General features: G+C 33.6%; 4 protein-coding genes and 1 long non-coding RNA gene across 15 annotated transcripts in view; 1 reads left to right on the forward strand and 4 right to left on the reverse strand.

The window, feature by feature from the left end:
- Nucleotides 1–57566: 57566 nt before the first annotated feature.
- Nucleotides 57567–110297, reverse strand: LOC111059621 (motile sperm domain-containing protein 2). 2 transcript variants are annotated; one of them, XM_039431294.1, is made up of 10 exons: nt 109859–110297; nt 108150–108296; nt 88146–88323; nt 81639–81802; nt 79731–79930; nt 72354–72441; nt 69147–69262; nt 65387–65578; nt 62999–63142; nt 57567–60385 (listed from the first exon to the last, which is right to left on the reverse strand). In XM_039431294.1, the coding sequence occupies exons 1-10, from the start codon at nt 109938–109940 to the stop codon at nt 60173–60175; spliced, it is 1524 nt and encodes a 507-aa protein (XP_039287228.1). In that variant the 5' UTR covers nt 109941–110297; the 3' UTR covers nt 57567–60172. The 2 variants fall into 2 exon arrangements, with proteins under 2 accessions (XP_039287228.1, XP_039287227.1); XM_039431293.1 differs by lacking the exon at nt 109859–110297 and adding an exon at nt 108889–109270.
- Nucleotides 101989–102479, reverse strand: LOC120351975. Its single transcript, XR_005571680.1, has 2 exons — nt 102420–102479; nt 101989–102282 (listed from the first exon to the last, which is right to left on the reverse strand). It is a non-coding gene; the product is annotated as an uncharacterized LOC120351975 (long non-coding RNA).
- A 1286-nt stretch (nt 110298–111583) lies between the features above and the next one.
- Nucleotides 111584–119597, forward strand: LOC111059620. Its single transcript, XM_022347262.2, has 3 exons — nt 111584–111808; nt 114230–114335; nt 115587–119597. The coding sequence occupies exons 1-3, from the start codon at nt 111753–111755 to the stop codon at nt 118365–118367; spliced, it is 2943 nt and encodes a 980-aa protein (XP_022202954.2). The 5' UTR covers nt 111584–111752; the 3' UTR covers nt 118368–119597.
- A 902-nt stretch (nt 119598–120499) lies between these two features.
- LOC111059770 lies at nt 120500–171525 on the reverse strand. 8 transcript variants are annotated; one of them, XM_039431296.1, is made up of 11 exons: nt 171345–171454; nt 169211–169304; nt 167941–168070; nt 151451–151579; nt 149850–149940; nt 148252–148388; nt 143648–143743; nt 139752–139884; nt 136254–136382; nt 134015–134105; nt 120505–120838 (listed from the first exon to the last, which is right to left on the reverse strand). In XM_039431296.1, exons 6-11 carry the CDS (start codon nt 148363–148365, stop codon nt 120745–120747), a joined length of 657 nt encoding a protein of 218 aa, XP_039287230.1. In that variant the 5' UTR covers nt 148366–148388; nt 149850–149940; nt 151451–151579; nt 167941–168070; nt 169211–169304; nt 171345–171454; the 3' UTR covers nt 120505–120744. The 8 variants fall into 8 exon arrangements, with proteins under 8 accessions (XP_039287234.1, XP_039287235.1, XP_039287236.1 ...); XM_039431297.1 differs by lacking the exons at nt 167941–168070; nt 169211–169304; nt 171345–171454 and adding an exon at nt 152581–152834; XM_039431298.1 differs by lacking the exons at nt 167941–168070; nt 169211–169304; nt 171345–171454 and adding an exon at nt 151661–151783.
- Nucleotides 171526–183409: 11884 nt separating this feature from the next.
- The window catches only part of LOC111062208 (gamma-aminobutyric acid type B receptor subunit 2-like), a 623739-nt gene continuing 518790 nt past the window's right edge, over nt 183410–288358 (reverse strand). For 2 of the 3 annotated variants that reach the window (XM_039431291.1, XM_039431289.1), the window contains exons 8-20: nt 260851–261084; nt 215373–215433; nt 211107–211344; nt 206319–206559; nt 203214–203336; nt 201137–201247; nt 199711–199935; nt 195960–196227; nt 195557–195668; nt 193897–194194; nt 191736–191991; nt 189426–189551; nt 183410–185358 (exon numbers count right to left, since the gene is read on the reverse strand). In XM_039431291.1, coding sequence (XP_039287225.1) covers nt 185090–185358; nt 189426–189551; nt 191736–191991; nt 193897–194194; nt 195557–195668; nt 195960–196227; nt 199711–199935; nt 201137–201247; nt 203214–203336; nt 206319–206559; nt 211107–211344; nt 215373–215433; nt 260851–261084 — 2562 coding nt within the window. In that variant the 3' untranslated portion in view covers nt 183410–185089. The remainder of the gene's footprint in view (nt 185359–189425; nt 189552–191735; nt 191992–193896; nt 194195–195556; nt 195669–195959; nt 196228–199710; nt 199936–201136; nt 201248–203213; nt 203337–206318; nt 206560–211106; nt 211345–215372; nt 215434–260850; nt 261085–288358) is intronic. The other variant, XM_039431292.1, reaches the window with a different exon arrangement.

Here is a 288358-nt window from a genome sequence, read left to right on the forward strand (position 1 = left end):
CTGAAATGAATCGCTGCCTTCATTTAATCCTAGAAGGGCGAAGTTAGGGCTCAGCCGGTCCTCTCTTACACTTGAAATTCCTGAGAGAGAGAGAGAGTGAGCGTGTCTGAGAAAGATTTGATTAGATTTCTTTATTCATGTATGTTACAATATTTACTGTCTTATACACTAATTTACATTAAATGACGGTAAAACTAATTATTCAACGAATTTTACAAAGTATAAATGATTAATCAATGAGAATAAAGATTGGATGCAATTAGAATAACGATAATATAATAATGTGATGAAGCTTCATAAATCGGCGGTGTTTCAACAAATAATTGTCGATTCTCTAAGAGGGATATAAAATATCCTTCCCATCAACACACGACCGACTAGACAGAGAGAGAGTGATCAAATTGATTTATTGCCTTTATTAAGGGTGGAGTTAGGACTTCAAGTCCTCTCTGCCACACAACCCTTAGATTTTAGAGGGTTTTGGTAGTGAAATTTTAGAAGGATTAAGAGAAAGAGAGAGAGTGTGTGAAAGGAAGCAGGAAAGAGTGACACACGAGAGTGAAAAAGAGAAATAGTTTGTCGCCGATTCTCTCTTTGGTAGAGCCGATGCCCTGAAGCGTCTCAACCAGTGCTACCAACAATCAAGCAGCGGAAAACCACCAGCCAACCGCACACAACTGTGGAAGCTGGGGGTTGGCAACATTGGAACTCAACAGGCCCCGGGATGCGCTAACAAAGTTGCCGATGGTAACCAAGTCTCAGACTCAGTTCAAACATGAATGGCGTGATGATGTGGTACATGAATGTCTTCAAGTCTTCATCTTCAACTCTGTGGAAGTCGTGAGCTTCATGAGAGATATCGAATCATGAAAAACTGATCTGTATTGAGAACTTAATAGATTGTATAACAAATCGAAAATAAGTTTGGATAATAAAAAGAATCAAGTTGAGTGATTTATTACTTTCCTTGCCCTATTACCATAGGTAAGGAAAGTATTGCTTTCCAAAAAATTTGAAGGTGCGTACAGACTTTCGCTCTGCTCCGCAACCGAACGTCACTCCAGCAGAGCGTTTGATGATCGACCGGGGAACAACAGTGGTTCGACCGGGGAACGCGAGAAGATCTAACATCTTCCGTAACGTTCATGATGGGTGCGACTGCCGAGCGGAGGCGGAGCTACTGCGGTACAATGGAGGAATGAGGGCGGTACGAGGGAGGAGCGTGCTCGGTGCGGGTTGGATGCGCGAATATGTGTACGCAGCTTAAGGTACCCTAATTTCATGTTTTCTATACGTTTCATTACTTTCCTTGCCCTATTACCATAGGTAGGGAAAGTATTGCTCTCCGAAAAAAAGGTACCCAAATTCCCAAATTTCTTTACGTATCAAGGTCCCCTGAGTCCAAAAATGGTTTTTGGGTATTGGTCTGTATGTGTGTGTGTATGTTTACGTCTGTGTACACGATATCTCATCTCCCAATTAACGGAATGACTTGAAATTTGGAACTTTAAGTCCTTACACTATGAGGATCCGACACGAACATTTTCGATCAATTCAAGATGGCGGCTAAAATGACGAAAATGTTGTCAAAAACAGGGGTTTTCGCAATTTTCTCGAAAACGGCTCCAACGATTTTTATCAAATTCATACCTAGAAAAGTCATTGATAAGCTCTATCAACTGCCACAAGTCTCATATCTGTAAAATTTTCAGGAGCACTGCACCATCTATGCAAAGTTTGGTTTTAGATTCCCAATTATCAGACTTCAGATAAAATTTAAACAAAAAAATTATAATGGAACAGACTGAGCATAAAAATCTCTACAATTGATGTTTTGTAACATTTTCACCTAAAATTAAAAAAAAGCTCAAAATTCGAGAAAATAAGATTAGTCAATTGCAAACTGTTGGCAACTGTTGATTCTACTATTAAATCATTCACTATGAAGAGATAGCAGATCTCGTGTGTATCCAGCGTTATTGTTGTCACCAGCTGGCTCAGATCTTTGAATAGTAGACTTGAGATGCGCGTGAACACTAGCGTCAGGTGATCAATTTTCATAACGGCGAGGAAAGTAGTCTGAGTGCGCCACACCAGATTTTCCATAAATGAATTATTGAGCATATTGTCAACTTTCAATCAATCTAAAGCTGCGTACACATATACGCGCTTCCAACCCGCACCGAGCACGCTCCGCCCTCGTACCGCCCTCGTTCCTCCATCGTACCGCAGTCGCTCCGCCCCCGCTCAGCAGTCGCACCCATCATGAACGTTATGGAAGATGTTAGATCTTCTCGCGTTCCCCGGTCGAACCACTGTTGCTCGCCGGTCGATCATCAATCGCTCTGCTGGAGTGACGTTCGGTTGCGGAGCAGAGCGAAAGTCTGTACGCACCTTAACGTTTGCTTTAATTTTATTTTGTTCAGCAAGTCCCATTTCTCACAACGTTTGTGTTGGATCAACAAGCTCATTCAAAATTTGTTCCATTATCAACATGGAATATCAATCAACAATATTAATGTGTTGAAGATAATTACAGGAACATGAAATGGTTGATTGGAATACTGTAATAATGTCTCTCAAGCCACACCTACCCTGCTGTATCAGGAATCAATTAAAATGATACAGACAACGGAAACCATAATAATTATTATCACAATCATGATATCACTACAATGGGATGTTTTGTTTGTATCCGGTGAACGATATTATAACTGGTAATATAATCTATCACCTGGTTGGGTCACCTGTGTGATGGAACTAATTAATCAATGGGACATTATCAATTAGCTGCGAGATTGGTTTGCTCGTTTCTTGTGAGTTCTCCGAATTCTCTATTCTCTGAATAACTGCGCAAGTTGTGTTCTTCTCAGTCGCTCTCTCTCTTTCTTTCAATTACTCACTCTCTCTCTCACACACACCCTCTATCACTCCCTCTCTCTCACAAGCTCACTCTCTCACACTCTATCCCTCACACGCTCTCTATCTCACACTCTCTCTTTCTCCGTCTCTGAACCACAACTGTTCAGAGTTACTGTAATCCGTATTCTTGTCTCACTCTCTCTTTGCAACTCCTGTATCTATCCATTATTATCATTCTAGTTTAATAATCATTCATATTCCAATTCCCTCTTACTGTCTCTTCTCATCACTCTCTCTCTCTCTCACACACACTCTCTCACTCTCTCACATTACAATAATTATAATCGGAATTTCCGAATCATTTTTGAAGCCTAGTATTTCATCAAATTTTGTTGCATTGCCTGGATATAATCTTTTCCGGAATGATAAATTAAATAAAGCTTGTGGGGGTGTAGCAATTTATGTGAAAGATGGTATCAAAACAAAAGTTTTAATCACATCTAAACAAGAGTATTGTTCCAGACCAAAGTTTATGCTACTTGAATCATCCTTATCTAGTACTGATAAATTACTCGTTGGTATCTGTTATCGCCCACCAAAAATAGGTCATTTCACAGATTTCGAAAATGCCTTGCTTTCTCTAATGCCTTGTTATAACCGTATACTAGTTATGGGGGATATGAACACCGACTTGAACATGACAAATCGTAACTTTGACTACTTTCAACTGACTACAATTTTCCAATGCCTTAACATGACTATTTTACCTCTCGATCCAACTCATCATACTAATGAATCAGACACACTCATTGACCTTCTCATTGTTAGTGATCCCAATGAGGTTGTTCAAGCAGGCCAAATCTCAGTCCCAGCTATTTCTAGACATGATTTGATCTACTGAGTACTTTCCCATAAGATACCCAAGCCAGAACAGAAAATTATCACTCATAGAGACTTCAAAAACTTTGATGAAGCCGCCTTCCTGACTGATGTGGCTCAGACTCCATGGCATCAAATTGAAGCATTACCCTCAGTTGATGACATGGTCAAGACTTTCGAGAATTGGACTTTGACTTTGTATGACAAACATGCACCTTATGTGACAAGGAGGATTAATAGAAAACGACGAGTACCGTGGATGACTGAAGACATACTTAAGATGATTGGACGTAGAGACAAAGCACATAGAAAATTTAAAAAGACATTTGACTTGGACAGTTTGATAGAGTATAGGAGCCTTAGAAATAGGGTTAAACAGGAATTACGGAACTCAAAGATTAGGTACTTGAATTCGTTCATGACAAACAATAGACTTAGAAATAGGGTTAAACAGGAATTACGGAACTCAAAGATTAGGTACTTGAATTCATTCATGACAAACAATAGACAAGACTCTAAATCACTTTGGCAGGGAATAAAAGAATTCGGGCTTGGCAAACAGAAATCGAATCCACAAATTGACTTACCATTGAATAATATAAATGACCATTTCGTTTCACACTCTAACCAACGCGACGAAGTTGTCATTGCTAATCATATCGATGATCTTGAAGAGCAGGTTACAAACTTAGATTCACCGATCACTGATCAATTTCATTCCCATCCAATCTCAGAAGAAGACACTCTCAGAGCAATTCAACGTATTCATAGTAATGCTACGGGTGTAGACAAAATTCCTATTAAATTTATCAAGATGTTATTTGCTGTTTTACCAACCATTACATACATTTTCAACAAGTCACTTGAAGAAGGCATTTTCCCTGAAAACTGGAAGTTTGCTCTGGTTCGCCCTTTAAATAAAGTTCCATCACCCAATAAAGTTGAGGATTTTAGACCAATCAGTATTTTACCTGCATTGTCCAAAGTGCTAGAAAGACTCATTCATGCTCAAGTTGTAAAATTTCTAGACAACAATAGTAAGCTTCATAACTTTCAATCAGGCTTCAGAAAATTCCATTCAACTTAGACAGCTCTGCTTCGTGTCACTGATGATATAAGGTTAGCTATGGACCAAAGAAAATGCACCATCCTCACCCTATTTGATTTTTCTAAAGCATTCGATACTGTTGATCATACAGTCCTTCTGAATAAGTTGGCTATTCTTGGTTTCAGTCACAACTCGTTAGTTTGGTTTAAATCCTATCTATTAGGTAGAAAACAATGTGTATCTGTTGGTGACAAAAAGTCAACTTGGAAAAACGTTATGCATGGAGTACCACAAGGTTCAATTTTAGGCCCTCTCCTCTTCACTTTGTATGCTAATGACCTTTCTTCCATTATCAAATTCTCCAGTTTCCATATTTATGCAGACGACCTTCGAATCTATTTAAGCTGTCCCATAACAAAAATTAATGAAACAGTTGGAATAATGAATCAGGATATCAATTCGATAGTGGAATGGACAAAGAAAAATGGCCTTAAGATTAATCCCATCAAAACACAACCCATTATAATTGGATATTCTCGTCTTATAAACAATATTGACCTTGAATCGATTCACAAAATTAGTGTTGACGGTAATGACATTCCTTACTGTAGCTCAGTTAGAAATTTAGGCATTATTATGAATAATACTCTTGACTGTTCAGAACAAGTGAACAAAACTTGTAAAAAGGTATTCTCAGCCATGCATGCATTGAAGAAAATGCACGATATCCTCCCTAGAAACATTAAATTATTATTGTTTCAATCTCTCATCTTCCCACATTTAATGTATTGTAATTCTGTTCTTAACGATATGCAAGTCACTCTGAATGATAAACTACATCGTTGCCAAAATTATTGTCTACGTTTCGTCTACTCTCTCCAACGCCATGATCATAAAATCACCCCAGCCCACATTGCTAGTTCAACATTAAAGCTTCCCGATCAGAGGCTTTTTCGAATAGTCAAGCTTGTTAGAGATATCTTGAAATACGGTAATCCGAACTATTTTAAAGATGATTTCAAATTTGTCTCTGAAGGTAGGAGGATAGATGCTTCACATACTAGAACCGGAGAAAGTACTTTAAGGATACCCAATCATCGAACTACTATTTTCACAAAATCCTTCTTAGTCAGTGCCTGTTGTGCATGGAATGCACTTCCAGTTTCTATCAGGTCCATCGAGAGCCGAGCGAGCTTCATCCTAACTTTAAAAAAACATGTTTTGGAACAAATGACTGAAACTGTCCGGCCCTAGAACGATCACATGACATCCATCCCCCACCCATCCCACAAATACAAACCTTTAAACCATGTTATAGAACGAATTGTGTATATATATATATATATATATATATTATATAAACTCATGTTATTTCAATTATCCACTGCATACTGCTGTATATTACTGAAAGTTGATAACCCTGATCTACTTTCAGCCTATTTCATTTTATTAATCAATTATTTGATCTTATCTACCTATATAATTATTTTACTCTATCAATTTTCTGTTTTTTTCTCTTTAATATTCATATTGATTAAAACTTTTACAATTTTTCCATTAATAAATAAATCCTTAGTTTAAATAACGAAATTAACGTATTGGTAGAGAATTAGTGGGGAGGATATTTTTAATATTCTTTCCGAAGAATGGACATTGATATGTCCAAAGGTCCGCCAATTTATGTAGATGCATAACAATATGATTATTATCTATAGTTATTATATTACAAACTGCTTTTTCATATCATATACAGTTCAATAATTATTTTCTTAGTCTATATTATGTAAATTCATCTATAATTTTGCTGTATTGTAAGCTATTGTATATAAGTGTATAAGCCAGTATATATTGTAATCTACATAAATAAAGTACTCAATCAATCAATCAATCAATCAATTACTTTCTTTATTATCATTCACGTTTAATCATAATTCATATCCCAATTCCTTCTTACTCTCTCTCTTCATCACTCACTCTCTCTCTCTCTTCATCACTCACACTCTCTCTGTTTTTTATCTCTTAAATATTCATATTAATTAAGACTTTTTATAATTTTCCCATTAATAAATAAATCCTTAGTTTAATTAATGAGATTAACGTTTTGGTAGAGAGTTAGTGGGGAGGATATTTTTAATATTCTTTCCGAAGAATGGACATTGATATGTCCAAAGCTTCGCCAATTTATGTAGATGCATAACAATATAATTATCTATAGTTATTATATTACAAATTACTTTTTCATATCATATACAGTTCAATAATATTATTTTCTTAGTCTATATTATGTAAATTCATCTATAATTTTGCTGTATTGTGAGCTATTGTATATAAGTGTATAAGCCAGTATATATTGTAATCTACATAAGTAAAGTACTCAATCAATCAATCAATCAATCTCAGTCTGTCGCTTTTCTCCCTCTTATAGCTCACACATCTTCAAAATGCATTCATTTTCCATCTCAGTCAATTTGCTAAATGGTATTATCTTTTCCTTTCCATATTCATATGTGCATTTTCTCTTTTTCTTATGTATTATCTCTCTTCACTTCTTATTCCCTTGAAGCATCTTCTTTGTTATCCTTATTTACTGGCAATTGATATTTCTTTTAATTGATTTCTGACCGTAGATCTATGTACAACTGACTATTAATTTTTTAAATTTTAATATAATGTTTTGTCTTTTGGAGGTCGAATAAGGAAAATATAATAAAACTCTTTCTCTTTCCAATTTTCTCCTCCATTTTTGCTACTTATCCGTTCTCTTCAATCCCTTTCCATGCTATTTTCTCCTTCCTCTAATTATTTCTTTCCTTCCATTTCCTGTATCATTCTTTTCTCTGCTGCTTGCACCTCGTATTTTCTCTTTTTTCTCTCTCTCCCACTTCACACTTTTCCCCATTCACCTTTCTTTTCTCTTCCTTCCAACCTCTCAACCCACTTTCCCCCATCTTTTTCTACCTCATCTTCTTGGTATCCTCTCCCTTCATTTATCATGGCTCATTCATTCTCTCCCCCAACCCTTGTTTCTCGTATTCTTCTTCCAATATTCTTTCTCCCACATTTCTCTCGATATCATATTTCTTCTCCCTCCCAATCCTTGTGATATTTTACTCTCTCTCTCTCTCTAAACTATTCTCTTTTCTTTACTCTCTTGCTCTTCTTTTCCCAATTCATCAATTTGCCTTTTCCTCTCCTCCCAATTCTCTCAGGTATCTCTTTCCTTCCCTATCTTGTTATATTTCACTCCCTCTCCAAATTATTCTCTCCTATTTACTTTCTTCCTCTTTTATTCTTTACTTCTTCCTTTCACCTCTTCCCTTCTTCCAATTTTCTCTCCTCCGTTTCTCCCATCTCCCACTGTCCCATCTTCATGGAATCTTCTCTTTGTATCATACTTTCTCATATATTCTTTTTTCTTTTGCTTCTTCCTCTTTCTCTCACTATTCCTTTTATGCCTCTTTCTCTTCTTCCAATTCTCTCTCCCACGTTTCTTGATCTTTCACTCGACATCATAATAATTATCTCCTCTCCTTTCCAATCTCTAGCCACTTTAAACACACTCTATACAGTTCCCGTCATCTCTCTCTCTCTCAATATCTCTCATTATAGTTCCATCTTCGTTTCATGCTTTGCCATGTATGAACGAATTGTTAATCAGAGGCAGTTTTGGGTTGGAATGGAAAATCGATGACTGTGCGTTTTGCCGTCTATTGTCTGCGTGAGAGATGGCACACCTGGCAGCTGCTAATAACAATAACAATTATTTGATACGTCCTTCTCACCAAATAATAGTTACCTGTTGAGTTTCAATGCATGGAATACAGAATATTTAAATATTTCTTGTTCTTATTGTTGTTGTTCTTCTTCTCCTTCTCCTTCTTCTTCTTCTTCTTCTCTTTCTTCTCTCTCCTCCTCCTCCTTCTCTTCCTTCTTCTCCTACTCATCCTCCTCTTCCTTCTCCTCCTCCTCCTCCTCCTCCTCCTCCTTTTCTTCCTTCTCTTCCTTCCTCTCCTACTCGTTTCTCGTTCTCATTCTTCTTCTCCTTTTTCTTCTTCTCCTACTCATCCTTCTCTTCCTTCTGCTCCTACTCATCCTTCTCTTCCTTCTCCTCCTTCTCCCTCTTCTCCTCCTCGTTTCTCGTTCTCATTCTTCTTTTCCTTTTTCTTCTTCTCCTACTCATCCTTCTCTACCTTCTCCTCCTTCTCCCTCTTCTCCTACTCGTTTCTCGTTCTCATTCTTCTTCTCCTTTTTCTTCTTCTCCTACTCATCCTTCTCTTCCTTCTCCTCCTTCTCTTCCTTCTTCTCCTACTCATCCTTCTCTTTCTCCTCCTCCTTCTCCCTCTTCTCCTCCTCGTTTCTCGTTCTCATTCTTCTTTTCCTTTTTCTTCTTCTCCTACTCATCCTTCTCTTCCTTCTTCTCCTACTCATCCTTCTCTTCCTTCTCTTCCTTCCCCCTCTTCTCCACCTCGTTTCTCGTTCTCATTCTTCTTTTCCTTTTTCTTCTTCTCCTACTCATCCTCCTCTTCCTTCTCCTCCTCCTCCTCCTCCTTCTCTTCCTTCTCTTCCTTCTTCTCCTACTCGTTTCTCGTTCTCATTCTTCTTCTCCTTTTCCTTCTTCTCCTACTCATCATTCTCTTCCTTCTCCTCCTTCTCTTCCTTCTTCTCCTACTCATCCTTCTCTTCCTTCTCTTCCTTCCCCCTCTTCTCCACCTCGTTTCTCGTTCTCATTCTTCTTTTCCTTTTTCTTCTTCTCCTACTCATCCTCCTCTTCCTTCTCCTCCTCCTCCTCCTCCTCCTCCTCCTCCTCCTCTCTTCCTTCTCTTCCTTCTTCTCCTACTCGTTTCTCGTTCTCATTCTTGTTCTCCTTTTTCTTCTTCTCCTACTCATCCTTCTCTTCCTTCTCCTCCTTCTCTTCCTTCTTCTCCTACTCATCCTTCTCTTCCTTCTCCTCCTTCTCCTCTTCTCCTCCTCGTTCCTCGTTCACATTCTTCTTATCCTTTTTCTTCTTCTCCTACTCATCCTTCTCTTCCTTCTCCTCCTTCTCCCTCTTCTCCTCCTCGTTCCTCGTTCTCATTCTTCTTATCCTTTTTCTTCTTCTCCTACTCATCATTCTCTTCCTTCTCCTCCGTCTCCCTCCTCTCCTCCTCGTTTCTCTCTCTTCTTCTTTTTCCTCCTCTTCTACTAAGCTCAACGTTTGTTAAGTTCACTCAAATTGTAACTAGAAATTAATGGTATTAGCACAGATACAAATTTATACAGATACAAATTTATACAGATACAAACTTATATAGATACATTTTATAAGATACATGTAAGAACAAATAAGATACATATAAGTGGTATTAGCTTGAAGAAAGGCACTGGAACGGAAGCAAAGAACTCAACCATACAACAAAAACATACGGAAAACATGATAAATAAGTAACAAACACTAGAAGGAAAACTCCATGTTTCTGCGAACTTTGTACTCCTTTCAAATTATTCCAGCTCTGTGTTCTCTTCTAATCCCCACAATTTATCATGCATAAAATCAAAATAAAAGCAGCCTGATTTTCCCTAGGTGTTACAAAGGAGAAGTCATACATCTCCGCAATGGAAAAGCATTTTCTGCTGATTTTCTCCTGAGAATTCTCCGCCGATTTCAAACAGCCATGTCATTCGAGTGAGAAACGATGGGAAATATTTCACCTCGAAATACATCTTACCTTTGAGAACAGTTCTTGCGGTGGGAAAATTATATTTCTCACATTGGATGATCGTATTAGGGTACAAGGAAGTAATTATACGGATTTCTAACTCTCTATTATTATAAGCTTTCAACATGAAAAAGTTCTAAACACCTCTTGTTTTGGAATAGCTTGCTATAGTGAGGTCTACGTTATAATGGCAGTGTTTGATTAGCAATGGATTGCTATCCTTGTATATCATTCAACATATCGGATAGCGCTATCTCTTTCTTGCTCTGTTCTGTTGCCAGATCGTCTTTTAACAATGTAGAAATAATAATTAATTAACAAAATATATCATTTTCATTTTTGAATTTCATTATAAAATTATTGAGAAATATAATTTGTTGTTTAATAAAATATACTTGATTATTTCAAACGAGAATGGAGTTAATATTACATCAATAAACCTGTATCAGCTACTGTCTATAGAAGGCATTGACAAGACAAGGATCGGCAACGTTGTTCTCCTATCTTCCCCACAGCCATCATAACGTGGACTGTAGGCTGCATCAAATCTGTGTTCCAAGATAGTCCTATCTGTCTATCCACAGGGATGGAGATAACAGGTTTCCCTCTAAAGGTGCGTACAGATATACGCGCCTCCAACACGCCCCGCACTCACTCCGCAATCGCTCCACGCACGCTCCGCACTCGCTCCGCACTCGCTCCGCAATCGCTCCGATCATGAAGATGTTACACGCTCTTCTCGCGTTCCACTCTTGCTCCCCGGTCGATCATCAATCGATCTGCTCGAGTGACGTTCGATTGCGGAGCAGAGCGAAAGTCTGTACACACCTTTATATGTCTCCTTGAATATTGAATTGAATATTTTGAAAACACATTTTTTTACATTCACGTATAGATACATAAGAACAGTGTTCTTGAATAATGAATTGAATATTTCGGAAATATATTTTTCTAGAATCATGTATTCATGAATAAGAATATTATCAATATGTTTTATTGAATATATAAATATAGATCAATTGACAGGGAAAATTGGAGGGAATTTTTGGAACACAATACGATTATTTGACTCCGCAGCTTTGTTTTAATATTGAGAATATCTTTTCACAATCATTGTATAGATGAATAAGAACAGAATCAATATCCATTGAGACAAACAAAACATAAAATATACTTGAGAACATTCATAGTATCAACTTTCTTTGTGAGGTCTACTTGTATTTATATGAAAATTGAAAATCAAAGTACCGTACCCTGTTTTTATCTTTATTAACCAGGTAATGCTCCGCAAGGGTCTAATAATAAACTTGTCAAACTGATTACTTGAACTACTGACATCTTGAAGAATTTAGAATAGTCTAAATTAACCATCCTTGGTAAATTAAGAATCTATAAGCAGAATTTCAAGTTAATCAGTTGAGTAGTTTGGACGTGATGATGCGTCATTCGTGGATTTCCTATCCCTACGGCTTCAAGACACATCTTTTCTCTATTATATTATAGAATAGCAGGTAACCCGTGCTCCGCAAGGATCTAATTAAAAACTTGACTAATTGCAAACTTGACCTACTGAAATCTTGAAGAATTTATAATAGTCTTATAACCATCATTGGTAAATTAAGAATCTATATGCAAAATTTCAAGTTAATCAGTTCAGTAGTTCAGACGTGATGATGCGTCATTTGAGGATTTCCTATCCTTTAGGTGTATAAGCCGGTTCAATCCTTTATCATATTATAGATTATTTTTCAAATTTATTCAGCTATTTATTAATAGTTCTTTTCTTTGAAAGACGGTTCTTTTCTTTATTATATCATAGATGACACCCAGAGATCCACAAATAATCAGATCATAGAATAAGTGACTGGCACCCTCGCAACATAATATATTTGAGGGAAAAGCAGTCGGCCATCTTGGAGTCTTTTGAGGGAGGGGGACATCTTGACACGTGCGGGGGGGGGGTGCAAATCCTCACCAAAAAGAGATTTTCCCAGTTCTCAGTCGACATCTCGGTTCATAATAATAACGACTGGATTGCTTTTTTGTGTATGATAGTGATTTATGCGGGTGTGGTGTCTTTTCATCTCATTGCTGTGCCTTGTCACGTCTGCAGCGGCTTTGATTTACTAGGAGGACCGCAGTCGTGATAGATATTAGAGAAGACGGGATTCACTTGCAACTGAAACCGAAAATGTGATAATATATTTAGCATCTATGGTGAGGTCCACGTTATAGGGCCGTTTGCACAGTGTAAGTTTAAGCTAAAGCTTAAACCAAATCTGGATTTTTTTTTGGTTTAAACTGAAATTCCGTTTGCACAGTATCAGTTTGAACTCGGTATTGAGTTTAAACTCTGGGAAAGTTTAAACTTCCAAAGCAGGAGGTTTAAACCAAATAATTTGGATGAACCAGACATCTGTAGAGACTTGATGGGGAAACAGCTATCGACTTTTGTCGAAACTTTTTCGACAGTTGTTTCTATTGCTTCTGTAGACGATAATAATTATTTAGGTTATAGTGATTCATTATTTGAATGTAAAAATAATTATAGTGGAGGAATTTATAGAAGTTTTTAATGCGATTGAAAAATATGACTGCGAAGAAATTTTGAAACAGAAAAATTGGACAAAAACGAATAAAGAATTGAAATTTCTGGGATGATAGAGAATTTTCTTTTACGATTTTGCTTGAGTAAAGCAACTGCCAAATAGTATTTGATTGAATAAACCAGTTGATAGAAATTAAGACAATTTTCAACAGTGGTATTTGATTAAAAAACATGTTTTCAATAACACATAACTGAGATATTTTGCTTTCGATAGATTTCTAATAAACGAGAAAGACCGTAGTAGATTCAAGAATAACAATATAACTTTTTTATCTTACATTTTAAAATATATTTTTTGTGCCAGCTAAACATCAGTTTTTGAAGAACTTCTTGATCGCTTTTCACTTTTATTACCGTACAGCTTACAGCTCTGTGGATTTTAAAAAGAATAGTAGCTACATAACCTCAATTAACTGATCGTTTATAAACAAATAACAAATTTCCTGTAAAAATCAGTCTTCCTGATATTATAAACGATGACATTCTATTACCAACTTAACGGTAAACTAGTTTAACTCAAACTGGATTAGTAAATGCACTGAGAAAACCGATTCAAGTTTAAACTTTCAGATTAACTTAAACTCGATTAACTGAATCGAGTTTAGCAATCTATACTGTGCAAACGGCCCATAATGACAGTATTCTGCACAACAAGGAAAAACATTTCCAATTATAGAAATGAGAAAATGAAAACTGCGACTACTGTTATAAGAACTGCTACTACGCCCCGTTTTGGAAAGCCAATTTTCTGACTCCAGCAGTTTGAAGTCTAGCCAAATCCCGAGCTCGGAAACCGGCCCTAGAACATTTTAAGGACTAGTTTCATTACAAGTTTAGTTTTCAGAAAATTTTCAAGAAAATGACCTATGATCGAAGTTAGTCCTCATAATATTTAAAAGTTTTTAATATAAAAGAGTACTAGAAGATTTTTATATTGATTTTATTTATTTGCTTATGTTATATTTCCTCCATGGTAATACCAAATACTTGTAGTGTTTGTGGAAACTTTTTTTGAGTGAAATTAAGTGATTGATGCAGATTACAATATTGTCAAGTTTGCAAATTTTCCAGTTTTCAATTCGTTGAGTTTTTATTATGCCATGTTCTCAGTTCGTTTAGTTTTCAGGTTTACAATTTTCTAACTATTTCTTTTCCAACCTTTCTGCAAACTTTTCTCGAAAAATATCTCTTGTTTTTCAAGCTTCATGAGGAAGAAAGATTCCTTTAAAACATTGTGATACCGTAAAAGGAATAATAGCATATAAGATGGTTTATTACTTATGCTATATTTTCTCTTTAGTACGAAATACCTGTAGTGCCTTGTGGGAGCTTTTATTGAGTGGAATTGAGTGATTGATTGATGCAGATCACAGTATTGTCAAGTTTCCAATGTCCAGTTTTCAATCCTTCTAGTTTTTATTATGTCTTAAAATTTTCTATCTATTTCTTTCCTGACCATTTTGCAAACTTTTCTCAAAAAATAACTCTTGTTTTTGAAGGTTCATAGGAGAGAATGATTTTCTTTAATGCATTGTAATTCCATAGAGGAATGATAGCATGAGATGTTGTATAGCTTATGCTATATATTTTCTTTGGTAGTACCAAATACTTGTAGTGTTTGTGGAAGTTTTTATTGAGTGAAATTAAGGACCGGTTTCCGAGCTCGGGATTTAGCTAAGTTCTAGACTTCAAACAGCTGGAGTCAGAAAATTAGCTTTCCAAAACGGAGCGTAGTCGCAGTTTATATTTTCTCATTTCTATAATTGGAAACGTTTTTACTTGACGGAATTAAACATTTCTGAATAATTAAAAATAGCTGAAACTTTACACTATTTTCTCTTTATTCTATTTTGTGTTCAATTTTCTAGTTTTTTGATATTTAATTCAAATTTGACTTTGACAATAACTACGACTACGCTCACTACCTCCGTAAACAAAGCCATAGTGCATTCGTGTGACGTCAGCACAGGTAGGGCTCCTACACCAATGAAAATTCGTGATTTCAGCTGATCTATATCAGCTAGTGCTTTTATTGGTGTAGGAGAGTAGTATACTATTGCTGTTTGAACGCACCAATCACAGAGCAGTATTTTAATTAGGGGGCGGAGCCTAATCCCCCAGGGGGGCTCTAACCCCGCCCAAATCCCCCCGCGCTCCATGCGGGGAAACTCCATTTTCTAACCCTCGCCTGGACCAGTTCTCCCACCGATACTAAAACCGCCATTTTATTTCAAGTATTTATTTGAAAAAAACAAATTTATGGGCGTACCAATTGCAGAATCCCCTCCAAGCAATCCCCACACTTCGCGGACCCCCCCAGCCAAATCTCCTCCTCCTACTGAAGACCACCATTTTTGTTCAAGTACTTATTTAAAAAAATAAGTAGACACTTGCAAGATCCTCCTTCCAAACAAGTCCCCCCCATCACCCCCTATGACGCCGCCGCCGCCGCCCGCCTTTAAGCTTAATGTTTTTTACTTTTTCATACACTTGCGCTCAGCTAGATCGAATAATGCTTCCCAGAGCTCATTAACATCAGTTATTGTCATAACTGGACATTCACAGCTACAGCCATAATGGAAATGACCATAACCATCAATCACAATATCTAATAATCATATATTTCAGATAATATAGAGAATCTTGAATTGTTTGTATTTAGATTGTTTGAATTTTGATTGTTATGCTTAACCTCCTTACTGTCAGTGTCATTATCTAAACAGTACTTTGAATATCTTACACTATTTGCCAGTTCAAAAATTCATCAAATGTTATACCCATTAGAAGCCTTGATAGCTTTTTGAACTTTGAATAACTAAAGCATTGAATCATAATTTATAGGTTATGTATGCACTAACACCTTCTGTAGTAACACTGGCTGAACTCAGCAAAGACTGAGTAAAATACAGCTTACTTTCTTTTATATATGCTTTTCTTTCCACCTGACTGTAGGATAAAAATGAATATGAATATAATTGATAGTATATAATTAAATTCGAATATTCACTTTATCCATGCAGTAAAAAGCGCAGGCGTTGAAGTTTTAAAGTGCTTCATCTCCATCTCTAGCTAAATATGATAGATTATCTATAGTAGACTAAATATTTACTAAATATCTAGACTAATATAGAAATATCAATTGTTAACATTTAACTATGAGACAGACTACATCACTGAGTTAGATCAGAAATTAGAGAGCAGCAGCAGCAGCAGCATTAGCTCTACTTATTAAATCTTTGTTGCTTCTGTTACTACATACAATCGTTTTACTATCATTGATGTAGTTGTTAGATCGGTTATTTTTTTTTGAGTAAAGATGAGTAAAATACAGCTTACTTTCTTTTATATATGCTTTTCTTTCCACCTGACTGTAGGATAAAAATGAATATGAATATAATTTGATAGTATATAATTAAATTCGAATATTCACTTTATCATGCAGTAAAAAGCGCAGGCGTTGAAGTTTTAAAGTGCTTCATCTCCATCTCTAGCTAATATTGATAGATTATCTATAGTAGACTAAATATTTACTAAATATCTAGACTAATATAGAATATCAATTGTTAACATTAACTATGAGACAGACCTACATCACTGAGTTTGATCAATTCAAAGTAAAATAAATCAATCCAGTTTAAGTTAGTTTTGAGTTCTTACTATTGCATTTCCAAGTGAATTAAAGATGGTTTATCCTCTCTATGTTCACATTTCATTACATACTTTCTACTGTTAAAATCATCCAAAGTTGCTGCATTCAATGTTGATAAATACTTCTCAGGTAGATAAACATCATAAAACGAATACGCGCCGCTCTTCTTGTTAATTTCATATAGTCTCATTACAATTCTAACTCCACACTTTGTTCGTGCTAATCTCGCTTTTTGTATCAGATATTTGAAATCAGGTTTCAAATCATATATTTGAACGATTGGAATATCCTAGTATATGAAAACAGAGATTTTCAGGATAGATTGAATTCAGCATTTATCAGTAATAGTGAGAAATCGAATTTTATATCAAGGAAAGAGTTTAACATTGAAAAAGCAACATTGGTAAGCTTGGAAAATTTAATACAACAGTAGAAACAATCAAAAGTATTTTTCCAGAATAGTATATGAAAACAGAGATTTTCAGGATAGATTGAATTCAGCATTTATCAGTAATAGTGAGAAATCAAATTTTATATCTAGGAAAGAGTTTATATGAGAGAGCACAACTTGTTAGTATTGGAGATTTAAATACAATGCTACAAGTTGTGAAAGATAGCATGGTGATATTATTTTGATAACAATATTTTCATAGAAAAACTGAACATGGAAATAATTAAGTTCACTTATTATTTAATTAGTAAGTGTCTTACCGCATCAAAAACATTTGATTGGAAGAGTCTACAAGCAAAGGGGCTACCGGATTACCATATAATAAATGAGTTTTTTAAAATGATTAACATTTCAGAACCTGAGGTGAAATATGATGAACACTTTTGAATAGACCGCTCCAAACTAGACTCTTGAAAAGATACGATGATTATAACAAGCAGTCAACTCTAAACAATAAAAAAGACTAGACCTTGATGCAAGCAAAAAACTGAGACCGTGTTTGACTTGACAGAGAAGAAGAAGAAGAAGACAGTAGGGTAGGTCAGTATTGATGTGAACAAACTTGCAGTCTGTCTCAGCATCAAAACAACATTCCTCCAGAACAGGTTAGCGTAAACAGAGTTTCTTTCATTGTAAAAACAAAATTTAATACATGCTCCTTCTATAGATAAGAAGTAATACTACAAACTTTTGTTATACACTCTTTCTGAAGCAAGGAACAAAACCACTAATCTACTTACATTACATAGTCGATATTCGAGCGGCGGGCGGCGGCGGGCGGCATCATAGGGGGTGATGGGGGGACTTGTTTGGAAGGAGGATCTTGCAAGTGTCTACTTATTTTTTTAAAATAAGTACTTGAACAAAAATGGTGGTCTTCAGTAGGAGGAGGAGATTTGGCTGGGGGGGTCCGCGAAGTGTGGGGGATTGCTTGGAGGAGGATTCTGCAATTGGTACGCCCATAAATTTGTTTTTTCAAATAAATACTTGGAATAAAATGGCGGTTTTAGTATCGGTGGGAGAACTGGTCCAGGCGAGGGGTTAGAAAATGGAGTTCCCCGCGCGGAGCGCGGGGGGATTTGGGCGGGGTTTAGAGCCCCCCTGGGGGATTAGGCTCCGCCCCCTAATTAAAATACTGCTCTGTGATTGGTGCGTTCAAACAGCAATAGTATACTACTTAGGAGCCCTACCTGTGCTGACGTCACACGAATGCACTATGGCTTTGTTTACGGAGGTAGCGCTACGCCCCGTTTCGAAAAGCCAAATTTCTGACTCCAGCAGTTTAAAGTCTAAAACTTAGCCAAATCTCGAGCTCGAAAACCGGCCCTTAAACATTTTAAGATCTAGTCTTACAAGTCTACAAGACATAAGCAAGTCTACAAGCTTAGTTTCAAAAAAATTTCAAGAAAATTACCAATGGTCGAAGCTAGTCCTTGGAATATTTAAAAGTTTCCAATAATAAAGAGTACGGTACTAAAAGAGCTCGGAAACCGGCCCTAAAACATTTCAAGGACTAGTTTCATTACAAGTTCAGTTTTCAAAAACTTACCAAGAAAATGACGTATGGTCAAAGCTAGTCCTTAGAATATTTTAAAGTTTTCATTAATACAGGGTACTACAAGGTTTTATATTGTTTTCATTAATAGCATACCAAATGTTCTCAACTAAAATTAACTAAATGGACTGTATTCGATAGTTAAATAGCTTGTGACAACAATATTCGAAATCGACAAACTTTTATTGTACACAAACAAACATTACACTGTCTTGTCTTCAACATCTCATGCTATCATTCCTCTATAGTAAAACAATATTCCAGGAAGGCTGTAAAGCAATCATTTCCCCCATGAAGCTTCAAAAACAAGAGATGTTTTTTTGAGAAAAGTTTGCAAAATGGTTAGAAAAGAAAAGGTGATTCGCATGGAAGAAGATTGCACTAAGAACTAATCTTGATAGAATAAAGATGAATGAACGTGGTGGCATGATGGTGGTAGAGTAAAGGGGTGGGGAAGGGTGAGAAAGGGTGGGGGTGCTGCAACGAGGAGCATCAGTAGAGAATGTTCATCCATGCACATCTTCATTATGGTTGGGTGGTAATTGAATTTCACCGAATTCCTGAGCGAACACCGTTCCCGTCCCTGTACCCCCAAAAGCCCCCCGCATCGTCATCAACCAGTGGAACGTTGCCGAGACCCCTTTTTCGATAACATCGTTCCCTTCAGCAACCTCATTTCAGCCGACTTTATTCCTTCATTGTCGACGACTATGATGACATCACCGCTGCTGTCATTTCTGAGTCCATATTGACATTCGCGCGCTTCTCTTTTGTGGAACATAACTCTCTTGTTGCTCTACTTTCGCTATGAGGGTGGTCACTAAAAACAGGACGAGTCTGTTGAATTGAGGTTGTTCACCGACATACATGTTGAGTCATAAGCGGAATACATTGAACACAATTCTTTGAGATTCAGGTTTTTGAATCTTCAAATTCTTGTTGTTTATTGTTATTTTCAGAAATTTTCTGAAACGCAAATTGGAGAGGCGGGTGATGGCACTACCTCCGAAAACAAAGCCGTAGTGCATTCCTGTGACGTCAGCACAGGTAGGGCTCCTACACCATAAAAACACTAGATGATATAGATCAGCTGAATTCAACGAATTTTTATTGGTGTAGGAGCCCTACCTGTGTTGACGTCACAGGAATGCACTACGGCTTTGTTTTCGGAGGTAGTGGTGATGGTGGCACCATCTCTGAGTGAAATTGGTGAAATTCAAGGTTTAAATTGCATATGTTATTCTAAATATTGGAGATGTGTCAATCATATGACAATTTTAAAATCAGGTTTTATTTATGTTTTAGAGAAAATGAAAAACAAACAAATAATACTCTTCACTTGCCCAGTTACAACGGTTCAGTGAAGCCTCTTGAATGGGTGTTTGAAATGTTGTTGTCCATTCCAACTTATTCAGTTAGAAAAAAATTGAAAAATCTTGAATTTGAAAATATATTTTCAATTGAAGTCAGGTTATGATGAAATTTCAAATGTAAACAAACAAAGCAGACGAACAGTTTGAACTTTGTTTACTGCTTGAAATTCACCAATTTTACTCATAGATGGAGCCAAAATCACCCGCCTCACCCAAGGTTATGATCAATCATAACCTTGATAAATATATCTATAACCTTGATAACCATAAATCACCCGCCTCACCCCAAATACAGGTTATGACACTCATGTTCCTTATGGAGCGGCCATTTTTAGGGTCTTCATGGCGGTACATTTGAAAATCGAATCCAATTCAATTTGCTCGTAAAAAAAATTATGCATTTTAAAACCGAGATATCCTAGCTCAGATAATATGTGAGTCCAGGTTTTCAATTTCTTAATAATGAAATTTCAGTAATTATTCATTTATTTATTATTAAAAATTGTTCTTATTCTTCTAACTCAAGGACTATGATTCAAAAGGCATTGGGATAAAACAGAAATATGCGAGGTCAATATTTCAAAAAAAGTTTCAAGTTCCCGATCAATTAAATCTAAGAATCAGCAATTCAGTTTCTAGTTCGAATCTAAATATTATTATTCTGTCATAACAATTTATTTTACAATTCAAAGCCAAGCAATATCCTTGAACAATATTACAAAATAACACATCATGTTGTTCAATTCATAATGATAACAGCTGATTAATTTGAAAATTGGTGAATCAGGACCCCATGAAATGGCGATTTTTCAATGCATCACGGGACTGTGTCATGACCTGTATTTATAGACCTTGGCCTCACCAATTTGCGTTTACTATAACTATTGTATGTAATTTTGTAAACTGATATTTTCTGTATATTGATGTAGTAGTTTCAGTTTTTTGGGAAATAATCATTCATTTATTTCATTATTTACTCTCTGCTGCTCTATCTGATTTCTATCATTAAAATTTGTATTTTTTTAGTGGTTTATTTATTTTTATCAATTTTATATTCAATATTATGTTAGAACCTGCTGTTAAACAGTTGTTTTTCGTTCGCAGCCTTTGCCATGATGTCTTTTTCGTTCGAAGACATGTCCGTACACACATGTTCGCCACACTACTTGTCCTGTCTTTAGTGGCTAACCTTTATAGCACAGGGGAAAGAAACTGCACAGTATAGTTATTTACTCCGTGCAATAAATTCAAATTCAAATATATTTTATTCACAAAAATGCTTTAATAAAATAACAAATAAATACAATTTCAATAATTGTAATAGAAAAAATGGATGTAACACCCCTACAAAGACTAAAGGCTACATCTATGTGTAGGGGTGAAAAAGCAACCAAAATAGACATTTCAATTTCCACATTCTACTATCAACTCAGATACCGCAAAAATTGAAAAACTGAGATAAATATTCCCAATGGTTCTAGGTAATCTTGATTGGAATGAAAATGTGCTGACAGAAATTTTTAGTTTATATAAGTTCAGAAAGTGAGAAGAAAACTTTTGAGGATAGACGTGTAAAAAATGTGAGGGATTCATTAGAGTTTCTTTTAGATTCCTGGTTAAGTGATAGTTAACCAGAGGGAGAATATGAGTGGACATTACTTTACAAACTTTGCCACGTAATAAAAATACAGTTATGATATAGGAGTGATTCTATGCAATCAATCAATAAGGAGCGAATATCTAAGCATAAAAATAGTACAGACACATTTACTGGAGAAATACAGTGCGTCACATGACGCACACATTTTAATAGGGAAAAGAGACGAAATGAATTTCACACATTTCCACGACTAACTGTTATTAATTAAAGTGTTGTTCATCCAGTTTACGAATGAATGAACTGTTGACAAGAGGCGGTGAGTGGTAAGGAGGTAGGGGGGTTGTTTGTCAAGTGAGTAGGGGAATGAACTTCAAAATTGAGTTGTGAGGTTGAATATTGTGATGGCGGGAGGGAGAGAGAGATATACAGAGAGAGAGAGAGAGAGTGAGAGAGAGAGTGGGAGAGACAGAGACAGAAAGAGAGATGATGAGTGAGAGGAACAGACTGTGAGAGGGAGAGAGTGAGAGAGCGAGAGCAATTGTTATCTCAATTTGAGATACAACTCTTTGATTTGAGAGAGTGAGAGAGAGAAAGAGGTAATGAGGATTAATTGTGATGGCGGGAGGGGGTGAGAAAGAGTGTGTGATTGTGTAGCGAGGAGGTGAGAGGGGATGAGAGTGAGAGAGATAGAATGAGAGTGATAGAGTGAGTGATTGAGAGGGGTAAGTCACACCTGTCGCAAAAAACTCTATCACTGTAATCTGTTTTAGTCGGTGCGTTGATTCCGACTGTTGGCCAGCTATCTGTTACTCATTTTGATGAGAGTGAGTTATAGAGAGGGAGAGAGAGTGAGAGAGAGTGTGAAAGAGAGAGTGAGAGAGAATGAGGGAGAGAGCGAGAAAGTAATAGGATTGATGGTGTAGAGGGAGTAGGAGGAAGATATTAACAGATTAGAAGTGAGGTGAAGAGAAAACCAGAAGAGAGTAAAAGAGTTTATTGAAGAAATGAGAGATTGATTGATTGATTGATGATTGATTGATTAAGTATTCATGTAGATTACAATATAAACTGGCTTATACACTTATATACAATAGCTTACAATACAGCAAAATTATTATAGATGAATTTACAAAATATAAATTAAGAAAATAATTTTTGAGCTGTATATTATGGTATGAAAAAAAGCAATTTGTAATAACTATAGAGAGAATAGATAATATTGTTATGCATCTACATAAATTGGCGGAGCTTTGGACATATCAATGTCCATTCTTCGGAAAAAATATTCGAAGTATCCTTCCCACTAACTCTCTACCAGAGAAAGAGAGAGAGTGTGAGGGAAATAGGATTGATGGTAGAGAGGGAGTAGGAGGGAAATATCAGATTAGAAGTGAGGTGGAGTGAAAACTAGAGGAGATTAAAATAGTTTATTGAAGAAAGTCAAGAATTAGGAGAAAAATTATCAAAAGAATAATCATCATAATTATTATTATTGAATAATAACGATCGAATACTATCAAAACCAATGACTCATTAAAACAATGTGAGATACAACTCTTCGATTTTACACCATGATCAACCTCTAATAAAATGAAAACTCGAAAATTGAATAGCAGAAATATGTAGTGTGATTGAAGCCCTACGATTGGCCGTTAGCTGTTGACCTGTTCTCTACTGTGATTGGCCAAGCGACTAGACACGCCCAAGTATTCCAAATATGGTCATGAGAACTGTCCGACAGCAACAAATAGAGAGAAACTTTGCAACTTACAAAACAAAATGGATGATATCATATTGAATGAAAAAACTAAGAAATTGTAAAAAAAAAACACTGATTTATTGATAATTAGAAAGACCGGTTTCGGTTATTACACCATTGTCAATCTCTGTTAAACTAGAACTAGATACAAGAGCAGCAGAATATCTCAGTCAAACATAAGAGTGTTTTTTAGTTTATCAGAGATTGACAATGGGGTAATAACCGAAACCGGTCTCTCTAATTATCAATAAATCAGTGTTTTTTTTGAAAATTTCTCAGTCTTTTTTATTCAATATGAATAATTACCACAATATCAACTTCTCAACTACACAAAAAGTGGATGATATCAGTTTAAATGTAGGAGACTCACAATGTTAAAATATTCAGTTCAACAACAATAGATCAGTTTACAGAGGAATCTGGAAGGAATGATTGGAACACGATATTTGACTTCGTAGCTTTGTTTGGACTAGTTAGGAGGTAAAAATATTGTAAGTTCTCATACCTTATACTTGAGCTGAGGAATGAGGGTAGTTTTGAATTTCAAAAATTCAGAAGAGGGTAGTTTTATTCATTTCTGGCTCACACGCATGTATCTTTGGAACAATACCATTCACCGACATGACTAACTGCTAACTGAGTAAAAATGAGGCTTGATAAATTTCCTTCAATTTCTGTTCAGTAAAGTTTTGTGATATCCCGATAGTTTTCGAGATATACGCTTTTGAAAGAGACATCTTTGAGGAGACATTGAATTGTATTGTTGAATATACTGTGTTGAATGAAAATATTTTCTTATTATATATAGAATTTGAAGAATAAGATGTTGATGTTGTCAATATACTATAATTGTTCAAAATCAATTTAAACTACAGAACCAGGTTTCATGGCCACATCTTCAGATAAACGTCTTATTGTTTCAATTATGGAGAAAAACCACAGCATCTCTCATGGTACGATCAAATTCTATATGGAAGGATGTGGAAAAAGGTTTTCATCCAATTTTTTCTTTTGCACTTTCAGCGTTTATTACTTTTTAAAGCCGTGTCCACACTGTGACAAACAAGTTTGTTGAAACAGTTTGGGCAAATTTTATTATGTTCGACAAACAATGTCTGCCCGTGGCCAGTGTGGACACGTCACCAAACAAAATATTTGTAAGTGGGGAAGACAGGTTTTATGTTTTACAGCTGTCAGCACTGAAAATGTTTGGAACAGTAATTTTTTTGTCTGAAAAACAAAGATTGTCCAAACTTTTCAAAATGTTTGTCCCTGAGCTCCTCAACAAACATGTTTGCCGAACATGTATGTCGAACATTTGTTCAGTATGGACACGGCTTAACAATGCATCAATAAATTTGCATCCAACATAATATAGTAGGGTCAAAGGCTACTTGATTCTCTCCAATTTGATGGATTATCTCACCATTTCATGCTTTTCATGCAATTCTGCAATTTTGCAATTGTTAAATTGTATCACATTTTGTGTAGTTGAGAAGTTGATATTGTGGTAATTATTCATATTAAATTAAAAAGACTAAGAAATTGTCAAAAACCACAGATTTATTGATACTTAGAAAGACCGGTTTCGGTTGTTACACTATTGTGTCAGTCTCTGATGAAGTTTATCAGAGATTGACAATGGTTTAGCAACCGGAACTGGTCTTTATAGTTTCTGGTCTTTCTGGTTTATCAAGTAAAGAGTGAATAACTATATCTATTACATTACTATAGAGTAAATAATATAATTATTATCCATTTAAAAATATTCCTTGTTTTTAAGTATTTTTGAGAATTGACCTCGCACATATTTAATTTAACCATAACCCTATTTTGGTCTTTTAAAATGTTATCTAAATTCGGGAAAGAAATAGTACAAGGAGTATCCTTAGTTTTTCTCTCCCAATAAGTGCTACTTAGTAGAAATTAATAATAAATAAATAAGAAAAAGTAAATAAAAAAATTGAGGGTGCTGAATCCGAATCTGAAATCGCGAATTCTCTATCTTCATTTTGAAGCGATTAAGGTTTTGATGGATAGATGAGACATAATCGTTTCCTAGAAAAATTGACGCAAACCTGGCTGAGATTGATCGAAGGAAGCACAAACCTTCAAACCTCAGAAATTTACTACGATCTCCCGTCTACACGACGCAAACTTAGCGCAAACCTGCCAGGTTTGCGCTAATATCGTTGTCGTGTAGACCGGGCATAACTATCAATAAATTTGTGGTTTTTGACAATTTCTTAATATTCCTATTTAGTAGTTAAATTGTATTTTTGAATGTACTGTGTTGAATAAAAATATTTTCTTATTATATAAAATTGGGAGAATAAGATATTGATGTTGTCAATACCACTATAATTGTTCAAAATCAATCCAAATTACAGAACCAGGTTTCATGGCAACACCTGCCACATCTTCAGATGAACGTCTTATTGTTTCAATTATGGAGAAATACCGCAGCGTCTATTATTGTACGATCAAATTCTATATGGAAGGCTGTGGAAAAAGGAAATCGACAACCATGACGTCCTATCATTCCAACCAACTTTATAACTTGAATTTCACTGTAGGCTTCTCCATGAACCTTCAAGTCCATCTCTAATCCCTCAGTGAAAATAATATTATGAAGATAAAATCTAAGGACATGTGTAGCCAGTGTCAGCTTGCTGGCCCAACTGTAAGCCAGTTTTCACTTTTCACAGCTTTCACTTCTCGCACAGACATCTATGACACAGGGAAAACATTGTCAGCTGATCCTCGCACAGAGAGGAATCCCCTGAGAGAAAGACAGAGGTACCCCTCGGGGATACGGAGCGGCTTGGACGACAAAGCTGGAATAATCTTACCGTGACATATGCCAGCCAGTGAGAGAGAGAGAGAGAGAGAGAGAGAGAGAGAGAGAGAGAGAGAGAGAGAGAGAGAGAGAGAGAGAGAGAGAGAAGAGAGAGAGAGAGAGAGAGAGAGAGAGAGAGAGAGAGAGAGAGGAGAGAGAGAGAGAGAGAGTGAGAGAGAGAGAGAGAAAGAGAAAGGGAGAGAGAAAGATAGAGATGGAGAGAAAGAGGGACAGAGAGTGTGAGAGAGAGAATTATGGAGGGAGAGAGAGAGAAAAATTGATTGATTAAGTATTTTATTGATGTAGATTACAATATATACTGGCTTTTACACTTATATACAATAGCTTACAATACAGCAAAATTATAGATGAATTTACATGATATAGACTAAGAAAATAATATTATTGAAGTGTATATGATATGAAAAAAGCAATTTGGAATAGCTATAGATAATATTGTTATGCATCTACTTTAATTGGCGGAGCTTTGGACATATCAATATTCTTCAGAAATAATATTAAAAATATCCTTCCCTGTAACTCTCTACCAAAGAGAGTGAGAGAGAAAGAGATAGAGTGAGAGAAAGGGAGCAGAGAGTGTGAGAGAGAGTGATAGTGATTGATTGATTGATTGATTGAGTACTTTATTTATGTAGATTACAATATATATACTGGCTTTTACACTTATATACAATAGCTTACAATACAGCAAAATTATAGATGAATTTACATGATATAGACTAAGAAAATAATTATTGAACTGTATAATGATATGGAAAAAGCAATTTGGAATAGCTATAGATAATATTGTTATGCATCTACTTAATTGGCGGAGCTTTGGACATATCAATATTCTTCAGAAATAATATTAAAATATCCTTCCCTGTAACTCTCTACCAAAGAGAGTGAGAGAGAAAGAGATAGAGTGAGAGAAAGGGAGCAGAGAGTGTGAGAGAGAGTGATAGTGATTGATTGATTGATTGATTGATTGATTGAGTACTTTATTTATGTAGATTACAATATATACTGGCTTTTACACTTATATACAATAGCTCACAATACAGCAAAATTATAGATTAATTTACATGATATAGACTAAGAAAATAATATTATTGAAGTGTATATGATATGAAAAAAGCAATTTGGAATAGCTATAGATAATATTGTTATGCATCTACTTTAATTGGCGGAGCTTTGGACATATCAATATTCTTCAGAAATAATATTAAAAATATCCTTCCCTGTAACTCTCTACCAAAGAGAGTGAGAGAGAAAGAGATAGAGTGAGAGAAAGGGAGCAGAGAGTGTGAGAGAGAGTGATAGTGATTGATTGATTGATTGATTGAGTACTTTATTTATGTAGATTACAATATATACTGGCTTTTACACTTATATACAATAGCTTACAATACAGCAAAATTATAGATGAATTTACATGATATAGACTAAGAAAATAATTATTGAACTGTATAATGATATGGAAAAAGCAATTTGGAATAGCTATAGATAATATTGTTATGCATCTACTTAATTGGCGGAGCTTTGGACATATCAATATTCTTCAGAAATAATATTAAAAATATCCTTCCCTGTAACTCTCTACCAAAGAGAGTGAGAGAGAAAGAGATAGAGTGAGAGAAAGGGAGCAGAGAGTGTGAGAGAGAGTGATAGTGATTGATTGATTGATTGATTGAGTACTTTATTTATGTAGATTACAATATATACTGGCTTTTACACTTATATACAATAGCTCACAATACAGCAAAATTATAGATTAATTTACATAGTATAGACTAAGAAAATAATTATTGAACTGTATAATGATATGGAAAAAGCAATTTGGAATAACTATAGATAATAATTATGCATCTAGATAAATTGGCGGAGCTTTGGACATATCAATGTCCATTCTTCGGAAAGAATATTAAAAATATCCTTCCCTGTAACTCTCTACCAAAGGGAGAGAGAGGAAGAGTGAGAGAGAGAGAGAGAGAGAGTGTGAGTGAGAATGTCAGAGTGAGAGAACTGTCCTCTCTGTCACAAACTAATCAGATTCCATTTCGAGACCGTATCAGATAATCTAGCCACCAAGAGACTTGGTGATTATTGCTCATTGGAAACTGCGTGGGACTGTTTGGAGATCAGAAGATTTGTGTGATTTCATTATGCATTTCTCTTTTCTATAAATTTTGTGTTCAAGACTGGAATTTCATGGACGCTTCCTTGGGACTATCGCATGAGTAAATACGAGTAGAAACTAATAATATTAGTAAGAGTAGTCACCTAGTTATTAGAATAGGAAATGATTACTCAATTATTAGATCCTATTCACACATGCAACAAGGCCTTTGTTAGCGATATTAAACAATATCGAAGAGAAACTATAGTGGGATAGCTATTTCATGACTATATCAACTACAGCCTACATGGCGGTCTTCAAGGAAACATAGTTTAATTTTTATTTCAACTATTTCCTTTCTGAATCTTGCTTCTTGCCATTATGGAGAATTCAGAAACATCCATACTAGTGCAGTCTTTCTCAAAGCTTAATTGCAAAGCCAAGATTTTATTTTATAATATGGACTTGTAACTTAAACTATATTTGGAGAGCTTGTGCTATGAGTAGGCTCTGAAATTATTATTTTAAAAAATCATTTTAATACACTAACACTACTTTCCTCGCCTTGCAAAAAATATTTCTCCCTACGGTGAGGTCTATGTTATAATGACAGTATTTGATTAACATTTGGTATTGCTATCCTTGTCCTTCATTCGACAAAGCAGATGTCGCTATCCTTGTCTATCATTCGACAAAGCAGATGACGATATCATTCTCTAGCTCCCCAACTCTTCCAGATCGTTTTTTAACGATGTAAAATATAAATATAATTAATCAACAGAATATTTAATATCAAATACGGAAATTGATTATATTATCAAAGAAGAATGTGTTTCCTCAAGGAAAAAAATACAATTCATTATCTTAAAAAAGAATAAACAGTTCATATCACATCAGATATACCGGCACCAGCTATCCTCTATAGAGGGCAGTGACAAAGCAGAGAATCGGCAACGCTGCTCTCCCATCTTTCTTCACCGCCATTATAACCTTGATCCCACTATACAAAGTGAGTAATATGTATGGGAACCCTTCAATAAGTTGGAGACTGTTTTAGATATAATACTGTAACTTATCAGGAATATTGGTCGAATACTCCACCTTTTGACGTACAACTCAATTTCAACCCTTCATAAGGGGGTGACTTTGGGGTTGTAACTCGGATATTTCTATTGTGAACACACATTGTGTGGTACTGTACATCATTTTTGAGGCCTTTTTGAAACAAGAAAGATGGCATCAATAATGATTTTCTTTATTACTTGTATCAAAAATGGCAGCTGATTGAAGATTTAGTTTTTAAAGGAATGAGGGGAAATGGTTTTTAGAAATAGTTTTTAAAGTTTTTAAAGGAATGAAGTTTTAGTTTTTAAAGAGATACTGTAATTGATAAAGTTCAATCAGCCGCCATTTTGGATAAAAGTATCATAGAACCCCTCATTCCAAAATGGCGGCTGATTGAACTTTATCAATTATTTCTTTTAAAACTGAAACTTCAATCAGCCGCCATTTTGGATAAAAGTATTATAGAACATTTTTATTGATGTCACCTTTCTCGTTTTGCAAATGCCTTTAAACTGATGTATCACATGATGGGTGTTTACATCCAAAATATTTGAGCTACAACCCCTAAGTCACCTCCTTATGAGGGGTTGAAATTCAGTTGTACGACAAAAGGTAGAGTATTCGACCAATAACTTATCCTGAAAGTTACAGTATTATATCTACAACAGTCTCCAACTTATTGACGGGTTCCCATACATATGACTCACTCTATAATAATGGAAACGTTCACTGATACGGATATGTGTGAATCCGCCTTAGAGGCTCAACTGAGGAACAATAATAATTTGGAATTGAAAAGACGTGAGATGTTTTCAAAAAATAAATTTTATTTTAACAATATCTTGACTCTCTTCAATTATGGAAATGTTGCACAACATCAATATTATTCTACAAATAATCTGGAAGCAAGATGGGAGAATTTCCTCCGCCTGTATAGTTGATTGAAAATACATTTCATATTTCCTACACGTACCGAAGACGGGTTGAAAAGTAGGCCTATTCCAGCGGCTGCAAAGATGTTCCTCTCTGGAGCAGTCTGTGTCTAAAGGCGAGAGCATGTTTTAACATGCCAGCCGTGGGTGGAATGCACGTGGTATTTGATTATAAGGCATGTTTTAAGCGCCTAGCATCCTTTGCAAGTTAACTTGCAAGCGCCGTAAGGCTTCCGTCGAAACTCCCAGCGCGCGTAGCGAGTTATGGTTGGGTAGGGGGGAGTTCCGGAAAATACCTTGGTGAGGGGGAGAATGTAAAAGGGAGATCCCCCGACCGACTATTTTGTGCAACATAACCTCAAACAACCCGCAGTACAAAGTATGAAACGTGGTTGCTGCTTCAAACTATAAAACTAGTTTTGTGTTCCCAACCACCCTCTTCTCTGCTTTGTATCAAGCTAGAACGTGCGTAATTCGTACACAATTTTCCCTGCTAAATTTTCCTGTCTGAAGTTTACCTTCCAACACAGTCTGGATTTCTCGCATTTTACTACACAGCAGGATGAAGAAATCTGGTTAACTTGGAAATTAATCATCCTTCCTCTCTTGCTACAGGTACCTTCTACCTTCCTTGTTACATGTATATTAAACTGTAAACTGTTGGGAATTTATAGTCAAAGTAGTATTGATCCTTGTTTGGAATATTGTTTTCACCTGAGAAATTCTAAGTATGCATTGCATCGTGGAGTGTGAGAATCTATACTAAAAGGAAAATAGAGAAAACTGTACTGAATTTGTAAATTTACATTCACATTTTTGTACTTGTATATAATGTTATTAAAGTGTGAACTGTTGGGAATTTATAGTCAAAGTATTGATCCTCGTTTGGAATATTGTTTTCATCTGAGAAATTTTCAGTATAAATATTGTTGCATCGTGAATTAGAAGAGATCTGTACTGAAAGGAAATTAGTACAGAAAACTGTACTAGATTTGTAAATTTACATTCACATTTTGTACTTGTATAATAATGTTATTAAACTTTGAACTGTTAGGAATTTATATTCAAAGTATAGATCATTGTTTGAGACATTGTTTTCACCTGAGAAAAGTTCAGTATATATTGTTGCATCGTGAATTAGAAGGGATCTGTACTAAAAGGAAACAGAGAAAATTGTACTAGATTTGTTAATTTATCTCTTTTTTTTTTGTTAATTTACATTTAAATTTGTACTTGTATTATTATTGAACGAGCGTAGTGAGGTCTATGTTGTTTTAACTCGGATCTTCTTTTGTCTGTCTGTATGTAACGCGATTACGGCCAAACGCGTTGATTGAATTCGATGAGATTTGGCAGGAATATTCCTTTTTGAACTGTTCGTCGATGTATACACACGATGCATTTTGAAATTTTGCATTTAAAGGATAATATGAAAAGAATTCCTTCATACTCTGAAATTACTATATATCATCCACTTTGAAGATAGGATCAATCAGACTATAGAATTTTTCATAATCAATCTGACAAGTGGATTATTCATTGCATGCATTATACAGATGTCTGGCCGTGTCTATTTCTATAAGGTAGGGTTTCAATATTTTTTATGATGCGTGCCCATCGATATCAATATTCTTACATTCGAAAAACAAATCAAATAGGTGATTCAAAATAGAATGAAATGATTAAATGAACTGAATAATGCTGAAGAAAAATTATAATATTCTCGATTGAAAAAAATAATTTTAAAATAGTTGAGAAATATTCTCATCAGATGGAAAGATTATCACGGAACTGGATAAATTATCACATGAGATACAAATTCAAACGTGAACTGAGTTCATTAGCATAAGTGAGTTTTTCAACTAAAGTTTAATATTAGAATTTGTTTTAACAAAATAAAATCCAATTTACTACCCTCTTACTGCAGTCAGTCGGGGACAATATTTCACTTTCCACCCTGTAAATGTATTCGCAGTAGACATACACTAAAACTGTGATTACACCAAAATGTAAATAACTTGATCCTCATAGATAGATCTACTAGATTGAACAGAACTTGACAAACATATATGTTCATCACGTGTATGATAAGTTATGTTCAATCTTATAAAATCTATAAAGATTGAGTTATAACTTTGTTGAGTTATAACATTTTGTTGATAACTTTGGTGTAAACACAGCTCAATGTTATTGGTACAGTGTTTTAGAATATTTCCAAAGCCTCAAAATGACATCTGGTTGGAAGCTGTAAGCTCATACCCTAACCTAACCTAACCTAACCTAACCTAACCACTTGTGTCTTTGCCACCGAATTTTCAAGTGGGTTTCTTTTCTCCTAGTTTTAGTTCATTAATAATCATCATTGTTCTCAATATTCATTTTATTTCAGTATTATTGTTGTGTTACAGAAGCATATTTGGGTTTTTACTTGTTGTTTTCATTGTAGAATTGTGAATAGATGAATAAAAATCACTAGAGAAGACACAATTTAATTTTAGTTTACTTATAATTATCATTGTTCTGGATATTCATTGTATTTCAGTATTATTGTTGTTTTGAATATGCATATTTGGGTCTTCACCTGTTGTTTCCATTGTAGAATTGTGAATAGATGAATCTTCTTCTTCTGGTTCCTTCTCCTATCGGAGGTTGGAAATCATCACGGCAATTTTCACTTTCTTGATTGCAGCCTTGAATAGTTCCCTTGAGTTGCAGTCATACCATTCTCTTAAATCACGCAGCCAGGATATCCTTCTTCTTCCCACACTCCTCTTTCCCATGATCCTTCCTTGCAATATAAGTCTCAACAGCTCATACTTTTCACCCCTCATTACATGGCCCAAATATTGCAATTTTCTTCTCTTTATAGTCGCAACAACTTCACATTTCTTTGCCATCATTAACATTACATCCCTATTTGTCACTTTTCTTGTCTAATAGATGAATAAAAATCACTAAAGAAGACACAATAATAAATTATTTATTAACATACCTTGTAATACATTATATTCGAGTCTTATTTTTATGTTAAGGGAGGATATTTTGGGTTTCACCTGTTGTTCCCATTGTGGAATTTTGGATGAATGAATAAATATTACTAGAGAAGGCAGGCACATTGATAATAATCATCATTAGCATACCTTGACTTATATTCCATCATGCGACTGATAAACACCTTTGAAGTACATCAAAAAGTCATTGACCTTTTCGTATATTCTATTGTGTGTTTACAGATCCTGGAAGTATATGATGTAAGCAACGTAGTTTATTATGTTGAATAAAGTAATTTCGGCACAATAACATATTATTTATCAGCATATTTCGAAATATATTCGAGCAAGCGACTGATTGATGAAACACCGTTAAAGTACATCAAAAACTCATTGACCTTTTCGTATATTCTTGTGTGTTTACAGATCCTGGACGTATATGATGTAAGCAACGAAGTATATTATGTTGAATGAAGTAATTTCGGCCCAATAATATATTCTTCATTAGCATATTTCGAAATATATTCGAGCAAGCGACTGATTGATGAGACACCGTTGAAGTACATCAAAAAGTCATTGACCTTTTCGTATATTCTATTGTGTGTATACAGATACTGGACCTATATGATGTAAGCAACGTATATACGGTAAGGTGCATTTGGAATCACGTAATCTCGGCATGTCTGATGCGGCTTTCATCTATGGCTGGCCAATAGAGCTGAAGAGATAGGGGGCAGCACAACAGTTCTATAGCCGGTCAAATATTGAAGCATGTTTTGTGAAGAATTCAATCCTGGCTTGTTCCCGCCCCCCTCAGAAATCCCTCGCCCCTGTTTACCCCTTCCACCCCTACACAGCCGTCTGCTTCTTTTATCAATGGCAAAAATATGAGATATATACAGCTGAACCCCTCGGCTACCCAGACAAACCCTGATCTCTCCCCGAGAACATTACTTCGGTCTGGAAAATCCGATATATCAAGCCCTACACACAGTATTGGTTTTCCAAGTGGGAAATAGAGTATCGCGCTCTTAAGTTGGTACCGGTACATGATATTGAAAGATAAAGTACTCTGTTATCTGTTTGATTTAGATTAGATTAGATTTCTTCATTTAAGTATGTTACAATATTCACTGGCTTATACACTAATTCACATTAAATGACGGTAATGCTAATTATACAACGAATTTCACAAAGTATAGATGATTAATCAATGAGACTAGTTAATAGAATTAATCCAATGACAGCTGTGCTGAATGATAAGTTCTATTTCTTCGGCTCTAAATTTTGTAAAATTACGTGAAAATGTTTCAATTATCAGTGATTCGAGTGTAATATTTTTGTTTCCTATCCAGTTTCTCAACCTTCAAAATTCAAAATTCTTAGTTTTAGTTGTTTTTGAGAGAAAAAGAACTAAATTTCAGAAAAGTGGAATAATAACCTCATTTCGGACTTTTAAAATGTTATCTAAATTTGGGAGAAAAATGGTACAAGGAGTATCCTTAGTTTTTCTCTCCCAATCAGTGCTTCTTGTAAAAATTATAATAATAATAATAATAATAATAATAATAATAAATAAATTTGATTAAATAATACATAAGAATAGAGATTAAATGCAATTAGAATAGCGATAATATAATATTGTAATGTAACTTCATAAATCGGCGGTGTTTCAACAAATAATTGTCGATTCTTTTAGAAGGATATAAAATAATATCCTTCCCATCAACACACGACTGGGTAAAGAATCAAATGGAGTGTGATAATTATGTACTATCGTAATTTAAGATTCAAATGAGATTATCAATGTATCTGAATATTGTGTGATGAATGAAATGACATTTATTCATGATCTTGTTGTATTATTGACATTTCTTTGGAAACGCGCTTGGCTGGCCACCAACGGTAGAACAAGCATGACATGCATGATATACAGTCGTCATACATTGTTGTGATCACATCAAAGCAATAGATCATTACTCTATCAATTTGATTGTTCCATTTCCTTCTTGAGTTTTTCTACAGTGATCTGAACACTGTATCTGAATAGACAACTTCAAATTGTATGCTCATTTCATTAATTCATTCTTCAAATATTAATTTCAATTTCAATTTCAATTTATTGGAAAAAAAGATAAATTGTAGAGAATGTAGTTAATCAGTGTGGATGCGACAGGCACACTGCCCAAAACCGCACTCCACACAAAAATACAGAATAAGAAAAAAAACAACTTATACAGAAATTAAACAAACTTCAGAATTACATGCTAAATATTAAAATAAAATACTAATTAATCATATAATTATATTCGTATTGTACGATATAAACGATTAATCTACTTTAACATTTACATTGAACTTAAATATAATTTTTCGTCATAATCATTCAATTTCAGCTGTTTTCCATGCATGAAATAAATCCAGTAAACAGCTGTTTGCAGAACAAAAACATATGATTCTCATTACAGCATACTCTACTGTAATGAAACCATATGTTTTCTTTACAGTCGAGTATGTTTCCTAGTTCTGAATATTAGGAACAGCAAAACTGCTACAAAAAACACCTTCAGCGCTCCAGGTGGAAGTTTTGTCAACTTCCACATAATTGCTGATTTGTAAACTAGGTTATGTTAATAGAATGCATGTAGAAACGTCAGCACAAGCAGGTAATGTTTTCTAAATTCGATCATTTAAATTTTGATGGAAAAATTCGAATTTGAGTTGCAAAAATGATGTTATCTAACGTTCCGTTACTATAAAACTTCAATTTGCAACAACAGAAGGAAAGGTTTTTAAAGTGTGGTGGAAGTTACTAGGATGGAGCGATAGAATATTGATAGGTCACGCATCTATTTAGTTGTTTGCAGGAAAATGCGTCATAAAACCGATGTCCAGCCAGCTGAGTGAAATTGCCAAGGCATTTGCGGCGACTTCCCCATGCGCGCGCAGCTTACAAACTTTCAGATAGGGCTTTACGACCTGCCAGCTGAAACCCAGCACAACCTTTGTAAATATATTTATTCAAATTGCTCTCCCTGCTCCACCATAAACTGAATGTTGTGGCTGCGCTTTTATTCGCGATAAAGCTTTACTGCCGAAAGTACTTTCTTATTTTTTGCTCTCGCTCACCCTCACCCCCACCCTTACAAAAACATCCACCAACTTACCCACCCTTCTTCTTCTTCTTCTTCTTCTTCTTCTTCTTCTTCTTCTTCTTCTTCTTCTTCTTCTTCTTCTTCGTCTTCTTCTTCTTCTTCTTCTACTTCTTCAACATCCACTCCCCGTACATGACTTCTTCCACCAACCAGCCGGAACCATAATGTCGCCGTGGAAAAATCTGAAACTTGATGCTGCATTGAAATCAAGGCATGCACCAAATTGATGTCAGCTTATAGTGTACATGATTTACAGGTTGCTGTGAAACTGAAACGTTCTTTTTTCATTTTATTCATTACAAATCATAAATATAGTTTTCGCCACACTGCACAGAAAGCAGCTGTTTTCCAATCCCTACGTAGATCTGAAAGACATTGTTTGCAGACGACTCTCGTCTGACGTCAGAACAGGTCTCTTTCCGGCCTAGGCCTCCAGCCGCTAACATGGAACTAAGAAAGGTGATCAAAAAACAGCTGATCAAAAAACTTTTCATTATTTGTGTTCATTATTCAATAATTAAAACATTTATAATAATAAATGCGGCCTCGGATTTGAAAACCGATTTCGAGCCGGAAAAATCTCATTTTCTGCTCTAAGTGCGAAATATACTATATCAACTTTCTATTGTCCTTAGTTAAAACTTCATAAAACAGAATAAGTCCAAAAAACATAAATGGTATGTATCAATAAATAGAATGAGTTGAAAAACGAATAGAATTTCCTCTACTGTAATTAATTCTCTTTAATGTTTCCCGTGAAGTTTTGAAGCCTATAAATAATTCTTGTGCTAAAATTTCCAAGCTAGTCAGATCTTATTTTGCAATAGCCTATGATATGTATCAATAAATAAAATGAGTTGAAAAATGAATAAAATTTCCTCTGTTGTAGTTCACTGTACTGTTTCCCGTGAAGTTTTGAAGCCTATAAAATATTCTTGTGCTAAAAATTCCCAGCCAGCAGATCGAAGAACAAGTAGAGATGAAGGAGTCTGTATTAAGACGAATAATATTCAAAGATGTAAGGAAGAATGTCTGGAACAATTTTGAATGCCTTGACAGAGGATCTCCTTGTTCAATAATGCGCATAACACCCGAATTATTAGTCCTTATCAAAAGTTTTAACTTTCTCTTTAGAGAGCAAGTTTTACGTCCGGCTTATTGGCATCAAAGAGATGATGTAGCTGAACGAGAGAAGAAAGCTCTTTGAGTCTGCAACTTGTTCTCTCTTCTCTTATTCTTTCTTCTTCTTCTTCTTCTTCTTCTTCTTCTTTCTTCTTCTTCTTTTCTTCTTTCTTCTTCTTCTTCTCTCTTCTTCCTCTCTTCTTCTTTCTCCTCTTATTATTTGTGTTCATTATACTTTGAAAGTCAGCTCGTTCCAATACTAATTTGGGTCGTCTCGGAAATGAATGAGCACTCGGAAATTATTAATACAGAGGAAAAGGAAAAATTGTGAAAATCATCTTCATTCTTTTAATATATTCATAGCGCCAACTTTATTATCAGTATCGGTAATGAACAGTTTCACACTGAATTTATGGATTCTACTGAGACACCATTCTTTCAATATTAGAATAGAATGACTTTTCTTATTGACGTGGCGAAGTTTGGACAGTAATGTCCACTCTACCACTCAACCACGAATGAATACCTAATAAATGAACTTGATAACAAAGATCAATTATGTTTATGTTTATATTTCATTGATTGGAATCAATTGTGTTTTAAAAAGTATAGGTGATATTGCGAAGTTATTGTATAAAAACTTCATTTTAAAGTAGGACTAACCATATTAGAATCTGATTCAACTATAGTGAGGTCCACGTAATTATAATGGCAGTGGAGAAAGATTGATTGATTGATTGATTGAAGACAAGATTTGGCAATGTATCGGAGCTAAAAGAAGATAACACTATCTGCTTTGTCAAATGATAGACAATGATAGCAACACCAATGATAATCGAATACTGCTATTATAACGTGGACCTCTCAATAAAGCTGTATTAATAGGGAAGTCCACGTTATAATGGCAGTGTTTGATAAGCAATGGTATTGCTATCCTTGTCTATCATTCAACAAAGCTGATAGCGCTATCTCTTTCTCGCTTTGATCTGTTGCCAGATCGTCTTTTAACAATATAGAATCAATAATTAATTAACAAAATATTTCATCTTAATTAGGAAAATTCATTATGAAATTATTGAAAAATATAACTTCTTGATTGATAAAATATAATTGATTATTCTAAACGAGAATGAACAATCAATATTACATCAATAAACCTGTATCAGCTACCGTCTATAAATTAATAAATAAATTCATTGACTCAAGTATTTGGTACAACCATAGAGTATTGTCAATAAAAAGAAAAAATACATATTGTTAGGCATAGAACAATATAAATCAATTAATTCAGGTTTTCAGTTACAGTCCTAAGTTATTGTTTACTTAATATCAGTTCAGTCTTACAATTTTAGAAACATCACATTTCAATTAAATCTCTAGTCAAGATAAACAGTTGCATTTGAATGAGGTATAGAAGGCATTGACAAAACAGAGGATCGACAAAGTTTTTCTCCCATCTTCCTCCACTGCCATTATAACGTGGACCTCACTATAGCTGAAAGACAGTCTTCATTCCAGTGACGTATGGCAAACTGTTCACAGTGTCGGGAAACCGAATATGATGCCAGTCATACTTTAATTATTGCCGGTTGATAAAATGTGGGAAAAGCTTCTCGCACACCAGAGAGTAATGGGGCTTGGAGGAGGAACCAAGGCAGGGGGTGGGTCCAAGGGGTGAGAAATTGGATTAGTTTTCCATCGTTGTGTAAACACAGGGTAAAAACGGATTGCGGAACAATATCCCTTGGAAACGTACTTGGTTCTGGGCTCCATGTCTCTTCGGGAGACCTTTATCAAAACTAATTCAAGTCTCCAGCCTTACATTGGATTAGTGGTCCTCATGCCGATCCCCCTTCCCCTCCCAAAACATCCCCTCTCCGCCCCTAAACTACCCCTCATCTCTTCTCCTTTCTTCTCCTATTATTTGTGTTCATTATACTTTGAGAGTCAGCTCGTTCCAGTACTAATTTTGGGTCGTCTCGGAAATGAATGAGCACTCGGATATTATTAATACAGAGGAAAAGGAAAAATTGTGAAAATCATCTTCATTCTTTTAATATATTCATAGCGCCAACTTTATTATCAGTATCGGTAATGAACAGTTTCACACTGAATTTATGGATTCTACTGAGACACCATTCTTTCAATATTAGAATAGAATGACTTTTCTTATTGACGTGGCGAAGTTTGGACAGTAATGTCCACTCCACCACTCAACCACGAATGAATACCTAATAAATGAACTTGATAACAAAGATCAATTATGTTTATGTTTATATTTCATTGATTGGAATCAATTGTGTTTTAAAAAGTATAGGTGATATTGCGAAGTTATTGTATCAAAACTTCATTTTAAAGTAGGACTAACCATATTAGAATCTGATTCAACTATAGTGAGGTCCACGTAATTATAATGGCAGTGGAGAAAGATTGATTGATTGATTGATTGAAGACAAGATTTGGCAATGTATCGGAGCTAAAAGAAGATAACACTATCTGCTTTGTCAAATGCTAGACAATGATAGCAACACCAATGATAATCGAATACTGCTATTATAACCTGGACCTCTCAATATAGCTGTATTAGTAGTGAAGTCCACGTTATAATGACAGTGTTTGATAAGCAATGGCATTGCTATCCTTGTCTATCATTCAACAAAGCTGATAGCGCTATCTCTTTCTCGCTTTGATCTGTTGCCAGATCGTCTTTTAACAATATAGAATCAATAATTAATTAAAAAAATATTTCATCTTAATTAGGAAAATTCATTATGAAATTATTGAAAAATATAATTTCTTGATTAATCAAATATGATTTATTATTTTAAACGAGAATGAACAATAATTGTCCATTTTTCTTTTTATTGACAATACTCTATGTTTGTACCAAAATATTGAGTTAATAAATTTATTTGTAGACGGTAGCTGATACAGGTTTATTGATGTAATATTAATTATTAATATTACATCAATAAACCTGGTAGCTGATACAGGTAGCTGATACAGGTTTATTGATGTAATATTAATTATTAATATTACATCAATAAACCTGTATCAGCTACCGTCTACAAATAAATTTATTAACTCAAGATTTTGGTACAAACATAGAGTATTGTCAATAAAAAGAAAAAATTACATATTGTTAGGCATAGAACAATATAAATCAATTAATTCAGTTTTTCAGTTACAGTCCTAAGTTATTGTCTACTTAATATATGTTCAGTCTTCCAGTCTAAGGGCGAGTTTAAGTTAATGGAGTTTAAACTTGAATCGGTTTTCTCAGTGCATTTACTAATCCATTTCAATTTAAACTAGTTCAGCGTTAAGTTAGTAATAGTATGTCATCGTTTATGATATCAGGAAATTTGATTTTTACAGGAAATTAGTTATTTGTTTACAAACCATCAGTAAATTGAGGTTATGTAGCTACTATTCCCTTGTTCAAAATCCACAGAGCTGTAAGCTGTACAGTAATAAAAGTGAAAAGCGATCAAGAAATTCTTCAAAAAATGATCAAATGCTATATTACTATTAGATACAAACTTATATTTAGTAGGCACCAGAAAATATATTCTAGAATGTTTTTGAAAAAGCGATTTTGTTACGAATCTACTACGGTCTTCCTAGTTTATTAGAAACCTCTCGAAAGCAAAATATCTCAAACATGTGTTATTGAAAATATGTTTCCTAATCAAAGACCACTGTTAAAAATTGTCTTATTTTCTATCAAGTGGCTAATTTAATCAATTATACTGGATTGGCAGTTGCTTTACTCAAGCAAAACCGTTAAGAAAATTCTCTATCATCCCAGAAATTTAAATCATTCGTTTTTGGCCAATTTTTCTCAGTTTTAAAATTTCTTCGCAGTCATCTTTATCAATCGCATTAAAAACTTCTATCAGTTCCTCCATTATAATATATTATTTTTGTACATTCAAATAATGATTTACTATAACTTGAATAATATTATTATCGTCTACAGAAGCATTAAAAACAACCGTCGAAAAATAATTTATCATCAGCTGTTTTCCCATCAAATCTTTACAGATGTCAAGTTAATCCTAATTACTTGGTTTAAACCTTCTGCTTAGAAGGTTTAAACTTTCCCAGAGTTACTGTGCAAACGGAATTTTAGTTTAAACCAAAAAAAATCCAGATTTGGTTTAAGCTTTAGCTTAAACTTACACTGTGCAAACGGCCCTTACAGTTTTAAAAACATAACATTTTAATTAAATCTCTATTCAAGATCAACAGTTGCATTTGAATAAGGTATAGAAGGTATTGACAAAACAGAGGATCGGCAATGTTTTCCTCATATCTTCCTCCACTGCCATTATAACGTGGACCTCACGATAGCTGAGAGACATTCTTCACTCAAGTGACGTAGCAGACTGTTCACAGTGTCGGGAAACCGAATATGATGCCAGTCATACTTTAATTATTGCCGGTTGATAAAATGTGGGAAAAAGCTTCTCGCACACCACAGAGTAATGGGGCTTGGAGGAGGAACTAAGGCAGGGGGTGGGTCCAAGGGGTGAGAAATTGGATTAGTTTTCCATCGTTGTGTAAACACAGGGTAAAAACGGATTGCGGAACAATATCCCTTGGAAACGTACTTGGTTCTGGGCTCCATGTCTCTTCGGGAGACCTTTATCAAAACTAATTCAAGTCTCCAGCCTTACATTGGATTACTGGTCCTCATGCCGATCCCCCTCCCCTCCCAAAACATCCCCTCTCCACCCCTAAACTACCCCTCTCCTCCCTGAACAACCCCTCCCTACAAACGCCTCCGTTGCATTCATCTGGAAATACCCTCCTAATGCAATAAACTCCAGAAATATCTTGCTGCTTCTTTCTTTCTTGTATCAGCTCTTCTCTTTCTCGTGTATCCTTTTCTTTCTTGTAACTCCCTCCTCTACTTTGTGTCCTTTCTTGTATTTTTCTTCTCTTTCACTTTTCCTCTCTTGTATCCTTTCCATGTGGTGATGCGGACATACACAAGTTGCGCCCAGCGGACATAAACCAGTTGCGCCCAGTGGTCAAATGGGAGTGATAGATGGCTCCCTTACACAAGTACACTGTTCACGTAGTGACGTCATCACTGCTAGTCCCATTATTTGTACCGCTTTCACTCTCTCTCTCTGTCGAAGAGATAATGGTATATATTATTTTCGATTACAATCTGCTGTATAACGACCATTCCTCCCTATTCGCCTTATCTGTTCAACCTAGACCTCCTGCTAAATTATCAAGAAATGAGACCAGCAGGCTTGCTTCGCTAGCCTGCATTTTTCGTTAGATACTTTAAGGCTTGATTGAATCAGTGGTTGATTTGAATTGTGCAGCACTCGGTTGGGTAATTTACTTTTTTTATGAAAAGGAATAAAAAATTGAGTGATAAAACACCATGATTAAGATATCATGATAATTTTTGTAATGGAGTCTAGTTCTTTCTGTGATTTTCTTAAAAAATATTAAGGTGTGAGACAATTTTTCCCCCTTTTTTATAAAAAATAAATAAAAAATGGAGTGATAAAACACCATTATCAAGATATCATGATAATTTTTGTAATGGAGTCTAGTTCTTTCTGTGATTTTCTTAAAAAATATGAAGGTGTGAGACAATTTATCCCCCTTTTTTATAAAAATAAATAAAAAATGGAGTGATAAAACACCATTATTAAGATATCATGATAATTTTTGTAATGGAGTCTAGTTCTTTCTGTGATTTTCTGAAAAAAGATGAAGGAGTGAGACAATTTTTTTGAACAACGAACTCAATCTGTATAATGGTTCAAATTAATAATTTTTCCACATTTTCTCTGTCATAAAGACAAATGAAATGTAGAATAAAAACATAAGAATGAATGATTGAGACAATATGTTGCTTCAACCAATTTGGCAGTGATCATTCATTGAAGATGATTCTTGATGAATGCAATTACAGATTAGAAATCTGTATCTCATTGAGTATGCTAATACGTTGTCATAATACAACGTATTGTAGTATTTTGCTTGAAGCATCCTTAGGATACTGTAGTCAGTGAAATTGAATTTCGCTCCTTCAGTCGGAGAACGTAATGTCGGCTGCTAGTGAAGCGAAATGGCATCACTCGTGATGACGTCACGGACGTTCACTTTGTCACGTTCAATCTGTGAGTGCCCAAACACATTCTGACCGCTGGGCGCAAGTTGCACATTCCCGGTGATGCACTCTTCTCCACCGCTACTTCAAATTCATTGCTCGTATTCTTGGGTATCATCTTCGTTGTTTTGTTGTGTTTCATAGGTGACAAATCAAATCAAACTTGATAAAGTTTTCCACAAAACGAAATTCACCACTCAGTTTTATTTCACTTCCCTGGAATCTGGATCTCTAGAATAGTGAGACGGTGATACCTGATTGGGATTGGTTGCTATCCTTGTTTGTCATTAGACAAGTACCTATATAGCTCTCACTTTCTTCACTTGCCTCGGATCTCTAGAATAGTTGGACGGTGATACCTGATTGGGATTGGTTGCTATCCTTGTCTGTCATTACACAAATAGCTTTATAGCTCTCACTTTCTTCACTTGTCTCGGATCTCTAGAATAGTGAGACGGTGATACCTGATTGGGATTGGTTGCTATCCTTGTCTGTCATTAGACAAATAGCTTTATAGCTCTCACTTTTGGAACTTGTCTCGGATCATTAGAATAGTGAGACAGTGATACCTGATTGGGATTGGTAGCTATCCTTATCTGTCATTAGACAAATAGCTATCACTTTTTGCACTTGCCTCGGATCTCTAGAATAGTGAAACGGTGAGACCTGATTGACATTGGTTGCTATCCTTGTCTGTCATTAGACAAATAGCTATCACTTTTTGCACTTGCCTCGGATCTCTAGAATAGTGAAACGGTGAGACCTGATTGACATTGGTTGCTATCCTTGTCTGTCATTAGACAAATAGCTTCCACTTTTTTGCACTTCCCTGGAATCTGAATTTCTAGAATGGTGAGACAGTGAGACCTGATTGACATTGGTATCATTGTCTATCATTGAACAAATAGCTCTATGGCTCTATCATATTAAAGTCCTTTCTATAGTATAACGTATATACCATGGGATATATATCTTCTTATGCTATATTTTATCTATGACATAATGTACAACAATATAATGTGAGAAGGACTAGAGGACTACCTCTAGAGAGAGACTATAGTGAGGTCCACGTTATAATGGCAGTGGAGAAAGATAGGAGAAAAACGTTGCCAAACTTCTGTCTTGTCAATGCCTTCTATAGTCGGTAGCAGATACAGGTTATTGATGTGATATCTACTGTTCATCTTTGTTGAAAATAATCAATAATATTCTATTGAGCAATGAATAATATTTTTTTAATTGACTGAGCGAAGTGAGGTCTAAGATTCAAGTCGACGGTTTGGCATTTCCTTTAATGTTTAAATGTTTAAATGTTTAAATGTTAAATGTTTAAATGTTTAAATGTTTAAATGTTAAATTTTAAATGTTTAATGTTTAAATGTTTAAATGTTTAATGTTAAATGTTTAAATGTTTAAATGTTTAAATGTTTAAATGTTTAAATGTTTAAATGTTTAAATGTTTAAATGTTTAAATGTTTAATGTTTAAATGTTTAAATGTTTAAATTTTAAATGTTTAAATGTTTAAATGTTTAAATGTTTAAATTTTAAATGTTTAAATGTTTAAATTTTAAATGTTTAAATGTTTAAATGTTTAAATGTTTAAATGTTTAAATGTTTAAATGTTTAAATGTTTAATGTTAAATGTTTAAATGTTTAAATGTTTAAATGTTTAAATGTTTAAATGTTTAAATGTTAAATGTTTAAATGTTAAATGTTTAAATGTTTAAATGTTAAATGTTTAAATGTTTAAATGTTTAATGTTTAAATGTTTAAATGTTTAAATGTTTAATGTTTAATGTTTAAATGTTTAAATGTTTAAATGTTTAAATGTTAAATGTTTAAATGTTTAAATGTTTAATGTTTAAATGTTTAAATGTTTAAATGTTTAAATGTTTAAATGTTTAAATGTTCAAATGTTTAAATGTTTAAATGTTAAATGTTTAAATGTTTAAATGTTTAAATGTTTAAATGTTTAAATGTTAAATGTTTAAATGTTTAAATGTTTAAATGTTTAAATTTTAAATGTTTAAATGTTTAAATGTTTAAATGTTTAAATGTTTAAATGTTTAAATGTTTAAATTTTAAATGTTTAATGTTTAAATGTTTAAATGTTTGAATGTTCAAATGTTTAAATGTTTAAATGATTAAATGTTTGAATGTTCAAATGTTTAAATGTTTAAATGTTTAAATGTTTAAATGTTTGAATGTTTAAATGTTTATATGTTTTTATGTTGCGCATTCACGGCGAAACGTGGTAATAGATTTTCATGAAATTTAACAGGTATGTTCCTTTTTCAATTGCGCGTCGACATATATACAAGGTTTTTGGAAGATTTGCATTTCAAGGATAATATAAAAGGAAAAAGGAGCCTCCTTCATTCGTCAATATTGGAGTAAAAATCAGACTATAGAATTATTCATCATAAATCAGCTGACAAGTGATTACACAGATTTGTGGAGAAGTCAGTCTATTGCTGTATTTCCGTAAGGTATATAGTTTCAATCAGGTACTTGTGGATGAGAATACTGCGTGAGGTCCACTGTTCACAGAACTACTATGATGAATTTACATCATCAATATGAAATATTTTGTTAATCAATTATTAATTCTACATTATTGAAAGACGATCAGATCAAAGCGAGAAAGAAATAGCGCTATCCGCTTTGTTGAATGAAAGACTAGGATACATATACCATTGCTAATCAAACACTGCCATTATAACGTGGACCTCACTATACAAGCATCACATAGCTTCACGAAAAAAAACTACGTGAACTATCGGCTTGAGTTAACAGTGAAATTAGAAACATGAATGCCCTATCTTCTTATGCTATCTTCTATCAATGATATGGTATGAGAGGTGGACTATCTCTATAAAAGGTAGTAAGAGAGACTACCAGCGTCACATAGTTTCACGAAAAAGACCTACTAAGACTATCGGCTTGAGTTGACAGTAAAATTTGGAGCATAAACGCCCTATACCATGGGATATACCTCCTTATGCTATTTCTTATCTATGATATAATGTAAGAAAATAATATAATGTAAGATAAAATAATTGGTGAACGTGTAGGAGGGAGTGAGAGAATGGTCAAGATAGAACAAAGTGTGTCAAATCATCCATGAGACGTTTAGTGCTAGACTGCTCTATCAGTTGCACCTAGAAGAGCTATAAACACGGCTAGGGTGCATTTTATGTCGCACTAAAGCTCAACGCTAGACGTCACGATGTACCGGAGGGTGCAACTGAAGAATGAGTGAGAGAGTAAGAGAGAGAGAGAGAGAGAGAACGTGTGAGAGAGTAAGAGTGAGTGAGAGGAGTGTAAGTGAGAAGAGAACTGCATGACAACAACAGGCAGGTAACCGACAGGGAAGATGTACCTGAGAGAGTGTGTGAGAGAGAGAGAGAGTGAGAGAGATTGATAGAGAGAGAGAGAGATTGATAGAGAGAGAGAGAGATTGAGAGAGAGAGTAAGTGAAAGAGAAAGAAAGGGTGTGAGAGAGAGAGAGAAGAGAACTGCATGACAACAGGGAGCAGACAGATGGAGAAGATGTACCGGACAAAGAGAGAATGAGTGAACAGAATGAGAGAGAGAGAAAAAGAGAGAGAGTCAGGGAGAGAGAGAGAGTCAACAGCATGGTAACAACAAGGATCAAGGATGTCACTTTTATTCGTTTCTTACTTTTTATGATCAGTTGCAGCGCTGCAAGAAATACGGAAAAATGTCATTACTCCAACTGCTATGCAATGGCACGATCCAGTTTATTTTTTCTTCCAGACAAGTTCTCTGTACAGTTTGCAGTAGAGGTAGCATTACTGGTACCGTATAGATAAGTACAACGTATAGATAAGTACATACTAGTACATGATAAGTACAACAACCTAGATACGCAACGTTTTGGAAGGAAAGACTCAGAAAATGTTTGAGGTGACGTGGGTTTTGATAACTGATCTCAAATTAATGCTATTTTTATATCACCATCCTATCCTGCCTGCATTTCATTAGTATCAGAAAAGATACTATGTATCAATACTAATAGTATCAGAAAGTATCATATCATATACGATGAGTATCATATACTCATAGTATATGTATAATACTAATAATAATAATAATTTTTTTATACTAATAGTATCAGAAATGAGGTCCATGTTATATTGGCAGTGAAGAAAGATGGGAGTACAGCGTAGTCGATTCTCTGCCTTGTCACTCACTGTCTTCTATAGAGATTTCGGTATATCTGATCCTATTATATCAAGAGAGCAATTTCTGTATTTTTATATCTGGTTATTTATGTTTAACGGATCTCGAAAACGGCTCTAACGATTTTCACGAAACTTGGAACATAGTAGGTTTATGATATAAATATTCGATTGCACTAGGTCTCATCCTTGGGAAAACTCGCTGAACAACATTGAAAGGATAATAATTCATCCTTGGCTGAAACAGCTGTGGATAGAAAAAAGTGAGTGAGCGAGTGAGTATGTGAAAAATCAAAATATCGCATCCCCGAAATTCATAAGATGACGTATAGCCAGCTGTGAAATATAAACACGATCATTTTAGAGAATTGTGTTCTGTCTATTAATAAATAAAAATAACGAGCGAAGCTGGGTGCCCCGATATTGTAGTAATAAATGTTCATTCTTGTTTAAAATGATCAATGATATTTTATTTGTCATGAATTTTTTTTTCAATGATTAATAAATTATCATAGGACTTTCCCCCCTTTCTATATAAATATCGGGGCACCGAGCTTTGCTCGTTATTTTTATTCATTGATGAACAGAGCACAATTCTCTAAAATGGTCGTGTTTATATTTTACAGCTAGCTATATATGTCAGATAATGAATTTCGGGGATGCGATATTTTGATTTTCCACAGAATCACTCGCTCACCTTTTACTATCCACCGACGACGAAAGTCTCAGCTGTTTCAGCCAAGGATGGATTATCCTTTAAATGTCTTTCAGCGAGTTTTCCCAAGGATGAGACCTAGTGCAATCGAGTTTTTATATCATAAACCTACTATGTTCCAAATTTCGTGAAAATCGTTAGAGCCGTTTTCGAGATCCGTTGAACATAAATAACCAGATAATCAGATATAAAAATATTAAAATAACCAGATATACAGAGACTGCTCGCTTAATATAATAGGATATATTCTTTGCTGCTCAATAGCTGATCTTCCAGCTTAATAAAGATCGATAATGCGATTGTACAACTTAAACTAGTATCTCAAATTATTTTGATGATTTTTTAGAATTATTTTTCAATTAAAAATGATTTTTGTGTGTTTTGAATTGTAAATTGAGTGTCTAATTGAAGAATGTTGAAGTGACACATAACCTAGCTACATTTGGACTGTTGTATAAATTAGAATTGGAACCGTTTTGGGCTTATAAGCCTGTGGCACTTTCCTGTAAGTTGAGTAATTCTGAATGATTGAATAGATAAATAAATGATTGAATTAGTGGTTCAGATGATATCAAGTCTTATTGATTTAATAGTTAACGTGAGGATTAAAAGCTTGAAATTGAAAATCTTATTTGCGAAATAGAACTCTCAATTGTTTAAGTGGAATTTATTTACTTATTTATTCAATGATATACAAAACACAATTCGTTAGAATGATTGGGGAAGAACCAACAGGCACAGCCCAAAACTGTTCCTTCCTCAAATTCTGTGTCTTGAATTTCTTTATCCTTTACAAACTGCTATAATATTTATGTTAATGTTTCATCAAGCTCCAACACTGTAATGACGACCTGCAGACTATAATAATATTGTCGAAAATTACAATAAAACCCATGCAATTTGAAAGCATGCTCCAGACAGTGAGTGAATAATAGTTCTGTTTCTACATTCTATCAAATTATCTGTTTCACCTGGTTGAGAGTGAGAGAAGAGACAATCATTATTATATTTTCAAAGAAGGAGATTTCTGCTAATGTGACGCACTTCAATTATATTAGAATTTCATGGGATAAAATTACTTAAAGCTGGGTTTACACCATAGCTATTAACAAAATCTTAATAACTTTATGCATTGAGATTCTATTAGATTGAATGGAACTTGACAAACACATGATGTGTATGATAAGTTATTCTCGCCACACTGCACAGAAAGCAGCTGTTTTCCAGTCCCTACATAGATCTGAAAGACCTTGTTTGCAGACGACTCTCGTCTGACGTCAGAAAAGGGTTTCTTTCCGGCCTAGACCGGAAAACCCGTAGTTACTACGGACCGAAGTCCGTAGTTAATAAGTCATCAGCTATATCGGGCGAGTGTCCACTTTCTTCATCAAAGTTGCCATGATTTCAGTTCGAGTTTGAATCAAACTAATTCAGCATTCGCTTCGCAACCATTTTTATTCAATTATTTATTGTTGATTAGCGCATTCAAAATTTTCAAAAATGCTTGAAGATGACGACGCCCGTGATATTCCAAGTGAAATTTTAAAAGAATCTGAAATCCTGACTGCAAATCTTCTACCACTAAAATCAAGAGATAGGTACGATAACAAGTATTCTTTATTTATTTTGTCAGCAATACCTGTAGTGTGGCAAAAAATATCGTTCGCACCACGGGCAAAAATGTTTTTCCGGCTCTCAATCTTTTCTAGTCCTCGGCCTACGGCCTCGGACTTGAAAACTGATTTCGAGCTGGAAAAATCTCATTTTCTGCTCTAGGTGCGAAGTATACTATTTCAAACTAATAGAATCTATAAGGATTAAGTTATTAACATTTTGTTATTAACTTTGATGTAAACACAGCTTGAGACAACCTAAAGATAACACAACTATTGCAGTCTATTATAAAAACATTTCTATGAGAGTATGATGTTACCTGAATACGTAAGTAGATTTTGATCGTTTCAAATTATCGTAGATAAATCTCACAAAATTGAGAATGTCAGAAGAGGATCAAAACTAACTGAGTCAGATTGGGCCGATGGCAGTTTTCGACAGGTTTAGCTTTTGACATGTCATGATCGGTTCTATAGGGTTTTTAATTTAGAAGAGATAGCTGCTGGAAAGAGATAGAGAGAGAGCGAGTGAGTGTGAGAGAGAGAGATAAAGAGACAGAGAGAGGGTGAGTGTGAGAGTGAGAGTGAGTAGGTGAGTGGGAGAGAGAGATAAAGAGACAGAGAGAGGGTGAGTGAGAGACGGAGAGAGACAGAGTGAGGGAGAGATAGACAGAGACAGAAAGAGAGAGGATGAGGGAGTGTTTGAGAGAGAGAGAAAGAGAGAGAGAGAGCGAGAGAGAGTGAGAGAGAGTGTGAGTGGTTGAGTGGGAGAGAGAGATAAAGAGACAGAGAGAGGGTGAGTGAGAGAGAGGGAGAGAGACAGAGACAGAAAGAGAGAGGAAGAGGTAGTGTTCGAGAGAGAGAGGAAGAAAGTGAGTGAGCAAGAGAGAGAGAATGAGTGTGAGTGTGATAGACAGAGAGAGAGAGTGAGAGAGAGGGAGGAGAGAGAGAGGAAGAAAGAGAAAGACAGAAAGAAAGAGATATTACATTAGATTTCTTTATTTATGTATGTTACAATATTTACTGACTTATACACTAATTTACATTAAATGAGGGTAATGCTAGTTATTCAACGAATTTCACAAAGTACAGATAATTAATCAATGAGAATAAAATAATATAGAATGCAATTAGAATAACAATAATAATATAATAATGTGATCTAACTTCATATATCGGCGGTGTTTCAACAAATAATTGTCGATTCTCTTAGAAGGATATAAAATATCCTTCCTATTAACACACGACCGGGAAAGAGAGAGAGATTGATTGATTGAGTACTTTATTTATGTAGATTACAATAATATATACTTGCTTTTACACTTATATACAATAGCTTATAATACAGCAAAATTATGGATGAATTTACAAAATATAAATTGAGAAAAAATTATTGATCTGTATATAATATGAAAAAAAACAATTTGTAATAACTATAGATAAAATAGATAATATTGTTATGCATCTACATAAATTGGCGGAGCTTTGGACATATCAATGTCTCTATCATATGTATCATATCAATGTCTCTGAGTGAGAGAGAGAGAGAGAGAGAGAATGAGTGTGTGAGAGAGATGAGTCGGGAAAGGAACAAAGAGGAAGGGAGACGGACTGATTGAGTTCAGAAAGGAGAGAGTGTGATGAAGAGAGACATACTTGAGTCTACGGAGGAGAGAGGAGGAAAGAGTGAGAGAGAGTGAGGAAGAGAGAGACAGACTGATTCAGTCTACGAGGTAGAGATGAGGTTAGAGAAAGAGGAAGAGAGAGACAGACTGATTGAGTCCAGGAAGGATAGAGGGAAAGGAAGTGAGACTGACAGACGGAGAATAGAAGATGAAGTGGCACCAGATCGAAGAGGGTGGCTCTCTTTGAATTTTATTTAAATTAGTATATAAATTGCATTGCCCATCAGTCTATGAAAGGAGTTTGGGGCCGGGCTGTTCGATCATTATGCAAGGACCTGCTGTATTGTATGCCATCTCACGAGTTTCACCAGCCAATTTTTTTGGGGGATTGACAGTTCTGCAAGTGACACGTTTAATGTATGCCAGGGAATACAACAGAACGGCGTCGATATACATACCACACCCCGATATCAAAAAATATCGATATCTATAGACATCGCGAAATCTATACGGTAGCTCCATGCTATTGAACGTTATATCTATAGACATCGAGAAATCTATACGGGTGCACCAAGCTATCAACCGATATATCTATAGAGATCGTGAAATCTATACGGTGGCTCCATGAATCATGCATAACAAGAATAAAATGAATGTATTTGAATTTGTGAAGGGATGAATATTTAAGAGAAAGAGAGAGAGAGAAAAGCGTGGAGAATGAAAATCCATTTTCAAAAAGGATTTGACCTACTTCTCTCTTTTATTTCATATTCGTATTCCGAGTTATTATTCAACAAATTTCATAACAAAATAAATTAATGGAACAATTGTCAGCTATCGTTATACAATCTTCCACAGTAATACACAGTATGTTTGGTTTTGAAGCATCTAAATTTGAAAATCTACTTTGTGAAAATAATTAAGGACTGACAATTTCGTGAAGTGAAAATCTGCAAGACTTAACCTATTTGGGACTATGTGTAACCTTATCTAAATTTGGTAGAGGAATAGCACAAGGTTACCTTATTTTTTATCTCCCTATCATTTTGATGATGTACTTATTGTATCAATCAATAAAGAACTATATTGTATTCTTGGAAGCAAAACGAGGATCTTGTGAAAACCGGGGAGCCTTTATTATTTGTTATTTTCACCTACAAGAATTGGAAATGATCAGGTCATAAATATAAAATGAATAAATAAATAAAGTTTATCAACTTATGAATTTGATTTACATACAGAGAGTATTGTCAAGGTTGATTATTTCTTGTTAGATACAGAGAAGTATCATTATCTATAAATCCAGTCTCTAAGTTTTGAAAACATCACATTTTTCAAGTTTAAAGCACCAGTCAAGAATATTAATTGGGTGTTTCAAAAAAAGTTGACAGCGCAAATAATATTGTGAACAGATAATATAGTCATAATATTATATCACAGCAGACAAGACACATACATTTAGTTCAGAACAAAACTATATCACAGTCAAAAATCATTCTTCTCCACCAACTCATTTTTGGGGCTTCTTATATATTTATGCCTAAGTTTGTCTCTTGAAGGTAATGTCATTCCTGAGTGTTTTAACAATTTTAATTCTTGACCATCATGGATTTCATGAAAAATGCAAATCTCCCAGATTTGCTAGAAATTCGGGCTATGAATAGAGGTTGACATGTGTCGTGCTATAATATAATCAGACGTTTCGCTACAATACAGAGTGAGTTATTTACTGAAACATATAATCTTACCTCCACTCTCAGATCAGGAAAATCACTCATCTTCAAATGCTTATAACTCAAGAATAGTTGATTTAATTTAATTTAGAAGTATTTTTTTAATTTAAAAATGATATTTGTGTGTTTTGAATTGTAAATTGAGTGTTTTAATTGATGAATGTTAAGTGACACATAACCTAGCTACATTTGGACTGTTGTATAAATTAGAATTGGAACCGTTTTGGGCTTATAAGCCTGTGCTACTTTCCTGTAAGTTGTGTAATTCTGAATGAATGAATAAATAAATAAATAAATAAAAGATTCCTAATTTACTAAAGATTCCTAATAGTAGTGAATTAGTATTATTTGTGAAATAGTATTATTTCATCAATTTGATGAAGTAATATTGTTACTCTCGTCAAGTAGGCTACTATCAAGATTTGGCACCAAATTCGATCATCCGTTCAAGATTCTTAAAAATTCATGATGACTTTCATGAAAATGTTTTAAGTAAAACCAAAAGTATCTCAGATTTGGTTGAAATTTTCATCACAGATAGTGCTTTACTTGAGAAATGTCGGAGCCAAATTTGGCGCCTCTAGCTACAGTACTATAGAGTTAATGCAGCCGCAAACATAAAATTAGTTAATTTTCAATTGGCCATATCTCCCGAACTGTAACGAGTTTTTCAAATCCGATTGCAGATCCCTGTTCCTCGCATCAAGGTGCATAAGTATGCAAAGCTTCAACCAATTTATGATTTCCAAAAATTCTACAAAAATGGCCGTAGGGTATCTCCTGAACCCATATGTGTATTTTCAATTTTATCATTAACTGTTCATTCTTGTTTAAAATAACCAATTGTTATGTTTTACCAGTCAGGAAAATATATATTTCAATGGATGAATAAATTTCCATGATCGAGATTTAATATTCAGTTTATTAATTATATTTCTACATTGTTAAAAAACGGTCTGGCAACATTGCGGAGCTAGAAAAGGATAGCGTTATCTGTTTGTCGAATGACAGACAAGGGTAGCAACACCAATGTCAAACATGGTATTACTAGTAGCTCTGTGAACAGTAGACCTCACGCAGTATTCTCATCCACAAGTACCTGATTGAAACTAAAGACCTTATGGAAATAAAGCAATAGACTGGCATCCCCTCACATCTGTGTAATCATTTGTCAGCTGATTTATGATGAATAATTCTATAGTATGATTTTAACTCTTATATTGGCGTATGAAGGAGGCTTCTTTTTTCTTTTATATTATCCTTGAAATGCAAAATTTCCAAAAACCTTGTATATACGTCGACGCGCAATTAAAAAAGGAACATACCTGTCAAATTTCATGAAAATCTATTACCGCGTTTCGCCGTAAATGCGCAACATATAAACATTAAGAGAAATGCCAAACCGTCGACTTGAATCTTAGACCTCACTTCGCTCGGTCACTATAGTATCTTCTGAAGGATTGGGCCAGGTCTTTCCTGAAAAACAAAGGATATGGAAATCGAAATTTGAAAAAAATCGTCTTCATGCTGTATTTAAAGCCATCGGAATTTTTATTGAACAAAAAATTAATCAAGTACAAAATATACTTAAGTACTCACTAGTATTAATTCAGTTACATTGGACAATATAGAGAAAGAATTACCAACATCTAATGTGAGATATTTGATAAGCCATTAGTTTAATGAGACTTCAAAATCAATAAATGCATGTCATTATGATAATTTGTTGATGAAATGCTCACATGATATCACAGAGTTTATTATAACAGTAATTATATAACCATAGTTATATAGTAGTTATATTACATAGTAATACTGTAGTTACAGTAACTATATAACCATTGTTATATAGCTATGTAATATAGTTATTATATAAATATGGTTATAGTTACTTTTCCTCCACCTACTGTCAAAAGTACTTACTTTACTCCCTGAAACATGATACTAAAGTGTCACTTTTTCGCTCTCGGTACTAAAGAACAGAAAAACTCCCTAGGGAGTAAAAGTGACTCTATTTTTAATAACATGGGAAGCATCTCTATTTTAAAAACGTACATTCGGAATAGGTCAGAAGGTCTAAGCTCAGATGAGGAAGCATATAGAGTAGTCATTAAACCAACTAAATTCAATACCTCAACCAGACATTTGATCGATATATAAAATTTATGTTTGTATGCTGAAATTATTATTACAAACTTCATATCACTATACTAAAAAAATGTATATATTTTTTTCTTTTATTCCATGTTATTCAAAATATCAGCCAACGAATATTACTTATTAACTAATCAAATTTGAAACGGGAACTTCATCATAGCTGTAGTTTTGACTGTCATTGTTATTACAACTTTAGCCGACAGATAGTGCTGTCGGAGGAGAACTGTGATTACAAGCAGCTGTTTCTGTTTACTTTTTAGATTATGTTGTAACACATTGTTTGGTCACATACGTTTTTAAAAATTATTTTATTAGCAGTTTTATAAAATGTAGGTGGAGGAAAAATGTTGTGTATATCACGAGTGAAAAATGTTTTTTCTCCCTCAGGAAAATTGTTGCCTCGGCTTCGCCTCGGGCTTCAAACTTTCCCTCAGGGAGAAAAAACAGCACTTTTCACTCTAGATATACAAATAACTATTATTATTTGTATTTTGTGATTAGGCGCTCTTGAGAAATATATTTTCAAACATGGTGTAACTTACTATTTTGCTATGAATATTAGCAAATTTACTTACAAAAAATGATTATTTTTAAATGTATCCTCATAAGCTATGATAGCTTTCTATAGTAATAGGCTTATATTGAATGATTGAATGTTTGAAAATATTTTATCGATAAAGAACAAGATACCACGCTAATACTTTATCGCTAATATTATCTTCTATGAATAATTCAAATAAGTTTCAACTACAGTGCCAAGAATAATTACTTAAATTCATAAACAACACTTACAAATTCTTAAAATGGTATTTGATTTTAATTGAATTGGTGTTTGATTTAGTTATTGATATTTGGTAAAGAAGTATTACAAAAATAATATTATTTTCAAAAAATTATAATGATTCTGGCTACGATCAGACAATATTTGATATTTTAATGATAATCAGATAATGAATTACATTTTCCAACACTTATAAGAATTCTGCATTGCTAAAAGTTGTAGGCTAATATATCAGGGCCTCCTATATACTACCTAGTATATAGGAAGTCCTGCTAATATTATTTCAATTTTATTCGCTGGTAACTAAGAAGTATAATATCAATCACGAAAGGCATTTCAAGAAGAGCACATTATTATTCATAAAATATACCATTGGAAAAAATATCAATGAACAATTTTTCAAAGACTGAAGATCTATAAATAATAGATCTATATTATTTCAAGAAGAGCACATTATTATTCATAAATTATACCATTGGGAAAAATATCAATGAACAATATTTCAAGGACTGTAGATCTATAAATTATAGATCTATATTATTTCAAGAAGAGCACATTATTATTCATAAAATATAATATTGGAAAAAATATCAATGAACAATATTTCAAGGACTGAAGATCTATAAATAATAGATCTATATTATTTCAAGAAGTGCACATTATTATTCATAAATTATACCATTGGGAAAAATATCAATGAACAATATTTCAAGGACTGTAGATCTATAAATTATAGATCTATATTATTTCAAGAAGAGCACATTATTATTCATAAAATATACCATTGGAAAAAATATCAATGAACAATATTTCAAGGATTGTAGATCTATGAACATTCATTTAAAATGAGGCTTTAGTGTATTGAAATGTCAAAAAAGAACAAAACATCGAAAAAATAATTATTTATTAATACTGTATTAAGCAGAAAATAAAATCAACCACTTTCATTATTCTTGTAAAATGCTTAGGATAAGAAATATCAATAGATGAATGCTTACATCTATACTAACAGAATTGATCTTCTACCAAAATATAAAACAAATACTAATTTGTAGTACTAATAGTAATTAACAGAAATAGAATATTCTAAAAGTCTGACACTCTTACTAATAGTTTAATAGGCCTATAGACTCGCATATTAAATAATTTTTCAAAGCACCTTAGTGATACAAATCTATATTACATATAACAAAGATGGTTTCAACTTCTAATAAAAAAACTTCAGCATACTGAGACAAATATACACAAGTACTAGTGATAGTAAACGGTTAAATCACAGATAAATACTAAAATAGTAAAACTTAAACAAAGAATTAGCCTACTATGTAATAGAAAGAAAAACAGAATATTTTATCATTAATTTGTGAATATGATCTTTATTCAGAATAGAGGCTTGACTTTCGATTTATAAGAATAATTTCTAATGAAGACTTCATGGCCAGATTGCACAAGAGCCTGTTAAATTTTAATCACTACTAAAATAGTAAAGCTTGAACAAAGAATTACTATATACGATAAATAAATATTGAATATTTATTCATTCATTTGTGAATATGATCTTTATTCAGAATTAATAGAGGCTTTACTTTCGATTTATAAGAATAATTTTTAATGAAGACTTCATGGCCAGATTGCACAAGAGCCTGTTAAATTTTAATCACTACTAAAATAGTAAAGCTTGAACAAAGCATTACTATTTACGATAAATAAATATTGAATATTTATTCATTCATTTGTGAATATGATCTTTGTTTAGAATAGAGGCTTCACTTTCGATTTATAAGAATAGTTTTCAACTTTTGAAGACTTTATGGCCCGATTGCACAAGAGCCTGTTAAATTTTAATCACTACTAAAATAGTAAAGCTTAAACAAAGAATTACAATTCAAGAGAAATAAATATTGAATATTTATTCATTCATTTGTGAATATGATCTTCATTCAGAATAGAGGCTTGTCTTTCGATTTATAAGAATAGTTCCCAACTTTGATGAAGACTTTATGGCCCGATTGCATAAAAGCCTGTTAAATTCTAATCGTGATTGAATAGCAAGGAACCAATCACAGAAGACTATTTTGGAAAGGCTTTCTCTGATTGGTTCTCGTGGCAGTTAATCAAGACTAAAATTTAACAGGCTTTTGTGCAGCCTGGACTATGAGTTGAACTGAAGCCCAATTCGCATGAACTTGAAATAATTTCAATTATACCATTTTTAGAAATGTTTTTTGTAGTTGATATTGTGGTAATTATTCATATTAAATAAATTTTTGATAATTTCTTAGTCTTTTCATTTAATTTTTAGAAATATTTTTCAACCTCATACAATGCCTCGATCTGAAATAGTTCTTGAGCTAAGAAGCTCTATCAAAAATGAAATATTTTCTACGTGTAATTAAGAAAAGTTGTGGTAATTATTAATTACCACAAGATAATTATAATATATTATAACCACGAGCTAAATTATCTGTTATTAATCAGAAGATTCGTCGTGAAAAATCACAGTTTCAAGTGAATAAATGAAATATTTTCTATGTGTAGCCTATATTGTTAGCATTAGAGAAATGTTGACAGTATTATTAGACCTTGTAATATCAGAAATAATATCACATATAACAATGTCTCAGCATTAAATTGGTCATGTTTCTTACACCTCAAAACAACCTTACCAAATACAGCCTTTCGCATACCACTGCGAATCGCATGACGGGACGGGACTGCGACGATTTCAACCATTCAACAACGGTCTAAAGTTTCTCCCGCTCCCGTGCCGTCTTGCGAAACGCAGTGGTGTGCGGGAAACTGAATTTGGCAAATCTGAGAAGTGAGCCTATACAAAATGATAAAGGAAACTGATAAATTTTCACAGAAAATAACGAAACAAAATTATTGTATTAATCAATGCTACTACAAACCTATTCAACACTAAAAACAGATTAATTTTAACCTCTAAGGTCCGGTTGCACAAAAGCTGGTTAAAATTTAACCGTGATTAATTTCACGAGACCAATCAGAGTAGGCCTCTTTGATAAGGCGGATTCTCTGATTGGTTCTCCGGGAATTATAATACCGTATTACAATACCGTATCCTAATTTCCGATTACCGTATCATAATTAGAACTAAGTTTAGTACAAGCAAATTTTGTATATGTATAATATAATAATTATGTATATGTTTTGTTAATAAACTCCTCTGGTTGCAATTCATTGGCAATCAGATAAATTATTAATTAGGATTAAAATTCAACCGGCTTTTGTGCAACCGGCACTAAATTAAAGAAAATATAACTCTCTGTAGCATTTCAAAAAAATCAAATTTTGATTGCTTTATGCTCAACAAGAATTCAAAAACTTTTCCAATACTATTCCATACATAATTCTCTATGGCATACTTATGCCATACATATTGCTTTTTAAATAATTTTTTCCACGTTCTATTGAAGTTTTACAAAAATATCTCTGCTACAATTTCGACATCGGACAAAATAATTTAGATGATTAACCAGGACTGTATTGGGATTCGTATTCAGAAGCATAGGACATTTCACAAGATTCGGCGTTTGTTTTCGGCGACATAGTTTGAACAGTCTTCATAACGAAAAACAGTCCCACGCCCAAAAGTACGATGAAAAACATGGAGATTTTCAGCAGTAGTCGATTGTAGGCGTTGTCAGCCCTGATTTTCTCGTTGGATTCGGTCAGATGATTCACCTACAAATCACAAACCAACAATTCATTATTCATTTATTCATTATTCATTATTTTAAGGGCTACTTGGATGCAAAGTTAGTAGACTCTGTCTACTAAAGTTGACTTGGATGTACATAAAAATGCACATGTACTCTTTTGAAACTTATTTTCATTTTTACACAACATGTTTTGAAATATCATGTAGTAGTCATTTTCATGTTAGTGTGAATGAACAAAATAAACAATTTTAAATCAATACTAGCACTCAGATTTACTTGGAATACTTGGATTTTAAACTTATATGTACAACAAATTATTATATGAATGCAAAATAGTTTAGAGTATCAAATTCAATATGTACATTATTATATGTACAACAAATTATTATATGAATGCAAAATAGTATAGAGTATCAAATTCAAAATTCAAATTCATTTATTTGCCATAAAATAATACAGATTGATAACATAAATATTTTAACTTACAAAATGGCACTACCGGCAAAGAAAACTTGTGCGCCGGCAGTGAGTTTGAGCAACTAGGTACAGCAAACATGTCAATAGAAAAAAAAGAGCTAATTCAAACCACTAGAGCAAATAAAACTATGGAAACCAGGTCACATCTCAATACTTACAAACGATAAGACAAAGTAACAAAATCATAGTTTGATAGACAACTTTCAGATAGTAAAGGGGGAAATAATTTGAATAAAACATGATAATAAAGAGTTGATGAATGCCTAGAGTTGAAATAGTTTGACTACAACATTTTCGGTCTTGATCCAGTTCTCAATTTTTGTTTTAAGTGCTTTAGAGGGTTTTATTTTTATAAAATGTTCTGGAATAATATTTATTAGTTTATTTACTATGTAGTTGAATTGTCTTCTGCATATAGTTAAGTCAGTTCGAGGAAGAATATATCTGTTTGCAGATCTGAAAATATAATTAGTTTGATGCAGTGTAAAGATATCTGTATGATTGCTGATATATTTAATTAGATTTCTAATATATAGCTGTCTGACTGTCATAACTCCAAATTTCAGAAAAAGTTGGTGACTAGGGTATCGTCTGGGCACTCCCAAGGCTGCCTTGAGAATACCCTTTTGAATAACATTCAATTTTTTAAAATGTGCATTGAAAGCGCCACCCCACACCCTAATTCCATACTGGAAGACTGACTGAGCATATGCTAGGTATACCATTCTACTTAGACCTTTGTCTTTGAGTAAGCTCAAATTATAAAATTTGTGGATCATAAATTTCATTTTGCTACACATACTATTTATATGCTCATTCCATCTTAAATGAGGGTCCAGAGTGACACCTAAATACTTTGTTTTGGTCACGTTTTCTAAAACGGGACAAGGGCAAGGCAGTTGATTACGATTGCTACCGTTCTTGCCATACAGGCAATTTACATTGTGTACTCTTACTGCCTTTAATTGAAGTGTGATATCATCGGGTTGAGTTCTTGAGTTTGGTGAAAAAGTCATATAAACGCTCTTCGAGTAATTTAGTGTCAACGCATTTCTAACAAGCCACACTCTCACACCAGCTAGTCCGATGTTGGTTAAGGATATCACGTTGTCCCATGAAGTCCCCGTAAAAACCAATGCAGTATCATCAGCATACGACAAAACTCTACATCCCTTGATAGGAAGACTTAATAGATCATTCATATAAACTAAAAATAAAATCGGAGAAAGAACTGTACCCTGGGGTAAGCCGAATCCTGTAAAAGTTACTTTGCTCTCTTTTCCATTCAGAGTTATAATTTGTATTCTGTTCCCCAAATAACCAGCAATGAGCTTCAAGACCGGACCATGAAATCCATATTTTTCAAGTTTTTCAAGCAGGTTGATGTGTGGGACAGTATCAAATGCTTTGGCTAAGTCCAGAAACACAGCCAAAGATTTTTTGTTTGTGTTGAAATTAGATGTTATTTCTTTTACAAGTTCAGTTTGTGTTCCAATTTTCAGTGTTAACTCAAGCCGATAGTCCACGTAGTTATTTGTCGTGAAGCTATGTGATGCTGGTAGTCTCTCATACTTTGCCATTCCTACACTCTCACCCGGCCCAAACAGTGATAATAGACAGTAGTCAACAGTAATCGGCTTGAGTTGACAAAAAATCGGCTTCAAATTTGGATCATATTAAGCGACCTATACCATGGGATAACTTCATGCTATCTTTCCTCTATGATAATAGTAACTCTGATAAATCATAGAGTACTACAGAATAGTTTAGCTAGAAATCACAAATCAATACTGTAAATGCGTAATGATTATTTGAGTTATTCATAATAGACAATTATAAAAATGATTAACAAGCTTCAGAACAGAGAGCAAATAGCAATCATAAATCATAAGAGAATCAAATTCTGAATTTTCTTCTTTTTGAATACATGACTGAATCCATATGAGTGAGATTTTCAGATCTTTTTGATTATGATTGATTTACAATCATAATATTACAAATAATGAAGAATTCATGACATGAATTTGTAGCTCTGATTCATTTTGACCGCTACTGATGGAACTACGAGTACTATTCAATACAGAGCGCATGCGCCAACGTTGGTGCTTGTGTCAAGTTAGGAGAATAGAATATCTTAGTAAATATAGACGTGACTCACCGCAGACAATAATTGACTAATAATTGCGGAATCAGTATCGGTTGTACGTGATGATGACGTCACGCCATATGCCGAACCATTCTGGCTCGAAGTGCCCAACACGCATTTCAGTCTCGTCTGGTGTATCTCTTTACCTTCCACATTCTGAAACACAAACAATGTATTCAGGATAGTAGTAGAACCAAGAATAATAAAACCTATTCAATTATAGTTGAGCCTCGATAATTCGGACATTTTATAGTTAGCAGTGGAAGCTCGGTCCCTTGAAAGAATCCTCTATAAGTCGTTGATTTATACAGAGCTGAACAGCTTGTTTCCCCACCAGACGCCCTGTGTACGAATGTGGCCAGATCGTCAATTGTAGTCGAGTTATAGACCCACAAACATGGCCGCCTTAATTGAGCCTCCCGCCAAGTGCTAGGTTTTTCTAATAACTTTCGCGTAGTTTTGCAAGCAAAACGCAATAGTTCAGTATAAATCTACCTACTGAAGAATGATTGAAGTTCACGCAGTGATAGTGATGATATTGTGCGTGAATTGTGTCGGAAAATTAAAGACGTTAGTCTAAAATTAAAAAAAACTTCCGAAACCATAGTGATGCATGACAACTCGGCCTCACAGTGCTGGTGCAACCAAACAGCTTCTTCGGCAGATTAATTAAATGGGATAATTTCGATCACCCACCACACAAACCTGACTTGGTGACTAGTAACTTATACCTTCTCCCCAAACTCAAGACAGGACTTTGAGGGCAGAGCTTCCAAACTAGCGAGGAGCTCCAAAACAACGTCATAAGCCCACTTGATCTCATTTGGCGGCAGCATTTTATGAAGGAGTATTTGATAGGCTGATTCACTAGTATGACAAATGCTTCAAACTTCACGGCAAGTATATGTTGAAGAATAATCATAAGTGTAAGTAACTTTTCGTGAAAGAATTATTTTTTATATACATTCGTCTTTCATTTATGGCCATTCGGAGGTTGAAATAAAAATGGCCATCGTATATGAAAAAACTGTCAGAGCACCGCCTCGGAAGAGATATACACTCTAACCACACAAGAGGAAATAACATATTGACATTTCATTCAACATATTATTATTAAGGTGCGTACAGATATACGCGCCGCTTACATGAGCAATTCACTTTTAATCAGCTGATTATATCTGTATTTTTACAGAAACGGTAAGATACAGATATAAAAAGATTGGCATCAGCTGATTAAAAGTGAATTGCTCATGTTCGCGGCGCGTATATCTGTACGCACCTTTAGAGTCGATAAATAGCTATGTGGCATAATGTTATTCAATAGACAGCTTAGACAGAAGATCCGTTCCACTTGTTCATACGAAAATAATTTCAATAACAATAATTATTAAACGAAAATGAAAAATTAAATGCTGTAAATCACCCCGAAGACTTCTGCTACTGCAAATATTGACAACAGGGTAAACAGCTAGATGGAAATTCGATGAGTGCTACTATTCAAAAATTATTTTGTCAGCCCGGGAATCGAATTTTTGAATAGTAGCGCAGAAGTCTTCGGGGTGATTTACAGCATTTGATTTGGATTTTCGTTTAATAATAATTATTAATTCATTAGAATTTGAATAAATGCAATTTCTCAGTAATTTCCGTCTGTAAATATAATATTCTTGGTTGGTCAAAAAACATTTTTGACGAATTTTTTGAGCAATGAAATTTGATGACCTTTAGCTGTAATGTTAATTCCAACAGATCACCAATAGCTTCTAAGCTTTGCACGGCATAATTACAATAGAAAAAAAGTAAATTCGTATGGCTTTTGTTGGTGGGGAATCCCTTGCGGGAAGGTCCCACCGCCTGAATATATAATTTAAGCCGTCAATGGGCCTTACGACTGTCATACTTCAGCCGGGTCCGACAGTTTAACGTGCCCATCCGATAACACGGGAGTGATCTGGTTAAAAACTTTTGGTATTGAGAGGGTTTGAACCCGGGATCTCTATGCTGCTACGCAAGCACTCTATCCACTAGACCACGGATCACTCCATAATTACAATATACTATTGTAAACTATTGAAAAAATAATATTTTGAATTTTGATGAAAACATTAATTTGTCAGATACGACTTCATTTAGATGACAATACAACTTGTGAATTCGACATTGCTCATAGCATGCCTTGATACTTGACAATAAAATTATATTTATTCAGAAAATAATAATGTCATAGTACCTTTTTCAAAAACCGTTTTAGAATACAAATCAAGTGGCCCTGGAGAAATATGTGATTAGATTACATCCATTTATTTATTTAATGTCTTGACCGAGCTTGGTGGAACCGGGTATAACAGGTGAAAACTCGAGATCAGTTTATAAAAAAAAATTGATGAATAATAGACTAACCTTCCACAGCTCTGCTACATCACTAGGGTTCTCAACATCGGTTCGAAAGCTGAGTATCAAGAATTTCTCCCTGATTAGACCTTGTGCCGAATATCCTGGCTGCAATGAAACGTTGACAACCTGAGAGGCGTTGGGCGCTAGCACACCATAGCTGGGTCGAACTCGGAACTTTTCCGGTGATGTAGTTTTCATCTGAGGAATCAATTTTAAAATCAAACATAAAATTCATTAAAATCAATCAATAAAATCTGCAGAATTAGAGAGATAAACAGTTTTGAGGTTATCCTGTTGATTCTCCAAACATTGATTTGATTTTGTGTAGATGAATGAAATAAAATCAGATGAGGAAACATTGAATTACAGAAAAAAAGGAACAATGAAGGAAGAACGTTATGTGGATAAACACAACAAATTTTGAGTGGGAACAAACTTTGGGTGGACGTGATTTGGACTGGTTGCTATGATCATAGAGAAACAATAGCGTAAGTAGATATCCCATGGTATAGGGCGTTTATGTCGCAACTTTTACGTTTAAGCCCATTACTGTCGACTATTGTCGATTTTTACTGTTTTGACCGGGTAAGAGTGTATGAACGGCAAAATTTGAGAGACTACCAGCGTCACACAGTTTCACGGGAAAGAACTACGTGGACTATAGGCTTGAGATAACAGTAAAAGTTGCGACATAAACGCCCTATACCATGGGATATCTACTTATGCTATTGTTTCTCTATGCTATCATATAGTGAGGTCCACGTTATAATGGCAGTGTTTGATTAGCAATGGTATTGCCATCCTTGTCTATCATTTAACAAAGCGGATGGCGCTTTCTCTTTCTTGCTTTGCTCTGTTGCCAGATCGTCTTTTAACAATGTATAATTAATAATTAACAAAATAGTTCATCTTAACTATGAAAATTCATTACGAAATTATTGGAAAATATAATTTCTTGCTTAAAAAATATAATTGTTCATTTTAAACGAGAATGAACAGTTAATATTTCATCAATAAACCTGTATCAGCTACCGTATATAGAAGGCATTGACAAGACAGTGGATCGGCAATGTTGTTCTCCTATCTACGTCATAATTATCTGGGGAGCTACGAATTTTATACATGTTGAACCTCTCCATAAACTTCAAAAACGAATACTAAAAATAATAGGCTTCAAGGAGAATCAATTCCCCACGAACATTCTTTTCAAGGACAGTAAAGTACTGAGTGTAAGACAACTCTACATCCAGGCTATCATCACGCGAATGAGGAGAAACAACGAACACATAAGACTGGCAGATCATAACCATCAAACAAGGCAGAGAAACACGCATTCAATAGTACCAAGGATGAACACTACATTTGGGCAAAGAAACTACATATATTTGGGACCAAAAATTTACAACTCAATACCAAGTTACATTAGGGCTGAATTCAATAGACACAGGTTCAAGAAAAGTTTATTTTCCTGGTTGGTTGATATTGGGGTGGAAATTGTGAAAATTTAGTTAGACTGTAAATATTGAAACTATTTATTCTTCATTCTTCTCTTTACTGTTTTTCATTTTTCTAAAATAACTTTTCTTATTATTATCCTTAGTAAAATATTAATATTTATCTACTAATTCCATAATTTTGTTTGTATTATAAATTTTTACTAATTTTATTATAAAAAACTTTAATCCTATATCAGTGAATGAAGTTTGTAAATAGTAATTATAACACGCAATAAGCAACTAATTACTTATACCCCAACACATATAATTTATAGTGGGGTGTATATTTATTCATTGAAGTTATCATTTATTCATTGTTGAAACACCGCTGATTTATGTACTTACATTACAATACTATATTATCAATATTCTAATGTTCCATTCAATCTTCATTGTAATTAATAAGTTTTCATAATATGTGAAATTTGTTGCATAATTAGTTGTTGTACTGTAATTTATTGTAGATTCGTGTATAGACCGGAATGTATTGTGACTTACTTGAATAAATAAATTTTGAATCTTTTTTGAATCTTTTGAATCTTTCTCCACTGCCATTATAACGTGGACCACACTATATTCAATCTAGTTTTAGTTTAGTTTTAGTTTTATAAGTCATTGACCAGCGCTGCTGGATAGACTGTGTCAGGGTTCATAAAACAGTCACAAAAAAGTTTCAAAATGTCATTTCACTATCAAGAAATTCACTCAGGCTATAGAATGGATGCTCCACCAAGAGGGATTTCAAAACTGCTCGGAATTGTCTATCACTTCCACTATTCTTGACCCACTCTAGCAGCTTATTAAACATTTTGAAGGCAATGAAAGGATAACTCCTCTGAGTCCTTGCTAAACGGCATTTTGACATGTTGATAAGGTGAGTCTGACGGGTTCCATAGCCAATGACATCTCACCACGAGTATCAGCACTCCTAGCCCTGATGCGAACCACACATTCAAGAATGAACTGATTTACAACAGTAGACTAAGTGCCGGTTGCACAACAGCCGGTTAAATTTTAACCTTGATTAATTCCACAAGAACCAATCAGAGAAGCCGTATTTTCAAAAACGCCTTCTCTGATTGGTTCTCGTGAAATTAATCACGGTTAAAATTTAACCGGCTGTTGTACAACCGGGCCTAAGCATTTTTAACCTCTTGAGGAGTGGTCTGCAATGAGCCATGTAGTCACTGGCCGTCAGCACTCGAACAGCCTTTTTCTGCAGAAGCAGTACATCACCAAGTCGGCCAGAGTGTCCTCACAGGTCAAGTCCATAACAGACATGGCTGTGAAACATGGCACAGTAGACAGTAAGGAGGTATCCGGCGCCGAATTCCGATTTCATCTTCCGCAGAAGATAGAGTGCACTGCACAGCCTGGAGCAAACACTGACAATATGACTTGTCCAGCTTATTCTGGTATTCAAGGAAAAACCCAACAACTTCACATCAGTTTCAACCACTCGACCAGCCCGTCCCAAGGAGCAGCGAAGAATCTAGTATATGGAACATCTATTTTTGACTTGTTTCATGTGTTATAACTATGAATGTCTGCAGCTATATGAGCCTAAATTATTTCTTAGCATTGTTACTAAAAACATTAAGCAATGGTTTTTCCATTTTCACGTTCTTGAACCAGGTATTGTAAATGTTCCCACATCATCTTACAGGATTTTTTTTATTGTATTATTTTATTTATTCTCCTTTGTGAAAGATTCACTTGATGATGGCCTCATGACGTCATACTGGTCAATTGGATACTACTTTGTCATATAGTATGTACTATTCTTAAGTTTTTAATTTTTTTTCTGAGCTTCGAGACTTTTGTATATTGGTGTAATACTTTCTTTAGCTCTTTTTAATTTAATTTGTATATCTCTTCTAACTTGACTAGAATTGAAGCAGAATAAGTTAACTGCAACTCACTACCAACACACAAGGACTTTTATGTTGGCAGTGCCGAATTTTACATTGATAATATTATTGTTGTGCAAGTTACAATCAATGTCTATTTGCAGGTATTTATTATACTCTAATAATTGTATTGTACAAGTATTTGTATGTGATTTTTGGCAATAAATTCAATTCAATTCAATTCAATTCTTACTAGCTGGCCCGGCGAACTTTGTACCGCCAAACAGTTAATAGTCGATAGGCTACCATTCGATACTTCAATATCAATATTACCATTGATGCTTTAATACTATCAGACGAACTTTAACACATTACAAGTATTAAATACCTTAATTACCTTAAAATAACAGGTGTAATTACCTTGAAGGTTGTGATGGAATCTGCAATGTTGGTAATCTTGGCTGAGCCGCTCAAATCTGAAGACCATTCCTGACTGAAAGAGATATGATCGGAGGGTGTGATCTGTAGCAGTGGTTCTAGAATCAAAAATTATTTATTCATTCTTTATTCGAGCAAATAAACAAATAAATACATCCTAAAAAGCAAAATAACAGCTAAAATTGATATAAAAACATTGAAGATTTGAGCTGGATTCCCAATCAACAGTGAACGTATTCAGTACAGAGAGAATATTATTCTTCATTTATACATTCACAGATACTATATCATTATTATTTAGCGTATGGAAGATACACTATAAATATATAGCTCATGAGTCTCAAATGCCTATATATACACTGTATATTTCCAATTTCTTTGCGACGTTGTGTAGTTTTCAGTCAGAACATAAGTTTGTCTGACCGCCATTATTTGCTAGTCCATTTAGAATCACCCAATGTGCACCATGGAGGCGAACTAGCGTTATACATAATTAAGTTAAGGGGAGCAGACCAAAAAATAACTCCATAAGCCGTTATGTAAAAATATGTACCTTTTTATCAGGAACCCTTCTTTGAGGTAGTCGTCTAACATTTTGTACAGTACCATTTAGCACTATTATAATTTAGAAAGGTAGGAGGTTTAGAGAAAGGGAGGTAATTTAGAAATAATTTTTAAATCCCATTCCATATACCTTTTTGTAATTCAATAATGTATTTTCGAGTAGTCATTCAGAAAAATCACATTTAGTGAAAAAATGGTTGAAAACTGAAAAGCGTGAGCTAAAATATTATGTAAAAATGCCATGTTATTCAGTATTCAAAATATCAGGTTGATCGGTTGGATAGATCTCTAGTAAAAGGTATGTTAACATTATAGCATATGGAGTTATTTTTTGGTCTGCTCCCCTTAAAAATCTGATTGCTGGAACAATTTTGAGGTTAAAGAATGTTAAAACTCAACTTTCAATTTTTACAGAAAAACATTTTCAAAATCATCTTCACCATTACAAATGTCCAAAATTGCTTCAAATTGTAATTTATCACATAAAAACAATCCAAATATAGAAATTCTGTTTGAAATTTGCACCCAAAAAACTTTTAGCTATGTTGCTAAGCTGATTACTAAAACTGCGTTTATAAACTATATCATTTTCAACTCAATATGAATGATTGGGAAGAGAATAACAGACTTAGGCCCGGTTACACAGAAGCCGGTTAAATTTTAATCATGATTAAATTCACGAGAACTAAACAGAGAAGCCTTTTCGAAAAGGAGGCTTCTCTGATTGGTTTTTGTGAAATTAACGACGATTAAAGTTTAACCGGCTTTTGTGCAACCGGCACTCATTACCATACGTTCTAATGAGACTATTCATACTTGCTCGGCCGAGCTGAGTGAGAACAGTCCAATTGGAACTCATAGGGATCATATTTTCACTGGGCCGGTCACTTTCACTGACACAGGGGTCCAGGTCAATTGTGAGAAAAGCTCATAAAAGTCAGACATAACAAATATAGGAATAGTTTAAACCTAATTTTCCTTGAAAGAATAAAAACAGTACCTATTTATTGCATCAGGCTTCACAACTGCAATAAACACCCACTACACTCAATATAACAGTAGAGAAACGATAGCATAAGAAGATATCCCATCGTATAGGGCGTTAAACCGATAGTCCTGGTAGTTATTTGGCTAGGACATTATAGATATGAGAATAATTTCAACTAATTGTCCTTGAAATAGTAAAAACAGTACCTATTTATTGCATCAGGCTTCACAACTGCAATAAACACCCACTACACTCAATATAACAGTAGAGAAACGATAGTACAGGAAGTGGCTTGTATAGATAGTAAGGCATTTTTCATCCACTAGGCCAAACTTCAAACAAGATTCCAACAACAGAGTTGTGGCGCCTCAAATATTATTATTATTTATGGTGATATTATAGAGAAAAGATAGCATAAGAAGATATCCCATGGTATAGGGCGTTTAGGTTCCAATTTTCAATGTCAACTGGAACCGATAGTTCTAGTAGTTATTTTTGTGAAGCTGTGTGACGCTGGTAGTTTCTCATAATGTGCCGTTCTTACACTCTTCCCCGGCAAAAAGTGTAATAATAGTCATTAGTCAACAGTAATTGGTTTGAGTTGACAAAAAATCGGCTTGAAATTTGGAACATAAACGAGCTATACCATGGGATATCTTCTTATGCTATCTTTTCTCTATGATATCACCATAGATGATACAGTATCAACACTCTATGATACAGTATCATCTGAACTTGATACAGTATTATCTCAACTTGATACAGTATTATCTCAACTTGATACAGTATCAGCTTAACTTGATACACAACACATTTTGCATCATAATTTGATACAAAACTTCCAAACTTTGAAAGAATTATTCTGCAAACCATGGGATATCTTCTTATGCAATCTTTTCCCTATGATATAACGTGAAATCAGTGGGTTTCTGTTTTTGTTCAATGTATGTATGTATGTTTGTTTATATGTATTCATTTTGTTTTTGTTTAGTGTATGTTTTTCCAGTTGCGAGATCTCTCTCATGTTATAAGTAGGTACAGGCATAGAGAAAAGATAGCATTAGAAGATATCCCAATGGCTTGTAGAATTCATTCAAAGTTTAGAAGTTTTGTATCAAATTATGGCGTTGTGTATCAAGTTACGATGATACTGTATCATGTATGGTGATACTGTATCATTTATGGTGATAACATACAGAAAAGATAGCATAAGAAGATATCCCATGGTATAGGTCGTTCAAGTCCCAAATTTCAAGCCGATTTTTATTATCTCAAGCCGATAACTGTCGACTACTGTCTATCATTACTGTTTTGGCCGAGGGAGAGTGTAAGAATGGCACAGTATGAGAGACTACCAGCGTCACATAGCTTCAATACTAGGACTATCAACTCGAGGTACTATAGGTAACAGTGAAATTTGGAACATAAGCGCCCTATACCATGAGATATCTTCTAAAAATAAACTATCCTGAGAAAACTATAATAGCCAAAGAATAATTATAATAACTATTAGAGAACTATAATAACCAGTACGGTAACTATGTCAGCCTTTATTACTCAACTACAACATATTTTGAACGAATGAACAAATTTTGAGAAATATTTTATCAACTTGTATGTATAAAGATAAATCTTACCACTATTGGGAAATCCTTCTTCAGATTTGATATCTCCGAATCCGGAGGGACTGGTAACAGTAGTTGGGGATCCATCGGCGAAGTGAACCTGAAACCAGAGACAAGAAATATAGATGATTATAGAAGACATCTTCAATTGAATTGAAACTATGTTTAAAAGGCAGTCGATTGACATTAACGATCTTGGTGAGTGGATACACCTGCTTTCTAATAATTACTAAGAATCCTGATCTTTGTTTGAAACTTGTGATATGATAATATCATAAACAAGGAATATAATAAAATGAAATTTGATTAATGAACAAGAAATATAGATATTTGATAACCTTATGCTTATCCTTTATCTATGCTGAAACCCAGTAGAAAACAACTGGAAATACGCATTCACATTCAAGGCAAAATATAAAATAATATACAGTGTCCCACGGAAGTTATAACAGCCGAATACCATAGATTCTACATGAAATTTGCAACAAAAACGTAGAATATAATTACAGGCACAAGCACAAAGCTTCTTCTCTTCTAAATGTAGTTAATTAACTATTAAATTAATAAATTTCCACTTTCACAAGACAAGTAACTGATATCATAGAGAAACAATAGCATAAGTAGATATCCCATGATATAGGGAATTTATGTCGCAACTTTTACTGTTATCTCAAGCCGATTACTGTCGATTATTGTCAATTTTTACTTTTTTGTTGGGGTGATAGTGTTTGAAGGCACAATTTGAGAGACTACCAGCGTTACACAGCTGCATAGGAAAGAACTAAGTGAACTATCGGCTTGGGATAACAGTAAAAGTTGCGACATAAACGCCCTATACCATGGGATATCTACTTACGCTATCGTTAATCTATGCTGATAAATATTCCATGCTTATAATATTGTGAAAGGTTGATATAAACTTAATTATACAGAGTGTGGCATGATATGTGTAACAGACAAATACTATAGATTCTACATATTATTTGCAACAAATCAAGTCCAGTGAAATATTCTTTTATCGGCCACAGTAATCAAGATAAATATATTTTTCGATATTTTCTAAAAACGTCAATAGCTAGAAAACTAAAAGACAAAATATAATTCACTTTATTATAGTTCAGACACTGTGTTACTTGTAAATATTTGAAAAAACTTACTTTTCTTGGAGTATTGAGGTGTTTTTTTTTTCAAATATTTACAAGTAACACAGTGTCTGAACTATAACAAAGTGAATATAGTGTTTCGTCATAGAAAGCAACATCAGAATATAATTCTAGGGATATGGTTGGAAAGAGAAAGAGCTTCCCAATAAGATTCATATAATTTGTTCTGTTGTTTGATGTTTTCAAACTTTTTATGAGAGCTCGAAGTTGGAAAAGAACATTCGTAGAGTTCAAAGCCAAATTTCAAACAATTTGAACGCTTTTAAAAGTTCAAAAACGTCAAACAAAGGAACCAATAGCATAGAGAAACAATAGCATAAGTAGATATCCCATGGTATAGGGCGTTTATGTCGCAACTTTTACTGTTATCTCAAGCTGATAGTCCACTTAGTTCTTTCCTGTGAAGCTTTATGACGCTGGTAGTCTCTCATATTGTGCCGTTCATACACTCGTACCCGGTAAAACCAGTAAAAATCGACAATAATCGACAGTAATCGGCTTGAGATAACAGTAAAAGTTGCGACATGAACGCCCTATACCATGGGATATCTACTTACGCTATTGTTTCTCTATGCCAATAGTATGAATCTTATTGGAAATTTCTTCCTCTTTCCAACTATATCCTTGAAATTGGATTTTGACTGATAGTTTTCTAGTTATTGACGTTTTTGAGAAACATATAAAAAATCGATAAATCTCGAAAACTAGGGTCGAAATAAGAGAATTTCACTGGCATTTTTTGTTGCAAATGTTATGTCGAATCTATGACTGTTGCTCCGTTTGTGTGACACTCTGTATATTTAACTTTCATATCAACCTTTCAAAATTAAAATTATGAAATTTATATCAGTTATTTGTCTTGTGAAAATGGAAATTTGTTAAGCCGAATCTACATGTTGGTCCAGTCGCTGGTCCAGACTACACTAGTGCTAAACGAAGGCTAGCGTTGGCAAACCGACCATCCTGACGCTGGTCGACATTGGCCCTCATTGGGCCAACATGTGGATGCCTCATGAATGTGATTAACATAAACCTACTTTGGACAGTTTTAACTAAATTCAGAAGTAGGAAAAATTGTTATAGAGCTACTTTAATATTTAGTTACACAGAATTACTAGTGTTCTTATAATATTTTATTTCCGATACAACTTGTATATAGTGAGGTTCACGTTATAATGGCAGTGGAGAAAGATAGGAGATCAATGTTGCCGACCCTCTGTCTAGTCTACTGGAAACTATTCAACTTGAGTCTAGAAACTCAAACTTACTTCTAAAACAACAGCTGTATTTATATCCTATTATTAAGCGAGCAATTTCTGTATTTATATATCTGGTTATTTTTATATCTGGCTATTTTTAAATCTGGTTATTTATGTTTTACGGATCTCGATAACGGCTCTAACGATTTTCACGAAATTTGGAACATAGTAGGTTTATGATATAAAGATTGGATTGCACTAGGTCTCATTCTTTGGAAAACTCGCTGAACGACATTAAAAGGATAATTCATCCTTGGAAAACAGATGATAATTAATTTCGTCATCTCTCGATAACAGAAGATGCGTGTGCCTGTGTGGAAGAGAGACAGAATTATTTGCAGCTGTGTAATCATAATCAATAAGCGAGAAATTTTATCTAGTAGGCAATTTAATCGATTTGATCAACATAATCTGATTTGTTGACATGATAATCCTCCTAAACTGGAGTATATCATAATTTTCAGAATTGATCATTATTTGACAATTTCAAGTGATTAGTGAGTGTTATTTTGTTATGTGTATAATCTAAATTATAATCTTTTTGTTTTCAAATGTTTGGACAGAAAATTGAACCTGAATTCAAGTGTATGGAACATAACCTACTTTCTGGACTATTTATAGTGTATAAATCAAAATTCGGGAAAGAAACAGTTTTGGGCTGTGCCTGTTAGTACTTCCCCAATCATTGTAAAGAATCATGTTCGGCATATTAAAAGTCAATAAATAAATAACGAGCGAAGCTCGGGGCCCCGATATTGTATTATTAAGTTAATGTGAGATTGCATTTGAGAGCCACTTTAACTCAGACGGTTCGGAACAACGTTGCCGATCCTCTGTCTAGTCAATGCCTTCTATAGACGGCAGATACGGCCTTTATGTTACTCATGTTACTATAGTGAGGTTCACGTTATAATAGCAGTGGAGAAAGATAGGAGATAACGTTGCCGATCCACTGTCTAGTCAATGCCTTCTATAGACGGTAGCTGATACAGGTTTATTGATGTAATATTAACTGTTCATTCTTGTTTAAAATAATCAATTATATTTTATCAAGCAAGAAATTATATTTTACAATGAATTTTCATAATCAAGAATAAATATTTTGTGAATTGATTATATATCTACATTGTTAAAACCCGATCTGGCAACAGAGCAAAGCGACAAAGAGATAGCACTATCTGCTTTGTTGAATGATAGACAAGGATAGCAATACCATTGCTAATCGAACACTGCCATTATAACGTGGACCTGACTATAAGCAAATTTGTCATTATCATGCAAATCAAACTGTCAAAATCATTTGAGACCTGAAAAAATTTGTAGTTGTGTCTGAAATTGAATATAATAAGTGTACTAGCACTTTTTTGTAATTAGTACACATGGGAGTTTGTCAGATCTGCTAGTTCTCAAATTGTCTATAGGGAGGTCCACGTTATGATGGCAGTATTTTATCAACATTGGTGCTGCTATCCTTGTCTATCAATCGACATAGCAGATAGCGTAGTCAATGTAGAAATATATTACTAATTTACAAACACTTGATCGCAATGATAAACTTTATTTATCCTTCACGTTAATCAAGCCACTGACGTTTTGACAAGCCACTTTCAAGTTACTTTGAACTCCCAACCCAACTTTTTTAACTTTTGGATTATAAAAATCTAGAAAGAACATAGAAGAATAAGAATCATGGTAACACATTCAGGTATGATAATTTAATAGAATTTTAACAAGTTTTGTCCAATGGAGTGGAATGTATTCACAATCATAAGTCAAGAAAAATTTAATAAAATTACAGTTTGATCATCAGGTAAGGAAATCCAGTATCACGTTTGAATTTATGCGGCATTGTAAATGGAAATCGGCTTGAGGAATTGTTTTAATTTTGTTTGTACAGAAATTTTTTTCTAGGGTTTAGTTTCTTGTTACATATGTTTGTTTTGTTATGTTACTCATAGAGACAAGCAATTTTGTCTTCAAGGCCATCCATAAGCTGGAAAAATAATTAACAAATTAAATCTCAATTGGAATGATAATTATCCAAATTCAATTCTGTAAATTAAATATAATTATCAATTCATTAGCATTTGAATACATGCAATATTTCAGTAATTTCCTTCTGTAGAATGATGGCTGAATAGAATGCCCATTATTAAAGTCCATTTCAACAATGATTAAATGGTAAAAATTTCATTTTCTAAATATTTTTGGGTCCTCAAGATGTACCGGTACAATCTGAAATAAGAAGTTGTAATTTTTCGTTGCCGGATTTCAACAATGCAGAAATAAAAATGATTAACAAAATATTCAATTTATTGTTAAATAAAAAAAATTATATGTTCTTGGCGAATAAAATTGAATAGTTGATTATTTTTTTAACCAAGAATGAACAATTGATATACCGGAATCAGCTATCTTTTATAGAAGGCAGTGGCAAGGCAGAGAATCTGCAACGCTGTTCTCCTATCTTTCTCTACTGCCAATATAACATAGACCTCACTTTGTATCTTCTCTGACACCATTAAAATGCAGGCAGGATAGGATGATAATATGAGATAGCATTTGAGAACCAAGTTACATCAGACAAGTAATGAGTCAAGGCAGAAAATTGGTAACCTGCACTACTTATCTAGAATTGTAACCGCTTTTTTTTTGTACATAATACCTTTTTACACTTGAGGAATGGCCCCACAATCTAATACCGTAAGTCTAGTTACACACACATCGATTTTTGGACGTACACTTTTTTGCCGTCCTTAAGAATTCTATCAAATTGAACGGACCTTAACAAAACATCAACTTTTTAATCTGGTAGATTTCATAAGGACGACAAAAATCAAACGTGTTAAGCCACTATCTCCTTAAACAAAGCCATAGTGCATGACAGGTGGTTGATGATAGCTTTATAGTGAGGTCCACGTTATAATGGCAATGTATGATTGATAATAGTGTTGTTATCCTTGTTTAACATGCAACAAAACAGATAGCACTATCTCTCTCTCTCTCTCTCTCTCTCTCTCTCTCTCTCTCTCTCTCTCTCTCTCTCTCTCTCTCTCTAGCTTTGCAATGTTGTCAGTTTACCAGAAATATTTTATTTCACTTTTGACACTGACTGTACAGAAGTAGACAAACAATAGTCAGCCGCTAAGTTTTATTTTGATTTATAACAAAATTATTAAGTAGAGGAGTAGTCGTATGATTGATTTTAAATGTATTTTTGAATAAATGAAATTATTTTTAGATATTACCGTATGAGAAACACAAATTATACTTGAAATGCAACTTTGAGACCATCCTAGACTTCAGTTTACCGGAATAGGTTAGGCCTACACTGGTACCGGTACATAAATAATATTGAAAGGTCATTTCATCATTATTTCCATTGAAATTATCTTATTATAGATATAATTTCTATTTTTCTATCATTTGAAAAAGAAATTGGGATAGAATACCTAGCGAAAAACTTAATTGCTGTTGTTTTGAATCACAGATTGGTGAATCAGCCGCCATTTCAGGCTTGTAAATCTGATCTCAGTTATGAAAGCAAAGTTTAGAATCAAATTATGAAAAAATAGATTTTATTGATGAATTTAATTAATTTGACATGAAATTTATAATTTAATCAAAGGAATTGAAATTAATATCACATCAAATTTAATGGGATGAATTGAATAACAGCTGTGTACACTCAGTGGCAAAATGGAGTCAATTTGGCAACGTTGTTCTCGTATCTTCCTTCACTGCCATTACAACGTGGACCTCACTATAGCTCAGGTAGGGCTCCTACACCAATAAAAACACTAGCTGATATAGATCAGCTGAAATCTACAAATGTTGATGTAGGAGCCCTACCTGTGCTGACGTCACCAGAATGCACTATGACTTTGTCTTCGGAGGTAGTGGTTAAGCCCTGCACACACACATAGATTTTTGTTCGTACAATATTTTGCCATCCATATGAATTCTATCAGATTAAACATCATTTAATGTAATGTAATTTATAAGGACGGCAAAATACCGAACGATCGCTGTGTGAATTTACGTAGTATTAATAATTATGTGTTTGCCATGTTCCGTTTAATCTGATAGATCTCATAAGAGCGGCAAAAAACTTGACGTCCAAAAATCAATGTGTATGTAACTGGTCTTAGACATAATGGAATGTAAAAAAGCATAATATGCCTGCAGAACAAACTGGACCGATAACTCACATTTAAGCCTTCTTAATAGATATTTATATTGTTTTACTTAGTTTAGTACAAGCATAGAGGAATGATAGCATAAGAAGATATCCCATGGTGTAGGGCGTTTATTTTCAGAGTTTTGATGTTAACTCAAGCCGATAATCCTAGTAGTTCATTTTCGTGAAGCTATCTGATGCTGCTTGTCTCTCATAATGAGCCATTCTTACACTCTCACCCGGCCAAAACAGTAATTGACCGAGCGAAGTGAGGTCTAAGATTCAAGTCGAAGGTTTGGCATTTCTCTTAATGTTTAAATGTTTTTATGTTGCGCATTTACGGCGAAACGCGGTAATAGATTTTCATGAAATTTAACACCTATGTTCCTTTTTTAATTGCGCGTCGACGTATATACAAGGTTTTTGGAAATTTCGCATTTTAAGGATAATATATAAAAGGAAAAAGAAGCCTCCTTCATAGGCCAATATTGGAGTAAAAATCAGATTATAGAATTATTCATCATAAATCAGCTGACAAGTGATTACACAGATGTGTGGAGAAGCCAGTCTATTGCTGTATTTCCATAAGGTCTATAGTTTCAATCAGGTACTTGTGGATGAGAATACTGCGTGAGGTCTACTGTTCACAGAACTACTAGTAATAGACAGTAATCAACAGTTATCGGCTAGAGTTAACAAGAAATCAGCTTCAAATTAGTAACATAAACGTCCTATACCATGGGATATCTTCTAATGCTATCTTTTCTCTATGCTACAAGAGACAAACCTTTTTCTTGCTATCATCGAAGCGCGCACTGAGACTGTCAGCTGATTCAGGCTCGAATTCGAAGACGTAGGAGTCACGACCTCCCCACGAGGCTAGCGCCTGGTCTACACTCACGTATTCTTTCAGGTTGGACTTCTGCACAAACTTCAGTTTGGCAACACCCTTAGCAGGCAACCACGCTTTGATCGCCCTGAAAGCGGCTGAGAATAACAATTGAGACGATTAGTACATGGATTGAGAATGGAATGAAATGTTTATTAGCTTTATTGTGACATAAAAACCAAATATATTCTGGAAAAGTACGTTACTCGAGTCAAAAATGAAAAAAAAATTGAAATCACTATAATTCAAATAGAGTTTAAAATAAACATTTTGTTGACACCTTTGGTGTAGACGTGGCTCAAGAATGATGTATAATAATTATACTACTAGCTTACCCGGCGAACTTTGTACCGACAAAAAGTCAATGTATCTCATGTCACGCTTGACTTTAACTTATTTGGTGAATCATGAAATTTATCTGACAATCAATATTTTTATTTACCTACATCTCAATACGGACTTCCTATGTGATTAAAACTACTGTTTTAATACCAGTAAACAATTTTATCACAAAGTCACGTGTTTATTACAGCTGGTAAGTTTACATGCTAAATCATATTATCACAACATGATCTCGAATCATGATGATCTTCCCGTTCTACGTTAGCCGCTCGGTCGACAATTTCGAAAACATAGGTCTGTAAAATGGATAATATATCATTATTATTAGCCCCCCTATTAAAATTTCTGGTCAGAAACCATCCCCAATATTCATACAACATATTTCCAAAGTTTCATGCCGTTCTGAGAATTAGTTTTCGAGTCTATAGGGAACAAACAAACTAACACACAAACAGACATTCATTTTTATATATAGAGATTATAGACTAAGATGTACACTATTATAATATATATAATATTATATATATTATTATTGACAGTTGATGTCAATAATAAGGAATTCAATTTTTTTAATGTCTGAACGCATAGCATCCTTTGTTCAAATTCACCGCCACCTTAAGCTAGATACCCACATATATCAGTGAAAGTCAAGGCCCATGTTATACAAGCGCTAATGCCGCGGCGTAAACGCGGCGTTGACAACGCTAAACCACAGCTACACATAGCGTTCTTAGCGCGCACTATGGAAGTGCCATTGCCCAGTCGCTGACGCAACGCTAAGAACGCCGCAGCGTTAGCGCTCGTATAACATGGGCCTAAGGGCCAAGCTACACGAGACGTTTTGTCAGGCGTTTTCAGACAATCCGGCAGGGTCGAAAGCTCTCCGATAGGGTTGGCCGGTTGGCGTTAGTGAATCAGCTGATAATCAGCCAATCGGAGAGCTTCCTGCCCTACCGACTCGTCTAAGAACACCTGACAAAACACTTCATGTGGCTTAGCTCTAGGTCAAGGTTACTAGTTCAGCTACTAGATTTAAAAGCTACTTTAACTTGGTGGAATTGATGAATGAATAATCTTGAATGAAAAAGACTTATGAATTGTCAAAAAACCACAGATTTATTGATACTTAGAAAGACCGGTTTCGGTTATTACACCATTGTCAATCTCTGATGAGCTTTTATCAAACTTTTCTGTGAGTTTATCAGAAATTGACAATGGTGTAATAACCGAAACCGGTCTTTCTAAGAATCAATAAATCTGTGGTTTTTTGAGAATTTCTTAGTCTTTTTTCATTCAATATGAATAATTACCACAAAATCAACTTCTCAACTACACAAAAAATGAATAATCTTTTCGATTGTAAATGATGTGGTTGGCCACTCACACCACAACATCCTATTGATTTCGAAGAGCCTAACCTAACCGAAATAATTCATAAACTGTATACAATTTAGTAACACTTACCGTTCAAGATCCAAGGCATTTCGAAAATGAGTATATTATTTAGGAAGTTTGGATAATACAGTTTGCATAATCCAATAAGGTACTTGGTGAATTCCATATCTACATTGTTGAGGCCAGAATCAGCCATATCGAAGAACAGTGTTATTTGATCGCCATTATTCATTCTGTAAATCAGAAAAAAATCCATTTTCAGAATTAGTTATTCTAATAACGTTTTAGATTAAAGACTAAAGCTGGATTCGCTCACAATATTAAATCAAATCAATTCAAGAACCATTGGCAAAGACAAATTACAATTTAATAAAAACAATATTGAAACATGGAGTACCCTTTAAAATATTACAACGACTAGTTTCGATCATAACTTAGGTCATTTTCAAGTTGAAAAAAGTTTCCATATTGTTTTTATGAATTTGTAACAGCCCACTCAAGTGAAGTGGTTTTGAATTACAATTTGTATAGGCCACGTCATGAGAAAATTATATATATAATCATACCACATAAAAACAACAAGAAATCATCACATCAACGTCTTGGAAATTCTCCATATTGAAGGCAAAATATTCATCATTAGTATAAAAACAGTTTCTTATTAGAAAATCCTCAATTTTAAGTTTATACTCACTCACTAGTAAGCCTCTTATATGTAACGGTAAATGATTATAAAACTTTGCACAAGCCCTTAAACTAGACTAGATTTCACTAGAATATGACTAAATTTGTATATATTCGTAATATATATATATATATATATATTATATATATATATATATATATTATATATATATATATATATATATATATATATTATATTCGTTTCTATGTATTTTTCATATATATATGTAATATTCGTTTCTAAGGTTCAACCTATTTCAACTGTGTTGTGCGAATGAACATCAAAATGACTAGAGAATGAGAGCAAGCTAGTCTTTACAAATAATAAACATTGAAAAATAAAAATACACGGCAAACACATAGTTCTCAATCTAAGAAATAGCGGTTTGCAGTGCGTTAGGGGAGGGTGGTCATTACACATCATTACTCGTTTTTGTAACACAAAAAGTGAATGGGAATCACTACAATTGGCCCATAATATAGCAGCAAACAAAATATGTGAATGCACATAACTATAGTAGACATTTACTATAATGAACATACTTAGTTTAGCTTATATTCATCTCAAAATGAAAGATGGGAAGAATATGGAATTCTGTGTGATTCAACGTATATCGCATATTTCCTGGATGATAAACAACTATGAACGCATCAAATTCATCTTTGAAACACTGATTTAACCTATCTATTTGTTTTAATTCAAAACTTCACTGATAGCTATTACTGCCAATTGATTGAGAAAAATAGGTTTTCGGAATAATAAATGCTGCATGACAAAGGAAGCACATATAAAGCACATAGGTAGTCCGTATTTAGATGTAAATGAAAATATTAATTGTCAGATAAATATTTGATGATCCACCAAATAAAGTCAAGTGTAAAATGAGATACAACGGTACGAAGCGGTACGAAGTTCGCCGGGCAAGCTAGTACCTCAATATTAATACTGTAATAACACAGTATAGAGCTGGGTTTCCACATATCAGTTTCAGAGACCGTGTCCGGTTCAGTGAAAGTACTCTTCCCATGAGTTGTAATGTATCTATTCACACTCGTTCGGCCGAGCTATTTCAATTGGTCAAATATATCAATTTTCAAAATTACATCAAATAAATATAGATATTTCCTTTGTTAATATAATAAATTTGAGATATAATGATCATTATTGACGAGAACTAACAATTGTATGATTGTATCAGATATACCGTGATGACAGCTATAGTGTGGTTCACGTTATAATGACAGTGTTTGATTAGCAATGGCATTGCTATCCTCGTCTATCATTCAACAGAGCAGATAGCGCTTCCTCTTTCTCGCTTTGCTCAGTCGTCTTTTAACAATGTAGAATTATTAATCGATTAAAATTGACAAAATATTCAATCTTAATCATTAAAATTCATTATGAAATAATTATTGAAAAATATAGTTTCTTGCTAAATTAAATATAATTGATCATTTAAAACGAGAATGAACAGTTAATATTACATCAATAAACCTGTATCAGCTACCGTCTATAGAAGGCATTGACTAGACAGAGGATCGGCAACGTTATCTCCTATCTTTCTCCACTGCTATTATAACGTGAACCTCACTATAGTAACATAAGTAACATAAAGGCCGTATCTGCCGTCTATAGAAGGCATTGACAAGACAGAGGTTCTGCTATCTTTCTCCACTGCCATTATAACGTGGACATCACTATATCTACGCTTACTATAAAAAGTGATCGAATAGAAAATTGACAACCATGTAATCCTTTCATTTACATTGTCTTTATAATGTCAATCTCGCTGTATCAGTATTTGATAAATTACTTTGGGAATGTCTTATATACGACCAAAGAAATAATTCATCTATTTATTCATGCACATACAATTCAGGTAAAAGCATCAGGCATTCTCTACACTAATTACATACATTATAATTAGTGAAACTGGACTCATGCAAGGTAAACAAGTGAGTTCGGTCTTTTTATCCCCAAGTAAAAAACTGGAATAACGTTATTTTTAGTGTGAAAATGAGAACCAGTACTAATGTATTCGTCACGTGTATTCCTTGTCTTTGTTAAGCCATTTAAGCCCCGCACACACACATCGATTTTTGTTCGTACGATATTTTGCCATCCTTATGAATTCTATCTAATTAAACATATGATTTCAAACAGATGATGTTTGTCAAGTTCCTTATAATCTAATCTATATTATAAATAAAAGCGAAATGGCACTCACTCACTCACTCGCAGAACTAAAAATCTACCAGACCAAAAACGTTAAAATTTGGTAGGTATGTTCAGTTGGCCCTTTAGAGGCGCACTAAGAAATCTTTTGGCAATATTTTAACTCTAAGGGTGGTTTTTAAGGGTTTAAAGTTCTTCTTTTAGCATGTATATTCTTCTTATTCTCTTAATTATAATTGAAAAATGTCCATACCATATATTAATATAGAACTATAATCTAGAGAGAGTACCTCTTCGAAACAGTTATTAACTGGTAACTAAATTAGTAATTTTGTAAGGTTGGCATTAAGTTGAGTTGACTTTGTTAGGTTGGCACCAAGTTGAAGATTGAAATGCATTTATCGCGGAAAAATTATTGAGCACTGCTACTTCAATCAGAGCTATTCCTGGGAATATTATATTACTAGCCGTCAGGCTCGCTTCGCTCGCCATATCCGTTTAGCCAGACGTTTAGTCTGGACCCCCGACTGGATCGTTCTAACATATGATAAAAATTCTGAAATGAAAAATGCAGGCGAGCGAAGCGAGCCTGCTGATTTCACTCTTGGACGATCCAGTCGGGGGTCCAGGGGGCGGAGCCCCCTGGCTACACGAAATGGCAAGCGAAGCGAGCCTGACGGCTAGTTACATTATAATTAGTGAAACTGGACTCATGCAAGGTCCTTATAAATTCTATTAGATTGAACAGATGATTTCAAACAGACGATGTTTGTCAAGTTCCATATAATCTAATTACATTATAATTAGTGAAACTGGACTCATGCAAGGTCCTTATAAATTCTATTAGATTAAACAGATGATTTCAAACAGATGATGTTAGTCAAGTTCCGTTCAATCTGATATAATTCATAAGGACGGCAAAATATCGTACGAACAAAACTCGATGTATGTGCGGGGCTTAAGTAACGTTCAGACCAAACTCTGCTGTACTGCAGAGTCTGTGGATGGATGGATTTAAAAAGGTCTGTCGCCGGCTAAACAATGCAGGTGTTCACACCGACATCTGTGTATCTTTCAGCCGACGTTCCAAGAAAACTCTGCTCGAATGCAGATGTTATCGAATCGCTCTGGGAGCAATTTCTCAAGGCATCTGAGCGGATGTTTTCGATAAAGATCTCTCATCAAAAACCTAAATCACGTAACAATGGAGATGGAAGAGTTCTATTCAGATTCGGATTCAGCGTCTTGAAATAAATAATTTGGATTGCGTTTGCTCAAAAAAATGAAATAATTAAAAATCTGGTGTGGCGCACTCTCACAACTTACCTTGCCGTTATGAAAATTGATCAACTGACGCTAGTGTTCACGCGCATCTCAAGTCTACTATTCTAAGATCTGAGCCAGCTGGTGACAGGACAATAGCGCTGCAGACACTCGAAGTCTGCTATCTCTTCATAGTGAATGATTTAATAGAATCAACCGTTGCCAACAGTTTGCAATATTGAATAGTCTTATTTTCTCGAATTTCGAGCTTATTTTCAATTTTAGGTGAAAATGTTACTGGACATTAATTGTAGAGATTTTTATGCTCAATCTTTTCCACTTGAATTTTTTTGTTTAAATTGTATCTGAAGCCTGATAATTGGGAATCTAAAATCAAACTTTGCATAGATGGGGCGGTGCTCCTGAAATTTTTACAGATATGGGACTTGTGGCAGTTGATAGAGCTTATCAATGACTTTTTATCTTTTATCAATAACTTTTTAGGTAAGAATTTGATTAGAAACGTTGGAGCCGTTTTTGAGAAAATCGCGAAAAACCCTGTTCTTGACTTCGCCATTTTAGCCGCCATCTTGAATTTCATTTGATAGAAATTGTTCGTGTGGGATCCTTATAGTGTAAGGACCAGTTCCAAATTTCAAGTCATTCAGTTAATTGGAAGATGAGATATCGTGTACATAGACGCACATACACTCATACACACACACATAGACAGACCAATACCCAAAAACCACTTTTTTGGACTCACGGGAACTTGAAACGTATAAAAAATTTAGAAATTGGGGTATCTTAATTTTTTCGGAATGCAATACTTTCCTTACCTATGGTAATAGGGCAAGGAAAGTAAAAATTTTTGAATCAGAGTGCAACTGAGAACAGAGCGAAAATAACTCTGTCGACCCACAGAAGTTTTTGGTGTGAACACAAACTCTGTGGACGTTTGCTCTGTTGCTCTGCAGCGTAAAATAGCTTGGTCTGAACAACGCTTCTAGGTCTGTTCACACCTAGCTATTTTACTCTGCAGAGCAGCAGAGCAACAAAGCACAAATATTTAAGCGTCCGAAGAGTTTGTGTTCACACCAAAAAACATTTAAATTTAATTTTATTAAGCCAAAACACTAGAACTGGCCATGTCAACAGGTATTGAAAATACAGAAAATTAATAAATAGATTAAGCATTGCTAAAGCCGGCGACAGGTATTTTTCCATCCATCCACAGACATTTCAGAGCTACAGATTTTGGTGTGTACATTACATTACACACACATCGATTTTTGAACGTTTCATTTTTTGCCGTCCTTAGATATTGATCCAGATTAAACGGAATACAGGGTCTGAATAATAAGTAACCGGACTGACCTCAGGAAATTTCTTATTTGCAAAATATGTACAATTTTTCTTCAGAAATCTTCAAAGTAGTCCCCATTGGAGTAGATAACACGCTGATACCGAATTTTCCAATCCCTGAACGCTCCCTGGAAGTAGGCAACCTCTATGCTGTCTAGAGCCCTCGTCGTAGCACGTTGAAAGTTTTCCAGAGTCCTGAACCGCGTCCCCTTAAGTTGTCTCTTGATCTTGGGGAACAAAAAGAAGTCCGGTGGTGCCATATCCAGGCTGTAAGGAGGATGTGGTAACATTACCCTCGACTGTTTGGCCAACTGCTCGGTGACGAACAGGCAGGTGTGCGACGGAGCATTGTCGTGATGGAGGATCCACGAATCGGCAATCCCCGGACGGACTCGATGAACCCGGGCGGTTATCAGTTATAATTTTCCCGGGCGGTTTATAGTTTGGCCGAGTCGCACAAACTCTTTGTGAACGGCCAGTACTACAGAGAGGTGCTCCGTCGACTAACCACCTAGGTTCATCGAGTCCGTCCGGGGATTGCCGATTCGTGGATCCTCCATCACGACAATGCTCCGTCGCACACCTGCCTGTTCGTCACCGAGCAGTTGGCCAAACAGTCGAGGGTAATGTTACCACATCCTCCTTACAGCCTGGATATGGCACCACCGAACTTCTTTTCGTTCCCCAAGATCTAGAAACTCTGAAAAACGTTCAACGTGCTACGACGAGGGCTCTAAACAGCATAGAGGTTGCCGACTTCCACGGAGCGTTCAGAGATTGGAAAATCCGTATCAGCGAGTTATCGACTCCAATGGGGACTACTTTGAAGATTTCTGAAGAAAAATTGTACATATTTTGCCAATAAAAAATTTCCTGAGGTCAGTCCGGTTACTTATTATACGGACCCTGTAGGCCTAATCTGTTTAACAACATCGGCTCAATCTAATAGAATTTATAACGACGGCAAAAAATCATACGTACAAAAATCGATGTGTGTGTAACTAGCCTTACTGAGCTATCTGTTGCTACTCAAGCTCTATTGCACTTGGAATTGAAATGAAATGAAAATAATTTCAAGTGAATGTTACCTCTCAAGACGTTCAAACCAATAGATGACACAGCGTTTGATTTCCTCAAAATCCCATTTTCCTTTCACATGTTTCTTCCATTTGAATATAAGAAGGCTTTTCCCATCCAAATCTCTGTTCCTCACAAAAACGTGTCCTTCCTTCATGTAGTCCATATTGATGTTCTGCTCACAGATTTCTGAAAAATCAAAAAATTGATAGAATTTACAAATTTGACTATTTTTTTTCTATTTCAATTGGCTAACAACATACACTATAGTGAGGTCCACGTTATAATGGAGAAAGATAGGTATATAATAATAATAATATCGTGTGACCTGGCTGGCTCAGGTCTGGTGTCAGAGTTTTCAGGTCGCAACTGATCAATTTCAGGGCCTCTGACATGCATGACCTAACAACTGCTTTTTAGACAACTGGGACCGACGGCTAAGATAGATGGGTGAACAGGGTTGCCGATTTCCTGCCTTCTATATAGGATAGCTGATACTGGTATTTCTAATGTAATCAACTGTTCATTTTTGTTTAAAATAATAGATTATTCGACAGGAAAATATTTTTTTCAATAATTAAGTACGGTAAGCCTAACAAATGTTCATAATTTAGATTAGATATTTAGCTGATTAATTATATTTATGCATTGATAGATAACGATCTGGCAACGTCGCAGTGCTAGAAAAGGATAGCATTATCTGCTTTGTTGAAGAATAGACAGCCATCATAACGTGGACCTCTCTATACAACTTCTAAAAACTGCATAGTATGATTTGAGTACAATCTATCTAATTGGCAGAATATTCAAATTTAATTTGTCTAATCTGACAGAAATGAAATGAAATGAAAAAATTCTTTATTAGGCGGAGTTAGGACTTAGGAAGTCCTCTCTACGACCCAACCTCAAACAGAGAGATTTCCTTTCAAATAATTCTGATTTGACAACGCCAGAATAAATAAAAAACATTATAAATTATAGTAAAAACCTAGAGCCATTTTCACAAAGTTTTAATCTTCCGGCAGTCGAGCTGTTGTAAAAAGTACAACAGTGTCAATTTTTTTGCTGCACAAAACTATTGAATGGGGTGGTGTCAGTGAATGAGACACCTATGCATTCCAAAACTTCCCCCCCCCCCATCACTCAACTGAGTTGCAGTATCAACCGAGCAATGGTTCAGTCTTTAGGTGCCATTTAGTCGCAACAGTGCATAAGTCGCATAAGATAGGGAGACTGTATACGGGGACTGTAAACGAACCAATAACACAGAATATTGATGGCTTTGCTTGATGTACCTTATTGGGCTATGAAATGGTAATCATCCAAATGTTTATAGGCGTAAAATAATCCAAGAAGATGGAAAAAGTAATTATACAATTAATTAATATGTTTTGACAGTAAACAGAGTACATAACACTTTGAAAATTGGATGTTGTAAAAAGTACAACACCCGACTGCTCGTGTGATTCAGTAGGGCGCGACTACCGGAAGGTTAAGCTAAGTTATAACAATAGAAAGTACGGTTCAGTTATGAGAATAAATGTAATTTCAAAATTAGATATTTATTCTGTTCCTATCATTAAAGTTTCTCTGCTTTTTAAATATTTCAATTTCAATTCTTCAATCCCTTTCTTGTTTAAAAGTAAAGTTTCAAACACTAAAAACAATTTTTTAAACCAAAACAATATTTCTCTTTTGAATATTTCTCGATTTGACAAAAGTCGAGAAATATTTGTTTACAAATATAAGAATTATGAGAAATAGGATGAACACGACTAAAACAACAACAGAATGACGATTCCTTGATGAAATTTCTGGTTTCTGGCAACATTTCAAATAATAATTAAACTAGCTACGTTACGATCGAGTTAAAATGTCATGACATTTTGCCAGTCTCCCTCGCTGAGCCGTTTCCAGTAATCTGGAACTCAATTCTAGGGATACATTATGAAGTTTGCTGTTGAGGGTTTATAAAATCTACAGACAGCAAGTCCAGTCAAGTCAATAAATTATGCTGTCGAATGAAATGAAATTGTCGAATGATAGACAAGGATAGTAGCACCAATGTTAATCAAATACTGCCATTATAACGTGGACCTCATAAAATGAATTTGAATGAATAGAATAGAATGAGGACCTATAGAGTGGTATTTGAGTGGACCTATAGAATCAATTGGAATTAAATTTATAAAATTTGTATATTTTATATCATTTGTTCCTGCCATTTGGATGCACCTGGTAAATCATATCTACATTGAAAATCTGTCACCTGATCAGGTAAAAATATTGTGTCCTATTGAATGAAAAAGACTAAGAAATTGTCAAAAATACAATATGAATAATTACCACAATATCAACTTCTCAACTACACAAAAATTATTGTGACCTACATTAGTAGCCTATGGGAAATGTTAAAACATCTAGAGAATTTAAAACAAGTCAATGGTAATATATGAACTTCAAAGACAAACGAACCAGGCTATTGAAGTTTAATAGCGGATGGAATAGCTATTTAATTATGAAGAAAATCAAGTTCTAGTCTGATTGAGCAGCATAGTTAAATAATGGCAAGCTCTACAAGTTTAACAATGATAAATACTACATTTTAGTTCAGTCTCAATACAAAATGAATAATCTAAATAATAGGCTTCGGTTTGTCTTTGTTAATCAGAAAGTTTGATTACAATAATTCATTATGGTTATTGTTTGATTTTTAAATGTGAATTTGTGAGTGAAAATAGTGTTCTTGATTTTTAACTTTATAAAATAAAAACTCAGAAAGTTAAAGTGCAAATTTCTAGTGAGAAAACATGAAGAACCGAATACATAACCTATTAACTTGAATGTTCATAGGAAATGACATTGGGTAATACGGCAAGGCAGAACATCCGAGAGAATCTCTCTGCCGATAAAAGCCATAATAAAAATTATGGATTCTAAATCTACACCACTCAATTCACAGATATTAATTTACAGTACATTAAAATCAAAAGGTTAAGGATATGAATTCTAGAATATTTGATTAAGATTTATTTCGTGAGTAACGTTAAAACATTGTTTCTTGAAATAATATTATTCAGCAGCTCAAGTATAAAAGAGAGATTTACAAGAAATTGAGATCTGGAAATGATGTTAATATAAAATCATCATGGATAAAAAAAATGAAGCTTTCATCTTGCGCAGTGATAGTATAGCACCTGAAGCTTTAGACCTTGCATAAAATTTTCTCAGGTTTATTTAAAACTGTTTGTAGTTAAAATGTTTTGTTAGTATGTTTTAAGTATTCGCTATATATTTTAAGGGTGGGGACTCTCCCCCCCGTGGGGCGGTAACCCCCCCCGTAAGCCATAACCGGAAAATAAAAAAAAATAACGGAATCGTATTTTACATATTATTTGAAGAAAAAAACTTCCTTACGACTTTTCCTGAAAATGCTTTCCCTTGGAGTTACAGCGGTTTGAAAATTTGAATTTTCACCCCTCAAATCCACGGTTTTCCCTTAATAAATCGAAAAGTACACGTCAGAAAATGAAGTTTAATGGCTTAAAAGAAAGCTAATTGAAACTGGAAAAAAATCAGCTTTTTTTCGGCTATTGGGAAAATAGTTACAGTTCATCAAAGATGGCGCTGTCACTGACAACTCTCATTTTTCACTCTTTACCCCCAATTTTCTCAGAAATGGCAATTTGTACACAAAAAATTGTAAAGACCTTTTTTTTAAATATTTAAATTTGCTTCAATTTGAGACCAGTTAGAGGTCTCTAACATTCTTCAAAGGAAAGTTATGACCAAAAAAATAATTTTTTTTTTTTGGCCGGAAGAAAATGGCCTGTGGAAAGCGAGGGAAATTTCCGAACTGAAAATCCAAATAGCAGGTGCTTAAACATATAATTTCACATACTCACACAAATTTTGATGTACTTGCTAAGTACACTTTTTGATCCAGACAATTTTATGTAATTCGAAACGTGCATTTTTTCAACGAATGTTACAGTTTTCCAGAGAGAATAAGAGTGGGAAAATGTATTCAGTATACAATAAAATTACACATATGTTTGCCGCCATTTCCACGAGTTTTCCGAAACTTTTTTTCCCCGTGTAGGACCTGCGTATCTTATAACATGGCCATTTTTAGCCCTAAATTAAATTTTAACTGCTCCAATTTTGTCCATAAATTTTAAGCTGAGAAGTCTTGTATTAAAAACAAAAATACTAACGACAAGTAATTTTTTATAAATAAAGGAAGATATATGGTTTTAGCCTACTATGGTACACTTTCAGTCCATCAATGATTTCAGGTGCCATTCTTATATAACTGGTGTTATAAGAAATACTATCAGAGGAAGCTTGAAACTAGAATCTTTAATACCAACTGAAGATGCTTGCTTACAAAATTTTAAGCGAACATATTTACAGGTTCAAACGTGGTTAGGACAGAATCTAGACCCTACCCAATGGGGTTGGGAAATGAAAAACTCTTTACTGCTTCCAATTCCAATGGAAAAAGCTGCAGCTCCTGATGAACTACTGAGAACTTTATTTTGCAATTGTGAGACAGGATGTGGATCCAGATGCGGGTGTAGAAAGGGAGGTGTACACTGTTCACCAGCTTGCTTAAAATGCAGAGAATTTGGTTGTACAAACAATCCACAACCAATCCTCAACAACAACGCTGACATTCTAGAACAACAATTAGCAACTACTATGGGAGAGGATAATACTGTTTGAATATTTTAAATAATGTAACTTTTTAAACAATTTAAAAAAATTGTAAAAATATTTTATTTATTAATAAAGTGTACTTTGGTTTCATTAATTATTGTTTCAAATTATTTTTTATATCGTTACCCTTTAAAATAAAAAAAAAAAATTTCATGAAAATCGAATGCAATTTAGCACTTTTGCCCTTAAGGGTTGCCCTTCGACCCATAAAATTGCAGGGAAAATTAAATTTATAAAATTTGTGTTCTAATTCTTTAAGTTGCTTCCCATTAAAACAACATTCAAATAAATTTTTATGATAATTTAACGCTACATACACATTTTGCCCTTAAGGGCTGCCCTTTGGGTTTTGATGGAATATATAAGTTTCAAACATTTCAATTCATTTTTTAAATCGCTGCCCTTTTAAACACACGCAGTAAAAATTTTATTGAAATATAACGAAAGTTACCAAATGTTGCCCATAAATGTGCCCTTTTTAACCCTTACGTTGGGCTCATTTTGTATCTCACATTGGTATTTAACTAATTTTTAATATTTCAAAAAAATTTGGGCCTTTAATTAATTATTTTCGCATTTTTTTCGAAATTTTATAACTTTTTTTTATTTTACCCATTTTTACCCCTTTTTTAACCCTTAAAGGGTTAAATTCAATTTTCCCCGCCCTGAAAACTTATAGCGTTTTTTCTACACATCCTAACGAACAATTTGAGCTATTAAAGATTAAAATCGAGGCTGTGGTTTTTTTTTTTTTGTTTCACTTTTCGATATTTACGGTTTCAGGTGCTATACTATGACTACAGTTACGGTAACCGTAGCTCCAGTTGGCGTTCCGGTAAACATTTGCGCATGCCGCTATTTACATGTGCATTGTGGTGTTGGTGGTTTTTGGTCACATGGTTATGATTTCTAAGTAACCTATCCTTTCAATGTTTCAATCATGAAGTTTAAATCCTTCCAGGATTTGAAAAAATATAATAGTGAAAAAGAAAAAAAATTAAAGGATGAGCATGTATATTATGAATTGAAGTATAAAAAATGTACTCATGGTGGTGTAATGAAAAGTAAGTCCAAGTGACATCGACTAAAAAAAAATAAGCTCAATGAAAAAGATATGCGAAGAGCCTTTAAACAAATCATTATAGATCTAAGCTATTTATTACCTGAACTCCCGATATTTTTTGTGGGTTGGAGGGGGGTGTAGGGGGGCTCTATACCCAAAACCCCAAAAGATAGATTAGGAAACAACTTCAGAAGTGATACTTTCAGTTTCAGTTGGTGTTCAATTTTCAGCTGCTCTAATAATAATTTATGCTCTATTCAAATATGCAACACCATACATCCGCATAATATACGTACTAAGCTAACCTTGTCCAAATACAGCATTGTAATGCGTGTACGGATAATACAGGCATAACAATGCTGTATTTAGACAAGGTAAGCTCCGGTAATGAGTGCTGTGAAAAAACGAAGTTTGTTGGCGCATGCGCAAACGAAGTCATAACTTTACCGGAACCCGAACTAGGGCTACGGTTACCGTAACTGAAGCCACTGCGTTCATCTTGGATAGATCAAAAAATGTCTATAGTGAGGTCCATGTTATAATGACAGTTAATGACATTGGTGTTGCTGTCCTTGTCTATTATTTGACATAGTAGATAACGCTATCCTTTTCTATCACCGCAATGTTACCCGATCGTGTTTTAACAATGTATACATGGAATTAGTTGACCAAGTATTAAATCTTAATTAGGCTAAAAAAATTTATTATTTGAATACCGGAAAATATATTTTCTTGACGTATGACGTGTAATATTGATTGAATGGGGATTAATTAACGTTAGTTACGTGTGATCCTGACAGTTCACAGTATCAATCTCACTACAGCAATATGAGCCAAACACCTTCTTTCTGTAACTCAAAATTAATTTCCTTAAACAAAACATCAAAACAATGAAAACAGAAGAGAGAGAGAGAAGAAGAAGAAGAAGAAGAAGAAGAAGAAGAAGAAGAAGAAGAAGAAGAAGAAGAAGTAAGTTAATCGTGTGAATGTCAATAAGGATGAATCCAGCCAAACGTCATTAACATAATGATTAAGGACAGGTTTCATTTTCACGCACAGGCCTCAAGATTTTTTATAACTACCGTACTCTTTATCACTGAGCTGAAAAGAACGAGTAATAACGGCGGCATTGACTCCATTGACGTAATCTCAAAAACTGGTTTTTGTTTCTTTTCAGGAGCACAACTTTGTTCAAATTTAACATTGAATTTTTGTTGGCAAGTGCAATGCTTAATCTGGGCTCAGAAAAATTAGAGTAAGATATTGGTGGAAGATTAATATTCAAGTACGGATAATTACTGGAGAATACATTTATGACTCTAGTGAGGTCCATACCTCGTTATAACTTACTCTAGAACATGGTACGCCATAGTGGAGTAGGTCAATTTCCACACAGAAAAAACTAAACAAGTGGAGGACACATTATAAGAATTTTTGTAACTAACTATTGTATGTAATTGTAATTTATCTAATAGTTTGTGTAATTGATGTTGTATTTTTAGGGTTTTTTTTGGAAATAAACATTTATTTATTTATTTAATGGCAGTATTTGATTAGCAATGATATTGCTATCATTGTCTATCATTCAACAAAGCGGATAGCGCTATCTCTTTCTCGCTTTGCTCTGTTGCCAGATCGTCTTTTAAAAATGTAGATTTAATAATTAATGAACAAAATATTTCATCTTAATTATGAAATGAATATTATTGGAAAATAAAATTCCTTGCTTAATAAAATATAATTGATTATTTTAAACGAGGATGAACAGTTAATATTACATCAATAAGCCTGTATCAGGTACCGTCTATAGGAGGCATTGACAAGACAGAGGATCGACAATGTTGTTCTCTTATCTTTCTCAACTGCCATTTCAAGTGAACCTCACTGTAGTAGGTAACCCGTGCTCCGCAAGGGTCTAATTGAAAAATTGACCCACTGAAATCTTGAAGAATTTAAAATAGGACTATAACCATCCTCGGTAAATTGAGAATCTATAAATATACAAAATTTTAGGTTAATCAGCCAGAAGTTGAGACGTGATGATGCGTCATTCGTGAATCTTCTATCCCGTACGTGTATAAGCCAATTCTTTCCTTTATTATATTGTAGATGATCTATTACTTGATGATTTATTACTTCATTATCATAGGGTATTTGAAAAATGATTAGGCTATTACAAGATCATGATCCCAATAAATTGATCATTTGCCTCATAAGTTTTCTAATTATTCATAAATCAATTCAAACTGATTCATCATACACAACGAATTTTATGAGAGGATATAAATTTTGTCATATCATTAAGTTAGTAAAAATCTTATTAAGAGCAATATCCGTTTTTGTTTTTACACATAATTAAATAGATAATATTTACTAATACAATAATTTGTTTCAAACTACGATATCTATGGTTTTAAGGCTCAACTCACACTCACGCGACTCAGGTCGAGAAGAGACTCGACTCTAGTCGAGAGCATGTGTTTTCAAATGGTGACAGTCGCGGAGACTAGAGTCGACTGGTCTGAGCGTTACCATTTGGAGCCTGAGTTACCAAGTGTGAGTTGAGCCTAAGAGTTATCAGTAGTGGAAATCCTATTGATTGGCTAATTAAATGACACATTTTTTATTATTATTAAACGATAATCCCAATTAAATGCTGTAAATCACAGATTCTTGAAAAATAGCTGATCAAAAATGAACTGTCACCGTATTTCATTGTAATTCGAATGGAGAATACATTGTTTGAAGTTGTAACATCTTTTTCCATTCAGTCTGAACTGTATTTTACATAAAATGTAAAGTACAGTACGTAAATGTAAACTACATAAAATGTAAATTTTACAGACCAATGTTATACTTGGTCTGTGACTACATTATCAGACTTCCGGTTTTTAATGCTTTCTGGGACCATTGATATAGTTCATTAAAAGTTCAAGTGCATCATTCATTTTCAATGAATCATGACTCAAAGCTTGTTGTGTTGAACTTCCATTTCCTAGATTGATCAAGAACATTGACGTCTAAAAAGTAGTTGAATCAGCTTTGAATAAGGTGACTGATATACATATATACAATCATAAAATACATAGGCCTATATACAATCATAAAATGCACCTCTGAAAAAGCAAGATCAATATTGTTATAATTATCTTCTATTTCAAGTTAATCCTAAAAGACACGAAAAATTAACAAAGGTTGAAAAACCTCTGAGAATTACTGATCAATCTCTTTATCAACTGGGAAAGACATTTTTAATATTCTTTCCAAAGAATGGACCTTGACATGTCCAAAGCTCCGCCAATTTATGTAGATGCATTACAATATTATTATCTTGTATAGTTATTCCAAATTAATTTTTTTTCATATCATTGTACAGTTCAATAATTATTTTCTTAGACCATGTTATGTGAATTCACCCAAAACTTTGCTGTATTGTAAGATATTGTATAAGTGTATATGTCAGTATATATTGTAATCTACATAAATAAAGTACTCAATCAATCAATCAATAATTTTTATAAATTATCCTCTATTTTGGGATCATATCTACCCTGAAAGACACACGAAAAATGAACTACTTGAAACACTTGAAAAAACCTCTGAGAATTCCAGATCAATTTTTATAATTATCCTCTATTTTACGACCCACTCCACCCAAAAAGACAGAGGCGAGCGTAAAAAATTCACCAAGATACTTATAATTTATTGATTAACCTTTCCAAGGCGGAAGACTAATTCTGAATGTAGGTCAAGTTGAATGTTTTAAGTGCTTTCACCGTTCCTGTGATTTTTCCGACTTGTCAATCAAAGTGGCGCGGCAATTGATTCAATCTCGAAACTCAAGCTTCTACGATAATAGATTCCAAAATAGTCTTAATTCTGTTCAATTTAGAAGTTTATGGATCTATTGATCTATGTAAATTTATACTATAGTGAGGTCCACGTTATAATGACAGTGAAGAAAGATAGGAAAACAACGTTGTCGATCCTCTGTCTTGTCAATGCCTTCTATAGACGGTAGCTGATACAGGTTTATTGATGTAATATTAACTGTTTATTCTATGTTTGTAAAAATATACTATAGTGAGGTACGCGTTATAATGACAGTGAAGAAAGATACGAGAACAACGTTGTCGATCCTCTGTCTTGTTAATGCCTTCTATAGACGGTAGATGAAACAGGTTTATTGATGTACCTAATATTAACTGTCTATTCTCGTTCAAAATAATCAATTATATTTTATTAAGCAATAAATAATATTTTACAATAATTAATAATTAATTTTCATAATAAACAAAATATATTTTCTTAATTTATTATTAATTCTACATTGTTAAAAGACGATCTGGCAACAGAGCAAAGCGAGAAGTAGATGATTTGATAGCGCTATCCGCTTTGTTGAATGATAAACAAGGATAGCAATAATATTGTCAATCAAACACTGTCATTATAACCTCACTTTAGTGAGGTCCACGTTATAATGACAGTATTTGATCAACTTCGGTTTTGCTATCCTTGTCTATCATTCGACAAAGCCGGTGGTACTATCCTTTTCTAGGTCCACAACGATGACAATAAATTATGTTTTTGACGGTGTAGTAATATATAATTAATTAATGCAGAGAATTGACATCGCTATTCTTCTATCTTTATCCACTGCCATTATAACGTGGACCACACTATATATAAGGTTACATCATTTTTCATCTCCCTATAGTTTCGATGATTTACTAATTGTATGAATCAATTAATAAATGATGAATAAGAAGAATAAAGATGATTTGAACAGAATGTTTTTCCTGTGTTGTTTTGAAGATAATGTTGTGGTGGATAACCATATTGAATAGAAACTACTTTATATGGTTAAAATCATAGTTTTATTTTTCTACTTGTGCTATTATTCATTTATATATTTGATGAATTTTTCAAATAGATCTCATGAAAAGAGAGAAAAATTGTGATTACCTTTTAAAATGAAGGAATTTGCTAAAGGAATAGTTAGCGACCGAGCGATAAAGCTTACTTATCAATAACTGTATATTAGATAAGAGTACCGTTCTGTACTGAATATTTTTCTAGGAAAATTATTCAATAAAATTATAATTATTTTGCGAATAAAGCACAAATTATTTATGAATCGCTCACTGATTTTGAGGTTACACTTTGTTTACTATCGATCAGATGTTTTTAAAACAGTTCGAACGCAGCTGACTGATTCAAAGCATTGTCAAATGTCATGCCGGTTTTCATGCAAGGTAAAATATCATTCCTAAAATTATAAAACTATCAATAAAGGATCAAGAATTTCAAAATAAAAAATAAAATGTATGTGTTATTGTTGAAATTATTTATTATTTAAGAAATTATATTATACGTCAGGTCTTATTGTAACTAAATAGGTCATAGCATGAAATTATATTATTGATAAAATGGCAGAAATTAATTATAATAATCTCAAACCTAATAAAAATTGTACAAGAATATTAATTATTAATAATTTAATTCAACTGAACCACATGGTAATTAAATCTCTATGGCAGGTCTAAGCCAATCACAGTGCATAGAAATAGCACCAAGACGGTGATCGTTTGAAAGCAACACATGTTAATCTATTATCAGACACCAACCCTGCCTTATCAGTTACACTAGCACGTGTACATTGTATGAGAGGAACTATGTCTAGAAGATTAAGCAGTTTTAAGAATTACATAAATTAAATTATTATTGTAATTAAAGGAATTGTATTCTACTACTTGCCACTGACGTCATGTTTACGTCACAAGCGTTCTACCAATGGCAAATTTTTATGCAAATTATTACATTGAGATTCTGAGAAGCAAGGTCTAGCCTAAAAGCTTAGAGAAAAGAGCAGCACTTCCTTTTGAAATCCTCACCGTGCAGATCTCTTTTTATAGTTACCAAAGACCTATTTGTGAAAATTTCTTGTTCGATTTTAAATGTTCTATTTGTGAGCCGATATTTTAGGCCAATTATTTGTTATTCGTAAATTTCTGTTCTCATCAATCGATAAATTTAAAAGCTTAAAGTAAATTATCCCTTAATTAATTCGGTGAAGGAGATATTTAAATTAAAATTCCCCACGTGCTGAAACCGAAGCCTGGATTGCCGCCGATCAAACGATTTTTGATCTAAAGAAGAAAACCACGACGACCAAGGAATTTCACGTGAGTTATAAGTCATAAGGGGCCCCAATCTACGCTTCGAAAATATTTCAGTGCAGAAAAACATAAATTTTTCTTCGTTAAATTATGGCCACGCCGACAAGCGCTTTTAGTTATTAAGAGCCTAAAATTTATTCATATTTAATTTATAAGAATTTGTAGTTGATTAACTATCCTCCGCTGCCTGAACCACGACCCCGAGCAATTTTAAAAATATTTTATAATTCATTTTTCACTATTTTTTTTTTCAAAACTGTTCAATTTTATCAATTGTAAAATTCTGTTGAATCACGCATGGTATCATGCAAGCACAAGAACATTTTTAACTCCTTCTGTTAATGCTAAATTATTATCAACCTGTAAATCAAATTCTGAATCTGCACTGTATGATTGCATATTTTATTGTAATATATTTCAGTTTTGTTAATTCGCTTTCTGAGTTCGATTATTTCTTAAGCCTGTCAATTATTGTGTCTGATACGTTCTATATTATCAAGAACCGATCGAATACGATCATTAGAATAATTGAATTAAGCTGGATATTGGAACAGGTCTAAGTGGATGTAGCGAGTGGGGTCAGATCAAGATATTTATTCTTTGTCCTTACCTGCTCATATATCAGCTTTTATCTGTTACCTACCTCGATTTAGGAGCGAACACATCAATTGTACAGCAGAGGCAGCCATAGATCATATAAATTCCTACAATAGAGCTTAAAACCCGACAAGACTCTGTTCTCGAAATATATTCTGAACGATATTTGGTTCAAATACCGTATTTTAATCCTTCAGAACTTATTAGAGACGCAGTCCCGTAAATTAGCTACATCGGGATTTTTGCTCGACCTGTATGATTTTGTATGCTCATTCTTCACAGGTAATAATTTTAAGGTATCCGTATTCAGTGTTTAGCGATCGCTACACTACTTATAAAAATTTCATCATTATACAATTTGTCATTAGAAGAATCAAGGGTGAGCGAGCGTTTAGGCCTCCCGCGATTCCGACAATTGTATTGAATCTTGTAGTGAATCAATCAGTCTGGTGTACACTCAGCGTCCACACACGCAATTACAAAATTTATAGCCGCTACACCATTGACTCAGTACAAGATTCACTCTACATGTGTGAAGCCGTTAAAAAAAAAAAAAACGCTCCACATGATTTTGGCGCCCAACAGTGATAGGCATTGAAGAGGTGGATAATCGACTGCGAGGATTATTTAGTTGCTCAGTATACTATAGCGCTGACAACGGGAAAATTTTTTTTGAAAAATTCATGGTTGTGAATTTCTTCGAATTTAGTATTAACTGTTCACTGTTATATAAAATAACAAGTCGTACCATACCCAATTTTGAACAGAAAAGAAATTTATCGATTGATGAATTTTTAGAGAAAAAATCGAACTCAGAATTTTATTATCGTGTTATTCGAAAATTGGTCATACTATAAGTCATAGGTATAAGAGATATCATAAGAAAGATCATATTATTTGAAGAATATTAGGTCTATATTGAAACAATTTATAAATATTTACAGAAAAGAGGATTGAAGTTATTTACATTTTTAAAAGTTTTTAAAGCATAAAGAGGGAAGTAAAATTAAATCACGGATATATTGTGGAATTCAAGCAGAGCATCACTGCTTTTATATAAAATTTTGCGAAGAATACTAGCCCTATATATATAATTGCGGCAAGAAATTATAAGAATAAAATATTTATAAAATAATAGTAATAAATTATAAGTGACGTACCTTCATTACCGCATGAGTGTCCATTGTATCCTGTATGTGTTATCATTTTATGTTAACGATATTGCTACTTTGATTCACTTCATCACTGAACATATTATCGAAGCACACTTTTGTATTCCTTCACTTCAACGAATTTTTTACACTATTTCAACTTGTGGTCATTCATTTGTAATCTTGCACATAACCCCACATATTTGCGATCGTTTCACTGCACTTACATCTTTATATTATCCGATAAATCATGGAAGATCCACACCGCATCCTGGAACCCACATCGGCGACTTCAAGGACGGAAGATGTCGCGCGGGATAAACGCCCATGCATTGCCGTTCCAGAGGTCCGGACGCCCGCATCTCATGTCATAGAACCATTGCCGCCAACCGAAGACCACACACCCACTCCTTCCGTGTTACAGATGAGTCTCATCCTGGAAGCATTGAACGATATGATCAAAGAAAGGAAACAACTGAACGAAACACTAAACAATATAAATAAGAACTACGACCAAATAAAGGAAGTCAAACAAGCAAGCGAACATAACATATGTATGGAAAACCAACCCACCGAGAATGTCAGGATTGAAGTCGCGCCGCACCCCGCAGAACGCCGAGAGGGACCAGCCGACATCACCCGCCAAGACAAGGACGACATCCATCAGGTAGAGGGACAGCCCGTACAACCGCGCGCCGGACACCAGGAGTCCAAGGACGTTGCCCGCTGCGTAGAAGAGCAGCCCGGACCGCCGACCGCCCACATCACCGTCCATCCACCGAGGACAGCATCTACAACATATAAACCCAGCATTCATGAAGATAGTTCACTAAACAATAGAAATAAAACAGAAACCCACAACAAATCAAAATCAAAACAAAAACCAAAAACTATGAATCAAAACCACAAACAAGAAGAATTACAATACGTCCAAAAGAAAACCAACTAGTAGAGTGCATTTACACCGCCGTCATATAAGGCTGAAATCATACATCAAATCTTTTACCAGCATTCAAGAAAACAGGAAAATAAGATTAAGAAGAATCTATTCACACCGCAGTCATGTCCGGTTAAAATCAAGTAGACTGTACACCGGCATGCAAAAAAGAAAGGATTATTTGAAAAAACGCACAGACACCACCGGCATGTAAGATTTAAGGATATCAAACTACATGTCACGGTAACAAAGAAGGACAACATTGACTGAAGAGATCTACCTACTTCGCCGGCACATTCGTTTTAAGCCAAGTTTAATAAAACGGATAGTTGCAAATTGGAACGGAAACCTTGAAATAAATCAGAAATCAAATTTAGATGGGGGCTTGAGGAGAAAATAATTTCGGATTAACTGAAAAATTGCATTCGTGAATACATCAACTATCAAACTTCTTCATAGTCACAGCCTACCCATTGAATCATATCCTTGCATACTGGCATCTTTTTACTGCAGCCTAATCATAATCAACATAACCTAAACTTCGCCGCATCTCAGCTAATAAGGAAATATTATTAATTCACATCAAATGAAGAAATTATTATCAACTTTAAATCAAGAAATTAAAACTACGAAATAACTCTAAAAATTACCAACCTGATCAAGCCATCTGCCTCATGTACAATCATCACGGAAAAATCGCCTAGTATCATCTACACAACTGAAAAATAGAAACAAGAATTATAGTATCCACGGAAAATAATTGTAAATTAGAAATAACATGAAATTAGTAGTGAATAGGAGGAAAGAAAATAAACAAAGTTTATTTGAAAAAATGTGTAAATCTAACCTTGAAATACAGAATCGATAGAAAAATCTATTCAGAACCAACGCCTGTTCGATAATTTTCTTCGTCCCACCAACCAATGTGTACGAAATCCTAGAGTCAATGTTAATGGAATCAAAGCAATATCGTTAGTTAATTATTGTAACCTATTATTTAATGTGGAATTATAAGTAAAAAACGCAACCAAAAATATATATTTATGTTAATTTGCACGAAATGCGCATGTTCTATGTCATATAAATGTGTTGCTAAAAAACTAAAAAGAAAATGAAATTCTTACCTTCAAATGTGAAATTTATTACTGTTGCATCAAAAGATCATGAATTGTAATTCAAATTGATAAATGTAATCTTAAGACTTAATATTTGTAACCAACATTGATAAAAATCAAGAAAGCCATTTCAAGTGTAACCCTGTTTGTACGCAACGTACTAAGCGCAAATAAGAAATTGCTCGAGTCAAACGGTAGACGATTGTCAAGTCACCGAAGTAAAATCACACTCTCACCCAATTTATGTAAAAGCCAAACCAAAGAGTCGAAACCTGTAATAACTATGAAAAAATGATGAAAGTCTATATTTGTTGCAAATACTGTTCAAATCTTAAGAAGTAATATGTGAAATCTTGTATATTTGTTATAGTTATGGGTCTGCTCATAAGCCACCCATGAATGGAAGTTGTGGAGTTGTTTTAATGAAGGATCCTAAGAGACCTCATTAATTATTGTATTCGATTGTATCCAATGGAAGGAACAATCAATTATTTATTTTCTCGTAGCCAAAAGTGCACGATATATTGTTTTTAGTGTTAAGTGTTGAGTTTTCGTAGAAGTAAGGAGATGAAATAGTGTATTCATCACAATATCGGATTTTTCAAATAGTCATTATTTCGACTCGTCTCCCAATTACCTATTTAAAATATCCTGGGGGCTTTTGTGTGATGAATTTTTCAAATAGATCTCATGAAAAGAGAGAAAAATTGTGATTACCTTTTAAAATGAAGGAATTTGCTAAAGGAATAGTTAGCGACCGAGCGATAAAGCTTACTTATCAATAACTGTATATTAGATAAGAGTACCGTTCTGTACTGAATATTTTTCTAGGAAAATTATTCAATAAAATTATAATTATTTTGCGAATAAAGCACAAATTATTTATGAATCGCTCACTGATTTTGAGGTTACACTTTGTTTACTATCGATCAGATGTTTTTAAAACAGTTCGAACGCAGCTGACTGATTCAAAGCATTGTCAAATGTCATGCCGGTTTTCATGCAAGGTAAAATATCATTCCTAAAAATTATAAAACTATCAATAAGGATCAAGAATTTCAAAATAAAAAATAAAATGTATGTATTATTGTTGAAATTATTTATTATTTAAGAAATTATATTATACGTCAGGTCTTATTGTAACTAAATAGGTCATAGCATGAAATTATATTATTGATAAAATGGCAGAAATTAATTATAATAATCTCAAACCTAATAAAAATTGTACAAGAATATTAATTTATTAATAATTTAATTCAACTGAACCACATGGTAATTAAATCTCTATGGCAGGTCTAAGCCAATCACAGTGCATAGAAATAGCACCAAGACGGTGATCGTTTGAAAGCAACACATGTTAATCTATTATCAGACACCAACCCTGCCTTATCAGTTACACTAGCACGTGTACATTGTATGAGAGGAACTATGTCTAGAAGATTAAGCAGTTTTAAGAATTACATAAATTAAATTATTATTGTAATTAAAGGAATTGTATTCTACTACTTGCCACTGACGTCATGTTTACGTCACAAGCGTTCTACCAATGGCAAATTTTTATGCAAATTATTACATTGAGATTCTGAGAAGCAAGGTCTAGCCTAAAAGCTTAGAGAAAAGAGCAGCACTTCCCTTTGAAATCCTCACCGTGCAGATCTCTTTTTATAGTTACCAAAGACCTATTTGTGAAAATTTCTTGTTCGATTTTAATGTTCTATTTGTGAGCCGATATTTTAGGCCAATTTATTTGTTATTCGTAAATTTCTGTTCTCATCAATCGATAAATTTAAAAGCTTAAAGTAAATTATCCCTTAATAATTCGGTGAAGGAGATATTTAAATTAAAATTCCCCACGTGCTGAAACCGAAGCCTGGATTGCCGCCGATCAAACGATTTTTGATCTAAAGAAGAAAACCACGACGACCAAGGAATTTCACGTGAGTTATAAGTCATAAGGGGCCCCAATCTACGCTTCGAAAATATTTCAGTGCAGAAAAACATAAATTTTTCTTCGTTAAATTATTGGCCACGCCGACAAGCGCTTTTAGTTATTAAGAGCCTAAAATTTATTCATATTTAATTTATAAGAATTTGTAGTTGATTAACTATCCTCCGCTGCCTGAACCACGACCCCGAGCAATTTTAAAAATATTTTATAATTCATTTTTTCACTATTTTTTTTTTTCAAAACTGTTCAATTTTATCAATTGTAAAATTCTGTTGAATCACGCATGGTATCATGCAAGCACAAGAACATTTTTAACTCCTTCTGTTAATGCTAAATTATTATCAACCTGTAAATCAAATTCTGAATCTGCACTGTATGATTGCATATTTTATTGTAATATATTTCAGTTTTGTTAATTCGCTTTCTGAGTTCGATTATTTCTTAAGCCTGTCAATTATTGTGTCTGATACGTTCTATATTATCAAGAACCGATCGAATACGATCATTAGAATAATTGAATTAAGCTGGATATTGGAACAGGTCTAAGTGGATGTAGCGAGTGGGGTCAGATCAAGATATTTATTCTTTGTCCTTACCTGCTCATATATCAGCTTTTATCTGTTACCTACCTCGATTTAGGAGCGAACACATCAATTGTACAGCAGAGGCAGCCATAGATCATATAAATTCCTACAATAGAGCTTAAAACCCGACAAGACTCTGTTCTCGAAATATATTCTGAACGATATTTGGTTCAAATACCGTATTTTAATCCTTCAGGACTTATTAGAGACGCAGTCCCGTAAATTAGCTACATCGGGATTTTGCTCGACCTGTATGATTTTGTATGCTCATTCTTCACAGGTAATAATTTTAAGGTATCCGTATTCAGTGTTTAGCGATCGCTACACTACTTATAAAAATTTCATCATTATACAATTTGTCATTAGAGGAATCAAGGGTGAGCGAGCGTTTAGGCCTCCCGCGATTCCGACAATTGTATTGAGTCCTGTAGTGAGTCAATCAGTCTGGTGTTCACTCAGCGTCCTCACACGCCATTGCAAAATTTATAGCCGCTACACCATTGACTCAGTACAGGATTCACTCTACATGTGTGAAGCCGTTAAAAAAAAAAAAAAAACGCTCCACAATATTGTGCAAGAACCCTTATCATTAAAATGATATTGAAGAAACAGGCGAACCCTTTAATATTCCTCTCCCAAATTTTTCAGTTCGAAATAAGGTTGCATCACTATTAATAAGATTAAGGCCCAGTTGCACAAAAGCGAGTTAAATTCAAACTGTGATTAATTCTATTACCTATATCTATGCCTGTTAATAAATTAATCAATGCATAAAACGTCATTATTATAATTGTATTAAATGTTATAGTAGGCCTATTCAAATTTGGATTGTAATTGTTTTTGATGAATAAACTTTGATTTGATTTGAATTCCACGAAAACCAATCAGAGAAGACGTCTTATAAAAAAGGCCTTCTCTGATTGGTTCTCGTAAAATTTAACCGGCTTTTGTGCAACCGGGCCTGAGTATTATTAATTATTGGGAATAACAAAGTTCAGTCACAATTTGAGATAATAGTTTCGGTTGTTACACCGTTGTAAATCTCTATAGCAAGGTGGATCACCTCATTCCACATCAATGTGAATCACTTCATCATAGAGAGGTCCACGTTATAAAGGCAGTGGAGGAAGATAGGAGAACAGCGGTGCCGATTCTCTGCCTTGTAAAGAGGATAGCTGACACCGGTATATCCGATGTAATACTAACTGCTCATTAAAAAAATAATGAATTATATTCTATTCAGATTTCAGAGAATGGTGTAGGCAGTAAATCTTGAAGATTTTTCAAGAAATTTGGATAGTTAGAAGTAAATGAAGACTGAAGACTAAAAGAAGTGAGGTCCACGTTATAATGGCAGGGGAAAAAGATAGAAGAACATCGTTGCCGATTCTCTGCCTTTCCACTGCCTTATATTTTATGCTGATAACGGTGTATATAAGATTATAATATTAACTGCTCATTCTTGTTGAGAATAATAAATTATATTCTATTCAGATTTCAGAGAATGTTGTAGCCAGTAAATCTTGAAGATTTTTCAAGAAATTTGGATAGTTAGAACTAAATGAAGACTGAAGACTATAAGACTCTCTCTCTCTCTCTGTCTCTCTCTTGGTAGAGAGTTACAGGGAAGGTAAAAGAAATAGAGTTAAATAATTAAGTAAAATTAATTAATTGATGACTATTAGGAAATATGGTTGAAGTAAAGTTGGATGTACATACCGTTCACTTTGTTATCTTTCCTCCATTGGCAAGCTTCAAAGACCATATTTAGAGCTTCTTTCATATCCAAATCATGATGAACCAGGATTCGGTTGAGCCAGTCATCAGAGTCCAAAATGCGAGACATATCAGCTGGATGGAATGAGCCTGAGAAATTCAAACAAAATCAGTTAGGCCTATACAAGGCTGAAGTATAAGATGTACAGGATAGGTAGCATACCTTCAAAATCGTTTATGAATTAACGACTATAATAAAGTCCACGTTATAATGACAGTGGAAAAAGATAGGAGACCAGCGTTGCCAATGCTCTAATTGTCTATTTATGCAGCTTCAGTGTGGAACATTGTTGTGAGAAATATCATAAATCACTTTTCCAACTTACAATAAGGTACTAAAAGCTTGTACTGGTATTTTTGTTAGAATTCAGGATTGATTTTGAGGCTTAAAAATTGAGTTTTCTATTCAAATGTTTCTATTTTCTCCCACAAAAATTTTAATTAAGGTATTCCAAAATGATGATAGCAAGTCAATGAGAATTCAAAGTTAGTTGGCTACCGTAATATTCAACTAAGCAAAAAGAATTTGTCAAAGTTGAATCATATCTTATTTCATAGGCCTACTGTCTTTGGCAAATACGGTAACATACCGTGAACAGTAATTTATTCATCAAATAAAAAGCTTAGTTATTCTGACTTAGCTAAATGTTTGTAGGTATTAAAAACTAAAATAAAAACAAACCTTCTGCAGATCCATGCTCACTTTCCAGTTTTTGAAGAATTCTGGAACGTAAATCCACAACGTCTTGAGCTGTTGGCTCCATAATAGAGAACTCTTATTTTAAAAGTTTGATTTGAAGTATTTACCGATGAACGTTTTATTTAAACCAGCAAAAACACGTATAATTACTAACCGCTATGGAGAAGTGATCAAGAGATAAACTATCATTATTTTAACAAATAGCTATATACTGACTGATCAATGATCTGAATTTCAACCGATTAAACTTATAAACATGTTATGACTCGTGTAATCTTATCAAATCCAGTTTTAATTATTTCTTCCTTCTCAAAACACCAAACCGAAATGATCAAAATCAAATCCACTCCTGTTTTTGTTCCACTGCCACAAAGTAGGATCAGCTGAGTGACGCTCAATGGTTCACAGCCATTACAATCATAGCTCTTTTTATTTCAAACAAGATGAAAGAAGAATCAGTTTGATTTATCTCACATTCTCCATTCATCAACAGTGATTTCCAAAATAATTATTGAAAAAAGAGAATTAAATGCTATTTTGATGAATAATATTGTGAATCATCGGAAGAGTAAAAATTTGGCAGTTGGCAGTTATGGCTGTGAATTGAACGCGCGAGAATTTGTAATTGTGAGACAAATAGTGTATTTAAATCGGTCTTCAATATAATTTTTACAACTCATTTTTGTATTCATTATTTTTCAATTTTATATAAGTTAATATTAAAAAATGATGATAGCAAGTCAATGAGAATTCAAAGTTAGTTGGCTACCGTAATATTCAACTAAGCAAAAAGAATTTGTCAAAGTTGAATCATATCTTATTTCATAGGCCTACTGTCTTTGGCAAATACGGTAACATACCGTGAACAGTAATTTATTCATCAAATAAAAAGCTTAGTTATTCTGACTTAGCTAAATGTTTGTAGGTATTAAAAACTAAAATAAAAACAAACCTTCTGCAGATCCATGCTCACTTTCCAGTTTTTGAAGAATTCTGGAACGTAAATCCACAACGTCTTGAGCTGTTGGCTCCATAATAGAGAACTCTTATTTAAAAGTTTGATTTGAAGTATTTTACCGATGAACGTTTTATTTAAACCAGTAAAAACACGTATAATTACTAACCGCTATGGAGAAGTGATCAAGAGATAAACTATCATTACGGTATTTTAACAAATAGCTATGTACTGACTGATCAATGATCTGAATTTCAACCGATTAAACTTATGAACATGTTATGACTCGTGTAATCTTATCTAATTCAGTTTTAATTATTTCTTCCTTCTCAAAACACCAAACCGAAATGATCAAAATCAAATCCACTCCTGTTTTTGTTCCACAGCCACAAAGTAGGATCAGCTGAGTGACGCTCAATGGTTCACAGCCATTACTATCATAGCTCTTTTATTTCAAACAAGATGAAAGAAGAATTTGTTCAATTTATCTCACATTCTCCATCCATCAACTGTGATTACCAAAATAATGATTGAAAAAAGAGAATTGAATGCTATTTTGATGAATTGAATCATCGAAAGAGTAAAAATTTGGCAGTTGGCAGTTATGGCTGTGAATTGAACGCGCGAGAATTTGTAATTGTGAGACAAATATTGAAATCGGTCTTCAATATAATTTTTACAACTCATTTTTGTATTCATTATTTTTCAATTTTATATAATATTAAAAAACTTGCAATTCGGTTTCTTATTGCGGCTACAGCATTGAAAGAACTAAAGGCGTTTATTTTGAACTTTTTATTAAAAAATAGTTTATCTTGAGTCTTGAGTCGTTTATTTATCTGCAAATGAACCTGGTTCGAGCAGTACAACTAGATATAAACGAGATTTTACTGAGATTATGAATAGGGATGTCAATCCCGGGTTCCCGAATTTATTTTTAATACCTAACAATCCCGGGATTTTAGGGACTAGAAAACCTGAAATTGTTAATCGTATTTTTCTAAAAACAATTCAATATAGAATTCATTTACGGTGATAAATATGAGTTTTGCATATCTAATTTATTTATTCTACAGTACAGCGTAGGCTACAGTTGCATACCATACAAAATATACTTCACTCTGTACTGGCTAAATAGAATTCGTATTATCGGTTCGTATCATTCGCAGAATGGTTGTTGATCGGTTATGCCTCTACGTTTTTTTCTGTTTACACAGCACCAAAATTACCAGTCTAGATAGGCGGCGCAATATTTGCAATAGGTAGTACTGATAAAATTTTCCTGAAATTCACTGAGAACTCTAATATTTATTCAATTTTACAAAGTATGAAAAATTTTATTAATCGATAAAGATTGAATGCACTTTAAAATGATTATATAATATTGTGATTAACTACATAAATCAGTGGTGTTTCAAAAATAATTTATTATCAATTCTCTGAAAAGGATGTGAAATAATTTTTTTCCATTTACACACTACCAGGAAATTAACACCTGAATCAAGGTGACAAGTACTGTATTATATCGGTATGGTTTTTGTATTCTTATGATAAGAACAAGAATGAATAATAGGCCTAAATGAATGGAATCATTATTATTGTACTGCGCGTATTTTCTCAAACTCAATATATTCAGAGCAAACGTGATCACTCAAATGCTATTGATAAAGAATAACTCAACATATGATTACAACTTGACCTTTGAAAATCATTCCAGATCAAATCAGACATTTAGCTTTGATATTGAATTCAGTTCTTTGTTTCACATTCATTAATATTGATAAACTTTGTAGCTTTTTTCCTTATTTGTTCTATATTCTGTATGCAAAAGGCTACATTATTATCTATTTTGTGATAAAGACTACATTACAGTCTTGGATCTCTGCACGAAATGTTCATTTATCGGCTCCAGATTTTTTCTTTACTACTATTTGTAGGAATTGAAGGGTAATGTTAATTCAGCATAATAATAATAATAATAATAATAATAATAATATAATAATAATAATAAGTAGTAGTAATGTTATAATAGTAATTGGACCTAAACACTGTAATATTTTCACCTATCAGAAGACAGATGAAAACGTCTCTAAATCAATAGGAGGTTGAATTCAGTTTCATAATTCTCAGTTTTATAAAATATCGCAAAAATATTAGTACCGGTAGCCTATGTACGGTAACAATAAATATGTGTATACCAGTAACAACTGAGTATTAATAACTCTGAATATACGTTTCAATATTGCATGATACCGTAGTTCATTAAAAACATTGATTCTCTTTTATTATTGTTTTTGATTGGAGAAGATTGTTGGATGATTCTATTTATAATTTTCTATTTTATTCTATTCTTACTCAATCAGTTTCACCCACCCCTTCTTTACGTACCCGATTATAGTATATCTATTATAGGTTGTAATTTTCCCTTTCCAGAATTAGAAGATAATTTTTCTAGGCACTAATAAATCTGTAAAGTTTGTTCATGTTGGAGAAGCATAATGTTTGGGTATGCTTTACTTCCAAAAAAAACAGAATGGATGGATTTCGTTGTTACAAAAAACTTTGATTTGGAAAACAATTGGCTAAATTGTTTGCTAATGCGTAGAATCTAACATTATCTGTCAAATAACAATTAAATTATTTTTAAGATAATGGGTAGCGATATAGGATGATGAGGATATAGCCTGGTGCATAGATACATTGAAAGAGAAATCGCCACTTGTATAGTAGCACTTTTAAGTTTTATTAGTTCCTATTTTTCTTGTAGATGATGCGCAACTGTCAGCTCAAAGCTCAGCAGAGTAATTCATTTGCTCAGAAGTCTATCCGGTATAGTACCTATGAAATATTCAAGAACGTGGCCTATTTTTCTTTCTTTCATAGTATAATATCTTATGGCCTCATCCTTTGGGGTAATGCTTCCCAGATCAATGATGTTCTACTCATTCAAAAGAAAGCTTGAAGAATTATAACTAATTCATCATATCTTGAGCATTGCAAACCATTGTTCATTAATCAAAAAATTCCAACTGTGATAAACTTGAATGTATATCATGTCCTCATTTATACCCGTGAGATCCTATCCTGTTTGCAGTTAAGAAGTGATGTTCATTCAATTAACACTAGGTACAGAAATCGCATTGATATATACAGCACCAAAGACTGCTGACAAAATCTCTTAATAGTTTTGAGATCACAGGACAAAAAAACTGTTCAACAAACTGCCTTCCCATTTACATAATGTGTCACAAAAGATATTTAAACAAAAGATATATAGGTAGTTGGCTAGTATTAAATCCGTTTTATAAATTGACTGAATTTGATGACTGCCTATAGTGAGGTCCACGTTATAATGACAGTATTTGATCAACTTTGGTTTTGCTATCCTTGTCTATCATTCGACAAAGCCGGTGGTAAACTATCCTTTTCTGGGTCCGCAGCGATGCCAATTATGTTTTTGACAGTGTAGAAATATAATTAATCAATGAAGAGAATCGGCATCGCTATTCTTCTATCTTTATCCACTGTCATTATAACGTGGACCTCACTATAGTAAATATATATTAGTAAATAATTAGTACCCTTCTATAAGTGTTGGTTACTCTGATTATCTTGTTATCTAAATTCAACTTATCTTTACCACTCAACTGTGATACTATAGTAGAAACGTCCAAATGTATTTATTGTTGTTGTTATTCTATTTGTTAATATTAACCATCATTACATGAGCATTATTGTGTATATACTACTGTAGAAGTGTGTGACTTGAACTTATCGTTGTTATGTTATATTTATATTGACGTTGTCTATGCTGTAAAGGCTTTTCGACAATAACATTTTATTTATTTATTTTAATTAAAAGTAACTACTTATTGAAACTTCTATAGTGAGGTACACGTTATAATGGCAGTATTTGATTAACATTGATGCTGCTATCCTTGTCTATCATTAAACAAAGCAGAAAGCGCTATCCTTTTCCAGCTCTGCTACTTTTCCAGATCATTTTTAACAATGTAGAAATTCATAAAAATTTGATCATAAAAATAATTCACAGATTTTTTGCATATTTCAACTTTTTTCTCAATAAGCCGACAGTTCACATAGTTCTTTCCTACGCAGCTGTGTGACGCTGGTAGTCTCTAAAATTGTGCCGTTTATACAATATCACCCCAACAAAACAGTAAAAATTGACACTGACAGTAATCGGCTTGAGATAACAGTAAAAGTTGCGACATAAATCCCCTATACCGGTACCATGGGATATCTACTTAAGCTATTGTTTCTCTATGATATTATCCCATTCCAATGATCAAGATTTGATTATTTTCATGCTACATATCCATATAAATTAATTAAAATGTTTTACAGTTCTATAGCCAGCCCGACAAATGCAGCCTTTTCGTCAACAATCATGGAAGAAGCAAAAACATTAACAGAAGATTCAATCAAACATGATTCGCCTCAAACAATTGATGTGAGTAATTGACTTCTCAGAACTGTTGAAGATTTATTTGTATATCTGATCCTGAAAAATCTTTGTCTAATCCTACAATTTCCTCTCGCCTAAATTTCAAAACTGATAAGCTTTGATTATCATTTTCTCAAAATCTTAATCCTTAAATTGAATACTAACTTACTCATCAAATGAATTTAAAATAAATGTTAGTGTAGGCTACACACTTACACCCAGGAATAAATATTGTAGGTGTAGGTGAGTACACCCAGCAAAAAAATAATTCAGAAAAAGAGAAAATTAGGCTTGAAACTATGCTACCTCTCTACCCCAGTTATAAGGGTGGAGCTTATATTGTCAATTCATTCTAATTTATTTATTATATCTGATTGGGGAAATTAGGATATATAGGCCTATATAATTATATTTTAATGCTATATATTTTTTAATGCTCAAAAGCGGTTCCTCATTGTGCTTATTTAGTTTTTTTTATTAGTTTTTGCTTATTAGTTTATTGGTCAAGGAAAGAATGTCTTCCTCATTTTACCGGTATATATATATCACCATTGATGAAACTAGAGGAGATAATTTGTTGGTTCTCAAACGATTTTCCATTAATAGGCTATACTTTTTGGTCGTGAAAAAATTTATTGCTTTTTTCATAATAAGGCCTAGTAATGGATAAAATTGAGAGTTGATATCTGCTAATTTTCACACACGGCTTTCAATATGCTTAGTGATCGTGAAAGAATTTATTGCTCATTCTAGTGATAATGATAGAATTGAGATGTATTTTTGTTGTTCTCAAACGGTTTTCCATGAATATATGTTTCTTGGTCGTTGAAGACTTTATTGCTGTTTTCATAATAGTAGGTAATATAATAAAATCAGTAGCTGAGATATTTGTTGATTCGCAAACGGTTTCCTTATATAGCTCGTGAAAATAATTCATTACTCATTCTATGATATATATAGTAATTGATACAATTAGGATGTATTTTTGTTGATTCTCATGCATTTGCCCATCATATATATGAGCTTATTGTTTGTGAGAAGAGAATGTCTTTTATCATGATAGTAAATTGATACAGTAATAAATAAGGATGTAACTGTCAATTCTCATACGTTTTCCCATCATGCTTAGCCTGTCATTTGTGAAAAGAATGTCTTGCTTTTTTCATGATAGTAATTGATGAAGTAAGGAGATATTTGTTGAAAAGCAGGCGTTGAAAGATTGAAGCACTTTTTCAAATATTACTCGCTTGCTTTCAGCAAAAGGAAGAGGAAAATCGGCACCAATGGGACTGTACATCCGAATCGAACTACGTCCAAGAACAACTAGCTCTGACATCCACACTGCTGGAAGAGGGCTACAAAATCACACACAAACAAAAGGATCTTGCAGCTGATGAAGTTATACTTGTACTAGGTAAGGCTGGAAGTGGCAAGACAAGCATAGTGCAGTTCCTGACAGAAAATCCAAAATTGCAATCGAAAAAAGTGAAAGCAGAGACCGGTGAATTCATAATTGACGATGGAGAGAAGATTGGAACGTCAGCCACTGAATCGTTCACACTCTACCCTGAACTGGTCAACTATAACTCAACCATCAACTTCTGCGATTCTCCAGGGTTCCATGACTCGAGGAGTTCTGCACATGAAATTGTTTCCATGGATATCATGAAGACGATAACAAAAAGATTCAAGAAGGTCAAGATTTTACTGCTCGAAAAATATAGCTCGTTACAGTATGGATTTTCAAAAGATAATTTCCTCAACACTCTGCGACATTTGAATGAATTTTTGGTGGATTTCGATAGGTTTAGAGAACACATTGTTCTTGTTGCTACAAAATTACAATTTTCTTACAGAATGACAGATGATGCAGGGGTTGTACCAGAGTTCATAACAGATGAAATGCACATCGACAGTATTCTAGAATACTTGAATCACACCGAAATATCGTTGACAGAAAAGCTCTCACAGAAAAACAGTAAAAAAACGGAAGATTTCTACCAGAAAGCTATAAGATTATTGCAAAGCTTTCAGACTAGAGATGAGAATGGGAAATCAAATAGAATAAATGTATTCCGCCGACCATATAAGTCGGGACCTTTGAAAAACATGCCCTTGTTAGACAAGAATAGGAAGTCACTATCTGAAACTATCATGAATTTGGAATATGTAGAGGTGAAAGAGAATGATTTCGACTTCACTTTGTCAGATAAAGCGAAACTGTACCTGGAATGCTTGCTGAAGTTGTCAAATGATAATTATAAAAATAAGATCAATGAATTATCTTTCAAATTGAAAGAATATGTTACTCAAAAAACTCAGAATTACTCAAGTTTCTACCAGATTTCGACAGAGTTAGACTTACTGTACAGTGCATTGAGAGATTTATCAGGAAATCTTGATGAAACTAAAGATTATAGCCAGTTCTTTGAAAAGGTTCAGAGTTTTATCTCTGATCAGAAAATTCCTTTGCAGTACAATTATTATAATAATAGATTACAAACTTTGGAGAAAATTGAAGAAATGCTTCTCAAGTTTGTTGATACAAGTACGGTTTTTATTCCATCTTCATGGACTCTCCCCATAAAACATCTAGTGAAATCTGTAGAGAGTGAGTATGAATGGTATAAATCTCTCATCATTTACATCGAGAAACTTTCAAGCTATGAAACACAGAAAAACAAAACCGAAACATACAGTGCAATATTTCAAAATACGTTCACAGTGACGAGTAATTTGATGGCAGTTTTTATGGATGCTACAGGGAGCAAAAACGTTAAACAATTTATAGATGCACAAGCTGATGATAGGAGAAAACTAGAAATGGAAACTATTACAAAAACTTTACTGCAGAAAAGCAATATCACTTGTGATGCCAATGGAAGATTGATTGTGAAAGGATTTCTAATTAGATTATCAGAAATCAATTCAGAGAGCTTGATACGCTTCCACTGCAATAACATTACTTTGAAAGAAGTTGCCTTGCTGGCGGTTGACTCTGTATACTTGGATGAGGACACCATTGATATGTTCCAGGAAGTGAACCTGTTTATAGCGGCACCCAAATGGCACGTGATTGGACAGAGGCAAATAGTTCTCAGTGGTAGAACAGGGATGAAAATTTCCGAAAATTCCCTCATGTTTAATGGGAAAGATGGAAAACCTGGACTTCCAGGCGGCAACGGGGGAAATTTCGTTGGTATCGGATTGCAGTTTTCAAATGGGGAAAATTTGCTTGTAGAGTCTAATGGAGGCAGAGGGGGCCCTGGAAGTAATGGTGGGAAAGGGGAGAGAGGCACAAGAGGTGAGGATGCTGAAAAAAAGTTGAAATTGGGCATTTATGACAAAAATTATACATTCACCAAAGGAGTGGAGACTGAGAAACTTGTGAACAGTTTCTCATCAATAAGTGAAACACAGTTTTATGCTTCTGGTTATCATTGCTCATCTTGTTGCTCTAGTTATAAAAGCGAAATCAATTTGTTGAGGCAAGATGGTGACTGTGGGAGTGATGGAAGTATTGGAGGGTTTGGTGGAGAGGCAGGGTTTGGAGGACTTGCAGGAGACCAACAATTGGTTGAACTAAGTGACTCATCTCAGATTAGATTTGAAAGAAGAAACGGAACTGAGGGTTCTCGTGGGAGTATGGGTGAAACTGGAGACCAAGGCATGAATGGTATTGGAATGATTTGCATTCATTTAGTTACAAAGTATAGTAACTATGAATCTAATTTGAAATCATACTGGAAATGCGTGTCTACAGATAACACAACATGCAATACAAGTACCGGTAGTGACAAACCTGAACAGATTCTTGAAAGCCAGCATTTTACAACAACAGGAATTCAACTGCCAGCTCCTAAAAAATCTTCTGATTCCAGCTATTATTCTCTAGACTATTCAATCCTACTCAAACGTCACAGTAGTCACATGATATTCAGTAAGATAATTACAGATTTCAATCAAGCAATAGGAAAAAAATTCTCCTATGATTTAAATGGAATTGGTATGCTATTTTTCCAGGATAATTCTGACTGATAATGCTCAGTAATATTATTCATAATATACAAACATCATCTACTGTTCAGTTACCATAAGAGCTTAAAAGAAATATATCATGAGAATATAATGTACAAAAGATCATTTCGATAATTCACGTATTTTATAAATGAATAAATGAGATATCCTATAGTATATGGGGCGTTTATGTTACAAATTTCACTGTTAAAAAAGCCAATTTATTTATTATTTATATACAATGCAAATGACACTTATGTAATAACATTGGTAGATAAAATAATAAGGTAGTCCTTTTGTGCTATTTTTCTTCCAAATTCATAGGTGACAAAGTCCAAGATAAGGTTAGAATTCAAATAGTAATAGAATTTTAAATATTTCTTTTTCGTGAAGCTATGTGTGACACTGGTATAGTCTATCATACTACTGTACCGTTCTCTCACCCGGTCAGTACTACACAGTATAATAGGCCTATAATAGACAGTATAGATGACAGTGATCGGCTTGAAGTTTGGCACATGAACGACCAATTCACAATGGGTGGTTATCTTATTATGCTTCTTATCTTATTATGGGTGGTTATCTTATTATTAGTTCCTCTACATGGTAGGAGTGGGCATATTCAAGCCTTTATAGACCAAAATCGATATTTTTACCGCTGAAGACATGCAAAAATCATAATAATATGTATATCCGTACGGTACCAAACCGTAAATGACCCGTACATACACCAATAAAAAAGTCCAAGTGCCGGTTGCAGAACAGTCGGTTGAATTTTAACCCTGATTAATTCCACGAGAACCAATCAGAGAAGCAGTCTTTTCAAAAACGCCTTCTCTGATTGGTTCTCATGAAATTAATCACAGTTAAAATTTAACCGGCTGTTGTGCAACCGGGCCTAAGGAATTCAATAAGGAATTACCTACTTCAATTTTCTAATAGGTAATCGAATCACCACTACACTTGTATGGAATACAATATAATGAAGCAGAGTAAAGTGAATGATCGAAGAATAGCCTATACGTGCAAAATTATATAAGAGATATAAAAATAGATTATTACAGTAGCCTACCTGGTCCTCGAAGTTTCACTGTACCGTACATTTTTACTGTGAATGATGAATTATATATTTACTGTAATTTATATGATTTATTATATTATATAAAATATACTGTACTTGGAATAGACGCCTCCACCGGTAGGCCTACCCTTTGTTATTCAGCAATATAATATGAAATATTTCCTGATATAGGCTACCTGTTCTTTTACAACTGAAATATCAATACCTGATCTTTTTTACATTTATTTTGTACCGTATTGTACAAGTTTACAAGAGTCATTTGTATTGTTTCTATTATTAATAAGTATATAGATGAATCAAAACGTAGAGGCTGATAGTTGTTTTACAGAAATTCTTTATTCGCATTATCTCCTTCAAGGCAAAGTTGGAACACACAGCACCTCCATTTAGAAAATCAGCTATACCTCCCTCCATTGCAAAATTTATATGTCCACAAAGTACTCAGGAACTTCTTTCATAGAAGTTTTAATGGCAATGAGTAGGCCTATTTTAATTTGAGAAATAAATACGAAGCTTGTATACCTAAACCAAATAAAAGTTACTTCATGAAATTTTTCCCTTATTTAACTCCAAAGTTCTACAACCTGCTGCCCTTGGAGATAAAGGCAATGCAAGATACGATCAAGGTTTTTGAGAGATGTCGAGAGATTTGTAATGGAATGTGAGAATATAGATACCTTTTTTAGAGTTCTCATGTAGCATAATAAACTAGTTATCATAATAATGTACAATACACTTCGAAGCTAAAATTGATCAATCATCAGTCTATATACTGTTATTAATATGTGTCACTTCATATGCGGCTGTCGGCCTCAGTATAACTACATTTTAGCGCTATAGTTTTGTAATAAATTTTTATATTACCATCTCAAACAGGTCTAGTAACTTAAGATGCAAATACTCAATTGGAATTTCATTTTATTTTGTAATACGGTAGTAATTATAATAATGTATAGTGATCGTCAGTATAAGCAATTCATTTTGTAATTCTGAGAATAAAAAGGATCAATAAATTGAATTTCAATGGAAGATTATGAAAAATCAATAACCAGTCCAGTCCAGATATACTGTATATAATCAATCAATTCATGCAATAATATTAATCTAACAAAATCACTAGGAGGCTACTTTTTATTTAAAATTCTACTTATGTAAGCTACATAAATGTTTGAAGCGAAAAACTTTATCTAATTCAACTACCGTACTATCTACTTCTAATATTTTTTCTCAATGATTCATTTTGGATGATTGTATGTTTGGTGATCATTGTCATCATTTGGTGACATCTGATTCCATTTCTCGGAAGCCCTTACTTTTTTACTTTTTTGGTCCCTTCGGGTTTTGTTTTTTATCCTTTGATTCCGTATCCTTGTCAGGCTCTGATCCCTTTGCATTGTTTGATTGACAATCACTAAACATAAATAAAATTTATTCAAATTGGATCAATCATGATTATGCTATATAAATAGGATATCAGTAAAACAATCCTTGTATAGGATATAGGTAAAACAATCTACCAATGTTATTACATAAGTGTCATTTGCATCGTAAATATTGTAAATTTGTATAACATAGGCTACACATATACCTAATAGCCTATAAAACCACTTCATTCACATGGGCTACTTTTTAAATTAATAGAACAATATTAAATCTTAAAGCACCCTTTATTTAAAAAAAACTTTAAAATAGTTTAACAAACTATAAAAGAAGTATAAAACTCCTCCAAGGCAAAGTTGGAACACAGAGCACCAGCTCTTTAATAATTAAACTATTTTAAAGTTTTTTTTAAAGAAAGGGGGCTTCAAGATTTAATATTGTTTTATCAATAAGTAGCCCATTCAAGTAAAGTGTTTTTATAGGCTATTAGGTATATGTGTAGCCTATGTTATACAAATTTACAATATTTACGATGCAAATGACACTAATGTAATAACATTGGTAGATAGAACAATAAGGTACGGTAGTCATTGTGCTATTTTTCTTCCAAATTTATAGGTGACAAAGTCCAAGATAAGGCTAGAATTTCAATTATACAATTTTTTAAAAATTTTAGTCCAAAATAAACATATAAATATAAATTTTGAATTAAGATGGTTTGAATTAATAAATTGATTAGAAATATTCACTCAATATAAAAAAATCAAAAATCAAAGTGTGCTAACTTACCACTTTTTAATATTCGATTTATTACTATTGTATTGTTGGGTAGAGCGCTTAATTTGGGAGCTGATGGATTTATGTGTTTGAGGTGCTTTTTGTGGGTATAAGGTAGGCCATGATGTGTTGTGTCTGGTGGATGACATTCTTTATTTGGGCCTGGTATTTGAGAGTGGGGTCCTGCTCTAGTTCAATAATGTTGGTGTGTGTGATGAATTGCTCTACTTTCGAGTCTAGAGTATTTTGATTTATTATTTTCTTATAAAAAAATAAAAATGAAAATCGAAATACTCTTTATCCACAGATAGAAATAAATTGGAAGTTGAATTTGTTCAAAAGCTTATTAATGATAAATTATTATTAAACAAAAATCCTGTTTACCCTCTTTTCAATATTTGCAGTAGAATAAGTATTTAGTATTCACAATTTGTAAAATTAGTATTTTGTAATATTTGTAGTCTTCGGGGTGATTTATATACAACATTTAATTGGGATTTCCCTTTATAATAATAATTAATTACTCTTTATCCATCTTTCTTTTCAATAAATATTAGGAAGCACACTTTCATTTTCAATTTCTAATTTGATACAAGTAGCGCTAATGAAAGTGAATAATATGTGTAGGCCCAGCCTATATGGGATATTGCTCCATCTAAAACATACAGGTAACCCGTGCTTTGCACAATTAGGCATTGTAAAATTCTATCTCCTTTTATGTCCAGGAAACATGGAAAAATAGAATAATTATTCATTTTTACTTTGATAATCTTCGCCAGAATTGGAAATTCTTAGAAAAAAGGGTTTGATATGTCTCAAATTCGCAGCCTTTGATTCATTGACCGCGCTCGCCACTAAAAGCTACGGAGTTACTAGAAGAAAGCCCTGTTTGTTTAGACTTTTATACTTACATGAAATTTGAATGAAAAATTAAATAAACTTGTTCCAATTTATAGAGGTAATTAATTGATAGCAATACAAATAAGCTTATCAGAGATTGACAATGGTGTCAAAACCCAAACCGGTATTTCTAAGTACTTGTTATCGGGTACTTTTGGATGAGAATACTGCGTGAGGTCTATATTTTACTGTTCACAGAACTACTATAGTGAGGTCCACGTTATAATGACAGTGGATAAAGATAGAAGAATAGCGATGCCGATTCTCTGCATTAATTAATCATATTTCTACACTGTCAAAAACATAATTGGCACTGTTGTGGACCTAGAAAAGGACAGTACCACCGGATTTGTCGAATGATAGACAAGAATAGCAAAACCAAAGTTGATCAAATACTGTCATTATAATGTGGACCTCACTACAGTATAGTATAAAAATTTGGGAGAAGACAGTTTTGGGCTATGCCTGTTGTCTTCTCCCAATCATATTATACTGGTAGTTCTGTGAACAGTAGACCTCACGCAGTATTCTCATCCACAAGTACCTGATTGAAACTATAGATCTTATGGAAATACAGCAATGGACTGGCTTCTCCACACATCTGTGTAATCACTTGTCAGCTGATTTATGATGAATAATTCTATGGTCTGATATTTACTCTAATATTGGCCTATGAAGGAGGCTTCTTTTTCCTTTTATATTATCCTTAAAATGCGAAATTTCCAAAAACCTTGTATATAAGTCGACGCGCAATTGAAAAAGGAACATACCCATAAAATTTCATGAAAATCTATTACCGGGTTTCGCCGTAAATGCGTAAAATTTAAACATATAAATATTTAAACATTTAAACATTTAAACATTCAAACATTTAAACATTTAAACATTTGAACATTTAAACATTTAAACATTTAAACATTTAAACATTTAAACATTTAAACATTTAAACATTTAAACATTTAAACATTTAAACATTTAAACATTTAAACATCATTTAAACATTTAAACATTTAAACATTTAAACATCATTTAAACATTAAACATTTAAACATTTAAACATTTAAACATTTAAACATTTAAACATTTAAACATTTAAACATCATTTAAACATTTAAACATTTAAACATTTAAACATTTAAACATTTAAACATTTAAACATTCAAACATTTAAACATTTAAACATTTAAACATTAAACATTTAAACATTTAAACATTTAAACATTTAAACATTTAAACATTAAACATTTAAACATTTAAACATTTAAACATTTAAACATTTAACATTTAAACATTTAAACATTTAAACATTTAAACATTTAAACATTTAAACATTTAAACATTTAACATTAAACATTTAAACATTTAAACATTTAAACATTTAAACATTTAAACATTTAAACATTTAAACATTTAACATTTAAACATTTAAACATTTAAACTTTAAACATTTAAACATTTAAACATTTAAACATTTAAACATTTAAACATTTAAACATTTAAACATTTAAACATTTAAACATTTAAACATTTAAACATTTAAACATTAAACATTTAAACATTTAACATTTAAACATTTAAACATTTAAACATTTAAACATTTAACATTTAAACATTTAAACATTTAAACATTTAAACATTTAAACATTTAAACATTTAACATTTAAACATTTAAACATTCAAACATTTAAACATTTAAACATATAAACATTCAAACATTTAAACATTCAAACATTTAAACATTTAAACATTTAAACATTCAAACATTTAAACATTTAAACATTTAAACATTTAAACATTTAAACATTTAAACATTTAAACATTTAAACATTTAAACATTTAAACATTCAAACATTAAACATTTAAGCATTTAAAAATTCAAACATTTAAACATTTAAACATTTAAACATTTAAACATTTAAACATTTAACATTTAAACATTTAAACATTTAAACATTAAACATTTAAACATTTAAACATTTAAACATTTAAACATTTAAACATTTAAACATTTAAACATTTAAACATTTAAACATTTAACATTTAAACATTTAAACATTTAAACATTTAACATTTAAACATTTAAACATTTAAACATTTAACATTTAAACATTTAAACATTTAAACATTTAAACATTTAAACATTTAAACATTTAAACATTTAAACATTAAACATTTAAACATTTAAACATTTAACATTAAACATTTAAACATTTAAACATTTAAACATTAAACATTTAAACATTCAAACATTTAAACATTAAAACATTTGAACATTAAACATTTAAACATTTAAACATTTAACATTTAAACATTTAAACATTTAACATTTAAACATTTAAACATTTAAACATTTAAACATTTAAACATATAAATATTTAAACATTTAACTACAGCTACTACAAGCACCGTTTTCAAAATAATTCTTTGCTCACATTCACTCCATCGTTTTGGTAAACAAAGTATAGTGAGCCACTACCTTCACTAGCTAGTGAGTGAGCCTCGGGCTGAGGAGCTCGCTAAAACACTGATATTGTCAGCTGTTCTATTGAAAGCAGTTGAAAGTCAAGATAAATAGCTCAAGTTGCATTGAGTTACGAATTGTATGGAACTAATAGTCGTTTGGACAACTAAACACATGCACTTACCCTCAAGGACTCTGGCACTTTGAAGAATTGAAAACTGTTTTTTCCCTTTCGCACCAAACCAGCTGTAGTCTTTGGCTAATTCATCACCAATAAGTCTTCTCATTAATCTTTTCGTCATGTCATTTATGCTTTTTTCGCCAATTTTACTCAGGTAGTTGACCTGGGGTGATTTACAGCATTTAATTGGGATTTTCGTTTAATGATAATTTCTCTTTTCCCTTTTTTCTTTTCAATAAAAATATTAGGAAGTGTGTACTTTCATTTTTAATTTCCAATTTAATACAAGTAGCGCTAATCAACAAAGTGAATACGGTAGTAGGCCTAGACTATATGAGTTTGACTGCTTGTCAAAAAGAGATTGTCAGTTTGGTGTAAGGGTGAGCATTCCTGACCGGCAATTAGGAGGTACTGGGTTCGGCTGACAAATAGTTTTTGAATACGGTAGTAGCGCTCATCGAATTTCCATCTAGCTGTTTACACTGTTGTCAATATTTTCAGTAGAAGAAGTCTTCAGGTGAATTACAGCATTCAATTTGGATTTTTTTCGTTCAATAATAATATTATTAATTCATAAGCTTCTGAATCATTGCAATATCTCAGTAATTTCCATCTCTAGACTGGCTGGCCGCTATGGCTTCATATAAAATGAGCGCTGCTATCCAGAGATTGTCATTTTTGTGTAAGGGTAAGCATTCCTGACCGGCAATTAGGAGGTACTGGGTTCGATTCCCGGGCTGACAAATAATTTTTGAACATTTAACATTTAAACATTTAAACATTTAAACATTTAAACATTTAACATTTAAACATTTAAACATTTAACATTTAAACATTTAAACATTTAAACATTTAAACATTTAAACATTTAAACATTTAAACATTTAAACATTTAAACATTTAAACATTTAAACATTTAAACATTAAACATTTAAACATTTAAACATTTAAACATTCAAACATTTAACATTTAAACATTTAAACATTTGAACATTTAAACATTTAAACATTTAAACATTTAACATTTAAACATTTAAACATTTAACATTTAAACATTTAAACATTTAAACATTTAAACATTTAAACATTTAAACATTTAAACATTTAAACATTTAAACATTCAAACATTTAAACATTTAAACATTTGAACATTTAAACATTTAAACATTTAAACATTTAAACATTTAAACATTTAAACATTTAAACATTTAAACATTTAAACATTTAAACATTTAAACATTTAAACATCATTTAAACATTTAAACATTTAAACATTTAAACATCATTTAAACATTTAAACATTTAAACATTTAAACATTTAAACATTTAAACATTAAACATTTAAACATTTAAACATTTAAACATTTAAACATTAAACATTAAACATTTAAACATTTAAACATTTAAACATTTAAACATTTAACATTAAACATTTAACATTTAAACATTTAAACATTTAACATTTAAACATTAAACATTTAAACATTTAAACATTTAAACATTTAAACATTTAAACATTTAAACATTTAAACATTTAAACATTTAAACATTTAAACATTTAAACATTTAAACATTTAAACATTTAAACATTCAAACATTTAACATTCAAACATTTAAACATTTAAACATTTAAACATTCAAACATTTAAACATTTAAACATTTAAACATTTAAACATTTAAACATTCAAACATTTAAACATTTAAACATTTAAACATTTAAACATTTAAACATTTAAACATTTAAACATTTAAACATTTAAACATTTAAACATTTAAACATTCAAACATTAAACATTTAAGCATTTAAACATTCAAACATTTAAACATTTAAACATTTAAACATTCAAACATTTAAACATTTAAACATTTAAAATTTAAACATTTAAACATTTAAACATTAAACATTTAAACATTAAACATTTAAACATTTAAACATTTAAACATTTAAACATTTAAACATTTAAACATTTAAACATTTTAACATTTAAACATTTAAACATTTGAACATTTAAACATTCGATCATTCAAACATTTAAACATTTAAACATTCAAACATTCAAACATTTAAACATTTGAACATTTAAACATTAAAACATTTGAACATTTAAACATTCAAACATTTAAACATTTAAACATCTAAACATTCAAACATTTAAACATTTAAACATTTAAACATTTAAACATTAAAACATTTGAACATTAAAACATTTAAACATTTAAACATTTTAACATCATTTAAACATTTAAACATTTAAACATTCAACATTTAAACATTTAAACATTCAACATTTAAACATTTAACATTTAAACTTTAAACATTTAAACATTTAAACATCATTTAAACATTTAACATTAAACATTTAAACATTTAAACATTTAAACATTTAACATTTAAACATTTAACATTTAAACATTAAACATTTAAACATTTGAACATTTAAACATTTAAACATTTAACATTTAAACATTTAAACATTTAACCATTTAAACATTTAAACATTTAAACATTTAAACATTTAAACATTTAAACATTAACATTTAAACATTTAAACATTAAACATTTAAACATTTAACATTTAAACATTTAACATTTAAACATTTAACCATTTAAACATTTAAACATTTAAACATCATTTAAACATTTAACATTAAACATTTAAACATATAAACATTCAAACATTTAAACATTAAACATTCAAACATTTAAACATTTAAACATTTAAACATTTAAACATTTAAACATTTAAACATTCAAACATTAAACATTTAAACATTAAACATTTAAACATTAAACATTTAACATTCAAACATTAAACATTTAAGCATTTAAACATTCAACATTTAAACATTTAAACATTTAAACATTTAACATTTAAACATTTAACATTTAAACATTTAAACATTTAAACATTTAAACATTTAAACATTTAAACATTTAAACATTTAAACATTAAACATTTAAACATTTAAACATCATTTAAACATTTAAACATTTAACATTTAAACATTTAAACATTTAAACATTTAAACATTTAACATTTAAACATTAAACATTTAAACATTTAAACATTTAAACATTTAAACATTTAACATTTAAACATTTAAACATTTAAACATTTAAACATTTAAACATTTAAACTTTAAACATTTAAACATTTAAACATTAAACATTTAAAATTTAAACATTAAACATTAAACATTTAAACATTTAAACATTTAAACATTTAAACATTTAAACATTAAACATTTAAACATTTAAACATTTAACATTTAAACATTTAAACATTTAAACATTTAAACATTTAAACATTTGAACATTTAAACATTTAAACATATAAACATTCAAACATTGAAACATTCAAACATTTAAACATTTAAACATTTAAACATTCAAACATTTAAACATTTAAACATTTGAACATTTAAACATTTAAACATTCAACATTTAAACATTTAAACATTTAAACATTTAACATTTAAACATTTAAACATTAAACATTTAAACATTCAAACATTAAACATTTAAGCATTTAAACATTCAACATTTAAACATTTAAACATTTAAACATTCAAACATTTAAACATTTAAACATTTAAACATTTAAACATTTAACATTTAACATTTAAACATTTAAACATTTAAACATTTAAACATTTAAACATTTAACATTTAACATTTAAACATTTAACATTTAAACATTTAAACATTAAACATTTAAACATTTAAACATTTAAACATTTAAACATTTAAACATTAAACATTTAAACATTTAAACATTTAAACATTTAAACATTTAAACATTTAAACATTTAAACATTTAAACATTTAAACATTTAAACATTTAAACATTTAAACATTTAAACATTTAAACATTTAAACATTTAACATTTAAACATTTGAACATTTAAACATTTAAACATTTAAACATTTTAACATTTAAACATTTAAACATTTGAACATTTAAACATTCAAACATTTAAACATTTAAACATTTAAACATATAAACATTCAAACATTTTAACATTCAAACATTTAAACATTCAAACATTTAAACATTCAAACATTTTAACATTGTCACATATTTAATTTGGATTGATAAATAAAAATCCCTAGTTGAAATATTTATAGGTCTAAGTGAAGTAATTGGCTAATATCGCCAAAGAGATAACCTAAAGATTAGATAATATCAGACGTCCTGGCTAAACTGTACAACAGCCTAAGAGGAATGGAAATAAATTTTGCTAATATATAATATTATATAAAATATTGAAAATTGAGGTTAGGCATAAACATTTAGTGATCAGCGACCTAACGATTGACTGAGCCATACAACGTAGAATCTGACCAAACACCTTGGCAGAAATTTATTGTGGCAAAACAGTATGCAATTTGAGGAACTTAAAGTCTCACGTGGCTAATTATTGTAATGTATGAAACAACTAATAATCTATAAAAAATTACTTGGCATGTAAAAAGCATATTTAAAAACCCCAACAAAAATAATTGAATGTATTAAGGAAGTAGGAGGTTACTGGGCGCATGAATACTGTAATAATTTGCATGCACCAATCAAATAGTGGCAATTGACAGGCGGCAATAGTGAGCCGATTCAAAAATATTTGTATATATTTCTACAAATAATAAGAATTTGTAAAAATTGTTGTATAGTCTATGTTTTGGATATGGCCCGAAGACAAAGAAATTATTAAATATATAACATAAGTAATAATTAAATTTTAGTATGGTCTATTTGAGCCTTGAATGGCAGAGGAATAGAATATTCAAATTTTTATGCAAATTTAGAAATCGGAAATGAGAATTGTAAAATTGAGAAACGAGAATGACGCTTGCCTGCCAACTACCACCATGAGAGGTCACCAAAAATCATAGAGCGTAATACCTTGTAATAATTTAAAGTTAAATTGAATTACTAAATTTCTTATAAGACTTTGTGATGCTCTTATAAAGCAAAAGTCATTTTTAAATAATTTTGTAACCCCTTGGAAGAGACGACTCCGGCTACAATAATCCAGGACCACCAGGAGTTGGATCGACATCAGCAGCTCATAAGAAAATTCCGACACGTGAGTGAAAAATATTGAAATAGTGATAGGGCGCCCTCAGTGCTTCGACATTACATAAGAATCAAAGCTAGCTCATCGAAAGGGTTTCTTATAAATTAAGAATTTGGTAAAAATACTTGCGCAAGTAAATGTAGTATAGAAGGTATTTTATTAGAAGATAACGAATCAATCCATATATCAGAAGATCTATCAATCAATGAAGTATAAAATCTAGGCTGTTAATACAATATTCATATGATCATTAATTTCTGCAATATAATTTGCGATAGTTTATTGTAGCTCTGATTCACTAGATGAATTGCTCTATTTATTCCTTCAGGTGCCGAATCTCGCACCCTGAGATAAAATATGTATTTATTACAAAGAAATCTATTAGATACTATAGAATTTAATATATATAAACATTCAAACATTTTAACATTCAAACATTTAAACATTTAAACATTTAAACATTCAAACATTTAAACATTTAAACATTTAAACATTTAAACATTTAAACATTCAAACATTTAAACATTTAAACATTTAAACATTTAAACATTTAAACATTTAAACATTTAAACATTTAAACATTCAAACATTAAACATTTAAACATTTAAACATTCAAACATTTAAACATTTAAACATTTAAACATTCAAACATTTAAACATTTAAACATTTAAACATTTAAACATTTTAACATTCAAACATTTAAACATTTAAACATTTAAACATTTAAACATTTAAACATTAAACATTTAAACATTTAAACATTTAAACATTTAAACATTTAAACATTTAAACATTTAAACATTTAAACATTTAAACATTTAAACATTAAACATTTAAACATTTAAACATTTAAACATTTAAAATTTAAACATTTAAACATTTAAACATTTAAACATTAAACATTTAAAATTTAAACATTTAAACATTTAAACATTAAACATTTAAACATTTAAACATTTAAACATTTAAACATTTGAACATTTAAACATTTAAACATTTAAACATTTAACATTTAAACATTTAAACATTTGAACATTTAAACATTCAAACATTTAAACATTAAACATTTAAACATATAAACATTCAAACATTTTAACATTCAAACATTTAAACATTCAAACATTTAAACATTCAACATTTTAACATTGTCACATATTTAATTTGGATTGATAAATAAAAATCCCTAGTTGAAATATTTATAGGTCTAAGTGAAGTAATTGGCTAATATCGCCAAAGAGATAACCTAAAGATTAGATAATATCAGACGTCCTGGCTAAACTGTACAACAGCCTAAGAGGAATGGAAATAAATTTTGCTAATATATAATATTATATAAAATATTGAAAATTGAGGTTAGGCATAAACATTTAGTGATCAGCGACCTAACGATTGACTGAGCCATACAACGTAGAATCTGACCAAACACCTTGGCAGAAATTTATTGTGGCAAAACAGTATGCAATTTGAGGAACTTAAAGTCTCACGTGGCTAATTATTGTAATGTATGAAACAACTAATAATCTATAAAAAATTACTTGGCATGTAAAAAGCATATTTAAAAACCCCAACAAAAATAATTGAATGTATTAAGGAAGTAGGAGGTTACTGGGCGCATGAATACTGTAATAATTTGCATGCACCAATCAAATAGTGGCAATTGACAGGCGGCAATAGTGAGCCGATTCAAAAATATTTGTATATATTTCTACAAATAATAAGAATTTGTAAAAATTGTTGTATAGTCTATGTTTTGGATATGGCCCGAAGACAAAGAAATTATTAAATATATAACATAAGTAATAATTTAATATTTTAGTATGGTCTATTTGAGCCTTGAATGGCAGAGGAATAGAATATTCAAATTTTTATGCAAATTTAGAAATCGGAAATGAGAATTGTAAAATTGAGAAACGAGAATGACGCTTGCCTGCCAACTACCACCATGAGAGGTCACCAAAAATCATAGAGCGTAATACCTTGTAATAATTTAAAGTTAAATTGAATTACTAAATTTCTTATAAGACTTTGTGATGCTCTTATAAAGCAAAAGTCATTTTTAAATAATTTTGTAACCCCTTGGAAGAGACGACTCCGGCTACAATAATCCAGGACCACCAGGAGTTGGATCGACATCAGCAGCTCATAAGAAAATTCCGACACGTGAGTGAAAAATATTGAAATAGTGATAGGGCGCCCTCAGTGCTTCGACATTACATAAGAATCAAAGCTAGCTCATCGAAAGGGTTTCTTATAAATTAAGAATTTGGTAAAAATACTTGCGCAAGTAAATGTAGTATAGAAGGTATTTTATTAGAAGATAACGAATCAATCCATATATCAGAAGATCTATCAATCAATGAAGTATAAAATCTAGGCTGTTAATACAATATTCATATGATCATTAATTTCTGCAATATAATTTGCGATAGTTTATTGTAGCTCTGATTCACTAGATGAATTGCTCTATTTATTCCTTCAGGTGCCGAATCTCGCACCCTGAGATAAAATATGTATTTATTACAAAGAAATCTATTAGATACTATAGAATTTAATATATATATTTGGATTACTAGTTTGTCAATTTGTCATGCTGATTTTAAGAATTTAGTTTAAATAGAATTGTCCAAGTCGACAGGCATTAGCAAGCTGATATCGAAGCTACATGCAAATGAATGCATATGATCATAAAAATGAAAGCACATGGTAACGCTTCGTGCTATAAAATTTAAAGAATAGTATTGGCCTGTGATATTTTATTGATTTCGATTATTGTTCTATCTTATATTATATATTTTTTGTCGCTCTATATATTTTTTGCTCTGATTTATTTTTTGCAATATTTGTTAATCTATGTATCAAATTGTTTATGGTGTGCGATTTATTTTTATTCCTCAATACTATAGAATTATTATTATATATATATTTTTTAATGAATTATCAGAACTATTGTGGAAGCTCATATCCGGGCCCATCAAGATTTTTATGAGACTGTATCCTATAAAAAAAAAACCACGACCTGATTTTCATAATTATTAAAATATTTCATGCTCTACCGATTGATGCCAAGCAGGAGGCTAATCGTTATTTAACTATAAAAAATAACGTGACAACATCAATTGAATTGCCAAACCGTCAACTTGAATCTTAGACCTCACTTCGCTCGGTCAATTATTATAATAATTATGATTTCTTGTCAATGAAATAAATAAATAAATTCTGTTACCTATATAGATTTAGATTTAGTGTCATTAGCTTTCAGTATTTTCAGTGTTGTCTAGTGTGAGATAATATAGCAACACCCTTTTCTCATTTTACATGGTGTACGGTAATATAATATAAAAAAGTGTGTTTTGATTCATCGCAGCTCGGAATGGAAATATTATAGAAATCATTATCTATAATATATTGGTATAAAAAACAGCAGTGTAGTCCAAGTTCAACCGAATTTAATTCATGAATTAGAATTTAGAAATTATAAGCTTGAAAAACTCCCTGAAATATAATCTATATCTCTTAAATGGGCCTAGACAATATGGCTTAGCCAGGCCTACTTTAGAGATGAGATAATATTATGTGTGGATTCTTTTCGGGAGTTTTTTAAGGTTTATTTCTTAATTCTAATTCAGAATTTTTTCAAAAATTTGTAGGCAAATGCAAATCATATAATATTTGTCACTGAAAATCATAATTTGTCACTGAAAATAATAATTCATCACTGAAAATAATAATTTGTCACTTAAAATGATAATTTGTCACTGAAAATAATAATTTGTCACTGAAAATAATAAATCATATAATTTGAAACTTACGTGAATTTTTTCATCACTCTGTTGAAATTAGCTCTAGTCATCCTGCCTTCTACTGGGTCAAGTTTCTCTTTCAGGGCATCCACTACTTGATCTGAAATTCCCAAATACAATAAATGAATACTGGTGCATTGAAATGAGAAAAGTGAGTGAGAAATTGAAATTTAATGAATGACGTATTTTCTTGTTTGCAGCATATGAATATTAATGCATGCTCCTTGTGGATTCTAACCAAATCAAATCAATTTATTCTCACAAATTTACAAATAATACAGTACAGTAACAGTACATTTATATATACCCTTACATTGTGATAGACTCACATGTAGGCTTAAGCCTGTGTTTGTGAGGGCCTGGCGTGATTCGCAAAATTTAAAATCGATGAACTAAATTATGAAAATTAATATTATATTAAACTAAATTTGAGAAAAATACAGATTAAAAATGTGATATGAATAAATGTTGATATTATAGAAAAAAAACAAATAATTGGCTGCAGAAACGCAGCCAGCAGTTATAATTAATGACTAAAAAATCAGTAGAACTAAAAGATAGTACACTATAGCAATGCAATTAAATATACTAAGTTATAAAGAGTTTTTCAAAACCTAAATGAATGATGGTGATGACGATGGACGATCTAATCAAAAACATTTAATATTATAACAGTAAACTAAACTGGCTACAAAAAGAATAAGCACTATGGGACTTGAATTCCGAAGGTCCACAGACAAGATTACCAAGTTCAACATTCCCTACCTATTTATACAGAGAGAAGCACGCGTTCAGACTCCTCTTGGTCACTTAATAATAAACACTTTTCAACAAGTCGGTTATACTGGCATGATCTGTAATTTTGAAATGTTTTAATATGACCAGGTATGTTTCTAAGTATTATGTGTGACAGGTAGTGAATATTAGTTGTTGAATATTATGTTTCATTTAATCTTGGAGTCTGTATATTGTTTATATGTGATTCTCATCTGGTGGGGTATCTATTGTAACAATTCAAACACCCCACTCTCATAGGTTATTAATTATTAGAATAGCGGAGTCATCACTCAGGCCACCAGTTTGGACTCTTGTACCGGTGAGCTGAGAAAGTGATGACCGCGTAGAGGCGAAACTAGAGGGTGAACGTTCCGAGACGAGCTAGAGGAAAAATGATAATATGCAAGCAAGTGTAATGGATATTTCTAGTTCAAGAATCTATATTATTTGTTGATGGAATTTTATTGTGTATTTTTACTCATCTATGTTATTTATAATTCAAACGGTACATTATTCTATACATTGTTCTGTTTACAGTTAGGCATAAATATGCCTCACATTTCAGTCCATATTGAAGAACTAGGTTGTCAAATGAAATGGATGAAAACGAATAGGGGGACCACTTCAAGAGTTGAATTCCTCCAAATACCATTATTCATTAGTTGAAAAACAGTTTCCCGGTGGTTCGGAACCCACCTAAAGCTTTAGGTCCACACACCTCTCATCATCATCCGTCTCATTACCCACGCACAAGCCTTAAGCTCATGTGAGCATCATAATTAAGCTGTGTTTACACCAAATTTATCAACAAAATGCTTATTTTACCGTCCTTATAAGGACGCTCAACTGTTTATTTTAACAGTTGACTGTTAAAATGTTAAAACTTTCAACTTGTTGCTGTTGAAATTGTCAAGTTTTAAATTCTATCAAGATATTTTCCAATTTGTAAGCTTCTTATTTTTTTCTAAAGCTGCGTTTACATCGAAGTTATTAACAACATGTTTATTTTCTCGTCCTTATAGATTCTATTAGATTGAACATAGCTTATCATAAACAAGATGAACATATGTGTTTCTCAAACACAAATGTTCATAATGTTTATGATAAGTTATGTTCAATCTAATAGAATCTATAAGAATGGAGAAATGAACATTATTTCTATTAATAGCTTTGGTGTAAACGCAGCTTTAGAAAAAATAAGAAAGTTACAATTGGAAAATATCTTGATAGAATTTGAAACTTGACAATTTCAACAGTAACAAGTTCATACAAAAGTTTTAGTCGTATCTGAAATAAAATAAAATAATGGAACTAGTGATCCTTTGTTAATTGGGAGAAAAACTGCTCATATAAAACAACATTATTTAGATAATTCAATAACATTATCTGTATATAGATGGGAATATACAAGTAATGTGAATTGTTCTAAAAAAGTAGCCTACATAATTCATAGAACTTCAAATTTACTCACTTGCAAGTTCCTGGCTTCCCCACAGATCTCTGAACTCAGGGCAAATACGGATTGTTTCGAGGTCATCTCCATCGAAGGAATCATGATCATAATTTTGGCTCTTATTATTGAAGTTATAAACGTCGAAGTCTGTGGAAAATAAGGGCGATTTACACTTTATATATATATCATAGATAAAATTATATCAATAGTCAATGAATATAAATAAAATTGAATAGGAACCATATTTTTGAAATAACCAAAAGATTCAAAAGAATAAACTTTTAAAAATTATATCAATATCCACTGAATATAAATAAAATTGAATAGGAACCTTTTTTTGAAATCACCGTTTACCCTTTTCACAAAACAATAAACTTTTTAAAATCATAAAAAATTAAAACAAATTTTGTAACTATATGCATTTTGGGAAGTTTCATATAATTATGTCCCATCCTTAGTGGATGCGATGCTTAGTGCAAATGCATATATATAGTGAGGTCCACGTTATAATGGCAGCGGAGAAAGATAGCAGAACAACGTTGCCGATCCTCTGTCTTGTCAATGCCTTCTATAGATGGTAGCATATTCAAACTAGGAAGAATAATGATTATCAATGAGATTCCAGATTCAATGTTGTCAACCACCCCAAAGGCTTCTGCTACTGCAAATATTGACAACAGGTAGATGAGTGAAATCTTCGGGGCGGTATGAAGGCATTCAATTCGGATTTTCATTTTATAACATTAATATTATATGATTATATAAATTAGTATTCGAAAGAATGCAATCTCTCATTTACCGTATTTCAATCTCTAAAAAATAATGGTTTTTGTAAAATAAAATAATTTGACACAATCTCACGTTAAATAGAATTCTGGTGATATTTTTCAATGTTATTTTAATAAATAACATTTATTAAAATAAATAATAAATGAATAAAATATAAATAACTATATTTTATTTATTTAAAATAAATAAATAACAAATAAATTTGTTATCTAACAAATAACATTTTAGTTTAATAGAATAATTTGACACAATCTCACGTTAATAGAATTCTATACCTAATCCTATTTTGTAAGTGACCGGCTGAAAAAACTTTTTACTGGTGATATTTTTCAATGTTATATTTTTCCTATTTGTATAGGCAAGTTATTTATTTATTTATTGGACAGAGTAAAAAATACAGTAGTCGGGAAAGAAAAAACAGGCTACTGCCCAAAACTTCTTCAATTTCCTAATTTTGTCATAAATTGAATTTTCATTTTACCAACATGAAAAAAGTTTTCTCAGGAAAATTTTTATTTTCCTGTTATTTATTACGTTTTGAGATACGAGCGCATATACAATTAAAATATTTGGGGCAGATCATTTCAAATTCGGTAAAAGATAAATTCTTAAAATATTTTGAGTCAAAAATTTTCCACGATAAGCCTATTGTTGATTGAATCAAAATTAATTTCTTGAAATATTAATTTTTGAGGAAGTTAGTCAAATTGAAAAAAATGACCTGAAATAACTCAATTCAATAAGCTATTTTCAGTAGGTATGTTTTTAAAAAATGGAATAACTTCCTCAGAAAATGATAATTTGAGGATGTTTTTTATTCAATCAACAATATCACGAGGAATTCCTCCTCAAAATCTAATTAATTCATCTCTTACCGAGTTTGAAATGATCTGTTCCAAAGATTCAAACTTTAGAAGCAATCTCAAAAAGTAATGATCGGAAAAAAAATCTTGAGACAATATTTTAATTTTGGTAGCTTGATAGTAGGCCTATACAAATCGAAGATCTTTGAAAAAGATCACCAGTAAAAAGTTCTTTTAGCCTGTTGCACAGCCTTAAAACACACTGGACTGTTATTTAGCTACATTTAGACTGTTGTATAAATTAGAATTAGAACCGTTTTGGGCGTATAAGCCTGTGGTAATTTTCTGTAAGTTGTGTAATTCTCATTGATTGAATCTATATGAAAGCGAAATGGCACTCACTCGCTGACTGACTCACTCACTCGCAGAACTAAAAATCTACCGGACCAAAAACTTTCAAATTTGGTAGGTATGTTCAGTTGGCCCTTTAGAGGCGCACTAAGAACGGATTTGGAAAAATTTTAACTCTAAGGGTGGTTCTTAAGGGTTTAAAGTTCGTCTTTTAGCATGATTGTATAATTATTATTCTTCTTATTCCAATCTCTTAATAATAATAAATTGAAATGTCAATACCATATGATAATATAGAACTATAATCTAGAGAGACTACCTCTTCGAAACAGTTTTTAACTGGTTGCTCAATTGATAATTTCAAGGGTTGGCATCAAGTTGAGTTGACTTTGTTAGGTTGGCAACAAGTTGAAGATTGGAATGCATTTATCGCGGAAAAAATGATTGGGCACTGCTACTTCAATCAGAGCTATATTCCTGGGAATATTATATTACTAGCCGTCAGGCTCGCTTCGCTTGCCATATCCGTTTAGCCAGACGTTTAGTCTGGACCCCCGACTGGATCGTCCTAACATATGATCGTCCTACAAATGAAAAATGCAGGCGAGCGAAGCGAGCCTGCTGATCTCATTCTTGGACGACCCAGTCGGGGGTCCAGGGGGCGGGGCCCCCTGGCTAGACGGATATGGCGAGCGAAGCGAGCCTGACGGCTAGTAAATAAATAAACCACACTACTGGACTTTTACACAGTACAAGTATAGGATCCCTCCATTTTAGAGCATACAACTAGCACAAAATTCCTAGGTTTGGTTATTGATGAACATTTGTCTTGGAACGAGCATGTCAATCATGTGCTGAAGAAAATATCACCAGGCCTGTTTGCTCTTAGGCGTATGACCAATGTGTGTGGGCTGAATGCTCTGAAAGCTATTTACTACGCATTGGTTCATTCCAATATAGCTTACGGCCTGTGTATCTATGGCTGCACATCAAAAAAAAACTTGGACAAAATATTAGTTCAGCAGAAAAGAGCACTGAGAATTATCATGAACATAAAAAGGAGGGACTCGGTGAAACAAATTTTTTTTCAGCTAGGCATATTGACAGTCTATGGGCAATATGTTTTTGATGTAATAATGTACTTTAAAAAATTCACTGATTTAGAAAAGAGAAGTAGTATTTCACATAGATATAATACTAGATCCGGAAGAATAGTACAGAGACATAATTTAGAATTTTTCAAAATGAAGACAGCTTTCTTGGAAGAGAAATATTTTAACATGCTGCCCCGAAATTAAAAATCCATAGAGGAGTTGACAATCTTTAGAGCCAAGCTGAAGAAATATCTGATAGGATTGTCCTTATATTCATTTGAAGAATTTTTACATATTTGATTGTGATGAATTTGTTATTGACTGTTTTGTGTGTTTTCTTATTTTATTATGTATGACGTTATTCAATGTATCTGTACATTTGTTGAATAAAATATGATTGATTGATTGATCCTACACATACCCTAGAGAGTATTTGAAAATATTGATAACAAATAATGAAAATATGTATTGTGACTTACCAAACTTAGCATCAGTTTTTCTCTGTGTAGCCTCATCGTTTTTTCGTCTTAGATTCGTACAAAATCTACAGTTGCATCGTCTACCAGTTGGTCCATTTTTTCCCGGCTCTTTACCTTCTGAGATCTGAATGATCTGAAAATGATGTTGTGTTTGTAAAGTCTTGTTCATGATGATAATAATTCACTCAGCCCATGTGAGTGGAGTGTTTTCATAATAATTATGTATTCGTTTTGTCAATAAACTCCTCTGGTTGTAATTCATTGGCAATCGGAGAAATTATTATTATTGTTTTAATCATGATAAAGAACATATTTTAGAAAAAAGTTGCAAATTTCTTATGAGTTGACCTAAAACTTACTATAGTGAGGTCCACGTTATAATGGCAATGTTCTATTAGCTATCCTTGTCGATCATTCAACAAAGCGGATAGCGCTATCTCTTTCTCGCTTTGCTCGGTTGCCAGATCGTCTTTTAACAATGTAAAATTAATAATTAATTGACGAAATATTTCATCTCAATTATGAAAATTCATTATGAAATTATTGGGAAATATAATTTTTTGCTTTACGAGATATAATTGATTATTTTAAACAAGAATGATCATCGGTTAATATTACATCAATGAACCTATATCAGCTACCGTCTATAGAAGGCATTGACGAGACAGAGACTCCTATATAATTATGTTGAAACATGGATTGATTGATTGAGTACTTTATTTATGTAGTAGATTACAATATATACTGGCTTATACACTTATATACAATAGCTTACAATACAGCAAAATTATAGATGAATTTACATAATATAGACTAAGAAAATAATTATTGAACTGTATATGATATGAAAAAGTAATTTGTAATATAATAACTATAGACAGGCCCGGCCCCAGGGGTGGGCGGACCGGGCGGCCGCCCAGGGCGGCAGGTTTTGGGGGCGGCAAATTTAAAGGAACGGAAAATTTTAAAATACAAATAAATAATAGATTCATAATATAAAATGTGAATGGTGAAATTATATAAGAAGCTTTTCAACCTCGAGCTAATGAAGACTTTTCTAAGATCAACAATGTCCCAGGAACGTCTGAGTGGTCTAGCGAACATAAAATAGTTCAGTCCTTAGTTCTTGAAGAATTGGTGAAGGAATTTCCCCATGCAAAGGTCAGACGAGTTCTACAGGTGTGTTAAACAAACTTGTAGAAATTGTAGTTCTAATTACTTAGCAATAGGCCTAATACTATGTTGCAGTCTACGTCTTAAGGCTGTGCAAAGGCTAAAAATAAACTTTCTTGTACTGGTGATATTTTTCAAAGTTTTTCGATTTGTACCAGTATATATCATTCTTAGGAAAACATTTTTCTCCAATCATTACTTTTTGAGATATGAACGCCTAAAGTTCAAATTTTTGGGACAGAACATTTTAAATTCGGTACGAGATGAATTCTTCCTGGTATTGTAGATTGAATAAAACAAGAAAATTTTGAAACATTTTCTGAAAGTATCAATTTTTGAGAAAGTTATTCAATTTACAAAAAAAACTCAACTAAACGCTATTTTTGGTAATTTTAGTAAATTGAATAACTTTCTCTAAAATTGATATTTTCAGAAAATATTTGTCTTATTAAATCAAAAATACCATGAAGAATTTATTCTTTGAATTTTATGGATTTATCTCGTACCGAATTTGAAATTTTCTGTCCCAAAAATTTAAACTTTGTGCGCTCATGTCTTAAAAAGTAATGATTGAAAAAAAGTTTTTTCAAGGAAACTTTTCATTTTGATAGCTTGATCCTTAGCGATCCTTGATCTTGTCCTTAAGCGCGCCTCTCCACTAGGAAATACTGACGTGCAACTGAAGTGAAGTGCATCTAACGGGTGATTCTCATACTACATAATCTCATGAGCTTATAATTATCATTGTGCGAAATATCACTGTGAGGACAATATAGATGGTGATAATGGTTGAAGCTAAAAATGAGGTGTTTTTCACAATACAAGGAGCATTGTTGTCAGGTGTACCTGGAACTCTATATGAGATAGAGCGCTCTACCTGATATCAGATTGTAGAGCACAAAAATACGCCCAGAGGAATTTTGAATTATACATATAAATGGTAACAATCGGAAGATATTGTTGATCAAAAACTAAAATTCATCAAAATTGATTTTTTCTTCAAATTTCACTCATTTTTGAAAAATCATAACTCAGTACTCATTGGAGATAGAGAGTTCCGAATCATCTCATTTCATTCAGAATTCTATGATCTTGAAAAAAGGCAAGAGCAAATTATTCTAATCAGCAAATCGCTGAAAACTGGAAAATGAACCTAAAATACGAGGTTTTTGGGCCACTCTGTATATAGCACAAGGGAATTTTACATGAAGAATTTGGTTCTGAACCTCTCTCATTTATCCAAATAAAATATTAAAAAATCAGAACTACGATATAAATTGCAAGCACACCCCCTTTTTTATGTCTATATTGACTGGACTTAACTGTTCCCCAATATTTATATTTGTCAAATATTTGTTTAAATGTCAATAGATATATATTGTAAAACATATTTTTTAGAGTTTATTGAGACTCTGTGGTGTCACATCACAGCGGAGACACAATAGTAACGCTGGTTACACACTGGGCGGTTTATGCCGCGGCGGCGAAACTGCTGTCGCCGACTCGAAAAAAAGTCGAGCTTACAGATTCAGCGGAAAAAATACCGCCAAACATCGAGCGGCAAAATTACCGCCACATATGATCAGTAGCAAAAATAATTCTTGTAGTTCTTCATCGCAAATGTGTTGTGACTTCTCTGTTTCATGAGTGTTCAGTTGCACATTTTTTAAAAGTATATATTATTAAGTGTTTAACTCAAAATGGAAAGGCAACAACTTTTACCACTTTTGTTGTACCATCGAAGGAAAAGAGAAGACAGCAGAGAAATCGCCTTGTTTGGATTCATTGAAATGAACGTTTTTATTAAATCGACAGCGATATACAGCATATTACAGTTTTTTCCTTGTCATCCAGAGTTTCAAAATCCCCCCCTAATCTCCATACACACTTCCTTCCAAGCATTCCTTTGCTTCTCGATCCTTAAATATGTCGAGGGTTTTGTCTCACAAAACTGGTCTCTGTTCTACAATGATATTAACAACTCATTGTCTATTAACTTACTCATTTTCTCACATTCGTCAACCACAAACACTTATAACAATAAAAAAAATAAAATAAACAGCTTACAAACTTTCAACAAGACACAATTTAAAAGGCTGATTTTCAAAGACCTCTGACTTGGAGCAACTGGGAAAGACGACTGATCAGCGGCGACGGTAGACAACCGCCAAATTTGTTAACGCCCATTTGGTCACGTACGCCACTGCGTAGACAAGAGCGGCAAAAACACCGCCAGCTGCAGTGGCAGTGGACGGCTGCACAGCTGCCGCCAACGGCAATATAACCGCGCGGCGTTTCTGCTGCCCAGTGTGTAAGCTTCCATTCAAGTCCATAGACTACTGCTCGAACGGCGGCGACGGCGAAATTACCGCCCCGGCAGAAGCCGCCTAATGTTAACCGGCGTTAGGCGATCGCTCAAGGAAGGGGTGGAACCCGGGATTAACAATTAAAGACGGGATACTTGCGGGGGGGGCGGCAGTTGCCGATCTCGCCCAGAGCGGCAAAGTCCCTGGGGCCGTGCCTGACTATAGATAATTATATTGTTATGCATCTACATAAATTGGCGGAGCTTTGGACATATCAATAACCATTCTTCGGAAAGAATATTAAAAATATCCTCCCCACTAACTCTCTACCAAAGGAGAATTTTAGTGAAAGTTGCATATTTCTAATGAGTGAACCTAATAAACTAACTTTCAATAACTAGGTAGTGGAATACTTACTACAGGAATAATCAGCAAAGCCAATAAGAATGTTTTGTAATTCCAATTGTATCCCTCCATGGTCGAATGAATACTTGATAGCCTAGTATCAAAACGCTGAAAGTAAAACAGAAACAAATCAAATAAATTTGGAAAACAGTAATAATCTAATGGAAAAAAGCATTAAACTGAATCAATAGACGCTGCGAATAATAATAGTAAATTACAATAATAATAATAGTAGTAGTAAATAATATAATAATAATAGTAATAGTAAACAGTATGCCTATGTATAGCATGTATAGGGTTTTCTAGAATATTTCAAAAATTCTCAAAAAACATGGAGCTGAAGATACCAATTAGGCTATTTATTGGAAAAAACTAAAATTAATATGCCTACTAAAGTACCTACTCCCCAGTTGATAAACTCACAATATTCTCTTCTCCAACAAACTCGTGCGATAGGTACCAGTAAATGAATAAATGAATAAATGAAAAAAACATTATATTTAGAAAATGTAGAATACTTTTCAACTCCAAAAAGGAGGCTGTGTAGCGCAATTTCAATACAGAAAGCAATAAATATTTATCATCCAATTTATTGATAAATTTTATCAAATTTGCTTCAAAAAAAGAGAAGCATTCAATTTACAAAATTCAGAATATTTTTAAATTTCAATAAGAAGGTCATGTAGCGTAGTATCAATAGAGATAGTAATAATATAATTTCAATGATTTCCTTCTTCAGAATTTCAAACGAATTCTTTTCTAAAACATTGAGTGTTTCATCCTTCTGAAATAATAATAGTAAATCAATAAAATGAAAAACAAAACAGTTCGTTAAAATAAGAAATTCTTGAAAGTGAAGTGGTGTATATTTTAGAAATGTTATAAAATTCACTGGTTATAAAATTTGGAAGATTAGGTACCTACAGTTTAAGCTGAACCTGTTGCTGTATCCCAGTCTTTATAGATATATAGTCTATTAAAAGTAGATTTATATAAATAGTCTATGAGAATATTAAATTATATTAGAGAAAACTGCGTGAGGTCTACTGCTCACATAACTACTAGTAGCTATAGCCCAGTTTATTGGGATAGCCATATAATTTTTCAATTGTATTGTATTATTGAATGGAATTCCATGAAAGTTACAATTGAATAATATAGAGAGGGCTAGTTTTATTCATATTCTACATGTATTCAGTCATAGTCTACGCATAGATGAATTTTTAATTGAAATTGATAATTAAAAAATAGAAGAATAAAATTTCAAAACTTTACTTTATTACTGAAGACATGGTTTCAACATATTGATACAATTTTCAAGTGGGTAAATCCCAATTGAGAGAAACATGTCGTGAGTAATAAATTCAAGTTTTAAAAATGGTACTTTTCCAATCATTTTATCCAGTAAAATTCATTAAATATTTGGTCCCGCTAAACCTAAAATATTTTCAGCAGATGCATACAAATGATAAAATACATGAATAGAATGATATGCTAACTCAAACAATAAACGAAGGAAAAACATTCTTTAATGAAAGTAGAAGTTTAGGAATTCAATCTTTAGTTTAATACAGCAGTGTAACCCTCACCAAAATAGTTACGGTAATGAATTTGGAGAAATTACTGGAATGCGAATGAATAACAAGTTTTGGTAGTACCATGAATAATGAAGAATAAATGGAAAAAAATTCCATAAATAATAGATAAATGGAATAAATGGAGATTTGGAAAATTCAAAAGTCTACATTTGTAGTCCACTTACCCCGAATTCGTTGGCCACTACGGTACTGGAGAGTATCTTCAGAAGAAAAACATATAACTTTACTCTGAAACTTGGGAGATTCTTCCACAAACTGCACACAGTATGAAGCTCAATCGCAGAATATTGAACAAATTGGTAGATCGAGTAGATACACATCAGTATAATTGATTATTCGAATCAAATAAGTTTCATTCAATGTCACTTAATTGAACAAAATTGACACATTATTTTCTGACGGATACGATTACCTATACAACGAGAACAATATAATTGAAGCATCAGCTTACCGTTAAACTCTGTTTTATAATTTCATTTTTAGCATTTGCGATTTTTCGAAGGTGGATAGAATGCAAAATATTTTATCTTAATAGAATAAAATCATATTCTATCTACCTTGGCTTCTCCTGATATACTAGAATCTACAAAATAATAATAGAAGTAGAAAATACCTTTTATTTTATATCTCTTGGCTTTTCCTAAAAAAATATATTAAAATTTACCGGCTGTTGTGCAACCGGGCCTAAAAAATTCGGAGAATTATTATACCTACTTCAATTTTCTAATAATCAAATCACCACTACAATTAAGTTAGCCTACATAATTGTGGAATACAATATAATGAAGCAGAATAAAGTGAATGATCGAAGAATACATGCAAAATTATATAAGAGTTATAAAAATAGATTATATTATATCAGTATTTTTATACCTATAATTAAAGTTTCACGGTACCGTAGGCTACATTATTACTGTGAATGATAGATTATACATGGTGATTCTTAATTATGGTAAAATAATTCAATACGTGATAGTAAAGGTAAAAATAAGAAAAAAAGTTCTTATAAACATATATCCATAAACGCTTCATTGGGGAGCTATACAGAGTGAAAGATTTCACCCGGAATTCAGTTCCTCTGGTGAAATACACCGATGCTGAATTGTTTGGGGACTAGTTTTTGAAAAACTTATGGTGGATTCATAAGGAAAAATATCTGAAAAATGAATAAAACTAGTCTGGAAGCTGTAGTGTGGGTAGTTTTTGAGAGAAAAGTTGAAATATGCAACAAATCTAAGTGGAAAAACACAGACTTCTACGTTTGATGCCCAATAACTTTCTTTACAGTAATGACTAGTAACAAATAATTTTTCGCAATAAAAATTGTAGAGAATTCAATTCTGAAAAGAATTATGTGAGCTGTGCAATCTGAATTTAAATAGAAGTTGAATAAAATGTATTCTCATGTAGTACATTACACCACAAAAATTTGCTGTTCTATGAGGAGAGAACTAATAACTCATAGGTTGTAGCTACAACATAAAACAGCAAATTTTTGTGGTGTAATGTACTACATGAGAATACATTTTAATCAACTTCCATTCAAATTCAGATGACACAGCTCACATAATTCTTCTCAGAGTTAAATTCTCTACAATTTTTATTGCGAAAAATTATTTGTTTACTGGTCATTAAAGGAAGTTTTTGGGCATCAAATGTAGAAGTCTGTGTTTTTATCAAAAACTACTCGCACTACAGCTTCCAAACTAGTTTTATTCAATTTTTCAGATATTTTTCCATAGAGTTTATATGGAATTATATGATGGAATTATGTATTTGACCATAAGTTGTTCAAAAACTAGTTTCCAAACAATTCAGCATCGGTGTATTTCATCAGAGGAACTGAATTCCGGGCGAAATCTTTCACTCTGTAACTTATAGCTCGCTAATGAAGCGCTTATGGATATATGTTTATAAGAACTTTTTCCTTATTTTTAACTCTACCATCACGTATTCAAATTATTTCACCATATTAAGAATCACTCTGTATATTTATATAATTTATTATATTATATTAAAATAAATATACTGTACCTGGAATAGGCGCCTCCACCGGTAGGCCTACCCTTTGTTATTCAGCAATATAATATGAAATATTTCCTGATATATAATGAGTATGATATTTTCTGAAATATCTATTCCTGTTCTTTTCTACACTTATTTTGTATGGTTAATTAATAAACCTAACCCATGAAGTGAAGATGATGATGATGATGATGATTTTGTATTCTACGAGTTTATAGGAATCATTTGTATTGTTTCTATTATTAATATTAGTGTAAGATGTTTGTATAGTTGAATCAATTATAATGTTCTTAAAATGTATGAATTCAGGACTACTCTCTTGTATTCATGAAATATAATTATAGTACCCTTTGAAATTAATAAAATAACAGAATAAGTATATAACTGGAGAATTAAGAATATAAGGTATCTCTTTTTCTGTGTTATTTTTCTGCATTTTTCTAATATTGTATATTATTTATAAATATTTCCTGCTGGTACCATCTGTTTTTCTATCTTATTTCTATGTAAAATTTGTGTTGTACCATTGGAAGTTAAATTAATATATGTAAGTATATTTTTTATTGTATTATACCATTAATTTCAAAGGGTAGCGTACCTTACTATAATTCTATTTTATATATATAATTACAATGTATAGTGACATAGCCACCTCTAATACCTGTATTAGAGGTGGCTATGATAGTGATCGTCAGTAAGCAATACATTTTGTAATGCTGAGAATAAAAAGGATCAATAAATTAAATTTCAATGGAAGATTATGAAAAATCAATAACCAGTTCAGCCCAGATATACTGTAAAATCAATCAATTTATTCATGCAATGATTATTAATCTAACAAAATCACTAGTAGGCTACTTTTTACTAATTTCAAATTCTACTAATGCAGGCTACATAAATGTTTGAAGAGAAAAACGTTATCTAATTCAACTACTATCTACTTCTAATATTTTTTCTCAATAATTAATTTTGGATGATTGTATGATTGGTGACCATTGTCATAGTTGGTGACATCTGATTCCATTCCCGGAAGCCCCTACTTTTTTGGTCCCTTCGGTTTTCGTTTTTTATCTTTTGAATCCGGATCCTTGTCAGGCTCTGCACCATTTGCGTTTTTGGATTCAGACTTCCTAAACAGAAATAAAATTTATTCGAATTGGATCAACCATGATTGTGCTATATAGGCTATTAGGTATATGTGTAGGCCTATGTTATATATAAACAAATAAAAAATCAAAGTGAGCTAAATATTTAATAAATCATTCAATTTGGATTTTTTTCGTTTAATAATAATAATTAATTCATAAGCATGTGAATAATTGCAATATCTCAGTAATTTCAATCTCTAGACTGGCTGGCCGCTATGGCTTCATATAAAATGAGCGCTGCTATCCAGAGATTGTCATTTTTGTGTAAGGGTATATGTATTTTTGTGTCAGGCATATTCCTGACCGGCAATTAGGAGGTACTGGGTTCGATTCCCGGGCTGACAAATAATTTTTGAATTGTAGCGCTCATCGAATTTCCATCTAGCTGTTTACCCTGCTGTCAGTATTTGCTGTAGCAGAGGTCTTCGGGGTGAATAATTATTACAGCATTTGATTTGGATTTTCGTTTAATAATAATTATTAAAGCCCTGTTAGTTTAAGCTTTTAAAGTTACAAGAAATTTGAATGAAAAATTCAATAAATTTGTTCAAATTTCTAGAGTTAATTAATTGATGGCAAGTTAATCATTTCAGTAGTTCAGACGTGGTGATGCGTCATTTGTGTATTCCCTATATCATACATGTAGAGGCAATTTTTCCTCCTATAATATTATATAGATTAGATCAATTCATTAAACAGTCATTATTATGGAATCAACTGCATTCATGTGCAATATATCTCATTATAGTTCAATATATAATTTATATAGTATTCTTTTAGGTATCGCCTGTATTACTATAGATTTAATTCAGATTCAGTTACATCATTTTCAAGTATTTTCTGAGTTATGATATCTAGTGTGAGATATATAGCAATAACACACTTTTTAATGTATTTTACACGAAATACAGTCAATTAATTGAATTGTCAATTCATTAATCACCTACCTATATATATAAAGCAAACAGCATCCTATAGTAGTCCAAGTTCAACTGAATTGAATTTATAAATAAGAATTTAGAAATCATAAGCTTGAAAATTATTTCAATGGGTTGAGGAAATAAAGCTATCTCTTTTGCGTATTTTAAAGGACAGACGGCATCTTGGCTTGGCCATATATTTAGACACAACGAATTCACGCTAAGAACACTGAAAGGTATATTATAATGATTGGACAAAGGGCTCGTGGAAGACCCCGGCTACAATATCTGAGGCGAGTTACCAAAGATCTAGAGATCCAGAGCTACATCCAACTGAAAAGTACAGCTCTGGACAGAAAACGATAGGAAGCTGCCTACCAATCGAATGATTGAAGCTATATGCCAGGCATATTTTAGATTCTATTGTGGAGTCTTTAAGCCTTGATTTCTAAATTCTTATTCAATTTTTTTTCTTAAAAATTTGTAGGCAAATGCAAATTATATAGTTTGTCACTAAACTTACTTGAATTTTTCCATCACTGTGTTGAAATTTTCTCTAGTCACCCTGCCATTCGTGTTGTCAACTTCCCCTTTCAGGGCATTCAATACTTGATCTGAAATTCCAAAATAAAATAAATAAATACTGGTGCATTGAAATGGAAAAAATGAGTGAGAAATTAAAATTCGATGAATTGCGTATTTTCCTGTTTACAGCGTTTGAATATTAATTTATTTCAAGATTGGAAACAAAAATTTGAAGTGTATATAGGCAATGAATATTGAAGTTTCATTGACAAATAATAATAATATTGTTATTATTGATGATCATAGCCTACGCATGTTCAACAATGAGAAAAAGTATTTCATTCGAATACAGTTTTTTGTTGAAAAGCAGAGGTACCTGCAAAAATACATCTCTACAAATGAAAATAGATGTATTTATATACTATATAATAAGTGATCAATGTAAGCTCCCTGTGGATTCTAACTACATTTTGCCGTTTGAGGTGAACCTTTGGTAATCTATGGTAATACTAGACTTAATAGTTTGAAACTACTAATAGTAGCCTACTAATTCAATTTGGATACATTTCACATTGCCCGGTATGATAAGAGATCTGAATAGGTATTATAAGAGACCTGAATAGGTATGATAAGAGACCTAATTGGTGTTATTTGGCCAATAACACCAAATTTATGACAAGCAAAAAAATAACCCATCAAATGTGACTATGTATAAGTTGAGTAGGCCTAGGTACAAATAGAATGAAATAATTACAGTCAGCAAGCAAATAAAATGGATATTTCTAGTTCAAGAATCTACCTATATTATTTGTTGATTGGAATTTTATTATGTAGTATTTTTACTTATCGATATTACCGTATTTATAATTCAAACGGTACATTGTATTGTTTAAAAATTATTGGTTGAAATAAAATTGAATTGAAAATTTGATTAGGTGATTGGGATTGAGAATGTCTTTATGAGGACGGTCATTTATTTTTTTTAACAGTTGACTGTTATAATGTTAAATCTTTTAACTTATTACTGTTGAAATTGTCAAGTTTCAAATTCTATCAAAATATTTTCCAATTTGTAAACTTTTTATTTTTTCTAAAGCTACGTTTACATCGAAATAAAGTTATCAACAAAATATTAATTTCTCCGTCATCATTGATTCTATTAGATTGAACATAACTTATCATAAACATGAGTGTTTGTCAAGTGTTTTTGTGTTTGAAAAACACATATATGTTTATCTTGTTCATGATAAGTTATGTCAAGAACGGATAAATGAATATTATTTCTGTTAATAGCTTTGGTGTAAACGCAGCTTTAGAAAAAATAAGAAGGTTACAATTGGAAAATATCTTGATAGAATTTGAAACTTGACAATTTTAACAATAATAAGTTCATACAAGTTTCAGTCGTATCTGAAATAGAATAAAATAATGGAACTAGTGATTCTTTTGTTAATTCGGAAAAAATTGCTCAGATAAGACAACATTATTTAGATAATTTAATAACATTATTTGTACCATATATAGATGGGAATATACAAGTAATGTGTATTGTTCTAGAAAAGTAGCCTACATAATTCATAGAACTTTAAATTTACTTACTTGCAAGTTCCTGGCTTCCCCACAGATTTATGAACTCAGGGCAATTACGGATTGTTTCGAGGTCACCTCCATCAAAGGAATCACGATCATTATTTTGGCTCTTATTATTGAAGTTATAAACGTCGAAGTCTGTGGAAAATAAGGGCGATTTTCATATATATAAATTGAAACAGGAGACACAATATAGATTGAAAACACTTGAAAACTTACATTAGAAATGGGGGAAATTTTCGGAGACTGAGTCTCCTTTCTCAACCGAGCAGACTGCAGTTTTGAATCCAACGGTCATGTGACCACAAGGTACGCACGGAGACTCAATTATTGTAGCAGCAGAGACCACAGATTACGCAGTGCAGACAGATGGAGAGAAAAAGGTTACAGATTCAGGGGACATTATGGGGTATTTAGGGGGCGGTTACAAACGGGATATTTAAGATTTGAGTGAGTTATGAATAAGGACAGGTGTAGCTTATGAATTGATAGAAAAGAGGAGATTTAAAATTAGAAATAAAAAAAAACCCGTTTCATTGACAACATATTTTTCATATGGCCTCATGGACATGATACCCTCTCCCACTTCCTCAACTCCAACCACTCTGTCTCCTTCACCTGGAATATTTCTGAATCCTCCATCAACTTCCTAGATGTCAATGTAATCCTTTCCAACTCCAATACCTTATCCACCAATACTTTCACCAAATCCACTCACACTTAATAGTTCCTACACTTTGAGAGTTGCCATCCCTACCACATCAAAAGATCCCTCCCACGTTCCCTCTCAATCCGAGGCCAAAAAAATTGCAGTGATCCCCACCACCTTGACCAGTACCTCAAAAAACTCCACCAATCCCTCCTGAAATGTAACTATCCTGAAAGGTTGTTACAGAAACAAATCTCCTCCAAAACTGGCACTAATCCAACCACAAAAAATTCCCAAATCCCACAAACTCCAAAGCTCTGTACCACCTACTTCCCTGGAATTGAAAACCTCAAACCTGTCCTTGAAGATCTGTTTCATGTCGTCTCCTCCAATCCCTCTACCGAACACACCTTTTCCAGCAACCACCCACCCTCATTTATAAGCAACCTCCCAACCTCAAGAAAATTCTTAGTAAAAACAAATCACTCACCTCTGATGAAATCCCAACTCCATCTGGTACCCTACCTAGCAAACGCCTCCACTGTAAAACCTGTCCTATCACTGATTCTTCCATCTCCTTTAACAGTCCTATCACCAACTTCACCCACCAAATCCATTAATCCAGTAATTGCATCTCCAAAAATTGCATCTACCTCCTTTCCTGCAACTTCTGTCTTGCCTTCTACATAGGTGAAACCACCACTGCCCTAAACCTCCGGATCAACAATCACAGGGCTTCCTTTAAAAATAATACTTCCCTACCCATCCCTACCCATGGCTCTGAGCACAACAAGAGTTTTGATCAATGCTTCAAAGTCAAAGTCCTTACCACCCTCCCTCCCACAGCCCCCACCATAGATGTCAAGACGAAAGAATTGGCTTTTATTTGGGTGCTTGGAGCTGCTTCCAGTCCTGGTCTCAACAGACAGCAATAGTACCATAGCTACCAACTGTTTAATTAAATTGAAATAAATTTCATCATATCATAATAAATTTCACAGCTATCAAATATATGATATATTGAATGTTCAATAAAAATGAAAAATAAATTTCATTCAAGTTCAATTCTACAATTCCTTTCTCCAATTTTAGTCTAATTCTTTTTTGATTTCTAATTTTAAATCTCCTCTTTTCTATCAATTCATAAGCTACACCTTTCCTTATTCATAACTCACTCAAATCTTGCATATCCCGTTTGTAACCGCCCCCTAAATACCTCATAATGTCCCCTGAATATGTACCCTTTTTCTCTCCATCTGTCTGCACCGCGTAATCTGTGGTTTCTGCTGCTACAATTGAGTCTCCGTGCGTACTCTGTGGTCACACGACTGTTGGATTCAAAACTGCAGCACCATTCAAAACTGCAACTTCATCTGTGACTGCAGTCTGCTCGGTTGAGAACAGTGAACTCTATACTAACTGGAATGGATTAGCAACACAAAGAAAGTGAGGCAGCTGGTAAAGATAGGCAACCCGCATTGCTGTGGGATTCGTAATTTTGTAACACATTGGCTCTTATGGAAAAATGCATTGCACAGTTTCAATTTCTATTTTATTTCTATATTGTATGTCTTATTCCATGGAAGCGTCATTTTTCCTCTATTAAGCAGTTCCTTGTTAACTTTTTGAGAGCAAAAATAATGAAATAGGTTGAATATGGATAAAGAAAAGATTTTTTTCATTTGTGACTGCAGTAGTTTTAGTATTGTCACATTTTCACAAGCAAGGGAATGACTTTGGGACAGATTTCAGAAAAGCGTATCATTTATTTATTTTTATTAATTTAACAAGGACAAATATGAACTGTCATGAAGTGATTGGGAATCAGGCTCATAGTCCTTATTATTCCAATCCCGAATTTTGTTTGTACACAGTCCAAAGGAGGGCTGTGTTTAATTGAAACTATTAAACACAGTCTTATGTATATTTTGATAGGATATACTATTGTTTTTTGGCTTATATGATTTATTGTTAAAGGAAAGATTTATGATTTATTGTTCAAGAAAATATCTCAATTTAATAATAGATAGGCCTACTTACAGCAGGCTATGAATGTAGAATTATGTAGGTATGCATTGGTGTAATTTCAAATCATGTAAGAGTGGGAGTTTCAGAAATGAAGCAAATAACGAGGAAACATTTTATTATATTATATAACTATGATAAGAAAACAGTAAAATATGCTACATAATTACCAGAGTAAAATGAACAATTTGAAATTAATTACAATTCAGCTGATAACAATCTCATATTTTTAAAAATAAAAGTAGGTAAATAAAATGAATTATGTGGACTCATGATAATACAATAAAGAAGGATTATTGAATATGTAATGATAGCAAGTGATGGAAGAAGCTGCAAGGACATTGCCAGCAGAATTGCCCAGGCTAAGATTGCCTTCAATAAGAAGAAAAATCTATTCACCTCAAAAAACATAAGTCTCGACGTAAGAAAAAACATGTTGAAAACGTATGTATGGAGTACTGCAACATATGGAAGTGAGGCGTGGACAATGGGGGTGGGAGAGGAAAGAAGATTGGCTGCATTCGAGGCATGGTGCTACAGAAGAATGATGAAGATCAGTTGGAGAGATATGATTACAAATGAGCAAGTTTTTGAAAGAGTGGGAGAGAACCGGAACTTCTTGAAGTGGATCAAGCAAAGAAGAGCACAGCTGATTGGCCACATCATCAGACATGACACTCTACTGACGAGGATAATGGAGGGAATGGTTGAGGGAAGGAATATGAGAGGAAGACCTAGGCTGGAGTATATGAAACAATTGCTACGGGATATGAGATGTGGATCATACTACGAGCTGAAGCGGAAAGCGGACGACAGAAAAGCATGGAGAGCTGCTGCCAACCAGCCCTACGGCTGTTAACCCAAGAGAGAGAATGATAGCAATATACTAGGTATTCTGATCACATTTCAAATCATGTATGTGTGGGAGTTTCAGAAATGATGCAAAGAAATCTATGAAGAAACATTCATATTAATAATTGTATTATAATTATGACCATATGATAAGCAAACAGTAAAATATGCTAAATAATTATTATAATATTGTAAATTGAACAATTATTTATTTGAAACGGAAAGGTTTCAAAAATTAATCACAATTCAGCTGCAATATCAATATCATATTTTTCAAAATAAAAGTAGGTAGGTACCTAAAATAAATTATGTCATCTCATGATGATAACACAGAATTATTACCGTATACTAGGAATATAACCAAATTTGTTGTTTTATTTTTGGTCAAATAAACTGATCAATATAGAAAAAAGTATTGGAAATGAATGTAAAACAAAAAGCTTTCTTCAAATTAATTAATAGACTAAAAATGTTTGACTTACATGTGAAATGGTATTTCATTTCCTTTAACATGCCCATTCTTGCATCCTAATGCAACACAATAGATCACCATTTCTCGGTTGTATTTTTATTCAATTCTACACATTTTATGACAAATACATCACAATATTTAAGAGAAAAGGTTGTGATCTAATACTGATAGCCCTAATACTCATTCAAATCCGTTTTTCAACTTTAAAAATGAAAAATCGTACTCAAGAGTTGCAACAACCTGCTTAAATGTATGAGTACGAGAGAGAAGGGAATCCCACACGGTGAGCCTGTCTCACTCACTCCGCCTTACACACTTTTGGCAGTAGCTTAGCATTGGACTGCCCGGGTACGCGCCACCTTAGTCCTCCGACACACCCAGAACCTGACAGGAGTGGATAGCGACTATCTCATCCATCGACACCGTACGCCAGCGACAGGGAAAGACTGTTTTGAAAGAGTCTCGAATTGGCGTGTGCGTTAGGCGCCAAAACCGGACACTTTTACATCCGTACAGAAACGACAAAGTCAGACACATCAAATCTCTGACACTTCAAAAACAAGACAGTCAGGTTATACTTCTTGGACGGACTGTACTACGCAGAGCTGACTGGTTTTCAAACAATGGTATTGTTCTGATGAATTCCCACATGTAGGCTATTCTTAACAAGGCCATTGACAATTTATTTCTGAAACCTATCACTCTTTTCTATCCCTCTTCGTAGTAATATCAGTCGATGACTGATCTTGTAACTGTATAATTCCTATCTATCAGTCCTATATATATTTTATAAGTCCTATATATCATTCCTATTTTGTGCAGTTGTCTCTCTTTTCTGCAGTTATTTGGAGCTTAAATAATAGAACTATTAGTAAATTTCTTGACTCAAAACAAAAATAACTTCACTTAATAGGTCAATTGTCAAGATTAGTGAGTACACTGAAACTTCTCTATAATTCGTAGTTTTGTCATCAAAAACACTGTAATTAGTATTCCCATAAAGATAAATACACTAATATGCCATAATAACTGATAACTCCAGTAATGAGTTCATCGAAAATTATGCTACAGTAACTAATAACTCCAGTGATGAGGAGACCGAAAATCACATCAACTGATGAAGTGAATTGGAAAAAAGGGTGTTGTGATTTATCATTAGTAAGCTGGAATATTAATTGCATGCAATTACCACAATTTACCCATTTATTCATAACAGCTAATGCTGATTGTTAATTATTTACCCATACGGAGTGAACTTTAAAGTTCTATGGGTTCACATATAATAATATAACTAGAGACACCCTTGGTTGAAGAACTCGCTCTTGAACAGTTGTATTGATCTCTGAAATCTTTTACAAGTATGTCAAATTAATATTTAACAATATTTTCTAATATTCATTCATAGAGGCTATATTATGAATTAATTATGGGCAAAGATGGGATCAGTATCAATGATATAATTTTCTCGTATTTTGTTTTATCAGCCTCGATATTGCAGAGCTTGATATATAATTCGTCACCCTCCAAAATTCGTATTAAATGCTTGGTCCCGTAAGCTACAAATTATATATAGGTTCTACTGTGTTGAATGTAGTCTAGGCCTAATGGAGGGTTAATTACTCGAACATTGAGAATTTTGAATATAATAAAATTATTCAGTATTGTTTTTCATTTTGAATGTCATTTTCAATACTGGAAGATATACAGTTATCATTTCCCAAAATAGCGGGAAAATGTTATTTTTTCATGATAATATTTTGATGATTGATTCTTCTACGTTTTAATGACGGGATTTGCTTTTGTCTGTATATGTATGTTGGCATGTTTGTAAATTAGCTTTTGATGATTACAGCTTGGCAATGCTCTCGGTTTTATTTATAACAGGTAATATTGTCATCGTCAATACACGCCAATCAGTCATTGGATGTTTTTCCGATGTCCGAAGGGCTAATTGAAGTGACATATTGACAATGAGATCTGTTTATAAATGCTGTACGAGGTCTACTGTCCACAGAACTACTAGCTACAAGTATTCAACTGCAGAAGTCGGAAATAGACATTTCATTTTACTCATGGAAGACACCCACCCTTATCTATCTACTTCACGTCTATGAAGATAACAATATCAAAGAAACAGAGTTGAAAGTACAAAGACATAGAGATGGAAATTTAGAAGTGAATGAATTGCTATAATTCAATTACTCAGGTATATTAAAACTGACTACTTTAGCATTTACCTGATTAATATTACCGCAATCATTATGTTTTAAATTCAAATTTGCGTTGCGTTGCTGTCACTCGGCTGCTCTCTGCACCATTTTCTCGAATCATGCAATAACTTCAAAAAAATGACGTCAACAAACTTGGTGACTGAACACCAACTGACACCAACTGACTCTCGTTTTCAACTGACAATGGCAAACTCTTTCGATCAGCTGTTTTCAACTGACGATGAAAAACTCTCTTGATCAACTGTTTTTAACTGACGACGGAAAACTCTCCCAGTCAGCTGCTACTCGGTTGATGAATATTATTACCGTACCTAATCATTTTTAAGTTCCCTCAGTGAGTTATCCTAAACATGAGTCCTAATCCAAATGATGATTCTCGTATCACAAACTCTATATTTCAAACTTAATCAAAATCGTTAGAGCCGTTTTCGATTTCCATCAGACATACAAACAAACTAACAAACAGAAATTGAATACGATGATAAATACGTCTATAGTAACATCCATATGGGAACGTCTGTTATAGTAGACTGCACAAAGCTAATCCGATGTTAGTTGGAAGAGCTGAGTACCTCCTCACCCCTTACCATAAACTTTGCCAATTCTTCAGGTGTACTGTATTATGAAAATATCAATATCAATTGTTACTTATAATCAGCTGCCTAGGGGGCCTAGGCCCCCCTCAAGGATCATATAAATAATGAAAATGCGGGTCTATCTACACGAATCCTCAGAGTCTCATAATGATTTAATACTTTTCTTTATCAGCAGTAGTATAATTCCTTCTACAGTATCAACAATGTAGCAAAATTGCCTTGAAAGTATGGTTAGAGAGTAATAAAGAATATACTTTTCTCTGTGGTATAGTTTGAATACAGAATGGGTACACTTATTGATCAGAGCACAATAAGTGAGTTATTGAATAAATTTCAATGTGAGAATTAACAAGTTGCAAGATGTCACAGTGAAAACAAAAGAAAGGGCACAATCAGACAATCAAAAATGTATGTAAAGGGTTGTTGAGAATTAAGGAAACAGCTTGATGTATCTTCAGCTTTCTAACTGGAAGTTATTTTCCAATTAGAATATGATCCACAATGAAATTGTTGAAATTGTCATTGTAAAAGAAAAATTTATCTTTTTCCATGATTTTTAAGAAATCTGTTTCAGTGTATTCCTACTCTAGGGCCTCTCTGTAGACCCATATTTCTAATAAATATTCCATGATTGAATTAAATAACTAATAATGTATATGTTTGTATTGATACTTCAACCACATTTGTATAAAATTGAAAAAATGAAGCATATAATAACATCTTCTAATGTAACATTTATGGGGAAAAACCCAGGTCCCTCTATCCTTTGGGGGTATATTCCTCCCCCCCCCCAATACCCCTTGGTTTTTACCCCCCCCCCTTTAGCAGTTTGGTGAAATGGCACCACTGAAGTTGAATGAAATCAACTTGGTAATTGTATGGCAAGATTACGATACATATGAGCTCTACTTAGAAATGGATTGTGAAACAAGATAATTGTACTGGAATGTAATAAACTGTGATATTTTCATGATTATATAAAAGCAATTTAGCCATTCATTTCAATCATTGAGAGAAAAACCAATAAGATGCTCATATCATCTTCTCAAATCTTAATACATTAACAATACACTACCGGTAATTCACGTGTAAATAATACTGATGTGGTCGATTTCAATGAACATTAAATGAAATGTTTGTTTTCTTCTAAATGTCTATACTTGAGCATTCTGTTAATTTCGAACAGAGATCACTTTTACGGAGTTTTCTCAGATGATGCAGCAATCACTGAGGAATATCCAAAACATAACTCAATAATCCAGGAGAGAGTCATCTAAAATTAAAACTATTAGTGCAATATTGCTAAATTATTAGTGTTTTTCAATAAATTATTAATCCTATAAATGTCTCTTAATTAAATGATAAGTTATGGAGTTCCAAATATTATAATATTTTTCGCATTCCCATTTTTCTTTTTTTTATATTTGAATCGCTTCATTTGGGTCACTCGTTGTTTAGTCGAATATAGTATTTAATAGTATTATTCAGGTTTATCTATCACATAAATCTCTCTCAGCAGCTACTATAAACGCTTAAAATAGGTTGCTAGGGAACGATAATGATAAGAATATGTGATGAATAATCTATCCTGTTCTAGGCGAGCAATATTTCTGTATCACAGATATCCAAAAACTTCAACACTAAAATGTGAATATCTTTGAAACGGTTTGATATATTTATGAGCGATTTCCACCATTCATTGCCTCTTGAAATTCTTTATTATTTGAATCTTGTATTAAAACCTTCCCATAGAAAAGTTTTGATTCAATGTGGCGGAACGAAGATGGCACACCAAAATTATTTTGAAGCTACCTACAGAATTTTTTTCCAATTTGAATAAGAATCCCAGTGGAGCCCACTTTTATATTATCTTTGGAAAAGGAACATTAAGCTGTTTTCCTATTAATATTACGCTGTAGGCCTACGTGAATCCATGGGGCTTCATAGGTTTCTCCGTATGAGTAAATGATTCAGAATCAGAATTCAAATTTTGTTAATCAATAATACCAACGACATAGCAACTGCCATCACAATTTGTATCATCAATATTACGCGTATGCTACTGAAGGATAATAGTCAGGCAGACACACAGGAGCAAGTTATTTTATCTCATGCAGTACTTTCAATGTTACTTTTATATCCTGAAAAAGGACGAAGAAGTGAGTAAAATATTTTGTTGTTCAACGAACTTGACCTGTGAAAAGGTTCGAAGAGTTCGTGTTCAAAATTTGAAGCTGATCGATCAACTCTTTCTAAAGTTATTTGTAGTGCATTCAAACAAACAAGCAAACCCACAGACTGGCAACAACTTTGAACTTTAGTAAAGAGTAAGAACTTGCTAACGCTCGTTCAACAAATATTATTGAGAGAACAACTGGCGGTATTATCAAGTTGGGAGCACATAACTTGAAGGAGTCAAACTATTTCAGTGTAGGGGATTGTGTATTTCACAAGAGAGTGTGGTTCTGAGGGATATAGGCCTATAGTGAGAAAGTGAAGAAGTGAGGATTTAATTGAATTGCAGTTTTAGTTTTTTTTTGCACGGCCGGCCCTCTCTCACATTCAACCATCAACCCTCCAGTACGATGCTACATCAACTATATTATACAATCCTACTCGGTGGAATGGGGGAATTCACAATATTACAAGCAAGAGTTGATAGTAATGAATATTATTGACACAAAGAAATTTACAAATCTAGGCATGGGAAAGTCGAATTCAAGATAGGTTGTGGATAATTATGTCTGAAGCATTGTATGAAATAATAACAAAACCCTGAGGGGTTTTGAAGAAAGGAGAGCATTAGCACACAACCGAGTAAGAGAGAGAGAGAGAGAGTGAGAGCGAGTGAGTGTGTGTGTGTGTTAGACAGAGAGAGAGTGTGAGAGAAAGGCACAGGAGTGATAGAGAGAGGGTGATGGAGGAGGAGAGAGAGAATGAGAGAGGAAGCAATAGAACTAAATAAGGTTGAGATAATAGACAATGTCACGCATGAGTATTGTCCAATGGTGGTCACACACACACTTCTACAGTCACACTAAGTTCTAAAAAGAATATTTCAAAGAAAGTACAGTCTGTGCCAAAATTGAAACCAGTTTACTTCCAAGCTATTTTGCCAGCTTAATAGACACAAGCGTCAAAAGCTGATAGCGACAACTAGAGACTGTTTTCCAGGTAGAGAAATTAGTCACGGACTCGCCCCGCCAAAACAAGACACTTCTTTTTCAGCACAAGAACGACAAATGTAGCCACCGCCAAAACAAGACTGATTTTCAGTGCTAGGATGGATGTGTCTGACTTTGACGGTGGTGTATCCTGACATCGCCCCGGACTGCCCGTTCCAGTTAGTATAGAGTTCACTGGTTGAGAAAGGAGCAGGGCCGCCCCGAGGTTAATAGGCGCCCGGGGCACGATTTTGATATGCGCCCCCCCAAGTATAGGGCGGTAAGTTAGTATTTAAAAGTAAAGCCACATTGCCCTTCCAATAGGAGAAATTCCATCCTTTCCTTGATAATCATGCTTGATAATCAACCAGTCAATATATACATAAAAAAGGTGTGCTTGCAATTTATATTGTAGTTATGATTTTTTAATACATCATTTGGATACATGAGAGAAGTCCAGAACAAATTTCTTCATGCAAAATTTCCTTGTGCCCAAAAACCTCGCATTTTCAGTTCATTTTTCAGCTATTTCTGCATTATCCAGTAATTGGACAGATGGTTGAAGCCGAAAATTAGGTATTTTTCACAATACAAGGAGCATTGTTGTCAGTTGTAGCTGGAAATCTAGATGAGATAGAGCGCTCTACCTGATCTTAGATTGTAGGCACAAAAATACGCTTAGAGGGACTATGAATTATACATCTAATAAATGGTAACAATCGGAAGATATCGGAAGATTGATCAAAAACTAAAAATCATCAGAATTGATTTTTCTTAAAATTTTACTCATCTCTGGAAAATCATAACTCAGTACTTATTGAAGATAGAGAGTTACTAATGATCTCATTTCATTCAGAATTTTATAATCTGAAACAAAGGCTATAGGGCAAATTTCTCCGTCCGATTAGTTACTTGATTTGGCAGAAATAGCTGAAAACTGGAAAATGAACTGAAAATACGAGGTTTTTGGGCCACTCTGTATCCAGCACAAGGAAATTTTGCATGAAGAAATTTTTTCTCTCTTAATGACCTCTCTCATGTATCCAAATAATATATTAAAGAATCAGAACTACAATATAAATTGCAAGCACCAATGTAAATAGTGGCTGGACTATATCTCCCTTCTTGAAAAGAGATTTGACTGTAGCCACTTTCCAAACATCTGGGATGCTCAATTGTCTCCAGCACACATTTATCAAATTGACGAAGCGAAGTTTGAAGAAGAGTCCCCCATGCTTGAACAGCTCCATATTCAAACCATCCGGCCCAGCTTGTCTTATCTTATACTCTTTTCTAACCTTGTATTCTGCAGGCTAAAACCTATTTAATTTTAAATTTCCATTGATATTCCTGAATTGAAATTTAGTAACCTAATTTTGTAGGCCTAACCAGCGACCAATGAAGACTTGCAGGTTACAGGGGAAGTGGACGAGCACAGGCTCACTCAATGATTGAAAAAATTTACGCCTATGCTATGTGTAAAGTGACTGTATTTACCAAAGTTCAGTCAGTGAACGTCCAGTTTCTATTGTTTATGCAACAATTTACACTACACATATAAGTAATGAGTTATACATAGAAATGGATTGATAAGAAAATGGTTCAAGACTTTCAAGGTGAAGGTGAAATAAAGGTAGGCCTACTTGAACTGATAATGTCGGGGCAGTTGTAGCCTAATCATTATACGACCGCGGCGCCCTCCTAGCCGCGGCGCCTGGGGCGACCGCCCCGGTCGCCCTACCCTTTAAGCGGCCCTGGAAAGGAGACTCAGTCTCGAAAATTTCCCCCATTTCTAATGTAAGTTTTTAAGTGTTTCCAATCTATTTATATCGTGTCTCCTGTTTTAATTTATATTACAAACTTTAAAGTGTCTTCTGTTATGTGCTAAATATATATATATATATATATTATATATATATATATATATATATAGAAGATAAAATTATATCAATAGTCAATGAATATAAATAAAATTAAATAGGAACAATTTTTTTTTTAAATCACCATTTACTTCTTTTTACAAAAGAATAAACTTTCAAAAATTATATCAATATCCACTGAATATAAATTATTATAATATCACATTTTTTCTCGATTAAAATCAAATCTTCAATTCGAGATCTATAAAACTTGATAGTAAATATCAGAGTAATCGATATGCGGACATCTTTTAACTGAGAATTTATCGTAAATAATTGTGTTGCACATTCCATGGTATCACCGAAACAGAGTTAACAGAATTAACAGATCATTATAAATATAGAGGATATATAAATTTAAAATAACAGTCTCGAAATAAAGTTTTATTGAGAACAAATGTAAAATGTAAATTCTAAACTTGTAATTTATAATTTTTTGGAATTTAATATCGGTGACGTGTTCATAAAGTCGTCACTGGTTTGAGGTGTGGCTTTGCTCTGTACTTGGTAGCTCTTCTCTAAAAGATGGTGGCTGGCTATGGAAAAGTGTTTTGTGCTCTCTGAATATTTTTCTGTTCAATTGAAATTTATAATGTTTTAAATTGAGTTTTGAACAGTTTTATGTATAATTTGTTTTGTGTTTCTAAAAGCCTATAGCCATTGTTTTTCAACTATATAAATCGATAAGTATTTAGCTTGTGATGATGCTAGATGTTTAAGTGTGTAAGGTATTGTTTTGTGGATTTGTGTTGTATATTGCCAAAATTCTTATGAAGATTATAAGTTGATTTGCTCTGAAAACTGGATTTCTCATTCATAAGAAATAGATCCATTCATAATTTATCAAGAATCTACCATTTTGGAGCCGATAACTTCCTTTAGGTTAATAGGTGAGAAATACTATCCAACCTATTTAGGAGAAATTGGTAGCACAGCAAAATAAAATTGAATAGGAACCCTTTTCTTGAAATCACCGTTTACCTCTTTTCACAAAACAATAAACTTTTTAAAATCATAAACAAATTTTGTAACTATGCATTTTGGGAAGTTTCATATACATCCCATCCTTAGTGGATGAGATGCATATTAGTGCAAATGCATATATATAGTGAGGTCTACGTTATAATGGCAGCGGAGAAAGATAGCAGAACAACGTTGCCGATCCACTGTCTTGCCAATGCCTTCTATAATAATAATAATAAAGCTTTATTGACATTCTAAATAGAACAAAAGCCTCTCATATGAGGTAATGATATTTTGTGCTGGCAGCTTGACAGTAACTTCAATAACTATTTACAAATTTACAATTTCTTGATGATTCTCTCCCATCTCATTCTGTCCCTGGCTATTGTCGGCCACATATCTCCAACTCTTTGGGTGAGCTCGTCTCTCCATCGGCATGCTGGACGTCCTTTCCCTCTGGCCCGATCTCGTGGTATCCACTCAGTGCATATTTTCGCCCATCGCTCTGCTGTCATCCTTGCCACATGGCCGGCCCATCTCCATTTTATCAGGTGAGCTTCTTTTTGTAGGTATTTCACCTTCACCTGCTTCAGTAAGTCTGTGTTTCGTCTTCTATGATGCAGTCGCAGTCCCAAAATACTCCTTATCATCTTCGTCTGCGTTGTCTCCAATCTCTTGTCTGATTGAGCCGTCAGGGACCAAGTCTGAGCACCATATAATATAGCTGGATAAACACATTTCAGAAGCAATTTGGCTTTCAATTCATTCGAAAAGTCGCCCTTGAATATCTTCTTCAGTGCCCAATATTTTTTCCAACCCTTGTTTATCCTCAAACTCACGTCCTTTCCCGTTCGGTTCTCAAAAGAAAGCAGTTGGCCCAAGTACTCATACTCATTGACATATTCTATTCTACCACCTGTAACATCAATTCTTTCCATGTCTGAATTCGTCATTACTCTTGTTTTGCCTGCATTCAGACACAGACCAATTTTCTTGCTGGCTTCTATAAGTTCAACAAACATTTCTTTCATCTCTTCCGCACTTTTTGCCACTAACATCACATCATCTGCAAATCTTAAGTTGGTTAGTTGATAGCCATTTATGCACAAGCCTTTGCTCTCCCAACTTAAACGGCGAAAAGCATAGTCCAAGCAGCAATTGAAGATGATTGGTGACAATGGACATCCTTGCTTGAGTCCTTTCCTCACTCTAATACTCCGTCCTCTTCGCTCCAACTCGATGTACATTTCATTATCCTCATACAAGCTTTTCAATACTTCAATGTTTTCCACTTCAACACCCGACTCCTCAAGTGCATTCCAAATTTCGCAGTGCTTAAGGCTATCGAATGCTTTGTGGAAATCTACAAATCCTATGTACAAAGGCATCTTATACTCAATGCTCTTCTCAATTATTTGGTTCGCAGCTTGTAATTGATCCGCTGTAGAGTAACCTGATCTAAATCCGGCCTGTTCTGAGGGGTGGTTTTCGTAGATCTTGTTGATTATTCTGTTCTTGATTATGCTGGCGAATATCTTGTACAGAGCCGAGGTTAGAGTGATTGGCCTATAATTTTTAATATCCGAGCGAGATCCTTTTTTGAATAGAATTATTACTTTGCTTCTTTTCCAGGCTGAGGGCACTTGTTTCTCTTTCAGTATTTTATTGAAAAGTAATTTTATAGTGCTCATTAACACATCCAACCCGGAGATTATCACTTCGTTTGTAATGTCATCATCTCCAGGCGCCTTGTTCTTTTTCAGTTGCTTGATGGCTTGTTTTATTTCCTGCTCCAATATATCTGGCACTCGAAGTTCTGGCTCCTCTTCTCTAGTGTTCCTTCTTTCTGTCTGATGATCCATTCCATATCCTTCTTCATAGAGCTTCTCATAGAACAATGTAACTTGTTCTAATATCCTCCCTCTTTCCGTTGTTGATGTTCCATCTTCTGTGTCCAACTTTGGTATCCATCTCTTCTTAACACTGCTTATTAGTTTATGGATGCTTTTTGTAGACTCTGAAGTGGCCATTATTGTTCTAATTACCTTCTCCTCGTAATTCTTCATTTCCTTCCTTATTCTTTTCCGAGCTTCTTTTCTGAGATCTTGATGTTTCCTCTTTTCTTCTTCTGATTTGTTCAAAATTCTATTCAATCTTTCTCGCTCTTCGATCAGCTGCTTTGTCTCTTCAGATAATTTATTGCTCCTTCTTGCAGCATGCTGACGAACTCTGTTTAGACTTCTTGCTGCTTCCGAAATTGAATTTACTATTCCTTCATATATTTCCTCAACTGAACAGTTCTCTGAGAGGTCTCTGTTACTCATCTCTCTCGTCAGATTCCTGACAAACTCTTGCTCATTCAAATCGGTTGTTCTTATTTGCTTTTTCTTAATAAAATATCTCCTCTTTGGCATTATTAATTTTCCCATCAATAATCTATGGTCAGTATCGAAGTCAAGCCTTTTTTGCACCTCTAGCTTTTTTATCAAATTATTAGATTTTTCTACTATAAAGAAATCTATTTCATGTACAGTATCTAGTGGAGACTTCCATGTTCATTTGTCCGCTAACTGACCTTCAAAGAACGTGTTCATTATCTTTAGATTATTGCAGAGTGCGAAATCTAACAGTTTTTCTCCCCTCTCGTTTCTAACTCCAACTCCGTAGATTCCGTTTGTTCTGTTCTCTCCAAGCCTGCTTTTTCCTATTCTTGCATTAAAGTCTCCAAATATAATTACTTTCTCTCCAGGTGTTTTTGAGCTCAAAAGATTATCCAACATGTCGTAGAACAGATCGACTTCCTCTTCTGCGCTGTCCGAAGTTGGAGCATGAACTTGAATCACAAATAGTTTGATGTTACCTATCGTTAGCCTCAGGATCGCCATTCTGTCGGATATCCCTATAAACTGCGTTATATTATTTTTGATATTCTTGTTAACAAAGAATCCCGTACCTCTATGTCCCTATGTGCCTTCTATAGACGGTAGCATATTTAAACTAGGAAGAATAATGATTATCAATGAAATTCCAGATTTAATGTTGTCAACCACCCCAAAGATCTCTGCTACTGCAAATATTGACACCAGGTAGAAGAGTGAAATCTTTGGGGCGGTGAAGGCATTCAGTTCGGATTTTCATTTAATAACACTAATATTATATGATTATATAAATTAGCATCCGAAAGAATGCAATCTCTCATTTACCGTATTTCAAAAAAAGATGGTTTTTATTAAATAAAATAATTTGACACAATATCACGTTAAAAAGAATTCTATAATCCTATTTTGTATGTGATCTGCTGAAAAAACTTTTTACTGGTGATATTTTTCAATGTTTTTCTATTTGTATGTAAGCCTGTCGCACAGCCTTAAAACACACTGGACTGTAGTTATTCAGCTACCTACATTTGGTCTGTTGTATAAATTAGAATTCGAACCGTTTTGGGCTTATAAGCCTGTGGTACTTTTCTGTAAGTTGTGTAATTCTCATTCATTCAATAAATAAATGAATAAACCACACTAGACTTTTACACAGTACAAGTATGGAATCCTACACATACCCTAAAGAGTATTTGAAAATAATGAGAAAATATTGATAACAAATAATGGAAATATGTATTGTGACTTACCAAACTTAGCATCAGTTTTTCTTTGTGTATCCTCGTTTATTTGTCTTAGATTCGTACAAAATCTACAGGTGCATCGTCTACCAGGTCGTCCATTTCCTCCTGGGTCTCTACCTTCTGAGATCTGAATGATCTGAAAATGATGTTGTGTCTATGAAGTCTTGTTCATGATGATCATGATGATGATGAAAATGATAGGCCTATGCATGGGTGCCGACCTGCCAAAACATTTGGGCTCATTGGTGGGGTCTGGGGAAGGGGTATTCCATCTCCCCCCCCTAAAATTTTGAGGGTTACACACCCGGAAAATGTTCAAAGTTTTAATATGCCTAGAAACATTTTTAGGCATGATTTGATCATAAACAAAAACTAGCTTTTAGAGGCAGTTTGATTTAGTGAGATGATTTCAAATTGGTTCTCTAAATATGTTTTTGTGGGTTAAGAATCATCTACTGTCACTCAAACCGATTTTTTTTTATGAAATCAGGCTTTTTCACAGATCACAGTGTATTGGTGAACCAGGGAAGAGAATCTCAAAACACAATACAATTTGTTTGTATGCTGAGGAGCAATAATTTTTGACCAAAATTAAGCAGTTTTGGGCGAATGCCTGTTGTTTTTACCTGCATTGTATCTATCGTCTAAGAATGAATGAATAAAATAAAATTAAAACTTGAAGTTCAAATTCATTCCACGCTCATAAATACATGTAAGTTACAGAAAATCAAGATAGAGTCTAGTTAAAATACAATAATTTAACCAGAATCCAACAGTATATTTATGTATGGGTTCTATTCAAGCCTTATTATGATCACCTCGACACATATTATTACATTGGGTATCATAATTAGGACTAAGTTTAGTATTAGCAACTTTTGCATGAATATTATAATAATTATGTATATGTTTTGTCAATAAACTCCTCTGGTTGCAATTCATTGGCAATCGGAGAAATTATTATTATTATCTGAATTATGATAGAATACACATCTTAGAAAAAAGTTACAAATTTCTTATGAGTTAACCTAAAACTTATTACTATAGTGAGGTCCACGTTATAATGGCAGTGCTTGACAAGCAATGGTTTTGCTATCCTTGTCTCCACTGCCATTATAACGTGGACCTCACTATAGTAAATTCCTGGTAGATAAGTCCTATGTTGAAACATGAAGGAAAATTTTAGTGAAAGTGTAGCAGATTTCTCATGCGTGAACCTAACTTACTATAGGTAGTAACTTTTTATAACTAGGTACTGGCTTAAATAGTTACTTACCACAGGAATAATCAGCAGTAAAGCCAATAAGAATGTTTTGCAACTCCAATTGTATCCCTCCATGGTCGAATGAATACTTGATAGTATCAAAACGCTGATAATAAAACAGTACAATCAAATAAATTTGGAGAACAGTAATAATCTAATGGAAATATAGAAGCATAAAACTGAATCAATAGACGCTGCAAATAATAATAGTAAATAGACAAACAGTAGGTCTATGAATAGCATGTATAGGGTTTTCTAGAATAAATATATTTCAAAAATTGTCAAAAAACATGAAGTTGAAGATACCAACCAATTAGGGTATTTATTGGAAAAAACGAAAATTAATATGCCTACTAAAGTACCTACTCCCGAGTTGATAAACTCACAATATTCTCTTCTCCAACAAAACTCATGCGAAATAGGTACCAGTAAATGAATAAATGAAAAAAAAAAACATTCTATTTAGAAAATGTAGAATATTTTTCAACTTCAACAAGTAGGCTGTGTAGCGCAATATCAATACAGAAAGCAATAAAATATTCATCATTCAATTTATTAAATAAATGTTATTAAATTTGTAGCAAAAAAAAGAAACATTCAATTTACAAAATTTAGAATATTTTTCAATTTTCAATAAGAAGGTCATGTAGCGTGTAATATCAATAGAGATAGCATATAATTCTAATAATTTTCTTCTTCAGAATTTCAAAAGAATTCTTTTCTAAGACATTGAGTGTTTTATCCTTCTAAGGTAAATAATGAAAATAAATGAAAAAAAAAACAGTTTGTTGAAATTGAGAAATTTTTGAAAGTGAAGTGCTTGTATATTTTAGATATGTTATAAGATTTGAAAGAGTAGGTACCAACAGTTTTAAGCTGAGCCTGTTGCTCTATCCCAGTCTTTATAAATATAGTCTATTAAAAGTCTATTTATATTAATAGTCTATGAAAATATTATATTACAATTGACTGAACGCATAGTGAGGTCTATGTTTCAACTTGGATTTTCTTTCATATGTCTGTATGTATGTATGTATGTATGTAAGGCCAAACACGTTGATAGAATCCTATGAGATTTGGCAGGTATATTCCTTTTTTAACTGCGCGCCGATTTACAAACAATAAGGTGTTTTGAAATTTCGCATTTTAAGGATAATATATGGAAAGAAAAGGAATTCCTTCATACTCTGATATCACTATAAATATAATTATCATCTACTTTGAAGATAGGATCAATCAGACTATAGAATTATTATTAATAATCAATTAGCTGACAAGTGGATTATTCGTTTCATGCATTACACAGATGTCTGGAGAAGCCGGTGAACAGGTGACGCCAGATACTTGTGGATGAGAAAACTGCGTGAGGTCTTCTGTTCACAGAACTACTAGTAGCTAATATCCCAGTTTATATGAATAGCTATATAATCTTTCAATTGTATTGTATTATTGAATGGAATTCTATAAAAGTTTATATGGATAGCCCAGTTTTTATGGATAGTCATAAATTTTTCAAATGTGTTATTGAATGAAATTCTATGAAAGTTACAATTAAATAATATAGAGGACTAGTTTTATCAATATTTTACATGTATTTGGTCATAGTCTACATTGATGAATTTTTAATTGAAATTGAAAATTGAAAAATCCAAGAATACAAGTTTGAAACTTTACTTAATTACTGGAAACATGGTTTCAACATATTGATACAATTTTCAAGTGAGTAAATCCCAACTGAGAGGAACAAGTCCTGAGTAATAAATTCAAGTTTTAAAAATGGTACTTTTTCAATCAGTCATTTTATTTAGTAAAATGCATTACAAAATTGGACCCGCTAAACCTAAAATATTTCACAGCAGGTGCCTACAAATGATAAAACACAAAAATATAATGGATTATGCTAACTTTAACAATAAACTAAGGAGAGAAAATTTTTTCATGTAATGGGAGTTTTTGGGAATTCAATTTTCAGTTTAATACAAGTGTAACCCTCACCAAAATAGTTGATGAATTTGGAAAAATTACTGGAATTCAAATTAATAACAAGAATGAATAACAAGTTTTTGTAGTATCATAAATAATGAATATTAATTGAAAAAACAGGAGATTCGGGAAGTTTAAAATTCTACATTTGTAGTCCACTCACCCCGAATTCGTTGCCCTCTACTGGAGAGTATTTTCAGAAGAAAATCAGAACTTTACTCTGAAACTTGGGAGATTCTTCCACAAACTGCACACAGTATGAAGCTCAATTGCAGAATATTGAACAAGTTGGTAGATCGAGTAGATACACATCAGCATTATTGATTATTCAAATCAAATAAGTTTCATTCAATGTCACGTAATTGAACAAAATTAACACATTATTTTCTGATGAATACGAGTGTACAAAGCGAACAATATATTTGAAGCATTAGCTTACCGTTAAATTCTGTTTTATAATTTTATTTTCAGCGTTTGCGATTTTTCGAAGGTGGATGGAATGCCAAATATTTTATATAAATAGAATAAAATTCATTATATTCTATCTACCTTGGCTTTTCCTGGAAAATACTAGAATATAGGTACTAATAATAGAAGTAGGAAATACCTTATATTTCATCTCCCTTGGCTTTTCCTAAAAAAATATATAATTAGTGTAATAATATAGGCCTACTGATCATCGCATGGCATGCTCTCGTTATGTTGTTGCTAAATCCTTGTCGTTCTTCAGTATTGATCAAAACAATACACAATGTATTGCTTATCTGAAAATCACTTATATGGTAGGCCTACATTATAATTGATTTAGCTGTACTAACATGTTAGAGTAATTGACACTCAACGATACAAATGAATCCTCCAAACTTGTAAAGTACAAAATAAGTGTGGAGAAGAATATGTGTAGAAATTAAAAAAAAAAATCCATGATATTATTTACAAATCCCCATTCATATAAAAACAAATTGAAATAACTTATTGTCATTACAAAACAGATTGGTACGTTATAATAACAACGTCAAATTTCAAGGTTTTCAGATGCATACTCCCATTAAATATCATTCAAATGATTGTCAGAGGCGGCTAAATGATTGTCCTTTTAGCAGTTTTCCACAAACGGATGTTGTGGGATATTTAGGTTTAATGGTTGATTAATTAATGAGATTTGTTGTTTTGAAGCTCATTTTTAAGCAGCACATCCTATCTCTTAAAAACTATTTATACCTACATTTTTATGCGCAAATTCTATTTTTTCAGGTCTGTGTGTGTCTGTATTGAGTGTCATTGTGCGAATTTATTTTCCATCAATTTTGTGCACTGTGGTTAGTGGTTAAGTGGACATTATCGTCCAAACTTTGCCACTTCAACATGAATAAAAAAGTCATTAATAGATAAAAGTCACTCCAGACTAAACTATTCTATTACTTGCTGGGGTAGTACTTATCATACTCATGTGAAACCGTTATCTGGATTAGAAGTTTAAAAGGGACAGAAGTCTCTTGTAAAAATAATGATGAAAATTGAGAAGCTCTTGCTTCTCATTTTTGTTGATTTTTGGAAACTCTCTCCTCCCGACAGTATCTAACACTTGAAGACTGACACCTGACACCATCACAATCTTTTCTAGTACAAATATATATAATATTATATTATATGATAGAGACGTTAATTTTATGTCAACATGGGATCACACAAACAAGGTACCTCCATGCCATATTTGCTACGTTTTTTCAGTCATTTTCTCTTTGAAGTGGAACACAATTTATTTTATGACACTATATTGTCCCACTATTCCATGTTTTTCATATATTTTATTCATGAGGTCTATAAGGACACAAATCAATTTTATACTACAATAATAAATAATAATCTTCGAATCTGCAATTCATTGCTCTTCAAATTCTATTAAATTCAAAAAGTTCTTTATCCCTCATAAAAACAAAACAATATGATTCACAGTCTGTCAGTTCTACATAGGCTACCTCTAAAGCTGCTATACACCAAAGATATTAAAAAAAATGTTTATTTCTCCATCCTTATAGATTCTATTAGATTGAACATAACTTATCATACACATGATGTGCATTTATGTGTTTGTCAAGCTCCGTTCAATCTAATAGAATCTACCTATATGAGGACGGAAAAATAAACATACTGTTAATAAGTTTGGTCTATATACGCAGCTTTACAAGAAACTCTTACATAAGATAATATTTTTGAATAATAAAAAACTCAAGCAAATAACAGTTAATTGGGAAAAAATCAAATAAAAATAATCCTCGAAGAATCTTAATCCTAGTTATAATTTTATTCCGCTTTTGAGAAATGGGGATCTTTGTAAATAATTTTGTATTGGTTCTTCAAATCTGTAAGTCATGGCTCTTGAATTCCACTTTTCCGCTTTGGAGGAATTGGGATTTTTGAAAATAGTTTCCGATAATAATTCTAGTAATCTTTGGAAATGTTAGTCTCCCTGCATCATAATATGGATCATACCTTCTAAATAATAGTCTACCTACTTCATCAAAACAAGTGGCATAATAGAAACATGACTCATCTACTGACTCATCATTATATGATTCATTAGCATTGGTAAAACATTTATTTTGAGGTTTTTGTGACCTTGAAGACACCTGCATTGTAAAACGTTCAACAGTTCATGTTCTATTGGAATAAAAATGAACATTATAGCCTACATGAACTATACACTTGAAAACTTTTTTCTGAAAATTTTTTCGTAACTTTGGTAGACTTTAATAGAATTTTGTAAGAGTTTGCATTGAATTCCATTGATTAGCTCGCTTGAGATTCAATTTCGTGAAATACCTCTTGGAGGGTCAAGTGTAGGAGAGGGCCGACTGCGCCCTAACTTCGCCCTCCCAGGTATAAAAAAAGGCAGTCCTTCTATTCTATTCTATATTTGGAAATGTCCATCAGCTTCCAATATCTAGGTTATTCAAGTTATTATTCAAAACTGGAATACATTTTTTTAAACTGCTGCTTTTCTGGTGAAAAACTTTGAAAATTTCTTCTGTTCAAAAACAAACAAAACTTTGAAGGGTTTCATCATAATTATTTTATTATCTTTCATCATAATGAATTGAATTTGATTAATTTAAACCTTTGTTCTATCATTAGCCTAAAACCACCTTTGAATGAAACAAACCATTCAGGATCTCCTCTTATCCGGAATATAATAAAGAGAAGACTTGGCTTATACACGTACGGGACAGGAAATTCACGAATTCCGCTTCATCAAGTCTGAACTACTGGACTGATTAACTTGAAATTTTGCATAGGCTATAGATTCTCAATATGGTTATATTTTAAATCTTCATCTAGATTCCATTAGGTCAATTTGTTGACCTAGGTGAAGTTGTCAGTTTTACAAGTCCATTAATTGGAGCCTTGCGGAGCACGGGTTACCTACTATAGTGAGGTCCACGTTATAATGACAGTGGATGAAGATAAGAGAACAACGTTGCCGATCCTCTATCTTGTCAATGCCTTCTATAGACGGTAGCTGATACAGCTTTATTGATGTAGTATAAACTGTTCATTATCGTTTAAAATAATCAATTATATTTCATTAAACAATAAATTATATTTCTCAATAATTTTATGATTAAGATGGAATATTTTGTTAATTAATTATCAATTCTACATTGTTAAAAGACGATCTGGCAATAACAGAGCAAAGCGAGAAAGAGAGATAGCGCTTTCCGCTTTGTTGAATGATAGACAAGGATAGCAATAGCATTGTTAAACACTGCCATTATAACGTGGACCTCACTATAGTAGTTAATAATATAAAGCCCCCGATTTGAGAATAATGATATAATATTGTAATATAAAATAATTTCGAGTGACCCGGTTGACTCGGGTCTGGTGTCACAGTTTCCAGGTGGCACCTGATCAATTTCAGGGCTTCTCTGACATGACATGACCTAATGACTGGTTTTAGGCAGCCGGCACCGACGGTTTAATGTGACCATCCGAAAAACGTTATTATGCAGAATGTGAGAATGGGAGATAGAATGAAACACATAGTCAAAATAACATCGTTTTCATCAATCACTATCATACACAATCAAGCTGTAACAATTCTGAAACTTTATAACTACAAATTCCACTTGAAACTATTAAAAAACAGTTGACAAATAATTTAAATAATGCAACAGTTCGAATTTGTAACGATTGACACTCATCTTGGTTCTATTGGAATAGGCTATATTTAGATTATAATTTACAAATAACAAATTCAAGATACAGAGTAGGTACAGTACATGAATATCATGGACCAAGAAATACTTAATAGAACAAGGCTCTTTAGTTATAGAATACATCAACGTTGATAGATCAATATGAAAAAGTGTTCTTATTAAGATTTACACATCTGAAATCGAGGGTTATTACCATAGAATTTTAATTATAATAATAACCAGTAGCCTATTCTTCAGTGCTCTGTACACGACAATATTAATTCGAATAAAATAACATCAACTCCACTCAAGTCATTTTTCTCATTTATTTCAAATTACAGAGGAAACGCATCGAATGAGTTTCCACATTATAAAAACAGTACGGTAGACTAGTGTACGTAATAATTCATGTAAATTTAATGAACATAATGTTCACTCATCCAACATCAGGTACATAACTGTAAAAAGGTCTTACTATTTCATAAATGGTAATATACAGTACTAACATTGATTTCTCTTAAAAATTCTCAACACTTATAACTAGGTGAGTGAAAATCGATTCAAAGCAGTCAAAGGGCTCACTCTATCTTCCTCTGACTGCCAAACATGGCTTCTAAACACACAAATTAATGTCATTGAATCTAGTAAATTTCAAATAATATCATCAGGTCATCAAGTCTAATTTTCTCTAGAATACAAAATTATAGGATGATAAAATTTGATTACCGTATTTTGAATGGATAACTTAGAAATAAAAATAAGTTTCAATTATCAATTTCATACTATTATCTTTTGTTCTGAGCTTCCCTTTTAGTGCCTGGTCTACCAAGAGAAAAAAATATTTTCTATTGAAGTTATAACTAATTATTTTAATTTTCAATCGAATTTGGAAATATTCACATGTTAGAATGGTAACAGTAATATCCGCACGTGAATTATTATAGAAATTGAATATCAGAAATCACAAATGTCAAAGGATGAAATAAATATATCCATTTTTTTATGAAGACGTATTTTTTCTCTTGAAATATTCTCTTATGTGGACTGATTCACGAGCTCATGATAGATGACTCTTGAAAAAGTTTTAAAGAGAACAAAAGGGTTGCCTACTAGGCTATGGATTTATTTTTAAGCTAACAAATCAAGTACGGTAGCGCAAATGAAGTACATTATCAGATGGAATATCATTTTGATGAATAATAGTGTATTTGAATCAATAGATAAAAAAATACATAGATGAATTAAGTGGATGAAAAATTATAGGAATATTTGTTTGAAAAACGATAGACTATTATATTTCATGGAATGAAAAGAGAGAAATTTCAAAGAAAAAATAATTGAAGGAAATATTGTATATGTGAAGAGAAACTTCAATATTGATTTACGTTGACGACAATTTACTATTGTGTAGGTGGGGGAAGAAAAACGATGATGCATAAGTTTATCTCTAAAATTCAGGCTCTGGAAGCTACAAATTTTGCATCACCATCAGAATTGACATAAAAACTCGATAATGTCAAAACAAATTTCTCCCAAACAAAGAGCGAAATTCTTTGAATTGTTGATCTCAATCGAATCTTAAAATATCCACATGTAAAATTCATCGTACACTATGAACAGAGATGTTGTGGAACATTTCAATACTAATGTGAAATGAGAGCTGTATTGTCAGTTCACATAATTTGTTAGATCAAAACTAAAGTTCCAATGAAGTTAAGATATCATTATCAGTGGTATTTTTAGTTTAGACTGTCCAACCAAATAAATTATGTAGAACTAACAAATCAGCTTTTATTTTACCTTAATATTCTCATATAACAAAAAAGGAAAACATTTTTTTGTAGTAATCCAAACTATTGTTTAAAGTTTTTCTGAGCAATATACAGCCAATAGAAGAAAAAATGAAAAATGTAATTTTTTTCTCATTGTGTCCCACCCTCTCCTACACATGAGTTATAAAGATGCGTACAGATTTACGCGCCGCGAACATGAGCAATTCACTTTTAATCAGCTGATGCCATGCTTTTTATATCTGTATCTTACCGTTTCTGTGAAAATACAGATATAATCAGCTGATTAAAAGTGAATTGATCATGTTCGCGGCGCGTATATCTGTACGCACCTTAAGAGTTAGGTCATCATCATGAGATAGACTTATGATTGATGTGATGTGAATATAAAACGAAAAGTGGAAATATATGTAGAAAAAATAATATTTTTCATCAGATAGAATTATGATTAATTTGATGTGAATATGGAAAGAAAAGCGAAAGAGTCTCTGTAATAAATATTTATTCATTAGGTGATTGAGGTTTTGTTAACATTTGTTAAAAATAGATTAGTAGAGAATTAGAGGACACTAGAAGAACTCTGTATTATTGGAGTTGATAATTCAATACACCTTGTTCACACATTATTTACTTGGGAGAGACACCAAAACACCAAATTGGAATCTATGTTTTTAGGCAATGACAGATTGGAACGAAGATTTCGTATAAAGATTGTCTCATAACAATAACATTTAATAAGAACAACAAATGGAAAACTTTACAATAAAAACACTTGGATTGTATTCTCATTAAACATATTATCTCACTATCATTATCGTTATTTTCATTTATTGAATTGAGCTGACGTTTTCAGCACAATTAGTGCACCTTAAATTGACACAATATTGTTTTTAAAGTCGTTTTCACTGTTTTTCACATGATATTTACAAGTTTAACTTTTATTCCACCAATGAGGGTAGACTACGTAGAACATGGATGAAACACACTCTGCTAGAAACACTGTTGATTGGATTCGGAGGAACATCATGATACTAAAAATGATATAATAATACACAAGTTTATTAGTCTACTTATTGACTCTGATTCAACAAATAAGTTCCACATTGATTAACGGCCATCGAACTGAAAATTCTCTTCCCAAACATGAAAACAAAGATACATTGCAATGAATACAAATGATACAGTAGGCTACCCATTTTTGTATCTCTCAAAAAGTACAATAATGGATCAATGAATACAGTAATCATTTTTGCATCTCAAAAATGCAATAATAGATCATTGAATCGATTCAATGAATACATAATACATACTCATTTTTGTATCTCTAAAAATTACCGTACAATAATAGATAATTCAATCACAGATTAAACGCCTATAGTGAGGTCCACGTTATAATGGCAGTGGAGAAAGATAGGAGAAAACGTTGCCGAACCTCTGTCTTGTCAATGCCTTCTATAGACGGTAGCTGATACAGGTTTATTGATGTAATATCAACAATTCATTCTCGTTCTAAATATTCAATTATAGGTATTTTATTATATGTTTCAATAATTCCATAATTAAGAAGAAATTACTATCAATTCTAAATTGTTAAAAGACGATCTAGCAACAGAGCAATTCGAGAAAGAGATAGCGCTATCCGTTTTGTTGAATGAAAGACAAGGATAGCAATACCATTTGCTAATCAAACACTGCGATTATAACGTGGACCTCACTATGGAAAGAACGATTTTTTTTTCATGAACCTCTTGTAGTGGGTTCGTAAAGATGTTCAACCCACAGATTCTAAATTATTCATAACAATAATTATTATTTTGCGTAGGTAAGTTATTATAACCATCGAACTAAATTTTTCATAATTTGTTATATAACTACAAGAAATATTGCTTTTGCTTGAATATTGCTCTTGAAAGATGCTGAACAGATATTACACCCACAAATAAATAAATAATATGAGTACCTATTGAAATGTATGTATTCAGGGCTTCTTATTCATAAAAAAAGATAATTAAACATCATTAAATAATGTAGGCTATGTAATTTATCATAGTAGGTAGGCACCCTTTTTTGAAAATGTTTCAATATAAAATAACATAGTGTTTTTATTCTGTTATTTTATATTAAAAACTTTTCAAAAAGGGTAGCCTACTATGATAATGTTATTTTATGGATATGAGTATCATTTATTTCCATGGAGCATTGTATTAAGAATAATAAATTATTCTTTGAATATTTAATAAAAGACTGAGAAATTGTCAAAAACCACAGATTTATTGAAAGTAAGAAATACCGGTTTCGGTTGTTACACCATTGTCAATCTCTGATATTCTTTAAATTTTGGGCTGAACTTGGAATCTTTGATCCTATCAATAAAATGATGTTCGAGAGACACAATCGCAATTAATTTTATTAAATACTAATCACCAATTATTATTATTATTTTGAATTTTAGCATTACGGTACTCAATTAGTATCTTTAGTTGCAAGAAAATATACCTAAATGTGAGTCATATTATGTGAAAATTGGGAAAATATTAATATTAAACGAAAACCGAAAATTAAATGCTGTAAACCACCCCGGAGACTTCTGCTACTGCAAGTATCGACAACAATGTTAACAGCTATAGTGAGGTCCACGTTATATTTGCAGTGGATAAAGATAGGAGAACAACGTTGCCGATCCTGTATTGTCAATGCCTTCTATAGACGGTAGCTGATACAGGTTTATTGATGTACTGTTCATTCTCGTTTAAAATAATCAATTATATTCTATTAAGCAAGAAATTATATTTTTCAATAATTTTATAAGTAGAATGATATATTTTGTAAATTATTAATTCTACATTGTTAAAAGACGATCTAGCAACAGAGCAATGCAAGAAAGAGATAGCGCTATCCGCTTCGTTGAATGATAGACAAGGATAGCAATACCATTGCTGAAAAAACACTGTCATTATAACGTGGACCTCACTATAGATGGAAATTCGATGATTTAACTTTGTGTTTTCATTTTAATAATAATTTAACGATTAGAATTTGAATGAATACAATTACTTATAAATTCTCATTATCTCCATTGTAGAAAATGTTAAAAGTTCTGTGATCGATGTGAATTTCTATTGAACAGATGTGTTTTATCAGTTTTGCTGAGTAATTTTAAAAGTAACAATAATTTCATTTTTCAATGTTGTTTTTCATCACTAATTGCTTATTATTAAATCATATTTTTGCTATTCGACAATTCTGACTGCTAGTAGTTGTTCTTTATAATAGCAAAAAGTGATTTGATACTTTAATATTTTTTTATCTTTTATATATTCAGCAGCTTTTGTGCGTTTCCAATAAATATTGTAAGATTCTTTTGATTTTATAATCAACTCTTATCTGGATGGATGATAAAGTTTTCATGAAAATGGGAAAAGTATATTCGTTCATATACACGGAATTAGTTGAGGAATTATATTAGAAAACGACAATTGAGGATAATTATTTTGTGGCCACATTATTTCCATCTGACAATAATATTATTGAAAGGATTTTTTTAAAAATACAATCGTTCATTTTTCGATAACGTTAAAACATCGTTTCATACAGTCATAGTGAACAACTCACTTACTTTATTTACATCGCAAGACCCCCATAATTAGCAATTCAAATATTTCATTAGCCTAACTTACTCTATGTCTAACCAAATGTAGGTTACATCAATAGGTACGACATTGTCTCTATTCAGTAACAATAATTCGAAATTGATTACAACTGTTCATTGTACGTATTTTTGTTGTAATTAGAAAGAGTTGAGATACGTACAAAAGTTCCAAAGATACGTAGGTACGTTGATTGAGAAGTGATTACAGATATTGAGTGTAGGTAGTCTTATTTTCTTCAGGGCTACTCTTAAATATATAAGTAAAAATATTAGAAATCTAAGTAGCCTACCCTTTTAAAATTTTGTTGTCCTTCAACCCTTTAAAAGGTTGCCCTTTGTTGCCCTTTAAGGGTTTCTACCCTTTGAATACATGTTGTGATAAAACAATCAAAAGGCTACATAGATTTATAATTTGTATGTGAGTAACTTACTCATTTTTAGACTCATTATTACACTGTTTCAAATGGTAATATTACCTATCGTGGCTTTCAATATTCATGGTCTGAACATTCAAACTATTTATACATTCTTATACATTTTTTTAAAAACAATAAACAGGTTACAGATATGTTATAACAATTTGTTTTTGACGGTTTTTTGGTGCATTAGAACAGCTAGATACCTATTGATAATAAGATGATTGAATTCCACGAGAACCAATCGGAGAAATCTTCTTTTCAAAAAAGTCTTATTATTGGTTCTCGTGTTATAATTAGCATTAAGATTCAACAGACTTTTGTGCAACCGGGACTATAAAACTTGAATTCCATTATAGTTGTGTAGGTACCTTTTCCATCAGCTGATGCTTTTTATTATATATTATTTAATTTATATTCATTGAATACAGGTATAATGAGCATACTTGTGTACACTCTTCACCAGCAGATCTTGTTGAATATTCTTGTATCTGCTGATCTTAATAGAACAATATTGAAACTTGAAGTACTCTTTATAATTTAAAATATTACAAGATCAACTGCTGATCATGTATCATGTTTCAGGCCATGAATATATAGAATAGACTACAGCAATGTTCCTAGAATATAATTCATGAAAACAATATGTATCCTTTTTATTTAAAACTTTAAAACATTTCAACAACTAGTTTCGGCCTACTTTGGCCATTTTCAAGTTTAAATACAAAATGAACAAGTTGATGCTAGATAATATATTATGTTCATATGCTTATTTTCATATGATTTATTCATTTGTAGCTGCGTTTACACCAAAGTTATTAAAAAATGTTAATAACTTAATCCTTATTGATTCTATTAGATTGAACATAGCTTATCATACAAATGATGAACATATGTGTTTCTCAAGTTCCGTTCAATCTAATAGAATTTATAAGGATTAAGTTATTAACATTTTGTTAATAAATTTGGTGTAAACCCAGCTGTTTTTAAACTTGAAAATGGCCAAAGTAGGCCGAAACTAGTTGTTGAAATGTTTTAAAATAAAAAGGGTATTTCATGTTTTTATTAATTCTAATAAAGTAGCCCATAAAAGTGAAGTGATTCTAGAATACAATGTATTCTAGTAGAACAATATGAAAATCTCAAAGCACCCTTTATTTTAAAAAAAACTTTAAAATATTTCAACATTTTAAAGTTTTTTAAAAAATAAAGGGTGCTTTAAAATTTTTATATTGTTTTATTAATTAAAAAATTAGCCCATGTGAATGAAGTGTTTTCTCATTTTAGGTATCTTGGGCCACAGTAACTATAAAACAGTTATATAACTGTTATAGCTATTGTAGTATATACCAATTTACCTTGAATACAGGTATTCTAGGTACATAGGTCTATAGACCACGTACCTAAATCAAACATAATTACCAATTTTTGCGATTCACAATATTCCATTTCATAAGTGTCTTTCTGCAAACATTATTGAAATTCGATAACATTTATTATTCAGTCTATCCGTTGAAAGAACTCGATACAAACAATTATAGTAGAGTAGTCTTTCACAACTACACAAAAATTGAAATAGAGAATTTTTTAATAGGTATTCGTTTTCCCTCAAAACAACACTATAACCACCGGATGCACAAAAGTCTGTTAACTTTTAATCCCGTTTAAATGCCACTAGAACCAGATAAGCCTTTTTTCCAAAAAGCCTTCCCTGATTGGTTCTCGTGTAATATAATCATGGTTAAATTTAACAGGCTTTTGTATAACCGGGCCTAAGGGCCACTTTCTCCAAAGTTGGTTCGAGTAATATTGATCTCCTTTTTTGAAACTTTTATTATTTTGTAAAAATTTGGGAGAAGACAGTTTTGGTCTATGCCTGTTGTCTTCTCCCAATCATATTTTAATTATGATTTGTGATTGTGAATAAAATAAATGAATAAATATTTTGCTCCATATTGGATCGGGTCATAATCTGCTCCATTCGAGTCAGCTACAAACTATAGTGAGGTTCACGTTACAATGGCAGTGAAGAAATATGAGTGAACAGCGTTGTCGATTCTCTGCCTTGCCACTGACTTCTATAGAGGATAACACAGATATCAGTATATCTGATGTAATATTAATTGTTCATTCTTCATCAAAATAATCAATTATATCTCATGAGACAAGAAAAAAAATCATTTTCAATGATTATGCCCAGTTGCACAGAAGCCGATTGAATTTTAATCTTGATTAATTTCATGAGAACCAATATTGGAGAAGGATTTTTTGAAAAGAAGGCTTCTTCTGATCAGTTTTCTTAAAATTATTCACGATTAAAATTTAACCAGATTTTGTACAACCGGCACTCTAAATAATTTGTTTCTATAAATGAGATGAAATATTCTCTTAATTAACTATTTCCACGTTCAAGATTTGGGAACGTTGCAGAGCTAGAGAAGGATAGCTTTATCTGATTTGCCTGATGATAGACTGGGATAGCAAAACCAATATGTCAATCAAATACTGCCATTATAACGTGGACCACACTACAATATACAATTTGAGTTCAACTTTTCTGGAGAAAACGACCCTAGTGCCGTTTGCACAGTGTAAGTTTAAACTAAATCTCATTTTAAACTGGATTGAATCCATTTATAAAGAGTACATAGTCTCGTTTCTTATAATGTGGTTCATGTCGAGTCCAAGCCGCCAGCTGATTAAATTCAGAGTATTAAGGCTGTGCAAAGGCTAATAAAAATGCCTTCCATATCCACTGGTGATATTATTTTTCAATGTTTTTCGATTTGTCCACTGTCAAGCTATAGAAATGAAGTTTTCTCAGGAAAAAATTGTTTTCCCGATCATTATTTGTTCTGAGATATGAGGGCATAAAATTTAAATTTTTGGGACAGCGATCATTTCAAATTCGGTGAGAGATAAATCCATGAAATGTATAGGGTAAACTCTTCATGATAGCCTATTGTTCATTGAATAAAACTATAATTTTCATGAATTTCATTCTCTTACCGGACTTGAAATGACCTGTCACAAAAATTTAAAGTTTATGCCCTCATATCTCAAAAAGTAATTACCGAAAAAAAATTCTTGAGAAACCTTTTTCATTTTGATAGCTTTATAGTAGGCTATACGAACCAAAAAAATTTCATGAGTTTCATGAATTTGAAATGACCTGTCACAAAAATTTAAACTTTATGCCCTCATAAATATCTCAGAAAGTAATGTGCGGAAAAAAAGATTCTAGAGAAACCTTTTTAATTTTGATAGCTTTATAGTAGGCTATACGAAACGAAAAAAATCATGAATTTGAAATGACCTGTCACTAAAATTTAAACTTTATGCCCTTATATCTCAAAAAGTAATTACCGGAAAAAAATCCTGAGAAACCTTTTTCATTTTGATATCTTTATAGTACCATATACAAACCGAAAAAAATGGAAAAATATCATCAGTAGAAGTTTTTTCTGGCTTTGCACAGCCTAAATCTGCATTTACTCCAAAGTTAATAAGTTAATAACTTAATCCTTATAGATTGTATTAGATTGAACGGAACTTGACAAACACATTTTATGTTCATCATTAGTTTGATAAGTTATGTTCAATCTAATAGAATTTATAATGATTGAGCTATTAACATTTTGTTAATAGCTATGGTGTAAACGCAGCTTCAAGCTTTGACTGTGCAAACGGCCCTAAAAGTAGAAATAGAGTGGGTTTTCACAACACAAGAATTAAAAAAAGAGTTTAGTATCTCACAACACAAAAATTAAATAAGATTCTAGTTTCTCACAACACAACAATTGGAAAAAGATTCTAGTTTTCCACAACACACCAATCGAAAAAAGAGTAGTTTCTCATAGGTATTCGACAATGTCACACTTGATAGCGATGTTGGGACAGGAAGCGATAGCAGCGCCGCGCCGCTCGGTGAGCAGTTTCTGAAATATTGGCAGAATGGCCAGATCTAGTAGCTCGCCCTCGGAGACGGCGCCGGCTAGCACGTTGGGCGTGCTCTGGACATGCGCAGGAGTCGGCTTCTTAAGTGGTCTGTTGTGACCGCAGCATTTGTCGCGACTCCGCTCTGACACAGACCGCTGGATCACTGACACTTCCTCGTCCGAGCCTGACGGAGACCGACAACAATGAACAATAAGTAACAAGTACAAATTGATAACAATTTGGTTCCCAAGAAAATCATAAACAATACAGCCATGATAATTTACGATCAGTAACAAATTTTGATACGGTAATTCAATTCAACAACAAATTTAAAACAATTCAACCATGAATAATCAATGAAACTGAATGACATTCCCTGTGGCTGGCAAGTGCTACAATTTTATTGTCTCTTTTCTGTTTAGGGCTGCTTTAATATAAATGGAAATAGAAATCTCACTACCCTTTTTGAATTTTTTATTTATTCCAAATCACTTGAAAATGACATGAATATCCAAAACATGTTGTGATGAAAAAAAATCAAAAAGGTTTCTGAGATTTGCATTTCTATTTATAAGTGGTACAATGTTCCCAGTCTAAAATTCAATGACCAGCATCACAAGAATATTTGTTTGCAACTGCTCCTACTTGCATACGGATTAGTTTCAATTCAGCAAGTGGGTAGTATTAATTTTTTGTTTGCCATGGTAAAGTAGAGATTCTATTTAATCCATCATTCTAAGTAATTCATGTGATTTATGTTTTCTGTTCTGGATTTATTGTATGTAATTTCATTTGTGATATTGTTTTGGAAAAATGAAACTGATTTTATATTTTATAGTCTTATATTCGCATGGTCTTCAATATACATATCGATTGATTAACGTGAAGAAAGTGCTGATATACAATTTTGTTTAGGATCAGAGTGGAGAGAATGAAATCGAATAAACATGTAATACTTTATCCATTTTCTGTATAGGACTACTTTTTATAGAAATAGAAAGAAAAATAGAAATCTTGAAAATGGCATCAATGTCCGAAACATGTTGTGATTATCATTTGCTCTCCAGCAATAATATAATTATGGTTTGTAAATGTCAATGAAATAAATAATAATAATATACAACTTTGGATTTCCATTCAAGTGATTGTAGATCATGAATACTTGGAATTTATCAATTCTCATAATTGAACTCAAATTACCTCCATTCTCTTCGAGTAAATATAATTTCATTTTCAGCTTCTTCAAGGAAAGTGTGGACATGCAGCGAACATGAGCGATATCGTGAACCAAAAACTATTTTTACATACAATTTTATTAAGCATATGCTTATGAGATGTTTGGATTTGGCGAACCAAATTGATAAACATGTTTATATTAACAAGAAGCTGAGCTATACAATATATTTTATATTAAATTGATTACAAACACTTGAGTTACATGTGAATTGAGTATTTAAATTGTTTGCTAGCTGTGTAAAGGTGCGTACAGATTTACGCGCCGCAAACATGAGCAATTCACTTTTAATCAGCTGATGCCAAGCTTTTTATATCTATATCTTATACCGTTTCTGTAAAAATAAAGATATAGTCAGCTGATTAAAAGTCAATTGCTCATGTTCGCGGCGCGTTTATCTGTATGCACCTTGAGGTACTCATTTACACACCACAATAATAATAACTCAAAGAAAAATGTCCAATGCTTAACCATATAATTATATTATCTCCAAGAGATATAAGGACGCTGCAAAGCCAGGTAAATGAGTGAACAAGAACATTTTTGTTCGTTGGCTGCAGTTTATGGAAAATGTAGCTATGTATAAACCTAATGAAGAATACACTTATAGAACGTAATTTTATAAATGAAGCCTTGGAAAGATCAAGAAGTCACAATGAAATTTCTAAAAACTTGTTGGTATGAAAATTATGAGTGAATTATTCATTTAGCTCAACTGATGAATCACACTGGACATGAATTCAGTGAACACAAATGAGTTTGAGGACATGCAAAAATCAATCAGGGAGCTTGGAAAGCTGCTAATTCTACAAAAATTCAAATCCTCTAATTTCCTGTCAGATTCTAGAAAGCGTCTATTCATAAACGTGACACTACAGATCGCAAGATTCAAAAATCAAAATCCAAAAATACATTCTCCAGGTAATACTTGAGTAGTCTTAGTATAGGAGACTCACCCTCTAATTCAGTTCAGAGAGATTTAAAAAATTTGAAAAAGATTTCCAGAACGAATCATTTGATAATAACAGAAAAAAACTTGAAAAAATTAGTAATTTTCAAAAAGATACTAAGATTTATATATACTCAAAAGTAGCACTAAAGAAAAAAGACAAAAACATTTTGTTTACTCAGAAAGGATTGTGTTCAAGATCACAAAATATCACACATAAGATGCTACATTTTTAATGATAATACATTAGTCTCTTAACAAATGATAATGGTTATAACCTTGAGAAGATGGTTATATGACACAAAATGATATTAAAATAAAAATTAAGATGATGTGGAACTGAACACATCCCAATCATTATACGGGATTTCTCCTTGAGAAATCTCTCAGAACATCTGTGTCCATTAAAGTGTCTATAGACAATCTATATGTCCATGGTTTACATGCCTGTTATTGGTTTGAACTGGATTGTATCTATTGTTTTTGAATAAAAAAGAAATTTAAAAAAATAGCTCTATAGTTTATATGTATGTTGGGCTCAACTGGATTGTATCTATTGTTTATGAATTGAGAAATAAATTTAAATAAATAGGATGCTCAATCCAATATATAACGTTGAGAGTATCACTTGAGATTGTTCAACTTCTTTTTTCACTCAGTCTAACTTATTAAATTATCGCGTTGAAACATGCAAATTATAATTTTTGAAAACAGACAACTCGATGAAAGCTTTCATTATTCAATTTTAAATCGCCATATTATCACTAGGACGGGGGGCATGTCATAAATATTCGTACCGTATTTTTAGACAGGCTTCGCTGGGATACACTTAATGAGTACAGCGGACCAGGAATGTTCAGAAATCATGAATTAATGTAGGTTTAAAAATATTTGTCTCAATTTTATAAGATGTGGAATTTGATGAGGTATTCAATGAATTTGTTTTTTTTGTCATTCATAGCCTAGAGTTTAATCTATTCAAATTTATTTGATGAGTAAATTGGTTGGAGAATGCCATAGTGAGGTCCACGTAAAAATGTCAGTGGAGAAATATAGAGGAACAGCGTTGCCGATTCTCTGCCTTGCCACTGCCTTCTTTAAAGGATTGCTGATACTGGTATGTCTGATGTACCGTAATAACTGTTCATTCTTGTTTGAAATAATCAATTATATCCTATTTCTCAAGAGAATACATAACATTCTTCATTGATTCATACAATAAGTAGGTCATTAAAATGATAGGGAGAGAGAAAAAGGTAACCTTGTTCAATTCCTCTTCCAAATTCAGATAATGCTACACTTAGTCCAAAATAGGTTGAAAAATACATTTTTCAACAAATGAATTAATAAATTTTTAATAATTTAGATCAGATATCTCTTCAGTAAATTATATCTCTACATTTTTAAAAACGATCTGTAACGCTTCAGAGCTAGTAAAGGACAGCCCTACCTGCTTTGTCGAGTGATAGACAAGGATAGCAACACCAATGTTAATCAAGTACGGTACTGCCATTATAACGTGGACTTCACTATGGTGTAAATGACAGTGGATATGGATGAAGCAGTTCCATTTTTGCTGATGTTCACTACAAAACTACACTACTCTCAACCACAAACAATTTTCATGGATAGATCATCACAGTATGAAATTTTATGACATCAGTGAAGAACGCGTGCCAGTATGATTCTGTGAAATTTGTTCCACAAAATGAGTTTTTGAAAAGTTTTGATTCTATGCTCGTATCAGCAGCATCAACTACTAGTTGGTCAACGTGTCAACTAGTTGATCAACTTTATGGTCAACTAGTTGATCAACTGGTTGATCAACTATTTGGTCAACTTGTTAGAAGTTGGTCAACAAATTGATCAACTTCCAGATGGCCAACAAATTGATCATTTATAAGTTGGTCAACTAGTTGATCAACTACAAGTTGGTCAACTAGTTTGTGAACAAGTTGATCAACTACATACATACTAGTTGGTCTACATGAAGCCAATACTTGAGAGTGAATCAAACAAAGATTAAGAGTTGGACGCTCAAGTCAGTAAAATAGTTTCAGCCTCTCACCCTCGAAAAATCTTTCATCATGCCACAATTCTCTAGCTGTGTGACAGCTGATCTGTTTCGGCTCTTGACCCTCGCGGACTGAGTTCACATCCAGGCCGAATTTCACACATGGTGTAGGCCTACGATCTGTAATGATCGAACCATGAAATTCTAGGCTAATCTAACACTCAGTGGGTCAAATCCTCTAACTTACCTCTTGCTCTCTCATTCATTTTTTACACAATATACATTTTTTTATACAAAACTTACAGTCCGGGTCCCGTAGCTTTGCCTATCGGCGGAGGGCTACTAAACTACAATACTACCCGTTCAAAAACATCAAACATCTTTGAAAAGTTATCTCTCCATCAGCAACAGAATGATGCTCTCTTGTATCTTCTCAAAAGCAACGTGTTGCATCCAAAAAGATACACAAGAAGCTCCAATGTATCTTTCCAAAAGCAACAGATGCTCTTTTGTATCTTCTCAAAAGCAACGTGGTGCATCCAAAAAGATACACAAAGGAGCTCAAATGTATCTTTCCATAAGCAACAGATGCTCTTTTGTATCTTCTCAAAAGCAACGTGGTGCATCCAAAAAGATACACAAGGGGCTCAAATGTATCTTTCCATAAGCAACAAATGCTCTTTTGTATCTTCTCAAAAGCAACGTGGTGCATCCAAAAAGATACACAAGAAGCTCCAATGTATCTTTCCAAAAGCAACAGATGCTCTTTTGTATCTTCTCAAAAGCAACGTGGTGCATCCAAAAAGATACAGAAGAAGCTCCAATGTATCTTTCCATAAACAACAGATGCTCTTTTGTATCTTCTCAAAAGCAACGTGGTGCATCCAAAAAGATACACAAGGAGCTCAAATGTATCTTTCCATAAGCAACAGATGCTCTTTTGTATCTTCTCAAAAACAACGTGATGCATCTGGAAATATACAAAAGGAGCTCCAATGTATCTTTCCATAAACAACAGATGCTCTTTTGTATCTTCTCAAAAGTAACGTGGTGCATCCAAAAAGATACACAAGGAGCTCAAATGTATCTTTCCATAAGCAACAGATGCTCTTTTGTATCTTCTCAAAAGCAACGTGGTGCATCCAAAAAGATACACAAGGAGCTCAAATGTATCTTTCCATAAGCAACAGATGCTCTTTTGTATCTTCTCAAAAGCAACGTGGTGCATACGAAAAGATACACAAGGAGCTTTTTGAAGTTACGTCCTTTTAACACAATACAGCCTATATCAGCTGAAACTCGTTCAACAAGCTCTTTCCATTGTTGGTGATATGTTGCAACTCTCTCATCCATGAAGAATCTCTGTGTGTAGGGAGCTTCCTCCACCCAGGGATCTAGGGTCTCTGAAGCCTGATGTTTTTGCTAAACCGTAAATATTACCCACAATCCATACCTTGCCTATTTACCGTTTCAAAGCCAAGGAGGCAAAGCTACGAGACGCGTACTCTACCAGAAGATGAACATCATTACTTTGCTTCTACTCATCGTCCCAATTTTACTAAAGTTTAAGGTAATTGACCTTTGAGTTTGTTTTCATCCCTTGTGCCTCATAATCATAGATTTCGATCCACTCTATATTATGGATCATGATTCGAGTAATAATGTAATAAGATCTCATCCAATTTAATCCGATACGAGTTGTTGAATAAATTGAAATGTACGTCTGGAGAATAAAATATTTATTTATCTTCTGTTGGATAGAGAAAACAATACAGAAGTCGGAAAAGAAAAAACAGGCTATCGCCCAAACCTTTTCAATTTCCTTATTTTGTCTCAAATTGCCCAAATATTGAGTAGGTTATGTTCATTTAAATTTATACACTAAATCATCAAAATGATTCATCATTATGTAAAGTTTCCATTTATATTTCTTAGTACGCCAAGTTCTCATTCAGTCAAACTTTATATTTGCCGTAGTTCCAGTACCGTTTGTTGAGTTTCATGATTGTCAGATTTTCATTTCTTTCAATAAGTTTTCAGTTTGTCAGGTTCGCAACAGGTTCACATTATTGTACTAAGTGTGAGAGATGAATCTACTTTAAAGAATTATGTCTAGAGACACTAGGACACTCTTTCACTCATTCAACAATTTTTAAACTCATTTATTTTGATTTAATAAATGAGTTATGCTTCGCTTACCGTCAGGAGAGAAGAGTTATCGATCGAAAAACAGATCATTGCATATTGTTTTTTTTTCTGAATTGCTCAACATCATTGAGTTCTGTTTACTATTGAATTATTTTACTGTGTATGGGGGATGAATGAACGTTTTGACCCAATTTGATGAATGAATGGATGACTCACCGTCAGGAGGGGAAGAGTTATTGAGCAAACAGCGGGGCCGGCAGTGGGAGGATGAGGAGGATCGCTGAGTCAGCCACAACTCATCCTGGTGCACGTAGGTGGGGTGAGGCCGGCGCCCCGGCACACTGGTGCGGCGTGGCGCGGGAGGTGTGGCCGCCTGGGGCGGAGGCCGTGCCGCCGCCGCCGCCGCGCTCGATCGACGCCGGAAAGTGGCGGAACCGCCTCCGCAGTGGGACTGCAGTTGTCTTGGTTGCAGCTGTTTCAACGAAGAAAATCGATATAGAATATGAGTTCACTTGCACTATTAAAAATAACAACAGAAAATGAAAATGATGAATCACAAAAGAAAACAGCTAAGTTATAGTTGGCCGAGCGAAGTAAGGTCTAAGATTGAAGTCGACAGTTTTGCATTTCTCTGTTATGTTTATATTAAATTTATGTTCCACATTTACAGCGGATTAGATTTTTATGAAATTTGACAGGTATGTTCCTTTTTGAATTTCGCGTCGACCTTTACATATACGGGTTTTTGAAATTTTGCATTTTAAGAATAATACAAAAGGAAAAGGAGTCTCCTTTGAATGCCAATATTACCGTAAAAATCAGACTTTAGAATTATTCATCATAAATCAGCTGTCTAGTGGACTATAATCCTACCCGTTCAAAAACATCGAATATCTTGAAAATATATCTTTCAATCAACATTGTAGACAGTTGCAGCCAGATCTGATAACAGCGCTCACACTCACATTCCGGGACGACACGTCAAGGTACGATAGGACAGAAAGCTCTATGTTTATTTAGGATTTTTTCTAGGCATTTCAAATTGATAAATTATTTATCAATTTTTGAGAAAACATTAAAACAGGTCAATGTAACTTACTGAGCGCGAGGTCTACTGTTCACAGATACTACTAGTATAGAATAGGACAGAATAGAATGAATCTTCATCTAAAACTCCGCCCAATAAAGAATTTTTTCATTTCATTTCAATCTTCATTCGTCAAAATATGAACAAATACACCAAAATATGTACAAATACATTTGAATGGTGTCAATGTTTAATGATACATAACGCTAGGCTAGCCTATTTCTTTAAGAAGACTAATAACTTTCAATCTAGTTCAGTTGAAAGTTGAAATTACCGGCCGTTAAAACTCTTCTAAGGAATAAAGAGACAGGTTTCACCAAATATTTCTTCAAATTCTTTGCAAAGATTTAAGGATCTTCTAATGCTTACAATCTATAGTGAGAATCACGTTATAAGAGCAGTGAAGAAAGACAGGAGAGCAGCGTTTCCGTTCTCTGCTATGCCACTGCCTTCCATATCAATCAATGATTAATAATGTCATGAAGTGTTGTAACAAACGTCAAAATACAATAAAATATAGAGGATACCTTAATAATCTTTATATAAAAATCTAATTCAATCTGATTTTTTTCCAACTTTCATATTTTCTATTTAGTTGTTTTTATACATTTTATATTGACTGACAACTCTTTTCATCTCATTTTCCCTTTTGTAGGTTAGATAGTACCTTAAAGATTCGAGTTGAATCCCAAAGTCGAACATGTTCAATATCTACTCGAATCAACAAAACCTGAAGTAGGGACCACATTGGTTCTCTGTTTTTGTTCTTGTGAACCCGACTTCAAGTTTGCGAAATGCATTCATTTCAAACAAACGTCGAGGAAACTTGAATTGATAGAAACTTGACTAATGTAAACGTCTTTTCCATCATGTAAGAGGCCCTGAGATTGATCAGGTGCGACCTGAAAACTCTGACACCAAACATGAGCCAGCCAGGTCACGCAGCATAATCTTATCAGGAGAAATGTTGCTTGCTGGCTTCAAAACAAATCCTTCGCCATAATATATTAGGCCCGGTTGCAAAAAAGCCAGTTAAATTCCAATCATGATTAAATGCCACGAGGACCAATCACAGTCGGCTTCTCCGAAAAAAGTCTTCCCTGATTGGTTCTCGTGACATTGATCACGATTAAAATTTCACAGGCTTTTGTGCAGCCTGAGCTTAAATTTTTCAAAATATTCTACACAAGCTTACTTTTTACTGGAAAATGATGTTGATTGCTGGCTCCAAATCAAAACAATTCATTTATTTGTCATAATACCATACAATTTCCGAAACACCTGGTTTACCTGTTGCTGCTCCTCCCAAGAAACCGCCTTGCTGCCTAGGCCGATTGGCGGGGAAGCCCTGATACTAGATCCGCTGCCATGACTGTGACCAATGCCAATCGGCATAATGCCATTGGCTGCGTTGCCATGACCCATGCCAATTGGCATAATGCCACTGGTGCCATGACCCATACCAATTGGCATGATGCCATTTGGACTGCTTTCGGAGATAACGGCCAGTCCTTGGGGAGGCATGCCATCATCCATTGCCAACTGAGACGCATGCTGCTGTTTAGAGCCCGCGAAGCTCGTTTTCTTCCTGTTGGAGAGATGATACAGTTGGCCATTAATTATTCTAATTTGATTTAGAATAGGTTTAAAGAAGAAGAAGAAGAAGAGGAAGAAGAAGAAGAAGAAGAAGAAAAAAGAGAAGGATGAGGAGAAAGAGAAGAAGAAGATAGGAGAACAAGAGGAAGGACAAGAAGGAAAAGATTAATATCGATTAATTCCGCGCCGCCTTGTGTGTTGAAGCATTGAGCACACTGGAGACGCCGTTTTTGTTCAACGCACACTGGGAGCGTGCCGCGTCGCGCCGCCGTTTACCGGACATGACTCTCCACTCAACCGCCAGTGCCTTCATTCGTTATCATGAAACCATTGTGAGCAGTTCGTTTTGTGTCATTGGATGTGCACTTGGTTTTGTTAATTCTGTGTCATTAGTTGTGTTATTTTGTTAATTAATTATGTGTCATTAGTAGTGTTATTCTGTTAATTCTGTGTCACTACCCAATTATGTAGTTAACTTGAGCAGCTCTGAAGATGAGGATTTTTTTTATTTTTCTAATGATATCGGAAGAGGAGGAGAAAAAGAGAGAGCTATGGGTTCACAACCTGTTGTCACTAACCTAAACAAGATTGAGGTAACCGAGGGTAGCAAAAGCAAAAGATTCCGAGAGTAGCGAAGTGGCACCCGAAAGGTGTTGCGGCGCTCAGAGGAAAAATTCCTCTCCTATTGCACACTGGAGACGCGCCTCGCCGCGCCGCGCAGCCACAGAGGAATAATTCCGCACCGTATTCTCCCAAAAGTTCCGGAATAATTCCACAGCGTCCACGGCTGCGCGGCGCGGCACGCCTCCAGTGTGCTTATTGTAACTTATTTACATGCTAAGTAGTCAACCGGAATAATTCCACAGCGCCCACGGCTGCGCGGAGCGGCTCCAGTGTGCTCCGTGCTTAAGACATGAAGGAGATTCTGTAGATTATTCGTCTCATTAAACTATTTTACTTAATTCGTTCAATATCCATTCAATCTACAATTTCTAACCTCTAAAGAATTTTTGTAACTTGACTATTATCACAACAGAGACAAAAATAACATTGTGGAGACAGAATCTCTACAATGAATTCTCAGATAAAAGAGTTTCGTTCTGCATATTTTTATAACTACTAAATCTTATTAAAATTTATTTAATTCATTCAATCATATAACATAACACAACTTCTAGAAAAGTATCACAGGCTTAAGCCCAAAACAGTTCAAATTCTAATTTATAAGTCAGCCCAATGTAGCTCGGTTATTCATCCCGATGACTTCCGAATATCCTACTTATCGTTCCATCTGCAATGATTGTATTGACGATGTAACTGAACTAAGTTTGTGGTATTCTAGAAGTGTGCTTACTTGGAGGGAGGTGGTCCATCCATGGTCTGCAAGTTGACGTATTCGCCCTCCTGGGAGTTGGAGTTGAGTGAACACAGTGACGTCACATCTGTTGTTTCAGTCTGAGACGGAGCTAAAATACACACAAAATACGTTCATTGATAAAGATGAGAATGAGAATACAGTACTCTTTATTAGGCAAAGTTATTACTTTAAAATATTCTCTTCCACTCAAACGATGTCTTACATTAATGAGACAGCACTGTTTCACTATCAAATACTCTATTCAATGAAAACTATCCTTCATGAAAGTTTAATTACATAATATGCTACTGTGAGTATCTTCAACGATGACATAGAGGCTCTAGAAATGACCTTCATTATTGAAGATGATAGTATTGCTTGATAGCTTTCAGCCACTTACGCTCCTTCCTGAGTTGAACGACATCCTGATGCGGTGGCGGCGCCGTAAGCTTGTCGAGTCTCTCCTCGGAGCCCAGGCGCCTGAGCAAGGCTTGCAGTTCGGCGTCCCGCTCGAGCAGCATCTTGCGACATCGCTGGTTCGTGTTCTTGGCGTCTCGCAGCTGTTCTTCCAGCTCGGAAGAGTCGCGACGCGTCTTCGACATTGGTCGCAGTGTCGCGCGAATCCGCTTGTCAATCTGTCCTTGCGGATTTCTCCGAAGTTCGACGATCTGCGAACAAGTAAACGTAAAAATATAAATAGATTTGCAATAAGTAGAATATTAAAGGTAAATCCTGAGATTTCTCAATATGAGATAATAAATATATGATTCATATAAATTATGTCTCATATGATTTTTCAATATATGATTCATATACAGGGTGTTTCAGAAGTAGTGTCGAGAATTTTAGGGTATTGTACCTGGATGCTAGGAGAATACAAATGTCATATTTGAAGTATCCAAAACTCAGCGGTTATCCTTATATAGCTGCCATTTTGTTTTTTTCACTTAAAAATTTTTATCTCAAGAACGAAATGTTGTATTGATCTGAAATTTGCATGAATATTTATGCTATAAAGACTCAACTATAAAAAATAAAAAAAAAATTTTTCGTTGAAATTTTTCAAAATGGCGGCCATTTTAAATTTTTGATGGCGAATATCTCGAAAACCGTCCATTTTACAGAAAATTTACAAGAGACAAAAAAGTTAGCAAATTTTTTCTCGATTCCAATGATACCTAACTTATTAAGATTGGTCGAAGAATAACAGAGAAATTAATTTTTTTTCGTACTGCATGCATGACCACTTTTCACCATTTAAAGATCAATATTAATTGTTTAATTCCAGATGTATTTAAGATGAAGCTTTGAAACTCGGTATGGCTCCATATGGGCAAACAGATGATTTTACAATGGTTTTCAGATGATAATGTTTGTCTTGTAAAAGTATTGTTGTTTCATTAAAAGTAAAGAACCAGATGTAGTGCTTCCTATTTCTTAGTCTCACGTTTCCTAGGTCTTATTTCTATCTTAAATTTCCAGTTTCAATATTTTCTTACGTTGCTTCTACACAAATATTTAATTATTGTAATGGAATTTAGTTCGCTGGAGTACACCGATATTCACTTCATGTATGGAGCAGCTCTTGGCAATGCGACCGAAGCAAGAAGAATGTATGCAGCTGCATTTCCAAACCGCCGTCTCCCTTCCGACAAGGTGTTCACAAGAACTCACAATCGGCTGAGAGAAGTTGGTTCATTTGAACGGAACAGGGTGATTGCTGGTAGGCCTCGAGCAGTTCGAAATGTTGCTTTTGAAGAGGAAGTATTGCAGAAATTCGATTTCAATCCTAGAACGAGTACGAGAGCAGTTGCAAAGCAAATCAATTCAAGTGCTTCTTCTGTGTGGCGTGTACTAAACAAGGAAAGACTTCACCCCTTCCACTTTCAAAAAGTTCACTCATTGGTTGAACGCGACTATGAGCCAAGAGTAAACTGTGCCCGTTGGTTTCTTCAGCAAGACATTATCCAACCAAATTTTCTAGAAAATGTGTTATTTACCGATGAGTCCAGCTTTACAAGAGAAGGAATCTTCAACTCTCGCAACAGTCACGTCTGGGCCTTAGACAATCCTCATGAGGTCAAAGTGCGTGGTTATCAGCATAGATTTTCGCTGAATGTTTGGGCGGGTATCTTAGGTAATCGCGTGATTGGACCGATTATTGGTAAGATAGAAATAAGACCTAGGAAACGTGAGACTAAGAAATAGGAAGCACTACATCTGGTTCTTTACTTTTAATGAAACAACAATACTTTTACAAGACAAACATTATCATCTGAAAACCATTGTAAAATCATCTGTTTGCCCATATGGAGCCATACCGAGTTTCAAAGCTTCATCTTAAATACATCTGGAATTAAACAATTAATATTGATCTTTAAATGGTGAAAAGTGGTCATGCATGCAGTACGAAAAAAAATTAATTTCTCTGTTATTCTTCGACCAATCTTAATAAGTTAGGTATCATTGGAATCGTGAAAAAAATTGCTAACTTTTTTGTCTCTTGTAAATTTTCTGTAAAATGGACGGTTTTCGAGATATTCGCCATCAAAAATTTAAAATGGCCGCCATTTTGAAAAATTACAACGAAAAATTTTTTTTTTATTTTTTATAGTTGAGTCTTTATAGCATAAATATTCATGCCAAATTTCAGATCAATACAACATTTCGTTCTTGAGATAAAAATTTTTAAGTGAAAAAAACAAAATGGCAGCTATAAGGATAACCGCTGAGTTTTGGACACTTCAAATATGCCATTTGTAGTCTCCTAGCATCCAGGTACAATACCCTAAAATTCTCGACACTACTTCTGAAACACCCTGTATATTATGTCCCATATGATCAGGTGACAAGGTGAAACCCTGTTTTTTTTTGTTATTGTAGACTAGCATGTAACCCGTGCTCCACAAGGGTCTATTCAAAATTTTACAAACTGAAAACTTGACGAAATGAAATCTTAGGAAATTGAAAATAGGCCTATAACCATCCTCGGTTAATTAAGATCCTTTAAGCAAAATTTCAAGTTAATTAGTCCAGTAGTTCAGACGTGATGATGCGTCAAACATAATATTTTCCTACCCCGTACGTGTATAAGCCAGTTCTTTACTCTATTATAGTATAGATGATGTCCACCTAAGCTTATTGTAAACGATCTGTGGAGGCCTGTTTTCTTTCTATTGCTGATTATGCTCACATTACCTGTGCATGAGTAATGCACAATACTAATGCACGAACAATAATAATGCTTGTGTTCTTTCAGCTAGAATAAACAATATATAATATATATTTTCTTGAAAATATAAAATTATTGTTATAAATATAAGCCTTTGTTTGTTAGGGGCCTCATACATTAGAGAACTTGGATCAGTGAACTTAGTTCTTGGGAACCAAGTTCCCCAGTGTATGTTGAAAATTGGCGAACCGCGAACCAAATTCGTGACGAATTTGGTCTTCAATCTAGATTAAAAACTTTGTTCGGTTCGTCCGCCAGGGCGATATATTCTATCTTTATATATTCGATATTATCATAGAGAAACAATAACATAAGTAGATATCCCATGGTATAGGGCGTTTATGTCGCAACTTTTACTGTTATCTCAAGCTGATAGTCCCCGTAGTTCTTTCCTGTGAAGCTTTATGACGCTAGTAGTCTCTCATATTGTGCCGTTCATGCACTCTTACCCGGTCAAAAAAGTAAAAATCGACAATAATCGACAGTAATCCGCTTGAGATAACAGTAGAAGTTGCGACATAAACGCCCTATACCATGGGATATCTACTTACGCTATTGTTTCTCTATGGTTACATTGAGATATTGAATCGCATGCGTCATTGCATTCAATTTATAATACACTCGACAGATGATCTATGATGAATGATTGTATAGTATGATTTTTACTCTAATATTGACTTCCCACATCAGCTGCAAAATTTGAAACGCTCATCTCTAGACGCCGAAAGACACTGAAGTAACGGATATGTGTGTCCCGGCCATAAAACAGTCACTGTGCAAACTGTACAAATACAGATATAATAAGGATCAGCTGATGAAAACTGAAATGCGCATGCTCATGGCATATAAGTCTGTAAGAACCTTGGAAGATGTAGGCCTTCCAAGCATTCAGAAAAGTAGAAGAGATTGTTGAACTGACCTTTGGCACAAATACTAAACACAGAGTTGCGGTGGTGCAAAACAATATAAATATGGAAATAATTATGAAAGAGGCATCTTGCTGGTCGGAGAGGACGAATGAGATGGCTGCACCCATGATGCACATCAGCACCACGTTGTACACACTCATGCCCACGTACTTGGAGTCATTCAGGGCGGGAATGCTCACGTGACGCGTTTCCCACGCAAGGAATGCTCCGAATATCTGTGAAAATACGGGTTACATCGTAAGATGATAAATAAACTATTAGTGTATTGTTTTATTTGGGGCTACTTTTGAATGTAAATAGAATTATGAATCTGAGTACCTTTTTTTAAAATTATTAAGTTATAGTTATAATTTTAAAAAGGGTTCTCAGATTCATATTTTTATTTATAGAAACTTATTATACTTATTCAATATATTTTGTGATGGGTGGAACTATATATACAAGTTACATCATGAGATAATACAGGAATTTATTTCTATTCAAGTATTCTAAGCCTAGGTGATAATGAGAGAATGAATTGATAATATGTACAAACGTTTCTATCAATGTATTGGGCCATTGTATCATGGAAATAATTGTCCTTTGATTTTTCCCTCTTTGTGTAGTTGAGAATTTGATATTTATTTATTCAGATACAAATATAATCCAGGTAAAAACAACAGGCATTCGCCCAAAACTTCTCTAAATATTATGCTAATTATTCATATTTTAATAAAAAGACTAAGGAATTGTCAAAAACCACAGATTTTTCCACAGAAATCTGTGGTGATTGACAATTCCTTAGTCTTTTTATTTAGTACTATGATTTCAATGGAGAGAAAAGATGAAATGGAATTTAAGTGTGGTCATTAAAACTTGAATCAACTGTTGAATCTAAACTGAAATTTAATATTGAATAGTAAGTGATAATTAGTGGAAAAGAGTCGAAGAAATGAGACGGGGCCGCCCAAACCAATGGATGGACAGGTAGAAGTTCTAGTGATCCTTCATTTATTGACCTATTGTTATTGATTTTCGACATTTTCATGGTCTATTGTTAAGGTTTCCACTCCAAGCAATATATTGGGTTTTCAAATATGGAACGGGGGTATTCCAATTTTTAGTAATTTTTAGTGGACCAGTGTGGTTACTTGAAGGCACTTTCAGCTGTAAACCAGTGGTAGCGTAGAGTGATTGGATAAACACACACATTACTATTGATGACAAATTTAGTCAAACAAGTGCAAATTTAGTCAAACGTACATGGTGTGTAAAGCCCACATCGATTTTTAGATGTACACTTGTTTGCCGTCCTTATAAATCAATTTTGTTCAAAATTGCTTCAATTCCTGATTTTATATGAGTATAAATATAATTATAGAATAAAAACAAAGCATGGCGATATGTTGTGATAGAAGCGTAGGTATGTGTACTTACCATTAATAAACCTTTATAAGCGTATATCGAGCCCACAAAGATTGTCATACGATTACTCTGGCAGTATTCATTTTTCGGTATTATTATGATATCTTCACTATGGGGGTGTGGCTGAAAAAATATTAACATTATGTTATAATAATGACCATATATAATACACACTCATCTTACAGAAAAACACACCAGGTTTCTACGAGGCAAGCTCAAGTAAAATATTACACATATGTTTATTCCCCCAAAAAACTAAAACTACTACATCAATTACAAAAAATATTAGATAGTTTACAATTACATACAATAGTTAGTTTCAGAGATTTCTTATAATGTGTCCTCTACCTGTTTAGTGTTTTCTGTGTGGAAAATAATTGACCTACTCCACTATGGCGTACCATGTTCTAGAGTAGGTTCTGTTTGTTTTGTTTTTTTACAGATTATTGATTAGTCAATTGTAAAAATTGTCATATAACATTGTTGAGTAGTTCTCAGCTCTAGTTTTGAGATTTTTGCACACCACCCCACACAGGATAGGCTTCGGGGCGTTTTTTGTTTTATTCATTCTCAAAAAAGAACATTATCATTTTGTTACATCATTATTACTGTACATTTCTAAGTTTCGATGATAAGAAACAGATTTTCCTGTTATTGTACTGGTTTGGATGAATAGAATATTTTTCATTCCATTTCATTTAGACATTCAATGAATTTTTCAATGAAACATAAGAGGTAAGTTAGAATTGATGTCAATGATTGGAATAGTAGGCTAGCGTATACCCACCATGTAGCAATAATTATTAATAGATGGAGGAATTCAATATTTAATGAATAATTGAAAATACAGTTCAGCAAGCAGCTTTGAGCAAGAGTTACCAGACTGATTCACTTGAGAATATCTAAATAAGACATTTAGCCCCGGTTGCACAAAAGTCGGTTAAATTTTAACCGTGATCAATTTCACGGGAACCAATCAGAGAAGGCCTTCTAGATAAGATGGTTTCTCTGATTGGTTCTCGTAAAATTAATCACGGTTAAAATTCAACCGGCTTTGGGCAACCGGCACTGAGTCAAGATTAAAATTGTTTCTGACTCAAAAATGAGTCAGACATTTGTGTATGATGAATCAAACACAAAAATGTAAATTCATTCATCAATTTATTATTTCAAATTGTTTCTTAGGCTATTTTAGATTTTAAATATTTTCTTAACAATATTTTGGTGAAGTTTCAACATTGCTATCAACCACATCTTCAGTCCTGCCTGATAACTTCCAATAATCCATATGTCAATAATTTCTCAGATACAATGAAAATTTAGTAATAGATATATAATTTCCCTCAAATCTTTGATTTTTGAAGAAGTTCAGGTAAATTATTGATAAATACATCGATGAAATAATCAATATCAAACAATCGATCCTAATAATTGAACAAATACAATATGTCCCTGTGATACTTTTCTGAAGATATTTATTCTGATAGATAACTTTTTGTGTGATATTGTTGAGAAGTTGATATTGTGGTAATTATTCATATTGAATGGAAAAGACTAAGAAATTGTCAAAAACCACAGATTTATTGATACTTAGAAAGACCGGTTTCGGTTATTACACCATTGTCAATCTCTGATAATCTCTGATAAATTTATCAGAGATTGACAATGTTGTGATAACCGAAACCGGTCTTTCTAAGAATCAATAAATCTGTGGTTTTTGACAATTTCTTAGTTTTTTCATTCAATCAGATAGATAAAATGAATTAATAAATATTATTAAACGAGAAACCAAATTAAATGCTGTAATTCACCCCGAAGACTTCTGCTACTGCAAATATTGACAAACTGCAGTAGCAGAAGTCTTCGGGGTGAATTACAGCATTCAAAATATAATTCCAAATTGAATGCTGTAATTCACCCCGAAGACTTCTGCTAATGCAGTTCGACAATATTTGCAGTAGCAGAAGTCTTCGGGGTGAATTACAGCATTCAATTTGGATTTCCGTTTAATAATAATATTATTAATTCATCAGCTTTTGAATAATTGCAATATCTCAGTAATTTCCATTTCTAAATGAATAAAACTTACATATGGCTCCATTTGCTTAGTATCTCGGTAGAATGGGTCTGTAACTTGCCACGTCGTCATTATACCAAGATCAATGGCTAGAAGCACTCCAACCACCATGAATAATTGATAATCTTTTATCACCTGTGGAAAAAGGAATAATTTTTGTGAGAAAAAATCCTATTTTAACAAATTTACATCATCGATAGAGCTTTACAAACTGTTAGTGTAGTTTCTCTAGTCACAATATTCCAAGGAATGTCAGAGATCATCCTAGTTATTTGGATTTTGAACAAGGCTGCTCTGAATGTAGTTTTTCGCCTCACTGCACAGAAAGCAGCTGTTTTCCAGTCCCTACGTAGATCTGAAAGACATTGTTTGCAGACGACTCTCGTCTGACGTCAGAACAGGCCTAGGCCGGAAAGAGACCCTTTCCAGCCGCTAACATGGAACTAAGAAAGGTGATCAAAAAACAGCTGATCAAAAAACAGCTGATCAAAAAACTTTTCATTATTTGTGTTCATTATTCAATAATTAAAACATTTATAATAATATCATCTTATTGTCATTTGAAAGAATAAAAAAGTATAAACTCAACCTCCTACATAATTGAACATCATCTTTTAGGTTATTTAGACAAATCAGAATAAAAAATAAAAATACTTGGACAATTTCCTGATATTCAGATTACCTCAGATTTGCTAGAGCTATCACCTTCCACTTCTGCTTTCGGAAGTGCTTAGTAAACAACTATTCTCATTTATCTCTTTCCTGTATAGGGCTACTTGTAATATAAATATAAAGAAAATAATTAAAAATCTCAGTACCCTTTTTTTAAAATATTTTATCACGACATGTTTTTAAACTATTCTCATATATATATATATATATATATATATATATATAATATATATATATTGTTTATTTTGTGTGTGGCGAAAAATAGCGTTTGCACCACGGGCAAAAATGTTTTTCCGGCTCTCAATCTTTTCTAGTCCTCGGCCTCCGGCCTCGGACTTGAAAACCGATTTCGAGCCGGAAAAATCTCATTTTCTGCTCTAGGTGCGAAATATACTATATCAGAATTCTTCCCGAGCTCTATGAACATTAAAGTTCATTAGTGTCTGGTTACAGACACTATAGCCGACATTAAAGTTCGTCGTGTCTGAATGGTCGTTAGGTCTAGTGGTCGTTACACACCCAGTTACGTGTAGCTAGGAATACGTCTTCAGGAGATGTAGCCGTCCTATCTCGTCCTAGATCGCTACGCAATCTGTCTCGTACACACCAGCGTAGCGTAGCTTTCAACATTGGGAGATAGGACGTTTACGTCTCCTGAAGACATATTCCTAGCTATGCGTCGTTAGGTGTGTGAAAACATTAAGGCTGTGCAAAGGCTGATATGAAACTTTCTACTGGTGATATTTTTAAAAGTTTTTCGATTTGTATATCATCAAGCTATCAAAATGGAGAAGTTTTCCTCGGGAAACATTTTTTCTCCTATCATTACTTTTTGACATATGAGCGCCAAAGGTTTTAATTTTTGGGACAGAACATTTCAAATTCGGTAAGTGATAAATCCATGAGATTTAGAGAATAGATTCACCATGGTATTTTTGATCTAGTAGAACAAACATTTTCTAAAAGTATCAATTTTTGAGAAAGTTATCCAATTAACAAAAATGACCAAAAATAACTATTAGTTGGGTAGCCCTTTAAAGAGCTGACATCCTCTGAATATGATTCATGATTTGGTTCGGAGCCCACCTGGAGCTGTAGGTCTATTCTTATCTCATCATCATCTGATTCATTACGGTGCCCACACAAAACCCTTCTCTCAAGTCCACGTTATAACGGCAGTGTTGATTAGCAATAATTTATTGCTATCCTTGTCTATCATTCAATAAAGCGGATAGCGCTATCTCTTTCTCACTTTGCTCTGTTGCCAGATTGTCTTTTAACAATGTAGAATTAGTAATTAAATAACAAAATATTCCATTTCAATTATGAAATTATTGAAAAAATATAATTTCTTGCTTAATAAAATATAATTGATTATTCTAAACTTGAATGAACAGTTGATATCACATCAGTGAGCCTGTATCAGTACCTGATGCTGTAGGTCTACTCTTATCTCATCATCATCTGTTTCATAACCCATTCAAAATCCTAGAGCTCATGTGGGAATTATCATCAGCCGAAAAAAATGTAGCAAGAAGGTTTTGTAAAAGTATCGAAAAATTGTAGGCATGTGACTTACAAGACTTAGTGCCGGTTGAACAACAGCAGGTTAAATTTTAATCGTGATTAATTCCACGAGAACCAATCAGAGGAGCCGTCCTATCAAAAAGGCCTTCTCTTATTGAAATTAATCTGGTGAAATTAATCACGGTTAGAATTTAACCCGCTTTTGCGCAAACGGGCCTTACCTTTTTATTAAGTTTAACATAAGTGAATATGAAGAAGAAGAAGAAGAGGGAGAAAACAGGTGAAAAAAAAGGAGAAGGAGGATGATGATATAAATAGGGACAAGAAGAACAAGAAAAAGAAGACAGATGAAGGAGAAGGAGAAGAGGTAGAAAACAGGTGAAGAGAAAGGAGATGAAGAAGGAGGAGGAGATAAATTAGGACAAGAGAAAGGAGTGTGAGACAGAAAAAGGAGAAGAAGAAGTATGAGAAGGAAGAGACGAAGAAGGGAGAGGAAAAGAGAAAGATCAAGAAGAAGGAGAAGACAGGAGTAGGAAAAGACGGAGGAGGAGAAGAAGATGAGGTAGAAAACAGGTGGTGAAGAAGGAGGTGATAGATAATGACAAGAAGAACAAGACAAAGGAGATAAAGAAGACAGGAGAAAGAAAAGAAGAAAAAAAGGGGAAAGAAGAAGAGGAAGATCAAGAAGAAGAAGGTGGAGACGAGTGTGAGAAGAAGGAGTTGGAGGAGAAGGAGAAGAGCGTGAAAACAGGTGAAGAAAAAGGGAAAGAAGATGACAAGATTGGGAAAAAAGGAGAAGAAGAAGAAGAAGAAGAAGAAGAAGAAGAAGGAGAAGAAGAAGAAGACGAAGAAGAAGAAGAAAAAGAAGAAGTCGAAGAAGAAGAAGTAGAAAAAGGAGAAGAAGGAAAAGGGCCTTACCTTTTTATTAAGCTTAACATCAGTAAATATGGAATGAACACGCCACGTCTTCGAGAACATGGCACCAAATGCCAGAGAGAAGCCGGCCATCAGAAGCCACGCCCTCGCCGTGCAGATGTAGGGAAAAGCGGCTACACTGGTCAGGGACGAATCCAGTCCCAGGAATATCACACTGCTGTATGTCAGCATACATCCTATTATGATTAGATTGTTCAGGTGTGGACTGGACATCTTGATGTACCTGTAAATAAATATAATGTTGATAGACTACAATTTAACCCTTTTTAAAAGTTGAAAAATAATAAAGCACCAGGCGGTGATGCAATCGGGCATATTATGCTAATCAGAAAATTTTCAGAAGCAGACTGATTTCTAGGCAAACCAAGGTAAAGATGTACAAAACATTGATAAGGCCGGTTGTGACTTATGTAGCTGAAACGTGGACCATTTTGAATAGAGATGAAAGAGCGTTGAGGTCTTTCGATAGAAAGATGTACAGGAGGATATGGGGACCAGTCTGCGTTGAAGGAAACTGGAGAGCCAGATTTAACAATGAGATTGATGAAGCAATTGGCGAAAGAAATATTATAAGGTGTATCAAAGCAAAAAGAATAGAATGGCTGGGTCACGTGGTAAGAATGAGTGATGAAAGAGTACCACAAAAGCTGCTTGATGAAAGGATGATGGGTACCCGAAAAAGAGGAAGGCCAAGAAGAAGATGGATCAGCGATGTGGTGGAAGATCTCCGTGTGCTAGGTGTGGCGAACTGGCGGCAGGGAGCACAAGAGCGGAATGTATGGAGGCGTCATGTAGAGGAGGCCACTGTCCACCGAGGACTGTAGAGCCAGACAAAGTAAAGTAAAGTAAGTAAAGTACAATTTGACCCTGAAGAGACACACTAGGGTGTTTCACACCCCAGGGATTTTTTTTCTGTTCTGCAGTTGACAATATCAAACAGATGGGAATTTATGCCCTAGTCTAAATTAGGTTTGTAGTATTGTCAACTACTCTCCACCACTTCCAGTCAGTAATAGCATTCTACAAGGTCACCAGTTCATCTTGTTCTTCGTTTGGGGTGTGTAACACCCCAGAGTGTCTTCTAGGTAGGACTTTTATCAAACACTTTATTACAAAGATTTACTTGTATTGTCACTACGAATGTGGTATGGAATGATGGATCAGATTGGAATAAATGCTATGATTCTCTACAACTTGAGATTCAAAACAATAAAATGAAGAGACGTGAGTTTTTGATGAAGTTTTCATTGGCAATGATCAAGCCATTCGTTCAAACCGGATTAGGAGCTCGAACACTTAGGTGGAACATACGTACTTCTAAAATTAGTATAAATATTGATAAGCAGTGCTTTACTTTTGATTTCTATATGAACTTGGAACAAAAGTTATTTAAGAAATGATGAAGTATGGTCCAAGTACTTGTTTTTTTTCATATCTTACAAAGAAAAATGCAAAATTAAATTGGGGTGTTCAACACCCCAGTGTGTCTACTGTGTTAGCATAAAGTAAGTGTGTCTCTGTAGGGTTGAAATAAATAATCAATTTTCTCAAATATTGCTCTGTTTGTTTGTAAAATAATCATTCACACTATGAACAGATATGTTGTAGAATTTCTCCATATTAAGGGTGGAATGAAAGAGATGTCAGTTCCACAAAATCATGTCTGAATAAAAGAGATGTTGTCAGTTCCGCCAAATCATCTCTGAGAACATCTCTTTCATTTCTCTTTGAAATCATTCAATGACTTGAAATTTGTATAGTGAAGTTGGGATTATTTTAATACATTCTCCAGTATAACCTTTCTAAGCCATCTTGAAGTACCTGTGAAGCAGTTAGATTTGAAAACTGGTAGGCTCAACTCACACTCACGCAACTCAGGTCGAGAATAGACTCGACTCTAGTCGAGAGCATGTGTTTCCAAATTGTGATGTCGCGGAGACTAGAATCGACTGGTCTGAGTGTCACCATTTGAAAACACATGCTCTCGACTAGAGTCGCGTAAGTGTGAGTTGAGCCTTATAGTGATTTTGGAGCCTTATTAGTGCACTAGCCGTCAGGCTCGCTTCGCTCGCCATATCCGTCTAGCCAGGGGGCTCCGCCCCCTTTTTAAATTATAATTAAGAGAATAAGAAGAATATACATGCTAAAAGACGAACTTGAAACCCTTAAAAACCACCTTTAGAGTTACAATATTGCCAAAAGATTTCTTAGAGCGCCTCTAAAGGGCCAACTGAACATACCTACCAAATTTGAACGTTTTTGGTCCGGTAGATTTTTAGTTCTGCGAGTGAGTGAGTGAGTGAGTCAGTCAGTCAGTCAGTCAGTGAGTGCCATTTTGCTTTTATATAGATTATTAGATACAATTTCTTTAGGACGTCTCAATGTGGAATGATTTGATATAATTGATTTGAAAACATGTCACTTGAGAGGATGAGTGACTCAAGACTCGTTGAAAAAGTCTTTAGAATCAACCCAGGAGGGATAAGGCTGAGAGAGCGTTGGCTGGAGGATGTAGAGGATGATATTAGGAAGCTGGGTGGGTGTCAGAGGATGAAGATACTCAAGGCTGCTGATACAGGCGAGTGGAGAGGCTTTTTAGAGGAGCCCAAGGCTCTGAATGAACTGTAACACCAAGGAGTAAGTGCTACTGCAAAAATGCTTTTTGTTAGAAGCCCTCATGTCGAAGAATATGACCAACTTGTTGTGCTCTTTGTCTTTTCATTTCTATTATCCGATCTCATAACTCAACCAACAAAAAAAAAATGGCCCAGGAATATTTTATGATGAATTTTATGTTTTTAACGATGATACGATTGATTTAGGTACCTGATTCGACCAATAACCCCTAGGAAATATTTTGGACGATGATAGCTTTGATCTCGCTAATTTTCAGCAAATATACAGAGTCTTTCTGAATGATGGACCCATTTTCAAAAATTAGTATTTCTTAAATTAAAAATGCAAAATGTACAACCTTTATACCAATGGAAAGAGAGAGTTTCAAAGTTTTTTTTAATACCTTACAAAAGTGTTCAATATGGGGGTCGCCGTCAATCTGTCTCCCCGACAACTAGTCTCCTCGCTATTTTGATCACAGGCGTCAGTAAATCCCCTGGCAAAATATACCATTGCCGTCAACTAGTCTCCCCGACAGTAAATCCCCTACTAGAACGAAGGAGCCTAGTTGTCGGCGACAACTAAGCTCCTCACACGCTCACGACAACTAGTCTCCCCGACAGTAAATCCCCTGCTGGATAGGCCTATGAGGGGCCTGGTTGTCGTGATCGTATCCGACAACTAGTCTCCCAGACAGCTAATACACTATTGAACATTGGAACCAGCTTGAAGCGGGCGGGGAAGTAGTACAATCACAGATATTGTTGTACACATTCTATGAATTCGATTATTAGAAGAAAAGCTTGTTGAAGTTGTCACTTCTATCACTGCAAACATAAAATTTAAAAATTAAACTATTTCTCTTTCCGAATTCAACTGACTTGGAAATGTTCCTTATTGAATTGGCAAGCAGTTTCAGAATGAGTTTGTACGTCTCGCGAGTGATTCCTGCATTTATGCATAGAATATAATATATACAGTACTATATCATCGCTTACCTCACCTAATTTTTGTATTACCATTCTCTATCACATATTTTTAACTCATATATGAGTTTTAATTTCATATATATTCTCAACATGTATTTCACTCAATTTACATTTTTAATGATTTGATACAAGCAATATAAAAATAAATTGCACCTTTTACTTATAGCTGAAATGTGTGGATGTGTTCTATAATATATATATATATATATATATATATATATATATATATATATATATATATATATATTATATATATATATATATATATATATATATCGGTCTATTACTTGTATATAATTAAATACTTATGTAAATCTTATGAATTCGGCTTGAGAAATGAATTATTAATGAAAGTAATTGTTTGTAATTACTTGTTGAATTCGAAAAATGCGATATAACTCTTAAAAAAGCTATGAATGACTGGAAAAACCAGGCGTGATTTGAGGAAATCCATAGAGTAAGTGCATGAAATATATATATGTCAGTTTACTCGCAAAAACTCCGGCACTCAGAGCGAGCGAGGAGCTTGGTTGTCGGGCTCTGTGATAACAACCAAGCTCCTTGCACGCTAGCGTCAACTAGTCTCCCCGACAGTAAATCCCCTACTGGTTCATAGGGGACTAGTTGTCGGGACCGTAGACGACAACTAAGCTCCTTGGACGCTGACGACAACTAGTCTCCCCGTCAGTAAAGCTCCTCTCTCAGGTGCTCAGTTGACGCCGTCAGTAAATATCCTCGAATGTGGTTTTAAACGGAGCTTTACTGTCGTGGAGGCTAGTTGGCGCGTTCCCCAATATGGTCTCCGGCTGCTGTACGATCTGCGGAGAACCGTATCACTGCTTCTGTGCACTCAATAACACCAGATACGCTTTCTCGCGTGTGGCACGAGTTTGGCTACCGCGTAGATGTTTGCCGTGCAGCAGCCGGAGGCCATATTGAACACTTGTAATGTATTAAAAAAACACTTTGAAACTTTCTCTTTCCATTGGTATAAAGGCTGCCCATTTCGCATTTTCACTTCAATAAATACCAATTTTTGAAAATGGGTCCATCATTTAGAAAGACTCTGTATTACAAAATCTTGATATTTTGGGAGATTTCACAGTTGATTTCGGTAATTTTCATGAAATATATTACAAAATCTCAGTATTTTGGACGGTTTTACCTCTGATTTCGGTACTTGATGTTGATAGCTAGGAAGACGGCGGCCATGATGATGCCGAGTGAAGCGGTGGCCGCTAGCAGACTGTAGATGGCGATGTTGACATGACTCTGCACCTCCTGTTGCAACGTCCGGTCCTTAGGTGGTCCGCGACCGTCCTTCCAACGGATGCCCTGGCCACGGGTCAAGTCCAGCTTCCGAGTTACGCCATTGAATTCGCCGATTTTCACCTCGGCTCCATCTAAAACCAATTATTATTTATGTGAAAGAATTTCAAAAAAAAAAAAAAAATAGAAAAGATTTACACTATGAACAAGGATATTAAATATCTCTATCTCTAACTATCTATTGATAGTATTATAACTTGTTTAGAATATCACACAAATCTCAATATTGTCTAATAACTCAAATAAATCGACATCCAATATCATAACCTCAATGTTTGTAACCTCACACACAACGCTGAGTGCAGTTGGAACAACGCTAGTGCGCTCTAGTGGAATTATTGTAAAGCTGAATGTATCTGGTTTTGAGAGTCAGCATGTAGAACATAATAAATATCTGGTTTTGAAACTAATGCAGCATTCAAAAGCCATATTGAGCTATGATGTAGCATAGCTGGTTTTGATCGACACTTAGGTACAACCAATGTAAATTGTCTGGGTAATATCATGACGACTATTTTTTCGAAAAAAGTGATGTATCTGGTTTTGAAAATGGACGACTCATTTCATATAATGGATATTCCATTTCACCTTAAAATAGAAAAAAGTCATAGAAGATGATGAACCGGAAGGAGACAGGAGAAGAAGAGGAAAAAAATAAGAAGATGAAGAAAAAGAAGATAAATAAAGAGAGGAGAACAGGGAGGGGATGAATAAGGACAAGATGGAGAAGAAGAAGAAAACGGTGGAGAAGAGGGAGGAGGAGATGAACAAGGACAAGAAGAACAGAAAAAAGAAGGAGAAAACAGGATAAGGAGAAGAAGAAGGAAGAGAAGGAGATGAGGAAGAAGAAGAGGAAGATCAAGAAGGTAGAGACAAGATTGGGAAAAGACGGAGGAGGAGATAGAGAAGAGGGGGAAAACAGGTGAAGAAAAGGAGAATAAGGAGGAGGAGATAAATAAGGACAAGGATAGAAGAAAAGGAAGACAGGAGAAGGAGAAAGAGTGGAATAAAAATATAGGAGAAGGAGAAGGAGAATAGATGAGACTAAAAGAAAGATGAAGAATACAGAAGGAGGAAGAGAAGAATAAAAAGATTGGAAAAGGAGAAGGAGGAGAAGAGGGAGGAGGTACAGATGGAGAGGGGAAAGAAGAAGAGGAGGATCAAGAGAAAGGAGAAGACACGAGTAGGAAAAGAAGAATGAGGAGAAGAAGAAGTGGGAGAGAACAGGCGAAAAAAGGAGGAAGAGATAAGGACAAGAAGAACAAGAAAAATGAGTATAAGACAGGAGAATGGGAAGAAGAATAAGGGAGAAGAGAAGGAGAAGGGAAAGGAGAAGAGAAAGATCAAGAAGAAGGAGAAGACAAGAGTGGGAAGAAGAAGGCGGAGGAGAAGGAGAAGAGGTGAAAAACAGGTGTAGAAAGAAGAAGAAGAAGAAGAAGAAGAAGAAGAAGAAGAAGAAAAATAAGAAGAAGAAGTAGAAGAAGAAGAAGGTGAAGAAGAAGAAGACTTTAGAAGGCAAGAGACTATCGTAATGCTTTTCAGGACAAGAAAAATATCTTCAAAAAATAGGTACTTTCAAGTGAATGCAAATCAGCACTCATATTGCAGTCACCAACTTCTTAACTAGAAGTTTCATCGTTACGAAAAATTCTAAACCCATTCATTCATTGGCTGTGCAACGCTTATGAATATTCAAGCAAACTGAGATAAAGGACTGGATGTGGCCGATATAACTGACTTCTATCAGAATTATTATTCATCGCTTATTATTTTCTACACAATAGCAGAAGACTGAATTTCCATATCTAATACATCAAGAGAGGAACTTCTGAATTTTAAATTATATTTCTCAGGAGAGTGAAGAAAAAAGGCTGTCTTGCTAGGAACAATAGAAGGAACGCTTCTGCATTGGAAAATCATGGAAAAAGAATTATTAGTTTCTCTGGAGAATCAGAGTTAAATTTCAGGTTGTAGGGTTGAATTGATGATAATCATCAACTTATCACCTTGAAAAGTTGATGAATTGATGAAGTAAATCTCTTGGAATAATGATTCATTATATTCTTATATTGATAATATATTAATAAATTGTAAAAAACACTTATTGACAGGGGCTACTTTTAAATTAATAAAACAAAATAGAATCAAAGTTTCGGTCATATTACACCATCGTAAGGTTATAAAATAAAATGAAATTCAAATTGAAATTTTATTCAAATTTTATTTTATTCTATAACCTGACGATGGTGTAATATCACCGAAACTAGTTGTTAAAAACGATGACTTATAACCTGACGATGTTGTAATTTCACCGAAACTAGTTGTTAAAAACGATGACTTATAACCTGACGATGTTGTAATATCACCGAAACTAGTTGTTAAAAACGATGACTTATAACCTGATGATGGTGTAATATCACCGAAACTAGTTGTTAAAAACGATGGCTTATAACCTGACGATGGTGTAATATCACCGAAACTAGTTGTTAAAAACGATGGCTTATAACCTGACGATGGTGTAATATCACCGAAACTAGTTGTTAAAAACGATGACTTATAACCTGACGATGTTGTAATATCACCGAAACTAGTTGTTAAAAACGATGACTTATAACCTGATGATGGTGTAATATCACCGAAACTAGTTGTTAAAAACGATGGCTTATAACCTGACGATGGTGTAATATCACCGAAACTAGTTGTTAAAAACGATGGCTTATAACCTGATGATGGTGTAATATCACCGAAACTAGTTGTTAAAAACGATGACTTATAACCTGATGATGGTGTAATATCACCGAAACTAGTTGTTAAAAACGATGGCTTATAACCTGACGATGGTGTAATATCACCGAAACTAGTTGTTAAAAACGATGACTTATAACCTGACGATGGTGTAATATCACCGAAACTAGTTGTTAAAAACGATGACTTATAACCTGACGATGTTGTAATATCACCGAAACTAGTTGTTAAAAACGATGACTTATAACCTGATGATGGTGTAATATCACCGAAACTAGTTGTTAAAAACGATGGCTTATAACCTGACGATGGTGTAATATCACCGAAACTAGTTGTTAAAAACGATGACTTATAACATGACGATGGTGTAATATCACCGAAACTAGTTGTTAAAAACGATGGCTTATAACCTGACGATGGTGTAATATCACCGAAACTAGTTGTTAAAAACGATGGCTTATAACCTGACGATGGTGTAATATCACCGAAACTAGTTCTTCAACTATTTTAAAGTTTTTTAAAAATAAAGGGTGCTAAAAGATTTTATTTTGTTTTATTGATAATAAATTATAATTTAACGAAAATCTTAATTGAATGCTGTAATTCACCCTGAAGACTACTAATATGCTACTGCAAATATTGACAGCAGGTTTAACAACTATAGTGAGGTCCACGTTATAATGGCAGTGTTTGATTAGCAATGCTATTGCTATCCTTGTCTATCATTCAACGCAGCTGATAGCCCTATCTCTTCCTCGCTTTGCTCTGTTGCCAGATCGCCTTTTAACAATGTAGAATTAATAATTATTTATTAACAAAATATTCCATCTTGATTATGAAATTATTGAAAAATACAATGTCTTGCTTAATAAAATATAATTGATTATTTCAAGCGAGGATGAGCAGTTAATATTAACATGATACATACCTGTATCAGCTACCGTCTATGGAAGGCATTGAAAAGAGAGAGGATCGGCAACGTTGTTCTCCTATTTTTCTCCACTCCCATTATAACGTGGACCTCACTATAGCTGTTAACCCTGTTGTCAATATTTGCAGTAGCAGGAGTCTACGGGGTGATTTACAGAATTTTATTAGGATATTCGTTTAATAATTATTATACATTAATTAGTATTTGAACAATTGAAATTTCTGATTTTTTTTCGATCTATTTCTTTATTATTTTACTGATATATTATGGTAACTTGATGAAGATTCAGTTGTTGAAATATAATATTCGAAAAGCTATATTCTTCAAGCATTTGAATTGTACTTGAAGCCTTCAATTGAGACTTCATTATCAATAGTAAATCAATAAATTTCAAAAATAAGCTCAATTATTTTCTACAGTACTTACTCAGAAATTGTTTGAGCATGATACTAGCTTTTCTTTCATTCTCGTAAAAGCGGACTGGACCCTGAAAATGATAAGAAAAAGACCAAATTAAAACCAGTGCACAAGTGAATAATTTGAAAGCATCAATATTTATTGTGGTATGGAATATGAATGAAAGATGGTTCATCAATTGAATGAAAAAGACTAAGAAATTGTCAAAAACCACAGATTTATTGATACTTAGAAAGACCGGTCAACCGGTTGTCAATCGATCCATTGTCACATTTTACACCATTGTCAATCTCTGATAAACTCTGTTTATCATTGACAATGGTGTAATAACCGAAACCGGTCTTCCTAAGTATCAATCAATCAGTGATTTTTGACAATTTCTTAGTCCTTTCCATTCGATATGAATAATTACCACAATATCATCTTCTCAACTACACAAAAAATGGTTCATCAATTACCAGAGGTTAGGATTACCAGAGCGTACTAAATACAGCTAAATTTATTCTAACTATTTATGAAATAACATCATATAGTACTCTTTTTTTTGAAAGTTTTTAATATAAAATAACAGATTAAAAACACAAATCGAAACAGTTATTTTATATTGGAAACTTTCAAAGAAAAGGGTACTATGATGTTATGAAAATGAGTAGCTCTTAATACAAACATTTTGAGGAGATATATAAATATTCAGTTCTTCACTCAGTATCTTATACGCTGAGAGGATGCCAGATTCAAACGAGTAATCTCTCCTATCTGAAGATACATTTCATTGATGGGATGGGATCGCTTGGAAAATACTGTTACAAATAGTATAATATTTGTCAATGATACAAAAATAAGCTCTCTGAATAAACTGTAAAGAATGAACCATGATATCGATTGATCATTATAATGGAATATATTCTAGCCAAAGTACTAGTTGAGAATAGATTCCTATTTCCAGGTGAGTTAGCGATTGATCAATCATCAATAACATTATCAAACCACGTTCAAGATGATTATGAGTTATGGGTTATAAGTTTGAATAAATTTCCTTCTTGCCTGAAGGTGATAGATTCAATAAGCTAGCTAAGAACAACTTCCTAGGTGAGTTGATGATTCCCTAGGTGGCGAGATCAATCAAAAATAGAATCAAGGAATACTTTTATAATGAATTCCTTTATCCATTACGAACTACTATACGTTACTTCAAGCTTTAACACTAAAATAACGACTTTAGTGTTAGTCGAAATTTTAGTGTTAAAAATTGATAAAACTTACATCTTGTGTAGCCATCACATAGACACATAGATTTTTGGATTTTCGATTTTTCGCCTTCCTTATGAATTCTACTAGATAAAACGAAACTCCATAAACATCATTCTACTATTAACATAAATCTGTTCATTCTAATAGAATTTATAAGGACGGAAAAGAATTGTACGTCCAAAAATCGATGTGTGTGTAACACATATAGGCAGGCTTAAGGCTGTGCAAAGGCTAAAAATAAACTTTCTACTAGTGATATTTTTCAAAGTTTCTTTCATTTGTATAACATCAAGCTATCAAAATGAAAAAGTTTTCTCAGGAAAAAAAAAAATTTTCTGATCATTACTTTTTGAGATATGAGCGCCCAAAGTTTAAATTTTTGGGACAGGACATTTCAAATTTGGTAGGCCTATGAGATAAATCCAGGAGATTCAGAGGATAAATTCTTCATGGTAACCTATTGTTGATTGGATAAAACAATTTTTTTTTTTGAAAATATCAATTTTTGAAAAAGTTATTCAATTTACCAAAAATAGCTCAACTAATCTCATTTTTGGTTATTTTTAGTAAATTGAATAACCATCATAAAAATTGATATTATTAGAAAAATTTTGTTTTACTAGATCAACAATACCATGAAGAATCTATCCTCTAATTGTCATGGATTTATCTCTTACCGAATTCGAAATGTTCTGTCCCAAAAATTCAAACTTTAGGCGCTCATATCTCGAAATTGAAGATCAGAAAAAAAATGTTTTCCTGAGAAAACTTTTCCACTTTGAAAGCTTGTTTATGTACAAATGAAAAAACTTTGAGAAATATCACCAGTAGAAAGTTTATTCTTAGTCTTTGCACAGCCTTAAAGTCACCCAGTATATTAAGTTCATTCATATTTTTGACCAACAGAGGTTCTCAGGTCATAGACTTTGTGCAAACATTACACTGGGAATCAGAGTTGAATCAATACCCAATTCATGCCGGAATCAGAGTGGAATCAATACCCAATTCATGCGGAATCAGAGTGAAATCAATACCCAATTCATGCCCATTTCACCCAATACCCTGCGGTCTCCAGTCTCTGTTACTGAGGCCACCAAACGGCGGAAATCTGATCCAATTGTGATTCAGGTTTCGATTATAGCAGCGGTACAAATCAATATTGTGTTCAATTGGTGCAGACTGCTTCACAATTGTCAGACCAAATTCACAATTGGCAGAATAAATACAAGAAGTGAACGAAATAATTGATCAGGTCGTTTCGTCGCGAAATGGCAATCGCTGCCGGCGATATATGATATGACGTCGCGGCGCTAAACAAATGTTTGGACAGGTTGGCTTGATCACTGGTCAGGTTAGGTTGTGATTCAGGTCAGGTTGGGTTCAGTTCCAGGTCAGGTTAGGTTCGATTCGATGACAACGCGGATGCCAACCGCTAATTAAACCGCAAATTGCTTTCCGCGTTTGAGATGGAGATTCCTCTACTGAGATAATGCCTGTTAGTCTGTGGAAATGATAGGACTACAGAGTTGCCGATTCTCTGTTATCATCACTCTAAATATTAGATAACTGTGATTCAATCTTAATACAATTCTTCTTTATCATCATCTACCAACTTATCAACGTATTAAGCATTAAATTACCTGCCTATTACGCATGGGAAACCATAGTTGGCAAGGTATTTTCCCCCTCTTTCTTCCAGCACACATCATCTTAGCAATATTGTCTTTTAAAGTGTTAATATCATTGTTACTGTTATCGTGATTGTTTTGTTGTATATTGCTTTCACTCATTGTATTTTTTTGTGTTGTGAATAAATTGAAATTCAATTCAAATTTATTTTCCAAAAACATGATATTCGATTATGAAATATACACCCACGACATCCCACACAGCACACTGATATAAAACGTTTAATAAACGTTACCTCTTAAACATTTAAAACGTTTAGACAACGTTGTATGTTGTTGACCATCACGTTTTCTAACCGTTTATTCAACCTTTAGTTTGGTACTGACCTTTACGTTTAATAAACATTTATTTAAACGTTGTATTCAACACTTCGATAAACGTTATATGAACGTTTTGATAAACATTATAGTCAACATTTCAATAAACGTTATATCAACGTTTTGATAAATATTATAATCAACCATTAGTTGGGCATTTGATTCTTTGGAGGTAGTACATATCTTTAGGCAGGACATACTAAAAGAAGTGCAATGCAAAGTAGCACAGCATTTTGCATCCATAGGGGCTTCTTCATATTTGTTTGAATGGAAGCATGAAAATATTTTATCAGACTATCATCTGTGAGTAGTGAGAAGTGGGAATGATAGGACTACAGTCTTGCCGATTCTCTGTTACCACCGCCTTCTGCAATTGGTTAGCTGATATCTGTGACAAGATATTCCGGTATAAGAAATATTGATATGTAGTATTCATAATAAATATCGGGGCACCGAGCTTCGCTCGTTATTTTTATTCATTGATAAACAAAACACAAAAATTCTCTAATATGATCGTGTTCATATTTCACAGTTGGCTATACGTCAGCTTATGAATTTCGGGGATGCGATATTTTGATTTTCCACAGAATCACTCGCTCACTTTTAACTATCCACAGACGACGAAAGTCTCAGCTGTTTCAGCCAAGGATGAATCATCCTTTTAATGTCGTTCAGCAAGTTTTCCCAAGGATGAGACCTAGTGCAATCGTATTTTTATATCATGAACCTACTATGTTCTAAATTTCGTGAAAATCGTTAGAGACGTTTTCGAGATCCATTGAACATAAATAACCAGATATGAATATACAGAAATTGCTCGCCTAATATACTTGGATATTAATTACATCATCACATCATAAGATCGGTCCTAGTGTCCGAAAGCGCTCCAAAAATGTAAAAAGAAGCTAATAGCTTTTATTTATAAAAATCAGACTTCTATGTCGTAATTTAAGTGTTCAAAAGTAATATTAATTACTGATTCATGTTTTTAATGTCAACTCTATATCAAATAATATATTTTATTCGTCAAGAAAATACATTTTTTCATGATCAAATAAAGAAACTGATAATTGATTTAATGATGTAGTTGGTCAAGTAGTAGTCTAGGAGCATTAGAAACTTTGGTCAGCTAGCACCGCCTTGTTCGTGGGTTCGAATCCCACCGATGGCATTGACATTTGATCATCTCATCATCCATCTCACTCTTTCTATTACCCACGTATAATCAGAAAGCTCATGTGGGCATTATATGCAATAATAAAAATCATGGATTCTCAAGTTAGAGATAAAATATTTTTGTAGTTAATTATGTTTCTACATATTTAACAAACGTTTTCGCAACAGTGCCAAGGTAGGAGAGGATAAAGCAATCTCCTTTGTTCAATAACATACTAATGTTCATTCATAGTTAACAAACGACTTGGCAACAGTGCGGAGGTAGAAAAGGATAGAGCCGCCTCCTTTGTGTGATGACTGACAAGGATAGCAAACCAACGTCAATCAAGTGCTGACTTCATAACGTGAATCTCAGTACAGTTTCATGATCAATACTCGATTCTCCAGTTCGAGTTGATAGCTTATTGAGTTGATCGATACTCGATTCTCCAGTTTGAGTTGATAGCTTATTGAGTTGATCGATACTCGATTCTCCAGTTCGAGTTGATAGCTTATTGAGTTGATCGATACTCGATTCTCCAGTTCGAGTTGATAGCTTATTGAGTTGATCGATACTCGATTCTCCAGTTCGAGTTGATAGCTTATGGAGTTGATCGATACTCGATTCTCCAGTTCGAGTTGATAGCTTATTGAGCTGCTTGATACTAGATTCTCCAGTTCGAGTTGATAGATAGTTGAGTTGATCGATACTCGATTCTTCAGTTCGAGTTGATAGCCAGTTGAGTTTATCGATACTTGATTTTCCAGTTCGATTTGATTGATAGCTTATTGAGTTGATCGATACTCGATTCTCCAGTTCGAGTTGATAGTTTATTGAGTTGATCGATACTAGATTCTCCAGTTCGAGTTGATAGATAGTTGAGTTGATCGATACTCGATTCTTCAGTTCGAGTTGATAGCTAGTTGAGTTTATCGATACTTGATTTTCCAGTTCGATTTGATTGATAGCTTATTGAGTTGATCGATACTCGATTCTCCAGTTCGAGTTGATAGCTTATTGAGTTGATCGATACTCAGTTTGATTGGATAGCTTGTTGGCCAATGTGGCACTTCTCTTATATCCCTCACTGTTTACTCACTCATTTTCGGTTCAGTATTGGTAATGTAATTAAGACCGTTAATTAACTTGTGAGAGCAAATCACGAATCACATCCCAGAATATTGCATGTAGACAGTGTATTCATATAGCCTGATTGCATAGGATGAATCAGTGATAATAAACGATCAGATTACACCTGATTGTGTTTTTCATCTGAAGCATACCAATAATGGACAAGTGATAAGTTTTGTCTATGAGAGAAGCAATTTGATATTCAAATTTATTCATGCAATACGTCAATTGATGGGAAACACTCAAGAATATGCTTATAGTATGTTGGGAGTTGAGAGATATATTCAGGATATTCAGTGGAGAGATATATAATATACAAGTAGTTCTGTGAACAGTAGACCTCGCTCAAGAATACAAATTTCAATCTAATGAGAAGGGTCAGTACAGTAGGTACAGTATTATTGTGAAGATTCAGCCATATCATCTATTATTTTCTCCATTGAAAGTGCTAAAGACACTGTTTCCAGGGACACCGGACTTAACAAGGAGTACCTTTATATCGTCTCCATATTTACAATATTAACATATATCACAAGTTTTCTAATAATTAATTTTAAGAAATCGGTCAACTGACGGAAGAATGGAATATGCAGTGGGCAATTTAGACGATGAATCGTCTCATAGACGATGGTGAGACGGAAAATGATTCTAAATAAGATGGGTTTGTTGGAGTCAATGACAGGAGGCTGCTAATGATGTTTATCATGAAAAGTGGATTCAATGTTATGGCTTGTTATGCCTATGCAGAATGTTAAAGCTCACAAATCGCTTTCCGATCTCATACCAAAAGGAAAATAAAAGACTTGACACTGTAGAGCGACACAAAAATGCATACAAGACATATACAATATATTTATTGTAACTGATAAACTGAAAATTCAGTTGAAAAATAACTAAAATAATAGCCGATAGTTATGAATAAAAGAAGTTGGAGGTTATGAAATGTTCATGATGTTAAATATTGTCTACAACTGAAAGAGTTGTTGATTTATTAATTGATTAATTTTCATGATGATAAGAATAGTCCACAACTAAAATAGTTGAATTATCTGTACCATAGACAATAATAGTTATTTATGTATTGAGAGCGAAAAACACGATTTTATCACTGGAATCACATACAATTTTTTTCTACAACTGCAGTATTGGACTCCAATACAATAAAGAGTTTTTTTTTATAATTTATCCAATTATACTTTGATGATTCGATTTAATAATGATGAGATGATTCAATTTAATTATTCTATATAATCATAATAATCTAATTCATAATGATATATTTTTAGAATGAGATAAAACAGTTAGTTTATTATCTGAAAAGAAAAACTGGTCAGAACGAGATTTGAACCTGGATCCCACACAGTGTGATACAACGCTCCAGTTCTCTCGGTCACCATGAGCTGTTGATACTGAATGCGAAAAAGAAGGAACATGAATTACTGTATCTTCAAAGAAAACGGCACAGGATACATTCAGATGGATGTTGGTCTGCGGTTTTTTAAGTTACGAAAAAACCGGAGGTCTTTCCCGCGGAGGTCTTCTAACGTTCCCGCGCCTTGTTTCAAAGAGCTTGCATACAAAATTTCAACCAAATCGATTGAGTCGAAACTAAAGTAACTCAGCTTCGCTTCGGTCAATTATATCATATTATAGTCTATATACAGAACCCTCTGCTGCTACCCCTGTTTTAAGAAAAGAATTCCTGGATATGATACCAGAATTCTCTGGAGAGCCATTATTATTAAACAGATTTGTATCGATTTGCGATAAAGTAGTTGCTAAGTTTTTTGTACAATCGAATCCCGATGATTTTCAAAATGAATATCTATTTTCTACTATTATTTCTAGACTCAAAGGTAGAGCTTTAGAACTTGTAACCAGTGGAAACACTTATGCTTGGCCTGAAGTGAGAAGAGTACTTCTCGACGGCTATCTTGACAAACGTGATTGTTTCACGTTGAATATTGAAATGACAGAATTGAAACAAGAAAGTAGCGAAAGCCCTTTTCATTTTCACGAGAGAATTCAAAAGATTCTCAACTTACAACTTGCATATTTCCTTACGAAGATGGCAGCAAACTCAACTATTCTATGCGAATACGCAAAGCAGCTTGCCCTTAGGGTATTTTTGAGAGGTCTGAATGAACCTATAGGATCACTGATGAGAACAAAAAACCCTTCAAGTCTAAGTGAAGCTTTGAGTATGATCACAAACGAAATGCAGTACAAAAACAGAAATAGTAATTATAATTTCAATCTCAATAAGAGACCAATCTCACAACCATTCCAACAACTTCCTCTGACTAAACAAATCCAACACTTTCCTCATACTAGACCAATGCAAAACTTTCCCCAAAACAAGACTTATCCGAACTTCCAAAACCAATCACAACAAAGACCAATGATTACACATCAAAATAACAATCAACAATTTCGCAACTTCAGTTCAATGAACCAACAGAGACCAATGTTTCAAAGGCAATTTTTCGGTCAACAACACAGACCACAAATGCAATCGCAACCAACTCCAATGAGTATTTCAACCAGAAACACTGAACTTGAACCCCCGAAAAAGAACCCCAGATTCAATCAACTGACAACCGAATTCGCTACAAACAATGACGAATTACTCAATACTAACAGAAACGAACTCTTGACTGACAATTTCTCAAATGAACCGTTCAATTACCCCGAAATGACTGGAAATCTCATGAACAATTTTGAAAACTTGGAATTGAATGATGATTACAATAATCAAATGACTTCCGACCAAACAGAACAAAATCATTTTTTAGGAGAAACGAGCCTCGGAACAAATTTTCAATTATGAACTTGCAAACAAAAGATAACGAACTCTCTTACTTTCTAGACCCACAAACGAACTTTCGAGTACTGATTGATCCCGGAAGTACGCAATCCTTTATAAAAAAGGTAATTGCACATGAAGGTTTTAAAGATTCCTTGAAACCAACACCATTTGAAGTTACTACAGCCCATGGTAAATCAAAAGAAAAATTCAGTGCTAAAATACCATTCCTAGGAAGAAAATTTGATTTTTTCGTATTTGATTTTCATAAAGATTTCGATCTCTTGTTAGGAATGGATGCTATAAAGCAATTGAGAGTAAGATTGGATTACATTAGTAACAAACTTTACTATGGAAACAACAAACAAGTACCAATACTGTATTACAATACAACTTTGCAACACAATGAACCTTCTAAAGTCAATAAACCTCGTCAACTGTGGACTTACTTGATTGAAGCACGTAGTCAGAAAACAATATCAATTCCGATAAAAAACGTGTCAAACGGAGAATGCTTTCTCAAATACCAAAATCTCTCTGGACTAGAAATTCCACAATCTATCCTAAAAGTTGAAAACAATAAAGCAATCTGTCTAATTACAAATTCATTTACGGAAGATAAAAAATTGACAATCACACGACCTTTTGAAGTTGAAAATTTGGAAAACTATGAACTAGTCCCTCATTCAAAATCCACCTCATCTCCAAACAGTAATAACTTGAATAATTTTGAAGTTGACCAAACTAGATTAGATCTTTCAACAATTAGAACCGAACACATGAATTCCGAAGAAAAAGAAGCAATATTAGAACTGATAAAAGAGTATGCAGACATTTTTCATGTAGACGGAAATAAATTGACATTCACAAATCAGGTCAAACATGTTATCAGAACAACCGATGAAATTCCAGTTTATTCAAGAAATTATCGATATCCTGTTGTTTACAAAGCAGAAGTTGATAGACAAATCCAAGAAATGCTAGATCAAAAAATTATTAGACCCAGTCATTCAGCTTGGAACTCACCAATTTGGATTATACCCAAAAAACGTGATGCATCCGGAAAACAAAAATACAGAATTGTGATAGATTTTAGAGGAGTAAATGCAAAAACTATTGATGATAGATTCCCATTGCCAAATATTTCTGAAATCCTGGATAAATTAGGTAGATGTCAATATTTTACAACTCTTGATTTGGCAAGTGGTTTCCACCAGATTCAAATGCATCCCGATAGTAAATCAAAGGATTTCTAGGACTGTTAGGCTATTACAGAAGATTCATAAAAAATTTCGCAGATGTAACCAAACCACTAACAAAACGCCTAAAGAAAGGAACCAAAATTAATGTTGAAGATGAAGATTATGTGAAATGCTTTGAATATTGCAAAACCCTTTTGTGTAATGACCCAATTTTACAATATCCTGATTTTTCATCCGAATTTTTATTAACAACAGACGCTAGTAACGTATCAGTAGGAGCTATCCTGAGTCAGAAGAAAAATGGTGCTGATTTACCTATAGCTTATGCTAGTAGAACCCTGAACGAAAGCGAAACCAGATATTCGGCAATAGAAAAAGAATTATTAGCGATAGTTTGGGCAACCAAATACTTTCGTCCTTACTTGTACGGCCAAAAATTCAAAATTTATACTGATCACAAACCATTGCAGTGGCTATTCTCAATAAAAGAACCAAATTCCAAACTTCTCCGCTGGAGATTGAAACTAGAAGAATACGATTACGAGATTTGTTATAAAAAGGAATTTTGAATCAAAACGCTGATGCTCTATCTAGGATCCAATTGAATAATAATGATGTTATTCCAGGTCCTTCAAGACAAAACACAGGTGAAGAAGTAGATAAGATAATAAACGAAGCTATTGAAATGCATTTTTCTGAACTTGACGATCAATCTATGATAGGAAATGTAGACGACAATGATGTACGTGACAACAACCTTGACATTCGAGAAGAACAACATGACTCTGACGATCAAACAGTGCATTCAGACTATCACGGTAATGAAATGATTGGAATTCAAACTCTTGACGAACCAGTAAACTTTGCTAAAAATCAAATATTACTAAATCTAGTGAAATACAATCCACGAAAAGTTAAATACAAAAACTATTTGAAAACAAGTGCCGAATTATTGTAGAAATTTCCGAGAATAATTTTGAGAAAGATGTAGTAGAATTTGTAAAAGAATATCTAGTTCCGAATGTAAAATATTGTCTATACTTTGAAAATGATTTCTACGAAAGATTCACTGTAATAATTGCAACTTATTTCAAAAATACACAACTCAAACTAGTACGTTGTACGAAAAAACTGATTGATGTCACAAACGAGGAAGAGATAAAAGAGATAATCGATAACTATCATGTCGGAAAGAATAATCATCGTGGAATTCAAGAAACTTATGAGCAAATTAAAAGAAAGTACTACTGGCCAAATACTCGAAACAGAATTCAAAATTTCATCAATAGATGCGACATTTGCTTAAAAACAAAATACGAAAGAGTACCCTTGAACTTGGAAATGAATCTTACCCCCACTGCTTCAAAACCACTTCAAACTATTCATATCGATAGCATTACTTTTGACAAAAGAAATTTTTGACGATAATAGATAGTTTTTCACGTTATGCACAAGCCTATCCACTTACTAGTGCACAAGGAATTGAAATAGTTGATAAACTACTGGATTTCTTCAGTCATCACGGTGTTCCAGAAAGTATAGTTTCAGATAATGGCACAGAGTTCACTAATAATGTGGTGAAAGAATTGATGGCACTTCATAAGATAAAGATTCACTTTATCAGCACACAGCATCCCCAGTCAAACGGCATGTGTGAAAGATTGCATTCAACCCTTGTCGAGCATATTAGACTCCTTAATAATCAAACTCAATTCAAAGACGATTCTATCGAGAGAAAAGTGAAACATGCAATTTTAGCGTACAATAATAGTATTCACTCTGTAACAAAACTAACTCCATTTGAAATTCTGAACGGACACATAAACGCAAATGCTTTATTTGACATTGACATTGGCAAACAGATGATGAACGACTATGTCAATCAACACAGAGAAAAAACCAAAAAGCTCTATGAACACATTAGAGAAACGAATCAAGCAATTAAAGAAAAGGTTATCGAGAAAGTGAACGAGAATAGAGAACCATTGCCTGAAATTCCATCCGATATCTACGTTAAAAATATGCAGAAACAGAGTAAGACAAAAAACAAATATAACAAAGAGAAAATCGAATCTGTGAACAGAGACCTTAAAACAGCTAAAATCGTACCGAGACACCATAACACAAAATCTAAAATACACCTTTCCAAAATTAAAAGACCTAGAAAAATCATCAAAACTAATGACATTGAAAAACCTAAGACAGTGACTCAACTGACTATTGACAATGACAATCCTTTTCCAGGTCCCTCTTCATCCTGTACGCAGCAAGATCAGGAACAGCAATAGACATTAAGAATGTTACTATTAATTCTGGAATTGTACCAATTAACCTTGGCAAAGCCAAACTTGTATATAACTCGCACGTTTTTGTACATAATTATGATTTGAAATCAATGTATTCAGAAATTGAAAATTTGAATAATTACTATGATAAGGTATCTCACTATTTTTGGAAAAATATTAGTATAAGTTCAAAAACCGATTTCGTTACAGAAAACAGTAGTAAATTAAGAGATGCAATCAACTATTTGAAATTCATCAACCATACAAAGTCTGTTATTGAAGAAAAATTGGAAATGATTTTGTTTTACAATGAAAACGTCAAACGCAATAAAAGAGGTTTAATAAATAGTCTTGGATCTGTTTTAAAATTTATCACTGGTAATTTGGACGCTTATGACGAACAAAAATACGATAAGTTGATTCTCGAACTGTATAATAATCAAGATAATTTAGCCAATCAAATTTCAAACCATTATTCAATCAGTCAAAACATTATTGTAGAATTCAACGAAACAATTAAACTTGTGAACCAAAACTTCAATGAATTGAAAGAGAAATTTTTGATAATTAATGATGATTTAAACGATTTCATAGAATTAGAAAAAATTAAAGATATTTTGAATCAATTACTTATAGCTTATAATATTTTATTAGACGTAGTTCATGACATTGAAAATTCTATTGCATCTTGTAAAGTAGGCGTTCTGCACCCTAGTATAATGTCTACTAAAGAATTGTTCAATGAACTTGTGAAAATTTCAAAATTCTATGACAAGAAATTCCCATTGGAAATTAAGTATAATAAGATGTTAGAAATAGAAAAATTGATTAATGTAGATTGTAAGCTAATTAAGAACGAAATCATTTATTTTCTCGAATTTCCGATTGTAGAAGAAGTAACTTTTGATCTTTTTGAATTATTACCAATTCCAAGTAAAGTAGAATCAAATTTTGTAACAATACTTCCACAAAACAAATATTATTGAAATCTTCTGATAGTTCTAATACTTTAAAAATTGAAGGATTGTATGAAGAATGTAGATTGATAGGAGATAACGAATGCTATCTGTGCTCATCCGAAGCCATCTCCCATCAACAACTGCAATGTGAAGCGGCTATCATATCTACTGGTTCCACTGACAACTGTAAATTCACCGCCGTCCAAATTGAAGAGAACCTCATCAAATGGATTCCCGAAATACAACAATATTTGGCAGTCTTACCAAAATTGGAGACCTTCCACATAGAAACGAAAACCGAAACTACTGTGACAACACTTCAAGGAATTTATTTCATCAATACAGCCGAAGGAAAAATTTACTATCGAGGAAAACCTCTGTTCCACTCTTCCCAAACGAGAGGACATCCAAAATTTCTAGAAAACATCCAATTAGAACTTCAAGATCATCAAATTCCAGATTTCCAAATTCATTTGAAAAATTTAGACAACTTTAACCAATTTAAAAACATTCAAGTGTCTCCAGTCATCCGAAAATCATATTTAACCACCGACATCAATGTTTTCACAACCATTTTGTACATTGTGATTGTTCTTTGCGTGATTTTCACCGTGTACAAAAGAATCTCCAAAAGAGGACAGCAACCTTCTTCAAGAACTTCGCTACCAACCCCCGAAGTTCTCTTTAGGGAGGGAGGAGTTACATTGTGAGAACCTACAGCAGTCAGCAGTTTCAATACAACTTCTTAGAACTCTCCTGGAACTGTTGGAGCCAGCTTTCTCACGCATCGAGCGTCAGTCCTGCTTACAACATCGAAGCGAGAGGTACTCACTTTATCAAAATTCACTTGTTTAAATTGTTTTATTCCAAATTTTGTGTTTTGTAAAAATACAGATATAATCAGCTGATTAAGAGTGAATTTCTCATGTTCGCGGCGCGTATATCTGTACGCACCTTTGGAAGTTGCCTCCGTTCAATGGCAAAAGAACGTTTTGCCCGGTATCTAAGTCATTGTAAGCAATTTTGCAAAGCAAGTTCATCAAGACTATATTAGAATGAAGATCTCAGACACACTTTTCTTTGCTTTATCTCTGTTTGTTTCATTTATCTCTCCATCATCATTCCACATGATGATGGAGAGATAAATGAAACAAACAGAGATAAAGCAAAGAAAAGTGTGTCTGAGATGAAATTCTTCATTCTAATATAGTCTTGATGAACTTGCTTTGCAAGCTGTGGTAATGTATTCCTATCATCAACAACAAAATTGGTTATGAATTTATAATTATATTGATATAATATCCCTTTCATGTATTGTTTCATCAAGCAACCAACATATATGGGATCACCTATGGGAGTCAGAATCACATTGAGCCGGCATTATATAATAGATTATGTCGTCGTGTGTACAATACTCTGGCATAAACAACATGGCACAGCTGCTAGCTGATTAGTAGTTGATAAACAGCTTAGAACAGGATATATCCACCTATTACAACTATTAATGTACCTTGTTACAGGAAACAATTGAATACCTTGCTATGAATATTTGATATATTATAATATGAATATGTCGATCAATATTTAGCACATACAAATCCTGTTAACCGATGAACAGCTTAGAACAGGACATATATCTATATCATAGAGAAACAATAGCGTAAGTTTAAACAATAAAACTTATGCTATCGTTTCTCTGTGTCTATATTCACCCATTATCAATGGGCCCGTTCTGTACATGGAATGTGGACATGATGTGGTGAATTGTCCGATTCACAATTTACCAGGTAAAAAGTTCCGCGTTCCATGGGAAGAGTTTTGATAGATTCTGTACCAGAAACCAGTTCCAGTTCCAAAATCCTGCCCCACAGTCGAAGCGTGGTGAATTGTCTGACCTGGTACAGTTCCAACTATCTGAGATCTCATTGGTTGATTATAGTAGTCTGCTTGCTTCTCTGCGCATGCGCTGATAGTTTGTTCTTTAACATAACCTATTTTTTAGACATGTAATCAAAATTTGGGAATGGAATAGTTTTGGGCCAAGCCTTTTGTTCCTTCCCAATCATATTAATATGATTTGTTATTGTATCCACGTATAAATAAGATATTATAAGATATTAAAGAATACATAACCAACAATATGATGTTTGATAACCATTCATTAAATGAATTTTTCTCTAAATAAAATTTAAGAGTAATGGAATAAAAGGAATGCACACTTTTCTAGACGGTAAGTTTGTTAAACAGCCTTTCTTCATTCATGCAGCTTCAACCAACGATTTTGAAATGGCGTTCCATTCTGCACTAGTCACGTGATGGAACAATTTACGATTGGAACTGGAACAATTTACTGTACACAGAACGTACACAATGTATCTTGGTACAGGGAAACATTTTGAATACCTTGCAATGAATATTTTATGAATTTTATGATGAATAATATATTTAGCACATACAAATCCTGTTCAATCGAATTTGGCTCTTTACTGACGCTTAACCGTCGTAATTTAATTACAGTTTGTGGACATTGGAAAGAATATCCCTCTAGAAGAAGGCTGATGGCAAAAGTTAGAGAAAAATGTTCATATTTAAATTAATTTCATATTAATTGGATGGAAACGACTTGATATTTCTAAAGATTAAACAAAGATGATACAAGGATAGCAACACCAATGGATTTTAATTTACTGCCATTTAACGTGAACCTCACAAATAGGAATACGATACAAAGATGATACGAAGATAATAAAAGGGTGATAGACAAGGATAGCAACACCAATGTTAATCAAATACTGTCATTATAACATGAACTTCTCTGATAGGAAGAAGATACAAATATGATACGATTATGATACAAGGATGATGGACAAGGATAGCAACACCAATGTTGGATCAAATACTGCCATTATAACGTGGACTTCACTTCAGTGACCATTCCAGTTGAGATCAGAAAACAATGTAAATCAAGTCTGACTTTTCAATCGGCAAGCCCCAGGGATGGAGTTGATTGGTGGACCTTTCTAATCAGCAAGTGACTAATCCGAGTGAGAGATATCTCCAGAGATTTACACCGTTGACGCGGGGACCATTAGTTAAGAGTCCTATAACTCTATAGAGATAGAACTCTATAGAGAGTTCAGGGACCATTTTTCACCTCCATCAATATGCAGTAAATTCTCGTAGCTGTGAATTTTATCGGATAAAAAACGCACGACAAGCAACTAGATTTCTTCGCTGAATCCAATCAGGCATGTGATGGCACAGCGTTGTCATACACTATACATTGATTTCCAAATACAGAATCTAATTATTTTTCAATCAGACACAATTTCCGCTACACTGTGAAGAATGGTTTTGTAGAAAACAAGTGAAATGAAATGAACAAATTATTAGGCGGAGTTGGGACTTTCAAGTCCTCTCTACCATTCAACCTTGAAGTTGCAGAGTGCAATGTTTGAGGGTTGAAAGGATCATATAAATAATTCATGATTCTTATTCTTGATAGTACTATTAGTTCTGTGAACAGTAGACCTCACGCAGTATTCTCATCCACGAGTACCTGATTGAAACCAAAGACCTTAAAGATGCATAGACTCACATGCAGCGCTAGTGTCGTACTTAGAATTGAAATCAGCCATTGAGGGGGCAGCCTATAAGATTATAATATACCAATGCCTTTGTAATCTATAATATTACAAATATATAGATATAATATCTCGTGCTAAAATACCCTAATGGCGGCCTTCAATTTCAAGTAAGAGCTATCATTGGGAAGGCATAGGCATTGTGGGTCTATATCTGTTTAAGGTCATTGATTAAAACTATAGACCTTATGGAAAGAAAGCAATAGACTGGCTTCTCTACACATCTGTGTAATCTCTTGTCAGCTAATTTATGATGCATAATTCAATAATCTGATTTTTACTCTAATATTGGCATATGAAGGAGGCTCCTTTTTCTTTATTATATCATCCTTGAAACGCAAAATTTCCAAAAACCTTGTATATAGGTCGACACGCAATTGAAAAAGAAACATACCTGTCAATTTTCATGGAAATCTATTTTGCTTTACGCCGTAAATGCACAACATATAAAACATTAAGAGAAATGCCACACCGTCGACTTGAATCTCAGACCTCACTTCGCTCGGTCAATTACATATCTTTAGATCCATTATTCATGAATCATAGATCATTATTCACAAATACATAGATCTATCGATCTTATTCAAAGATGCATAGATTTTCAATAACATAATATAGCTTCATTAACGGCTGAAATATTTTTTCAATTGATGAAAATTGAATATTGAAAGTGAAAGTATATGGGATTGTACAGGATAATCTATACTATAATAAAGGGAAGAACTGGCTTATACACGTACGGGATAGGAAAATTATGTTTCACGCATCATCATGTCTGAACTACTGCACTGATTAACTTGAAATTCTACATATAGATTCTTAATTAAACCAGAATGGTTATAGACCTATTCCAAATTCTTCAAAATTTCATTACGTCAAGTTTTCAGTTTGTCAAGTTTACGCATCACCACGTCTGAATTACTGTACTGATTAACTTGAAATTCTAAATAAATAAATTCTTGATTAGACCAGGATGGTCATAGACCTACGATCATTATTAAAGACCTACGGTCATTTATATAGACCTACGTATTTAAAATTCTTCAAAATTTCAATACGTCAAGTTTTCAGTTAGTCAAGTTTTAAAATAGACCCTTGTGAAGCATGTGTTACCTGCTAGTGTATAAATATAAATTCCGAGAGAAAATAAATACATGATCCAGTGTGAATACTACATAGAATTTACCAGAGTTATGTGGTAGGCCTATGTGATAAATTATTATTGTATGGTAAAATAACAAGCTACTCTTGATAACGTTGTGGCATATTGGGGGAAAACTTATTGATTGAAATAGATTTTACATGATGAAATGACATTAAATTCTATTGTGGAAATTGATGAATAATAATAATATTCGTATGGATTTTATTGGTGGGGGAGTTCCTGAATGAATTTCCACCTTGCCTGAAATCATTCTTCCGTTAATGTGCCTTAAAACTGTCAGTCAGACTGCAGCCGGGACTGACAGTTCAACTTGCCCATCTGATAACACGGGATAATCGAACTTGATAATCTAAAGCCGTGTCCACACTGAACATGTTTGTTCGACATACATGTTCAGCAAACATGTTTGTTGAGGAGCTCAGGGACAAACATCTTGAGAAGTTTGGACAATCATTGTTTGTCAAACAAAAAATTACAGGTTTTCCAAACATTTTCAGCTTTGACAGCTATAAAACAGCTGTAAAACATAAAACCTGTTCTCCTCACTTACAAAAATTTTGTTTGGTGACGCGTCCACACTGGCCACGGGCAAACATTGTTTGTCAAACATAATAAAATTTGCCCAAACTTTTTCAACAAACATGTTTGTCGAACATTTGTTCTGTGTGGACACGGCTTACTATTGGTAAAACTCAGAACAACTTTCCTAAATCGATGTCTTGTCATTCAAACAAGACTCATGAAATACTTGTAAAATCTGAATTAACAGGAAGCAAAATGTACAGATTTTAATGCTCAATCTTTTCCACTCGAAAATGTTATAGTTTTTTATAAATTTTTCAGTTCTAATTGTATCTGAAGCCTGATAATTGGGAATATAAAATCAAATTTTGCATAGATGGGGCAGAGCTCCTGGAATTTTTACAGATATGAAACTTGTGGCAGTTGATCAATGACTATTTTAGGTATAAATTCGATCAAAATCGTTGGAACCGTTTTCGAGAAAACCCCTGTTTTTGACAACATTTTCGCCATCTTGAATTGCATTTGATCGAAATTGTTCGTGTCGGATCCTTATATTGTAAGGACCTTAAGTTCCAAAATTCAAGTCATTCCGTTAATTGGGAGATGATATATCGTGTACATAGACGCACATACACTCATAAAAGTTGCGTACAGCAGCATATACGCGCTTCCAACCCGCACCGAGCACGCTCTGCCCTAGTACCGCCCTCGTTTCTCCATCGTACCGCAGTCGCTCCACCCCCGCTCTGCAGTCGCACCCATCATGAACGTTACAGAAGATGTTAGATCTTATCGCGTTCCCCGGTCGAACCACTCTTGCTCCCCGGTCGATCATCAATCGCTCTGCTGGAGTGACGTTCGGTTGCGGAGCAGAGCGAAAGTCTGTACGCACCTATACACACACACACACACATACAGACCAATACCCAAAAACTATTTTTTTGGACTCAGGGGACCTTGAGACGTATAGAAATTGGGGTACCTTATTTTTTTTCGGAAAGCAATTCTTTTTTACCTATGGTAATAGGGCAAGGAAAGTAAAAATCATATCAATACATGCCAGAATAAATTATTGAATAAAAACTTGATTTTTCATCTCAAATCTCCATCAAAAGCCTAGAAAATAAAACAAGTTCGTTATTTGATAACAGCACTTAATTATCCCAGATCAAATCCCAGCTAATTCCAGAACCTGATAAAATAAGTGGATCCGAAGCTGCGGAGGTATTATGTCGAGTTTGAGGTGGATTAACAAAATGAGTGAGCTACTCAAGTTTTATCCCAGTAATGAACAAGCAGTATAAAATTAAATGATGGGCTTGGGGTCTCAAGTTCTCAAGAATCGAGCTGGTTTTCTTGTCCGATATCTTGCTAGATACAACGTGATATTCTTTCTTTCTCTCTCTCCTCCTCACTGTTTCTCTCTCTTCCTATATCTTCCTATTTCTTCCTTCCTCTTTCTCTCTCTCTCTATTCCTCTCTCTCTCTTTTATCCTCAAACTCTTCCTCTCTCTTTCTTCCACTCTCGCTCTCTCTCTCTCTCTCTGTCTCTCACTCCGTCTTTCCCTCTCTTTTTCTTCCTCTCTGGGAAATTTCTCCTCTCGAGTGAAACCGCTCTTCCCCTTATCATGATAATTTCCCGACCGAGCGGTTAGAGTTGTTTTTGCTCTCGGCTTAACGCGGCTAAGAAACTTTGATTTATAGAGGGAAACTTGTAAGTTATATCAGATTGAACAAGTTGCTTGGACAAGTTGTTCCTGAGACAACTTGCCTGACCAACAATTGTGGATTCTGAGTGTGCTTCTTTGGAGGGAAAGCACTTAGTATGTGCTTCAGGTGTTTTCTGGCTGGGAAAGCTCGACTGGAAAAGCTCCAGCTGCTCCCGCGGGTACAATCGGCTGCAAGTGACTCCATGTTCCAAATACTCAACAGCTAGCCCACTTGATGGTTCTCCACAGTTTTCACGCCTTTTTCTTGTCTATCAACACGTATTGAAATATCTATGAGTTTCATAAATAGTATAATAATCATTATCAAACGAAAATCCAAATTTAATTTTGTAAATCACCCTGAAGACTTCTGCTGTTGCAAATATTGACAACAGGGTTATCAACTAGATGGAAATTCGAGGAGCGCTACTATACAAAAATGATCTTGTCAACCCGGTAATCGAACCCGGTACCTCCTAATTGCTAGTGAGGAATGCTTACCCTTACACCAAACTGACAATCTCTGAGTAGCATAATTGTATCATATGTACTCTGTGTATTGAAGCTAGATTCATGATTCTGTCTCTCACCTTTTTCTTTGTTTTTGACAGGTATCGCTCAATATTATTTTTGTTATGGCATTAAAATTCAACTCATAATCATGATAACTACAACATGATTATCAAATGCATGAATGAATATCATTTTTTCACCCTCTGTTCTCCAATATTATTCCGCTGCTCAATGTCTGATAGCTTGCACACTTTTCTGATTTTTGAGGCTTACGATCTCCTTAAAGTTTGCTCCATTCTGTATCACATCTCGACATATGTCACCGATGTTCAAAGTCTTGTAATGAATCTGTATTGTCTATATTATGTGATAAATATCGATGTGTTAAGCCAGTTAACACACACATTGATTTTTGTTCGTACGATTTTTTGCCGTCATTATAAATTTTTCCAGATTAAACGTAACTTGACAAACATCATGTGTTCAAAGTAACACAGACTGGAGACCGCAGGGTATTGGGTGTCATGGGCACAAATTGGGTATTGATTCCACTCAGATTCCAAGTGTAATTTTTGCACAACGTCTATGACCTGAATACATCTGCTAGTCAGATATGATTGAGCTTATACTGTACTTGTATCAAGCCAGTTACACACACATAACTCATAAATTTGTCCGTCCTTATAATATTTATTTGTATATCATAAGAGTGAAAAGTACAAAATTTTCTCCCTGTGGGAAAAAGTTTGAAGCCCGAGGCGAAGCCGAGGGCAATAATTTTCCTGACGGAGAAAAAGTATTTTTCGCTCGTGACGTATACAACATTTTTCCTCCATCCACATTTTTTCATAGCTACTGCAAATCAAATCATTTTGATAACTTACGTTATTGGTGACAATGTTTTCTAACAAAATAAACTAAAATCTAAAACCTAAAAACCGGTTTTCTATCTATCGGTAAAAGTTGTAACAATTATCAGCTGGGCGGCTATCAAAAATGGCTGACTCCAGATCACGCGTTTCAGATTTGAATTGCAGTTGGAAAATATTTGTTGGCTGGTATTTTCAATAGAATAAAATATTATAAAATATGTACAGATTTTTATCGTTTACTAATATTGAGTATGTAATATCATACAAACATAATTATATTTCATGAGTTGATCAAATTTCTGGTTGTGGTATTGAATTCAGTTGACTCAATGACAGACACCTCTATTATGCTTCCTCATCTGAACTTAGACCTTCTAACATATTATTTCAAATGTAAGTCATAAAAATAGAGATGCTTCCCATGTTATTTAAATGGAGTCACTTTTACGCTGTAGGGAGTTTTTCTCTTTTTTCGTCCCGAGAGCGAAAAAGTGACACTTCAGTATTATGTTCCAGGGAGTAAAGTAAGTACTTTGGACAGTAGCTGAAGGAAAATTCTATTAGATTCAATAGATTATATTTGTCAAGTTTCGTTTCATATAGTAGAATTCATAAGGAAGACATAAAATGTGTGTAACTGACTTCACTGTAGCTCGTGAGTAGGTCTATTAATTCTTTTACCAGTTTGAATTTTCAACTTCAGCAATTGAATTCAAACCATTACTCCCAAACAAGTTTCCCACTTCAAACACTGGAACGACTCACATCTTGTAGGAAGGATAAGAAAGACCAGTTGCCAAACTAGCAAAGTTCCAACGTAAACTCTCATGTTCAAGAAACATGAATCCATTCGGTTCAGACGTTGTCCTAGCGCGAGCACCGATTTATTAGAATCGATTACAGTTTCCAGTACGTGAAAATTTGAAATAAGTTGGTCGCTACCACGATTTGGAGTGAACACGATATACTAGTTTGGTAACTGAATTGTTCACTGTTGAAGAAAGAGGAAAGAATACAAGTTACGGCTGCTGAAAAAAGAGAGAAATCTTGTGTAGGAAGTTATGTTATTTATGGGACAGTCAAGTAAGATTTAAACTAATAGCCTCCGCAAAACGCCTGGGCGAGAAATTTCGACCGTAAATTGAGTGCTATCAGGGGTGTGGAGTGGAGATTTTTCTAGATCGTATCATGAATTCAGGACCAGGAGTCAGGACATAGTGCAGCAAATGGCGGAAACTTCTACCAACAAGACAGTGAACGTTTCGCGCACAATCTATTCGATAAGTTGTTTTTCCTGACGTTCTACTTTCTGGTTTTATTTAATAGAGATGGCATGTCGTCTATCTGAGCCTGATTGATTTATATCTTGTAAACAGTTTTATAATCCTTTTGTTTCCGGTTACAAAAATCCAAAAGAGGACAACCCAAAGATATTGTGTGAGATAGTATTTTTTCTTCAGGGCTAATCAATATAATAATAATTATTATACAGAGTGTTTCAGAAGTAGTGTCGTAGGTTCTAGGGTATTGTTCCTGGATGATATAAGGATAAATGGAGTATTCTTGAAATCTTGATATAATTTGCCAACTTTTCTCTGTAAATTTTCTGTGAAAGTTTTCGTGGAATTTGCCATCAAAATCTCAGGAGGTGGAGAAGGTGTAGGAAGAGGAAACCTGGGAGGAAATAGAGAACATGAATTGAGAAGAAATATGAGAGACATGATGATCTGTTATTTTTAAAGTGTTGTGTGATATGGAATGAATTTGTAGAGAGTTGAGAGAAGGATGTATAGTGTAGAAGGAAGTTACAAGGGTGAAAGAATGGTGTGATTGAGGAGGACGAAAGAGGAGGAGATAAAGAATGAATCCGAGGAGGTGAGGCAGGAGAAGAAGGAGGTTACAACAGGGAGAAGATGATGAGAGAGTTGTGGTGAGAGGAGGTGGATCACAGGAAGAAGATAGAGAAGAAGAATAAATGAAGGAGGAATAAATAACAGTGCTTCATCCCTCTCTTCATCGTTTGTCGAGTAACATTGTCAGATGACAGCTGCCTCGTGTTAAGTAGAAGAAGAAGATTCAAGAGGAAGAAGAAGAAGAAGAAGAAGAAGAAGAAGAAGAAAGAAGAAGACAGAAGAAGAAGAAGAAAGAGAAGTAGACAGGAGAAGATGAAGACAGAAAGAAGGAGAAGAAGAAGAGGAAGAAGAAGAAGAGGAAGTAGAAAGAGAGGGAGGAGAAGGAAGAAAAGGAGGAGGTGAAGGAGGAGGAGAGGGATGTGGAGGGAGAGGGAGAAGAAGCTGGAGAAGAAAAAGAAGAAGAAGAAGAAGAAGAAGAAGAGGAAGAAGAAGATGAAGTAGAAGATGCAAGGCAAGAAGAAGAAGAAGAAGAAGAAGATGATGAAGAAGAAGAAGAAGAAGAAGAAGAGAAGAAGAAGAAGAAGAAGAAGAAGAAGAAGGAGAAGAAGAAGAAGAAGAAGAAGAAGGTTAGGACAAAATGCAGCAGGCATGTTATTGCCATCAGGTGCAGGTAACTACAAGGCTCCCAAATCCATGTGCGCTGAGCTCACGACGTGAGAGCTTCCTGTCTGTTTATTTAGCAGCCGACGTGATCAGTATGCAGGCGTGAGGGTGTCAAGTGATATATGTGCTAGATAAAACACGCAAACATGTTCCAGTCTGCTTGGCTGGTGGATGAGTCAATTTATCGTCTAAAACATGGTTGAAAGCCAAGGAAAATAGTGAGTACGCATCAGAAGTTTGTGTAAATAATACTATCAATAATTTATGAAAATTATAATAGATTATATTGATTGATGAATATATTAGATTAGAGATGATAGATTAGATCAGATTAATCAGATAAAGACAGATGATATAACACGGCTACATTTTCCAGTTTGGTTGGTTGGTGGATGAGTAAACTCTTCTCTGATTGGCTCTCGTTGCATTCAATCATGAATAAAACTCAGCAGGCTTTTGTGCAACCGGGCCTAGAAGTTCGTCAATCATTAGAAAATGAAGTGATTATCTCACCAGTCACAACGTATTTTATCTTTTGAATCACATAATTATATGATTAGCCCAATGTTTTTCATGAATATGAGCTATAAAATAACTTTCCTGAGGTTCAGATTCCTCTTGAATGATGGATTCGTTCCTCTTATATAACTATCCTTCCCATTTCAGAACAATAAAACAATCAACCAACTTTCCTAGAACGTTTTTTAATGTATACAATTTGTATATCGTAGAACAATGTAATTCAGGTACATTGACTATCAAACTTGATCTATCAATCTAGCTCATTCTTCACAAACAATCCTGGGGCCACGAAGTATTCAATATTCAAGTTTTCGAAATTTGGGTGGACTATTCCCTTATTTCGTGCTAGGGCACATGTGGAATCAACTTCAGAAAATGTTGTTCCATGGTTTTCTTCGAGCAGAAATATATTTCCATTTCAACTATGAATACAGTACACATGAAGGAAAGGGAAAGATCACTGTACCTGTTAAACTCCCATTCCATCATGAATTCAATCCAAATTTCGATCACTTGTTCTGAATGATTATTAATTCATGAAACATTCAACCACTTGTGTTCATTTAGAACGTAAAAATGTGTTAATGAATACCCTCAGAGCGTTCTGTACAAACAGAACCCTCATATTTCAGGAGCTGAATTTTTTACTTCCTCGAAACACCTCGATTCATGTTCAACCGCTGCAAACGTGTGGAGTCGGATACTTCTAAAGCATTCTGTATTGACACAAACTTTGTTCGCAGTGTTATACGAAATGAATTACACAGTTAATTTTTGATTCGATTAGGGCTCGGCCACAAAAAGCAACGAGTATATAATGGCGGTGTTGAGCCCTGAATCCAGCTGGGAGTTGCAAAAGTTTTATTGCAAACGAAGTCCCGCGCCGCTCCCGCACCGCTCCCGCACCGCGCTATCCAAATAGTGAATGTTGGCCAGAAATCGTTAAGCGTATTAAATTCCTATTTGCATAATTCGATATCAGAGTCTCATTACGGAGTTTGCTCTTCCATGTATGAAGTTCCGTTCCTTTTCGACCTTGTAGACTTGAATGAGCTCGGCTGTCATAATCTATTAGAATCAACTCTTGATTTCAATACACACTTGATTAAAATATTGAAGAACTTTACTTTTCGACTCCAGCGAAGTTGATTCATCCATCACATACAAGAGAGGATCCACATGAAGTTTTAATGATGAGTATTTTCGTTGAAAAGTTCCTGATAATTTATTGATTTGGAATTTCAGAACATCATGTACAAAAAACTGAATAATTCCTATGACAAAACTACTTGTGATGATGAAGAATTATGAAAGGAAAGAAGCTTTCAAGATCAAATGTCGGTTCCACAAAAGCCGGTTAAATTTCAACCGTAATTAATTCCACGAGAACAAATCAGAAAAGCCGTCTTCTCTGATTGGTTCTCGTGAAACTAATTACGGTTGAAATTTAATTGGCTTTTGTGCAACTGCGCAACAAGTGAGGAAACATATTATATTGAGATAAGAATATCTATTACAACATCACCTGTAACTGTACTACAAGAAAGTGGAAATTGGATGTATCTGTTCTGATGGAAAAATAATAATAATATTATGTGTTATTTATGGTGTTTGATGCAGATTTTCCCTCCTCAATACTAGAGCACTATCTATCGATTTTTTGTATTAATTATTGTAGGGAAGATTTTTATCGATTTTAACGATTTGTTATATTTTTACTAATTGACAGAACTGATTTCATCGAAAGTATAAATCTCAGTTTGCGATGGAAAAATTCTCCTTTCATATAAGGCGAGCAATTTCTGTATATGGTTATATTGTTATCTGATTATGTTTGTTCAACGGATCTCGAAAACAGCTCTAGCGATTTCCATGAAATTTGGAACATAGTAGGTTTATGATATGAAAATTCGATTGCACAAGGTCTCATCCCTGGCACAGAATTAATAATAGCATTATAGGAGTTTTCTCTGTCCCTGGAGAAACTCGCTGAAGGACATGAAAAAGATAATAATTATTCATTCTTGGAAAAACGAATGATAATTTCGTCGTCTGTCGATAACAGAAGATGTTAGTGCCTGTGTGGAAGAGAGACAGAATTATGTTCAGCTGTTCAACTATTTGCAATCAATCAGCTTGCTTATTCATGAGAAATATTAATCTAGAAACTTCAATCGATTTGATCAAAATAATCTGATTTGTTGACATGACATGGTATATCATTCTAAATAAGAGTATATCATAATTTTCAAAGTCGATAATTATTTTAGAGATTTAAGTGATTAGTGAGTGTTATTTTGTTTTTCAGTTTGGTTTGTAAACAATCTGAATTAGAACTTTTCTGTTTGAAAATGTTTGGACTGAAAATTGGACCTGAATTCAAGTGTATCGAACATAACCTTCTTTTTAGAACATTAAGGGCCGGTTTCCGAGCTCGGGATTTAGCTAAGTCCTAGACTTTAAACAGCTGCAGTCAGAAAATTGGCTTTCCAAGACGGGTATTCGCAGCTTCTATAACAGTAGTTGTAGTTTTTATTTTCTCATTTCTATAATTGGAAACGTTTTTGCTTGACGAAATTAGACATTCCTAAAGAATTCCAAACAGCTGAAACTTTACACTATTTTCTCTTTATTTTATTGTGTGTTCAATTTTCTACTTTTTCGAAATTCAATTCAAACGTGACTATGACAATGACTGCGACTACGCCCCGTTTTGGAAAACCAATTTTCTGACTCCAGCTGTTCAAAATCTATGACTTAGCTAAATCCCGAGCTCGGAAACCGGCCCTTATAGTGTATAAATCAAAAATCGGCGAAGAAACAGTTTTGGGCTGTGCCTGTTAGTCCATCCCCAATCATTTAAGAGAATTGTGTTCTGTTTATCAATGAATAAATAACGAGCGAAGCTCGATGCCCCGATATTAAACTTATTATTTGTTCTATCTATAGAAAATACTTTCTATCCGTGATATAATCTACATCCTATCAACCAAGATATAGCCTACAGTAGGCTCAAATAATGTACCTGTATGTATAACATTGCAGAGCTTAGCACATAAGAGGAGTACATTATAGTCGATTAATACACCCATATGCCGTTAATAATTTAGTAAGCTACTCAGTCATTAACACAGTACTCAAGCTAATATTGGGTGCATTCACTTAGCTTTCAGTATGTGAGAGGCACTCCACTCTAATCTCAATACGTTATGGCGTATCAGTGATGTGTTAAAATACCCCTCATCTCCTGAGCCATGTAATTGGCTAAGACTAGACACGCCCATATATTCCTGATATGGTCAGGAGCATCGGACAATAACAGAGCTCAACGTTCATTGGTCAACAGTACACGGCCAAATGTAGGACTTCATTGGTTGAGTTCAAAGCCACTGATCGGTGAGTGAACGATGAGATCGGTGAGTGAACGATGAGATGGGTGAGTGAACATACCACTGTTTGGTCGTTGAAAGATGCATAGACTCACATGCAGCGATACTGTACATGGAATTGAAATAGGCCATTGAGGGGACAACCTAGAAGATTATTACATACTAAAGATCTTGAAGATCTTTGTAATCTATATTACAAAAATTAATATATATATATTATAATATATCTTGCGCTAAAATACCTCAATGGCAGCCTTGAATTTCAAGTAAGAAGGAGCATTGGGAAGGCATAGGCATTGTGAGTTTATACCTCTTCAAGGTCTTTTGTCTAACTGATAAGAAAAAAATACGCCATATCCGGTTCGTTCACTGATCAAGGTTTTTTATTTCAATTGATTATACAATGAGATAGGTTAGGTTCTAGTTCTGTTTATGAATGTAAGCAGCAGACGAAACATCTGTCAGTCATGACTCATGAGCAACCGTTCAGCCACAGAATACATACTGAATGGAAGGTATCAATCTAACCAAGATTTGAGTGCACCAAGACCCCGACACATGACTGCATCATCTTGTTAGAAACTAAAACTACCGCTATATCACATTGCTACACTTTCTTTCAAGATGGCGGATTTTGGCGTCAGGATAATAGCAGACTTTCCATTCTGTGGTACATCTGTAATCAGGTTTTTTACTGGACGTAAAAAAAACGATGGAATTGATCAGTGGCTTTGAACGCAACCATTCATACTATAAACTATTATTCTGCTAATCATTGTTTGAGCTTTTGGTATACAAAGATGGAAGGTTTTGGTATTTGCAAGTAGGTCAATATTTGGTGTAGGCATATCAGTAATGTGTTCAAGTACTACTTAGCTCCTGAGCCATGTAATTGGCTAAGACTAGACACGCCCATGTATTCCTAGTATTGTTAATAGCATCGGCCAATGTCAGAGCTCGACTCTTATTGGTCAAAAGCTGACGGCCAATCGTAGGACTTCACCTATACCATTTCACCGAATGAAAAGACTAGGTACCGGTTGCACAAAAGCTGGTTGAAATTTAACCGTGATTAATTCCACGAGAACTAATTATAAAAGCCGTATTTTCAAAAACGCCTTCTAAGATTGGTTCTTGTAAAGTTGATCATGGTTAAAATTATAATGGCTTTTGTGCAACAGGGCCTAGAAGTTGTTCAACAGCAGATAGACTATTTTAATATTTCACATAAGTACTATTTTATATTCTTCTATATTCAATGTGTAAGCTTCACGTTCACTGGAGATTGATAATGTTGTAACACCAGAAGAAATAGAAGAAGACAGAAGAGGTTGGAGAAGAAGACGAAGGAGGAGGAGGGGAAGAAGAAGAAGAGGGAGAAGAAGAGGAGGAAGAAGAAGAGGAGGAAGAAGAAGAGAAAGGAGAAGAAGAAAGTTCAAAAAAGAAGAATATGATGAGGATGGAGAAGGGGAGTAGGGAGAAGGGAAAGAGAAATATGAGGAGGAAAAAGATGAAGAAGATGATGTAGAAGAAGAAGATCATGTTGAGTAGAGGAAGGAGAAGAAGGGAAATGAGTAGAAGTAGGGGAATATGTTGAAGGAGGAGAAAAAGAAGAAGGAGACGGACGAAGAAGAGAAGAAAAAGAAGAAGAAGAAGAAGAAGACGAAGAAGAAGAAAAGGAAGTAGAAGATGCAAGACAAGAAGAAGAAGAAGAAGAAGAAGAAGAAGAAGAAGAAGAGGAAGAGGAAGAAGAAGAAGAGGAAGAAGAAGAGGATGAAGAAGAGGAAGTAGAAGAAGAGGGAGGAGAAGGAAGAAAAGGAGGAGGATGAGGAGAAGAAGAAGACGGATGAAGAACAAGAAGAAGACGGACAAAGAAGAAGGAGAAGTCGGACGAAGAAGAAGAAGAAGGAGAATTCAAGGGAGAAGACTCACTCATGAATATTATGATTTTTGAAATTTAATCAACAACTGGAGTGCTCAGAACTTGTCTTAGATTTAGATTATTTCAAGGCATCATTCTTGAACTTTATCGCATTCAAATGAAGATTACCACACCATCAATCTCAAGCCAACAAACTTGAGAAGCTCTCAAATTAACATCTCCGATGTCTAGAAAATTCTCAAGCTCCAAGTTGTAACTGTAACATTTTAATGATGATGATTCTACTGCTACCAAACCCAGACGTAGAAAAATCAAGTCTCACAGATTCAATGGGAAAATTCTTCAACGTTATTCCTCGTTGGAAAAATTTTCCACCCTTGGAAAACAGATCCAAAGGGAAATTCTTCATCAATTTTCGTCGTTGAGAAAATTTTCACCCTTGGAAGACATATTCAATGGGAAACTCGTCAACGATTTTCCGCGTTGAGGAAATTTTCCACCCTTGGAAGATCCCTTACGCGTGGAGTTCATCTTTCAAGAGATGAGATCTCACACCGGAAAAACTCCAGATTTTCATCATGCATGCACTCAAGTTTTCCTTTACAGGAAAATTCTTCATACTATTGCAGCTGGATTCCATCTCACGTGGATATTTCAAATTTCTCATTAAATTAGGATGCATCTCTGAAATCCAAGTCTCAAACTTTTTCGTTCAATTTAATTCGGAGATAGCGCAGGTTTTATCGGGACTATAGTGAGGTTCACGTTTTAATGGCAGTGGAGGAAGATAAGACAAGAGCGTTGCCGATTCTCTGTCTTGCCACAGCCTTCCATTGAGGATAGCTGATACCGCTATATCTCACGTTATTTTAACTCTTCATTCTTGTTCAAAACTATCAATTATATTTTATTCTTCAAGAATATGTATTTTTCAATGATTAGATGATGAATTTCTATAATAAATTGAAATGAAACATTTTTTTAATGGAATGTTTGTTTCTGAAAAATAGCATTGCCCATTATCTGCCTTGCCACTGCCTTCTATAGAGAATAGATGATATTAGTATATTCTATGTAATATCAACTACAGGTGAAGATTAATTATATATTGCAATTATTTAAATGCTAATGAATTAATTATTATTATTAAACGAAAATTCAAATTGGATGCTGTAATCCACCCCGAAGACTTCTGCTACTGCAAATATTCAATATTTACAACAGGGTAAACAGCTAGATGGAATTTCGATAAGTGCTACTATTAAAAATTATTTGTTCCTGGGCAGACAATTTTTGAATAGTAGCGCTCATCGAAATTCCATCTATAGTGTGGTCCACGTTATTACTGGAGGTGTACGATTGACAATACTGTTGCTGTCCTTTTCTATCATACAACAAAACAGATAGCGCTATCTCTCTCTCGATTTGCAATGTTGTCAGTTTGACAGAATATTTTATTTTTACTTTTGACAGTGACTGTACAAAAGTAAACAAACAAGTCTCAGCCGCCATTTTTTTTCTTCATTATATCAAAATACTTGAGTACACAAGTCGTATAATTGATTAAAAATGTATTTTTGGAACAATTAGATAATTTTTAGAAATTACCGTATGAGGAACACAAATTAAAATACCTGAAATGAATACCTAAAAGTTGATAACTACCATCCTTGACTTCATTCATGCTTCATTTGGCCTACACGTGAATGTTAGACCCACTCGTACTGGTATAAATGATATTGAAAGGTTATTTTAGAATCATTTACATTGAAATTACTCATTTTAAAAAGGATTTCTATTTTTTCTATTATTTTTAAAAGAAATTGGAATAGAATAACTACCAAATAACTTAATTTCTGTTGTTTTGAAATTCAGATTGTTGTATCACAGCTTTTTAAATTAGCCGCCATTTCAGGCTTGTATAAAAATAAAAATCTGATCTCAGTTATGAAAGCAGACTTTTGAATCGAATTATGGAAAAATATATTTGCTTGATCATTTTGACATCAAATTGATTATTTTATCAAGGAAATGATAATTATTTTTGGATCAAAATTTAATGGGATGAATTGAGTAACAGCTGTGTACAGTCAGTGGCAAAATGGAGAGACTTGGCAACGTTTTTCTCCTATCTTTCTTCACTGCTTCACTAACGTGGACCTCACTATAGCTGTTTACCCTGTTGTCAATATTTGCAGTAGCAGAAGTCTTCGGGGTGGATTACAGTATTAAATTTGGATATTCGTTCAATAATAGTCATATCAACTGTCCATTCTAGTCGAAAATGATAAAATTCTTCTAGAAAATGTATTTTTCAATGATTTTATAATAAATTTTCATTATTGGAATTGAATATTTTGTTAAATTATTCTATTTCTAAATTGTTAAAATACAACCTGCAATGTCGCGGAGCTAGAAAATGGCACCATCTGCTTTGTTGAATGATAGACAAGGATAGCAACACCAATGTAAATCAAATACTGCCATTATAACGTGGACCTCACCATAGCATTAGCAGACTGACAGAAGTTCTGGTGCTTCCATTTTCATTTGAAAGTTTTAATTGTTCACGAATGAAATGAACTCCACATAAATTCCAGGACGTCCATTTAAGGGAGGGGGTATCTGCAAGAAGGTGAAACAACGTTAATGAGGGTACCCGCTTTACCCCCACCACCCAATACAAGAGCCGTCCTCTGCTTGCTCAGATTAAAACGCCTTAATTGGATTCTCACCATGCGTAGCCCACTATCGCTCTCTCTCACTCTATCTGTCCTATCTACTTTCTCTCTCTCCTGCAGTTACTGTGTTGTTATTGTGCTCTGTTCCTGAAATTCGGGGATAATCGTTTAACGCTGTCTCATTCACTCATTCAACACTTTCACAATGACGCACTGTCTCTCATTCACTCTCACACTCTCTCGCTCACTCCCTCTCTCGCACACACTCTCTCACTCTATCACACCCTCTCTCTAGAAATTCTGGAAACTCATGTCTCCCACTCACTCTTTCTCACACTCTCTCTCACTCTCACTCAGTCGCTTTCACTCTCTCACACTGTGACTCTCCCTCTCTCTCACTCTCTGACACTTCCTCTCTCTCTCTCTCTCTCTCTTGAAATGTGGTGATCATCCTTCAACACTATCTCATTATCTCATTTAACCCTTTCACATATCCTTTGTTTCTCACTCACTCAGTCTCTCTCTCACTGTCTCAATCGATCAAGCGATCATTCTCACTCTCTCAATCGATCAAGCAATCAATCACTCTCTCTCTCTCTCACTCTCTGTCTCTTTTTTCATATCATATACAGTTCGATCATTATTTTCTTCGTCTATATTACGTGAATTCATCTATAATTTTGCTGTATTGTAAGCTATTGTATATAAGTGTATAAGCCAGTATATATTGTAATCTACATAAATAAAGTACTCAATCAATCAATCTCTCTTTCTCTATCTCTCTTTCTCTCAAAATTCAGGGATCATCGTTTACGCTGTCCTACTCCATATTTTAACACTTTCACAATAATCAACTGTCTATCACTCACTCTCCCACTCTGTCTCTTTCCCCCTCACACTCTCTTTCTCTCACCATCACACCCTCTCTCTGTCTCTGTCTGTCTCTCACACACTCTCTTACTACCTCTCTCTCACTCTCTCTATCTTTGGAAATTCGGGAATCATGATTTGATGCTGCCACTTTCATAAGATATACTGTCTCACTCAATCTCCCACGCTCTCTCTTTCTCTTCCTCCCAATGATCTCTCACTCACTAACTCCCTCACTTTTGGTAGAGAGTTAGTGGGGAGGATATTTTTAATATTTTTCCCAAAGAATGGACATTGATATGTCCAAAGCTCCGCCAATTTATGTAGATGCATAACAATATGATTATTATCTATAGTTATTATATTACAAATTGCTTTTTCATATCATATACAGTTCAATAGTTATTTTCTTAGTCTATATTATGTAAATTCATCTATAACTTTGCTGTATTGTAAGCTATTGTATACAAGTGTATAAGCCAGTATATATTGTAATCTACATAAATAAAGTACTCAATCAATCAATCAATCAATCACTCTCTCTCATTCCCTCTCTTTCTTCCTCTCTCTCACTATCTTCCACACTCTCCCACTCTCACCTCACCACTTTTACTCTCTCTCTCTGCAACTCTCTCTCTCTCTCTTCTACCTTCTCACTCTATCTCTTTCTCTCACGAAACTCGGGGTCAACGTTTAACACTGTTCAATTCCCCCATTCAACACTCCCACATAGAACGACTGTCTCCATCCTCTTTCACTCTCTCTCCCTCGCAACTATACAATATCTCTTTCACTCTCTCTATCTTGCACAAGCAAATACATACCGTTGTTGTTTTCGTTTCCCAACAGGGCACAACAAATTCAAATTTTCAGCCGTAAACAAACAACACGTGCAAATGAAGTAAATGATTATATAATTCGGGAGCCTTTCATCACTGTGGAGAGAGAACACAGCTCTCCATTCTTCTTTTATCTGTGGTTTCATGCAGGAATTATTAGCGATTATTAGACTCACAATGGAAAACTTTTTTTGTGTTAACGTTGATGTGATGAGAGCATCAAATCATCGTTTGATAAAAAGTTCCATGTTTATAAAAAATTGAATTAGTTGAATTGTATTTTCAACAATACAAGATAGAAATAATAATTTATGTGTCGTACTAAGAATTCTTCGCATTTTCTGATGGTGAATAAATTAGTCAGTAAATTGGTAGTTTTCTTCATTCAAACATATATGGTTTTTAGTGATTTTGAGGTCATGACTATACGTCAATTATAAATAAAAACCGTAATCGAGTACTTAATAAAATATAGATCCGATTTTCCTCTTACATTAAACTCTACTCTCAATTATTATAATCTAAGGGCCACTGCTAACAAATATGTAACCATTAACACTAATATTGAATGTATAAGGAGGCAGTTGATTTACATAGGTACTAAAATAATAAACCTCACTCCAAATCACTTTCTCATGGACAATAAGAACAGCAGAAAAATAAAACTGGACTTACAGTAATTTCTTCTTTCATTTAGAAATATGACTCAAGATTTCTGCTCCAGCATTGGTTTTTCATTAGTTTTTTTTTCATTTACCAGTGGACTGTTTAACTTTATTTTGCGTACCTATTCCTCTGTTTTCTTCCTTCCCCCCCTTTCTCCCTTCCCTTTTCTCCTCATCACTTCTCTTTTCTCTTCTTTGCCTGCCTATTACATGGCAAACCATAGTTGGCTAGTTGACTAGCATAGTTCCTATCTTCTTTCTCTTCTCCAACACACTCAACCACAAAGCCCATGGTTTTATATATTTGTAAAATTTTATTGTATTTTTTTGTTTTGTAAATCTTTGTTATTTTGTTTTGTGTGTTTTTAATAAATAGAAGAAAAACTTCATTTCTCATAGGTTTGAACTTTGATTCAATTATCTTTTTATGATTTATTAAGGGGGGTTTGAAAATGTTTTCTAATTTTTTTAATCAATAAAGATTGAGATTGAATCAAGAAAAACAAGGATTGCGGAAAAAATAAGATATTTATGTTTAATATTGGTGATTTGTTAACAGCTTCCTCATGACTGAGAAACTGTAATAATGAGGTGTTATATATATTAACTGAAGACAACATTTTTCTCCACATTTTTAAGAGTGTTTGAATGAGTGATTGAGTTTATCTGTGTAAGGGGACGTTTCGCACTTGTAAAAAACAAACATCTGTTGGTGTGTGAGGAAAACTTGATAAAAATTTTCAAGGGAGACTGTTGAGGGATTGTTGATTGTTGAAGGGGTGTATCTACATACATCTATGATACTGAGAGTTGATATCCAGAAACATTCAACAATATTGGGAGAGAGGTAGGTTAGGGAGTTGGTGTATGGGAAAGAGAGAGAGGAAGGAAGAAAGAAGGGGAGATAAATCTTAGCTTCTGTGATACTGATATTTACTATCCAAGAACATTCAAAGGTGTTGGAAGAGAGGTAGGCTATTGAGTTTGTCTGAGAGAGAGCAGAGGAGTACAAGATCAGTGAGAGATAAATACACTATGGATGTACCATGATGAGAGCTTGATTGATTGATTGATTGCCTTCACTAAGGGCGGAGCTGGGATTCCTGGTCCTCTTTGCCACTCAACCTTCACATATTTCATGAGAATGAATCTTTTACTATTTCAATAATAACTTAAATAGAAAAAGAGAGATATATCTCAGCATCTATTATATTAAGAGTCTGTTCATATCCAAAAACATTCAACCATGTTGGAAGAGAGGTAGGTTACGAATTTGGTTCATGAGAGAAACACAGAGAGAGGGAGAGAGGGAGAGAGCGAGAGTGAGTGAGACAGTGTGAGAGAGTGTGATAGAGAGAGTGTGAGAACTCAACATCTATGATACTGACGGATACTGACGGTATCCAATAACACGATGTTGGGAGAGATGTATGAGAGAGAGAGAGCAAAATATTACAAATTGAGAAGAAGAGAGAGACAGAGAGAGTGATATCTTAGCATCTATGATATTTGAGAGTTCCTATCCAAAAACATTCAACGATGTTGGAAGAGAGGTGGGTAAGTGAGTCTGTAGGAGAGAAAAAGAGAGAACAAATGACTACAAAATGAGAAGAAGAGAGGGGGAGAGAGTGAGAGAGAAAGAGAGAGTGATATCTTAGCATCTATGACACTGAGACTTACTATCCAAAAACATTCAATGATGTCGAAAGCGAAATAGGTAACTGAGTCTGTAAGAGAGACAAAGAGAGAGCGAACGACTACAAAATGAGAAGAAGAGATTGATTGATTGATTGAGTACTTTATTTATGTAGATTACAATATATACTGGCTTATACACTTATATACAATATCTTACAATACAGCAAAATTATAGATGAATTTACATAATATAGACTATAAGAGAATAAATGAATAAATGAATAAATGAATAAATGAAAAATGAATAAATGAATAAATGAATAAATGAATAAATGAAAAATGAATAAATGAATAAAGAATAAATGAATAAATGAATAAATGAATAATGAATAATGAATAAATGAATAAATGAATAAATGAATAAATGAATAAATGAATAAATGAATAAATGAATAAATGAATAATGAATAAATGAATAAATGAATAAATGAATAAATGAATAAATGAATAAATGAATAAAGAATAAATGAATAAATGAATAAATGAATAAATGAATAAATGAATAAATGAATAAATGATAAATGAATAAATGAATAAATGAATAAATGAATAAATGAATAAATGAATAAATGAATAAATGAATAAATGAATAAATGAATAAATGAATAAATGAATAAATGAATAAATGAATAAATGAATAATGAATAAATGAATAAATGAATAAATGAATAAATGAATAAATGAATAAATGAATAAATGAATAAATGAATAAATGAATAAATGAATAAATGAATAAATGAATAAATGAATAAATGAATAAATGAATAAATGAATAAATGAATAAAGAATAAATGAATAAATGAATAAATGAATAAATGAATAAATGAATAAATGAATAAAGAATAAATGAATAAATGAATAAATGAATAAATGAATAAATGAATAAATGAATAAATGAATAAATGAATAAATGAATAAATGAATAAATGAATAAATGAATAAATGAATAAATGAATAAATGAATAAATGAATAAATGAATAAATGAATAAATGAATAAATGAATAAATGAATTTATTTCCTTCTTGAGAGACATAGTAAAAACACAAACAGAAACTTGGAAATTAACTGATCACGTTATCCAGTTATTGTGATCAGTGTGTAATACATAATATTAAATTTATAAAACAACAATAGTTTGAGTCTAGTCTAGCATAATAAACTTGAATAGTCGTCAGTACTACCTGCAGCGTGTAAACATCTTGTCTAATACACCATGGATAATATGATCATTATTAGGATTTGCAATATTATAATCAGTTAATATCAACAAAGTAAACAAAGTAGGTAATATATAAACATAAGATAATAGAACAGAATAGGCATATAAACGGATAAGTTATCTCAATACAGTTCTCAAGGTCGATGTATCATTCAATTCAAATAGCCAATGTATGAGTTTTTTACAATATTTAGTGTAAGAAGCACATATTTTAATATTAAGTGGTAATTTATTAAATAAATAGGGCCCTATAAACAAACAAGAATTTCAAAAAATACATTTTTTAACTTTAGGGGTACGGTACAGAATCCTATCATTACTTCTCATATTGTAATACAGGTTTTCAATTCCACAATTTCCACTCATTAAATAAAACATTTTTAGAACCTTAAAAATATAAAGATTTTGAATAGGCATGATTTTCAAATTGCAATATAAGGGGAAAGAGCTTTCTCTTTTTCTTTTATGTAATATTAATCTAATAATATGATTTTGTGATATTCGCAATCTATTTATGAAAGTTTTGAATGTTCCACCCCAACATATCAAACCGTACTGGAGCCGAGAATGAATCAAAGCATAATTATAATGATTTCATCAGAGTTTGATCACATAAATTTCTGAGATAATAGAAAAATAATAATAGATAAATATTGAGCTGTATATGATATGAAAAAATCAATCTGTAATAACTGTAGATAATTATATTGTAATGCAATTGGCGGAGCTTTGGACATATCATGAGAGGGAGAGAGAGTGAGAGAGAAAGAGAGAGTGATATCTTAGCATCTAGGTAATTGAGTCTGTAAGAGAGGCAAAGAGAGAGCGAACGACTACAAAATGAGAAGGAGGAGAGATAGAGAGAGTGAGAGAGAGAAGAGAGAGGAAGAGTGATATCTCACCATCTATGATCTATGGACACTGAGACTTACTACCCAAAAACATTCAACGACATTCGAAGAGAGGTAGGTTATGGAGTCTTTAGGAGGAACAAAGAGAGAGAAAATGACTACAAAATGAGAAAGAGAGAGAGATAGAAAGTGGTCTCTTGAGGGAAATCATCTGGCAAAGCTGTGAGTAACGACGCAGAAAATCAAAGCTGAGAGAATTCCCAGGGGTTGAGGCTTACGAGCATAGATTTCACGCAGGATTATATTCGCTGTGCAATAAGTTATTCGCCTATGAATTCATACTGAGAACGCACTCTGGATGTGTTAAGGAAGAAGTGATTCACCAAGTGATCGTGTGGGTGTGTACGTGTGTGTAAATGATGTCTTTGTGTGTGTAGATGATGCCTCTGTGTGTGCAGATCATGCCTCTGTGTGTGTAAATGATGTCTTAGTATGGGTAAATAATATCTTTGTGTGTTTAGATTATATATTTGTGTGTGTAGGTGATGTCTTCATGTATGTAGAAAAGTTTTTCTGTGTGTAGATGATGCAACTGTGTGTGCAGTGACTCTGTGTGTGTGCAAATGTCTGTCTCTGCATGTATCTATAATATATATATATATATATTATATATATATAATATATATATATATATATATATATATATATTATATATATATATATATAAGAGCGAAATGGCACTCACTCACTGACTGACTGACTCACTCACTCACTCACTCACTAGCAGAACTAAAAATCTACCGGACCAAAAACGTTCAAATTTGGTAGGTATGTTCAGTTGGCCCTTTAGAGGCGCATTAAGAAATTTTTGGCAATATTTTAACTCTAAGGGTGGTTTTTGAGGGTTTAAAGTTCATCACTTTTAGCATGTATATTCTTCTTATTCTCTTAATTATAATTGAAAAATGTCCATACCATATGTTAATATAGAACTATAAGCTAGAGAGAGTACCTCTTCGAAACAGTAGTTAACTGGTAACTAAATTAATAATTTGTCAGGTTGGCATAAGTTGAGTTGACTTTGTTAGGTTGGCACCAAGTTGAAGATTGAAATGCATTTATCGCGGAAAAATTGTTTGGTCACTGCTACTTCAATATTCCTGGGAATATTATATTACTAGCCGTCAGTCTCGCTTCGCTCGCCATATCCGTTTACCCAGACGTTTAGCCTGGACCCCCGACTCGATCGTTCTAACATATGATAAAAATGCCCAAATGAATTGCAGGCGAGCGAAGCGAGCCTGATGATCTCATTTGTGGACGATCCAGTCGAGGGTCCAGGGGGACGGATATGGCGAGCGAAGCGAGCCTGACAGCTAGTAGATTATATCTTTGTGTGTGTAGATGATGTCTTGTATATTTAGAAAACGTCTTAGTATGTGTAAGAGAAATGATGCCACTGTGTGTGTAGATGATGACTCTTTGTGTGTGTAAATGATGTCTAAGTATTTGTAGATAATATCTTTGTGTGTGTAGATAATATATTTGTGTGTGTAGATGATGTCTTGTATATTTAGAAAACGTCTTAGTATGTGTAAGAGAAATGATGCCACTGTGTGTGTAGATGATGACTCTGTGTGTGTGAATGATAACCAAGTATTTGTAGATAATTTCTTTGTGTGTGTAGTTAATATATTTGTGTGTGTAGATGATGTCTTGTATATTTAGAAAGCGATATGTGTGTAAGTAAATGATGACACTGTGTTTGAAGATGATATCATTGTATGTGTGAATTATATCTTTGTGTGTGTAGGAAATGTTTCTGCTTGTGTGTATATGTATGATATCTTCATACGTGTAGATAATATCTTCGTGTGTGTGTGTGTGTGTGTGTGTGAGTGTGTGTGTGTGTGTGTGTGTGTGTGTGTGTGTGTGTGTGTGTGTGTGTGTGTGTGTAACTGTGTAACTGTGTGAGACTCTGCTTTGAAAACTCGTGATGAGAATTTGATAAGTCAAGTGAAAGCATAATGTATTGAGTGGGCTTTTTCGTGAGTGGATGGAATCTCGTACGGTAGAATGATCACTGAATAATGGAAGGGAATTTAATTTTCTAATACGGCGTGCTATGTGCTGTGAAATCATTGGGAGATTATAAAAAGAGGAATCAAGCTACGTTATCATCGTGAACATTAATTCTAGCTGAAGAATATTATGATGAGGTATATTCATGACTGTACTCATGAAAAACAGTCTAATATTATTTCATTAAACGTGAATTTGAGTTTGCTGTTGACCATGTCCTCCTTTGAGATTAATAATCATAATCATCCTAATTTTTATCGAGATAGGAATTGAATCCTATACTATTGAACAAGAAATTTCTGTTCATATGTTTGTATTTCACCGGATCTCGGAAACGGCTCTAACGATTCTCACGAAATTCAGAACATAATAGGTTTATAATATAAAAATTCGATTGCACTAGGTCTCATTCCTGGGAAAACTCGCTGAAGAACATTAAAAGGATAATTATTATTTATCCTTGGAAAAACAGCTGATAATAATTATTTCGTCGTCTGTTGCCCTGTTGGTAATGGAAGTGAGTAAGCGAGTTCATGTATGTGGGACTGTGTCATAATTATGACTCAGCTGTTGAACTTTTGTAATCATTCAATCAGGTACTTGGTGCGGGTTGCAAAAAAGCCGGACTATTTTCAATCCTGATGATTCTAGTAGATCCGTCTTTTTGAAATGGTCTTCTCTGATTTTTTTCACATCAAATTAATCAGGATTAAAATCCTTTGTGCTACCGGGCCTTTGTGAGGGAAACTTTTGCATTCTTCTGGGAATCAATCTCAATTTACTGTGATTAGATAGAACATTTCTGTATAAACTATGAATGTTATTATAATTTCTTCTCTCGTAATAAATTGTTTATGCTTTTGTACTCCAGAGCGGAGCTCGGTCCCCGATATTTATCATTAGTTGGTTAATGAAAATTCAACGTAAAGCCTATTTGTAAGAGTTTGAGCTGAAGTTAGCTGCTTATTTCCATATAATTGGGGAAACTGGATAACTCCAAACTGACTTCATTCTCCTTTCTCTAACTTTTGTCTTCCATCCTTATCATCCAACCTCCATCATCCATCTTCCATCCTTTTCTTCCAAGCTGAATTCTCCATTCTCCATTGATTCTCCTTGTCACTCAGCCTCAATTCTCCATCTTCCATCCTTTTCTTCCAACCTCCATTCTCCTATATAATTATTTCACTCAATTTTCAGTTTTTTTCTCTCAAATCTTCATATTAATTAAAACTTTTACAATATTTTCATTTACAAATTAATCCTTAGTTGAATTAATGGAATTACTGTTTTGGAAGAGAGTTAGTGGGAAGGATATTTTGAATATCCAAAGCTCCGCCAATTTATGTAGACGCAGAACAATATTATCTATAGCTATTATCAATTGCTTTTCTCATATCATATGTAGTTCAAAAATCATTTTCTTAGTCTATATTATGTAAATTCATCTATAATTTTGCTGTATTGTGAGCTATTGTATATAAGTGTAAAAGCCAGTATAAATTGTAATCTACATGAATAAAGTACTAAATCAATCAATCCTTCTCAACCGTCCTCCATCCTTATCGTCCAATCTCCATCTTCCATCCTTATCGTCCAATCCCCATCTTCCATTCTTGTCGTCCAACCACAATTCTTCATTCTCCATTCTTGTCACTTAACCTCCATTCTCCATCATCCCTCCTTGTCATTCAAACACCATTCTCTATCTTCCATCCTTGTTCAACCTTCATCACCTATCTTCTAACCTTGTCTTTCAACCTCCTTTCTCCATCTCCCATCCTTTCCTTTGAAGAGGTAAGACTCTATAACAAACTGTTACCGAACACCATTTACCGTAATTGACCGATACTAATTCAATTATCAACCCATTAACGGCTATATCGCCTCCATTCTCATTTAACAGAACTTTTTGTTCAGATAAGTTTTTCTCTCGACCTCTCAAGAATTTTGAAGAGTGTTGATTCCAGGGAACAAGGGTTACCCAAACACTTTTATTTTATTTTAATTGTCACTTTTTGTGTAGTTGAGAAGTTGATATTGTGGTAATTTTTCATATTGAATGAAAAAGACTAAGAAATTGTCAAAAAGCCACAGATTTATTAATACTTAGAAAGACCGGTTTCGGTTATTACACCATTGTCAATTTCTGATAAACTAAAACTAAATACAAGAGCAGCAGAATTTATTTATTTAATATTTTTATTGTAATTGTATGACTGAACTAATGTATTTTTATTATAATTAGTATTAAATTGTATTAATGTCGTTTCCAATTGCCATTTCTTATGTGCTCAAAGGAATAAAACACGATCCTATTCTTATCATTTATTTTACATACAATGGGCGTCCCGTAGCCTCAGTGACTTTAAAACAGCATATAGGCAAGGTATGGTTCGCGGGGTAATATACACGTCTTTGCAAAAAAAAAAAAAAAACATCAGGCTTCAGAGACTCTTTAGCTTTCCACACAGAGATTCTTCATGAATTTATTCATTTGTGAATACACTTAGGTAAATTTCCACAGAATTGGATAAAGTAGGTCAATTTCCACACAGAAGAAACTAAACATGTAAAATTACAAATTACAGCCTTTTGTATCTTTTTGGATGACACGATTTGCTTTTGAGAACATAGACAACAACATCTGTTGTTTTCATAAAGCTCCTCGTGTATCTTCTCGGATGCAACATGTTGCATCATGAAAGATACAAAGGATCATCTGTTGCTTATGGAAAGATACATTTTCAAAGAGCTCCTTGTGTATCTTTTCGGATGCAACACGTTGCTTTTGAGGAGATACGAAAGAGCATCTTTGTTTATGGAAATATATATTTTCAAAAAGCTCATTGTGTATCTTTTCGGATGGATCATGTTGCTTCTGAGAAGATACAAAAGGGCATGTTCTATCTATGGAAAGCTACATTTTCAAAAAGCTTCTTGTTTTTTTCGGAAGCAACACTTTGCTTTTGAGACGATACAAAAGAGCTACTGTCGTTTATGGAAAGATACATTTCCGAAAATGTTCCATGTTTTTGAACGGGTAGTATTGTAGTCTAGTGGCCTACCCGGACTGTAAATATTGCTGATTCACATTTAATTAAAGTCAGCATCTGATCAACATTGTGAAGTGTTTGGTCGGTGAAACATTAGTTTGTAAACATGATTTGTCAACGTCTTATCTTGTTCTATAAAAAGTATATTCAATTACTTATTATACTATGTATCAGAACAATTACACGATATTGCAGTCTAACCGCCATCATTACCCTGTCGATCCAGCGTTGACCAATGTGCACCATTTAAAAGCTAGCTAGCGTTGCACATATTTGCATTTAATATACTTATTAGTTGAACAATAGGTTTGACTTTACTCTGATAAGATAAGTTGAAACTTGAACAGCTAGAATGTACTTTCCCAAATTATATTAATTACATTCTTTGCATTACAACACTCCACCAATGGATCTGGTATTTATGAAAAGAGTAGGAAATAATGGGAAGGGAAGGACGGACCAATGACAAGCGAGATTGAAATGACACGTCTCTAAGCTCAGCCCACTGGCACCTCAATCATTTACTTCCCAATTTGGCCACTAGAGGCCAGTAGCTACAGGGTCTCAGTAAATCTATAGGCCTACTCTGAGTGGAGTTCTGAATTCAAGTGTCCAACATCTAATTGAACTGTAATTATATTGTAATAGGTCCGATACAATAGTAATTGAATGCATTTTGTGAACAACAAGTTGAGACGTTGACAAAACATGTTACCAAATTGTGCGAAATTTCAATATTCTCATGCAAACCCATTATTTGACTGGATTCATTCAATTTTAACGGATCTATTTTCATTGAGACCAGTCAAACGAGAATGAATAGTCTCATAAGAATTTTTTCATTCAATATTGTTTTATTAAGTAGTCTATAGAAATTATATTTTCACTGTTTCAAACATGTTCACAGATACTAATATGTGGGAGGATTCATAATTATTGTTCAACAAAAATATAAATTAACTTTTATTATTTACACAAGCTGCAGAAAAGTACCACAGGCTAAGGCCTAGAAAAGTTCCACAATAATGACTATTTATTTTACCGAGCAAAGTGAGGTCTAAGAATCAAGTCGACTGTTCTGCATTTATCTTCCTGTTTATTTATGTTTTTATGTTCCACCTTTACAGCGAAACGTAGTAATAGATTTTCATGGAATCTATGTCCCTTTTTGAATTTAGCGTCGACTTATACATACGGTTTTTTGAAATTTTGCATTTTAAGGATAATACAAAAGGAGAAGGAGTCTCCTTTGAACGCCAATGTTACTGTAAAAATCAGACTTTAGAGCTATTCATCGTAAATCAGCTGTCTAGTGGACTATAATACTACCCGTTCAAAAACATCGAGCTTCTTGAAAATGTATCTTTCCATCAACGTTGTAGACAGTGGCAGCCAGACCTGATAACAGCGCTCACACTCACATTCCGGGACGAACGTCACGGTACGATAGGACAGAAAGCTCTATGTTTATATAGGATTTTTTCTAGACATTTTAAATTGATAAATTATCCATTAATTTTTGAGAAAACATAATAACAGGTCAATGTAACTTACTGAGTGCGAGGTCTACTGTTCACATAAATACTTGTAATAATTGAATGCAATGAATGAATTTTATTTGCCAAAAACAAAATACAAAAAAGCTTAAAAAAAATAAATATAAGTATATGCTACTGCACTTAAACCAAGTGCAGTAAATATAAGTATATAAATATAAAACTTTACAAAAAATAAATATGAGTATATGCTACTGCACTTGTAATAATTGATGTTACAATAGATAATATTTTCACTAGCATTCGAACAAAATGAAATCTCTCATCAATACTTAACCTATTTCAGATCATGTGTAACCTTATCTAAATTTGGGAGGGGAATATCACAAGGCTACCTTATTTTGTTTCTCTCCCTGTCATTTCTATGATGTACTTATTTTATGAAGAATTATTATTGAATAAAGAATAATTTAATATGATTTGAAACGTTACTCACCGTGACACCCTCAAAGCTAGTATTACGTAACGCCTCAAGGAACAGTCTCTCCCAGAGCGGACTGCGGTACTGGAAGTCGACAACGGTTTGGTTTTTATGGAAGTGTCTGATCCTATGCGCCACATGCTGGATGGCCAGGGCCACAGCCCAGATGCCGTCGTAAGTGTAACCGTGGAACCTGGAGTACTCCTGGCCTCTCCTCGAGTCGTACTCCACTTGGTACTCCTCTGCCGTCTGCGAACACAAGGAATCAGTTGGAGAATCAGACTCATAAATTCAAGAATTAGTAAATCACATCATATTGCCGTCTGCGAACACAAAGAATCAGACTCATGAAGTCAAGGAGAAACAAGATAAAGCATCATAGAATTAGTAAATCACATCATATTGCCGTCTGCTAACACAAATGATCAATTGAAGAATCAGACTCATAAATCCAAGAACGATCAAGAATTAGTAAATCACATCATATTGCCGTCTGCGAACACAAAGAATCAATTGATGAATCAGACTCATAAATTCAAGAAGAAGCATCATAGAATTAGTGAATCACATCATATAGCCGTCTGCGAAAAAAAGAATCACTATTAAAGAATCAGACTCATAAATTAAGGAAGAATTAAGAAGAAGAATTATAAATTCAATAATAGAATCAATAAATCACAGTGACTCATAAATTCGAAGAATCAGTCTTTTAAATTCAAGAAGAATCATTATTTCAATCACAGAATTTACAAATCAAATCATATACAATAGAATGAATGACTTTAGAGCTACTTTCTTGTGTATATAAAATAGAATTGAATATAGTTATATTAATAAAATAATAAAACACCGAAACTAAAGTGGGAGAGAAATTGCTTTTAACACGGCTCTTTCTCGAAGACGGAGCGGTCCGATGCTCTATCCTCCACTAATCACTCCCACTACCTAGCAGCATTCTCCTTCTTCTGTGTCTGTGTGAGAGAGCTTTGCAACGCGACGCACCAACACTCCCCTTCCAGCTATTGCTGGCAATGTTCCAAGTCATATACTGGTCAGCAGGTATAATATTTTTTTCATCACAAGAGCATGAAGCAAAATGACACGGCGCATCCAATTGTGCGCAGGATGTCTGTCTGTGTCTATGCTACAAACTGTGGAGGGAGAAACGAGTTTCTCCTCTTCATGTTAAAAGTAATATATCTCAGACTTCAGTAGTTACATTACAATTTGTATTGTTGTTTGTAAATTCTATCCTATAAATACAATAGAATGAATTCTTCATATGAAGTAGAATCAATATACAGTATTTTGAATGAGTTATGAAGAAATACATAGGCGAATAATCACAGAATTCAACAATATTAGAAGGACAAAATATCAATTGTCTGTTGTGAGGAAAGTCAAATTGAATATAATAAACATCGAGAAGATTCTATAGTTTTAATTGAAACCCATTGTAATCATCCATTGTTATCCTCTCCTGATCTATTATGATTATCAATATTTTTTGCATTGGGTAATAATTTTATAACTCTTGTTTTTAATTATCTGAGAACTGAAAATAGAAACATGTGCTTGGATGTTTTGAAATTTTACTGCGGTTTTGCAGAAACAAATAATCAATCAGGAAATCATAGATTCAATCATAGAATAGATGAATCACATAATAAAAACATGAGGCTTAGATATTTGAAAATATGCGTCACATAGCTTCACTATAAAAAACTACTATGATATATAACATAACGCCCTATATCATGAGATATCTCCTTATGCTATCTTTTCTCTATGTCTTTACTTGTACCACACTCTTCAATGACAGTTGTTTGAATAAACTGATTTATTGTTCTACATTTTACATTCTCACAACATAACAGCACAAAATCACCTCAAAAAACACGCATAGGTAATCAAAGAATTTATGATAACTGGCGAGTGAAACCTCGTTTAAATAACCAGAGATTTAGGCCTGAACTAGAGCTTTAACAAGCCCGATGATACGCTAAAAACAGTAAGCTATTCGGTAGCGAACTGGATCAATGGAAAACGCGTCCACCACTCGACAATGGCTCTGTGAAATACGTACTTGGACAACGCGCGCTTTCAAATAAAGTAATATTACGGCAGAGGATAAAACCAGGAATTAATGGCCGTTTTTCAAAAAAATTGCAGACCGTTATTAACCAATGTTGCAGATTCTGATGATGGCTGGGTTGGCAGCAATGAAAAAAGGACACAGTGATATATTCCCATACAGTTGGTACTCCTTTTGTTATGTAGTCAGGGTTAGAAAACTCTGGTACAAAAGCTAAACCAAATACTCTATCTATATGAAGATTCATATCTATATCCATCTCTATTATTGAAGATCCTCGTATCTTTATCTCTATGGAGATCCGTATCTATATCTATCTACATTTTCATGATGATCAATCCTATACTATTGAACGAGCAACTTCTGTTGAAAATATGCGTCACATAGCTTCACTACTATGATAAAAACTACTATGATATATAACACAACGCCCTATATCATGAGATATCTCCTTGTTTAGATGTTTGGATGTTTAGATGTTCAGATGTTCAGATGTTCAGATGTTCAGATGTTCAGATGTTCAGATGTTTATATTTCACCGGATCTCGAAAACGGCTCTTTAGTGAGGTCCACGTTTTAATGACAGTATTTGATCAACTTTGGTTTTGCTATCCTTGTCTATCATTCGTCAAAGACGGTGGTACTATCCTTTTCTAGGTCCACAACGATGACAATTATGTTTTTGACGGTGTAGATATATAATTAGTTGATGCAGAAAATCGACATCGCGATTCTTCTATCTTTATTCACTGCCGTTATAACGTGGACCACACTATAACGATTCTCACTTAATTCAGAACATAGTAGGTTTATAATATGAAGATTCGATTGCACTAGGTCTCATCCCTTGGAAAACTTGCTGAATGACATTAAAGGATAATTATTATTCATCCTTGGAAAAACAGATAATAATAATATTATTTCGTCGTCTGTTGGTGATGGAAGTGAGTGAGCGAGTTCATGTGTGTGGGACTGTGTCAAAATTATGACTCAGCTGTTGAACTTTTGTATCCATTCAATCAGGTACTAAGTGCCGGTTGCAAAAAAGCCAGGTTATTTTCAATCCTGATTAATTCCAGTAGATCCACCTTTTGAAATGTTCTTCTCTGATTTGGTTCACGTGAAGTTAATCAGGATTAAAATTTAACCGGCTTTTGTGCAACTGGGCCTTAGTGAGGGACATTTTTTCATTCTTCTGGGAATTAATCTCAATTTACTGTGATTAGATAGAACATTTCTGTATGAACTATGAATGTTAATATAATTCCTTTTTTCGTAATAAATTTTTATGCTTTTATACTCCAGAGTGAAGCTCGGTCCCCGATATTCATATATTTATATAATTGTGAACAACTCATTAATTGACTAATCTCTACTCCCACAGTCCCAATTTATAGGAGGATCAGATACAACTATGTAAAACAATAATCTTAGGTTCGAATAGATGCGTTTTTCAACATGCTTCTCCTAGATCAATATTCATGAAGAGAAGTTGATATTAAATGAATGGAATATTGTATAAAGAATGGAAAATTACTGAGTTACTCGAATATTTATGTCCAACTCACAATCATTAAAGTGTGGAACTATAATAGTCAAAGGCCCGGTTGCACAAAAGCCGTTTAAGTTTTAACCGTGATTAATTCCACGAGAACCAATCAGAGAAGGCTTTTTTGGAAAGACGGCTTCTCTGGTTCTCCTGGAACTAATCAAGATTAAACTTTAACCGGCTTTCGTGCAACCAGCACAGAGTCATCTTATGAAGCTTGGAAATTGAATTTAATGAACAGGAACAACAATTACAAGAGCACGAACATTTGGAATACAAATAGAACATCCCATTTCTTGTTGAAATTAATTATTTGCTCCGAATATAATAGAGAGTTTCCTGTCTGTTGCAATACCATTATTATATGTAGAGAATAATGCATCCATTGGATGCTTGGGTATTCTTGAGCTTATCGATGGAGGATTGGCATTTAGCTAGGGGCTGTCCAACGCATAATATTCGGCACATGCAGGAGCTATAGATGTATTGGGTTCCAAAACTATTAATATTATATAGATACAGCCAAAGTAAGAGCATGCCAATACAGCTGTAGATATATTGGGTTCTGTATCTATCATAATATATATTCAACCAATGAACCAGGAATACAACATGTATTTCAATAACCAATATACCCAGAATACAATGTATATTTAACCAAAGCTAGAGTACGCCACTACAGCTGTAGATGGAGTGATGGAAGCTTATGCACCTGAAATCCTATTCGATGTTGATTGTTATAACGTTGAGGGAACTGTATTCTGTATGCATGGCAACTGAATACCGTATTTAGTAATGTTTGAAACGTCAATCAGTTGGATAAATCAATCAGAGATGAGTTTCCCACGTAAACTGCAATGCAGAGAGGAATGGCAGGGATTTGAGTATATTCACTGTTTGGAATTTCAACGTCGTTTCTCAAAAATTACGTTCATTTCATAATAAAGGCAGTATATGTGTCTTCCGACATGACAAGTTTATATTAACCATACAATATAATGAAAGAAAGAATCGGCTTATGCATGTTGGGAATAGGAAATTCACGAATGGCGGAGAGTTGAGTATACTCACTGTTTGGAATTTCAACGTTGTTTCTAAAAAATGACGTTTATTCCAAAATAAATGCAGTATATGTGTTCCTCAACATGACAAGTCTATGTAATCCATACAATATAATAAAAGAAAGAATCGGCTTATGCATGTAGGAGATTTAGATTTATAGTTGAAGTACTTTTTGAAGAATATGCTGATTTGTTCAGGCTTTTTACAGGCTGAAATCATAAATCATCTATTATAGTTACACTCCTGAAATCATATTCTATGGAACTTTAGCAGGCCTATTATGCTCATTGTTTGAACACCGTTCCACAATCTAACCTCATAATCATTATGATTTGTTGAGAATATTTGTTGAGTTCACCTCAGGAGTTTAAAAGAAGAATAATTCTAGTGGTGAAAGGCATAACTATTGTAAGCCACGCCCTTTATTCAACGACGAGCATTCTCATTGGACAATAACTTGCATGTGACGTCTGGAGCTGCTTGCTTCCTATTGGTTGTCTATGAGTGGAATGACGATCAAACAACCCACTGACCAGACAGCTTGCTGGTTTTGGAGGCATAGACAAGTAACTCAGCAGACTAGAGCGCCAAACTGAATTTCTATGAAGTTACAGAAGCAGGGAAGTATGAGATAAAGTATTTCAAAACAGAAATCCGATGGAGCTTGAATTTGGAAAGTCAATACAAGTATCAATTCGAGAAATATCTGTCTATCGAAACTGTCATAGCACACAATCATACTGATCAGTTAGTAGGTCAAGTTTTTATTTTGTCTAAATTTTCATTAGACCACGGCGGAGCATGAGTTACCTGCTTGTAATCTCTCAAAAAGAGAGATCTCTCCAAGCTCGTTCACCATGACTGGAAAAACCAAGACGGTGTACCGTCTATAGTGAGGTCCACGTTATAATGGCAATGGAGAAAGATAGGATAACAACGTCGCCGATCCTCTGTCTTGTCAATGCCTTCTATAGACGGTAGCTGATACAGGTTTATTGATGTAATATAAACTGTATATTCTCGCTCAAAATAAAAAAAAATATATATTTTTCAATAATTCCATAATGAGTTCTCATAATCAAGATGAAATATTTTGTTGATTGATTTTCAATTCTACATTGTAAAAAGACGATCTGGAAACAGAGCAAGCGAGAAAGAGATAGCGCTATCCGCTTTGTTGAATGATAGACAAGGATACCATTGCTAATCAAACACTGCCATTAGAACGTGGACCTAACTATAACCACTTATTTTCAATACACTCAGTCTACATAGTTATTTCCAAGCAAGTTTTTCATGGCAAACTACATGCAATCAATATTCTCGATAGTAATTGTTAGATCAGTTATAAAGGCAGAGATGATTCACTAGTTTTCATTCAATTTCATTGGCTAGACAATGATGCTGGTAATAAATTGCGAAAGGAAACGCTTTTGTTTTTAAAGCGTTCACTGCAACTGAGCCTTTCACGAATACAATAGAAGTGTTTGTTTCAGCCAGTAAGTAGTTAAGGAGATGTTCTATGTTTAAGTAGCAGGAAGGAAACTTCTCTTGCAACTTGCACAAGAAATTCAAGCGGTTGCAGCCTCCGAAATTATCCTCTTTCTCCGCTAAAGATAATGACGGAAGGGTGGAACAGTTCTGGAACTGTTACTTTATACTTTCTCTTTCTCTGCTAGCGATAATGATGGAAGGGTGGAGCAGTTCTGTAACTGTTACTTTACGTAAACTGTAACTGTTTTGTTGCTTCACTTTTCAGAATGTGAGAGAAGAAACACTTTCAGGAACATTCTGGGCGAGTCATTGTGATTGTCATCTACATGAATTGATAAGAAGGAAAAATAGAAAAATGTGAAGGAGAATTGGATAGGAAAATAAGAGGTGAGAGAATTAGATTTTAGAAGATTGATTGATTATTTATTTATTTCTATTTATTTATTAGAAGAGAGATAAAGATGAATGGGAAACGATTAGGTTGAAGGTTTCCTTCAAGTATCTTCTTATTTAACATAAAATGAGAATTTGTCTGAGGACTGAATATGAAGGAACAATATAAAACTTCTAGTAACTTCTAGCTTAAAATGTTTGATCTCCCTGTCTAATAATACGAATTGAATGGGAATGACTTGATAAATTGTCAAAACCACCAATTTATAAGAACAATTTTGGATGTTATAGGTTCGGTTGTAACACCATTCTAAATATGTAGTAAACTGATAGCTTAAACACAAAGCAGCAAAATGTTTATGGAGCCCTACGATTGGCCATTAGCTGTTGTCCAATGAACGTTGATCTCTACTACCATTGGCCGAGAGTGGACATGCCGAAGTATTACAAATATCGTCACCTTCACAACGATAAAGGGAGTTCAATAATACGTGATTTTTGAAGTATACTGCTTTATCGATTTGAAGTTCCATTATCCATTCATTGCTACGTTCAAATAAAGTATTATATAAGAAATATTTCAGAATATTTTGTTATATTCAAATACAGTCATAATCATGACTGATGGAAGAGCATGTGGATAAGGTATAAAATACTAACAAAAAGATTGTTCAACATGGAAAGGAAACTAGAATAGTATATTTTGCACCTAGAGCAGGAAATGAGATTTTTCCGGCTCGAAATCGGTTTTCAAGTCCGGCCTACGGCCTCGGGCAAGAAAAGATTGAGAGCCGGAAAAACATTTTCGCCCGTGGTGTAAACACTATTTTTTGCTACACACAAAAAAAACAATATATATATATATAATATATATATATATATATATATATATATGAGAATAGCTGTTTACTAAGCACTTCCGAAAGCAGAAGTGGATGGTGATAGCTTTAGGAAATCTGATGTAATCTGAATATCAGGAAATTGTCCAAGTATTTTTATTTTTTATTCTGATTTGTCTAAATAACGTGAAAGATGATGTTCAATTATGTGGGAGGTTGAGTTTATACTTTATTATTATTTCAAATGACAATAAGATGATATTATTATAAATGTTCTAATTATTGAATAATGAACACAAATAATTAAAAGTTTTTTGATCACCTTTCTTAGGTCCATGTTAGCGGCTGGAAAGGATACTCTTTCCGGCCTAGGCCGGAAAGAAACCTGTTCTGACGTCAGGCGAGAGTCGTCTGCAAACAATGTCTTTCAGATCTATGTAGGGACTGGAAAACAGCTGCTTTCTGTGCAGTGTGGCAAAAAACAATTCCAGTAACTATATACTACTTATATATGGTAATAAAGGATGAAAGACAAACAGAAACGAAAATAAGATAAAGACAGAACATGAAGATAAAAAACAGAACGACATTCTTTTTCAAAGTTAACACTGGTGGAGCTCTGTATTGAAATCAAGGGGGAAGAAACATTCGTAACTAATCAGCATTTATATCTATTTCTAAACACCGATAAACGAAAGAAGTTCCATTCGTTTTATCAATCCACACTTTCCTTTCCCAGTTTTTCCCAAAGTGATCCGGGTATTTACTGAAGTGAAAATGAGCTACAATCGAACTGAGAACTCTAATTCGTCAAAGTTATAAGAATCAAAGGAGATGAATTTGATTGGTCGCGCACTGCAGAACTCGAATATCGTCGGAGAAAGCCACTTACCAGCACAGCTCACTGAGAGCGCAGTAATCCGAATTAGCAGAACGAATTATGAGATTAGTTCAATTACTTTGAAATTTATTCGCGTCTGCAGCGATCTTCAACAGCTGCGTACTGATACTGTGTTATTAGATTCCGACTCTTGTGCTCGTTTTAATCATTGTTCTCTTTAGCTGGATTCAGCAGTTGTACGAGATATTCTGATATTTCATCTTGCTTCTAGCTTTGACTATCGTTCTGGGAGCAACGTTTTACATACTATCCGTCAATTTTTTTTTCACTATCTGAACATTTTGTGAAGTGAACAACTACAAGGTTCAAACTATTTCGGACTATGTGTAACCTTATCTGAATTTGGGAGAAAAATAGCACAAGGTTACTTTATTTTTTCTCTCCCTGTCGTTTTTTATGAATCAATAAAGAATAAAGACGTTTTGTTTGAAGTGTAACAGCGTATCCTTTGTTATACTGTCGAAATGCCATATTATTATTATCATTGAAACTATCTGTTTGCAATAAATATAACAGATGAATACAAAATATTCTGAGAAAACGTTATATGTGAATTATATAATTGTACTATTGTGACCTATTATATTTATCCGCGCTCAGATTCTTTCTTTGCATGCTGATATTTCCATAAAAATGTAATTTATATTTATTTTTGTGAACTGTATTTTGAATGGAAATTAATTTGATTTGATTTGATATAGTTTTGTTTTCTAAAGCAAGGCTGGAAAAGTCTCATCACAAGTAGAAATTTGTGAAGGTTATGTTATGTTTGATATACATATTGAATAAAACCGACTTTTTATTTCGAAATCACTGTAAAATCGAGTATACTAACGAATCAACCACTTAAGTGGCCTAGAGTTCAATTGAGATTATACTGTGAGAGCCAAATCTAGTATCTCGATTCGCTCTATAAAATAGGTGGTTCTGGCATCAAGACGTTTTCATTCAACTTGAAGAGCTCATCCAGTAAGAACCATGAATGTATTATAATCATTTCCAAATTCTTTTAATTTGACCTATTTGTAGATCTATTTATTCATTTTAAAGATATCAATACATAATCATGGAGAAAAACAGGCTTAGACCTCTCTATTCCATTCCTGGTTTTTTATTTTCAATTAAATAACATTAAAGCTATTCAGAGTCTATAGAGAAAGCTTGCAAAGATATGTATGCTCTCTTTATGCACACTATGATATGTGAAGTACAAATTCTTCTCCTTCTTCTTCCTCTTCTTCTTCTTCTTCTTCTTCTTCTTCTTCTTCTTCTTCTTCTTCTTCTTCTTCTTCTTCTTCTTCTTCTTCTTCTTCTTCTTCTTCTTCTTCTTCTTCTTCTTCTTCTTCTTCTTCTTCTCTTCTTCTTCTTCTTCTTCTTCTTCTTCTTCTTCTTCTTCTTCTTCTTCTTCTTCTTCTTCTTCTTCTCTTCTTCTTCTTCTTCTTCTCTTCTTCTTCTTCTTCTTCTTCTTCTTCTTCTTCTTCTTCTTCTTCTTCTTCTTCTTCTTCTTCTTCTTCTTCTTCTTCTTCTTCTTCTTCTTCTTCTTCTCTTCTTCTTCCTCTTCTTCTTCCTCTTCTTCTTCTTCTTCTTCTTCTTCTTCTTCTTCTTCTTCTTCTTCTCTTCTTCTTCTTCTTCTTCTTCTTCTTCTTCTTCTTCTTCTTCTTCTTCTTCTTCTTCTTCTTCTTCTTCTTCTTCTTCTTCTTCTCTTCTTCTCTTCTTCTTCTTCTTCTTCTTCTTCTTCTTCTTCTTCTTCTTCTCTTCTTCTTCTTCTTCTTCTTCTCTCTTCTTCTTCTTCTCTTCTCTTCTTCTTCTTCTTCTTCTTCTCTTCTTCTTCTTTTCTTCTCTTCTTCTTCTTCCTCTTCTTCTTCATCTTCTTATTCTCCTTAACGTCAGTGATGAGGCATATTTGCCTGTCTCGACTCATTATTCATACGTTTATTGATTATTGTTAATCATAATTATAATGAGGAAACTGTGAAGAATTTCCATCTATAAAATGGCCTTCCAACATCTCTCTCACCTCTGGTAGTTTTTCCATTTGCAGCTAAAATCAAATTCAGTTCTCTATATATATATATATATTTTTTTTTTCTCATCAACTCATAAATTTTATTCACAAAATATTAACAAAAAAAATATATATTAAGTTATATTTAATAGACTCACAGCTAGCACTCAAGTTTGTCTCTTTCTTATATAAAAATATAAAAAGGGTACTGGTGATCTTATTCAATTAAATTTACTGCAATTTCATCTTGAAATTATTGAACCTGTTACCTTGATTGTTGAGTGTTATGAATCCATGAAATTCTCTCAGATTTGTGAACATAGCTAGTATGAAATCCTCTCTCGTACAGTGGAACTGGAAACCCTTATATCCCAGGGATGACCTCCTCATCAATTCCAAAGCCCTGCTTGCGCAGAAAGTACACAAAAATACACTTCAGCGAGGTCCCATATTCCCTATGGCGGTTCCTCTGGTTTTTCGGGTCAGCCTGGTTTCCTGGTTATTGTTCCCATAGGTGGGCTACAGCCCAGGAGAGTATATAGGTCCATATACTGTGGGAGTATCTATATACTGTGGGATTATATATACATATAAACTGTGGAAGTATACATATATACCATCCTTGTGCTGAAGCTACAACATGCATGGTCAGCTCGTTTATTCTGCCGACTCACTCTCACATCCAAAGTCGCTTGCTGGTTGTGTGTGTCTTTCTCTCTCACACCCATTATTCTGAACAATTAATCATCGTTTATTCCAGAAAATTCAACTATGAATACTTGAATGATGGAATAGCAGAGAGGATACAAATGTGAATGAAATGTAGAGTGAATTCGATATACTATACGACTCCAGAATTCGATATACTGCTACTATAGTGATGTCTAGGTTATAATAGTGGAAATAGATGAAATAGTGGAATTAGATTATATCAGTAATACAGTATGATATGATAATCATATGTCATGAATCAGTTGTTTGAATTATTCTAAATCATCAGAAAGTTTGTTATTTTATCTCAGTTTATTTTAGTCAATAAAAGCCATTATTCTAGCTCTTCAATGGTCTCTATTTTATTACAATTTTATTGACTAAAATAAGTACCGGTAATCAAAATGCCAAAGAGAAAAACCCGGGATCGAAATAATGTTGAATCTCCATCACGGAATCAGGATAAGCCTACCGAATTATATCGAAATGAACCCGTTGATACATCTTTCAACTCGGAATCAATTGGGAAAATTCTCAAACCAAAATGTCTAAGTGTGGATCCAGATTCTCCTAGTGCACCAATGGAATGGAGACACTGGAAAAGAATGCTGGATGCCTACTTGAAAGGAAACTATTACACTGAAGATACGAAATTGGATATCTTAGTTACCTTGCTGTCAGCTGGAAATTACAAATTGATAATAGATTGTACTACATTCGAGGAAAGTATCTCCATCCTTGAAGGCATATTTATCAGGAAGAAAAGCGAAATCTTTACAAGGTACCTTCTCTCTATAAGAAAACAAAAACAAGGTGAGTCCATCGATAATTTTTTCCTAAAACTGAAAGAACTCAGCCTAGAATGTAATTTTACAGCGATCTCTGCTACAGAGAATCGAGAAGAGCACATAAAAGAAGCATTGATTGCAGGTTTATATTTATCCGAAATCCGCCAACGAATTTTAGAAAGCCCAGATATGTCTTTGCATGAAACTCTTAATCGTGCAAGAGCTTTTGAGTCTGCAAAAGATCAATCACAATGCTACAATGAATCTAATACTTCATTTGAGCTTAATGCTTGCAAAGATACAGAAAATGCATCAAATCTAATTCCTAATCAAAAAAACACTTCAGACTCCTCATTATCAGCTGTTAGTATTAGTGGACAAGCATGCTTTTTTTGTGGCAACAAAAAACATTCTCGACTATTTTGTCCAGCTAAAAACGAATTCTGCAAGAAGTGTGGTAAGAAAGACTTTGCTCGGGTATGTAACTCAAAATCTTCCGTATTAGAGAAAAAAAGAGAGTTTAGTAATTCGATATTACTAACACCTTCAGTGCAAGCCGAAAAATGTCTTTCAAAGGTTATTATTCCTATTACCATAAACGGAACTGAAAGTCAAGCACTGATCGATACTGGAGCAACTGGCAACTTTATTGACGATACCTATGCAAAAAATCTGAATTTAGAAGTTATACCAGAGATAGGAAAAGTAACTTTAGGCTCAAAACGCTTCACACCACAAATCCGAGGCAAAGTTAACGTGAATTTAACAGTTCAGGGAGAAAGTTATACAAACACAACCTTAATGCTTATGCAGGACCTCTGTGAAAATATTATTCTTGGGCACGAATTTATGAACAATTTCTCCAGTATAGAAATACCATTTGGAGGTAATAAGCCACCTCTTACTATTTGCGGAATAACTCAAGCAAAAATTCCTCCTTGCTCCCTTTTTCAACATCTAAAATCCAATTGTCAACCAATTACAACCAAATCTCGCAAATTATCAAAAGATGATGAAGATTTTATTTCCAATGAAATTCAACAATTACTGGAAGATGGCATCATAGAAGAAAGCCACACCCCTTGGCGTGCCCAAGCATTTGTTGTTAAACTCGATAACCGAAAAAAAAGGATGGTTATAGATTATTCTAGAACTATAAACAAATTCACCGAATTGGACGCCTATCCCATTCCAAATATGGAAGATTTAGTTCGCAAAGTAGCTCAGTATTCCTGGTATAGTACTGTAGATCTGAAATCTGCATATCACCAAGTACCAATCTTACTTGAAGAAAGGCAATACACAGGATTTGAAGCATGTGGGAAACTTTATCAGTTCTGTCGTATTCCTTTTGGTGTCACTAATGGTGTTTCAGCTTTTCAAAGAGTAATTGATTCACTCATACAGAAAGAGAAATTATTTGATATCTATGCTTATTTAGATGACGTCATAATTTGTGGAAATTCAAAAGAAGAACATGACACTAATCTTGAACGGTTTCTTGCAGCAACTTCAAATAACTCACTTACTATAAACAAGGAGAAGAGTAAATTCTGTCAAAAGGAGATACGTTTCCTAGGATTTTTAGTTGGAAACTAATCATTACGTCCAGATCCCGAACGCCTTGAGCCTCTATTCAATATGCCCCCACCTCCTAATCTCAAAACTCTTCAGAGAACTGTGGGCCTCTTCGCACATTACTCTCGATGGATACAAAATCTTTCAAGTAAAATTCATGCCTTGGCACACTGTACGCTCTTCCCTCCTCAAGGAAAGGCCCTTGCAGCTTTTGAAGATCTTAAAAAAGAGGTAGCTGCAGCTGTAATACATGTTTTTGATGAAGGAGGCATTCTCACTGTAGAGACTGATGCCTCAGATTTCTGCATAGCAGCAACACTATCTTACAATGAACGTCCTGTTGCATACTTTTCACGAATGCTAAACGAAAGTGAAAAACGACACTCATCAGTTGAAAAAGAGGCATATGCCATTGTAGAATCTATTAGGAAGTGGCGTCATTACTTATCTGGTCGTTTCTTTCAACTTATTACTGATCAAAAATCTGTTTCATTCATGTTCAGTAGCGCGGCAAGAGGCAAGGTGAAGAACGAAAAAATCATGAGGTGGCGCCTTGAGCTATCTCAATACACCTATGAGATCATTTACCGACCTGGAAAAGAGAACATAACTGCTGACGCTCTTTCTCGAGCATGTGTGATAATGGGATGTATCACATCAAAACAAGACTTGATAAAATATCATCAAGACCTCTGCCACCCCGGCATCACAAGATTTTTTCACTGGACTAAAGCTCATAACCTCCCATACTCGGTAGATGACATCAGAGAAGTCCGCATGGAATGCAAGATCTGCTCAGAGCTGAAGCCAAGATTCAACTGTTGCAAAGGAAAATTGATAAAAGCAACTCGGCCTTTTGAAAGGATCAACATTGACTTCAAAGGACCCCTGCTATCATCAACTAGAAACAAGTACATCCTCACTATTGTGGATGAATATTCGAGATTTCCCTTTGCCTATCCCTGTCGAGACATGTCATCAGAAACAGTAATTCAAAATCTCAATGACTTATTCACCACATACGGCTATCCTTCATACATACACACTGATAGAGGGACCAGTTTTCTATCAAAAGATGTCAAAGATTACTTAATGTCCAAGGGTGTAGCTACCAGTTCCACAACACTTTACAACCCTCAAGGTAATGGACAGGTGGAACGCTACAATGGAATAATTTGGAAGACAATCCGTTTAGCCCTACGGTCCAGGAACATGGATACTTCTCACTGGGAAAAGGTACTCTTATAATCACTAAGCAGCATTCGCTCGCTTCTCTGCACGACCATCAATTGCACACCTCACGAGCGAATGTTCATTCATCCTCGTAATCCCACGTCTATGACAAACTTGCCATCCTGGCTGATCAACGCCAAGGAGGCATGGATGAAGACCTTTGTAAGACGCAGTAAGCATGATCCTGAAGTTGAAAAGGTAGAAATTATTCATTTGAACCCTCATGTCGCTCAAGTAAGACTTTCTGATGGAAGAGAAGTTTCTGTCAACATTCGTAGATTGGCCCCGGTAGGTTCCACTACTGGGAGGGAAGAATGATATGATAATCATATGTCATGAATCAGTTGTTTGAATTACTCTAAATCATCAGAAAGTTTGTTATTTTATCTCAGTTTATTTTAGTCAATAAAAGCCATTTTTCTAGCTCTTCAATGGTCTCTATTTTATTACACAGTATAAGATAGGTTAGATCTGTGGTGGTAGTGGAGACTGTTTTGAACCGTTTTGCCTGTAGTCTTCCTTGTTTTTGTAATCAATCTTCTATATAATAAAAGAGAGTAGGGTTGTGTTTGTTCGTGTGTTCGTTTGTTCGCATCAAAACATGTCAACTTGTGGATTGCATACCGGAAAAAACGGGAATGATTTAGATCTCCAAACTTTGTCATAGATTCTAATAATATCAATCTCGTGGTTAATCTCCCTGGAAGCCTAAATTTCAATTTTCCTTTTAGATTTTTCAGAATTGGTTTTCAAACTTCATTAATCACTTATAAAATTCTTATCTCACTGACTCACTGATCACGATTTCTGGAAAACTACTGGACGGATTGCGACAAAACTTGGAATATAGCTTCCTTAAACGTCCAAGGAGCTCACTAAGGAATCTTTTGGCGATATTTCAACTTTAAGGGTGGTTTTTAAGGGTTTAAAGTTCGTCTTTTAGCATGTATATTCTTCTTCTCCCAATCTCCTTATTATAATAGAAATGTCCATAACATATGTTATTATAGATCTATAATCTAGAGAGAGTACCTCTTCGAAAAAGTTGTTAACTGGCAACTTAATTAATGATTTTGACAGGTTGGCATTAAGTTGAGATGACTTTATTAGGTTGGCACCAAGTTGAAGAACGAATCGAAATGCATTTATCGAGAGCAAATTGATTGGGCACTGCTGCTTCAATCAGAGATATTGCTGGGAGATAGTTTTTATTTTTCATAAAACAAACTTTTATTACAGTAGTTGCTTCTATCAAGTGATCATATTCTAATTTTGTTTGTATATCCGATCGCGATAACTGCTTAAATAATTTCGATGAATTTATAATAATTCAGTATGATATATGGAGGGTATTTTCAAAACTTCAAAAGTGTCCGTTGTGGAATCTGTTTGCAAAGAATGAGGAAATTCGGCCAAAATTTAACTTGGGCGGAAGAAAGGGATCATTTATTAAAACGGCCAAATAGCTTGTTCCTTTTCCCAATATTCTACAAAATTCGCTGCAATTGGACTACTATTCTACAGAACACTTCCAACACATCAATGATTAATCGAATGATTTGACTCAATAGTTTTCATGCCAAGTTGTGGCCTAATCTCAAAAACGATTATAACAATGTTGGTAGAATTTAGATTATTAATGGTTCACAAAAATATCTTATATTTCAATTCCCGAAGCGAAGCACGGGTGCCCTGCTAGTGAATAAATAATGGAAGTATTTGATCAACCTTCCGGTAGTCACGCTCTAACATATTGAATAATAATAAAATTACTTTTTCAATCTTCTTGGATTATTTCACGCCTATGAAAATTTGGATGATTACTATTCCATAGCCCAAGAAGGTACATCAAGCAAAGCCATCAATTCTGTGTTATGGCTCGTTTACACGACTAATTGGTTCGTGTCGACTAAATGACACTTAAAGACTGAACCATTGCTCGGTTGATGCTGCAACTCAGTGTATTAGATTAGAATGGATTAGATTTCTTCATTTATGTATGTTACAATATTTACTGGCTTATACACTAATTTACATTGAATGACGATAATGCTAGTTATTCAACAAATTTCACAAAGTATAAAAGTGGAGTGATAGGGAGAAAGTTTTGGAATGCATAAGTGACTCATTCACTGACACCACCCCATTCAATAGTTGTGTGTAGCGAAAAAACTGAAACTGTTGTAATTTTTACAACAGCGCGACTGCCGGAAGGTTGAAGAAACTCGTGTTGCCATCCTTGTATATCCTTCGACAAAGCGGATACCACCATCTTTTTCTAGCTTCACAACGTTGCCAGATCATCTTTCAACAATGTAGAAATATAATTCATCATCAAAATAACCAATCTCAATTATGAAAATTCATCATTTACCTGACGAATAAGGTATAATTGAAAAATTGCACGAGAATAATATTATATCAGATATAATGGTATTCTCTGTAAGAAGCAGTGGCAATGCAGAGAATCGGTAACGTTGTTTTCCTATCTTCCTCCACTGTCATCACAACCTTATGAGGTCAACCTGGACCTCATTTTAATGATAATCATGATAAACGGTAACAATAACAAATAACATCAAGAGACAATCAATATCCTCGTTACACCTCAATGGCGATCAATATTGATGACTGTCAAGGATGATCGGCAGGCTCACTCCGCTCGCCAACTGTCTAACCAGAAAGCATCACCTCTCCGTTTCAACTTTTCTAAACCAGCGCTTCGCGTTGATCCTGAGATTCTAATTTAAAGTGAGCTCAGCAATGTAATTAATTATTCTCAATTAATTAATAATCACTTTTTATGAAAATTTGGATGATTACCAAAACATCTTAATTAATGTTAATCTTAATTAATTGAAAAATATAAAAATAAATCTTACTCCTCATTTTGGGTTCTCCTTTTTTGGACTGGAATACTCCAATGAGATCTTCAGTGTCAGCTAATACTTGGATTGGACTAAATCTGAATTGAATTCATCGCTTCTACATCAAATTATTATATCTTCATTCTTCACCGCCACATTCACAAGATGGAATAAAACCGATATTGTCAGTTCAACATAATTTATTCGAGCCAAACTCAGGTTTCAATGCACTTAAGACATCATCTTCAGTCGTCTTTTTTGGTTTGTTCATAGTCTATTATCTCACAAGATTCTCTTGTGATTGTTCATCTTCAAGAAAAAAACATTTGGGGAAGATATATTCTCAGTCTTAGAAAGAACCCATGTTAGTCAAAATTTCAAGTACTGAATTGAAGTAATCCAACTGGATTGAAGTAATATGTACAGAAATTATACTTTTCCAAAAACATTATAGAGTAGAATGACAAAGATGGAAAAATACAGTAAGGTCAGGTTAAGGTCAGGTAATGAGAGTTGGATAATCATTAAATAGAATATCACTATTAGAACAGGATTAGCCTGTAATAGGAGAGGACCGAATAACAAATTACATTATATTGTTTAAACTTATTGAGTTATCAGAATCGCATTACAATTTCGTTCATCACAATCGTATCAAATTGTACAAATAATAATTCACAGTCTCTCTTTCCATATCGCACAAATACACTATTCTCATTTCCAATCAACCATAATAATTATTCAATTATAAGAGCTCATTAACAATAATATTGCTCGCTCATTTCATAGGTTCAATTTGAATAGATGAAACTAAATGAATGGAACAATATGGACACAAATAGGATAGGCAACATTGGAGTTATTATCTCCTCCATCCACTGCTATTATCAAAAAATGAGTCTAAATGTCACGACTTCAATGCTATAGAGATTGAAACTCTAGCTCTATGTTCTTTATTGATTCATACACTGAATAAATCATCAAAATGATAGGGAGAGAAAAGATAATGTAACCTTGTGCTATTCCTCTCCCAAATTCAGATAAGGTTACACATAGTCCAAAATGGGTTAAGTCTTGTAGTTGTTCACTTCACAAAATTTTCAAAACTTCAAACGAATAATTCATTTTTGTGTGCTCAGTAGCCTAAAAATTGTAGTCATGTGACTAGTGAAAATTTTATTGAATTAAGGCTTCAATAATATTGAGCCGGGAAAAAATTACAATGTGACCCGATACCAAATCACAATGTGACCCAATAGAGAATCATAATGCGACCCAATACTCAATATTAAAATGCAGCTCAAAACAAAATTACAATGTGACCTGATACCAAATCACAATGTGATCCAATACAAAACTACAATTGGACCCCATACGATATTACAATGTGACCCTATAAAAAAATACAATGTGACCCAATACAAGATTAAAACTAGTAGTTCTGTGAATAGTAGACCTCGCGCAGTTATAAATCACAGTCTCTTCTTATACTGTCAATCAGAGTAAATTTTGTCCTGTCCTGTCATGTCGGCGAGATATCAGTGTGTAAACGACTAATGGCTGTTTGGGTTGTTGTATCCATCATTGAAAGCTTACCTAGTTGAAAGCAGAGAAAAGTCGGGCAAAAATACTATACTATAGTTAATACTTCAGTTAAATAGCTAGATACTTCAAGTTATCAATTGCATGCCTCACTGCATGCAATAAATATTCCAAACAACAGCTGGTTTCTCACTAAGTTACATCATAGAGAAACAATAGCATAAGTAGATATCCCATGATATAGGACGTTTATGTCGCAGCTTTTACTGTTATCTCAAGCTGATAGTCCATATAGTTCTTTCCCGTGAAGCTTTATGACGCTGGTAGTCTCTCGTATTGTGCCGTTCATACACTCTTACTCGGTCAAAACAGTAAAAATCGACAATAACCGACAGTAATCGGCTTGAGATAACAGTAAAAGTTGCGACATAAACGCCCTATACCATGGAATATCTACTTACGCTATTGCTTCTCTATGGTTACATTGAGCTATTGAATCGCATGCGTCATTGCATGCAATTTATAATCCACTCGACTGCTGATTTATGATGAATGATTCTATAGTCTGATTTTTATTCTAATATTGGCGAATGAAGGAGGCTCCTTTTCCTCTTATATTATCCTTAAAATGCAAAATTTAAAAAAACGTTACAAATACATCGACGCGAAATTAAAAAAGGGACATACATGTTAGATTTCATGAAAATTTATTGCTGCGTTTCGCCGTAAATGAAGAACATAAATGAAGAGAAATGCAAAACCGTCAACTTGAATCTTAGACCTCTCTCCGCTCGGTCAAAAACTACAATTAGACTCAATAAAATATTACAATGTGATCCGATACAGAAATACAATATGACCCAATATTGAATTACAATATGACCCAATACTGAATTACAATGTGCCCTAATACAAAATTACAATGCGACCTCGCCGCAAATCAATACAACACGAGTGCCTCTGACAATCTTGCCGCATGCAAACATGAGCGTAGCAACATATTAGTGGCAAGGCAATAGAACTCGCAAGCCAAGGCACAGATGGCATAAACTGCTGAAACTCCGTCAGCGGTTAGAGTTTGCATTCATATTGGAGTTGCCAGATTGTACTTGAATAAATAAGCTTCGTTTAATGAATGGTGACGACTATCGTCTAGCGGGACCAACTTGCAATTCCATCGCTTGTTCTACTTACAACTTCCTGATTAATAATCTGTCTATAATTATTGGAAGTTCAGTCACTCACTCATTATTATGAAAAATTATCACCAATGTGTATGTGAACCATCTTCTATAATACTAGTTGACCGAATGGAGTGAGGTCTAAGATTCAAGTCGACGGTTTGGCATTTCTCTTAATGTTCAAATGTTTATATATTTTTATGTTGCGCATTTAAGGGCGAAACGCGGTAATAGATTCTCATGAAATTCGACAGGTATGTTCCTTTTTAAATTGCGCGTCGACGTATATACAAGGTTTTTGGAAATTTTTCAAGGATAATATAAAAGGAAAAAGGAGCCTCCTTCATACGCCAATATAAGAGTAAAAATCAGACTATAGAATTATTCATCATAAATCAGCTGACAAGTGATTACACAGATGTGTGGAGAAGCCAGTCTATTACTGTATTTGTATAAGGTCTATAGTTTTAATCAAAGACATTAAAGAGGTATGCATCTTTAAGCTGGGTTTACACCAAAGTTATTAACAAAATACTTAATTACTTAATCCATATAGATTCTATTAGATTGAACGGAAGTTGACAAACACATATGTTCATCATGTGTATGATAAGTTATGTTCAATCTAATTATAATCTAAAAGGATTGAGTTATTGAAATTTTTTTAATAAATTTGGTCTAATCGCAGCTTTAAGGTCTTTGGTTTCAGTATTTTGTTTTGCAGTCATGGTATTATTATGCGTGCTCATCAGTATCAATATTCTCACATTCGAAAAAACTAATTTAATAGGTGAATAAAAATGAACAGATGAACTAAATAATGCTGCAAAAATTATAATATTTTTGATTCTGAAAAATTAATTTTCATCAGATAGAGAGATCATCACGGAACTGGATGAATTATATCATATGAAATACAAATTCAAACGTGAACTGAGTTTGTTAACATTTGAAACAGTTGACATCTGGTACTTATGGATGAGAATACTGCGTGAGGTCTACTGTTTACAGAACCACTAGTATTTCTGTGAACAGTAGACCTCACGCAGTTTTCTCATCCACATGTATCTGGTGTCACCTGTTCACCGGCTTCTCCAGACATCTGTGTAATGCATGCAATGAATAATCCACTTGTCAGCTGATTGATTATGAATAAATCTATAGTCTGATTAATTCTATCTTCAGATATAGTGATATTGGAGTTTGGAGGAAATTCCTTTTCTTTTCATATTATCCTTAAAATTCGAAATTTTTAAAAAACCTTGCGTATACAACGACGCGTAGTTAGAGAATGAATATTCCTGCCACAAATCTCATAGAATTCTATCAACGCGTTTGGCCGTAAATGCGTTACATACTGTAGACTACATACAGACAGACGAAAGAAAATTCGAGTTAGAGCTAAACATAGACCTCACTAGGTTAGGTCAATTATTGGCTTATACGGGATAGGAAATACACAAATGGCGCATCATCACAACTGAACTACTGAACTGATTAACTTGGAATTTTGCATGAATATACTTAATTCACTGAAGATATTTATAGTCCTATTTCCAGCTCGTGAAGTGGAATTTTGCATGAAGATACTTGATTCACCAAAGATGGTTACAGTCCTACTTTCAGCTCGTAAAGTTTTGCAGTACGTCAAGTTTTCAGTTCATCAAGTTTTCAATTCGTCAAGTTTCCAGTTTGTTATACTTTGCTCGAGAGTGATCGTAGAATGATGTATTAATCCGTTTCATCTTCCACCTTCTCATTGTCCTCCTATTCATATATCATTCTTTCTCTTTATCTATACTTTTATATGAATAAAGGAATTGGCTAATACATGTACGACGGGATACAAAATACATGTTCGACCCAGCATCGCGTCTGAACTGAACTGGTCAACTTGAAATTTGAAGCTGAGCTTTAGTGTTTACTAGTAGGGGTAAAGTGAGAGTTCTGGAGAAAAGCTGGCTCAAAGCTGGAGAAAAGCTGCCCCCAAATCTACCCCAAATCTGATTCTTGGTTCTAACCTTGCCCAATCCAATGTAATCTGATCTAATCTAACCTAGCCATACCCCTGATCTCACAATAAACCTCAAATGAAGATTTCCCACTTTTTTGGAAAAAAAACTAGATCCAGCTTTTTTTTATTTCTTGAATAACTAAGAAACCGTTAATTTTACAAAAAAATTACAGGAGTAACTTTTTCCAGTAAATCTAATAACGAATCCATTGACACCCCATTTGTCAAGATTGAACAGAAAATGAGGATCTCATGGGAAAACTAGATCCAGCTTTTTTCAATTTCATCAATAACTAAGAAACCGTTAATTTTACAAAAAATCTACAAGAATAACTTTTTCCAGTAAATCTAATAACAAATCCATTGACACCTCATTTGTCAAGATTGAACAAAAAATAAGGATCTCATGGGAAAACTAGATCCAATAACTAAGAAACCGTTAATTTTACAAAAAAATTACAAGAATAACTTTTTCCAGTAAATCCATTTGTCAAGATTGAACAGAAAATAAGGAAAAAGTAGATCCAATTTCTTGAATAACTAGGAATAATTTTTTTCAGTAAATCCATTATTTGTCAAGGGATCCTAACTCTGAAACTGAGCAACAAGCATTTCTATGTTGAGACCCTTTCTTAAGCAAACCTCAGCACTAAACCCCCCCGCAACAGGGTGGGGGGGTTGGGGGGGCTTGACCCTCTGCCTTTAACCTGAACTACTTGAAAACTCACCTCAGGTTTTATTAAACATTTATTATAAAAATAGATCATAAGTGTTGATAAATTTGGTCAATATTTGTATGATAAAGATAATAATAGTAATATTAATGTTGATATAAAGAATTTGATTCAGAATTTTTTCCATTTTTTACAATGTATACCATTAGCTGCAACTTTCATACCAAACATCAATCTCAATAATGAAAAAGAATGGAAGTATATGACTGATCCAAACTTAATCCAACAATCCTCACTTTCTTCTGGAGTCTCTTTAAAAAATTGTATGAAAAAAATGTAATATATATAGGTGAAAAATCTTAGGTTTAGGTGAGTACACCCAGAAAGAAATTGTAGATGTAGGTGAGTACACCCAGAAAAAAATATAGGTTTGGTTACCCAGACCAAGAACATTATTCAACTTTAATGAAAAATCTAAGCTCATATGGATAGCACTATATCATCACAGTCAGTATTTTGCTTTGAAAGATGCTGATAAATTGAATAATAATATAAAATGCTTTAAAATTAAATTTGAAGAAAATGGTTGGAGATCAAGACAAGAACAATTCTACAAATTAATGGGATGATGCTGAAGGTGAAATATTGATACATTTGTAGATAATACTTTTGATTTGAATAATGTCTAGTTTTTGTTATTTTATAGAAGATTTATAATACTCTTTTTACTGTTCCACTCAGTGGTGTATATTGTGATGAATTTTTCAAATAGATCTCATGAAAAGAGAGAAAAAATTGTGATTACCTTTTAAAATGAAAGAATTTGCTAAAGGAATAGTTAGCGACCGAGCGATAAAGCTTACTTATCAATAACTGTATATTAGATAAGAGTACCGTTCTGTACTGAATATTTTCCTAGGAAAATTATTCAATAAAATTATAATTATTTTGCGAATAAAGCACAAATTATTTACGAATTGCTCACTGATTTGTAGGTTACACTTGTTTACTATCGATCAGATGTTTTTAAAACAGTTCGAACGCAGCTGACTGATTCAAAGCATTGTCAAATATCATACCGGTTCTCATGCAAGGTAAAATATCATTCCTAAAAATTACAAAACTATCAATAAAGGATCAAGAATTTCAAAATAAAAAATAAAATGTATGTATTATTGTTGAAATTATTTATTATTTAAGAAATTATATTATACGTCAGGTCTTATTGTAACTAAATAGGTCATAGCATGAAATTATATTATCGATAAAATGGCAGAAATTAATTATAATAATCTCAAACCTAATAAAAATTGTACAAGAATATTAATTTATTAATAATTTAATTCAACTGAACCACATGGTAATTAAACCTCTATGGCAGGTCTAAGCCAATCACAGTGCATAGAAATAGCACCAAGACGGTGATCGTTTGAAAGCAACACATGTTAATATATTATCAGACACCAACCCTGCCTTATCAGTTACACTAGCACATGTACATTGTATGAGAGGAACTATGTCTATAAGATTAAGCAGTTTTAAGAATTATACAAATTAAATTATTATTGTAATTAAAGGAATTGTATTCTACTACTTGCCACTGACGTCATGTTTACGTCACAAGCGTTCTACCAATGGCAAATTTTTATGCAAATTATTACATTGAGATTCCGAGAAGCAAGGTCTAGCCTAAAAGCTTAGAGAAAAGAGCAGCACTTCCCTTTTGAAATCCTTACCGTGTAGATCTCTTTCATAGTTACCAAAGACCTATTTGTAAAATTTCTTGTTCGATTTTTAAATGTTCTATTTGTGAGCCGATATTTTAGGCCAATCTATTTGTTATTTATAAATTTCTGTTTTCATCAATCGATAAATTTAAAAGCTTAAAGTAGATTATCCCTTAATTAATTCGGTGAAGGAGATATTTAAATTAAGATTCCCCACGTGCTGAAACCGAAGCCTGGATTGTCGCCGATCAAACGATTTTTTTGATCTAAAGAAGAAAACCACGACGACCAAGGAATTTCACGTGAGTTATAAGTCATAAGGGGCCCCAATCTACGCTTCGAAAATATTTCAGTGCAGAAAAAACATAAATTTTTCTTCGTTAAATTATTGGCCACGCCGACAAGCGCTTTTAGTTATTAAGAGCTTAAAATTTATTCATATTTAATTTCTAAGAATTTGTAGTTGATTGACTATCCTCCGCTGCCTGAACCACGACCCCGAGCATTTTTAAAAATATTTTATAATTCATTTTTTCACTATTTTTTCAAAATTGTTCAATTTTATCAATCGTAAAATTCTGTTGAATCACGCATGGTATCATGCAAGCACAAGAAATTTTTTAACTATTCTGTTAATGCCAAATTATTATCAACCTGTAAATCAAATCCTGAATCTGCACTGTATGATTACATATTTTATTGTAATATATTTCAGTTTTGTTAATTCGCTTTCTGAGTTCGATTATTTCTTAAGCCTGTCAATTATTGTTTCTGATACGTTCTATATCATCAAGAACCGATCGAATACGATCATTGAATAATTGAATTAAGCTGGATATTGGAACAGGTCTAAGTGGATGTAGCGAGTGGGGTCAGATCGAGATATTTATTCTTTGTCCTTACCTGCTCATATATCAGCTTTTATCTGTTACCTACCTCGAATTTGGAGCGAACTCATCAATTGCACAGCAGTGGCAGCCATAGATCATATAAATTCCTACAATAGAGCTTAAAACCCGACAAGACTCTGATCTCGAAATATATTCTGAACGATATTTGGTTCAAATACCGTATTTTTAATCCTTCAGAACTTATTAGAGACGCAGTCCCGTAAATTATCTACATCGGAATTTTTGCTCGACCTGTATGATTTTGTATGCTCATTCTTCACAGGTAATAATTTTAAGGTATCCGTATTCAGTGTTTAGCGATCGCTACACTACTTATAAAAAATTTTCATCATTATACAATTTGTCATTAGAGGAATCAAGGGTGAGCGAGCGTTTAGGCCTCCCGCGATTCCGACAATTGTATTGAGTCTTGTAGTGAGTCAATCAGTCTGGTGTTCACTCAGCGTCCACGCACGCAATTACAAAATTCATAGCCGCTACACCATTGACTCAGTGCAAGATTCACCCTACATGTGTGAAGCCGTTAAAAAAACGCACCACATGATTTGCCGGCCCAACGTGAGGCATTTAAATACAGCATTACATCATCCTACGTGTGTTGTCCTATCCTTGGAGGTGAGAGTGACTCCCCCAGGAAGAGCACCACATGATTTGGCGCCCAACAGTGATAGGCATTGAAGAGGTGGATAATCGACTGCGAGGATTATTTAGTTGCTCAGTATACTATAGCGCTGACAACGGGAAAATTTTTTTGAAAAATTCATGGTTGTGAATTTTTTCGAACTTAATATTGACTATTCACTGTTATATAAAATAACAAGACGTACCATACCCAATTTTTGAACGGAAAAGAAATTTATCGATTGATGAATTTTTAGAGAAAAAATCGAACTCAGAATTTTATTATCGTGTTATCCGAAAATTGGTCATACTATAAGTCATAGGTTTTAAGAAATACCATAAGAAAGGTCATATTATTTTAAGAATATTAGGTCTATATTGAAACAGTTTATAAAAATTTACAGAAAAGAGGATTGAAGTTATTTATATTTTTTAAGTTTTTAAAACATAAAGAGGGAAGTAAAATTAAATCACGGATATATTGCGGAATAATTCAAGCAGAGCACTGCTGCTTTTATATAAAATTTTGCGAAGAATACTAGCCCTATATATAATTGCGGCGAGAACTTATAAGAGTAAAATATTTATAATAGTAATAATAATAAATTATCAGGGACGTACCTTTGTCATTGTATTATCCATTGTGCATCCTTTATGTTATTGTCACTTTATGTTAACGATATTGCTAATTTGATTCACTTCACCACTGAACATATTATTTGAATCACACTTTTGTATTTCTTCATTGAACGAATTTTCACACTATTTCAATTTTGATCATTCACTTATAATCGCTTCACATAACCTCACATGTTTGCGGTCGTTTCAACACACTTGCATCGTTATAACATTAAATAAATCATGGAAGATCCACACCGCATCCTGGAGGCCACATCGGCGACTTCAAGGACGGAAGATGTCGCGCGGGAGAAACGCCCATGTACCACCGTTCCAGAGGTTCAGATGCCCACATCTAACGTCACAGAACCATTGCCGCCGGTTGAGGACCGCACACTCACCCTTTCCTTGCAAGAAGTGAGCCTCCGACTGAAAGCATTCTACGATGCATATGAAGAAAGCAGACGATCAGAGGAAGACCCTACGCTCGTTATCACGCTGGGTGAGGACGCCATCCTGAAAGCAATAAAAAATGCAGTTGAAGGAAACATACAAGCAAATGAAGAAATAATTGAAGATGTCCGACAGGTGCGGATAGCATATGAACAAGGTCTTGATCTTGAAGAACTGGAACAACAGTTGAAGGAAGCAGCAGAGGAAAGCAGGACGGTAACACAGCAAATTGAGGAGGAATGTCAAACAATTAAAATCAATATTGGA

This window comes from Nilaparvata lugens, chromosome 6 (genome assembly GCF_014356525.2).
Source record: "Nilaparvata lugens isolate BPH chromosome 6, ASM1435652v1, whole genome shotgun sequence".
Taxonomy (NCBI): Eukaryota; Metazoa; Arthropoda; class Insecta; order Hemiptera; family Delphacidae; genus Nilaparvata; species Nilaparvata lugens.

Coding starts and splice junctions, on each gene's coding strand:
- LOC111059621 (XM_039431294.1), bottom strand. CDS start 109,940: ATGGAGCCAACAGCTCAAGACGTTGTGGATTTACGTTCCAGAATTCTT. Junction 79,931..81,638: donor AATGCCTTGGATCTTGAACG/GTAAGTGTTACT, acceptor TGTTATTCTCAG/CCGCTTTCAGGGCGATCAAA. Junction 60,386..62,998: donor TTAGTCAATTATTGTCTGCG/GTGAGTCACGTC, acceptor TGTGATTTGTAG/GTGAATCATCTGACCGAATC.
- LOC111059620 (XM_022347262.2), top strand. CDS start 111,753: ATGTTCATTTATCGGCTCCAGATTTTTTCTTTACTACTATTTGTAGGA. Junction 111,809..114,229: donor CTATTTGTAGGAATTGAAGG/GTAATGTTAATT, acceptor AATGTTTTACAG/TTCTATAGCCAGCCCGACAA. Junction 114,336..115,586: donor ATTCGCCTCAAACAATTGAT/GTGAGTAATTGA, acceptor GCTTGCTTTCAG/CAAAAGGAAGAGGAAAATCG.
- LOC111059770 (XM_039431295.1), bottom strand. CDS start 145,553: ATGTGTATCTACTCGATCTACCAATTTGTTCAATATTCTGCGATTGAG. Junction 136,383..139,751: donor AAAAACTGATGCTAAGTTTG/GTAAGTCACAAT, acceptor TATTTTCCACAG/ACTTCGACGTTTATAACTTC. Junction 134,106..136,253: donor GGGAAGCCAGGAACTTGCAA/GTGAGTAAATTT, acceptor TGGGAATTTCAG/ATCAAGTAGTGGATGCCCTG.